Below are 236,847 nucleotides of genomic sequence, written 5' to 3' on the forward strand. Positions count from 1 at the left end.
GTGACAGTGTAAAATGTGCTAAAGTACACACTTTTTTAAGATTTATTTTATTTATTTAAAAAGTAGAGTTACAGAGAGAGAGAGAGGCAAAAAGAGAGCTCTTCCATCCACTAGTTCACTCCCTAAATGGCTGCCACAGCCAGGGCTGGGCTAAGCCGTAACCAGGAGCGCAGATCTCCAACTGGGTCTCCCGTGTGGGTGGCAGGGGTCAAGTGCTTGGTTTGCTGAATCTGAAGTGGAGCACGCGGGACTGGAACCAGCGCTCAATGCACACTGCTGTTGCAGGTAGCCACTTAACCTGCTGTGCCACAGTGCTGGTCCCAAGGTACACACTCTTAATCAGTGTGGGAACACAAACTCCTGGTGTCTTTCAAGAAAGATGATTAAAATAATGGTCTTTGTCCTTAATAAGGTCATCTGATCAATCGATTGATAAGATCTGTCTTGAGTTTAAAAAGTATTGAGACTTTTGACTTTAGCTATACATAGCCAATAGGAAATTTGCAGCTACAAAAAACTGAAGAGAGTGTTCTTTGCTCTGTTCCACTCTACCTAATCAAAGCCTATGATAAGATAGGATAGCTATTATTTGTAAATGTTGAAGTCTAGAGACTTGATGGGGGTAAACAAAATTGTACCACTTAGATCTTTCTGGATGTTATAGCCAGTTGTTTTTCCTCAGAGATAATTTAGTCTCTATCTCCCTATCAAATGGTATGTTTTAAAAAATATTTATTTATTTGAAAGACAGAGTTAGAGAGAGGCAGGCAAAGGCAGAGTGAGAGAGAGAGAGGGAGATCTTCCATCCACTGGTTTTACTCCCCAAATGGCTGCCACAGCTGGAGCTGGGCTGATCCAAAGCCAGAAGCCAGGAGCTTCCTCACAGCCTCCCACATGGGCGCAGGGGGCCCAAGGACATGGGCGATCCTCTGTTGCCTTCCCAGACACATTAGCAGGGAGCTGGATCAGAAGTGGGGCAGCTAGGACCAGAACCAGCTCCCATATGCTATGCCGGTGCCATTGTCAGTGGCTCAACCCGCTATGTCACAGCACCTGCCCCTGTAGGTTTTATACAAAAGAACAAATGACTGCTGCTTCAGTAATGGTCACCCACCCTCCTTCTCCACCAGGCAAATGAGGTGGCATCTGGTGCCCTGGATGCCTAGCAGGCTTACAGCTTGCACGGGCAGTGTCCCTAGCACAGAGCTGATGGACTTCCATTATCATGACCATCAAGTGGCTGAGGGGATGGATTTGACAAAGCAGTTCTACCTTGGATTTTTGCTTTAGGTAAGTTGGTCACACCAGGGTGTAAGTTACTACGGATCACTTTTCAAAGTTTTGTTTATTTATTTATTTAGAGAGACAGAGAAGGGAAGAGAGAGCTCCCGTCTGTTAGTTCTCTCCCCAAATGATGCAATGGCAGGGCTAGGGGGCTGAAGCCAAGAGCTGGGGACTCAATTCAGGTTTCCCACATGGGTGACAGGAACCCAGTGACTGGAGCCATCACTGCTGCCTCCCAGAATCTGCATTAGCAAGAAGCTGGAGTCAGGAATTGAACCCAGGTACTCTAATGTGGACACAAGTGTCTTAAACTCTTCGTCAAACACCACCCCTATTTTTGTCTTAAAAGCAGTAGAAATTCCTTCAGATTATTACAGGAAAACTAACAGTTTTCAAAGGGTTCCTTTAAGGTAACTGGGGGCATATGAAGACTTCACACTTGGAGCATTCTGCCAGTTATACTCGCATAATTGCCTATGGCTGGAACCAGATGATCTGCTCAATTAGTCTGGTTCTTCCTACTCTCCACACTCCAACAGCTTCCCTGTCCCTGTTTCTGCAGCTCCTGAGTTGTCTGTGTCTCTTCCTCTGGTGGGAGAAGACACAGGGCACAGACTCCCTTGGGATCTCAGCCTCTAGACCCCTGGTAGCCTCCTAAAAGCCAAGAGCATCCTTTCATCTTCCCGGAGCAGCCCACCACCAGGTATCCCCGGGTCTGTGTCTGGAGCAACAGGTGCAGTAAACACAGGCTTACTTGGCTGCGTAGCAGCATCTGCACAGGAGCGCTTTGAAGCTCTGCAAACACAGGTCCACGTCATGGCTCGCTCATGAATCCTCTGTATTTTCGCACAGTGCCGAGCAGGTAACAGGTGCTCAGCATGCAATCTATTCACTGACAAGCACCATTTATAGCCGCTTACATCTAACATCATGGTCTTCCCAGTGAAGAGCTGCTCCTCAGACTCTGGGAGAGCTTCCTAGTGTGACTTCGATTCAGTGGAAAAAATAGATTTAACTTGATCAGTTCAGCCTTGATGTCTATGCTCTGTTTCTTCTCTCGGGCCCATCATGGACAAAACGGCGATGGTGTCAGGACCAGGAGCATAAGGAGGTCCTAAGATTCAGATTGGGTTTCCCGAGACAGCTTTGTGTCCCTTTCTGTAGTTCCCCTCTCCCTCCTCCCACCGGGGGTGGCTCTTTTGAAGGCTGGGATGACTTCAGTCTGTTATTTGCATGATCCCTGTTCGGAGAGTTCATGGACACAGTATGTCCTTACATGGGATAGTTTTCTGCTGGGCTCTTGTGAAGAAGTTTCTTCTTCTATTTGCAAATCAAAAAGCTGCCCCCCCACCCCCACCACCATCAAAGCATATTAGAAACAAAGTGGGCCAAGGGCTGCCTTTGCTAACCTGGGAGTGAGTCCCAGCAAAGCTTTATTATGCACCCAACAATTGGAAGCCCACAGCGCCCTGTTACAAGCTCACATTGCAATCAACCTGTGCTGTCCTCCTGTCACCTCACTACAGTGCTCATCTCAAATTCATTGCCCACCCCCACCCCCAGCCCCAGGGACCTCCGAGAAGACCACGCATTCGTGGTGGGTGTATTTACCATTCTTCCGAGGAGTTCTTTCAGCCCCCAAGAAATTGGTAGAGATTAGGGTCACTCAAGACTAGGCAGAAAGTATACAGTCAAAGAAAAACGTCCAGCAGTGTCTGAACACCGGCCAGGGCCAGTCACTGATGGAATAAATGCCCTCATCCTGACGGGACAAGCAGGTTCAGGGTGGGACACCAGGAAGAGAGATTGTGAAACGCCAGGGGCACCCAGAGTCCCCCGGCACTCCAGACGCTGTAGGAAGCGCGGGGCTTGGCTCCTGCTGTCCTGGCGCCCCGAGGTTTGGAAATCGTCCGACGGGTGCGACCAGCGTTCATGGCCCCCTGAAGTCTTCTAAGTCCATACAGCTCTTGGGACAATGGCCGCAGCTTGCCAGAGGAAGGAATCCGAGGCGAGCCCCCGACGTCGCACCCCCGGGGACTGATAAGACGTCCTTCGTGCGGCCCGGGAGGCCGGCACCCAGGCGTGGCGCGGGCACCGCCAGACTCGCTGACTGCGGCCACTCCCGAGGGGCCGGGGGCGCGCCGGTTGGAAGGTGGGAGGCGGAGTCGCTCCGATTCTGGGAAGAGACCAAAGGAATGAGTAATTGGAAATTCTGTAACCGAGACCCTGATCCCGAACCCCTTAGCTCTTTCACCCCCAGACCCCTGCCGAGAGGCGAGGGGACTGGAGACAGGGAGACGCGCTGGAGAGAGTCACGTATCGGAGAGGGAAGTGAAATAAAGAGGGCGGCACCCGGGGGGACCTGTGCGTCATTGAGAGACCGAGGAGCAGCGCAGGGCGCACAGGGCTGCAGAAGGAGAAGTGGGAATGAGAAGCCGGAGGGGGCGGCCGCGGAGCGCGGGTGGGGGCCCCGCCGAGTGCCCGAGCCTCTTGCCTTCTCGGGCGGCGTCCGGGCCGCCGGCAGCCTCGTGGCGCTCGTCCCGCTCCACCGCGCTCCGGGCTCGGGCAGGCGGGGCACACCCGCCCGCAGAGCACAGAATGTGGTCGCCGAACCGGCCCCGGCCCCGCGCGCCCTGGCACTGGGCGCTGGCGCTCCTGGTCCTGGGAGGTGCGGGACTGTGCCAGGCCGGCCCGCAGCCTGGGTACCCCGTGCGGCCCAGCGCCAGGAACAAGTAAGTGCGCGCCCCCTCTGCTCGCCCCAACCCCAAACGCCCTGGGCCCCCGCGTGCTCCTCCTCGAGCCGCCGCTGCGCTCCGGAGCTGCCCTTCTGAAGGTGACCAGCGGCATTCGTGGGGTCCGCCTTGTACTTTCCGGAGCGACTCCTCCGGGTGGCCGTGCGCTCCTCGGCTAGCGCGGGCCGTCCTGGGGCCAGAGCTGGGGCATGGGGCTCAGGGAGTGTCCGGCAGAGCAGGGCGATCGGAAAGCTACTCCCAGGAGTTCCAGGAGCCCGGGGACCGTGGGTGCTCGGCTCTCCCCTGCCTTTGGTTGGGTGAAGGTGCTTACTTGACAGAGGCTTCCCCGCGCACCTCCGGTGCCTGCTTTGCCTGCGTAGGGGGCGACCGACTCCCTGACCCTTGCTGGGTCGGCAGCTGAACTCAGCTCGCCCCCTCTCCCGGCCTCATTGTTCTCTGGGTTTACACTGCGCCCTTCTCCCTGTCTCTCCCCAGGAACTGGTGCGCGTACATCGTGAACAAGAATGTGAGCTGCTCGGTGCTGGAGGGAAGCGAGAGTTTTATTCAGGCGCAGTACAACTGTGCCTGGAACCAGATGCCTTGTCCGTCCGCGCTCGTGTAAGTGCTGGAGTCGAGGAGAGGGCGGGGCGCGCCGGGCCCGGACTGGGCCGTGGGGGTGGAGTGGGGTCGGCGCGCTGGGCTCCAGCCCTTCATAAATCTCTCCCAGATCTGGCAAGAGCCCAGCCACAGGGAAGTTTGAGTGCCGAGCCGGGTACCAGCCACGCTGGGCGGTTTGGGAAGCGTGGACTGCCCCGAGTGAGCGCTGAGGATGCGCAGGGCTTGGGCGTTTGCCATCACCCTGGGACAGGAGGGACAAATGAAACCCCCACCCCCGCTTCTCTTCTTTTCCCCCGTCCGATTTTATTACTAACATAAGACAGCTGTACCTAATTAGATCCATATTGCTCCTTCTGGGGCGCTCAGAGATTCCAAAATGTATACTGCTAAAAATCTTTAAATGTAGGATTAGCTGAGGGGTTTGGCTAGCCGGTGTCTACTGATATAAAACTGACTTCTCTCAGTCTTATAGATCGCTAGAGTCCTCAGGACGAATTTGCTTACGGGTGGGGTTTTTACTCTATTTAGACTTGGGGATTCACTCAAAGCCTGTCAGGAGAGAATGGTCCTTAAAGACCAGGGGGAGGATCCAATCATCTCTTTTCCTTAGAAAGATTTCACCCTCTTAAACAAACAAAGAGGAAGCGATGCCGCAGAGTGCAGGTCCCCTGAATCCATGCCAGTTGTCATCAGGGGAGCCTTTGAGGTTCTGTGTCTGGCAGATATCAGAAGATGGGCGATGGCAGTGAATGGCTGCCGGGGAGCACATGTGATGGGTGAAATTGTTTTCCGGGAAGAATAAGTTGTTTGTCTTAGAGCACAGTTGTCATTACAGCAAAGAATAGTCGGTAGGCGGCTCTGCCTTTGGCAAAACTCAGGGACAGACAGAACTTTGTACTCCACAGGGCAGTGGATGAGCCTACGGACACGTGGGGTGGAGGTGGCCACTGGGTCCCACATGGTGGCTGGATCCCACAGGGACCTGCAAGCAGGGAAGGGACAGCTCCTGTTAGGCTACGAACAAAAAGTGAGGGGCGAGCCCTGCTTTCTAGTTCACAGAGGAAAAGGCTGAAATGGGCTGTCACACTGGCATGGATACATTGCAAACACAGCATAAATTGTCAGATACAGCACCTCGGGTGCCTGGTCAGCTATCAGAGACACTGGAACCAAGTAAGATTGTAGAGGTGGTGGTAGAGACATGAACTAACTTTGAATGCATTTGTTTAAAGATCAGCACTGAATGATTTGTTGCAAGATTTGATTCCTTTGCTAGAAGAAATGCCTTTTGTGGTTTGCTACAACCTTAATACTGTGACAACTCAGAGCTAAACAACATGTTTCATTTTGAAAGGTGATGCTTTTTGTTGGACAGATGGTTTGTTTTTAGTTTCACAAATTATTTTAGCTGCTTGGAAAACCAAATGAGGCTTTAATTATTGTGTTTGATCAAAACTCAGTGAAACTTGGTTGTCAGTGGGGAGTGAATAATCACCAGAGGATTGGTGGGGTAATGAAAGGCAGTTGGTGGGGCTTTGCCACCCACCGAGAAGGACAACAAAATTGCTATCAAAAATGACAGATGTTTCTGTTGTTTCATTAAACAAAACTAAAATAAGCAATCTGGGTCTTTTTCTTCCATCATAAGCATGTAAATAATTTAAGCGTATTTGTGCATCTTCTGTACTGCACTGTAAGTGTGGGCCCTGAAAAAATACAGCTGCTTTTGGCTGATGAACTTGAAAATCTTGAAATTAGCACTGGCTAATTGTCTTAACCTTTTTCACAGATTTTTTAGGGATAGGGAAAGAATGGGTCACCTTATTTTTCAATGACTGTTTCCTGTGTTTTGAGGACCAGTGGATCAATGAAGACAAAGGGAGACACATTCTTTTTTTTTCTGAAAGAGGAGTGACTGTTTCTGGTAGAATTGCTCAGTTGTTTCTAATGAATCTAGAAGCCTCTTGATTGGCAAGTGTTGTTCACCCAGCCATCCCATGAGTTTTTCCTTAGAATCTGAGGCCTGCAGAAAGGAGGGTCCTTTAGATGCTCACCCAGCAGTGACTGAGGGGTGGTTTGGGACGGGGCTGGAGGCACACGCCTGGGGGTTGCCCGAGTTAGAACTTTGTGCAGCTGGGATGGCCGGGCTGCGCCATTGAGGCATTGACGCCGGTGAGCAGAGCTGAGTTCTTAGGGGCAGTGGAGGGAAAGGAGGAAGACTTGGGCAAGGAGAGAGAGCAGTGGCGGTGGAGGAGGAAACCCGGTCAGGAGACTCATTTTACCCATGAGGAAAGGGAGACGAGTCATTCCCCAAGGCAGGGCAGGAAGAGCCTGGGCTGCCTCCCCGCCCAGGGCTGTGGCCTTGCCTCTGCCCCCACAGCAGTGCTGGGTGCACTCGTTTAGGCTGTGCCTTCAGTAGAGTGCAAGCGCTCAGTTCTTGAGAGCTTTACACCTTCTTTCGTGGAAGGCAATCCCCAAGGAAGTGTTGAGAACAGTTTGTGCGCATGTGTGTGCCTTACACTTCTTTTACAGGGGGTCGTTTTGCTATGGTGCAATGGACTGTGTCACTGTTCACACTGGCCTCTATGCTCTACAGGTGGTTTGCTTATTTTAACGAAACTCTGGCATGTTCAATTGGCAGTTGTGCTGGTTAAGACGCCCACAGCCCAGCTCAGAGTGGGTGGACTCTAGGAGTCCTGGCTACACTCCCTATTCCTGCTTCCTGTTAATGTGCACCCTGGGAAGTAGCAGAGAATGGCTCAAGTGGTTGGGCCCCTGCCACCTATGGCAGGCATTTGGGAAGTAAACCAGGCAATGGTTACTCCTCTGTCTCTATATATTTGTCTCTCTGGCTCTCAAATAATAACAATAAAGCAATTAAAATTAGGGGCTGACATTGTGGCACAGTTGGTTAAGCCACTGCCTGCCAGCATCCTATATGAGTGCCAATTTGTGTCCTGGCTGCTCCACTTTCAATACAGCTTCCTGCTAGTGCACCTGGGAAAGCAGTAGAAGATGGCCCAAGTACTTGGGTCCTTGCACCCACGTGGGAGACCTAGATGAAGTTCCCTGGTCCTTGCAGCCATTTGGGGAGTGAATGTAGATGGAAGATCGATCTCTCTCTCTCTCTAACTCATCTTTCAAATAAATTTAAAAGTAACTTTTTTTTAAATAAATTAAGATTAGGGATTTCCTCTCTGTGTTTGCTTGTCTCTGTCTCTGCCCCTTTCCAGTGCCCGGGCACTGAAAATGAGGAGTGTTCTTGACCCTGGAGGTGCAGGATTGCTTCAACAAAAAATGATTTGTCTTCCCTGAGCTGAATCCTAAGAGTGGCCCCATGAGGTCTGGAGCAGCGGCAGCAGTGTGTGTCGCTCCCCCTCTTCGTGGAGGAACGACACAGGACCCTGCGCTGTTCTTTCGTCTGCTCGGCCCTCCCCGGGTTTGCTGCTGGTTCTTCCCGGGTTGGCTACTGTCCCTTCCACCTCCGTGGAAGGGTGGTTCCCCCTAGCCGCTTTCCCCACTTCCGCGGGGGAGCAGCACACCACCGGCCGGCTCTCTCGGGGGCTGCTCAGATGTTCCCCTTAGATGTTCCTGGTGCATGCCGTCTCTCTCCTCCTTTATAGTCCTCCTCCGCCAATCCCAACTCGGCTGCCCACACGCCGAGTACGCTGCTCTCCTCCAATCAGGAGCAAGTCCTACAGTTTATTGGCTGAACTGGAGGCAGCTGTGTAGAAGCTGTTTTCTTCTCTCCCAGCGCCATATTGTGGGAGAGCAGATGCATAGAATAAGTCTTAATTCCAGTAACTTAGTCTAGTCCGGGTTGCTCCCCACAAGTGTGGACTGAGTGGGCTGACGCCAGTAGGCAGGACCCGGAAGAGGCAGCTGCCCGTGGACGCCATGCACCTAACTTCAGAAGGCAGTTCTTACCCATTTAGTCCTGGTTCTCAAGGTGGTCTGGGGACTTTGTTCCCTCCCTTCTGAGATAATTGCTTTACTTTATATTTCCATATTAAAACCAAATGCGCACAATTTCATTGAACTAAGGAATCTTTCTGATTAATCATTAAAGCCACCGTCAGTGTGGCCAGTTAGCTGGAGTCCCGGCCACCCACCGAGCTTCAGGATAGTCCCAGCTCTGAAGCTGCAGTCCCCACCCCTGAGCGGGGGAGGAGCCGTCTTGGTTGGGGGCTGGCTTAGGGGACAGATTGCTTTGGGATTCTTCCCGTGGGGGATTGGCAGGCTGAGGGGCTGGGAGTTGAGGCTGCTTGGGTGCCAATTCCTCGCTGGACTGCATCATTGGATTGTAATGAGCCCCTGCGCTATCTCCCTTCTATCCCAAGGAGACTTCAGAAAGTTGGTGGGAAAATGGGACTAAAAGATAAGTTTATTTTGATGCCAAATTTTTTTTTTTGAAATCCAAACATTCTGTTTTCCCAGCATGCATTTGTGATGAGCTGTTTGATTAGCCCCCCACCCCCACCCTGCCTCGTAGGCATGGACTTCAAAATGTGTTTGCACCAAAAGGAAGTTATCTTTTAATCCCATTGTCCACAGCCTTGTTGAAGTTCTCTCCTAGCAACCCCCTGGGGTCATTCTGCCCATTCTGCAGGAGGGCAAGTCATCAGGGAGTAGCCAAGCCTGCATCTATGTCCAGGTCTGGTATGTTCATGCCTTAGGCGCTTCCCACTCCACGACCACAGAGGTCTTACCCTGGGGCAAGTGCAGTGGGGGTGGGGATGGTGGGAATGGTGTGTGTGTGGCCTACCACAGCCTGTGCTGTGATGCCACCTCTCTGGTGGGGTGCTAAGGGCCCAGTGTTTGACAGCTCCTGGTGGCGTGTCCCGCTGGTGGAAAGCAGCTCGCTCGCGCTCTCTCTCTCTCTCTCTCTCTCTCTGACCACGCATTGCTTTGTAATGCCCCATTCTCGCTTCCTGGCAGTGACTGCCTTGCCCCGTAACCCCCTGGCTGGCCTGGCAGGTGTCTTGGCTGCAATGTTGGCAGGGATGCCCATCCAGGAACCCCAGGGCACAGGCAGGATGGTTCCCTCTGGATTCGCTCTGCCTCCCAGCTCGGGAACAGGAGTGTTCTACTTCCTGAAACCACAAATGGACTGGGATTTATCAGCATCTCTCCTAGCCCGCCCACCCCTCTTGGCATGTGTTGTAGCTCTGTGGGATTTTGCTTATAAAGTCTTTTTTAAAAAAGCATCTCATGAGGTGGGGAGGGCCCTGGGTGGGGCAACACACCCAGCCTGTGCCACTGGCCTAATGCAGACCAAGAATTTGCAGCAGGTGTTAGCTTGAGTGTGGAGTTCCAGAACCCTCCAATCCTGAAATTCCCAGTGAGCAGATGGTCATTCTGTTTGCAGAAGAACTGTCTATGAGGGAGAAACCTCAGCCTGGAAAAGTAGCTTTAAAACAAAAAATATAACTTTTTTTTTAAAAAAGATTTTATTTATTTAAGAAGTAGAGTTACAGATAGGGAGAGACAGAGAGGTCTTCCATGTGCTGGTTCACTTCCCAAATGGCTGCAATGGCTGGAGCTGAGCTGTTCCAAAGCCAGGAGTCAGGAGCTTCTTCTGGGTCTCCCACGTAGGTGCAGGGGTCCAAGCACTTGGGCCATCTTCCACTGCTTTCCCAGGCCACTGAAGAGAGCTGGATTGGAAGTGGAGCAGCCAGGACTAGAACTGGTGCCCATATAGGATGCTGGCATTGCAGGCAGAAGCTTAGCCCACCAAGCTCACTACCCACAGCCCTGGCCCCAATATAGAATTCAAGGCTTACGTGTTTTGTAGCCACTGCTATGCTTTCTACATCTGCAGGAACAAAAGTCCATCCAATTCAAACTGTGCCTTTTGGGGGAAATTTTTCTTTCAGCTTTTAAAAAAATATGTATTTATTTGAGAGAGACAGACTGAGCTCCCAAACTCCAGTTTACTCCTCCAAATGCCCACAACAACCACAACTAAATCCAGGGGCAGGGAACACAGTCCAGGTCTCCCAGGTGGGTAGCAGGGACCCTACTACTTGAACCATCAGCTGCTGCCTCCCAGGGTCTGCATTAGCAGGAAGTTGGAATGGAGTAGGACTGGGGCCAGGCACTTTGTCGATATGAGATGTGGGTGTCTTTTTTTTTTTTAAAGATTGATTGATTTATTTGAAAGAGTGACAGAGAGAGAGATTTCTTCCAACCCCTGGTTCACTCCCCAAATGGCCACAGGTCTCCCACGTGGCTGCCCTCTGAGGCACATTAGCAGGAAACTGGATTGGAAGTGGAGCAACTGGGACTCGAACTGGCACTCCGATATGGAATATATGGGGTCCCAGTGCCCCGGGCTTACCCTGCTGCATCACAAGCCTACCCTTGGGTGTGGGTATCTCAACTGCTCCACCAAACACCTGCTCCTCTTTCAGATTTTAAACAAAAAATTTGTAGTCAATTGGCTGTTCACCTCAAAGGCAACCTGAATCAACTGAGGGAGCCTGCGCCCCTGGCAGAATACACCTGCAAGGAAGGGCTTGAATCACAGGTGCCCAAACCCCAGGGCTGCAGACGCGCTGTTAATTCCTTTGGTTTTTTATCTGGATCAGCTTTTGGGTCCTTCTACCTTCCTTCCAAGGTCCTTGTTTTCTGCTCCTGTCCTCTCCCGGGTTCTCAGTGAGTAAGATGTCGGGGAAATGTGAGCCCTGGAGCAATTCTAGAACATTTGCCCCCTCACTGTTTCATTGTCAGCACGAGCTCAGCAGGAGGTCAGGGAGGGCAGAGACTGAGATTTTGGGAAAGAAACTTTATGCTGTGGGTGAGATTTTCATTAATGTTTGTTTTCCTCTCTTGAAAGAGCAAGTGAGATCAGCCGTTCTCTGGTTTACTTCCTAAATGCCTGTCACAGCCAGGGCTGGGCCAGGCCAAAACCACGAGCTGGGAACTCCATCTGGGTCTCCCACTTGGGTGTCAGGGACTTGAACAATCACTTGCTGCCGCCCGTGTGCCCGTTAGCAGGAAGTGGGATCAGAAGCAAGCACCGGTACTCAAACTGGCACTCCGACGTGGGATGCTGGCATCCCAAGTGGCAGCCTAACTCACCGCACCACACGCGCCCCATGAGTGACATTTTATCTTCTTAGAGAAAAATTAATAGGACTCCAAACGGGGTTATAGCCTTAAGAAAAACAGTTTGCTTCTTGTTAAACTGAGTTCTCCCCTTTCATTGGTCTTCCTCATTGATCTGGCCCACCCACATTAGCGCATGGTACGTGAGGTTATATTAGCAGGTGGCCAGAAAAAGGCAGGTGGGCTGGGCAGGGTGTGGAGCAGCTCCCTGGGAGCTGGGTGGGGCAGCCGGCGTGTTCTGGAAGAACAGTTAGAAGACTTGGCTCCTGGCCTGAGCTCTCGCCCATCAGACAGCATGAATCAGGCAAGTCACTGAGCATCCTGAAGGTGCATTTTCCTCCTGTCTGCATGACAGGGCTGGGGGGCAGAGGGGGTCCACGGGTAAACCCCCAATAGCACCAGGAAAAGCCGCTCCTGGCCAAATGCCATTTCCATGTTAGCTGGCGTGTCTGCGGTGCCCTCCTCCGAGGTGGTCTTCTCCCTGCAGGTTTTGGGTTTGAAGGTAATGCTGAAACATATCAGAGGGAGACAGGTGCCCCACAGCATGACCTAAGCACATTCGGTGATCTAAGATAAGCACTAGGAAAATGACAGGCCTAAAATCGGCTTTGAAAAATCAATTTTCCCGCGTGGCTTTGGAAGTGGGGCCGGCCCGTGACTTCTTTGGGAGTGCATGCAAGCACTTGAGGTCGATTGACAGCAAATGCTCCGGTTGCCTGTTGGTACTTATTGTGGCTTCTGCAGGTGTTTCAGGGTCTGTGGCAGATCAATATGGCCCAGTTAGTTGGTTGTTAACTAGAGGTGGTTAACTGGTGTTGATCCCCAGTTGATCTTTCAGCCAGCCGCTAACACATTGCTTTCTTTTTTATTTTTTAAATTTATCTTATTTATTTCTAATTTACTTGAAAGAGTTATAGAGAGAGGTAGAGACACAGAGAGAGGTCTTCCATCTGCTGGTTCACTCCCCAAATGGCCCCAATGGCTGGAGCTGAGCTGACCTGAAGCCAGGAGCCAGGAGCTCCTTCCAGGTCTCCCGCATGAGTGCAGGAGCCCACTGACTTGGGCCATCTTCCACTGCTCTACCAGGCCATAGCAGAGAGCTGGATCGGAAGCGGAGCAGCCAAGACTTGAACTTATGTGCTGTTATGGAGTGCCAGTGTTGTAGACAGTGGCCGCAATGCTAGACCCAATTCCTTACTTTTAGAGAGGAACAAAGCCCTCTTCCTCGTGTGGATAGTGTCAAGATGCTTCTTCTGCTTGCTGAGAGTAACTCGCTAGGCACTGCCCACAGCTGTTACACAATGTTTTGCAGGCTGGTTTTTAAAACCTAAAACTACACCAGCGTTTGGTGTTCAGATTCTTTCCAATCTGTCACACAAGTGTTCTGATTTATTGGTGGTCTCATGACTTTTTACTAGGCAGAATTAACTGCTTCCGTCCTCGATGGAGCAGTTTTCTGGGCTTAAGTAACAATGAACTTCTTGCCAAGCGATGGAGCTGCACACGGCTTCTGACAGAGAGCGGCCTTCCGGGGAGCATCCCAGGAGGAACGCTGCGATTTTCAGTGTGGCAGCTGTCCCATGGAAGGCAGAGTAATGAAATGATTAAAGTCCCCACTAACTTTTCTTCCTGTTTTAAAGTGGAGATGGGTGTTGAAAAAAAAAAGGTTGGGAGGGTTCAAATGAACTGAATTTCGAAAATGCTGTAGAAGGCAAACTTTGCAGGGTGTGTCATGTAGAAGGCCCCAGAAAGACCCAGCTGCTCATTTTTTTTTTCCCATTTAGAAAATATTAGAAGATGAGGGAATACGCCTAAAAATTATTCTTTGCAGCATCAGCCTTCCAAAACCATGCATTTGATGACAAGAAATTTGCTTAACAGAAAACACGCAGGTGGAGCTCTCTCGGGCTGATCTCGCTGAGGAATGAGCATTTGTTGAGACCTCTCAACGCTGCCCATCCCTCTAGCGTTCGTGGCGGTGCACACTGTGCCTTGGGTGGCAATCGGCTTCTCTTTTCTGGGGGTTTGCTCAGAGTCCACTGTAAAGCAAGGTACTAGATAGTTCCTTCTGGCTGGAAGCCCTTCCTTCCATCTGCTCCACAGGGCTGTTGTCAGAGAATGAGATAAGGGCATAAAAATGTCTTCCCAGCCATAGTGGGGAAAGTGCCACTTGTTTTTCTGCTAACTGAAGCTTTTCCACGGATCTTGAAAACAGAGGAGGACGAGAGCTGTGACAGGGGTTGCGACAGAGCTCAGGGCGGGGGTGAGTTTTGCAATCCAGGCCTTACTGGGGAGAGCTCTTCTCCAGGAAGGCATTTCTCCGGCTGCTGTCAGCCCTCACCCTTGCTCTCACAGGCTGCTGGGATGCAGGGTGCAGGGCAGGAGGCATCAGCAAGTCTTGGCCAGCATTCGGAACTTTCCAGGATCTCAAATCCAGCTGCAGAGCTGATGGTGTTCAGGGCTGGCTTGTGCATCAGGTGTGTCTGACCTCTGGGGTCCTGCAGAGGCCTCTCAGGACCAAGCCACAAGGTCACGGCCCCGCAAAGCAGTGACCGGCGATGCGCGCCTTTCCCATCACAACAGATGACATCATCACCTGGCCCCTCTCGAGCTGTTTGGGAGTCGCCCTGTTGCATCGCTGCAGAAAGCAGCAGGCAAGAAAAAAGCACACTCCTTCCCAGCAGCCTCGAGGGAGAGCCCGGCCTTGTCTGTACCTTGCTTCCAGAACCAGGTAGCAACGCACCTTCCACGCACCCTGGTCAGAATCAGGCCCAGAAAATGAGTAATCCTAGGAACTAGTTGCTTTTTGTTGTATTTATTAAATGCCAATATGTCTTTGGCATGTTGTGTTATTTTACAAAGTGGCAATTTGAAGGCAGTTATTAAAAACTCCTGTGGTGACTATCTTTCTTCATCAATGATTCCGTATTTTTTAAACATTTTTTTCTTTAATTTTATCTGAGAGGTAGAGTTATATATAGAGAGAGGTCTTCCATCTGCCGGTTCACTCCCCAAATGGCTGCAATGGCTGGAGCTGAGCCAATCCAAAGCCAGGAGCTTCTTCTGGGTTACCCATGCAGGTGCAGGGGGCCAAGGACTTGGACCATCTTCCACTGCTTTCCCAGGCCATAGCAGAGAGCTGGATCAGAAGAGGAGCAGCCGGGATTAGAACCAGCACCCTGCCAGCGCCGCAGGTGGAGGATTAACCTACTATACCACAGTGCTGGCCCCTTTTTAAACATTTTTAAATGTTATTTATTTTAAAGACAGAGACAGAGATCATCCATCTGCTGGTTCACTGCCCAGCTGCTCACAATAGCCAGAGCTGGGCCAGGCCAAAGCCAAGACCCAGGAACTCCATCTGGGTCTCCCATGTAGGTGTCAGGGACCCAGCTACTTGAGCCATCACCACAACTGGCTGCCTTCTGGGAGCATTAGCAGGAAGCTGGAATTGGGAGTGGAGCCAGAATTTGAACCCAGCACTCCAAGATGCATACTTTCACAGCTTTAAAAATACAAAAATAGAGACCTGTATTGTTGCACCAACGTAGGTTAAGCCACCGCTTGCAATGCCAGCACCCCATATTGGAGCACTGGTTTGAGTCCTGGCTGCTATATTTTCAAACCAGCTTCCTTAGTATGCCTAAGAAGGCAGTGGCAGATGGCCCAAGTGCTTGAGTCCTTGCCACCCATGTAAGAGACCAGGAGGAAGCTCCTGGTTCCTGCTTGACCCTGGCGCAGCCCTGGCTGTTGCAGCCATTTGGGGAGTAAACCAGCAGATGGAAGATCTCTCGGTCTGCTTCTTCTCTCTCCTCTCTCTGTCACTCTGCCATCCTAAATAAATCTTTTCTAAAAAAGTACAAAAATACATAGTAGGCTCAAGTTTCCAACAGACCAGAATAAAAAGTTATTATATCTAAAGAATAATATGATACATTAAACAAAAACCGTCTTGTTAAATCTTCATTTGAAACTCTGGAAAGACTGAGTGATTCTGATTTTGGTTCTACTTAATTGAGATATATTGAACCATCACAGCTCTCTAGCACTTTGCTTTCACAGATCTGGAGATTTTAAAACATCCAAAACACAGAAGTATGTTTTTTTTTCTTAAGGGTTAAATTGACTTTATTTTCTATTCTATTGTTTTTTAAAGATTTATTTATTTATTTGAAAGGTAGAGGCAGATAAAGAGGGAAACAGAGGTCTTCATCTGCTTCTTCATCTCCCCAAATGCCCGCAACCACTGGAGTTGGGCTGATTTGAAGCCAGGAGCCAGGAACTTCCTCAGGGTCTCCCATATGGGTGCAGGGGCCCAAGGACTTGGGCCATCTTCTACTGCTTTCCCAGGCCACAGCAGAGAGCTGGATCAGAAGAGGAGCAGCTGGGACTCGAACTAGCACCCATATGGGATGCCGACACTGCAGGTGGCAGCTTTACCTGCTGTGCCACAGCGCTGGCCCCTATTTTCTATTCTAGAATCAGGTGATACTTTATTCCCTAAAATAGAATCAATGTTCCCAGTTTTTCTTGTAAGCAACTTTACTGAGGTATCATTTACATAAGCAAGTTGCCCATCTTTGAAGTTTTAAGTGTAAGGCTTCAAACAGGTGCCGGTACCTGTAAGGCTGACTTCACAGTCAGGAACTTGTCCGTTGCACCCAAGGGTCTCCTCTTGCTCCTTTATCATCCGTTCCTCTGATCATTGCCCAAACTCTTCCCCCAGGAACTGCTCTTCTGCCTTCTGTCACTATAGATTCGTTTGCCTTTTCTAGAACTTTGTGTAATTGGAGCCATGCCCATGTACTTGGTTTCACCTGGCTTTTTTGAGTGTAATTATTTTGAGATCATCTCTGCTGTGCTGTGTATCAGTTGTTGTCTGCCTATTGTTGATGGCCTGTGTTCCTTTGCATGTGTGCACCACCATTTGTGCATGGTTGTTTTGTGTGTGAAGACATGGTAAAATACAGAGGATGGAAAATCATTTATATAAGTAGTAAAGTTAATGCTTGGATTTTTCTGAAGACCAACTGAGATGGTAAATACGTATCAGATGTTGAGCACTAGAAAAAAAAACATAATGGAATGAAAAATCACCACACATATTGGGGCAGCATCTTCAGATTCTGCTTGGGATACCCAGCCCTCCAATTCCAGCTTCCTACTAATACAGCTTTGGGAGGCCCTGGTGACTGCTCAGACACTAGGGCCCCGGCCACTCACATGGGAGAGCTGGATCGAGTTCTGGGCTCCTGGCTTTTGCCTGGTCCAGTCTTGGCTGTTGTAAGCATTTGGAGAGTGAATCAGTGGATAGAAGATCCATGTGTCTGCCTTTCAAACAAAAATGAAAATTAAGAAAAAACTGGGGCTGGTGTTGTGGCAGTGCCAGCATCCCATATGGGCACCAGTTTGAGTCCCGGCTGCTCCACTTTTGATCCAACTATCTCCTCTGGCCTAGGAAAGCAGTAGAAGATGGCTCAAGTCCTTGGGTCCCTACACCTGCATGGGAGACCCGGAGAAGGCTCCTGGCTCCTGGCTTTGGATCGGCACATCTCTGGCCGTTGCGGCCAAATGGGAAGTAAACCAGCGGGTGGAAAATCTCTCTCTCTCTGCTTCTCTCTCTCTGCTTCTCTCTCTCTGCTTCTCTCTCTCTGCCTCTCTCTCTCTGCCTCTCTCTCTCTGCCTCTCTCTTTCTCTCTCTCTCTCTCTGCCTCTGTGTAACCCTGACTTTCAAAATAAATCTTTAAAAAAATAAATAAAATTAACAAAAAAGAAAGCCACATCACATCCAGAGGCCTGGAAAATGTTGGATTCAGGTTGCATAATAGAATAAGGCATTTTGACCTGGCAGAAAACTCAACAGAATTGAGAAAAGACTTATTTGAAGACTATTAGTTAGTCTCATTAAACAGATATTTTTGTGCAAGGTCTACAACTGGCCCAGGACAAGGCCCCTTGGCAGGGTTGGCATGGACCCTTCTCTTGCTCTCCAGAAGTTCACATCCAGTAGGTGAAATGAGAAAAATAATTACAAAATGTGGGACTGAGAATTGTAGTAAGAGAAACACAAAGTGCTCAGGATGTCTGGAGGTGGAGGAAATTGTTTCCAGCTAGGGGCAATCTGAGAACTTGTTTGTGAGTGGTAACCTCTTGGAAGGGCTTTGAAGGAAGGTTCTAGTTGAATATATTCAGATGGGAGAGAAGGCCAAGGCCACATAAGCCAGAAAACAACATGAGCGAGGGCCTAGAGGGATGAGAGTGCAGGGGTCCTGCTCTCGAGGTTGACCATAGTCTATGGCAGGCGCAGTGAGAGAAGTGCCTGGGTTAGAATGCATGTACGCTTGCTGGGCCTGGGACCACAGAAACAGGGCAGGCAAACCTGGCATGGGACAGGTACGTGCATGTCACTGAGCAATGGTTCATTGTTAAGGGTAAAAACAGAAAAGGCCTCACTTCAGTCTGGCGTTGTGGCACAGTGGGGCAAGCCATCACCTGCAACACTGGCCACTGCATATCAGAGTGCTAGTTCAAGTCCTAGCTACTCCATGTCTGATCCAACTTCCTGACAATTCACCTGGTCCAAGTACCTGGACCCCTGCTACCCATGTGGGAGACCAAGAGGGTGTTCCTGGCTCCTGGCTTTCGCCTGGCCCAGTCCTGGCTGTTGCAGCCATTTGGGGAGTGAATCAGCAGATGGACGATCTCTCTCCCTCTCTGTCACACTACTCTACCTTTCAAATAAAGAGAAACATTTTTTAGAAAAAGGATCACACTTGCAAAGGAAGGCAGATCTGTTCATGGAGTGCCATTTGAAGGTTATGGGAGGATTTTTCTTATCTACAAGATAAGCAGGACCTCACTGCTCACCACTTGAGAGTCAGGAATTTGCCCAACCCTTCATGTGGACAATTCAGCCCATTTTTATAAAAGAAATCTATTTTTTAAAAAAGATTTTTTTTAATTTATTTGAGAGGTAGAGTTACAGGCAGAGTGAGGGAGAGAAAGGTCTTCCATCTTCTGGTTCACTCTCTCCAAATGGCCGCAATGGCTGGAGCTGAGCCAATCTGAAGCCAGGAGCTTTTTCCAGGTCTCCCACATGGGTGCTAGGGCCCATCTTCCACTGCTTTCTTAGGCAGATGAGCAGAGAGCTGGATTGGAAGAGGAGCAGCCAGAACACGAATCAGAACCAATATGAGATGCTGGTGCCGCAGGTGGAAGCTCAGCCTACTGCGCCTCAGTGTCGACCCCAGAAGTCTGTTTTTGTTTTTTGACAGGCAGAGTTAGACAGTAAGAGAGAGACAGAGAGAAAGGTCTTCCTTCTGTTGGTTCACCCCCAAAATGGCCACTACAGCCAACACTGCACTGATCCAAAGTCGGGAGCCAGGTGCTTCCTCCTGGTCTCCCATGTGGGTGCAGGGCCCAAGCACTTGGGCCATCCTCCACTGCCTTCCCAGGCTATAACAGAGAGCTGGCCTGGAAGAGGGGCAACCGGGACAGAATCCGGCACCCCAATCGGGACTAGAACCCGGGGTGGAGGATTAGCCTAGTGAGCCGCGGTGCCGGCCAGAAATCTGTTTTTTAATCTTAGTGCGAACTTTGCCTTATGGTCAATAAGTATACGTACACTTTATATAAAATTTACATGAAGCTCTGTTTCAAAGTGTGTCCACAGCTACTATCTAATTTTATTCTTTCAGTATCTGAAAGAAGAGGGACAAACATTATGAATCTCAGTTTCTATTTGAAGTAAGTGAGGGTTGGCGGAATGTTCTGGTTGTCTGATAGAACTGACCTCATCTTTGGCTGACTTGGGACTGGCAAGGAGACTGTTGTTATGGAGAACAGAATTATGTGTTTATTATCTGATATGATTTAAACAAGATTTGGCTCTCCACGTTCATGTAGATGTTTAAACCGCAAAGTCTCATGCTAGCGGTTAATAGAATAATGACAGTGGATTAAGAGTGGGAACTCAATCTAATCATGGCATCTGGGAGCTGGGCCTCACGGGAGGCCCTGAGGCCACTGGGGACTTGCTCTGGGATGTAAGCGTGTTGGTTGTTTACGCTGAGTTTGCCCTGGCTTCCCTCTCTGCTTCACGTGACTGTCCCTCTGCCAAGCCCTGGCCTTGCCAAGGGCCCTAACCAGTGGGGCTGCCAGTGCTGGACTGTGAACTACCAAGCTGCACTAGGATAAACCTTCCCAAGTTGCTCCTCCAGGTTTTTAAAGTAGCACAAAGCTGCTAATACAGTATCCATGCGTGTGCTGACTGCACGTTGGACATTGGTGGCTCCAGGAAAGCCTTCGTGTGTGTGTGTGTGTGTGTGTGTGTGTGTGTGTGTGTGGTGGGAGGGCGGGGACCAGCTGGCAGGCTCTGAGGGCTGCTTCCTGAATGTGTTTAGCTTGTCTTTCCTTCCATTCTCAAGAATCGCATGGGCTGAGCTTGGGTTTCCATTTTCAGTTGTGGAGACCCTAAGTTTGAACAAGTGTCTGTGGCTTGTATATTTACTTTTCAAAGATTTATTTATGTATTTTAAATGGAGAGAGAGAGGGAGAGACAGAGATCTTCCATCTACTGGTTCACTTCTCTGGGGGCTGCAGTGGTCAAGGCTGAGCCAGGCCAAAGCCAGGAGCTTCATCTGGGTTCCCCAAGTGGGTATCAGGGGCCCACACACTTGGGTGATCTTTTGCTGCTGTTTTTCAGGCCACTAGCAGGGGGCTGGATTGGAAGCAGAGCAGCTAGGACATGAACCGACACCCATGTGGGATGCCATTGCCACAGATGTGGCTTTACCTGTTGCACCATGATGCCAACCCCTATGGCTCTTTTTTTTTTTTTTTTTGAGAATAGCAAAGTGTATTTTTTTAAAAGATTTATTTATTTTATTTGAAAGATTTATAGAGAGAGAAGGAAAGGCAGAGAGAGAGAGGTCTTCCATCCTCTGGTTCACTCCCCAATTGGCTGCAATGGCCCATGCTGTGCAGATCTGAAGCCAGGAGCTTTCTCCTGGTCTCCCATGTGGGTGCAGGGGCCCAAGGACTTGGGCCATCTTCTACTTTCCTAGGTCATAGCAGAGAGCTGGATAGGAAATGGAGCAGATGGGACTTGAACCAGCGCCCGTATGGGATGCCAGCACAGCAGGCGGCAACTTTACTTGCTACGCCAAAGCACTGGCCCCGGCTTGTGTTTTTAAATTAGACATTATGACTTGTGTGTCATCTTTGAAAGTAATTACTAAGTCTCAATGAAAATGCAGCAGCTTGCAGCTAAAATGTGGGTTTGGGATATGCTGTGTTCATTGAATCAACAAAACTAATTATTTTTTTAAAAGATTTATTTATTTATTTGCAAGTCAGAGTTACACAGAGAGAGGAGAGGCAGAGCGAGGGAGAGAGAGAGGTCTTCATCCACTTCCCAATTGGCTGCAAAAGCTGGAGCTGTGCCGATCTGGAGCCAGGAGCCAGGAGATTTCTTCCAGGTCTTCCACATGGGTTTAAAGGACCTGGGCCATCTTCCACTGCTTTCCCAGGCCATAGCAGAGAGCTGGATCAGAAGTGGAGCAGCCGGGTCTCGAACTGGTGCGCATAAGAGATGCCAGCACTGCAGGCCAGGGCGTTAACCCACTATGCCAAAGCACCGGCCCCAACAAAACTAATTATATAAATTATAATTTAGATTATTTATCTAGAAATCTCAGGGTAACTTTTAAAAGCATTTTGCCAGGATACACATGACTTTATGATATGTGATGAAGTTTTTGTTAATTTGGTGTGGGTCATCATACAACAATGATATATGGTTAGTGTTATTAGACTAGAATGACCAAAGATATAACTGCTCTTCAAGGAAAATTAAATGGGGAAGTATTTTAAAGATTAGTTTTGTGTATGCTTTGACAATACCTGGCTTGCTTGTGTATTTTATTTGCAAAAATTGAAGAAAACCCAAGTAAAGTCTTTGGGTCATAGCTGAAGAGTGGCTGGCAGACTTGAGGTGTGTAGAAAAAGCACAGGACACTGACAGCTTGGAAGAACCAGGGATGCACGTCATAAACCCGAGGAAAGCCAAGTCAAGGGAAAAGCAGGAAAAGGATTTTGGAATGACTATGACTTTTGTAGGAGACATTGGACAAATAATGATGAAAGGAATGGGGCAGGCCTTTGGCCTCGCAGCCGGGACTTGGTTGGGAGGCCCTCATCCCATGTCAAGTGTCTGGGTTCGCCTCCTGCCTCCACTCCCCATTCCAGCTTCTGCAAATGTGAACCGTGGGAGGCAGCAAGTGGGGGCTCAGGAAGCTGGGTCCCTGGCACTCAGGTGGGAGAGCTGGGTAGAGTTTTCAGCTCTTGGGGATTTTGAGAGTGAATCAGTTAATGGGGGAGCATGCTCTCGCTCTCCCATCTCTGCCTCTCGAATAGAAAGAAAGGGATGGGGTGGGCATTTGACCCTGTAGTTAAGATGCTGGTCAGGATGCCCATGTCCCATAGGGTGGAGTACCTGGATTCCAGTCATGCTTCTGGCTTCTCTCTCCTGCTTCCTCCTTTTAAAAAAAAAATTATTTATTTGACAGGTAGAGTTACAGACAGCGAGAGAGAAAGACAGATAGAAAGGTCTTCCTTCCATTGGTTCACTCCCCAAATGGCCGCTACGGCTGCACTGTGCCGATCCGAAGCCAGGAGCCAGGTGCTTTTTCCTGGTCTCCCACACGGGTGCAGGTGCCCAAGCACTTGGGCCATCCTCCACTGCACTCCCAGACCACAGCAGAGAGCTGGCCTGGAAGAGGGGCAACCGGGACAGAATCCGGCGCCCCGACTGGGACTAGAACCCAGGGTGCCGGCGCTGCAAGGCGGAGGATTAACCAAGTGAGCCACGGCGCCTGGCCCTCCTGCTTCCTCCTAAAACAGACCCTGGGAGGCAGGAGATGGCTCAAGTACGTGAGTCCATGCCACCCACATGAGAGACCTGGGCTGAGTTCCTGGCACAGTCCTGGCTGTTGTGAGGTTGCAGGGGAGGGGTGCATTTTGGAAGTGAGCCAGTAGGCGGGCATTCTCTCTGTTAGTCTCTCTGCTTGTTAAATGACAGAAAGAAAATAATCAGAATAGAGTTCTTCAGTGACTCTGAGCAGAAAATTTGGCTCACAAAACCACGGGCCGTGTGTTTGTGGTGAGCGTCACGCGAAAAGCATGATGTTGTCATGGGCCACTCTGTGGGAGTGCTGAGGGCAGGGAGCTCATGAGGGTGTGCGTTGGGAGGAAAGCACTCTGTGATTGTGCCTCCAGGAATGAGGAACCAGATGCACGTCTGAGAAATGGAATAGCATAGAATGCATGGGGGGAAACAGCCCACAGCAGCCATGGCCCTCGCCCAGACAACGCTTTAGGAGTGTGTGCACAGTTTGCCAAGGTCCCAGAGGGATGCCCCACTCCCGCCCCCATCCCCTCTGCTGGGGCAGGGCTGGAGTCCTGGGATGTCTCTCCAGAGCGAAGAATGTGCACTCGCTGGAACACAGCCCAAGCCCTGTTTCCTGGGGCTGGATGCAACCTACACTTGGACATGACGTCAGTTTTAGCAAAGCACTTTTGCTCAGAAGCAGGGTGCTGCTCTGCGAGTGGATCCGAGGAACACGGTCCGCTCAGCGGCTCAGCAGGGACGGCCTCGCAGCTGGGCTGTGTGCTTTTCACTGGCCACCTTGCTTCGGGCCTGTGCAGTGTTCTCTGCTGGATGAGGGAGGGGAACCTACTGTGGGAGAAACGTCTGCTCATCACACTGTATGGGCAGGCAGAATCCTGAGGGGTAAAAAGGGTTTTAGGTTTTGAAACCTAACTTTCCATCCCAAGTGCCTAAGGAAATTAATTCCAGAGGAAATGGAGAAAGCAGCTTACAACTGGCTTCTCTGGCAAACGCGTCCCTGGTACTGGGAATGGGGTCTCCCTGAAGTGTGCAGGCATTCTGAACACTCTGCCTTGGTCTGGGATCTGTAGTTTTTAAAGACCCATCGAAAGATGTATTGTGATCTGCTTTTAATCAAGGGCTATCAGTCTGGTAGATTCTTTGGATACATTTTGTATCCCAGAACTATACTTGCCCAAGTATCCTGGCTTTTAAAATGAAGATGAGTTATCCCAAAAAGGCAAGTAAAATATTTCACATTTCTTTGCTTCCATGTTGTTGATTTCTCCATGCAGAGAGCTCATTAAAAACGTGTCCAGTGGGGCTGGTGTCGTGGTGTAGTGGGGTAAGCCGCCGTCTCAGACCCCTGCATCCAGTATTGGAGTGCCTGGGGTCAAGTCCTGCTCTGCTTCCACTCCAGCTTCTTTCTAATGTGCCTGGGAGGCAGTAGATAATTGTGTAAGTACTTGGATTCCTGACACCCACATCAGAGATGTGGACCGAGTTCCTGGCTTCTGCCTTCAGCCTAGCCCAGCCCTGGTTGTTGTGGTCATTTGGGTAGTTGAACCAGCAGATAAGAAGTCTTTATCTGTTTCCTTCTATGTCACTCTGCCTTTCAAAAATTTTTTTTAAATTAAAAACTTGAGATGTGCAATATAGCAGACAAAGATGAGATGAAAATTCTGGTTTTGCTGTTTGCACCTTAAGCTACAAGATGGCCCTCTAGTCTGTGCCTTTGTCTTTTGTGGGGAGACTTTTTCAGACTGTGTAATGTGACCATTGGATAAGACTTGTGGGCTCAGAGTCCACTCTGAATATTACAGAGATAGTCTCTGTAGAGGCACATGGCTTTAAATGGCCAGTTGTGTGTGTGTGTGGGTGGGTGGGTGTATAAGATTATTTATTTGAAAGGCAGAGTATCAGAGAGAGAGCATGATCTATCTTTTAGTTCATTCCCAAAATGGCTACAAAATCTAGGTCTGGGCCAGGCTGAAGCCAGGACCCAGGAACTTTATCCTATTCTCCCATGTGAATAGCAGGGGCGCAAGCACTTGGGCCATCTTCCACTGCCTTCTCAGGTGCATTAGCGGGGAACTGGATCAGAAGCGGTGTAGTCAGGACTTGAACAGACTGATACAGATGCTGGTATCACAAGTGGAGGCTTAACCTGATGTGCCACAATGCCAGCCCCATGGCCAGTTTTTGCTTGTTGGGAGGACAAAGTGGATTCAAATGAGAAGTATTTCTTCCCCTGAGACAGAGTTTTCCTTCAACTTAGTTCTGAAATCACTTCTGATTTCAAACCTCATAGCTTCTGTTGCCCAACTGTACTTGCTTTTGGCAAAGATTTAAAAACTATCGAAGCTCATTTATTTATTCATTGACAGTTAAAAATAAACCCAAAACAAGCATGAAAACCACTTGTCACAAATAGTTCATAGGACGTCATTAGTCCACTGCCTTGTCGATTTCTGAAACCAAAGTTTGCAAAAGTGATTTCCTGTGTAGAAAGGAGAAATCTGACACCTGCCGCGACACGGATGATGCGTGAGGACATCACGCTAAGTGAAGTAAGCTGGTCATAGAAGGACAAATGCATTTCCAGGAGATGCTGAGTTGTCACTTTCATAGGGGCCGAGGAGGAGGGAGGACCAGGGAGAGGGTGTACGGTGGGAGAGCTTGGGAAGATGGGCAAGTTCAGGTGACAGAGTCAGACAGCGGGAGTGGGCTGACGCCACAGAACTGTGCACCAGCAAATGGAGAAGACATTAAACGTTACGCTCTGTGTGTTTTACATAGTTTTAAAAATATCTATGTATTTATTTGAAAGGCAGAGTTACAAAGAGAAAATGAGAAAGGGAGAGATCATCCCTCTGCTGGTTCACTTCCCAAATGGCCACAACGGCCAGAGCTGGGCCGATCCAAAGCCAGGGGCCAGGAGCTTCTTCTGGGTCTCCTTTGTAGGTGCACAGGCCCAAAGATCAGGGCCATCCTCCACTACTTTCCCAGACCATTAGCAGGGAGCTGGATAAGAAGTGGAACAGCTGGGACTCGAACCGGCGTCCGTATGGGATGCTGGCACCACAGGTGGTGGCTTTACCCGCTATGCCACATCGCCAGTCCCTATTTATTTATCTTAAATGTATTATGGTGGCTGGAATGAACTGCTGCCCCGTGGAGCGTCAGAATGGCAGCTGGATTCCAGATAACCAGGTCTGCCCCGTGCGAGCAGCCCTCCGTGTCACCAAAAGGACCTGGCCCTGAAGGCAGTGACTCTGCCAGGTCCCGCCGGGATGCGTACTCTGCCGCCTGCCAGGAGGCGCTGTACCTGGTTGCTGTCCCCGTCCTCTCCCTTCCATTCTGGGCGAGGCTACGTGGATCCACACACACAGGAAGGAAGCAGGAATCGGCTGCAGGCCCTTCTGGGCCGCCAGTGGCTTGGAAGGAGAGGACATTACTAGAAAGTCAGTTCTTGGGACAAATCCCAGTCAAGTGAGTGTCCCCAAGAGGCACTTGGTTTTCGATCTGTGCAGAGCTCTGCTAGGCTGAATCAAAAGAAAACTCAAGTAAATGCCAAAGGCAGGGCGAGGGGCTTTACCTGTGGGCCAGCCGGCCGGGCGGTCCTGGGCCAGGGATGGGCTCTGCTGGGAGCTGCGATGGAGGGGAGAACATGGGGTGATGTGGGTGAGAGACCAAGGGTTGAACAGACGTCTGCCCATGACCGATTCCTTGGCAATTCTTTGACTCCCTAGGTAGCTCCTAGAATTGTCCAGAATTTTGTGCCATGATAGACATATTTTTGCTGACACTGTAAGCACTGGCCACAGGTGCCTATGGAGGACTTGAGATGTGGCTATTGCAACTGAGGAACTAAATTTCTCATCTGTATTTGATTATTTTAAAAATATTTATTTATTTGAAAGGCAGAGGTAGAGGCAGAGGCAGAGAGAGGGAGAAGTCTTCCATCTGCTGGCTCACTCCCCAAATGGCCACAGCAGCCAAAGCTGGGTTAATCTGAAAGCAGGAGCCAGGAGCTTCTTCCAGGTCTCCCACACGGGTGCAGTGGCCCAAGTACTTGGGCCATCTTTCACTGCTTTCCCAGGCCATAGCAGAGAGCTGGGTCAGAAGTGGAGCAGCTGGGACTCGAACTGACACCCATATGGGATGCCAGCACTGCAGGCAGCGACTTTACCTGCCATACCACAGCGCCAGCCCCCTGTATTTAATTTTAACTCATTTGAATTTACATGGCCCCATGTGGCTAGCAGCTGTCCTGCTGGACAGCACAGCTCCAAGTGATCCCTGGTGGGTGATTCTGTCCAGTTCACTGTGACCCAAGGATTCTGGAGCTAGACTTGTTTCTGGGAGGACAGAAACATCTACTGTGGACAATTCTAGAGTTTTGTTTTATAGTTTTCTTTCTTTTTTTAAAAAAAATCAGATTTATTTATTTAAAGGACACAGAAAATTGCTCAAGTTCTTGGGCCCATGCCACGTGTGTGGAAAATTCAGATGCAGTTCCTCACTCCTGGCTTCATCCTGATCTATAACTGGCTGCTGCGGTTATCTGGGGAGTGAACCAGTGCATGGAAGACCTATCTCCCTCCCTCCCTCCCTCCCTCGCACCTTCCTACCTTCCTCCCCTGCCTGCCTGCCTCTCTATTGGCTTGACTTTCAAATAAACAAGCCTTTAGAAAAAAGCGTGGAGCAGCCAGGACCTCACTGAACCAGACACTCCCAAGAGGGATGTGTGGTTCCCAAGTGGCAGCTTAGCCAACTGCACCACAACGCCCGCCTGACTCTGGACACTGGACTCCCTGGAATTTGACAAAAACAGACCTAGTATCATTAGTTAATTGCTTGATTGATCAAGTATTGATTTAAATAAAGAATAAGTGTTTCTTGAGCACCTCTAATAGGACAGACCCTGTTTAAAACTGGGAATGTTCCAGACAACGGGCTGTCACTCAGCCCTGCAAAAGAGCAGCCACCAAGCTAGAGCAGCCGCGGGCGAGACGCCGATGTGTGTCACGCTGAAGAAGGCCGTCCTGCCAGGCCACGCTGTCTGAGTCCTGCAGCACATTCTGGAAGAGGCACCGCTGCAGACAGTGAACAGATGGGAGGTGGCCAGGGTTGGGGATGGGCAGCCTGAGCCTGCAGAGCACAGGGGATGTTCAGAGCAGTGAGACTCCCCCGTGGGCTGCCATAAAGGTGGGTGCCCATCCTCGGACATCTGTCCAGACCGCAGCCTGCACCGCCAGGAGTGAACCCTAACGTGACCATGGGCTTAGGTGGATTCTGATTTTGGTGCAGGTTCATCAGTGGTAACAAATGCACTGCTCTCGGGTGTGAGTGGGTGTTACTGACACAGGGCTTGGGGGAGGCAGGTGGTAGCTAAAGAAAAAATCTCTGTACCTTCTGCTCTAAACAAAGTGTAGGGGCAGGTGTTTGGTGCAGCACTTAGGTGGGGGGAACAAAGGCTGTATTAATGGGGGGGGGTTTTATGCAAAACCAACAGGAGTGCCTGCCCTCGTGGGTCTCCGATCTGGCAGAGAGAAGCACTGAGCCGAGTGTGGCCTGAATGAAGCTCATTATGAAAGGTGGGTGGGAAGGTGTCCGAGGGAGGTGTGGTCATCTGGTCGCATTCTGTTTGAATGGGGACACTTCTGGTCAGGTGGCCCCTGAGCCCTGATTCCCTGACCCAGACCTCTTCTTGCCACCGCCCTTCTCATTAAGATCTCCAGGGCCAATCTGGTGACACAGTGGCCAAACCTGTAAAAATGGTGGACCCTTGTTTTGCCCCCCAAAAGGGTTTCTGGGGAGGAGAAGCGGGGAGAGCCTGCAGGTGAGATGACAGGACCCAGGCTCACTGCCCCAGCCCAAGGACTCCACAGGACAGGGCGGTGTCGCGGTCTAGAGCCAATATTGCAGCCAGAGACCGTCCATCCGGCCCTGCCCTGCAGCACTGGGCGCTGTCCATTCCCTAGCAAGGCCACCCCATGCTGGGGGCAGTGTCAGCAGATTCAGTGAGTACTGAGGCTCCCACAGCCCCAGGCTGCCTGGGCTTGGCCTCAGTTCCCCTGCTTGGGCCTTCAGAGACCCCTGATCTGAAGTTTTTGGAGCTCACTGGGCAGTGTATTTTCCTGCAGTGCCCCAGGTGGTAGAGGAGCAGGGCCAGGAATCCCACCTGGTTCCCCCCCTCATTCTCTGGGTGACCTTCTGGCTGGCTGCTGTGTCAGCAGGGACCTGCCTTCTGGGGAGAGACCCCAGCAGGGAGAGGCTGTTATGGCACCGTGGGTTAAGCTGCTACTCAAGATGCCAGCATTTTGTACTCACGCGTCATTTTGAGTCCTGGCTGCTCTGGTTCTGAACCAGCTCCCTGCTATCTGCCTGGGAAAGCAGCAGAAGATGGGCCAAGAACTGGGGCCCCTGCCACCCATGTGGGAGACCCAGATGGAGTTCCTGGCTGCTGGCTTTGGCCTGGACCAGCTCGGTTATTGTGACCATCTGGAGAGTATCGGCAGCAGATGGAAGATATTCTCTCTGTCACTCTGCCTTTGTAAATAAATCAATGAGGCCCAAGGAGCCATTAGCAGGGATCCACCAGCAGGGCTGCAGCCCCTCTGGGATCCCTGTGGTCATCGTCCGTGAAGAAACTGCTCCATGAATGTTCCCATGGCTGCAGTGGCTGTCTGGTGGGTTCCAGCTGTCGGGGCCTGCTAGGGAGGCTTCTTGCTGTCCTAGACTTGCAGTGTGTCGGGAACGCTGTCCACCTGAACCCCGCGGCCGGAAGCCCCAGTGCAGGCCTGCTAGTGGAGGTGGGCCTACGCCAGGTGGACAAAGGACAGAGTCCTGGGGAACTTCCCTAGGTTAGGAGCTGGCTCCCAAATCCCACCTACCTTGGCAGGAAGTAACAACGATGTGTGTGAGGAGCCCGGGACATGCTGACACCCAGGCTCATGCCACTCGTGCAGGGCGGGTGGCCCTTCCTCTTCCACAGGGCACAGCAGTCACAGGTCTTGCTCTCCCCATCCCTGTCCCACTCAGCCACGTTGGAAACGGCTCCCCGTGGGCTGTCGTCTACTGGCAAATGAGCAAGAACTAAGAACAAACACATTTTCACAGGCCGTGTTGAATGCTCAGAGGGACAAAGTTTTCCTGAGATAACACATTTTTCCAGCATTATGCTCTTCTTGGGTATGCGAGACAATGAAGTGGGATTTTTTTTAAAGATTTATTTGAGGCCAGTGCTGCGGCTCACTAGACTAATCCTCCACCTAGCGGTGCCGGCACCCCAGGTTCTAGTCCCAGTCGGGGCGCTGGATTCTGTCCCAGTTGCCCCTCTTCCAGGCCAGCTCTCTGCTGTGGCCAGGGAGTGCAGTGGAGGATGGCCCAAGTGCTTGGGTCCTGCACCCCATGGGAGACCAGGAGAAGCACCTGGCTCCTGGCTTCGAATCAGCGTGGTGCACCGGCCGCAGCGCGCTGGCCGCGGCGGCCATTGGAGGGTGAACCAACGGCAAAGGAAGACCTTTCTCTCTGTCTCTCTCTCTCTCACTGTCCACTCTGCCTGTCAAAAAAAAAAAAAAAAAAAAGATTTATTTGAAAAGAGCGACAAGGAACAACACACACACACACACAGAGATTAACCAATTGATTTTCTATCTGCTGATCACTCCACAATAGCCAGGTCTGGGCCGAGCCAGGAACTCCATCTAGGTCTACCATGTGGCTGTCAGGGACTCAAGTACTTGAGCCATCAATGCTGTCTCCCAGTATGTACGTTAGCAGGGCTCTGGAATCTGAAGTGGAGCTGAGACTTGAACTAGGTACTTTGATATAGGATGCAGGTGTCCCAAGCAGTGGCCAAACCTCTATGCCAGAAGCCCACCCTGTTCTTATATTTTTGAGGACTGTAAGAGAATTCTCTGGGCAGGTGGGCTGGGAGGGGCCGAGGGCTCTGGATTGTCTACTCGGGCCTGAGTTTGTTGCCTGGGAGGGCGGCTGCTGACACCCCCGGATGGGGCCGCTGCTTTGAAATTGAAGGCAGTTTCTGGGGAGACCGACCATCCTGTGTACTGGAGGTCAAGTGGGAGAGAGAGAAGGACGCGGTTTAAATCCAAGCCCTGCTGCTTCCTGACTGTTGAATTCGGACAAGTCACATGAGCCCTGGGAGCTGCCGTCCTCCCTGTAAAGAGGGGAACTTGGGAACCGTGGGCCTCAATGGGGCCGGCTGGGAGGGAGGGAAGTGAAGAGTCTCCATGGGAGGTCTGCACCTGCTCCAGGTCCCTGGGGAACTGCCCTGTGGGCTTTCTCCTTGGTTGCCCTGCACCAAGCACCCTGCAGAGCCTCTCAATGCTGCATGCCTGGCTCTCCACGCCCAGGCCCATTCCCCCAGAAGCTCTGCAGGGAGGCAGCAGTGTTGTTCCCAGTTCCCTGGGTTCTGACAGCCCAGGTTGATATCCGCTGCCAGGAGACCAGCCAGAGAAAGGTGCGAGGACCCAGGGCAGGTCCTGGGGGTCAGCAGGGCCCCCCTCCAGGGCCCACTGGATGTACCATCCCAAGCAGCCGCTTTTATGCTGTGGCTTTGATGCTCTGAGTTTCGAGTTCGGTTACACTCGGGGGGAGGTCCTCTTAGGCATGTAACCTTGAGGCCCACCTGCCCGGAGGCTGTGCCTGAGATGCAGCAGCCAGGCTGCCTGGGCCCCTGCAGCTGGCCGCCCCGGCTCCCCTGCAAGCAGCTCACCGCAACCCCAGGAAGTGATGCAAAGCCGCTTGCTTTCTGGGAATTGGCCCCAAAAGGCGGCCAGCTGCTCGTGCTGGGGTGAGAAACAGAGGAAGTGGAGACGGTCAAGAGAGCTGGGGTTCCCGGCCAGGAGGCTAAAGTTGGGGTAAATGAATCAGGGCCCGCCCTGAGTGGCTGTGGCTTCCGCCTGAGCTGGGGGCTGGGGAGGTGGGGACCCGTGCCTTGGCTCCATCTCTCTGGAGTGTCCAGGACGTGGTTATCTGTTCTGGGCCCCGGCTCAAGCCGGAGTTGGAGGACTTCCTAGCACCCCACAAAGCTCTCTGCTACCCCAGTGCGTCAGGCAGGAGATGGCAGCTCTGTCTCCTGCCTGCTGGGCGGGCAAGGGGGGCCGGGGCGTTTTTGTAGAAAGAAATGAACGCAAGTGGCATGCGTGTCAGCTGCAGAGGGTTGCGGCTCCCTTTGCTGGTGTCAGGGACGGAGGTGCTGTGGTGCATACGTGGCATTGAGGGGTGGGAAGGGCATCAGGGGGTTTCCTGTTATTATTTTCTTAATATTTGTTTTCGTCAACTCAGTGAGAGAGACACACAGAGATCTTCCATCTGCTGGTTTACTCCCCAAATGCCAGCAACAGTCAGGATTGGGCAAGGCCAAAGCAAGGAACCCTGAATGCCATTCAGACTCCCACATGGGTGGCAGGGGCCCAGTCACGGCTGTCGCTCCCCCTCTTCATGGAGGAACGACACAGGACCCTGCGCTGTTCTTTTGTCTGCTCGGCCCTCCTCGGGTTTGCTGCTGGTTCTTCCCGGGTTGGCTACCGACCCTTCCACCTCCGTGGAAGGGCGGTTCCCCCTGCCACCTTCCCCACTTCCGCGGGGGAGCGGCACACCGCCGGCCGGCTCTCTCGGGGGCTGCACAGGTGTTCCTTCAGATAGATGTTCCTGGTGCATGTTGTCTCTCTCCTCCTTTATAGTCCTCTTCACCAATCCCAACTCTGCTACCCACACGCCGAGTACGCTGCTCTCCTCCAATCAGGAGCAGGTCCTACAGTTTATTGGTTGAACTGGAGGCAGCTGTGTAGAAGCTGTTTCCTCCTCTCCCAGCGCCATATTGTGGGAGAGCAGATGCATAGAATAAGTCTTAATTCCAGTAACTTAGTCTAGTCCGAGTTGCTCCCAGTTGCTCCCCACACACGGCCTTCTCAGGCACATTAGTGGGGAGCTGGATTGGAAGCAGCCAGGACTCAAACCCGTTCTCTGATACAGGATGCTGGCATCCAAGCAGCCTCTTAACCCTCTGTGCCAATGCCTGCCCCAGGGGTGTTTCTTTGAAATGCAAAGCGAAGTAACCCTGAGTTACACCAAACACCCCACGCCCCCACCCCCCCGGTCCCCCGCCCCCCGCCCGGCCCCAGCCTTGAGCTGTAGAACAGAAAACTGTCCTCATGTCCTCATCACACCGGGCTTACAGGCTGGGGTTTTTCTAGAGGGTTTCCTCCTCCTGCCACCAGTGGGGACCAGGAGTGGGCAGCCCCAGTCCTCCCGAACTCCAAAGAGCCAGGGCAGGGCGGAGGAGACCGCGGCTGCCTCCGGGGCAGCCTCCATCCCCTTTGGTTGGGTCCAGCCCCGAGAAGGGCAGAGGTGCTTGGACAAGAGAGAGAGATGCTGTCCCTTCTGTGCACAGGTACCGAGTGAACTTCAGACCGCGCTACGTCACCAGGTACAAGACAGTGACGCAGCTGGAGTGGAGATGCTGCCCTGGCTTTCGAGGGGCAGACTGCCAAGAAGGTCCCAGGGACCCCGCGAGGACCCCGCGCCCCACGCCCGCCCGGCCGCGAAACAGCATGAAGAAAGCCACAGGTAACTTCTTATCAGCGCTTTGCTGTGCGTGGCCGCCTTTACTATCTGGTGCTGTGTCGATCGCCCAGGACTCAGAACTGACCGTGTGAAGTGCGCAGACACATGGCAGACAAGCGCAGGGGGGAGAGCTGGAGCAATCGGTAGACAAACCTTGCAAGTGGGTTGCTTTGTTAGGGTTGATTTGTGAGAGTCAGGGTAGGAGAAATGGATGGCTTCAGACTTGGGTATCCCGTGGCACTGGCAATGAAGCCATCTGTGGTTGCTTTAAGCATCATCTACAAGCTCCCGTAAATCTGAATTTAAAAGAGCTAAAATTGTTCAAGAAAGTAGGTAAGGCAATGTTGTGATAAGCCACTGCTCGGGATACCCACTTCCCAAATGGGAGTGCTGGTTCTGGTCCTGGCTGTTCCACTGCTGATCCTCACCCCTGCTCCTATGTCTGGGAAGCAACAGAGGATGGCTGAAGCCCTGAGTCCCTGCCCTCCATGAGGGAGACACGGATGGAGCTCCTGGCTCGTGGCTTCAGCCTGTACAGCCCTGGCTCTCGCAGCCAGTTGGTGATGAAAGGTCTCTGTCTCTCCTTTTCTCTCTGTTGCTATGTCTTTCAAATAAATAAATATTCTTGAAAATTAAAAAAGACAGGTAAATAGAATCATTCTCATTCTGTGTGGGATGAGATATTTGCAACGTTAAGAATCAAGTTGGGGGCCAGCACCGCGGCTCACTAGGCTAATCCTCCGCTTGCGGCACCGGCACACCGGGTTCTAGTCCCGGTCGGGGCGCCAGATTCTGTCCTGGTTGCCCCTCTTCCAGGCCAGCTCTCTGCTGTGGCCCGGGAGTACAGTGGAGGATGGCCCAAGTGCTTGGGCCCTGCACCCCCTGGGAGACCAGGAGAAGCACCTGGCTTCTGGCTTCAGATCAGCGCGGTGCGCCGGCTGCAGAGCGCCAGCTGCAGCGGCCATTGAAGGGGTGAACCAATGGAAAAGGAAGACCTTTCTCTCTGTCTCTCTCTCTCTCACGGTCTACTCTGCCTGTCAAAAAAAAAAAAAAAAAAAAAAAAAGAAGTTGGGATTTTCACCTGTGGTTCACCTTTGCTCTTAAGTGTAGCTTTAACCCATGTCCTATTGTCCTATGTGTAGCACATCCAAAAAAGACTTCAATTGAGCAATAACTATACCACTTATGGTAACTTTGAAGTAAATGTGTCATTGAAATAGTCACAGAATTGAAGAATTGATATTTAATGGATTAGAAGAATGACGTTTATGGATGACTTCTGCCGTTCCATATTTTTACATCATTTATCTTCCCTCTCTTAAGTTGAGACACAATAAATGCAGCCGAAATTTTCGTATGCAGTTAGATGCTGCCTTTAGAGGATTGTATTTTCCCATGAGGCTTTCAATTTTGAAATAGGTAATGCTTCTGCCAGTCTATAAAATAGATTTTAAATAACTCATTATAAAAGTAAGGCATATCAATGGAAGAATGTTTAAAAAACATAGGAACATGTTTTTTATTATTTAAAAATACTTGTCAAGGATTGAGCATAGCCAAGGTATACTTGTAGGTGACACTGTGTACCAGTTACCACATCTGTTGAGTGAACACATGCACCATCATGCTGCACAGTAGATCCCCAGCACGTGCGCTGACTGTAGCTGAAAGTTTTTACCCTTTGATCCGCAGCTCCTGTTTCCCACACTTCCCCCCCACCCCATGACAAGCACCATTCTTTGCCTCTAGCAGTTTGACTTTTTTTAGATTCCACATATGAAAGAGATTGCCGTATTTTTCTGTGTCCGACTTATTTCACTTAGCATAATGTCCTTCAGGTCCTCATGTGTTGTCCCAAATGAAGGGGTTTTCTTTCTTTTTTAAGGTCAAACAAGATTCCACAGTCTGCACAGCACAGTTTCTTTGCGCATTCATTGTTCATGGACACTTGGGTTATTTCCTATTTGGTATTTAGAGTACTCCTACAGAGAAGGTGGAGGTGCAAATAACTCACTGAGATGGGGGTTTCACTTCCTTGGGATGCATACCCTGGGCTGCGATTGCTGGATCACGCAGTTGTGCTGCTTTTCTTTCCTCCCCTGTCCTTTCTTTTCCCCTTTCCTTTCCTTCTCTTTGAGAGGCAGAGAAACCCAGAGAAAAGCAGAGTGAGCTCACACCTGACGGTTTACTCCCCACATGCCTGCAGAAGCAGGTCTGCGCCAGGGTCAGAGCTGGGAGCAGAGAACGTAATCCAGGTCTCCCACCTGCGTGGCAGGAACCCAATTCCTTGACCCATCACCCCTGCCTCCCAGGTGGGAAATGGGAATCAGGGGCCTGAGAAAGAAATTGATCCCAGGTATTCCCATGGGGGATGTGGGCATTTTGACCTCTAGGCACCCTTTTTAATTTTGTGAGAAACTATTTTCCATAGTGACTACCAATATTTATTCCCACCACGTGCCCAAGGGTTCCATTTTCCCCACCCCACCCCCACCTTGTTACAGTGGGTCTTTTTGATTATAGCCATCATCTTACCCAGTTTTGTGTTGCTGTTTCAGAATACCACAGACTGGGCATTTTATGTTTTAAGATTGATTGATTGATTTGAAAGAGTTACACAGAGAAGGAGAGACAGATAGAGAAGTCTTCCATCCTCTGGTTCACTCCCCAATTGGCCACAATGACCGGAGCTGCGCTGATTCAAAGCCAGGAGCCAGGAGCTTCTTTCAGGTCTCTCACATGGAGGAAGGGACCCAAGGACTTGGGCCATCTTCCACTGCTTTCCCAGGCCATAGCAGAGAGCTGCATCAGAGGTGGAGCAGCCAAGACTTGAACACGCACCCATATGGGATGCCGGCACCGCAGGCGATGGCTTTACCTGCTATATACCACAGTGCCGGTCCTAGACTGGGTGTTTTAGAAAGAAATTTTTCAGGGTCCTGGAGGCTGCGAAGCCCAATATCAAGGGACTGCCTCCCCTCCATCCGTGACAGTGGGGCCCTCATGACGTAGACATTGCTTCAAGGCCCTGCCTCTTAATACTGCAACCATGGCGATGAAGTCTGCACAGGAGGCTTGGTAGGATATTCAAGCCATAGCAGCTGGACCAATAGTTTGCTGTAAAACACTGCTCTTTCCTGTATCTGCATGCACACTTTGTTAGAGAGAAGTCCTTTCGTCCTACGGCTGTCTGACAGCCTCTGTACCGGGTATTGGGAAAGATGAAAAGCAAGGTGGGCACAGTCCCGACCGATGGAAGACGAATATGAGACGGTAATTACCAGAAAATCATGACAGGGGCTGCGATGGGGGAATGGGATGGGGGCTGGTAGACCACAGTGGTTTAATCTTTCCTTTACTTTCTGTCTTCTCAAAGTTTAAACATATGAGGCGACTTCAAAAACTTTGTGGCAATATAAAATTAAAAGTTAAGTTTATTTAGGTGCAAAAAAATTTTCAAACACATGGATAGTTTTTTTCATTTTATGCATTTCTAAAACCAGTTTTAAAGAATAATGGATTTATTTGAAAGGCAGGGTTACAGAGAGAGAGAAGGAGAAAGAGAGATCTTCATTCTACTGATTCCCTCCCCAGATGGCCAAAATGGCTGGGGCTGGGCCAGACCAGAGCCAGGAGCCTGAAACTCCATCTGTGTCTCCCACATGGGTGGCAGGGGCCCAAGTACTTGGGGCTACCTTCCATTGCTTTCTCAGGCACATTACCTGATGGCTGGATCAGAAGTGGAGCAACCAGGATTTGAACTGGCACTCATATGGGATGCTGGTAGACACAACACATGCCTGCAAAATTTTTAAAGATTGTTTGTATACATGAATTTCAAAAGTTTCATACTGAAAATAAACTTATCTTTTAATTCTGTTTTCCATGAACTTTTAAAGTTGATTCATTTTAAAGAGATCAACCCTCCACCCATAGGATCACTGCTCAAATGTCCACATCTACTGGGGATGGGCCAGACGAAAGCCAGGAGGCTGGAACTCGAGATCTCATGTGGGTGAAGGGTCCCACCACCTGCTGCCACCCAGGGTGTGCATAACAGGAAGTTGCATTGGTAGCTGAAGCACTCTGACGTAGGATGCAGGTTTAACTCGCTGCAGCACAACAGCCATCTGTCCATGAAGTTTTTGGAGCACACTCATATGCAATTTAATAAACTAAATAGCTTTATAAGGATGAACAGGAAAAACAACGACCCTCCCCTCTCCCGCCCTCTCCCTTCCCGGAAGTAGTTACTTTATACTCTTTAGAGGAGTCCTTGCGGATTCACCTCCTTATTTATTAACTTCTCCTTGTGGGACGTGAGGATTTAGCTCCCTTTCATCCATTCCCCACCATGCTACTCCTATACATCCACCCTTTCCCCCAGCTATAGTGCACTTGTATTGATTCAATAGCCAATGTTTACATTAACCACCGTGTAGGCAGGGTATGCTGCTAGGCCATGCAGTGTACTACGAATAGATTTTTTTTCCCCACACAGATTCTTGATGCCTGAGGTTACTAATTAGCTTACATTTTTCCTTTTGCTTGTTTTTCTAAGTTTTTATCTCTATTTCAACTGAAACTCTTCCCTGGTAACATAAATGCCCTCAGATTCAGACATGGCAGGGTCATGTTGAAGAACTCTCTTGTAGCCTTCCTGCATGCCCCACCGCTGGCATCCCCTCCCCCCCTCCCGCCCTCTTTTAATATTTATTTATTTATTTGAAAGGTAGAGTTGCAGAGAGAAGAGAAAGAGAGAGAGGGAGGTCTTCCATCCTCTGGTTCACTCCTCAGATGGCTGCAACAGCGGGAGCTGTGCTGATCCAAAGCCAGGAGCCAGGAGCTTCTTCTGAGTCTTCCATGTGGGTGCAGGGGCCCAGGGACTTAGACCATCTTCCACTGCTTTCTCAGACCACAGCAGAGAGTTGGATCGGAAGTGGAGCAGCCGGGTCTTGAACTGGCGCCCATATGGGATGCTGGCACTGCAGGCGGCAGCTTGACCTGCTACGCCACAGTGCCGGCCCCTGGCCATCCTCTTTTCCTGTCACCCAGGGTCTTGGTTTGCCATTCTCCTATTGGATTTCTGTCCCCTGTGTCTCCCTGCTTGCTCTTTCTTGGTTTACTCCCTTGTTTGGGTTGGGCACATCCTCTACCTGTCTGATCCTATGTGTTGAACCCAAACTCTTGAGACCAAAGGATCTCTGAAATGAGAGGGTTTGAACACGTAGAGTTTCTGACCAGAAGAAAAGAGCCAGATGTTAGAACAAGTTCCTGCAACTTCAGCAGCAGCAGAAACCCAGGTAACTGCTAGAAAAATGTCGGCTAGACTTGGAGCTCAGGTGCAACTGTGAGGAAGGAAGGCGGCATGCTTTTCACTGAAGCTGCACTGGCTACAAGGAAGAAGGGCGGGACACCTCAACGGCCGGGAGCTTTGGCTAGGACAGTCCATAGGGAGGAGTAGTTGTTGCTCCTGGAGTGGCCTGGCTTCAGAAAATTTGTATACATCCAGGGTGTGGCGGCCATGACAGTTGGCCTTGATGGGATTCAAGTCAGGGTTCAACATACATTCAGGAATGTTAAAGTCTTTTCCTGGTTTCACCAGCAGTTTTACCTCTTCTGCCTCCTTCCCGGAGCCTTGTAATTAAATTTAGGACATCTCAGAATTTTTCTTTTATCACATTGGGAAGTAAACTTCCTGATACTTAATAGTTAGAAGTATTTTTACTCTAGTTTCAGAATTCTAGGTTGAAAGTCCCTTTTCTCCAGCAGTTTGCAAACATTCTCGGTGGTCTCCCAGCTTCCGATGACTGCTATTAAGAAATCCAAAATCATCCTCGGGGAGGTGTTCAGGGCAGTGCTGGGACGCTGCTTGAGAGGCCACGTCGCATTTTGGAGCGCCTCCGTTTGAGTCCTGGCTCCACTTCCAACTCCAGCTTTCTGCTAATGCACACTCTGGGGGGCAGCAGGTGATGGCTCAAGTACTTGGCTTTCTGCGACCCATTTTTGTGGGAGACCAAGATCGAGTCCCAGGCTCCTGGCTTCAGTCTCACTCAGCTCTGGCTGTTGTAGACATTTGGGGAGTGAACCAATGGGTGGAAGATCTCTGTCTCTGCCTTTTAAAAAAGTCCAAAATCATTCTAATTCCCAGTTTTTTATGTGTGAATGTAGGAGAGGTATTTTTGTATGCACCCCCTACCTTATTCCCATTTTAATGGGATTTTAGGAGGGAATGAATGGAAATGCTTATTTTCAATCCACTATCATTAAAAAGAACATACTATTCTTGGAACTTATTTTTACTCAACAATCTATAATAGACTATCTTCCATGTTATTAAATATTCTACATTATAATTTAATAGCATTAGAAAATATGAATGCATAATCTCCTGTTACTTAGATTATTTGTAATTTTTCACTATTAAGATAATATTTCAATAAGCATATTTTCTGATTTTTGTATTCACTCCCAGTGGTTTTTGAGAATAAATTTCTAGAACAGGAAGTGCCAGGTCAAAAGCATTCTGAGTATTTGGATATATATCACCAAATCATTCTCTGAAAAAGTTGTGGCAATTTACAGTCATGGTGGCATAGAAGAGCAACATTTCCTTATGTCCTTGTCTTCCCCCATTCTTCTGCCTTTTAATTCTAATTTCCTTTGCCCAGAAAAGCACCACACTTACACATGATTAAGTAAGTTGTTTTCTCCTTCTAGCATCTTGAGATAGAATACATTTTTGACCATGGAAAACGAGGCTGTCCTTTATGGTTCTCTGCAGGAAAACAGATATGCTTAGAAGTTGGGACATCTGAACTGCAGTCTTGGTTTTGCCACTAAACTGATTTTCATAAGTAGTAGCTGCTGTTATGATCATGTGCAAAAGTTTAGAGGAGCAAAAACAGTGATGATGAGATTCAAATATCTATGGCGTTTCTAAACCCACTCCGAGGGTTTTTCAATGTAGCATGCATATGTGCTTTATTGAGTTATAATCTGTGTTGTGTTTGACTCTTTCCACTTTCCATGATATGCTCAAGTCCTGCTTTGGCTGCCAGGCTCGTCAGCGGACACTACTGTGTTCAGGACATGAGTTGTTTCTTCCTCTCCGGCTGCTTTGGGTTTTGGTAGTCATCTTTTTTGGTTAATTCACCTGTCTCCATGTCTGTATTTCGTTGATGATGCATCACTATAATTTTTCTTTCTGGTGGACTGTTTCCTTGCAGAGTGTGTTTTCAAAATAAGATTACCAAGATTGAACGTTTGTACCCTCTGACTTAGTGAATCTATACTACGGCTCTGTTGTTAGTAGATAGCAATAGAATAGTTGCTTTCTCTCTTTTGCTTTTAGTTTTGCACACTGCACAGCTAAACAATATCTATGCAACTCTTTTAACATAGAGATGCTAATAAAAGTAAACAGACATCCAAGAGTTGCTTTGAGGACAACTTCAAGCACTGGGACGTCGCCAGAGCATCCAACCGCAAATGGGTAGATCTGGCTTCTTGTTGTCTGTGGTGTGCAGTTATTACTGGGGTGTAGCACAGTTCACTAATATGGGAATGATGTGTCTGTGTGATAAAGTAGATGGTGAATTAAAAAAAAATCCTGTGACTATCTGGTATGGCCGTGAACCATCCTAGGAGGGTTGTGCCTCCTTTCATGGGTGTGCAGATTATCCTCAGAGAGCTCAGTTAACTTGCTCCAGAGCAGCAGTCAATGGCAGAACGTGACTGCAAGCAGAGTTTGCCTTTGGCTCTTCATCCCATGCTCATTCTACTCTGCCGCGATAACTGCCCACAGTTAGGTAGAGGACCTGCAGCTGAAGGTTTTGTGCATGAGAGCACTTCAAAAAGTTCATGGAAAATGTGTTCTAAAAAGCTATGCGTGGATTTCAAACATTTTTGCACCAAAATTAACTTTTTTTTTTCATTTACTTTGAAAGGCAGAATGACAGAGACAGACAGACCGACTGACAAACCACACACAAAGATGTTTCATCTGCTGGTTCACTCCCCAAACACCCACAATAAGTCAGGAGCCCAGAACTCCACCTGTGTCTTCCATGTGGGTGGCAGGGGCCCAAGCACTTGAGCCATCTTCTGCTGCCTCCCAAGATGCATTGGCAGGAAACTAGGTTGGAAAAGCAGAGTAGCCAGAACTCAAACCAGACATTCTGGTTTGGGATACAGGTATTCCAAGCAGTGGTTTAACCCACTACACCACAATGCCCACCCCCTAAACTTAGCTTTTGATTCCATTTTCCTCAGATTTTTTGAAGCACCTATAGTGTGTAGGTACCAAACTTACTGCCTTTGCAAAAACTGGCAAAAGGTAGAGAATGTTAATTCATCTCCAACTTTTCGTTCTAACAGATAATGAGCCAACCCAGGTCTCGGCACCTAAGAAGAGTGTGTTGCCAACTCAAGCCACGGAACCCAGTCTGGCAGTGGATCCAAAACAGGGGCCCCAAGAACTTCAGGACAAGAAAATCCAGGTGCTTGAGGAGAAGGTCCTGCGACTCACGAGGACAGTCCTTGACCTTCAGTCCTCCATCGCCGGAGCAGGTGAAAACCTCAAACATGTCGTTCAGGATGATGCCAGGAAAACACTGCACCCCCAGGCTGTGCCCGACCGTGACATTGCTGGAGACACTGCAACGGCCCAATTTCCTGGTGTCCCCAGTAGCAAGGAATCGGGCATGAAGGACATCAAGTCTGAACTGGCCGAAGTCAAAGACACTCTGAAGACCAAGAGTGACAAACTGGAAGAGCTGGACGGGAAAGTGAAGGGCTACGAGGGGCAACTCAAGCAGCTCCAAGAGGCTGCCCAGGGCCCCACGTTGACCATGACCACCAACGAACTCTACCAAGCCTACGTGGACAGTAAGATCGACGCCCTGAGGGAGGAACTGATGGAGGGAATGGACAGGAAGTTGGCTGACCTGAAGAACTCGTGTGAGTACAAGCTGGTTGGCCTCCAGCAGCAGTGCGATGACTACGGGAGCAGCTACCTGGGAGTGATAGAGCTGATAAGCGAGAAGGAAGCAAGCCTGAAGAAAGAAATAAATGACCTTCGAGCCCGGTTTCAGGGTCCTTCAGCACAGCCAAACTGCTGTGACGGGGAAAAGAATGGTGACTTTGGTCAACAGATTAAGACATTAGACCAGAAAATCGAGAGAGTTGCTGAAGCCACCCGAATGCTGAATGGACGGATGGACAATGAGTTTGACCGTCTCGCAGTCCCGGAACCGGATGTGGACTTCGACGCACGATGGAATGAGCTAGACGCGCGGATCAACGTGACAGAGAAGAATGCTGAGGAGCACTGCTTTTACATTGAAGAGACCCTTCGGGGGGCCATTAACGGGGAGGTAGATGACTTGAAACAGCTTCTTGATCAGAAAATACATTCTCTGGAAGACCGTCTGGGGAGCGTTCTCCTCCAGGTGGCCAACACCAGCGATGCAGAATTCATTCCCTCGGGGTCAGCGCTGCCGGGGGTGTCGGGACCAGGGAATGAGCAGGTCCTGGTGGAACTAAACCACCTGAAGGACAAAGTTCAAGTGGTTGAGGACATTTGCCTGCAGAATTTCCAGAGAGAGCCTCACGAGATAGAAGACACTTTGCCAAATGGAGATGACCTCACGGTGGGGGCGAGCTGGAGCCTTTTGAAATCTCTAAACGACACGATGCACAGGAAGTTTCAAGAAACCGAACGCAGCATCCAGAAACTTCAAGAGGATTTTCATTTTCTTTATTCTCAGCTAAACCAAACAGGAAATGACGTAACTCACCTTCGGGACGCAATGAGCGATTGTAGAGCAGGTAACGATGCTGCAGCCGGGGGGCTTACCAAGGTGGGCGAGGCAGCAGGGGCAGAAGAGGGCGCCCTCCCGTCCCCCGAGGACTCCGCGGCTCCGTGCTGCGGCCCGCTGGAGGAGAGGTGGCAGAGGCTGCAGAGCCAGATCTTCTCTGACTTGGACGTGTGCAAGGAGAGCATGCAGAGCGTCCAGAGGGAGGTGTCCGTGGTCGAGGGCCGGGTGTCTCACATGGAGAAAACGTGCAGCAAGCTGGACTCCATCTCGGGGAGTCTTCAGAGGATCAAGGAGGGGCTCAACAAGCACGTCAGTGGCCTGTGGAGCTGTGTCCGGCAGATGAACGGGACGCTCAGGTCGCACTCCAGAGACATTGCCGGCCTGAAGAATTCAGTCCAGCAGTTCTACAGCCACGTTTTCCAGATTTCTACCGACTTGCAAGACCTGATCAAATTTCAGCCATCAGCAAGTAAGTTAAACTTGCCCATCCTCCTTGTTGTGTTAATTGGCAGTGTGTATTGTACTAGATCCTGGACACTTGGTGGAATGAACCACGGTGCGGCTCGTAGGTGGGCGGTAGCCTGAGAATGGTGCTGAGTAGTGATGAGTGCCAACGTCAAGAGTATGTGTTGAGAAACCCTGGGAATAATGTGACATGGCCGCGGGATTCAAGCACTTGATCTGTGCATTGTACAAAAGTGTCAGCCCATGACAAATTGAAACTAGACAGGGGAACTTGGATCTTCACCAGAGATAGATGGCAGAATATTGAGCTGTTTTACTATGTGGGAAGCTAAGAGCTCGGGTCAGGGGTTTGGCGTAACAACCTGGGGAATAGGTGTGACTCTGTTCTACCTGGGCAGTCTCCTCTAGGCTGATTTGTTTGCCTTCGAACAGGCATCGTCTTTCCTGTGTTTGTGTCCTTATAATCTTTGTCGTCATTACCTTTGGGCCACCTCCCAGTCCCTAAAATCTAAGGCTTAGATTAAGGGGCAGGGAAATTTTTTTTTTCTGCCAAGGGCCACTTGGATATTTACAGCATCACTCGTGGGCCATACAAAATTAAATTATCAATGTCAAAATTAGCCTGCTATAGATTTGTTAAAATTTGAGACCCACCTGCAGCTGGTTTGTCAGGGCCAGATTGAATGATTTCCCAGGCCTTATGCAGCCTGCGGGCGGGACAATTCCCCACCCCTAGAAGACAACGGCACACAGCAGCCGGTCACGTTCACAGATGGGATCCTGGACAAAAGCAGATTCAGGGCACGAACTGGTTGTAGCCCCGTAGTGATCCAGGAAGGTCATCCACAGCACTGAGAGCGGTGTGTTGCTCTTGCTCAAATGTTTGTTGACTGAATGAATGAACAAATGGTGTCTTAACAGTTGTGAACACTATATGCAATCAAGCTCATTTCTTTGCTGCTTTGGGGGACTCGGCATATAGTCCCTGAACGTGAGAGCTGCTCTTGGACCAGCATTCTTATTTCAGTCGCCAGCCTTAATCAGGAGCCCGGGGGTGGAGGGGGATGGCAGGGTCCTCCTGCATTTCAGCACGGGCTTGGTCTCCTCGGGGCATAGCTTTCAGCCCACGACCACCTCACAGGGCAAGGCACACGCTTATCCAAAGTCACACAGCTGCTCAGCGGTGACATCAGGATCAGAACCCAGGCTGGGCTGCTCCCAAGAATGGCCGTCTCCAGGAACGCGCCCCTGTGACTGGCTGAGGCGCGTGCACACTTCCTTGGCCTGTGGGGACTCGTGGAGGGCCACCTCTGTGCCCAGGAGGAGCCTGTTTCCTCCCTGACCTGTGCTCTGTGGGCCGTCACCTCTCCCCCCTTGCTCGGCTCCTGTGACGCACGCCCTGGCACGCAGAGCTGAGATGGCACAGGCTTCATGAGCCTGTGGGGGGTTATGATGTGGACCCAGCTGAGACCGAAGACTTGGGGAGGGGACGGCTGGAGCCCAGGAGGCGGACAAGGCCGGGCCTGGCTGGGGAGGGCTCAGGCGGCACAGGAAGGGTCTGGGGTAGTGCGGTAGGAATGCTCTGACGTTGTCCCCAGAGCTTGGTGCTTATTTTGTTGATAAGAGGCCCCCGGGTGGGGGGGGTGCTGAGCAGGGCCAGGATTCCCTGTGGAGCCCACTGTGCTACACTATACCTACCCCACCCCTCCCCCGCCCATTCAGCTCCTGTATCTCTGGAATGTGGAGTGCAGGTCACAAGGGTGTGTGTGCATTCGTGGAATGATTTTCCCCGGTGGTGACAGTGCTGTCTGGGCTGTGCTTTATGACAACGGAGCGAGCCAGACACTTTAAGTCAGCTTGCAGTGCCCAGCAACGTGGGGAGCCGCGTGCACTGGTTCACCAGCGTCTGCAGTGTCTGCTGGAGGTGATGCCTGGGTGCAGAATGTGGCTCCCCACACGTGGTGCTTTTGGGATACACTCAGGGCTGTGAGTGTGTTCTTTAAAGATTTATTACTATTAATTTTTTTAAAGATTTATCTATTTCAAAGGCAGAGATACAGAGATAAGGAGACAGAGAGATTCCATCTGCTAAATGGCTACAATGGCCAGGGCTGGGCCAGGCTGGAGCCAGGAGCTTCATCTGGGTCTCCCACATGGTTGCAGGGGCCCAAGTACCTGGGCCATCATCTGCTGCTTTCCCAGACCATAAGCAGGGAACTGGATCGGAAGTGGAGCAGCCGGGACACGAACTGGCGCCCATAGGGGATGCCGGCATCATAGGCAGCAGCTTTATCTGCTATACCACATTAGCCCTGGGTTGTGAGTGTTGACTGTGTGGGCTTTTGATGATCTCAGTGATTTCAAAGAACCACAAATCAGCAAGCAGAGTCTCATGTGGCCTCACACAGTGCCCAGGTCTTGCAGATCCAGGGCCCCAGGTTATTAGCGCTCTGTAGGCCAATCTGGACCTAAGGTCTCCAAGAAAGTCACATGTGCAGAGTGACAACAGAATATTTGTTATTTTTTAAAAATATTTATTTATTTATTTGAAAGAGTTATACAGAAAGAGGAGAGGCAGAGAGAGAGGTCTTTCATCTGCTGGTTCACTCCCCAACTGGCCTCAATGGCCAGAGCTGCGCTGATCTGAAGCCAGGAGCCAGGAGCTTCTTCCAGGTCTCCCACATGGGTGCAGGGGCCCAAGGACTTGGGCCATCTTCTACTGCTCTCCCAGTCCAGAGCAGAGAGCTGGGTGGGAAGTGGAGCAGCCGGGAATTAAACCAGTGTTGCTATGGGATGCCAGCACTACAGGTAGTGGTTTTACCTGCTACGCCACAGAACCAGTCCCAGAATATTTATTGAGCACTGACTGTGTGCAAGGCTCTATGGGGGATAGAGATGAGAAGGCATGATTCATGCTCAAAGTGCTTTTTTTTTTTTTTTTTTAAGATTTATTGATATGAAAGGCAGAGTTACAGAGAAAGAGAGAGAAATCTTCCATCTGTTGGTTCACTTCCCAGATAGCTATAATGGCCGGCACCGCAGCTCAATAGGCTAATCTTCCGCCTGCGGCACCAGGACACTGGACTCTAGTCCCGGTTGGGGCGCCAGATTCTGTCCCGGTTGCCCCTCTTCCAGGCCAGCTCTCTGCTGTGGCCCGGGAGTGCAGTGGAGGATGGCCCAAGTGCTTGGGCCCTGCACCCCATGGGAGACCAGGAGAAGCACCTGGCTCCTGCCTTCGGATCAGCGTGGTGCGCCGGCCGCAGTGTGCCAGCCGTGGCGGCCATTGGAGGGTGAACCAAAGGCAAAAAGGAAGACCTTTCTCTCTCTCTCTCTCTCTCTCTCTCTCTCTCTCTCTCTCTCTCACTATCCACTCTGCCTGTCCAAAAAAAAAAAAAAAAAAAAAAAGGCACCACAGCACTACCGTCTCCCCCCAAAGCGTTTTCAATCACAGTGGGAGAGAAGCACGAGTCCAGAGAGAGTGGGAGTGTTTGTACAGCTAGAGGGTTATTCTCCCAGTTTATAAGATCTCACCAAGTCCCTGTTATGTTAGGTCATGGCCATGTGTGACGAACTAACAAATTCCTCTGGAAACAAACAGCCAAAGAATTGGTCATGGGCACAGGGTGTGTCTATCAGCTGCACCAGGCATGTGGAGAACTGCGAACGTCAGGGAGGGCTTCTCAGAGGAGGGAACCCCTGACCGGAGCCTTCTAGGATGAGTGGGTCTTTATTTTTAAATGTTTATTTTATTTATTTGAAAAGCAGAGTGACAGAGAAATCTCCCATCCTTCGGTTCACTTTACAAATGGCTGCAATGGTTGTGGCTGGGCCAGGGTGAAACCAGGAGCCTGGAACTCCATCCAGTACTCAGACCATCTTCTGTCATTTCCCAGGCACATTAGTAGGGAGCTGGATTGGAAGTGGAGCAGCTGGGACTCCAAGCAGTGCTCCAAGTATACGGTACCATTATTATTACTTTTTTTGACAGGCAGAGTGGACAGTGAGAGAGAGAGAGACAGAGAGAAAGGTCTTCCTTTGCCGTTGGTTCACCCTCCAATGGCCGCCGCGGGCCGCGCACTGCACTGATCCAAAGGCAGGAGCCTGGGCCTCCTGCAGGCTGGGCGCGGGGCTGCTGTGGAACCCCTTGGGCCACGGCCGTTCTGTTGGTCCGATCAAGCCAGCCAGCGCGGGGCACACGGCTGGCCTGTGTAGGCAGGGCAGGGGTGCGAGGGTGGACATCTTGTCTACCACGGTGAGCCCGGGCCCTGAGGTGGGCAAGGAGGACATGGGTTTGGAGCAGACTGCTGGGCCAGTGACACGGACTCCAGCATCTCTGCTCCCCCCACGGCCCTCTCCGTAGATTCTGTTCTTTCTTCAGAAGCGGCCCGAGGAAGGCTGCGTTACCCCGGGGGCAGCCACTGAGGCCAAGAGGGGCTTTGGCTGACGCGCATGTGCACTGAGGGGCCTTTGGTCCCCACTGTCAGTGCAGGCGTTCTTTCTCTGGGATTTCTAAGGAGTCTTTGAACTGGTGTGCAAATGTCTGCTGCTTTTTTGTTGGAACTGAAAGCCCACAGCTTTTGTCTAGGACTCGGGGCTGCTTAAAAGGTGAAGAACCCACGGTGTTGTTCCATCACTTTCCCGCCTTCAGCTCAGTCCGTCCACTCCCACCCATCACTGTGTCCTCATTCAATCAACAGATACCTCCTGAGCCGTGTTCCTGTGCTGGCGGGCCAGCGCTCGCAGGTCTTACCTGCAGAGGGGAGCACAGCCAACGTGCAGCTGTGCAAGTGAAGAGCTGACTTGAGTTAGTGATTAACCTCGTGAGGATAAAGTACAGTAAGTGGTGGAGCCCACAGGCAGGAATCTGTTTGAGACGAGTGGTCAGGAAGGGCCTCTCCGTGGAGAGGACCATTCAGCAGAGATGTGAATGAGGGGAAGGAACAAGTCCTGCAGAGAGATCTGTGTGGGGAAAATGGGCGTGCAATGGGAACAGCATGTTCAAAGGCCCTGGGGCAGGAATGTGTTTCCGCCCCTTGAAAAACTCGGGAGGCCATGTTGGCAGCTATTTGAGCGAGGCAGTGAGCCATAGGCGAGGAGATCCATGAGGGTAGGGCTCGGACCCTGCAGGATTTTCTAGGCTGTGACAAAGTGTTTGGATTTTAAATTCTCAGGGAATCTCTGAGGGATTTTGTCAGACAGTATCGTTTCCCAGGTTTGAAACCCCAGCTCGTCTCTGCTAGCTCTCTGTGTTTAGGCAAAGTAAATATGACCCTAATAGTTCACTCCCCTCAGCTGTTAAATGGCAGTGAGGATCATGATGATGACACCTCGCTCAAAAAGTTGGTATGGGCATTAATACTCACAAGTAGTGGGCGTTAAATAGGCACTCACTGTGGGGTTATTCCTCTTCTCAAACTTCTGGGCCCCGTGATGGACACTCGATCTGCTCGTGGCTGCACTTTTCTTTCTTTTCTTTCTTTCTTTCTCTCTCTCTCTTTTTAAAAATATTTATTTATTTGAGAGGTAGAGTTACAGTGAGAGGGAGAGACAGAAAGATCTTCCATCTGCTGGTTTATTCCCCAAATGGCTGCAATTGCTGAAGCCAGGAGCTTCTCCCACGTGGGTGCAGGGGCCCAAGCACTTGGACTATGGCTTTCCCAGGCCATAGCAGAGAGCCAGACTGGAAGTGGAGCAGCCGGGACTCGAACCGGCAGCCATGTGGGATGCCAGCACTGCAGGCAGCTTTACCCGCTGCGCCACAGCACCAGCCCTTGTCTGCACTTTTCCACTCCTCTTCCCTGCAAGTCTCCAGGCCTCCAGCCCCAGGGGATTGAGGGTGGGAGTTGTGCTGGCTCCTGGCTGCTTCAGGGTATTTGTTTCTTTTTCCCTTTCTTCTTTTCTACATTAGGGACCAAGTCGAAAGTGTAAAAAGCCAGGAGAAATCTCCCCTCCCGGCACTCAAGGTGTCACACTGACGCTGACCAGAGAGGCTGTGGCTCGGGGCTGGAGGGGAACTGAGGGCTGCTGGGCTCCGGACACGCCCAGCACTTTCACCAGCCTTCAGCCGGGCAGCGCCCCTTCCCCTTTTCCCAGGCCACCCAGTGTTACTTCCTCTTGAGGCGCTGGCCAAGGGCAGTGGCTGGTGGAGGCCCTGTCGGAGGGCGTGTCCTGCGGGTTGGACACCCGCGGCGGAGGTGGGATCCAGTTTAGTCTCCGCACCCTCTGGCCAGGGCACCCTCGCTTCCTTTTCCTGCTGTCCGTCATCCGTCATTTCTGCTCCTGTCTCGGGGCAGGTGTTCGTAGTCCTTGGATTCTGCTCATCGTGGTGTCTCTTTGTGGAGTGATACAGATTTAAGAGTCCTATTTTATCAAGAATGGTGAAGCACGGACTAGTCCAGTTATTGTAGCATGAAGTCTGGCCAGGGCTGGTGGCCTGCCGCCAACGTGGCGACCCCTGTGACCTTGGCTTGAAATCAGCGGAGTTTGGGTCCAAGAGAGCAGGAGGGACTTGTCAGAGTTTTATGAGTACATAAAAGCTAACTAAACTGCGCACACTCAGGTCATACTGAGCCCTGCCAACCGGCACCCTCGCCCTGTGGGATGTGGAAGGGGCAGCTGCGTTTCCGTCTTCACCTTGAGTTTGAAGCTGCGGTGGGGCAGAGCTGTGCCTTCCCTGTAGCCACGGCCATCAGCTCCGTGGGCTCTCTACGCACACAAGGGCTGCTGCGCTCTCTCGGGAGACTCCTGCTTAGCCTGTTTGTAATTCATCAGTCTCCCCACCCAGCTCTGATCCTGGAAGGTGGAGAAAGGCCAACCCAGAGGCTGCAGGGTACAACCACCCAGGGCTGGGCTCAGAAACACGGAGGCGAGCGGGCCTATGGACTTTTTTTTTTTTTTAAGATTTATTTTTTTTTTTAATTTTTTTTTTTTTTTTATTTTTTGACAGGCAGAGTGGACAGTGAGAGAGAGAGAGACAGAGAGAAAGGTCTTCCTTTGCCGTTGGTTCACCCTCCAATGGCCGCCGCGGCTGGCGCGCTGCGGCCGGCGCACCGCGCTGATCCGATGGCAGGAGCCAGGAGCCAGGTGCTTTTCCTGGTCTCCCATGGGGTGCAGGGCCCAAGCACCTGGGCCATCCTCCACTGCACTCCCTGGCCACAGCAGAGAGCTGGCCTGGAAGAGGGGCAACCGGGACAGAATCCGGCGCCCCAACCGGGACTAGAACCTGGTGTGCCGGCGCCACTAGGTGGAGGATTAGCCTAGTGAGCCACGGCGCCGGCTTAAGATTTATTTATTTATTTGAAAGAGTTACACAGAGAGAGGAGAGGCAGAGAGAGAGAGTTTTCCATCCACTGGTTCACTCCCCAAATAGCCACAATGGCTGGAGCTGCACCAATCCGAAGCCAGGAGCTTCTTCTAGGTCTCCCATGTAGGTGCAGGGATACCAAATACTTGGGCCATCTTCCACTGCTTTCTCAGGCACTTAGCAGGGAGCTGGATCAGAAGAAGAGCAGCTGGGACTTGAACTGGCGCCCATATGGGATGCCGGCATTGCAGGCGGAGGCTCTACCTGCTATGCTGTAGCACCAGACCCCCATGGACTTATTTGAAAGGCAGAAGGAAAGAGAGAGAGAGATCCAAAGATCCAAAGACTTGGGCCATCTTCTACTGCTTTCCCAGCTGCCTTAGCAGGGATCTGGGTTGGAAATAGAGCAGCCGAATTTAAACCAATGCCCATATGGGATGCTGGTGTCACAGGTGGTGGCTTAACCTGCTACACCACAGCTCCAAGTGCCAAGAGGCCGTGTGTGTGTGTGTGTGTGTGTGTGTGTGTTTGTGTGCATGTGGGAGGTGGAAGTGCCTGAGCGGCACTTGTGCCCATTCTGCTGGGTCCCAGTCACTGAATATCTCTCCTGATGTCTCACCTGCATACACTTTGGAATCAGCTTATGAATTTGTACTAAAAAAATCCAAGTGATGCTGGTGCTCAGATAGGGGAGACAACCCCCACCCCCCAGTCCCCACCAGCTGCCATGAGACAAAGGATGGCAAATGCCTGCCTGCTTCAGATGTCCTGCCCTGGATGGCAACACCTGTGAGCTAACCCGTGTTTCTATTTCCATGTTCTCCAGCTTTCCAGTGCAGAAATTTAGGGGTTTCTCTCTTTAGCCCTGTCGCATGGGCCTTCGCTGTGGTCACGCCTGGACTCTCCCTTTGTGGGCTCGCCAGTGCCGTGTGTGCTCTCGCAGGAGGTGGCGTGTGTGCTCTCGCAGGAGGTGGCACGGTGCTGCTACTGTGATGCAACCGGCACAGCTCCCTTCTACAGGCTCGAAGCCCTCCTTTTCATCTGACCAAACCCAAAACCAGCATCGTCATCATCTTCGTGACTTTTTTCCAAAACGAACATTTAGGTGGTCAGTTGCTCAGCACAGAACAATCGCCAATACAGGCCTGCTTCTCCTTCCTGTGTTGTCAAGAGAACAACTTGGATTTTCTGTCACGTCTTCCACCTCTCCTCCCCCACTCTGTCCCTCCTCTCCCCAGCATTCTTTTGCACACTCGCCTCTCAGGCCCACCTGTCGGGCACCTGTGGCCAGGGCCAGCCCCCTGTCCTGCTCTCACACCACCTTGTTTTCCTTCAGGGTAGACCAGCAGCTTCTGCAGAGAAGCCCCCGTGTTGGCTCACTCCAAGCCAGGCAGACTGCTAGCCACGGTTTCCCTGGCTCGTGTTGCACGCCTCAGTCAGTCCTAGTACGTGGTTTCCCCAGAGCAGAGTGGGGCCGTCTCCTGGGGAAACAGTTTGTGTCCACCCTTTCGTGTCCAGTGGCCAGCCAGGACTCCCACCTGGCGCTCGCACAGCATTGCAGGCTGTGATGGCACACTGGCAGCCCCCACCCTCAAGTCTTGACCAGTGTCTTTTAAAGGCTTCTCTAGTTTCAGAGTTGGTCAGCGTTTGCTCATCCTTTGGAAGCCAGGAGGGTCGGACTTTACCTGGACCAGGCTTGCCATGGATCACATGTGTGCCTTACCATCCGCAGGTGCACCTGCACCCGTCACTTCTGTTGGTGACGGGAGGGCACTGCAGGGCTGGCCCATCACCAGGACATGTTGATAACGCGGGAGGTATCGGTGGCTTTTCCACAGTTGGGCTCACGCACAAACCCTAACAGCAGAGCACAGCCTGGTGATGAGACCCTACCTGGTAGCCAGGGGCAGGGCTATGCCTCTCATGGCTCCTCCCATGAGCCCAGCCCCAGGACTCTTGATCGAAGCAGGTTCTCTTTGGTGGCAGTAGCCAGACAGCCCCAGACTCACGTGAATGGAGCCCTCGCTAGGGCACTAGTGCAGCTGTAAGACAACACGTTCTTCCCACATCAGCCTCTGGGATTCTTGAGGGCTTGCTGGAGAAAGCCTTTGTTTCGGTCAAGTTGAAATTGGCTTCTACCAAGAGTGTTCTTTAGTACCTGGGTGTCACCGTGACCCTGCCCACGGAGCTGCAGGGGCCTGGGGCCTCCTGCTGGAGCCAGGCCCATCTGGCCCTCACCACACCTCAGGCGTTCAAGCCCCGGGGAGCAGCGCTTGGCTCTCCCAAGGAATTCAATTCAAATGGCTGCTCTTGGAATGAGAAACATATGCTCGGTTCAGAAAGCAGCCCCGGGCCCTCGTTCTAGAAACAGCTGGGCTGTCCAGTCTTTGCTGTGACTTGGTGATAAATGTTTGCCTTGAAACATCTCTTGGCACTGGGGCCGGAGCCCCAGCTGGGAGAGGCCGGGGCTGGGGACAGCCCCCCTATGTCCAGAGCAGCCTTTTCTTGCCCCTCTTTGCTGGGATGGGCTGGTTCAGAGCCTTCGGCACTCCTCAGCCCTTGTGCTGGGGATCCTCGGGGGACTAACTGCGGACAGTGGGCCCAGGCAGTAGCCCAGTTCATTCTCTTGCCTGCTTCCCACGTGGTGTGACAAGCTGGGCATTGAGAGGGTGACAGAGAGCGCTCGTGGTCCTGTGTGCACCACACTGCTCTGATGGGACCCCAGGATGGCAATCGCCTTTCAGAATGAGGATGTCCGGCTTAATGGCTGACAGGAGTTAGGGTGTGGCCCATAGTACCTGTCATACTTTCAGCCTCCTGTCATTCATCAAATGCTGAAGTTGCTCAAGGTCATATTCCAGATCCTGTGCCAAGCTCTGGGGATGAGACAGTTAGCACACTGCCTGGGCTGGTGTTTTGGTGCGGCCAGTTAAGCCACAGCTTGCGATGCTGGCATCCCGTATCCAAGTGCTGGTTTGAGTCCCAGCTGTGCCACTTTTGATCCAGTTCCCTGCTAATGTGCGTGGGAAAGTGCTGGAAGATGGTCCAAGTACTTGGGGCCCTGCCAACCACGTGGGAGACCAGGAGGGAGTTCCTGGTTTCTGGCTTCAGCTTGGCCTGGCCCTGACCATTGCAGCTATTGTGGGGATTAACCAGTTGATGGAAGATTCTCATTCCCTCTCTCTGTCAATCTTTCAGAAAGATATATCTTAAAAAAAAAAAATGCTGTCCTCAAGAACTTATCTGTTACTAGAGGAATGATTCCAAATTAAAAGAGCCCCAGAGGCCCAGGTTGCTTCCTGTTCAGAGACAAGATTGCTCCCACCTTGCTGGGCAGATCCTAAAGGGCTTCATGGAGGGGGTGGTAAATGAGATAGGACTTCAAGGACGGTACTGTTTCCCTTAGCAAGGCTGCACTCAGGGGAGAGCTGGGCAGGAGTGAGGAGATGGGGGGCAGAATGTTAGAGCAGAGGGTGTCTGCGAGGAAGGCCATGTGTGGGGGAAGGCAGTGGCAAGAAAGGAGGGTGAAGGCAGGCATGGTGGCACAACGTTGTAAGCCACCATTTGTGACAGCGGCATCCCACATGGGTGCCAGTTCAAGTCCCGGCTATGCCACTTCCAATGCAGCTTCCTGCTAACGCGTCTTGGAGGTCGTGGATGAAGGCCCAAGTACTTGGATTCCTGCTACTTTTGTGGGAGAGTTGGAATTCCTGGCTCCTGGCCTATGCCTGGCTGTTGTGGGCAGTGACCCAGTGTTTGGAAGACCAACCTTTCTCTCTCACTCTGCTTTTCAAATAAGTAAATCTTTTTAAAAAAGAAGGGGAAAGAAAAGGACAAGGAATAAAGTCACACATGCTTTACTTGAAGGACATTGGGTAGAAACAGGCCCAGTGAGCGGCTCCTACAATTAGATGTTGTGAAAATAAAATAGCAGGGAGAAGCGTGCAGTGAAAGCCGGCTCTGTAGCCTGCATCATCCTGTCCGCAGGGCAGTCACGTGCAGCTGTTCCCCTTTGTCCTGATACATACCTCTGTGTTTCGAAGCTGATGGATCAGCTTTGCCCGCTGCTCCAGCATCCAGCGTGTTTCCATTACCATGGACCAGTACCTGCTGTTTGTGCTCGCGTGAGCTAACTCGCCTCCGGTGGCAATGGTGCTTTGCTGTCTGCTTCTCTCCGAGTCAGAGCAGCGGTGCGTCATTGGCTCACGTTTTGTGCATCTATTTGGATTCTCCCTGCTTTCCAGCAGCCCCTCAATGCGCCTTCTATACCAGAAAAAGTGCCAGTCATTTTTCAGTTCCATTTTTTTTTAATTGGGGACTTTCTTCCTGGAATTCTCATTCTTCCTGATGCAGTCTGGACCGGCTGTTTTCTGGCTTTGCTCTAAGACTTTCAGTCTCAGTCACCTTTATAATCCTCCTCGAGTCTCCTGTGTTAGATCCCTTTCTCTTCTCTGTTTCTTTTCATGGAACACATTTAATTTCACTGGAACACATTTTATGATAGCTTTTTAAGAAAGGTTGCTTGAGAAATAGTGTGTTTTTTTTTAAAAAATAATTATTATTTGAGAGGGCTCCCATCTACTGGTTCATTCCCCAGATGACTGTGACAGCCAGGCTCTGGGCCAGGCCGAAGCCAGGAACCTGGAACCCAATCTAGAACTCCCACATGAGTGGAAGGTACTCAAGTACTTGAGCCTTGGCTTGCTACCTCCATTGGTCTGCGTTAACAGGAGTGGAGCTGCGACTCCAAACCAGGCACTCCAATAGGGGATGCAGGTGGCCCAAGGTGGCATCTTAACTGTTAGGCCAAACACTTGCCTCAGTGTGCTTACTATTTTTTTTAGTGTTATCTGTCTGGAATGCTTCCTGCTGGCATAACTGATGGATATTTTGGCTGGGTATAGAATGCAAGATTTTTTTTTAAAATCATTTATTTGAAAGGTTAGAGTTACAACAAGAAAGAAGGAGAGACAGAGACATCTTCCATCTGCTGGTCCACTCTCCAAATGGCTGCAATGGCTGGAGCTGGGCTGATCCAAAGCCAGGAACCAGGAGCTTCCTCCAGGTCTCCCACGTGGTTGCAAGGGTCCCAAGCACTAGGACCACCTTCCACTGCGTTCCTTGCATTAGCAGGGAGCAGGATCGAAAGTGGAGCAGCTGGGACTCAAACCAGTGCCCATATGGGATGCTGGTGTTGCAGCCGCTTTACCCGCTATATCACAGTGCCAACCCCAATGCTGTACTTTTTTTTTTTTTTTAAGATTTATTTGAAAGAATTACACAGAGGAGGAGAGGCAGAGGGGAGAGAGAGAAAGAGGGAGAGAGAGAAAGAGGGAGAGGGAGGGAGAAAAAAAGAAGGAGGGAGGGAGGGAGGGAAGGGGAGATGAGAGAGAAAGAGGAGAGAGAGAAAGAGGTCTTCCATCCGCTGGTTCACTCCCCAGTTGGCCACAATGGTCGGAGCTGCACTGATCTGGAGCCAGGAGCTTTTTCTGGATCTCCCATGTGGGTGCAGGGGCCCAAGGGTTTGGGCCATTTTCTACTGCTTTCCCAGGCTGTAGTTGAGAGCTGGATCAGAAGTGGACCAGCCGGGACTTGAACTGGCACTTGTATGGAATGCTGGCACTGCAGGCAGCAGCTTTACCCGCTACGCCACAGCACCGGCCCATAATGCTGTACTTCTAATTTGCGGTCACTCTTTGTATTATTTCCCCTTGAAAATTTGTAGGATCTTCTCTTTGTCCTTTGTATACTGAATATGCCTTGGTTGCTGAGTCCATGTTGTGTTGCTACAACAGAATACCAGAGGTTGGGTAATTTATACAGAAAAGAAACTAACTTCTCACAGTTCTGGAGGCTCAGATGTCTAAGGGCATGGCCCTGGCATCTGGGAGGGCCTTTGGACAGCCCCGTCCATGCTGGGAGCCTGGAGGGCAGAAGGGCAGGTGAGACTGCACTACAGTGAGAGGCACGAGGAACGAGGCGTCCTTTCCTTAGAGAGCTCCCGTCTGCTGCTTCACTCCCCAAAGACCCGCAACAGCTGGAGCTGGGCTGGACGGAAGCCAGGAGTCCAGAACCCGATCCCGGTCTTCCACATGGAGGCAGGAACCTGGGTACTTGTGCTATTACTCCTGCCGCAGTAGGAAGCTGGAGTCGGGAGCTAGTGCTGGGGCTCTAATCCAGGCCCTCTGCCGTGGGATGGGGTGCAGTGCCTGCCGCCTGGGCTTGCTTTTACAACCATGCCCTCGTATGATAACCAACCCCCTTCCAGGATAGTGACGTTAATCCATTTAACCCGAGCCCTCTTGATCTAACTGCTTCCCATTAGGCCCCGCCTCCCCAAGCTGTTGCACTGGGGATAGAGGTCCACTGAGAGCATAAGTCCCGATGCCTTATTCTGTTGTGTGCAGGGGGATTCCTCTGTACCCTCCTCGGGGGAATGGAGAATAGGATCGCTCCCATCACTCCTAGGGTTGCCTTCTCTCCTGGGGCACTGGTCGGAAAGGCTGTTGAAACAGCTTCCCTGGGGGTGATCAGGCAACCTGGCCTGTGGGTGCACGGGAGTGGGTGTTTGCTCCTCCATTTACCTCAGTGAAGCCTGCAGTGCTGTGGCCCGTTCATGATTGAGGCGCTTGGCCAGCACCAGACCCACTGAGGGAGAGGGTGGTGTCCGCTCTGCCCAGTGTCTTGGCCAGCCCTGGTTATTTTTAGATGTCCTGTGAACACTCAGGAAGGGCTTCCTGGAAGGCTGGTTCCAGGAACATAATTCAGGGGAGGAGAGGGCGGCAGTTTCTGCCTTGGGCTCAGTAGCCCTCTCAGGAGGGCAGAGCCGAGTGAGTCAGGAGGTCCCTCTTGGAAATTCCCTCTGCTGGGGATTTGAGGGTGTGGCCAGATGGGTGCCAGCTGCAGAGGTGGCCCGGGTTCCCCCACACTGGCCTCGGTCAGCTGTGGGGTCCCTCAGCAGCCAGCTGGTAGGGCCCTTGGCAATGACCTTGAGACAGGCTGGCTTTCGAGACCGTAAAGGGGGTGGTGGCTACAGGTCCCTTCCATTCATTCAGATTCATCAGGAACCCAGAACCATGCTGGAAGACTGTGACCAATTATGTAGAAGCTGAAATCCTCCCACGCTGGGCGGCGGGGGGGGGGGGGGGGGCAGCTGCCCACTCAGCTGCCCCGTGGGTGGCCTCAGGGCAGTGTGGCTCTGGCTTCTTCCAAAGGTGTCCAAGCTGCCTGCCTGCTCTTTCTACCTCTAAGTTACTGTTTTAATCATACATACAGGGTGACAATTCCACGGGTGCATTTAATGTGATGATCAGATCAAGTTAGCATTTCTTTTCTTTCTTTTCTTTCTTTCTTACAGAGTTAGAGACAGAGAGGTCTTCCTTCCATTGGTTCACTCCCCAAATGGCTGCTACCGCCGGCACTGTGCTGATCCGAAGGCAGGAGCCAGGTGCTTCTCCTGGTCTCCCATGGGGTGCAGGGCCCAAGCACCTGGGCCATCCTCCACTGCACTCCCAGGCCACAGCAGAGAGCTGGCCTGGAAGAGGGGCAACCGGGACAGAATCCGGCACCCCAATCGGGACTAGAACCTGGGGTGCCAGCGCCTCAGTGAGCCATGATGCAGGCCCAAGTTAGCATTTCCATCTCCTTAAACAAATTACCTCCTTGTGGAGGCAAGGCGCCAGGAACTTTGCCTGCTACAGAGACACACGCTTGCCCTGTCATGGTGAACTTGAGCATCACAGAGAGGACCTGTGACTCGGCAGTCACCGCTTTTGGTTTACATTTTGTTTTGATTTGAGGGAGCGAGAGCCCTGATTTGCTGGTTGACTCCCCAAATGTGTGCAATGTGGGCGCAGGGCCAGGTGGAAGCTGGGGGCCCAATCTGGGTCGGCCACGTGGGTGGCAGGGATCCAAGTCCTGGAGCCATCACTTGCCGCTCCCAGATGCACCTCAGCTGAAGGCTGGACTGGCAATGCGGCTGGACCCAGGCACCCCGATGTGGGATGATGTGGGATACAGGCGTCCTAGCCTGGGGTTTTTAATCTTGTTTCTTTCTGCTTCCCCATTCGCAGCGGAGGAGCCCTCCGAAGCACCTCAGACCCCAGAGCAGCCCTTGCTGACGGAGACCACCACAGAGCCCCCGCAGCTCAGGCTGACGCCCCCGCCGCTGCCGAAGCCCAGCAGGCCCACGCCCCCCAAGGACCCTAAGCGGCGGCCGCATGTAGAGCAGCGGCCGGTCCTGCCCAAGCGGCCCTCGCAAGAGATGCTGCCCCCGCCGGCCAAGCCTGGTTGGACTGGGCTGCCCTTCCTGCCGGGCTCCACTGGCGTCATCATGGAGACTGGAGAGGCCGGGCCTCCGGGGAGGATGGGCGTGTCGGGCAGGGGTCTGCCCCATGGGGTGGACGGCCAGACCCGGCTGGCGCCCATCCCCAGTGCTGAAGGCTACGCGGGTGCCCCAGGTAATCTTCTGGGGGACATGGGCGGGAAGACACAGGGGGACAGTGGCAGGCAGCCTGGCTCTGCTGCTATGGGGTTTCTGGGGGTCCAGGGCCCAGGCTTCAGAGGGCCAAGGTTGGAGCGTTTACAAGGATGCTGCTGGCCTGAGAACCAATGTATGCCGACGCAGCAGACGTGGCACCAGGACAGCACGGTGCCTCCTACTGGTGTCTGGAAGTACAGCTGCCCCAGGCCACCAGATCGCGGACCCCTCCCCAGCAGGAAGGTGTCTGGGACACGAACTGCAAGTGGCCTGGGAGCCTGCCTAGCAGCAGAGGCGGGTGCCAACAACACAAGCTTTGGGGGCTGGCATTGAGCTCCTTCCTGCACTGCGGGGTGCGGAGTGGGGCGGCCTGGGGGCTACTGAAGCCTGAGGGAGAGAAGCCTGGTTCAGTGCCTGGCTCAGGAGTGCTCCCGGGAGTGTGAACATCGGGCTGCCGCCATCCTGGTGGCTCTGACGGTGCAGAGTAAGGTGGGAGGGGAAGGGGGTATTTGTACGCCAGGGATGAACCGGGTCTCAGTCTCCTGTAGCCCTTCTGGCAGTACTGGGCAGGCTGGGGTCACTGTTTCACAGATGAGCAAACCGAGGCTCATGGCTCTAGCATGTGAGCACCTGATGCGGCTTGGGGCAGGTCGTGTCAACTGCTGTAGGGCAATGAGGACCTTTTGCTGCCTTTTGAATGGTGGCAGCGTCTCCTGTTAGTGCCGTCCTCGTGTTATGGATGCTTCTACTCTGTCAGGTGTTCACTGGCCGGTGCATCCATGCATGCTCTGCCCACCCAGTCAATATTGCACTCGGTCTAGTTGAAGGCAGAGCTTTTCAACAGCCAGTGCTGTTACAGGCAAATGTGTTACTGGTGTGTCTGACTCAGTTTGCAGCCTTCGCCTCCCTGGCCTGGGTCCGAGGTTCCAGGGCCCCTTCTCCTTGCACTCCCATAGCCAGTTCACCACCCTCAGGGCCACCTTCCCTGCCCAGGGATGAGCAGCCCAGTGAGGAAGCAGGCACCGGGGTGCAAACGTGCCTGTTTCTCACAAGGCAGCTGAGTGGTGCCTTTCTCCTGTGTCTGTTTAAGGACGAAGATTCATTTGAGCATATGAGGAGCAGGGAGAGAAAATGGGGGTTCAGGAAATTGAGCTATGTAAGATTGTGACATTCTATTCCTTTTGCTTTTCAGGGTACCCCAAGTCGCCTCCTGTGGCCTCCCCAGGTACGTCCACCAGGAGCCCAGGCGCAGTAGGACACTTCTCCCTGTCCTGGCTTCTGTCCCCACCCTGCATTCCCTGCCTCTTCCCTCCAGGCTGCAGCACCAGTGGGGTGCAGGGACCAGCCCTTCCTTGCCCACCATCCCTGGGACAGGCCCCTGCTGACTGCAGTGGACCAAATCCCCTAAGCGTTTGCCCTGCAGAGAGGCTGGGAGGCAGGCCCAGGACGAGGATGTTCCCACCTACTTCATCCTAGCTCCCTGGGGGCTCAGTGGGTGGGCCTCTGCCCTGTGTGGTCCCGATGAGCTTCCGGGGGGCGGGGGGGCCAGGCTTCAGTGCTCACCAGTCAGGAAGCAGCACCCTGATGCATCCTGCCAGGCGCACGGAGTTTCTCTTCCTGACAAGAGCCTGTCCCCAGTGCCTAGATCCCTTGGCTGTCCTGACTGCTGATCTCAGACCAGGCGAACCCTTGGGCCCTAGGCTTCAGGTGGTTTCTATCGTCAGCACTTACATGCTCAGAGCTGTGGCCTGCAGGCCTGAGACGTCCAGGCTGTGACACCTGCCCGTACCCTGGAGGAAACACCCACCCGGGACGGCACAGTCACATCCTCTTTCTGCTCCAGGGGTGCCGGTGCCTTCTCTGGTGTCTTTTTCTGCTGGGCTCACCCAGAAGCCTTTCCCCAGTGATGGGGGCGTCGTCCTCTTCAACAAGGTGCTGGTGAACGACGGGGATGTTTACAACCCCAACACCGGTGAGTGCGGTCTCCCTCCTGCTTCTCCCCGGGGGCAGGTGGGCCTGCCCTTTTCCTGTGGGTTTTCTGCAGGGTTCCCAGCTCGGGCTGCAGGCAGTCCAGCTCCAGGCACGAGTGGAGCCGCATTCTCTGGCCATGAGCTCAGCATCTTCCTTGGCTCTCACGGCCAGAACTGCCCCGCTCACTTGTTTTATGGCTGTTTGCTAACAGCACTCCCTCGCAGCTCTTCCCTAGGGATCTGACGGTCACCTTAACAGCCTCACACACACACACACACACACACACGAGCAGGTGAGCGACTCCTTTGGTGCTTAACGTGAACGGACTGTGTTCTCTCCAGAAGGGGCCTCATGCTCTGGAACAGCATCACTGAATGAACTTGAGCCTGTATGTAGCACTTGTGTTAGGCCCTGCCTGCAGCCCTGGGCTGTTTCTAGGGCCTTCAAGGGTTGGCCTCCTTCCTTGCAGCCCACCCCTGTTCCTGGGCTGCTGTCCCCTCCCTGGGTCCCCGGGCAGCCTGGGAAGCAGGGCTCCTGCTGGGTCTGGGTTGATGGGGCAGAGCTCCTGAGGCAGCTGTGGTGACGTGGTTCCCAGCCAGTTCCTGTGACATCGCAGACACTGTGTTGGCTCATGCCAATGCTCCCCTGCCAGGGCGGCTTCCTGCTTTGTAGGACTAGCCTTTACCTTCATGCTCACCCTGCCTGAGCACGGCCTGGCTAAATCCCACCTGTGCTTAGGGTAGGTGGAGAGCGCGACAGTCACCTGCAGAGCCTGGACAAGCAGGACTCAGGGTGCCGCACACCCTAGGAGCAGAGCGCAGTGAGCCATGGCTCCGAGGCGCTCAGGGAGAAGAGGTGCTTGTGGTCATCTCAATCGTGACTTCCTGGCCCTGACTGGTGGCGGGCCCTCTGCTCAGAGCTGCCATGGCCCTTGGGGTCCAGGTCACCCTCCCGTGCGTCACTCGGCTGGGGACTGGCTGTACACTACACTCAGTTCAGGTAACCCTGGTGAGCAAGGATGGTGAGCTCTGTTTCTGTCATGCCCAGAAAGACAGCCACATGGAATAGGTCCTCAGTTGAGTGAGGCTTCACTGCAGTGAGGCTGAGAGACAACTCCTGGTTTACTCCCCAGATGTCTGCAAAAGCTGGGAGAAAACTCAATCTAGGTCTCACGTGGGTGGCAGGAACCCAACCAATTGGGCCTTCATCATTGCCTCCCAGGGTCTGCATCAGCAAGAAGCTGGAGTCAGATGGAGCCAGAAACTGAGTCCAAGTACTCTGATGTATGACTGGAGCATGTTAACCAGCCTTGTAACCACTTGGCTAAGCACTTGTCCTTAAAATCATCTTTTAAACCCTCTCCCAGAGATAACTGTAGGGCTAAAGACTTAAATAGCATAGTACGTTCTTTCAGAAAACAGGACCACATGCTTTCCAGCTCAAGAGACTGACAACACCCTGATACCAAAACCTAATCATCAGAAGAATGAACTTATGGGAGAAAAAAATCCCTAAATATGCAGCAAATCAATTCAGGAAAAACATAAGTGAATCGTTCGCTTTTCCTTCTCTTTTGTGCACCTGCTCTGCAGCTGAAATTTGAGCACACGACCATCTTTTCATTTCTAATGCAGGACACCCTTAAGCATTTCTTGATGAATTCCTTCAGGCTTTGCTTGTCATAGAAAAGTCTTCGTCCTTAATTTCTGAAGGCTCCCTCTGCTGCGTATACAGAATTCTTGGCTGGCAGGGGTCTGTGTGGGTGTTGTTTTCCCCAGGACTTTGAATATCTCGTCCCATTTCCTCCTGGCTGTAAGGTTTCAGCTGAGATGTCTGTAGCTAATCTAATGGAGATTGTCTTATAAGGGACTCTTGTTTTGAGATTTCTGTCTTGTATTTCGGACTCTTTAATATGCCTCAGAGGTGATCTTTTTGAATTTTTTAGGAATCCTTTGAGCTTTTTGGACCTGAATGTCCATGTCTTTTCCAAGACTTGGAAAGTTTTCATCAGTTACTTCATTGACTAAGATTTCTTTTTCTTTTTTTTTTTGGACAGAGTTAGTGAGAGAGACAGAGAGAAAGGTCTTCCTTTTCCGTTGGTTCACCCCCCAAATGGCCGCTAAGGCCGGCACGCTGCGCCGATCTGAAGCCAGGAGCCAGGTGCTTCTTCCTGGTCTCTCATGGGGTGCAGGGCCCAAGCACTTGGGCCATCCTCCACTGCACTACCAGGCCACAGCAGAGAGCTGGACTGGAAGAGGAGCAACCAGGACTAGAACCCGGTGTGCCGGCGCCGCAGGCGGAGGATTAGCGTAGGGAGCTGCGACGCCGGCGCAAATGGCACCTTAACTGCTGTGCCAGATGCCCTCCCCTCAGCTTTATTTTTAATTTCATTTACTGAGTTCTCTAGTTCCAAAACTGATTGGTTCACTATTTGAATTTTTCATTAATATAAGGGATTGTTTTCCTCTTACTATTCTCTAGTATCTCATTAGGTTTCTTTACAGTTTTTTCTGGATTCTTTGTCAGGTAATTTGTTGACTATCATTTATGGTCTTTGCTAAAGTTACTGTGTTCTTTTTATATGCTTCTTGTGCATCCAGTGAATCAGTTGGTTCTACCAAGTTTATAGAGTGACTTCCATAGTAAAAGACTTTGATGGTGATACGTCCCAGGGTGTTGGTTGGACACGCTGTGTCTAACATCCAGGTGGGTGCTTTAGTGGATTTGGGGTAGCCTCTTCGGCTGCAATCCTCTGTTAGTGTCTCCGTGTAGGTTGGGTTGCTGGGGTTGTAGCACCAGCTAGGATGCAACTCCCCCAGGGCAATTTGCTAGGGGCCTTGTTCACAGTGCCCATCAGTTCCTGTGGATTGTGTGAGGGTGGGGCTGTCTCTGTGGACTCAGGTAGGTGTGGTACAGTGTGCTTAGGAGCAGGATGGGGGCCAGGCTGTGCCCATGTGTCCAAATAAGTCATCTCTTGGGGTCCAGGGGAGTCTGGTTATTGGGAGCTGCAAATACAGCTGCTGCATAGGGCCCCGTGAGGGGTGGGTCTGAAGCTGGCTCTCTGAGGCAAGAGGGTGTAGGACCTGCAAGGGTCCCCTGCTCCCCAGGAGTAAATGCCTCAGCTGTCTATGGCAGGACTGGGGACAGCAAGGGCCTCTTGTTACCCACTCACTACCAAGCAAGTCCCTTCTGGTGCACGGCTGAACTTGAAATGAGGTAGCGAACGCCAAGTGTGTAGCTCTCTTCTTCCTAGGGCCACCATGTATCTGTAATGCCTCTGTTGCTCCGGGTGGATGCCAGAGATGTTTCTCTGCTGTTGCTTGGAGTTGGGGGAAGGGTGACGTGGGCACCTCTCCTCTCCCCTCTCCAGCACATCATCACTACACTACACTCAGGCATTATGGTCTCGCACCTGGCTTCCCAGCTCTTGTCAAGGTAGACAGACAGGTTCGTGAAGAGCTGCTGTTAAACTGGTGTCTCTGGAGACGATTGGTGGAGGATGTTCGAGCAGAAGTCGGGGAGTCTTGCAGGAGGAATGGGTCAGTGGGAGCTGCCGTGGGCTCCTGCGGCCTCACCCTGGCTGCGGCGTCCAGCAGTCTGCCCTCTCCTCTGCCAGCCGTCCCTCTACAGGGGTGTGAGCCCAACAATCCTGGGCTGGGCACCAGGGCAGTCCCGGGCAAGCTGAGATGTTGCTTCCCCACAGCCCCCACACCCAGGCTAACTTAAACCCTCTGTGCTCTGACTGTACCAGATAAACACCAGTACCTTTCTCCTCCCAGGGATCTTCACGGCTCCATACGATGGGCGCTACCTGATCACCGCCACCCTCACTCCCGAGAGGGATGCCTACGTGGAAGCAGTCCTGTCGGTGTCCAATGCCAGTGTGGCCCAGCTGCACACAGCTGGGTACAAGAGGGAGTTCCTGGAGTACCACCGGCCCCCAGGGGCCCTGCACACCTGTGGGGGCCCAGGGGCCTTCCACCTCATCGTGCACCTGAAGGCAGGAGATGGAGTCAACGTTGTGGTGACCGGGGGCAGGTTAGCCCACACGGACTTTGATGAAATGTACTCCACATTCAGTGGGGTTTTCTTATATCCTTTCCTTTCCCCCCTTTAGGGTGGCTGGGGACAGATAAGGGGAAAGTAGTTGTAAAAACTCTGAAGCCTTAATATATTCTGTTTATGTATGTAACTGGAGCACTGGTCTAGATCTTTCTATGTCCCACTGTCTGCCCCCAAGATAAAGGCTTTACCTCACTGTCAAGGTCACCAGCCCTTCCAGGTTCCAGGCATGCAGTGAGGAGCAAACTCACGGCGAATGTGGCGCTGATTTTTCTGTCACTGTAACTGCACAACTGGAAGGCCTGGAAACGTGCCCGTGCTGGAAGCCGGCTCCTCCCCTTGTGTCTTTGAGGCCTCCATCTCATTCCGAGGGTTCCTGGGCTGAACCCACACGGTGCTAACCACTGAGGCTCATGCTGCTCCCTGTAGAGCCAAGCCATAGGATCGTGTCCTGCTGATGAAGAGCTGCTGCATGGAGGCTGGTCGCCTGTGTCTGTTCTTCGCTGGAGCGTCACACCATAGCCAGCTGGCTGTCTGTATTCACACTGTGCACAGGAGAGAAGTGTAAACACTGAAATGCTGAAGTGGTCTGAGCCACCACCCAGAGACCTAGTGTTTCCACGTGGGGCTCTTCCATGCGTGAGTCACCATCGCTGCCGGGGACTTATCCCTGCTCACCTGGGCCTTGGTCCAGCTACAAAGGGGGATGCACTTGAGACTGTTTATGAAGCTTAATGGGCTCCTTAAATGACATGTACAACTTAAGTGCAATGACAGGGAGTGCCAATAAAGATGTAAAACCTCTTCAAGTTACTTATGTCTCGTACGTTATGGAGTGGGAGTGAAAATGCAAACTGTAGAAAGGTAACTTTTAAAAAATGGCAGTACAAAGTGATCTTGCATTAACTAATCATCAGCCGTAACACTGTTACCCATCAGTACCCAAGCTGGATGCTTGGGTTTTGCTTTTGGCTTGAAAGGATGGACCAGATGTGCCTGGAGGTCAGGGCCCCTGTGTGATCTGGCACAGGATGGCTCCTCCAGGGGATGTTGGAAACTTGCATGTAATCGGCAGCTGCCAGGCAGGCTAATGAGCAGATCCTCATCGCTCCACTGCACAGCGTGTTGGCAGACACAACTTTATGAATTCTCAGGTTTCTAAGCAACAACAGGCCCAACATAAAGCTGCTCACACAAGGAACACTGAGATCATGTGGGAGGCAGGATCTCCCCAGAGCCAGCATGTGCTTGTTCTGAGGGAGTGGGGGGCCAGGCACAATGATCTTTCACCAACAGCCCCAGAAACTTCCAGGCACAGGAGATCCTCAGTTCAGGGCAGTTTTTGCTACTCAGTTTTGGGAAACCTGGTCAGTTAAGTACCCCCGGGGCCCCTGGACAAGGTTTGGATGGCAGAAACAAAAGCTCTGATTTCCTTGGCCTGTATTGAGCCATGGGAAGATGCTCTAATGCTACAAAATGCAGACTTTCAAGGTCTGTTTGCAAATGAAAGTCACCACGCCCGTCAGAGTTCTTATCTGTCCACCCCAGCTGTGGACGAGGGAGCAGGAACTACAGGTCTGCGGTTTTACTCAGTTAAAATTTGGATCCCTCTCTTCAGGAGGGGGCAGAGGGGGCGGGGATAACGGCCTCCTCACCCCTCGTTTCTGCAGCTGGGGAGCGGTCAGTACCCCTGGCTGTCCTAGAAATGACTCATGGAAAAAACCCAACACAGCGGAGGTTTTTAGGAAACCCAGCTGGCAAGTGCACATGGTTTCACCCTCCTCTCCATGGACTACTCTCTCGTTAAAGAGATTACTCAGCCCAAAGGGGACACATGGTCAATGGCTGAACAGGCAGGGGCCAGAGCAGGTAGAGAAATGTTCTCCCCTTTTACTACTCTATCATAGACGGCTCTCCAAAGCATGAAGTACTACCTGGTCCTTTTCTCTCAGTGAATCCTCATTTATTGACAAAAGTTAAGTTTGGCTCTATGTATCCAAGGCAGGCAAAACAGAACAAGTCTGATTTACAGCAGGATCCTGTATTTACTCCAAAATAAATGAGGATGAAGGATGGTCCTGGCCCATTTAGGAGACACAGCTTTAGCAAGGCAAGACCTTTTGGTATAGACAGAAAACAGACAGCTGAGCTCAAGGGCTGGGAGTGGGAAGGTGGGCTCTGAGGCAGCCCCTATGAGAAGCCATCATACCGGGACTGGGATAGTGGCCCAGTGGGTTGGGCTGCTGACTGCAATGGTGGCATCACATATGGGTGCCGGTTCAAGTCCCAGCTGCTCCATTCCTGATCCAGCTCCCTGCTAATGTGCCTGGGAAAGCAGCAGAGGATGGCCCAAGTGTTTGGGCCCCTGCACCCATGTGGGAAACCCAGAAGGAGCTCCTCGTTTTGGCCTGGCCTATGCAGTCATCTGGGGAGTGAACCACTGGATGGAAGATCTGTCCTTCTAACACCGCCTTTCAAATACATAAATCTAAAGGGTTTGTGTTGACCTGATGATCCTGACGGCTCTCAGAGCCACTTCTTTATAATCAAACTTCTGGTCTGAGCGCTTCCATTCTATTGCCAAAATGCACTCCAAAGACCGATGGTTCCCATCACCCCGCCATCATGTCATGATGGAACAGCATGAAATGTAAAAGCTCATTCTCAAGGAGGGACTCTGACTCAACAAAAGCTGCTCTGGTAAAGGCCCAGTGATCTGAGATGACACAGATCCTCATTTAAGTAACAGATGTGGTTTGTGAGCAAAGATCACTCGATGAAAACATCGAGGCTGCTAAATGATAGGGGTTAATGAAAGGTGGGGTGCCAAGGGGCAAGAGGGCAACCCAGTCTGAATTCCAGCCAGACTACAACAGAAATTACATATGCATGACTGAGTCACTTCCTGGCAGAATGTACAAAGCCAGAGAGGGTAGTTCCTGTGGGTACAGCCTTACTTCTGCAGTAAGGTTTGTGTGTGTGTGTGTGTGTGTGTGTGTTTGACAGAGTGGACAGTGAGAGATAGAAAGGTCTTCCTTTTGCCGTTGGTTCACCCTCCAATGGCTGCCGCGGCTGGCACATCATGCTGATCCGAAGCCAGAAGCCAGGTGCTTCTCCTGGTCTCCCATGAGGGTGCAGGGCCCAAGCACTTGGGCCATCCTCCACTGCACTCCCGGGCCATAGCAGAGAGCTGGCCTGGAAGAGGGGGAACTGGGACAGAATCCGGCGCCCCGACCGGAACTAGAACCCGGTATGCAGGCGCCGCAAGGCGGAGGATTAGCCTATTGAGCCCTGGCGCCAGCCCTGCAGTAAGGTTTTAAAAATAAGCACCAAAAATAAGTCTTCCGTTTAGACAAATTTCAGCATCAGCAAAGATCAAAATGCTAATTTATGGAAATTATCTATTTCTGGCAAGAGTACAAAGATGGCTTAAATGTCCCCAGAAGGAAAGAGTCAAATGCATTGTTTAATTTTTTTATTGTTGTAACATTTTGTTTTGAACATCAAACACTGCATCAAAATATGAGCCATTCATTTTAAGACAATTGTCTTTACCATAACTAAGAGTACTGTACTGATGTTCACAATTAATTTTTGACAACTTAAAAGTTATTAGTGGCATTGCTGTCTAATAATCAAATACTTTATCAGAGGCTGAACATAATTATTAAATTAAAAGAGCAAAGTTCCCCCCTCCCTCTTTCTTACCTTCAAAGCAAACCGAAAAAGCAGTTCTCACCTGGAAGAGCACTCATTTTAACTAATACCTAACCAGTTTTATTAAACCCGGAATGCTCTATTTAAAAAAAAAAAAAAAAAAAAAAAAGGCGGGGGAAACAAAGCTTTGCAGAATGAATACGATGACACTTGTAAAACTCCCTGGAAGAATCTGTTTTCGCCAACTTGCAAAAAGAAGAGGAGCTTCCTTTTTTCTAACCGTTTCTTCTTGAAAAGGTCTTGCCTGCACACCTTCAAGAGCAAACAGCGGCAGGGCTGTGTGCACAGGCCCGGTGGCCAGGTGGGCCGCTGAGGGGCAGACATGCTTTCCAGTCACCGTGTCAGCTTGCTTCCTCAGCTGTTCTACCGATGGCTTTAGGACGTCTCATTAGTTTTTCCCTTTTCCAACTGAAAATTATGAAATGTTTTTAAGCACAGCAAAACAGTCCTTGAATAAGGGTTCAGTTTGCCTGCTCCAGGTCTGTCAAGCCCACCACACACCAGTACACGCCTCAACACAGGGACATGAAAGCAAATACTAACACCAGACTGAACTGGAAAGGGGTAAAGGGGTTCTGTCACCGATGGAGCGGCCGACTGACTGACTCAGCAGAGCCCCATCTGCCTGCAACCTCACCCACCGAGGCCAGCCTAGGGTGATGCTTCAATTCACCATTCTCAGGTTTGTGTACAAACACACTCGAGAGCATCTCTCTTTCACAGAAAGAACAATGTCATTTGTACCAAATGGCAATGGATTTTCAGCACAAACTAATACGTTCATAACACTACAGCAAAAGTAATCATCTACTTTCAGCAACAGGGACTCCTTTAAACAAGGAAAGAGACTCACATTAATTAGCCTATGTACCCACTGGATCAATCTGCAGCAACAAAGTCTAGTGCTAACAGACACTGGGTCAGAGGGACCAGATGTCCTCAACCTTGCCCCAGAGATCCAGGCCCTAGGGTGCACCCTCTGAGAAAGCCCCTGTGTCCAAAGAGAAGAGCTTGTCAAGAAAAACAAACAAACCAGTCAACTACTCTAAAGGATAACCGAAAAGAACTAAGAAAGATGTGAATTAAGCTTTTGCGTACCACATATATGCAAATTCCCACTGAGCTGGGGAGAGGCACACGCAGCTCCCGCTCTTCCCGTAAATCAAGGGTGGCTGAGGGGACACATTGACGGTGCCTATGACATCGAGGAACTAACTGCATGGCTGCTCTACTGCAACTGTACTTCACTAACTGGGCAGAATGTCACTGAACATAACCTAACTTCCCTAACCTTGTTTTGTAAGAAATAAACTCACTGAACTACTAGTCCTTGGCAACTATGTAAGGGGGAATATTTGCCCTGGAGAAACCTTGTGCACCCTCTCTGTGAACATTCTGCCACTGAGAACCAGGTTCAACATTGTCTGCATCCAACAGCACTGGGACACTGGCTGCCATCAGCCAGGATTCTGAACTCTCCAATCTGGAAAAATAACTACCCCTTTACTCAAACTTCAGATCAGTATTATTTTGGATGAGGCAAACTAAAACAAAAAGATGTCTCCAACACAACAGCAGAGGCAGGAAAATCTGGAAAGAAAACCCTTCCAGGATGACGTCTGTGTCTCCACCTCCTGCACATACCCAGTGAGGACTAAGACACGGGGCTGTGGCTGGTTCCCTGAAAGTCTGCTAATGGTGCTCTTGCTGTTAACACCGCAGACACTGTCAGCACCCAGAAACACTCAGGAGGACTTTCAGTACACGCCCTTCCCCGCTGACGTGAGCTTCTCACAAGTCAGTAAATGAAGCGGTGATGTACATTTCAGTGACAATGCATGGGTACCCTTCAAGCCCCCATGAAATCTCATAGGGCAGCCTCTGTGTGGCAGACCACAGGAGTCCCTGGCTAATGGAAGAGGCAGAATGGTGGGCTCAGGACACTGCAGAGGGCAGATCGCTCCACAGGCAACTCCAAAAACGCACTTACACACTTTCCACCAGCTTTCTATGGGGTTGTAATTATAAGTGCCAGAGCCAATCCCTGCTGGCCAGTGACCTTTACACAAGCTCCTCTGTGCTTCCCTAACAAATCGGAAGCACCAAATTCCGGGCATCCTGTTCCCAAAGCAAGACACCCAAAGGCCCACCTAAGCCAGGCAACAGGTAGAGACAGAAAAAAGGTCTACTCCCAAGGGCAAACACAAGTGCACACCTGCGTCTGAGGCTTCCTTGAAAACAACTGTTATGGTTTTTGTTTGTTTGCTTTAAAACCCAACTTCCTGCTATTAGTACTTTTATTACAGATATCAAATATAGACCTACAAGATCTGTTCTTCTGGCTATGTCTAAGAAATAACTTAAAGGCGTCTCAGCATGGAGTAGTCACAGATGAAAAAATGACGACAGGAGGGGATATTCTCCCCTGGAGGCCCCCCCAGCTTGGCACACCTGAGCACCGTTGTTTCAGTGTGCAGCAAAGGAAGGGCCTGGAGAGGAGCTGTGTGCAGTTTCAGCCAGTATCACAAACTGGACTTGGGGCAGTTCAGTGGACCCTGACCCTCTGGAAAAAGCCCTGGTTACCGAGATAAACAATCCCAACTGCCCAGTGGAAATGATAATACTTTACTTCGTATAATGTTTTGGTCCACTCCTTTTTAGCTTTTTTCGTTTCATATTATACAACTGAAGGAGCAGCCAGCACATAACTCGGCAAAAAGCACGTGTGAGGGCCTGCGTGTGATGGACCGTAGGCCTCTAACCCAAGTCAAACCCTTCGCTCCTGCTTCCAGGTGCTGAGCAGTGGCCTGGGAAGGCGAAGGAGGTCAGCAGCGCCAGCTCCAGGAATCCTGTCCCTGCTTGGGTGAGCAGGTGTCCGGCCACCTTCCTTTGCCGTGGGGCGAGTAACTGCAGCCCCTTCACTACCAGAGATGCTGCCTCAGGCCAGGTCATCCAGGTCCACCTCAGGGATGGGGTCTCGCCAGTAGCAGAAGGAGCTGAACTCTGGGCACGGAAAGGCAGAATTCTGTTCCTTATCGAGGAGTGGGAACACATGCTCCACAAGTTCACTCAGCCTGTGATATCTAGGAGAAGGGATTGAGGAGGACACAAGCTGTTACTTAAAATTGGTCAAAAGTACAAGATCATGGGTTACAAGGCTGGTTTCTCAGATTCCTCAGATGGGCAGGTTAAGAGATGGGTCAGTCCTGCTGTAAGGCACAGACCTCCTCGGACACGACTAGGAGAACCAGCTATTCTGGAGGAGAAGACACCCAGAGGTTCATCCTCCAAGATGGGGCTGATCTTAGTGAATGTCCATCCCCATGTGCACACACCCCCGCCCCCGCTTCCTGCAGGACACTGGGCCAAGACTGGGAATTACACTTACGATGACTTGTTTCCTTTGGTCCTCTCTTGTATTAATTCACCCTTGGGATTCACGGTGAATATCCTACAGTCTGGAACTCCAACTTGTGTGTATGCATAGACATCCTGCAGAAGGAAACATCAAGCAGGGTGACTCCAGGGAGAAGAAGTTAGGAGATGCTTCTCCAGCTCCTTGTTGAGCCACAGCACTGCATAAACAGAAGATTCTATGGAAAACATGTGGGGCTGGGCACAGGGCAGCCCTGCCATTGACACTGAGCTTCAGATAAACCCAAACTAAGAAGAGTTGTGCCAAGTTCAACACATGGGAAGGTCAGAACCATGGGCAGCCAAGAAGGAGAAGCCAGTGGCCCTGGAGCAGGAAAAGGCCGGGAAGCAATGCCTTCTGCACGCCTGAGATTCAAGGGCCCCAGAGGAAGGGAGGCAGGTGGGGGAGGTGATAAGGAAGAGTGAGCATTCAAACTGGGTCTGGAGCAGGCCCAAGGACAAGGCTAAGAGCCTCTCAGAACGTGAGCCAGAGCAGCCTAAGGAAATGGAACTGAAGCCCCAGGGCAGAGTAGGTGCCTTTGTTTGTACAAATTCTGAGGCAATCTGTACCTACAGGATTCTCACAATTGTTACAGGAATTTGGAACAGATCAAGTGAAAACCTGGAGAGCAGAAAGGACATTTTCTCTTGCTGACAAAGCCTGCTGAAGAATGGCTAAGGCCCTTTAAAGCCCACCCCTCTGAATTGCACCCCCATCAGAATCGGAGCCGAGAAGACACTTACATTTGGACGGTTTCCAAAGGCAGCATAGAAGGGCTGCTTGGACGGGGCAAACAGATTCTTGATATCATTTAGACACTCAATTTTGAACTTCTCTGGTTTCTTTTCTATCACTTCCCTAAGGAAAAAATACACCAATACAATCACCAAACTCAAAACGATGGTTTTCCCTAGTGTGTGTGCCTAAATTTTTGAAAATATTCTGTGTCTGGTCCCTGGTTCCATCCCACATGCAGAGGTAGACAAGGGTGAACGCTGGGGAGGCACCTGTGGAAGGCAGAGAACAAGCTGCTGGGCGACAGCATCAGAGGGCCTCGGGGCAAGATGGTGCCCTGGTCGTTGACCCAGTGCAGGTACCCTCGGGTCATGTCGGCCATGCCGATGGCACGCGCAGAACAGTACAGAAACTTGTAGCCATTCCTGAAAGAAAACATAGCCTGTTTAGCCCACGTGTTTTTACTAAAGGAAGAAAAAACACTTTTCTATTTATTTTTAATTTATTTGAAAAACAGAGAGCTCTTCTGTCTGCTGGCTCACTCCGTAAAAGTGTATAATGGTCAAGGCTGGGCCAGATTGAAGCCAGGAGCTTACTGCAGGTCTTCCATGTGGGTCTTCCATGTGGGTGGCAGATGCCCAAGCACTTGGGCCATCGTCTGTTGCTTTCCCAGGCACATGAGCAGGGAGCTAGACTGGACTCAAACTGGCACCCAGAAGAGATGCCAGCATTGCAGGCAGTGGCTTAATCCATTATGCTACAACTCTGGCCCCCACTTTTCTTTCAACAGATGTAATTAATGTTTTCGGGACCAGTGCTGTGGTGTAGCAGGTAAAGCTATTGCCTGCAGCACCAGCATCCCATATGGGCACCGATTTGAGCCCTGGCTGCTCCTCTTCTGATCCAGCTCTCAGTTTATGGCCTGGGAAAGCACTGGAAGATGGCCCTGGTTCTTGAGTCCTCGCACCCACTTGGGAGACCCGGAAGAAGCTCCTGGCTCCTGGCTTCAGATCAGTCCAGTTCTGGCCATTGCAGCCATTTGGGGAGTGAACCAGTGGATGGAAGATCTCCCTCTACTTCTGCCTCTCTGTAACTCTGCCTTTCAAATAAATCAATCCTTTAAAAAAAATGTCATTTTCATGCTCTGATAAATTCAAGAATTTAGAGGTAGCTGGTTAGGATTATCAAGACTTCACCTCTCCAACGAAAACAATGAAACTATGCAAACTAGAGATTATGCTAAATTTATAAATTCTGATACACTAAGCATCTAGCCTACAAGTCAGATCACAGAACAAAAATTCTAGACTATCTCTTAACTATCTGCTGTAAATGAAAGAAACAAGGGATTTTATTTAAAAGGACAATTTACAGAATAAAAACCATTCCACAGACGTGGAGCAAAATTATTTTTGGTTAGCTGTCACATTCGTAATTTTAGTAGTATTGCCTTCTCACTATTGCTGAAGATGCTCTAGTTTTTTTTAAAAGATTTATTTATTTATTTGAAAGGCAGAGTTACAGAAAGAAGAGGGAGAAACATGAATATGCTCTAATTTTTCAAATCAATTTTATTTGTAGCATTAGGGTCCTACAAAAGCCTTAGATGGCAATGTTTTCCCTCAAAGGGTACTGAGAGGGGCTGGGGTTGTGGTGCAGCAGATAAAGCTGCTGCCTGTATGTAACACTGGCATCCCATTATGGTTGTTGGTTCAAGTTCTGGCTGCTCCACTTCTGATTAAGCTCTTTCCACTAATGCTCCTGGGAGAGCAGTAAAAGATGGCCCAAGTCCTTGGGCCCCTACACCCATGTGGGAGACCTGGGAGAAGCTCCTGGCTCCTGGCTTTGGTATGGCCCAGCTCAGGCCATTGTGGCCATCTGGGGAATGAACCAGCGGATGTAAGATCTTGATATCTTTATATCCTTCCCTTCCTCCCTCCCTCCCACTCTGCCTTTCAAATTAATTAATTAATTTTTTTTAAAAAAGGAATCATCAGAAAGGGATCACCCTATGAGTGAATTGCTTTCCCATGCATGCATGTAGTATCTACTCAAAGTATTACAGTTAAAAAATTTCAGGAAATAGTTAACTGGTGTTGTGGCCCAACAGATTAAGCTGCCGCTTGAAACACCAGCATCCAATATGAGTGCCAGTTCAAGTGGCAGTTGCTCTACAACTAATCCAGCTCCCCAATAATGCGCCTGAAAGCAGTGGAAGATGGCCCAAGTGTTTGGGCTCCTGCACCTACACTAGAGACCCCAGATAAAGTTCCAGGCTCCAAGCTTCAGCTTGGCCCAGCTCAGTTGTTGTGGCCATTTGGGAAGTGAACCAGCAGATGGAAGATATTTCTCTTTCTCTCTCTTTCTCTTCCTCTTTCTCTCTCTGTCTGTCTGTCTCTCTTTCTCTCTCTGTAACTCTTCCCCCATCTTTGTATCTCTGCCTTTCAAACAAATTAATAAATCTTAAAAAAAAAAAACTGTAAATCAACCAGGAATGAAAATCAACTTTCTTGATACACACACACACACACACACACACATATTAAAGATTTAGTTATTTATTTGAAAGGCAGAGTTAGAGAGGCAGAGGAAGAGAGAGAGAGAGGTCTTCCATCTGATGGTTCACTCCCCAAATGGCTGTAAAGGCTGGAGCTGAGCCAATCTGAAGCCAGGAGCTTCTTCTGGGTCTCCCATGCAGGGGCAGAGGTCCAAGCACTTGGGTCATCTTCTACTGCTTTCCCAGGCCATAGCAGAGAGCCGGATCGGAAGTGGAACAGCCAGGACTCGAACTGGAGCCCATATAAGGTACCAGCACTGCAGGCGGGGGCTTAGCATACTATGCCAAGGTGCCGGCCCCAATATATGTATATGTATATGTATATGTATATGTATATGTATATGTATATGTATATGTATATGTATATATCTATCTATATCTAGATATCTATATCTAATATAGATATAGATATATCTAAAAAGATTTATTTATTTGAAAGGCAGAGTCACAGATCTTCTATCCGCTGGTTCACTCCCCTGGGTTAGGCTGAGGCCAGAAACTTTGAACTCCATCCAGGTCTCTCACATACATGATAGGGAGCTAAATATTTGGGCCATTATTTGCTGCCTTCCCAAGTACAACAAAAGGAACCAAGATTGGAATCAGGGTAGCTGGGAGCTGAACTAGACTCTGATATGGGATATGGACATCCTAAGCAGCAGTTTAACCCACTGTGCCACAATGCCCACCCCTCTTGTTAAATTCTATCTTAAAAAAAATTACAACTATCACTACTTGAGGTACCACAAAACATTTTTGGAAATATGGAATTTAAAAATAACTAACACAAAGATGCTGAAATCCCTGAGTAGTTTTTTCCAGAATACATTTCCTGTGAACTTTTTTGAAGACCACTCATAGATACAGCTAGTGCTTAAAACTCATGGCAGTGTGAGAATTAGCTCAGATATTATCGTGCTGCAGAGCTGGACACACAAAGCTCAGGCTCCTAGTGGTGGTTGCCACTTTTCTTTGTGTGAGGCTGTAAGGAAAGGGGTGGGAAGCAAGAGCAGGAATAGCTGGGCCATAAACATACAACGCATGTAGACTGACCAAAGATGCGATTTTTCTTTAATGATTAAAGCACAACTCCAGCCCTCCAGAGCCAGGGGACACAGGAGGGGATACTTACTCATTGATGGAATGGTAGAGTTTCGCTATGCCCTGATGAGTCCAGTCTTTACCCAGCTGTGGAAGAATCTGTCCCAAAGCATCAGACCTAAAAAGAAGGTAGAAATAGGAATTCACAAAGCCGAGTGTTTTCCTGTTTGGTTGCATATCAGTTGCCAATAAACGCTGTCTGGGGAGCAGGTGTGGACACTCTACAAAACCAATTTCATCACCCTTTCTGCTACTGAGAGGCAGCCTCCTGCAATGTACTTACTAAGGTGCTTCTAAAAGTGGAGTGACACAAAGAGCAAATGTTCATTTTCAGAGATAATGCATCTTCTCCTCCTCCTCCCTAATCTCAAGTTTGTTTTCTTTTAATGTCAGAATTTGGAGGCTGAATATCTTAATCTTTCCAAAAGTTATTTTTGTCCTTTTATATGCCTCCACCCATCTTCCTTCATCTCTAGAATGAGTGTAGATGACATTAAGGATGTTGCATGGCATACGGTTTAAAAAGCACTCTTGGTTATGCCTGTGGGCTGGGTGCCCCAGGTGCAGACACCCACCCCCACCCTGCCCCAGTGTCTATCACTTCCTAAGCTCGGGCTTACTTGGTTATTGTTCCATCGATATCGGAAATGACAATCTTGTCATTCCAGTTCCAGAGGTAAATGGTGCCGGCACAGCGGCAGGTGCCTTGATACTGGGTGGTGATACTGAATACAACATCATTTGGGCCATTGTGGAGCTTCAGTTTTGCCTTTCATAAAGAGAATAAAGAGAAATCAGCTGAAAACAATCTGGAGCAGAGTTTAAAAATTTACAATGACTGGTGTTTCAGGATTCCAACAACCGTAAGGCAGGATGGTTCCTCTGGTGTTAGGATGCAGACTGACCTAGTGCTGAGCGTGCTCACAATGACATGGGCTGAGGGAGCCACTGCTGAAACAGTCTTCTGGGACTCCAAGGACTTTCCTGATCCCCACAAAACAAACCTCTCTATTCTTCCTCCACATTGAGAATCACTGCCTAGACCACAGGCTCCTACTGGTAGCAGAAAATGGGTCAAAGTCAGGGGGGGAATTAATGGAAAAGGGAAATTATGCCTAAACATGGTATTTTTCTACTGTTGTGGCTCTCAAGAGATACTCCATGGCTCAGTGCTGGGTTGGCTGTGGAAGATGTGTCAGGGAAACACATTAAAAATAGATTCCTCAGCTCACTCCTGGGGATGAGAGAGCTCTGGTGCTGGAAGAACCCATGTCACAGGATCCCCAGGTGGCCTGAAAGACAGAGACACTGTCCCCTATAGATGATCATTTACATGACCACACACCATGTAGTGTTTTTATGGCAGGGAACAAGAGGGAACAGAAGAGTAAGCAGGTCCAATTAAACAGTTACTGACGTTCTACTGGATCCACATGGATCACAGAACACTCACGATCTGGTCAGAGGAGAGTCGGAGAGACTTCTTATATGAGGTTGTGCTGCCATGGCTCAGGGGCTCAGGGGGTATAGGGTCCACTTTAATAGATTCTTCGAGTTCCTGAGACCCCTCGTCACTTGATGAGTCGTCCTCAGCTGGCCTATTCAACATCAACCCAATTAGTGAAGAGGCAGTGGGATTTAATTGCCAAGAGCTCTTCATTTAGGATCAAGAAAATAAAACACATCCTCAATGCTTTCTAGGAACAGAAAAAGTTGTTTGCTCCGTCATTTCTCCCTCGCTACAATTTCTCATGTCTAAAATATTTGTATCATTAACTGAGAAGGCTACTGTCCCCTTCCCTCTCATAACTAGCACAGTTACTTTCTGGTTATGATCTGAAATTTTCTGCTATCCTCAGTGAATACTATGAGGTCTACTGACTCCTGTTGAAAAGGCTATTTATGTTTCAAAAGGTACAAATTCAAAAAAAAAATTGTTTTCACATGGTCAAGTGCCACATAATGTTTCAGTTTACCACAGACTGCACATACAACAACAGTTCCATAAGATTATAATACAGCCTAGGTATGTAGGCAGCTACACTATATAGGTTTGTGCAAGCACACTCTGATTTCCTATTCAACAAAACCACCTAAGATGTATTTCTCAGAATGCATTCCTGTTGTTAAGCAACAAATGACTATACTGATTTTATATATTTTTAAATATTGATTTTTGGGCTGGCACTGTGGTGTAGATGGTTAAGCATCTGCCTGCAGTGCTGGCATCCCACATCATCCCACATGGGTGCTGGCTCGAGTCCTGGCTGCTCCACTTTTTTTTTTTTTTTTAAATGATTTTGTGGGACAGATATTACCACCTTTTTTTTTTTTTTTTAAGATTGATTGGTTTATTTATTTGAAAGGCAGAGAGAGATTGATTGATTGATTGATTGATTTTCTATCTGCTGGTCCATTCCCCAAATGGCTCCAACAGCTGCATCGATCTAAAGCCAGGAGCTTCCTCCATGTCTCCCACTCTGGCCATTTTCCACTGCTTTCCCAGGCCATTGCAGAGAGCTGGATCGGAAGAGGAGCAGCTGGGACTCGAACTGGTGCCCATACGGGATACCGGCACTGCAGGCAGTGGCTTTACCTACTACACCACAGCCCCAGTCCCTGCTCCATTTCTGATTCAGCTTTCTGCTAATGCACCTGGGAAAGCAGCAAAGGATGGCCCAAATGCTTGGACCCCTGGACCCCTGTACCCATATGGGAGACCCAGATGAAGCTCTTGGCTAATGGTTCTTTAAAAAAAATAAAAAAAATTATTTTTATTTACTTGAAAAGCAGGGGGCTGGCACATGGCTCACTTGGCTAATCCTCCACCTGCGGCGCCAGCATCCTATATGAGCGCCGGTTCTAGTCCTGGTTGCTCCTCTTCCAGTCCAGCTCTCTGCTGTGGCCTGGTAGTGCAGTGGAGGATGGCCCAGGAGCTTGGGCTCCTGCACCCATGTGGGAGACCAGGAGAAGCTCCTGGCTTCGGATTGGTGCAGTGCCGGCCGTGGAGGCCATTTAGGGGGTGAGCCAATGAAGGGAGGACTTTTCTCTCTGTCTCTCTCTCACTGTCTATAACTCTACCTGTGAAATAAAAAAAGAAAGGCAGAGTTGACAGAAAGAGGGAAAGGGGGGGCGGGGGAGATATCTTCCATCCACTGGTTCACTCCCTAAGTGGTTACAATAGCCAGAACCGGGCCAGGCCAAAGCCAGGAGCCTGGAACTACATCTGGTCTCTCATACTGGTGTCAGGGGCCCAAGCACTCGGGCCATCTTCTGCTGCTTTCCCAGGAGCATCAGTAGGGAGCTGTATCAGAAGTGAAGCAGCCAGGACTTGAATGGGTGCTCATACAGAATGCCAGGATCACAGATAGTGGCTTATCTCACTGTACCACAATGCTGGCCCCAGGCTAAACGGATTTTTTTTTTTTTTTTTGACAGGCAGAGTGGACAGTGAGAGAGAGAGAGACAGAGAGAAAGGTCTTCCTTTTTTTCCGTTGGTTCACCCTCCAATGGCCGCCGTGGCCGGCGTACCGCGCTGATCCGATGGCAGGAGCCAGGTACTTATCCTGGTCTCCCATGCGGGTGCAGGGCCCAAGCACTTGGGCCTTCCTCCACTGCACTCCCGGGCCACAGCAGAGAGCTGGCCTGGAACAGGGACAACCGGGACAGAATCCGGCACCCCGACTGGGACTAGAACCCGGTGTGCCGGTGCCGCAAGGCGGAGGATTAGCCTAGTGAGCCGCGGCGCCGGCAGCTAAACTGATTTTAAAAAACTAGTAAAAAAAAATTTATGCACTCCTACAAAGAAAATGGTACAAGGTAAGAAAAGAAACTAAGTTTATACAGAGTACTGCATTCAGGAGTTAGGGGTGGAGAAGAACTGGACTAGGGAATGTAAACAGATGGCAGCAATAAGAATGGGGCACACTGTATGGGAGCAACCCCTCAGGGGTGGCCAGTCCAAACGTCCAGAGGATACCTCTTCATCTGGGAAACAAAAGGCACTCAAACCAGCCCTTTACATTCTTTTTATGTCTTCCCTTTGGACCTGACAGGAGGCAGAGCGAGCAGAGACACTGGGATAGCATCTCTTTACACGACCCACAGGATCCTTCCCAGAGCCATGCCTTAGACACCCAATTCCATGGCTTCACAGCAGGGACAAGGTATTCAGGGAGCAGTGACGAGCACATCTACATCCACCCCTTACCCATCCACCCCTTACCCCCTATATAACCCTCCCACCACACACACATATTTTTAGAAAACCAGAAGCTGTCAACTACAAAGTGGAACAAAGTATTCAATGCCACATCGGTCTATAGAAGACGACATTTCTGACTAAGAATTAAATAAAACTGCCAAAGCCAACTTAGTTGCAACAGCCACAGCAGGAGCAGCCCAAGAGCTGTGAGCAGGAAGGAAGGTAAAGGCACCCCCACCTGGCATTGGCTGGCTCCTTGGTGTTTGACGGCAGGTCACTGGACGGCAGTGCCTCAGATTTTCCCTCCTTGGCCTCTGGCAACTGAAACAGAAGGATGATAATGACACTGTGAAATGTTTTCCCCACAGACAAGCCCAAGTTCATCAGCAACCCTCTCAAAGAAAACTGCTTTCTGAGTCCACAACTTAAAAATGCTTAGAAAATAGATACTACTTTGAGCCAAAGGACAGAAATCTGAGATAGAAGTTGTGTGCTGCCACACAAAAAGCTGTCCCTTCAAAGCCAGAGGTAAAAGATCTTAGAAAAGCAAGACTTCAAGGCACAAAATAGAATACAACTAGCCCAAACTTGTAAGATCCCTGGCAGACACACTGGGACTGCAAAATGGAAGTGACTGATATTTGTCTCTCCTCCTCGGAGTACAGCTCAGAATCTGCTTGAGAAAGGACTAGAAGGCAGCCTGGAGACTAAGCTGATGTCGCACTTGAACTTAGTTCAGGCATGACTATCCTTTTGAGCTTTGAAAAACAAGCCAAAGTCTCTAAATCCTCTTTCTCAGAAAGCTTTGGGAAACTAAGACCTGATTTTACCAGTAAAATTGCAATTTAAATATCTCTAGTATTGAGCTGTAGTAAAGGCTGGAGGTAATGTACATAAAGCAACTAGCATTGTACTTGTTCACAATAACTGCTCAAAAATGGGAACTGTTATTAAAAATAGCACCATGTAGCATTTTCTGTAGTTGCAAAAAAGTTTCTTGAACAAAGGAAAGATTCATTTCTTTTCAGCCCATGGAAATGATTACCTCTAGATCTGTTACCTGTTTGGTCATGCTTTCTCTCTTACGCCAAAACCACCAGCGACCAGATTTTTTTGGCATCTTGTCTTTGACCCAGGACTCAACTGTGGCCTGGAAACAACCAGCTCAGGTTAGTTTGGGCAATCTATCGGTCACAGAGCATCTCACTATTTTCTACCATTAGCCTGTAGGATGGTGCCTTGTTCGGGAGAGTGAGCGATACTCTCATAGCTCCCAAAGTGATTTTAACACCTCTGAAAAACAGAAAGTGTCCTGCTTTCATGCAAGCATCACTTTTTGCCAGTTCTATGGTGTGAGACAGGCAGTTCGGCCATCTAGGACCTGAGGGGATGGCAGTTAGGAAGTTCTCATTTCTCTGTCTTTGGAAAACGTGGTTCTCTTGAGTTAAAAGGACCAACTAGGCTCATAACATCTTGGCAGACAGATTAAAAATAAATTTTGAGGTTCCACACAACAGGTGTCTAAGCCACAATCTGACCTAACCACACTGATGTCAAGCTTCTGTAGGCTCTACCACCTTCTTCCTGCTGCTTCTTCCCACAGTGATAAGAAACAGTTTTTCCCATTCGTTCCATATTTAACTTACAATTAGTAAATTTCTCAATTTTTACATACAATCAGAAACTGGTAAAAACACCTAATAAAAATGACAGGAAGAAGTGGCAGCCTAGCTAACCTGCTATATTTGGGGCATGAGATAAATTTAGAGGGCACATATAACTCTTATGATCTTTTATACTGAATATTAAACTTAAGATACTTCAGGTTAGTACCCAGTTCAGGAATACACACACATGCATTTTTCTAACATTTTTCAAAGTACTCTATACTGTGGATACTTTCTAGAAGAAATCAAATGTGGATCACTTGCCTTAGGCAGACTCTTCTGGAATACTTGCAAGCTAAGAATCATCGGAGCAGCCAAAGCCCAATTATAATAACTGTGGGAAACAAAAATTGTGCAAAACCATTACAGAAGGAAAGAGTGAGAGAGGAGAAGGGGGCAGGTAGGGAGGGAGGAAGAGAAGAGAAAGAAACAAAATACGCAATTTCATATCATTTTCAATAAAAAAGATGACCAGCTACATTTTTGTCATATGAGTAATTTTTATTCAGGCCAAACGTCTCTGAATAGGGAAGCCTTAAAATCTATAAAACTGAGTGACACTTCAACACCTCATTCAGAACTGAAGCTGAGACTTCACTTTCACTTCAAAGTCACTAGTTAATTGGCTTGCTTATATGGCAAGTTTTAAATCAAGATAAACTCTTAAAAACAGCACTTGTAAAACACTACAAGAGTGTTTAATAATGAAGAAACCAAGAGTATTTACCGGTTATAGATCCTTATTACAAGGTTAGGATTGTCTATAAGTCCAGGGTTTTCTGCAAATTCATGGTAAGTAATGATATGTTCCATGAATTTTTCTGCAATGTAAAGTGTAAGCGATTAATTTGGTTAGAGATTACATAAATTCCTATATTAGATTATTACAATACTCTGCACTACAGGAATAGTAGACTAAAATAAGTTCTTTCTTTAAAAAGACACTTTCATTATTCTATCAAAAGCAAAATGTCAAGATTTTTTTTCTTTTTTTCCCAAATAAGAAAGAGCACTTCCTTTCTATTCTAACCCTATTCTACTCATTCTTTCCCTAATTCAAAGATACAAACAGGCAAAAAGGGCACACTACAGACTTTTAAGAAAACAGATTACAGATACGGCCAGTCAGCCAGCTACACACACAGATGTGGACAGAAGAGACACACACACACACACACACACACACACACGCACATGCAACTAATAAAGCTATAAATTCTATTCCCTTCACAGACAGAGAAACTCTTTATAGACAGAGAATTGTGTAATGAGGAATACTCATGGGGCTGAGTTTTAGGCGCACGGTATATTGGTAAAAACAGTAACAACTTATTTACAATTGCTCAGAGAAAAAAATAAACCCAGAATTTGGCTCAGGGTCTGTCAAGAAATAAACCTCAAGTTCTTCCTGAGACAGAGGTTTTGCATGAATTTCTGTGCCTTGTCTCTAAACCTGCATTCCAAGAGATCTGGGCTAACAGAAATATCTCCCGTGCATAATTCTTTCAGAGGACACGCACATTTACCTTCACTTCTGTTTCTGCTTCCTCCAATAACAAATAGTACCTAAGTTATCAATATTTAAAACAGAAGTATAAATTTGTATAAATTTTTTCTTCTTATATATTAAAAATATGTATTTGTAACATACAAAAATATATAGCCTACTGAGGATTTACAAAGATTATAAAAAGAACATGGTCTATTTAATTTTGTTCTTAGGAGGACTTAGTCATAACACACTCTTAATTTCTTGCAAAATATAAAGCAAACAAACAGATTGAAGAGATGAAGAAGAAAGAGGCCTAGTTAACAAGTGTCCTGTGAGCCCAAAGAGAAAAACTTCAGCAGAACACAGTTCTAGGGCTCAGGCACCTGCTCTACCACATCACAACTTCAGGTCCTCTGATGGGGAGAGCAAACAAAAGGTGATGGTACTCATGGAAAGAAAACCTTTACTTGGAGGAAAATCAATCAAGGGCTACCAGCTAAATTGGGAAAATATAAACAAGAGTTTAGTTTGAAAGCAAAGTAAAACCAAAAGGCTGAAGAATTTCGGATGGTTGCATCCACAGGGACCAACCACAAAGGAGTGTCCTAAGTGTCTCTGCGAAGATCTTTCCTTGTGGGCCAACTCTCAAGCCTGAGACAGAAAAGTTACCCCATCTTTTGCCAGAAAGAACAGTTACTCAGTGGACAACCAATTTCCTATAACTTCAGGGCCCTACCCTCATGTCTAAGGCCCAGTGCTTTCCAAGAGGACAGCTGGGCCCAGTTCCATAAACATTCCAACAACTTTACAATTAAGAAAACCAACACAATATGATCTGACCCCAGCTGGTAAGCATCAGGCAGCTTGAGAAATCTCAACCTCTTAATTTGAAAGTAAAATCTTCAAGGTACTTTAAATAAGGGGAAAAGGGCCAAACATTACTACCTGCACAAGATCTCTAGAGCATTCAAACATTTTGAGCTGACTAAATACAAGTTTGCAAAGTGATGACCAGGTCGTATCCTGGGGTGGTGAAAGAGCACTATTCCCTGGCATACCTTTGGAAATTTCTCCGTTCTCACTGAGGCCCCCACAAAGAGAGAGAGTGACATCAGGCAAGTCCATAGCAGAATCCGAGAGGCACTCAGTACCGCTATCTGCGGCAGCACTTCCCACAGACTGTGGGGACTGGGAGCCAGAGAGCGTGTCCGACTCAGGCCACTGCCTGGAGCCAGGGTCCAAGTCACTGTGGAAGTGGAAAGAAAACAGGGAAAGTATTTTGCTTTAATACAACCTCTTGTACTCCTAGTTTACTCCATAATTCGTTGGGGCTCAAACCAAATAACCCTATAAAATACATAAACAGATCTCTAATCAGATTGCAGCTTCTATAGGGAGTGTTTAGAATTGTCTCATAGATGATATTAGGGAAAAGCTAAATAGCACTATTAAGGAATTAACTATGGATATCATAAATATGAACAAAATCACTACAGTCATTTGCAATAAGGCAAACATTTCAGCTATGACCTTTCTTGTCTTAATTAGAGTTATAAGCATTTATTTAAATTTCCACAATGAAAATGACAGGGTAATTAAGAAAAATCTGATGTTTCGAAGACTTTTGATCCTAACTTCCTATAAAAAGCTGTGGTTCTAAGTATTTCCTGTAGAAAATTACTATAATCCAAGGATGTAGTCTTAAAAACAAAGCTTCTCTAAATTCATCTATTATCTTACAAAAAAAAAAAAAAAAAAAAAAACAAAGCAGAAATTAAGAGAAAATTCTCAAGAGAAACACATATACTGAGACAAACTGGAAGTAAACTGTTCTTCAAGCAATGAGGACCAGAACTAAAGATAATCACCTAGTATTTTCATTTTGCTAGATACGTTACAGAAGCTAGGTTTTTAGGTCATAAGGGAAACCTTTTTTTTATGGACCATAAATTTAACAGAAAAAGAACAAGGAAATGGCACTTTACATTTCTAAACCAAGATGTTCATTACTCCACCCCCTTTAAGTATCTAATGTGACATTTGAGATACCATCTTATAATTTACAATTCATTTATTGTATTCAAAAACATAGCATTTTTAATTGATTTTAAAAATATATGAGATCCAGTGATGTATCACTAGAAAAAGTCTCAAAATCGGGCAATAGAGGGCAGCAGCGGAGTACAGATGCATTGTAATCAGCAGTTTCAAAAGCTGTTATGCTGTGCATGTGAAGCAATGAAAGACTTAAGAGTTTTCGAAATTTTCTTCCTTAATAGCACACTTGTACCACAAAGCGGAATTTGACTGGATCAGCAGAACGTTCTTTGCTGGAAATGGTAAAAAGCCAAAACCTGTTGGTAAATGGTTAACAGCCTGTTGTTAGGCTGCTGGCATGAAGGGGCAAGGTTAATCCTGGCTAAAACACATACAAAAGTTGCTCTGGGTTCATAAACACCATGTCCTCTTTCACAGGAACACACAGTAAAGACTCTCACAGTTAGTGTGGCTGTATGACTGTACGATCAAGTTGTCAATGTGGGCAAAAGGCTGTGCAGTAACCTTTTCCAGTTTGCCCTCCCTCGAATGACCCTTTCTCCTATAAATATTGGATTTAGAAATACAAATGTTGCTGCCTATAAATACTGGATTCTGAGACCCTAAAAGAATGGTGGAGTATTAAGATGGAAGGAGCCTGTGTTCCTGAATCCCTGTGTGTAATCTCTCCTACAAAACACAGGACCAGAATATTATCACATGGGCAAAAAAACAAACATCTACTGTGATGCCATTCGGATGCTCTCCAACCAGTAGCAACACTCAAACACATGGAGGATGTCTTCTGACTCCACATGCTGCTAGATTCCCAAGAGTGATGGGACTTACACTCAAGTTGAGCTACGATGACAAATACTGGATGTTTAATATTAAAGATAACGATCATGGCAAAACAAAAACCTATAGGTAAAAGATGCTCTAAGGATTTATGAAATGTCTCAAGAAATAATTAGTTCAAGAAGGAAGACACTTAAGGTAGTAAATGCCTAAAGAGATACACTATAATAAAATAAGATCTCATTGCATTAGTCATATTGTCCATTTTTTAAAAGGGAAAAGAAGAAATCTAAAAGAATACCAATGTAAATAAATGATTAAGGACAGGGAAATAGAAAGATGATAATTCTCAAGATAGCTTATATTTTTATTTTCCTAGTGTGAAAAAAGTTTGTTTTATTTACCATTAAAAAAAAAACCTGTTACTACAAAGTACATAGATATTTAGACGCAAATTTAGGGCATGGAACTAGGATGAAATTTTACAAATCACCAAAAAAATTCTGCAAAAAGTTAAGTTTATCTTTATATCAATCCCCTCTTTCTATTACAATGAAATATGAAATGTGTTTTCCAGGGGCTGGTGCTCTGGCGCAGTGGGTTAATGCCCTGGCCTGAAGCACCAGCACCCCATATGGGCACCGGTTCTAGTCCTGGCTGCTCCTCTTCCAATCCAGCTCTCTGCTGTAGCCTGGGAAAGCAGTAAAAGATGGCCCAAGTCCTTGGGCCCATGCACCCACATGGGAGACCCAGAAGAAGCTCCTGGCTCCTGGCTTCAGATCCACACAGCTCCAGCCATTGTGGCCATCTGTGGAGTGAACCAGCAGATGGAAGATCGATCTCTCTCTGTCTCTACCTCTCTCTGTAACTCTTTCAGATAAGTAAAATAAATCTTTAAAAATAAATAAAACGAAATCTGTTTTCCAGTAACTCATTTTTATTTTTTTAACAGGCAGAGTGGACAGTGAGAGAGAGAGAAAGGTCTTCCTTTTTCTGTTGGTTCACCCCCCAATGGCCGCTGGGTGCGGGTGCAGGGCCCAAGGACTTGGGCCATCCTCCACTGCACTCCCGGGCCACAGCAGAGAGCTTTCCAGTAACTCATTTAAAGGTGTTTGGTTACGTGTCTGTGGTTCAACATATTCAAGTCATTTTTCCATGAAGAAAAGTTGACTTTTTTGTAATCACATAGAATTTTCCTATGACTGGAAATGAACATGAAAAGACAGTTCAAGTTTACTACATGTGAGGTTCACATTTGTGTTATTCACAGAGAAAAACCATGAGAGACAGGAGGAAGACTGGGTGACAATGGTGAGAGCTATCATCAATGTGGGGAACACAGCCTGCTAGGATGGGGCCTCACCAGATCCAGGCTGAATTCAGGAAATGTCTAGGATCCCAGACTCCAAAGGGAGAAGATGTTTTTTGTAAAGCATTTTCAAATACAGGTGCATTACTTTTAAAACACAGAATAGGCTGCCGCCGCAACCGCGGGTTCTAGTCCCGGTTGCTCCTCTTCCAGTCCAGCTCTCTGCTGTGGCCCAGGAAGGCAGTGGAGGATGGCCCAAGTGCTTGGGCCCTGCACCCGTATGGGAGACCAGGAAGAAGCACCTGGCTCCTGGCTTTGGATCGGTGCAGTGAGCCAGCCATTTGGGGGGTGAACCAACGGCAAAGGAAGACCTTTCTCTCTGTCTCTCTCTAACTTTGCCTGTCAACAAACAAACAAACAAACAAACAAAAAAAACCCAAAAAACCCACAGAATAAAGGAAACAAATGCTAACAAATTTCCCCAAGCATATTGAGTTTGCATTAATGACTACAGAAATGACTAACAAAAGCTAGATATTCTTATGTAAGTTTAACTAATATCTGTCTTCTCAATTTATCAATACTGTTTTTGTAAGTAGGTAATAATCTCAAGTCATTACAGTCAAACAACACATGCACTATTTCTGAATTTTCCAAAACCTGAAGCAATCATCAGATTCAGCTTAAGGACAATTTACCTTGTTCCTTTTCCTCAGATGAAATAATCAGAACACTTCAGAGCTGTCCACCCTTCAATACACAAAGAACACACTACCTTTTAGGGAAATATAGAGCTGCAACTTCAGGTTCCAGGACTTTTAAGTCATCAAGGTAAATATCATCAGGTCCTTGGTGCTGGCTTCTCTTGTGGACACCTGTTTTCATAAGAAAATCATATCAGATAATTTATTTTTCATTTACAACTCTGCAAGAAAACAAAGCCTTGCAAACATAAGACTGACCATGATTTTACTTTTGAAAGTATCAATTAGCCTTTTTATTTATGTTAGTTCTCAATGACCCCAGCCAATGGCAGAGAAATTCAGTGCTCAATAAACACATGTGATTTACTCATTCTGTCTTCCATTTGCTATCACAAAAATAACCCTAGCTCCTAGACAATGTATATTTAATGGTGAAGTTCTAAAAATATTTATAGATAAGAACAAACATGACCAAGCTTGAGACAATCACCTATGAAGGGAAGAGTATCATTGGGAAAAAGGATATTCACGTGGTGCCCCAGTATCAACCTATATATCACCTTCTAACTGCGGGAAGACACAGATCCTTTACAATGGCTGCATCTGCAGACAACACAAATGATCACTAGTCACGATCATCATGAGATACAATACAAAGTACTCCAATACATCCCATAAAGTCACCTTCAGGATTACTTTATGGGATTGCAGGCACTTGGCCTTTTCAACTTCTCTCTGGCTCCTAACTTCAGTTTCCTGTTAATTAGACCAATGAGAGGTAGTGGTGACAGCTCAAAAAATTGGGTTTCTGTCACCCAAGTGGGAGATAGTTTCTGGCTCCTGGCTTTGGTACCCCAGCTGTTGTAGGCATTTAGGGGATGAATAAGCAGATAGGAGTGCGCTCTCTCACTGACTTTCTAACAAATAATAAACGATATTTAGAAAGTAATCTTGAATTCAAACAATAAAATACTTACACCAAATGTAATTAAGCCACTAGATCTGCACTACTCCCTCTAGTGACCACCAGTATCATATGTGGCTACTGAGTCCTTAAACTGTTTCTGGTATAAATGGCAGTATACTAATTCTATTTTTTTTCTTACATGCAAACTATACCATTTATTCTAAAACAAAAATACAAAGTACCTCATTAGCATTTTTTAAATTAGTTGCTAAATTAGATATTTTGGATTTATTGGTTCATACAGATCATTAAACAAGTTCATTTGCTTATTTCACTTTGAAGTTGGCTATGAGAAGACCTCAAAATTACATATGTGGCTCATATTACATTTCTACTGCATAGTGTTATTAGAGTAACTTCTATTTGAAGAAAGTAGGATTTTTATGTACCAGTTAAAAATAACTGCACATATACTGGGGCCAGCACTGTGGCGCAGTGGGTTAATGCCCTGCCCTGAAGTGCCGGCATCTCATATGGGCACTGGTTCTAGTCTCAGTTGCTCCACTTCAAGTCCAGCTCTCTGCTATGGCTTGGGAAGGCAGTGGAGGATGGCCCAAGTCCTTGGGCCCCCGCACCTGCGTGGGAGACCTGGAAGAAGCTCCTGGCTCCTGGCTTTGGATTGGCGCAGCTCCGGCTGTTGCAGCCAACTGGGGAGTGAACCAGCGGATGGAAGACCTCTCTCTCTCTGCCTCTCCTCTCTCTGTGTAACTCTGACTTTCAAATAAATAAATAAATCTTTAAAAAAAAACTATACTTTCCTCATTAAAAAAAAAAACTGCATATAGCACACACAATTATGTATAGTACATATTAACTATTTTGCTGGCTTATTATACCATATATTTTATCCTTATTTTATGATGTATTCCTAACTATATAAAAAAATTTACTGTCAATAAAGTTTGTGCCATGTAACTCCAACAGCAGTCTCATATACGTCATGTATACTGACTGCAACAAGAGACCACACACTGAATGACCTATACCATCTAGGTTTGTGTAAGCACACTCTGTTTGAATAAGGACAAAATGAACTACTGACACATTTCTCAGAACATACCTGCACTGTTAAGTGATGCATGGCAATATGCCAAAATTTTCATAATAAAAAGTTGGGGAAAAAAGAACAAGGTCGAAAGAACCACTGATCCTGTGTGCTAGGAAGAGGATTTGGGGGCCAGTGTGTTGGCACAGTAGGCTAAGCATCCACCTGCGGCACCAGAATCTCATATGGGCCGTGGTTTGTGTTCTGACTGCTCCTCTTCCAATCCAGCTCTCCGCTAATGGCCTAGGAATGCAGCAGAGGATGGCTCAAGCGCTTGGGCCCCTGCACCTGTGTGGGAGACCCAGAGGAAGCTCCTGGCTTCTGATCAGCTCAGCTCTGGCTGTTGTGGCCATTTGGGGAGTGAACCAGCAAGTGGAAGATCCCTCTCTCTGTCTCTCCTTCTCTCTGTCTGTAACTCTACCTCTCAAACAAATATATTTTTTTAAAGATTTGTTATTTCCTGTCAGAAACAAAGCTTTCACCTTAGAAGAACTGGAAATCTCTCTTCACATTTATTAAAGTACAACAGTTAACGTGCATTTGGAAAAGGACAGGTGCCACACCAGTATCAGCTAGATGGCCAGATCTGATCACAAATACGTGACAGTCACATTCTTTTATTTTAGATAAATTATCTGAGTGACTCAGAAGGTCCACAGCTGTGGTAGAGATTTCTAAAGTCAGTTTGTGATTATCTAACCTTTCATATTAGAATTTAAGAAAAAGGGAAGTAGTTGCCTGGCTATATATGAGGAAGAGTAATTTTAGGTAAGTTTTCACTTCAAAAAAAATAGTCTCTAATGCCTGAGTTAAGAGAATGTGCATGTTCTGGCTTTTATTGTACCAAGCATCAACAGACAACGTTATATTTTTACATAGTAAGAATAGTCTGATTTGTATTCCAAAAGTGAGATGAATTGTTTAGCCAAGTTGGGCCATATCTTCTCTCTTACCTGTTTTAGAGAGAAATAATCATGAAAGATGAGAATACCTATCAAAATTAGCATATTATTTATTTTTATTCCATATCATTGCAAACGCATACTTAATGTGGCATCAACTAAGATATTTCAGGGAGCAGACTTTTTTTTCTCTATTCAATTTCTATTTAAACATGCAATTACTTGTTTGAGACTATTCCTCACTTTACTTGACCTACCTAGTCAATAAAGTGGTCAGTTTTACTAATTAAATGACTGGAATGCAGTCACTAAGTTTCTCAATAAATGCCTCCCAAGGACTTACTGAGTAGCAACAGGAGACAGAGTTCTGCTCCAAAGGAAACTGCGGCAAAAAGGGGAAGCCGCAGTAAATAAGCACTCATAATCAAGGTTCTGACTGGAGAATACAAATGCTGTCATAGTATCTGAAACACCAACATAATTTACCACGTAAGTGCAGAGTACCTGATTTCAAACTAAACACATGATTACCTTTCTTCTTTGACGGCGAGTCTACTTTAGCAGCTGGTTTCAATTCTGAGGGAGCCTCCCCTAAGGATGGGTTGGGAAGGTGGTCTGCATCTAACATAGATGAAATCTGAGGACTCTCAAGAAGAGGTTCGAGAAGTTCTGCAGCTGAAGTTGCATCACCCATTTGCATACACAAGGCTCTGGGTTTGGGTTTCACTATGGTACAGACAGTTTCTTCAATGGAAGCATCCTTCTCGACTTCACTTATGAGGTTGTCCTCACTGGGAATTACCCGAAAATGGGTATTTTCTGATGGTGTAATGGTAGCTGTCCTAGGATGATGATCACCTCTCTCTCTTTTGGTGACCTAAAAAAGTTAAATTTAAAAAAAAAATTAAACTACTCTCAAAGGTGTTTTATGATTTATTTCTTAGTTGCTAAGTATATTACTTTATATATAACAAGACATTCATTAAACATATTATTTTGCATGTGTACAAATTAAAATGGAGAAAAGCTAGTAATTGCATTTAATATCATATTTATAAGAGTTATAACTGCATGAAGAGCTAAACAATGAAGACGACTGAAGTAATAAGACAATTTTTAGGTATTAAGAGGTAGAGAACATTCATTTTGGGGGAAAAAAACTTAAGAGTACTAAATGAAAATTTAACTCTGCTTAAACTAACTCAAAGCTGAGTTAAAACAATTTAAACAGGAAGTAAAGTCTAACTGCAAAATGTACATTTTTGTAAAACTAAATTCAATATGATCAAGCTAATTTCTCCTTTAAGATATGTTATCTCCCCCAGCTTTTTATTTTATTATGAGCTGGAAATAAAAAGTCTTAAAAATTTCCTATTTAAAATTTCAGGGCAGAAATTTTAGTTTCCTTTATTTGGGTGCCTTTAAAAATTTTCCTTATGTTAATTAACAACCAATAATGTTATTCACTCAATAGAAAAACACATCTGCTGAATCTCTTCTGTTCCAAAAACATGGTCCAAATGTTATGAAAACCATTAACTTTGGATTGATTCTGCTGACCACAGGAGGGCACTACTGTCATTTATAGTCATATGAGCTGGGTCAGCAATGGCTTCCTTTTCTTATGGATGCAGGCACTGGATTCTCAAATCCAGTGAGACATTCCACTTGTGAGAAGACCAAGTACCTTGGTGGACTCTGGGAACCCGCCCCATGTCCACTCCATATGAGACTCCGATCTGAGCAGGCTCTCGGCAGGTTTCACCTCCAACTCTGAGTCACTCTTAGGACAAACTGCCTGGGAATAGGTGCTGCACACACAAGAACAAAGAAATGTGATGATTTTAAAGTTGAGAAACCTTCAGTTTCATTGAGATTGGCAGATGAAAGGAAACTAATTTGAATATATTAACTTTATCCTGCAAATAAACTATTTAGGGAAACATCATTTATTTCTTCCACTTGAGTTCTTTAATAATAATAAAACAACACTAACTAGCTTCTATTGAGGACTTGCTAAGTCCTCCCTCAATACCATATATGCATTATCTCATTGGCTTCTCATAAGAAATCAATGAGAAAGATAATTTTAAAGAAGATGAAAAGCACAGAAATGCAAGTTAAATAACATAATAATGAGGACTGTATTGAAGAATAAACAGCATGATTCCATGTTTTCTTACTATATTAGTCACATTTACCAGTCAGCAGCTGACACTGAAAAATTAGAAGAACTATAGATGGCCAAATTCTGTGCTGATGATTCAGAATTACAAGTGGCCAACACTGTTAGAATAAGTCAGATCACGTGTAAGAACAGTTACTGAGAGAAAAGATTCATATTAATGAAAAGGAAATATTCATGGGCAGAGGGCTGGTCTGAGTCCCAGCTATTCTGCTTCCAATCCAGTTTTCTGTTAATGCACAAGGGAAGGCAGCAGAGGAGAGACCAAAGACTTGGGTCCCTGCCAGGTGGGGGACCCAGACTGAGTTCTGAGTCCCTGGCTTTGATCTGGCCCAAATACCCAGCTCCTGGTTGGTATTTGGGGAATGAACTAGCAGATGGGAGACCTCTCTTCTCTGCCAGTCCATCTTTCACATAAATAAATAAATAGTTAAAATAAATTTCAGTTCCTCTACTGTACTGGAGAAATGGGAAGTATCATTACTGTAAGTTACAGAAAAGCTATTTAATACATTCTCCTTCCTCTTTTAAGAAACCAAGAAATTTCAAAGATACTTACTTCTCTAAAGGGGACCAATCTCCATCAGATAAGGGGTAGTGGTCTCCAGAATGGAAAAGCAAAGGTTCCTTATACTCTTCTTCCTTTAAGGAAGCAGTCGAAGATCCTCTGTGGAAAGAAAAAACAAAGGAAAGGACGACACTGATGTCAGCTTTAAAATATCCTCCAAATCTACTGACAAATCACCTCAACAATACAGACAGAGACAAATGATGAATAACTAATCCCTTTCAAAGGCAAATAGAAGGGGGTTCACCACATTCGAGCAATCACTATTCAAATATAAACTAGATGAAGGTTAGAAGAGAAATATAATTAAAAATTTCTTCTTACATCTCTTCAGGGTAAATGATTCAAAGGCTAGAAGGAGAAAATGAATACAAATCTGAAGTAGTAATATTCTATGTTAGATATCAGGTAACCACTGATTCAAAAAAGTTTTGTAATTTGCTCAAAGTCAAAAAACCTAGGAAGTTGCTGGACTCAGAACAACTATAAACTCTGGTTCTAAGTCTACTCCTCTGTATATTACAGAAAATATAAGAACATTAAAGAGCTATGGCTCAGAAATTTAAAACTCAGCAACAATTTTCTTTGTTTGGCCTTGGGATTATCTCAGAACTTTGTTTACTTGGACAGAATCTACATCATGTGGAGATGTGAGCAATATGACACAAAAACATGATAAATGCTTTTTTTTAAAATTTGTATTTATTTTTTGACAGGCAGAGTGGACAGTGAGAGAGAGAGAGAGAGAGAAAGGTCTTCCTTTTGCCATTCGTTCACCCTCCAATGGCCACTGCGGCCGGCGCACCGCGCTGATCCAAAGCCAGGAGCCAGGTGCTTCTCCTGGTCTCCCATGGGGTGCAGGGCCCAAGCACTTGGGCCATCCTCCACTGCACTCCCTGGCCACAGCAGAGAGCTGGCCTGGAAGAGGGGCAACTGGGACAGAATCCGGCGCCCCGACCGGGGCTAGAACCGGTGTGCCGGCGCTGCAGGCGGAGGATTAGCCTATTGACCTACGGCGCTGGCTGATAAATGCTTTTATTATTTTTTTAAAGATTTACTTACTTAGGCCGGCACCGCGGCTCACTAGGCTAATCCTCCGCCTTGTGGCGCCGGCACACCGGGTTCTAGTCCCGGTCGGGGCACCGGATTCTGTCCCGGTTGCCCCTCTTCCAGGCCAGCTCTCTGCTGTGGCCAGGGAGTGCAGTGGAGGATGGCCCAGGTGCTTGGGCCCTGCACCCCATGGGAGACCAGGAAAAGCACCTGGCTCCTGGCTCCTGGCTCCTGCCATCAGATCAGCGCGGTGCGCCGGCCGCAGCGCGCCAGCCGCGGCGGCCATTGGAGGGTGAACCAACGGCAAAGGAAGACCTTTCTCTCTGTCTGTCTCTCTCACTGTCCACTCTGCCTGTCAAAAAAAAAAAAAAAAAATTTATTTACTTGAAAGGCAGAGTGGGGGGGAAGCAGAGGGAGAGAGAGAAATCTTCCATCTGCTGGTTCATTCCCCTAATGGCTCCAATGGCCAGAGCTGGGCCAATCCAAAGCCAGGAGCCAGGAGCCTCTAGCTTCATCTGGGTCCCTCACGTAGGTACAAGGGCCCAAGTATGTGGGACATCTGCTGCTGCTCTCCCAGGAGCACTAGCAGGGAGCATGGAGCAGCTGAGACTCGAACCAGTGCCCAGATGGGATACTGGCACCACAGGTGGTAGCTTTACCTGCCACACCACAGTGCCAACCCAATAAATGTTTTTAAAATTCATACATAAACCTTGGAACTCTAGAAGGCTGAACTAATGCCAATAAAGTTTTAATTAATTTACCCTTGGATTTTCTTTAATTTGCAGGGCTAATATAACTAACTTGCAATATAACCTTGAAAACATCTCTCAGAAGCACTGTCAGCCCCAGTGTTCATGTTTAGTTGGAAATTTATCATTTGTCCTGTCTACTTCAGAGTTGATGTGAGATGCTGAAATCTCCAAAAAGGATAAAGGACAAAGGAAAACTCTGAAAAGCAAAAAGCACCATATTATACACATTAAGAACTTCCTACAGAAAATTCAATGCTCTAATAGCACAGATACTCAATGTAAAATGAGAGTATCTGTTACAATGTTTGACTAAAAAATAGAAATCAGTTTATTAATTTTTAATACTACTTTTCTTCCTCTGTATCTTAATTTAACATACTCTTTTGCCATTAACTCTGCCAAGTGGCAGTTTTCCCACATATGCATCTTTCAATTTAAGGTTTTTCTAACTCTAATTTTCTTTCTTCCAGAGGATTAGTCTGACATACAACTTCATTCAAGAGGAGAAAAACATACTTTTTAAAATTTACTTATTTATTTATTTGACAGGTAGAGTTACAGACAGTGAGAGAGACAGAGAGAAAGGTCTTCCTTCCGTTGGTTCACTTCCCAGATGGCTGCAACGGCCGGAGCTACACTGATCCAAAGCCAGGAGCCAGATGCTTCCTCCTGGTCTCCCTTGTGGGTGCAGGGCCCAAGCACTTGGGCCATCCTTCACTGCCCTCCAGGACCACAGCAGAGAGCTGGACTGGAAGAGGAGCAACCGGGACTAGAACCTGGTGCCCATATGGGATGCTGGCACCACAGGCGGAGGATTAACCTAGTGCACCACGGTGCTGGCCCCGAAAAACATACTTAAAGACAGGGAAAGGCAGGGAGCATCCGTAAGATCCAGGTCACCTTGAATACCTACACCTACCACAGAAGAACTGGAGGTTTCTCTAGAAGCCAGTTACCGATGAGGAGATGAAAGACAAGCATGCAGCCTCAGGGTTAAAACATTAATCATGAAAAGTCTTAGGTTCCCTGGATTTAGCTCCCCCATACAACTTTTTAAGCAAATTGGCTTTTGTGGATTAAAAGTTGAGATTCCTCTCTGATGGTCTGTTTATATTTTTTATATATACATATATATATATATATATGTATTTTAAGATTTATTTATTTGAGAGGCTGAGTTAGAGACAGAGAGGGAGAGACAGACAGAGAGAGAGAGAGAGAGAGATTGTCTGTCTGCTTTCTGCTGGTTCACTCCCTAAATGGCTGCAATGGCTGGAGCTGAGGCAATCTGCAGCCAAGCTGCTTCTGGATCTCTCATGTGGGTAGAAGGACCCAAGCAGTTGGGCCGCTTTCATCTGCTTTCCCAGATGCAACTGGAAGGGAGCTGGATCAGAAGTAGAGCAGCTGGGACTTGAACCAGCACCCATATGGGAAGCTGGTGCCCCAGGCGGAAGCTTAACCTACTATGCCACAGGCTGCCCCTGATGCTCCAGTCTTTAGGGTCCATTTCTGCTATCACTGGGTATCTGAAATATTTCCATCAGCAGTAAGTTTTTTATACTTCTGCTAGAGTCTGTGCTAGAATACCATCCAAGTTATAAAGTCCCTTCCCTCCCACAGGCTACTTATACCTAGGCGCAATGTTTTTAACATAAGTACACCCACCCACCCTTTGGAAGGAAACAGGGACTCCATGCTACACACAAACCAAAAGTTCACTTCAGGAGAGGAAAGGACACTCACCAGGAACAGTTTAAATAAGCCTCAGGGAGTTTAGGTGCTCTCATTTCCATATGAATTTCTCTAGCTGTGCAACAGTAACCTGCTTTAAAGAATGATTTTCTCTTTCAACTGCCTTCTTCAAGGGGCCTCAGTTAACTTTAATTCTATTATCAAAGAAATTTTTGAAAAGTAGAGTTTAAATAGAATGACATTTATCAAACTCAAATGAAATCTACTTTATGTATCTTCTTTCAAAACAATTTCCCTCATAAGGGTCCAGGAAAATAAGATATTTGAAACCTTCAAATTCTCCACATAATTCCTAGATTTTACAACTACAAAAGCAACTGACTTTCTCTCAGATTCTTTAACATGTTAATATACTGATGATCCTATGTATTGTCCCTCACATTATCATAATCTGTTAAAGATTTATTTATTTATTTGAAAGGAATAGTTAGAGAGAGAGGATCCTCTCACTGCTCTCCCAGGTGCATCAGCAGGGAGCTGGATCAGAAGTGGAGCGTCTGGGAATCAAATCAGCGCCCATAGGAGATGCTAGAAATACACGCAGTGGCTTAACTCACTATGCCACACACTGGTCCCAATAAATATATCCTTGAAAAAAAATCTAAATTTAAGACCTGAAACTTTGAAAAGTACCAGAAAAACATATAACGGAGACATTTTAAGAGACTGGAATGAGCAAGGATTATCTGGAGTCAGATCACAAACAAAGGAACAAAACCACAGGAAACACAACCAAAAATACACATACAGGATCTCATCAAACTAAAGAGCTTTTGTCCAGCAAAGGAAACAATTAACAGAGGGAAGAAACAATTTATAATGGGAGAAAATATCTGCAAACTATATATTTGATAATAACCGGGATGCGCAGGAATGCAAAGAACCCAACAGTTTAAAAAATCCGATTAAAAAATGGCAGTAAAGATTTCAACAGTTTGCTCCCACACGGAAACATAAAGTGAAAAATACTGTTTGAGTACTAGTTATAGCATTAAATCTCAATGTACAGCACACTAAGGACAGAGATCCTACATGAAGAGTAAGTGCACAGTGACTCCTGTTGTTGACTTAACAAATTGACACTCTTGTTTATGGCGTCAGTACTGAAATCTTTACTTAATGTATGCTAAACTGATCTTCTGTATATAAAGAGAATCGAAAATGAATCTTGATGTGAATGGAAGGGGAGAGGGAGTGGGAAAGGGGAGGGTTGCGGGTGGGAGGGACGATATGGGGGGGAAGCCATTGTAATCCATAAGCTGTATTTTGGAAATTTATATTCATTAAATAAAAGTTAAAAAAAATGGCAGTAAACAGGCATTTTCCAAAGGAAGACACAAAAATGGACACCTGGAACTTGAAAAATGCTATCACTAATCATCAAGGAAATGCAAGTCAAAAACACAAGGAGACATCAACTCACTCCAGTGTGGCTACTAACAAAAAGACAAAGCAAAACAAATGCTGGTGAGGATGCGGAGAAAAGGGAACCCTTGCACGTCGTTGGTGGGAATGTAACTTAGCCCTTGTGGAAAAGGGTATGAAGGCTCCTTAAGAAAGCTAGAAAGCACAATTACATGTAATCCCACTACTGAGTATATACTGAAGGGAAATGAGATCACTCACCATCCATTACAAGAAGTGGAAACAATCTACATGTCTGACTGATGAATGGATAAACAAAACATACAGAGATATGATGGAATATTATTCAGCCATAAAAAAGGATGGGAAATTTTCCATTTGCAACACCATGATGCAACTAGAGGTCACTATGTGAAAGAAATAAGCCAAGAACAGAAACACAAGTACTATATGATCTCACTAATGTGTGGCATTTAAAAAAGTTAATCTCAGTGTGTGTGTTGTGGCCATAAACCATAGCTTGGGATATCTGCATCCTGTATCACAGTGCTAGTCTGAGTGCCAGCTACTCCCTTTTTGGTCCAGCTTCCTGCTAATGCATGCTGGCAGGCAGCAGATGACGACTCAAATGCCTGGGCCACTGGATGGACTTCTAAGCTAGTGCCTTTGGCCTGGCTCAGCCCTGGCTGTTGCAAGCATTTGGGGAATGAGCCAGGAGACACAAGACCTCTTCTTCCTCTCTGTCGTTCTGCCTTTCAATTAAATATACCTTTAAAAAAAAAATCTCTGCCTTTCAAGTAAATTTAAATAAATAAATAGATCTCATAGAAGCTGAAAGTAGAATGGTGGTTACCATAGGCTGAGGAGAGAAAAAGAGAGGATGGGTGATTAAGAGGTACTAAGTTATAGTTAGGAGTAAGATGTTCTAGTGTTCTACTGCACAGTAGGGTGACTGTAGATTAATGATAATGTACTACAAATTTCTCTGAAAAAATAAAACTAGAAGAAAGGGATTTTTTTAAAGGTTTTACACCAAAGAAATGATAAATGTTTGAGGAGATAGGCATGTTTACCTTGATTAGACATTACACAATGTATGCACATATCAAAACATCACATGGTACCTCTATGAATATATACAAATTTTATGTATCAGTTAAAATTTTTAAAAAGCTATTAAGGGAAGAAAGAACCAAAAGTATAGGTGAGATAATCACACAGAAAATCCCACAATCGATGCTGTGTCTACTTAAATCTGCTCTCCTGGGGACAAGTCACTAATTCAGATTTTTTTTTTAACTTATGATTTATTCTGCTTTTGGAAATGTACTAGATGGAAAGGAACACATCACAAGTCTGCTACAAATGACATGTAAGTACCACAAATTTTGAGGAGTAAGAGGAATGAAAAAAAGAATTGTCTTTCACACTTGATTCCTCAATTACCCATAGGGGGAAGAACAAGTTTCAACCTTACACTACATATAGCTGCGAACCAGCAGCTCTGGCTCTACCTGAGCTCTGTCTAAAGCATGAGTGGTAGCTCGATACCTGCATGAGACCGTCCCAGGCTGAGCCCTACCTTGCTGCCTGGGCTCCCTTCTCTTCATCAGAGCTCACGGCCACATCACATGTGTCTTCTGCAGCAGGAGAAACAGCCTGCTCTTCCTTTTTGCTGTCTTGTTTGCATTTCTTTCTCCTTCGTTTTTTCTTTTTCACAGAAGTTGGAGTAAAAATTGTCTCTGTTTCCAGGATGTGTGAGATGTCTGAACTCTGAGATGATCTTTCATTTCCAACCGATTTCACCAAACAGGTGTCAATATCTTTAAAGAACTGATCTTCAGTAGGAATTGGTGAGGTGGCAAGGTAGGCAGGAAGCTTTTCCTTAAAAAGAATGTGGAGAAAAAAAAGTTAATCTATGCCAAACCAGACAGCGAATCAAAACAATGAATTGTTTAAGTCTATAAATTTTCAGTGGTACACACATTCCTTACTCAAGGTCAGAAAGCCACACTGAACTGAGATATAGCCTGCTCCATGTTCATCTAATGTTTATTGGATAAATTAGCAAATGTCTCATTTGAAGGAGAAACAAACACTACAGTCTGGTGAATCTGGTCACACATAAAACAGGAAAAAGGCTGGAAAGTTGATCTCCTCCAAGTTAATTTTGCTAAGCACACTTTTTAAATGAAATTACAAGAATAACCCCACAGAACTAAGGAACACACTGTCAGTGCAGTCCTCTCATCTGTGGATTTATACAATCGGTATAATCCATATCAATCAGTGATATGGATTAAACCTAATTTTAAAGAAACACATTAAAAGTATTTTATTCACTGGGCGGCGCTGTGGTGCAGTAGGTTAATCTTCTGCCTGTGGTGCTGGCATCCCATATGGGCATTGGTTCTAGTCCCGGCTGCTCCTCTTCCAATCCAGCTCTCTCCTATGGCCTGGGAAAGCAGTAGAAGATGGCCCAGGTCCTTGGGCCACTGCACCCACATGGGAGAATGGGAAGAAGCACCTGGCTCCTGGCTTCAAATCGGTGCAGCCATGGCCATTGCGGCCATTTGGGGAGTGAACCAGCGGAAGAAAGACCTTTCTGTCTCTCCCTCTCACTGTCTGTAACTCTACCTCTCAAATAAATAAATCAATAAACAAAACTTAAAAAAAAAAGTATTTTGTTCTGTGACAACTGTCAATGATTATGTTTTAGGCCGGCGCTGCGGCTCACTAAGCTAATCCTCCGCCTTGTGGCGCCGGCACACCGGGTTCTAGTCCCAGACTGGGCGCTGGATTCTGTCCCGGTTGCCCCTCTTCCAGGCCAGCTCTCTGCTGTGGCCCGGGAGTGCAGTGGAGGATGGCTCAGGTCCTTGGACCCTGCACCCGCATGGGACACCAGGAGAAGCACCTGGCTCCTGGCTTCAGATCAGCGCAATGCGCTGGCCGCAGCATGCCGGCCGCGGTGGCCGTTGGAGGGTGAACCAACGGCAAAGGAAGACCTTTCTCTGTCTATCTCACTGTCCACTCTGCCTGTCAAAAAAAAAAAAAAAAAGAATTATGTTTTATCCTGATCTTTCCCTGTTTCCAGTGAAGTTTTTCTTAGGCCATGAAATACCAACAAGGTAACAAAAATAAGTAACTAAGATACTAGGAAGACTTCTTGGCTGGTGAAGTTCCCTCTCACAAATCACACTGTTTTAATACTTCCTCTAGATGTTGGTATTAAGTTGCTGGCTTTTAACAAAAAATAATAAACATAAGCTCGTTTTGCTATATTTTTTGGTGACTTTTCAGTGTGTATGAATTTATAACAAATTGGAAGTTCACCATCCCACCCCACCCCCTCTTTTTTTTTTTTAAAGAATAAAGATGGGCCAGCACTGTGGTGTAGTGGGTAAAAGCCCCAGCCTGCAGGGTTAGCATCCCATATGGGTGCAGGTTCGAGTCCTAGCTGCTCCATTTTTTTTATAGTCAATTTTTTTGTTAACTTTTATTTAATAAATATAAATTTCCAAAGTACAGCTTTTGGATTACAGTGGCTTTTTCCCCCCATAACCTCCCTCCCACCTGCAACCTTCCCATCTCTCACTCCCTCTCCCATCCCATTCATGTCAAGATTCATTTTCAATTATCTTTATATACAGAAGATCAATTTAGTATATACTAAGTAAAGATTTCAACAGTTTGCACCCACACCGAAACACAAAGTATAAAGTACTGTTTGAGTACTAGTTACACCATTAATTCGCATAGTACAACACATTAAGGACAGAGATCCTACATGGGGAATAAATGCACAGTGACTCCTGTTGTTGATTTAACAATTTGACACTCTTGTTTATGGCGTCAGTAATCACCCGAGGCTCTTGTCATGAGTTGCCAAGGCTATGGAAGCCTCTTGAGTTTGCCAGCTCCGATCTTGTTTAGGCAAGGCCATAGTCAAAGTGGAAGTTCTCTCCTCCCTTCAGAGAAAGGTACCTCCTTCCTTGATGGCCTGTTCTTTCCGCTGGGATCTCACTCACAGAGATCTTTCATTTAGGTTTTTTTTTTCTTTTCTTTTTTTTGGCCACAGTGTCTTGGCTTTCCATGTTTAAAATACTCTCATGGGCTTTTCAGCTGGATCCAAATGCCTTAAGGGCTGATTCTGAGGCCAGAGTGCTGTTTAGAACATCTGCCATTCTATGAGTCTGCTGTGTATCCTGCTTCCCATGTTGGATCTTCTCTCCTTTTTAATCCTATCAGTTTTAGCAGACACTAATCTTGTTTATGTGATCCCTTTGACTCTTAATCCTATCATTAGGATCAATTATGAACTGAACTGATCACTTTGACTAGTGAGATGGCATTGGTACATGCCACCTTGATGGGATTGAATTGGAATCCCCTGGCACGTTTCTAACTCTACTGTTTGGGGCAAGTTCTATTGAGCATGTGCTGAACTGTACATCTCCTTCCTCTCTTATTCCCACTCTTTTATTTAATTTTCAGTTAAATTTAAGCACCTAAGAATAACTGTGTGTTAATTAAGGAGTTCAACCAATAGTATTAAGTAGAACAAAAAAATACTAAAAGGGATAAAGTATTGTTGTTCCTTGACAGTCAGGACAAGGGCTGATCAAGTCATTGTTTCTCATAGTGTTTTTTTTCACTTCAACAGGTTTCCTTTTTGGTGCTTGGTTAGTTGTCACCGATCGGGGAGAACATATGATATTTGTCCCTTTGTGACTGGCTTAATTCACTCAGCGTGATGTTTTCCAGATTCCTCCATTTTGTTACAAATGACCAGATTTCATTTTTTTTAACTGCTGTATAGTATTCTATAGAGTACATATCCCATAATTTCTTTATCCAGTCTACTCTTGATGGGCATTTAGGTTGATTCCAGGTCTTAGCTATTGTGAATTGACCTAGCTGCTCCATTTCTAACCCAACTCCCAGCTGACATGCCTGGGAAAGCAGCGAAGGATGGCCAATTGCTTGAGCCCCTGCACTGACATGGGAGATCTAGATGAAGCTCCTGGCTCCTGAATGGCTCAGCTCTAGGCATTAAGGCCATTTGGGGAGTAAACCAGCAGGTAGAATATCTATCTCTCTGCCTCTGCTTCTTTCTGTAACTCTGCTTTCAAATAATAAATAAAGAGAATAATTATTTATTTATTTATTTGAAAGGCAGAGTTAGAGATAGATGCAGCAGGGGAGGGGGAGCATGAGGGCAGAGTGGTGGCAAATAGAGTGGGAGAAGGAGAGAGAGCTCTTCCATCCACTGTTTCACTTCCTAAAAGGCCACAGCTGGGCCAGGTCAAAGCCAGGAGCTTCAATCACGTCTTCCACTGGGTGGTAGGGGCCCAGGTAATTGGGTCACCTTCACTGCTTTCCCAGATGCATTAGTAGGGAACTTCATCAAAAGTGGTCATAGGTGGCAGCACAAACCAGTGCCAAAAAACCAGTCCCAACAGTTCATCTTTAAGACCAAAATAGTCGTCCTGTAGTCTCAGTTCCATGAAGCTTATCACTTTTGCTATCTGAGGTACTATTCTTTATGCAGAAAAATGTAAAGATGACTTCTAAAGATTGTTTTTAGAAGAACTATATTAAATTCATCAAGAAAAGTTCTACCACAGTTCAAAGTGGCAGATACAGAGCTGTGTGTGAGTGTGTGGATGGGTGAGGAAGGTAGACAAAGTATCTCTCATGATGAAAGAGGCCAAACACATAATCACTCATAAAAGGACAAAGGCCAATTTAATTGAGATCTCTTAAGATCATAATAAATTAATTTCCATTCAAGATTAGGAATGTAACGTCCTTAACTAAAATGGTAAACATGTTTTCTCAGTTTAAAGGTTACATGTGTGCAAACAGTCTTAGGCAATACGTCTTGATTACTTAGGCAGAACTGAATGAATTCAAATCAAGGTGTAAACTGTAATAAGCATTAAATAAGAAAAATCAATAAAGTAAAAAAAGATGGACCTTTCCTTTCAGAAAAAGCAAGTACAAAGGCTTTTTTCTATGCTCGCTGTACCTTCAAACGTGATGTAGAGAAAGTTCCTTATCTCTCCAGTTTTTTTCCACAGCTTAGTTTTCCAACCTAAGCTAAAGCTTGCCTAACCAGTAACAATTATTGCTACAACCAAGTATAAAAACTACTGAACTATTCTGGGGCATGTACAGGAGACCTGAGCACAACAGCTAAAGTAGATGCAATCCTTGAGAACTCACATATTCCTCTTCAGTCTCCTCCACAAAGAAAGCTTCTCCATTGTCACCCAACTTCATGTGAAGATCCACTGCATTGCCATTGATTTCTATATCGATCTAAGGAGAAAGGAACAATAAGGTATAATTTTGCACCCAAAGAATCTCTCATTCAAGTTAAACTCAATCTAAATTCTGGGTTCTCAAGATGAACTTAGTACTAAGGGTCCTAGAGCCACTGCCCCAGAAAAACATTGCTACCTACATATACTCTGAGAAACTACTAGATGTAGCACTCATTTGATTTTGTATATCATTCTTTGGCTAAGACAATCTCCAGTGTCTTCTGGGGATTAATTCATTCTCTATTTCAGACTTTGTATTTCAGGCATGTTTTTAGAGAGTGGAAGTGGAACAGTTGTTCAAGTCAGGCCAATCAATAAATTTCATACTGGGCAACATGAACTACTCCCCAAGATACATAATTCAAGTCTGAGAGCACTATTTTATACTTCTGTAGAAAGTTGTTTTTCCAATGGGTTAAGTGAGCTTCAGGCATTGGCAACCATCTCACATTAAAAAGAACCCAAACAAGGTGACAGAACTAAGAGGTGGGGAGTAAGAATTCTGTTAAGGCTGGCGCCGCAGCTCACTAGGCTAATCCTCTGCCTTGCGGCACCGGCACCCTGGGTTCTAGTCCCGGTTGGGGCGCTGGATTCTGTCCCGGTTGCCCTTCTTCCAGGCCAGCTCTCTGTTGTGGCCAGGGAGTGCAGTGGAGGATGGCCCAAGTACTTGGGCCCTGCACCCCATGGGAGACCAGCGCGCCAGCCGCGGCGGCCATTGGAGGGTGAACCAACAGCAAAGGAAGACCTTTCTCTCTGTCTCTCTCTCTCACTGTCCACTCTGCCTGTCAAAAAAAAAAAAAAAAAAAAAAAAGAATTCTGTTAACACCTCTAATCCAATCCGGACTAAATCAAATGCTCCTTACCTTCGGTTCTGCAAGCTTTGTTTGCTTTTATTAAGAGGTAGATTTTTGTTACCCATAATGGTAACAGTTATAACAGGAGTTATTTAACTCATTTCTTTCTAAAGATTTATTTATTTATTTGAAAAGTGAAGTTAGAGGCAGAGTCAGAGAGAGGGAGAGAGAGAGTCAGTATTCGATCTGCTGGTTCACTCCCCAAATGGCTACAATGGCCAGAGCTGGGCCAATCCGAAGCCAGGAGCCAAGAACTTTCTCCAGGTCTCTCATGTGGGTTCAGGGGGCCCAAGAATTTGGGCCATCTTCTACTGCTTTCCCAGGCCATGGCAGAGAGTTGGATGGTAAGAGGAGCAGCCAGGACTTGAACTGGTGCCCATATGGGATGCTGGCACTGCAGGCAGAGGCTTTACCCGCTACACCACAGTGCTGGCCCCAGGGTTACTATTTTTTTTTTTTTTAATTTATTTGACAGGTAGATATATAAGAGAGAGAGAGAGAGAGAGAGAGGGAGGGAGGGAGGGAGGGAGGGAGGGAGAGAGATCTTCCTTCTGTTGGTTCACTCCCCAAATGGCCACTACGGCCGGCGCTGCGCCGATCCAAAGCCAGGAGTCAAGTGCTTCTTCCTGGTCTCCCATGCGGGTGCAGGGCCCAAGCACTTGGGCCATCCTCCACTGCCCTCCCGGGCCACAGCAGAGAGCTGCACTGGAAGAGGAGCAACCGGGACTAGAACCCAGCACCCATATGGGATGCTGGCGCCGCAGGCGGAACATTAACCAAGTGAGCCTCGGTGCCACCCCCCGCCCAGGCTCTTTTTTTTTTTTTTTTTAAATAATCAAATCATCAGTTGTGTGATAAGGCATCCAAATTAATATTTAAAAATATCAGGTACAGATTCACCTTTTAAAATTAAACTCCTGAGTTACTAAGATACACCAGGAGTACTGATGTTCTATGAAACAAGAACATGTAATCAAAATTATTATACTGCAACTCTCTAAACAGTAGTTTTAGCATGGTTATAACTTCAAGTCCACTTCATAGGTATCACCACATTTAAAAATTTGAGGCCTTTTATTAAATCAGTGAAAAGCTTTCTCTAACAAACTTACTTAAAATTAGACTCAATGCAAAGAAACAGAAGTTTAAATGCAAAAAAAAAAAGTTAATGCAAATTTCCAGCATATCTCAAAGTAGATATGGATTCAATTTTAATGTTATAGGCATGATGTGTTTTGGTAAATCAAATGGCCAAACTTTCTCCCAAACCTATCCTTTGGGTTTCCAGGATACTGAGGGAGTGAGAAAGAACTGTTCTCTTTTTCTGCATCTTAGGGATACGCTTCTACTAGGAACTCAAGGGCTAGACAAAATGTTCAACCAAATGAATTGTGAAGCCTTGCACAGAAACTGAATTACTTCCTAAATTAGAGGCACACAGCATGCAGAAAAAGCTATCTTGTGCTCAATCACCATTTGCGGATGCACAGATCTTCTGTAAAGTAAAACTGCCTGCAGGTTCCTTCTGAAAAGGCCAGAAGACTGATCCAATATGATCAAAAACCTGGATCCCAGAAAAAAAATAAAAAAGCCCTGGAAGCAGTTTTACAGAGTTCCTTGCACAACTGATGGGAAATTCCAGTGTTATAAAGTTTGTTACTGATTCCCCCAAAATAGATTTACCCTGAAATTACTATTAGCTACTATAACCTGAAAGAAAGAAAAAATACCAGAGAAGCTAAACTGTAGCTATACAAAACCGTGTTTACAAAGGAAAGTTTCTAATTGCAACTGCTCTTGCTTTCTAAAGGGTGACCGGGAGCAGGGGCCAGAGCACAGAAGCCCTGGTATTCTGGAACAGTACTCAGGTGAAAATTGATATTCTAACACCTAGAAATGAGTTTTTCCTGAAGGGAGAATAAAAAGAAAGAACACTGAATTTTGTGAAACTCATTCTCTTTTACTCTCAACGCAAGTTTAATACATGGAAACATCTGTTTAAAGAATGAGATAAACTATGTCAAATAGCAAAAAGTTGAAAACAGATGTTTCCAACTCACGCCATAGATCTAGATCTGTGCTAGACAGCTATGAGGATCTTTCACTGTGCTTTTCTTTTCTTTTCTTTTCTTTTTTTTTTTTTTTTTTTTTTTTTTTTAAGATTTACTTATTTATTTGAAAGAGTTACACAGAGAGAGGAGAGGCAGAGAGAGAGAGGCAGAGAGGCAGAGAATCTTCCATCCAATGGTTCACTCCCCAAATTGGCTGCAATGGCCAGAGCTGCGCTGATCTGAAGCCAGGAGCTTCTTCTGGGTCTCCCAAGCGGGTGCAGGGGCCCAAGGACTTTGGCCATCTTCTACTGCTTTCCCAGGACATAGCGGGGAGCTGGATAGGAAGTGGAGCAGCCGGGTCTTGAACTGGCACCCATATGGGATACCCCGCACTTTAGGCCAGGGAGTTAACCCACTTCGCCACAGTGCTGTCTAACCCCCCTTTCTTTTTAAAGATTCACTGTGCTTTAAAACCTTGACAAAACCTCTACATTATTTAGGCAGATACTGTTGGGGCAAGAATGGAAAAGAAAATGCTACTATGTACCTGCAACATTTACTACTAACTCAAATTTTCCAGCTTGATTGGTATCAGATACACTGGCAAACATTTCAATATCTCCAAATCCAGAAGGGAAGAGGATAGATGGATATTATCTCTGTGTGTGTGTGTGTGTGTATATACATCTGTATCTATATCTATATCTATATCTATATCTATATCTATATCTATAAAAAGAAAAACCAACATAAATATCTTCTGAAGGAATCTTTCCTATAACAAATGAAAGCCAACCAGTATGGTCTGTGAGCTGGCATGTCCATCATACCTAGGGACAAGTGCTGGTAACAATGATTGAATTCAGATCACAAGATTTTAAGCTTTGTTAAAACAAATAAAATATACCATTAATTAATTTCCTCTAGGAAATATGCTGATTGTGTCAGCCAATTCCATATGATAGCATTACCCTAAATATTTAAAAGTGCAATATAAAGGAAATTTTTCTTTTTCTAAATAAGCCTAACATCCACAGGTATAATTCTAGTTTTAGTTTTGTTCTTCTTAGTAGCAACATGTAGGATTATCATATTTATTTTCAGTTTCTTTTTCCCTTGGAGAAATTTCCCATATTACAGCTTACTGAATTTACAAGCAACTTCAAAATCAATATCTAAAGATTGACTTTTTGCATCACTTACCTTCAACATCATTTAGATCTTTAAAAAAAAAAATGTCCCCAAAGCTACCAATAGCATTTTACTCATTGACACTAACTTTCAACCCTCCATGAAGGACAGGCTGTGCCCTGCAACTTACCACTTTCTCTTTGGATCTCAGGACTCCCAGCTTCCCAAACCTAACATGGAAAGGTGAACATTGGTAGGTGCCATCCTGCTGCTGCACCACGACGACATCAATGCACCCAGATAAGGTGGCCTGGTTAATGCCCTTGTAGAGTTCCTTCACAGTGACAAGCACCTGTCCAGCCAGCTGTCCCACATAATTCATGGTTTGAGACTGTAAGAAAAAAAAAAAATTCAATGTGATGTTAACAAATTTGTAGAGCTAATGACAATGACAAAGAAATAGTGGGAAACTACATTGTTTATTTTTACACCAGATTTCATACCCCTATTAATCTTGATGGTCAGTCTGATGCTACTATTATATATTTCCAGACACAGACAGTCCCAAGCTGTCCTGTATCTGACAGGCTGTCCCCACCAGAGATTGAGGACACAGAAACTGTCTTTTCTTATATAAAGGATAGTACCAACTGCCATTAGGGATTTTTTCTTCAAATTTCAGGACTTGCACAGAATCACCAAGAATCATGACTATCACCACTGCTGTCCTGCTGATGCAGCATTTGGAACTGGGCTACCCATTTATTTTGGCCACAGCAGTCAAATTATATACATATATAAAAAAATCACCTCACCTTTCAACAACACAATGTAGCAAGTGAGAGCTGGGTTCAGTATTTAACTTTAATGGAATATTATGTCTCAGATATATGCTAGATTAAATAAACTCTGATGGCAGGTTTGAGTCTAATCCACTTCTAACACTACTTTCAAGGAAAAAAATCTCTTCAATGCCTAAACACATATTTGTGTTCCACAAAGTTCAAAGCACAGTCTTGTTCCTCAACTTCAATTCACTATTCCAATGAGGATCATCAGAGATCTGCGAAGAGTCCTCCAGCAAGGGTCAAAGGAGGGCAGCTGAAACCAGGGCAGGCTTTGTTCCTATGCCTCCCCTCAATCCTTCCATTAATTTAAAAAAAAAAAAGAAAAGAAATTCACCCTTTAGTCCTAAGGTTGTTAGATTTCATTTCCAGCTACTGAGCCAACAAAGTGCATTTAAGTGCACAATTAAGTGCAAGTCATTCTCCAGGGGACTGGAGTGATGCAGACCAAGACCAGAGACATACTTTTCTTGAACCACATGTATGACAAACTATTCTCCAAGTTATTCACCATAGCCACAGTTGTCTTTCTGAACCCAGCTTTGGAGCTACCTTGGAGCTCAAAGTTCCATGCTCTGAAAAGTTCCAGAGGGCACATTCCGTGTTGTCAGGGAAGTCTAAAGTGGGGCTGTAAGAATAAATTCCATCTCATTAGGGCCTACAAGACATCTGCCTATATAGAAACTCTCTCCTCTCCTCAGATGAACCAGTACCTTGGTAATGCCCTGATTCTAGTACTTTTTTTTCCTGCTCTTACACACAAATGAATGTGTATTCAAGGTTCATCAGTTTTACATCATGAGACAGAATAATTATACGTTGAAAAATATTTTAAAGCCAATGTTAGCAATGTCTGAAATATGCCTACACAAGAGCTGGCTTTGAGCAATGTATGCTAGCTGCAGAATTTGCTGCCTAAATGATAAAATAAGGTGGCATCTTTATATAGTAATTATAAAACAATTACAAGTTGGCAGTCATTTGGGATTTAGACTGACCTGACCTTGATAGAAAAGATTAAGTACATTTCAAGTGCTCAATTATTTCTTGAATGAATAAAGGAATAATCAGATAAATCACTAATAAATTTGACTTAAATAACACTCAGGGAGGAAATAGTGTTTCATCAGAACATTCACATAACATCTCATATTTTACAAAATGAACCTTTCTAATATCGTTGTAGAGTCATATGTAACGGTTAGAAATACCTCTGTCTCACACTTTTAAAACAATTTGTTTTATTATTTATCTGAAAGGCAGAGAGACACAAATGCCTAAAACAGCCAGAGCTGGGCCAGGCAAAAGCTGGGGGTCTGGAACTCAATCCAGGTCTCCCATGTTGACTGCCAGAAACCCAACTACTTGAGCCATCACCTGCTGCCTCCCAGGGTGCATGCTAGCAGGAAGCTGGAATTGGGAGTGCAGTTAGGACTCAAACCCAGGAACTCTGATACGGGATGCAAACATCTCAAGCAGCATCTCAACTGCAGCACCAAACACCTGCCCTAACCTCATGTGTTCATTAAATGGAGTAACTCTAGTGCAACATCACAGTCAGAATATCAACAATGACACACTCAAGATTCACAATATTTCCATTATCACAAGGATCTTTCCTGTTAACCACTTACTTTATTATCACTTCATTCCTTCCCTAGTCCCTGGCAACCACCAATCTGTTCTCCATTTCTATAATCTTTGTCATTTTAAAGAGGAAGTTATACAAATGGAATGATACAACATGCAACTTTTTGGGACTGCTTTTTGTCACTCAGTATATCTTTCTGGAGATTTATCCAAGGTATTCTATCAACAGTCCGTTCCTTTTTCTTGCTGAGTAGTGTTCCCTGGTACAGATGAACCACAGTTTATCATTCACCTAATGAAGGAAAGCTGAACTGTTTCCAGATCGTGGCTATTACAAACGTGCAAGACTACAACTGCTGATTGCACACTTAGTTCTCTTAGGACACTGTCAAACTTCTCCAGAGTTGCTGTTACACCTTTTTACATTCCCACCCTGCAGTGCATCAGAAATCTAGTTATCTGGTATCTTCATCACAGTGTAGCATTGTCATTATTTTCTCTTTAGCCATGGATGACAAATATGCAGTCATGATGGCTGTCATTTACACTTCCCTAATGGCCAGTGATATCAGACATCTTTCACTTGCTGATGTGAATATCACACTGAATTTTATTTCAGAAGAGAGTACTGCAATTTAGAAGAAAAGAGAATACACACATCTTTTTTGGTTACTTTTTTAAAGATTTATTATTCATTTAAAAGTCAGAGTTACACAGAGAAAGAAGGAGAGGCAGAGAGAGAGAGATCTTCCATCCGATGGATCACTCCACAGATGGCCACAACAGCTGGAGCTGTGCCGATCCGAAGCCAGGAGCCAGGAGCTTCCTCCAGGTCCCCCATATGGGTGCAGTGGCCCAAGGACTTGGGCCATCCTCCACTGCTTTCTGGGGCCATAGCAGAGAGCTGGACAGGAAGTGGAGCAGCCGGGTCTCAAACCAGTGCTCATATGGGATGCCGGCGCTTGAGGCCAGAGCATTAACCCACTGCACCACAGCACTGGCCCCTGGTCCTTACTTCTTAAGGTCATGGTATACAATTCTTATGTGTTAAGAATATTTCTTTTTTTTTTTTTTTTTTTTTTTTTTGACAGGCAGAGTGGACAGTGAGAGAGAGAGACAGAGAGAGAAAGGTCTTCCTTTTTGCCGTTGGTTCACCCTCCAATGGCCGCCGCTGCAGCCGGCGCACCGCGCTGATCCTGGCAGGAGCCAGGAGCCAGGTGCTTTTCCTGGTCTCCCATGGGGTGCAGGGCCCAAGCACCTGGGCCATCCTCCACTGCACTCCCTGGCCATAGCAGAGAGCTGGCCTGGAAGAGGGGCAACCGGGACAGAATCCGGCGCCCCAACCGGGACTCGAACCCGGTGTGCCGGCGCCGCAAGGTGGAGGATTAGCCTATTGAGCCACGGCGCCAAGAATATTTCTGAATAGACACCAAGATAGCAGAAAGGGAGGGAGCTTACTGCTCTAGTCTGGAGGAAGATTAAAAAAAAAAAAAAGTGGAGAGACTGCAATCTCAGAGAAGAGTTAGGGAGAAAATGGCAGAGGAAACTCCAGGCAAATTAGAGGGACACTGTGGATCCATGTGGAGGGTATGGAGGTACACAACTCAGGGCTCCAGCAGCCTAGAGCCTCATCACCAGCTTTGGAGAGAGTAAAGTGAAACCAGACTGCAGCAGCCCAAGCCACCGGCGATAAAGCTGTGGTGTGAGTCTGGCTTGGAACCTGATAGAGGACAGGATACCAGTCAACATAGAGAAAAAAAAGGGGCAGCATTTTTTTTTCTCCCCAACCAGCTGGCACCAGTGTCTTGTAACTAGCTGAGAGTGGGAGGGCACCATTTTGGACATATGTAACAGCTGTGCCAGCTCGTGTCCATGGGCCCAGCAATTAGCTGAAAGGAGACGCTTGAGTCTGGCTGGGAGAACTGATAGGGGCTGGGTGCTCATGACTGTGGGAGCCTTGTGTGCTAGGACTGTGAAAACACTGTGACTGCGTGTGAGGGCACAGGGTGTGGCTGGCTCTTCAATAGTCACTGTGGGCGGCTCCACATGTTCAGAGCTCCATGATTCCCTGCTGAAGGTAGGGTCACTGCTGCAGGATCCGTGCTCACACAGAGGACTGCATGCGTTGTCTGTGTTGTTCTCTGACAGCATGAATGAATGAGTATTATACCCACTAGGGATGGTAACCAGGCTCTGGTCTCCTTGGAGGAGAGGAGCTGAGCATGACGCTATGCCAACAGAACATATTAAATCTCCTCTCTGATTAAGAGATTTGCTATGCCCAATTTGGGTGTCACTTTGGACACTTCCCTCACCCTGGAGCATTGAACAGAGCTCCCTGACCACACATGTTTCAGGGTATTAATACACTGAAAGAGTGGACACTCCACTAAGCCACAGAGGCAAGAGTCCAAAGATAAAAGCCACCACAGGGAAAAAAACCAACAAGTATCTCCACAAATGCTTACAAATAAACACAGAAATTAAAGAAACAAGAAGAAAAACACGAGGCCTTCAAAGGAACACACTTCTATACTAGAATGTGAAAATGAAGAGGTTGAAGAAATGCCAGAAATGGCATTCCAAAAAGTGATTGTAGGATTACTTGAAGTAATCAGAAGCAAATCCACAAAGAAATTCATATATGACATGAAGAAATTCATACATGAACATTCTGCTCATGAAATTGAAATTTTCAAGAGAAATCAAAATGAAATATTAGAAACGAAGAATTCAATAGATCAATAAAAAGCGTGGCAGAAAGCCTTAACAATAGACTTGGTGAGACAGAACAAGGAATATCCAAGTTAGAAGACAAACATCTGGAAATTTTAATCAGGCCAAAAAAAAAAAAAAAAAAGAATTAGAAATTAGAAAACTATTTATGGGGTCAAATGACCCAACATATGGGTATCAGGAATTTCTGAAGGCATAGAAAGAGGATGGATTAGTAGGCCTTTTCAGTGAAATAATTACAGAAAACTTCCTTACTTTGGAGAAAGAAAGGGATGTCCTAGTACAGGAGGCACATAGAACTCCTAACAGACATGACCAGAAAAGATCTTCACCATGACACTGTAGTCAAACTCTACATTGTAAAACATAAAGAAGATTCTAAAACATGCATGAGAGAAATGCCATATCACTTTCAGACAATCTCCAATTAGACTCACAGCTGATTTCTCATCAGAAACCCTATAGGCTTGGAGAGAATGGTGAGATATATTACAAATATTAACAGAAAAAAACTGTCAACCCAGAATGCTGTACCCTGCAAAGCTCTCATTTATGAGTGAAGGTGTAATAAAGACATCCCATAACAAACAGAAATCTAAATAATTTGTCACCACTTATCCAGCCTTACAAAAGGTGCTTAAGGATGTGCTGCACACAGAAACACTGTCATCACTATGAAAGAAGGTGAAGACAGGAAAACCACCCAATAAATGTACAAAGAAAATCATGAGTAAACAATAGGAATATTTATGGAAAAAGGGCAGGGCTGAGTTACTTATCAATATTCACCTTGAATGCAAATTGTCTCAATGCTCCAGTTAAAAGAAACAGACAGGCTGAATGGATTAAAAAAATAAAACTCATGTATTTACTGCCTACAAGAAACACATCTCACCAACAAACATACATGCAGATGGAAAGTGAAAAGACATTAAAAGATATTTCATGCTAACAGAAACCAAAAAAGAGCTGTTGTAGCCATCCTAATATCAAATAGATTTTAACACAAAACTGTTAAAAAAAGTAAAAGAAGGGCACTATGCAATGATTAAGGGATAAATTCAATAGGAAGATGTGACTACAATGATGTATACACACCTAATTACAGGTCATCTGGCTATTTAAAGAAATGTTAATGGTTCTAAAGGAGACAGACTTCCATTCAACAGTAATGGGAGACTGCAATACCCCACTCAGCAATGGACAGATCAACTAGACAGGAAATCAGCAGTTAATCAACACTATACACCAAATAGACCTAACAGATACCTACAGAACTTCTCATCTTACAGTTGCAGAATACACATTCTTCTCACCACTGCATGGAACTTTCTCTAGGTTGACCACATACTAGGCATAAAGCTAATCTCAGCAAATTCAAAAAAACTAAATCCTACCATGCATTCTTCTTGGGCCACAAAGCAATGAAGCTGGAAATCAACAACTTGAGACCCTCTAGAACATATGCAAACACATGGACACTGGGCAACATGCTCCTGAATGAACAGTGGGTCACAAAAGAAATAAAATGAGAAATCAAAAAACTGTTGAGGAACAGTTTTTTTTTTCATACTATTTGTTGAACTCTTTACTTAGTATAGTTAATCTTCTGTGTATAAGTTAATTGAAAACAGATTTTAGTAAAAAATGAGATTATGAGAGGGAGGAAGAACAAGGGATGGAGAGCATGTGAGAGGGCAGGTATGGTGGAAAGAATCACTATGTTCCTAAAGTTGTATTAATGAAATGCATAAAGTTTGTATACCTTAAATCAAAGGTTTCTGGGGAAAAAGATAAAAATACCTTTAAAAGAAACTAAACCTTGGGGAAAAAAAAATTTCTCTGAGAACAGAACTGAAACAAAATTCAGTTTTGGGTAGTCCATATTTCCACCTGCTAGAACAGTCCATATTCTGTAATACATGTTCACAATACACTTTTTGCTTGTTACAGCACATTAATTAAAAAACATCCAAGTAGTCAATCTTTATATTACCACTTGAATGATGGTGGCAATATTAAAATTATTTTGCTACTGAAAATTCAAAAAATTTAAGGGCAGACATTTGGTGCAGTGGTTAAGAGGCCACCTTAGGATGCTCACATTCCATACCAGAGTCCTTGGGCTTGAGTCCTGGCTCTTCTTCTGATCTAGCTTACTGTTAATGTATACTCTAGAAAGCACCAGATAATGGCTTAAGCAGTTGGATCCCTCAACCCATACAGAATGAGTTCCAGACTCCTGGTTTTAGCCTGGTCCAGTCCCACTGTTGAAGGCATTCAGAGAGTGAACCAGAGGATAGAAGATCTTTCTCCCTCTCTCTCTTCCAAATAAATAAATATTTTTAAATAACTATATAGGACTTTTCTTAAAATACAATGAAAATAACTTTTAAGCACCTGCATCCAGCTATAAACAACAGTTTCATAAATAAAAATGTGCGGCAGTGTACATTAACCAAAGCATAAAATCCATAAGTAAGTGTAACTACATCTATTCAAGATGATTTTAATTACCATGATTAAGGGATGTGCTGTTACATATAGAAATCTATTGTATAAATGCTAGTTGCTAAATGTAGAAAAATACAGGCTGTCAAATCACTAGTTTTCTCTTAGCACATACGAAACAATTTTGTTGACATTACATGAAAGCTGGGAAAACAAAAGTAAAGGGAGATCCAGTGCCTTAACGTGTACTATGCCCTGGGCGTGATAAGCAGAAAACTGCTAGAAGGGTCACCCAACAAAGCTGAAGGAAGAGATTTCCTCATGGCTATGTCTGGAGGGAAAAAGAATTGATCATCACACACGTGAGCGGATGTGCTGAACAGCTGCCTCTAAGCACAATGCAGCACCATAAAACTTGGTTCCTACATGGCAACTGAGTAACAGCAACAAAGCCCAAAAACAAAGAAATGAGGCTTCTGACACCAAAGTGCCCTGGTCAATGTCCGAGAAAGCCAAACTCCGAACCAGGAGCAGAAAACATTGATGATTATGTAATCCAAGCCATATATGGGGAAACATCCCAAGAGACAGGGAAAAAGGACACCAAAAGAGGGGGGCCAATGTTGTGGAACAGTGGGTAAAGCTGCCATCTGCAATGCCAGCATCCCATCATGCTGCTTTGAGGCTTAGTTGTTCCTTTTTTTTTTTTTTTTAAGATTTATTTATTTATTTGAAAGGCAGAGTTACACAGACACAGAGGCAGAGGTGGGTGGGGTCTTCCATCCACTGGTTCACTCTCGAAGTGGTCACAATGGCTGGAGCTGCGCTGATCCGAAGCCAGGAGCTTCTTCTGGGAACCCCATGCATATGCAGGAGGCCAAGGACTTGAGCCATCTTCCACTGCTTTCTCAGGCCATAGCAGAGAGCTGGATCAGAAGTGGAGCAGCCAGGACTTGAACCGGCACCCATATGGGATGCTGGCACTGCAGTGGTGGCTTCACACTAAGCCACAACGCCGGCCCCCGTTGTTCCACTTCTGATCCAGCTTCCTACTAATGCATGAGATGGCCAAATGCTTGGGCTCCACCACCCAGGTCAGAAATGTAAATGGAGTTTCTGGCTCCTAGCTTTGGCCTCTTTGGCCTGGCCTAGCCCTTGGTAGATGCAACCATTTGGGGAGTGAATCGACATATGGAAGATCTCGATCTCTCTCTCTGTAACTCTGCCTATTGAATAATAACATTACAAAAAAGTTAGAGAAAAAGTAGACAGTATACATAATCAGAAGGGCAGGCTGACGTGAAGATGTCCACATGTACAACTGAGGGGCATTTGAGGACCAGCATCCCTATCCTGAGGTTCATGAGAACATGTGAAAATATGAAAATGCACTTACTGATTCTTCAAATGGAAAGAACTCATCCAGTTTTTTTTAAAGTATCAAAATGCTGCTAGCATACCTCTGAAATATGATCTTGTTAATAATTACAGAAGCAGAAACTTTTCTAAGAGCTTACTACATTGCATTGCAACTTCTTACATTTATATATGCATTATCACCTCAGAACCAGCTTCCAGATGGATATTATTTCTAGTTTTAAAGAAAATGAAATGAAATCAACTCCCTCTCCACTCTCTCACCCCCACCATGTGAAAACACAGCAAGAAGTCTGTAAGCCAGGAAGAGGGTTTTCAACAGACACTGAATCCTCTAGCACCTTGATCTGGGACTTCCCAGCCTCTAGAACTGTGAGAAATAAATATCTGTTGCTTAACCACATTTGGTGAGCCACACATCATCTGCGGTATTTTGTTATAAGCAGCCGGAGTAGACTAAGACAAGTATCTTCTCAAATGTCATATGCTGTGCTGATTTTCAATTTTGGGATACTTCCAGTTGACAGAGTCTCATTGCTTAGCCAAGAAGCCACAGCAATATCAGATGACTCTGGTTACCATGTCTACTAGGTATCACACTGACCATTAGCCATCCTCTTCTAGATGATATTAATACATACTACAACTAGGACTAAAAATTCTTACTCCTTAAAATGACTGGGCATACTTTCACTTTTGACAGATCAATTTATAGAACTGTCTATGTCTTTCTCAATAGGATACACAAAACTGGATACAATGGCTTAGATGCTTAGCATCTTTTCCGGAGCATTGAAGAAACTAAAGTAGGTATGGCCAGCACTGTGGTGTAGTAGGTGAAGCCGCCGCCTGCAGCGCCGGCATCCCATATGGGCGCTGGTTCGAGCCCCGGCTGTTTCACTTCCAATCCAGTTCTCTGCTGTGGCCTGGGAAAGCAGCAGAAGATAGGCCAAGTCCTTGGACATGTGCACCGGCGTGGGAGACCCAGAAGAGTCTCCTGGCTTCAGATCGGCAAAGCTCCAACCACTGTGACCATTTGAGGAGCGAACCAGCAGATGGAAGACCTCTCTGCCTCTGCCTCTCTGTAAATCTATCTTTCAAATGAATAAATAAATCTTTAAAAATAAATAAATAGGCTTAAAAAAAAACTAAAGTAAAACATCATGACTTGTAATGGGGATTTATAAATTGAATGCATCAGTAAATAGGTTTAACTACACAGCTTCCTCCTACAAAAACTGCCCCAAATTATTTTAAGGTGATACATTCAATCAAAAATAACTTCAGTGCAGGAAAAGACAAAAACCATAGATAAAAGATGGTTATTAAAATACAACAACTTATAACATCAATATAAAATAGATGGATTGTAAACCACTCTTCTAATTATCATTAAAATCTGTTTCCAAAAGTTTGTTTATATATTTGCAGTACTAGTACTAACAAATAGCACAAATACATTTTCTTATATATCACACATGTGTCAGGTGCTGTGTAAGGCACCTCCAAGTGTCCTTGCATCTACTACCAATCCTCCCACTGAATCACAGGTCAAGGCTATAAGGCAGACTTCCTGGGGGGCAACATGATCAGGCTTATGGACAGAGGATAAAGCAGCCTTCATCAAATAGCCTGCCATTCCACCTAACCTGCTGACAGAGGCAAGGAAAGTACTAAGAGGGAACAGAGGCTCCTAGATGCTTCAAGAAATAAAGGACGCTGTTACCTAGTTAGACATTCTAGCTTATGCCTAGGCTCCTGGACCAAAGTCCTCTAGGACACCCAATTACATTCTGCATTTGATTAGTGCTTAGCATTTTTTGAAAACTTTCTCAAAAACACTTCACTTGGTCTTCAAGAAGAGAATGTTCATTACACAAGGCCTGCATTATTTTGTATTTGAGGCTGAGACAAGAGGTATTTATAAGATTTCTATTCACTGGAACCAAGCTCCACCTCAACTCAAGAGACCCAACTTTCTCTGCTACCTCTCACCTGTAGTTTAAATCACTGACATCCCAGGATCACCTGGTGTCCCTCTTAAGGCCAAGAGATCTGAGAGCTGAACTCACTTTGTACTAAATCCTTACAATTTTTCTCCAAGAACACCAGAGTACTACAGAAGTGGCCACATCAGGGTCTGGAGTATTCTGGAGGCTAAGAAATTTGCTTACCTGAATATAGATAATGAAAAGGAACACTGATTCCACAGTAGCACCTACTTGTAAGCTTCTCTCTGGTAAGGGAGGGCAGAAGATAAAGCCCCTCAAGAGTTTGCCCACATCTTATGAGAACTTATTTGGGTCTAGATGTTTTTTTAGCCACTGGTGTGACAAGACATAAAGCAAAGTTTGATAAACAATATTTGCAGCAATACAGATATACAGGCATTTCTTATTTTTTAAAATTTTAGCTATCACATATATGGAAGAACATACGGTATTTGTCTTTCTACGTCTGGCTTATTTCACTCAACATAATGACCTTCAGTTGTACCCATTTTGATGCTAATGGTAGAATTTCATCCTTTTATAGATGAATAATATTCCACTGTGTATATATATATAAAAAACACCCTTTATCCATTTATCTGATGATAGACATCTTGGTTGATTCCATATTTCGGCTATTGTGAACAGTGCTGCTATAAATATGGCGGTGTAGATAGCCAATCTCCCCCTTCTCTCTACTCTCCCCACTCTAGTAAACACCATAATTTAATTTTTATTAGTTACCTTTGATTCTTATAAAATAAGAAATGGGAAACAGCAGCAAAAACAAGGAACAACCTGGTCCACTCTTCAAGAGCTCCAGAAAACAGCTGGCCCATTAAGGCCCAGGTGATCTCCTTCCTAGAAGGTGAATCAATCCATAGAAATGTTGGCAGTTCCACATCTAAAATTTACTGCTCCCAGGTACTCAGCAAGACAAGAACCCCAAACGTCTCCCAAAAATGTGGCAGGTCTCTTTCCAGCAATGTAGGGCAGTTGGTGGAACAGCACTCTCTTCACTTCTAGGACCTGTGTACAGAATCTGTAAACTAAAACCCAGTATCTCCCAGAAAACTTCCTCAATTAACTAAGTTCCGCTTATAACCTTTTTGTCACAATGAAAAAGGAAGTCTGTAAGAAGAAACCTTATTCAGGAAAGGCCTTTCAATGTGAAACCCCTGCAGGCTTAATTCACAGTCACGGAATTAAGACTATATAATTGCATCATCAAATACACAACAGATTTTTAATCAAATTACCAAATTCCATTTTATTGGCTTGTTTCTGGTAAGATTTGGCTTTGTATCAGCAAAACAAACTGAGCACTTACTTTATGCCAGGAGCCATAGTAAGTCCTTAAAATATATAGGTAACAAAACTGCCCTCCTCTCGCGGGGGACCCTATTTCTACCAAGAGTAAAGAGACATAATAGGCCAGCGCCGTGGCTCAATAGGCTAATCCTCCACCTGTGGTGCCGGCACACTGGGTTCTAGTCCCGGTCGGGGTGCCGGAGTCTGTCCCGGTTGCCCCTCTTCCAGGCCAGCTCTCTGCTGTGACCCGGAGTGCAGTGGAGGATGGCCCAAGTGCTTGGGCCCTGCACCCCATGGGAGACCAGGAGAAGCACCTGGCTCCTGCCAGATCAGCGCGGTGGCCATTGGAGGGTGAACCAACGGCAAAAGGAAGACCTTTCTCTCTGTCTCTCTCATTGTCCACTCTGCCTGTCAAGAAAAAAAAAAAAAAGACATAACAAATAATGTCTTAACTTGTATAACACCTTGCAATAATGACCTTTTGACCTTTTGGTGACTTTTAGAAAAGCTCTCAAAAGGCAGAGAAAATTCTGCCTGAAAGAGTCAAAGAAGACTTCAAGGAACAGAAAATATTTGTTCCAGGAGTACAACTAAGTGTGAGGGTTTATCAGAGTAGGAAAAGGAGAGTCCCAGAGACAGAGATCAGCATATGGTGAAGATATGCCAAGTTTGAGAAGCAAAGATGAGATGATAAAAGGCTGTTATATCATGAAAGCAAGAGGCATGCAAGTTACCTCACCAGCGAGAGGCATGATCAGTGGTTCTAGTCATGGAATGACAATATCTGATCATGTGGGGAAGATGAACTGGACAGAAGAAGGCTAAAACACAGACCATTTCCAAAACCACTGCAACAAATTCAAGAAAGAGACAAAATACAGGTCTAAGACAGAAGAGGCACACGGGGACTGGGAATCAGTAAGGCTTGGAGACTGACTGAGGGTAGAATCTAAGGGAAAGGAAACAGTAGTTAGGATCATGCCAAAATCATGGTAATCATGCTAAACAGAGCTAGAAACACACTGAACAAATAGGATTCAGCAAATATTACTGAGTGAAGAAAAGGAACAACTTAGATACATGGGGAAAAAACAGATTTGGCAAGGAACTTTTGAGATTGGACTTAGAGAACATTATTTACTAATTTGGTTCAAAATTTTGTATACATAAAAATTATCTTGGAAGGTTTTTAAAAAAATGAATTTCCTTGATTCTGTTTTTAAAATTTCATGACTAATTATGAAGATGAGCCATATTAGGAAAGCATAGTTCCAAGGAACTATGGCTTGATGCCTGGCTCCTGACTCCAGCTTCCCGCGAATGTGGAATCTGTGGAAACAGTGGTAAGGGCTCAAGTAATTGGGTTCCTGACACCCACATGGAAGAACTGTACTGAGTAGCTGACCCCTGGCTATGGCCTGACTCAGTCCTAGTAGTTGTGGGCTTTTAGAAAATGAACCAGGGAATGGAAATGCTCTTTTTCTCTCTCAAACAAGTAAAAAAAATTATTTTTAATCGGCCTGGCAAACTTGCAAGAAAACACCTCAGCATAACCCAGTTAAAACTGCCTGCTACCTGAAAACAATGTTGTTTGTTTGTTTGTTTTTTAATTAGAAGACATGAGGCTAGTGTTAAGTTTAATTGTCAAGACTGATAATAAATTCAGATTTTGGATTCATCAAAACATTTTCTTTAAGGCAGTATGGAGGCACATATTTCTGCTCACTGAGAACACTTCTCTATGATGATTTCAACATAATCACTATTAACAAAACCAAAGGGAAGACATTTTGTGATTACAGCAACATATGTTCTTTTCTTAGTAGTGGTCCCAATCTTTCAATTACTTGCTTCAGCTTTTCACAGCAGGAATACCTGTGGAAAGGACTGTCTATGGTACCTGTTCTGTGGTTAAGACAAAAGTGGAAGGCAACAACAAGGCTGAAGTGTCAGGGGCACCCTTCCTTCTCCCTACTACAGGATCCACCATGCTGCACCAGTGTGTTTACCATACCTCCAAACTCTAAGTAGTGACAAAGAAGGGAAAGGTGTTCAGATTTCACTCTCTTCCAAAAGGCTGGCACAGGACCTCGCAATGGCACATTCTTAATGACTATGTCTGGATCCATGCATGTACCAATCAATGAATGAATGGAGAACAGAATCAGCAAGGAGAGGGAGGATTATACACAGTGCTTCATTTTATTTTGTTTCACTGACCGAGTCAGTGAAATTCAATCGGTAAATGAAGATATACAACCACTTAAAAAAAAACACATTAACAATGGGAAGTCAATCCAAAGTCCCCAAAGCGATGCTCCTAAACTCAGAAACCAACACTTTTCTCCAGAGGTCTGTGAGGGCCTCACAGAAAAAAAAATTGCATAAATCTAGTCTATGTGAGTGACAATTAAGAATGACACCCGCCTCAGGATGGGTAAATCTAAAAATAGCCCCGTGAGAACAAATGACAACTGTGCAGATCGTTCTGAAGAACCCAAGCAAGTTCCCAGCAGCAACCCAGGGCGGAAGAAAGCTGGTCAATCAGGAAATCCGTGTGGGGAGTCAGCTGAGATACAAGCAAGAGCTGAGTGTGACAACGATCACAATCAGGATCTACATCATCAAAGAAAACAGTCAAAGAGAACCATTACGGTTACTTAAGCTTTTTCTGATGACTATACCTATCAACATAGAAAAACTCCTGGCTAAATGTTCACGCTGACTTAGCTACAAAATGCATGTTCAAAATTTCAAATAGCTAGACCTTGAAGTATTAAAAATAGATGAAAAACATTAGCAGTTTTCTATTTGTTATTTTACTTACAAGATAATATAACATTATAATCCTACAGAGTACAACCATCAAGGTAATGGCTGATAACAATTTCTCTGACACTCAGCAGTGTACCAGAGCATTCATTTTCTTTAACAAGAGAACTTGGTACAGAGCAAGAAAAACTAAATGTTCAATTTTACACATATCTCTAGATTTCAAACCAGTAAAACAAAACAAAAAAAAAAAAAAACACAACAAAAAATAAACCAAAAAAACCTCCAGCGATGCTTGAGTAGATACTAAAATGGCAAGCTGCATGTCAGAAGTGGGCCTCAGCTTCTGTCTTAACCCCAAATTACTCATGTGACCAGACTTGTTTCAAACTACAGTAACTCTACAAAACAAAATGGTTTACACTCTTGTATTTCTCTATTCACCAATTCTCCCTTCATTTTCCAAACTACAGAGTAAAACTTCATAAAGACTTTGATAATTTAGCTCTTCTCTGTTCCTGTCACAGCTAAAAAAAATGCCCATCTTTAACTTTGTGAGTCTAAGGTGACAGGTGACACGGAACATTTTACCAAGCTGCAGGATAGACAGACATGTAAGAGGTAAAATCATTAAGAAACATGAGGAGTCGGCATTATAGCATCCCATATGCGTGCCAGTTTGTGTTCAGGCTACTCTGCTTTCGATCCAGCTCCCTGCTAATGGTAAGAGAAAGCAGCAGAAGATATCCAACTGCTTGGGCCCCTGCCACCCATGTGGGAGACTCGGATGAAGCTCCTAGCTCCTGGCTTCAGTCACCAGAAGCCATTGTAACCATCTGTGAGTGAATAAGCAGATGGAAGATCTCTCTAATTCTGCCTTTCAGATAAATAAATAAATCTTAAAAAAATTATAATGGGCTCAGTGTTGTGGCACAGTGGGTAAAGCTGCCGCCTGTGGTGCCAGCATCCATATGGGCACCGGTTCGAGACCTGGCTGCTCCACTTCCCATCCAGCTCTCTGCTATGGCCTGGGAAAGCAGAAGAAGATGGCCCAAGTCCTTGGGCCCCTGCACCTGTATGGGAGACCGGGAAGAAGCTCCTAGCTCCTGGCTTTGGATGGGCGCGGCTCCAGCTGTTGCGGCCATCTGGGGAGTGAACCATCAGATGGAAGACCTCTCTCTCTCTCTGCCTCTCCTCTCTGTGTAACTGTGACTTTCAAGTAAAATAAATAAAATTTTTAAAAAAATCATAATGAGCTTAAGTTTATTAATTACTCAGGAAAGATACTAAACGACTACACCAGTCAACCTTTGCGTCATGGCTATACCTATCAGCATAGAGAACCAACTAGCTAAATGTTCATGTTGACTCTCCTATGAGTTGAAATTTTAAAGATTTCAAATAGCCAACCTTGAACTATTCAAAATAGTTAAAAATACACTTTATAGGCTAAAAAGAAGCCATTGAAATGAGCCTTTGTGTAGTACATAGTTCAGCTGGTTTTAGCCATGCAATCATGTAACTGCCATGGTCATCAAGATCACTCTCCCAAAACAGCCTCATGTTCCTCTGCAGTCAATCCTCCCCACACCAACAACTTCTGCTATGTTCTGTGGCCTTATTCTTGCCATATCCAGATTATTATATAAATGAGACCATACAGCATGTATTTTTGAAACCTGGCTTCTTCTATTTGTAATGCATTTGAGATGAATTAATGCTGTTGCATGTAGCAGCAGTTCATTTGTTGTTGTTAGGTAGTGTCCAATTGTATGGCTATACCAAAGTTGTTTATACAGTCACAGCTGGAAGACATCTGGGTTATTTCTAGCTTTTAGCAATTACAAAAAAAGCTACTATGACATTTTCATTTTTGTGTGAACATTATTTTATTTGGGTAAATACTTACGAGTGGAATTGTTTAGATGTACTTTTGCAAGGTTAATTTCATAAGGAGGTATCTCCAGGGCACTCATGGGAATTTGCTACTTAAAGAAATGCCTTTTTAATTATTTTCAAAGTGATAATTTAACCATTTATAAGTTTAAATTTTCACATGTGGCACTGGCTTAAAATGTAGATTTACCTCTACTGGTGAAAATACAAACTCTTCATTTCCTCATGGCCACACAAAGAAATGACTATCCATGACAGATCACATATGATCCACAGGCTGCAATTTGGAAGTTTTAATTATTATTTCTTCCTAGTGTTAGTTATGGGGAGGTGATATAAGAAAAGGAAAAAAATCAACACTTAACCTTTCCAAATGCTACTTTAAACACCTCATCTGATTTATTCCTCACTACTAGTGATGTAAATGTTACATGCATTGTACTAGAACAAAAACAAAGCCCCAGAGAAGGTAAGTAACTATCTGGATCAAGCAGTTCCAGAGAGGCCCAGATGAATGTCCAAGCTCAACTGTAGCTAGGGACCACAAGCTCCTAAACACTAAGTTTATGGAATTTTCAAGGCATATGCAGGTAGGAATTCCACAAAGGTTTTTAGAAGGTCATGACACACCCATATGCTTTCAAAATTTAAAAATCAGGCTATTCATTGTAACACATGAGTCGTACTTTGGAAATTTATATTCATTAAATAAAAGATAAAAAAAAAAAATCAGGCTATTAAGAGTAGCCTTTAGGGGCCGGTGCTGTGGCGCAGTGGGTTAACACCCTGGCCTGAAGCTCTGGAATCCCATATGGGCACCGTTTCAAGTCCCGGCTGCTCCACTTAATATCCAGCTCTCTGCTATGGCCTGGGATAGGAGAAGATGGCCCAAGTCCTTGGGCCCCTACACCCATGTGGGAGAAATGGAAGAAGCTTCTGGCTCCTGGCTTCAGATCAGTGCAGTTCCAGCCATTGTGGCCAACTGGGGAGTGAACCATTAGATGGAAGACCTCTCTCTCTCTCTGCCTCTCCTCTACACAGAAACTATCTTTCAAGTAAAAAAAAAAAAAAAAAAAAGACATGTCAACTTTAAAAAAAAGAGTAGCCTTTAAGATATGATTATGTTTATGTGTGTTTTAAGGGACAGGCACTCATCTCAATCTTCTAAGACAGCTGTGTAACCTGTTTTCAGTGGTGATTACTGATAATCATAAACATCTCTAAAATGTATCAGGAATCCAATCCTTTACTTCTACACAGAAAAGGGACACAATTTTAGTGGGTTGCTAAGAAAACTATGGTAGCACTTCTAGGGAAGTCATTGACACTGATAGGATACAAGTTCCTTTGAAACATTCTGACTCTGTTAAGTTCTATTTACACACTGAGCTAGGAGTCAGGAGTTGACATTCTGACTTTTACTAAGTCAAAATTACAGCCCCAGACCGGGAACAATTTGACATTTTCCTGTAGGTTTAAAGTCCAGGGAAAGACAGGGTAAACTTCACTCATCTTCCTCCCTTCCATCTTGTCACCTCTCGCACGCTCCTGAAAACAATCTTAGTGAAGATCACAGATGAATTAAGTTGACATTTTAGACTTGTTCTAACTGAACAAGTCACACTGAAGCTCTCTTGCCTTTATCATAGTTATCCTGGTTAAGTTCAGATTGGAACAAGCCAGATGGACTACCATTGGCATTTAAAGGGTACTACACCTACTTTAGCTAACTTAACAAGTAACTGTATGCATAAAGTTTCCAATCCAACACTCCCGACCATCAAGGCTGTAGGATTTATTATCAAGAAGTCTGAAAAAGCTGTTGCTTTAAAAAGAAAGCTATGTTTTATAAAGAGCGCAGACTATCTTAAAAAAGGATTAAAATAAATTTGATTTTAATGAAATTCTGAAACATTTTGTCATTTGTTTGGGTGGACTGTTTATATGTTAACCAAAATTGTTTAACAGCTTCCCTGGGAATTTAACCCACTCAACATTAATCTCAACTTCTCTGACAAATTCTTATACGAATATTCACCATAAAACTGAGTCATTTTCTACTTCACTACAAAAAAAAAAAATAGGGAATTTATTTTTGGCTGATTCTAGACGTAGTGGTAGAGGTAGAAAAATAAAAGATGATGCTGGAGCATCTTATTGTTCCGGAAAACAGGAAATGCTCAAAACAATGCTGCACGTTAAAGGAATACAGGAGTTCTAACCCAGCCCCATATATCCTCTTATCAGACCTTCAAGTTTTCAGCCTACATTGTCTTGTTTAGGGATCACACCACAGCAGCCTAGGATACTCTTTCAGGGTAGGCAGTTTGTGCAGCAGTTAGGATGCCACTTGGGATGCTTACATCCCATACTGGAGTGTATGGGTTCAAGTCTTGGCTCTACATCCTATTCCAGGTTTCTGTTGGTATACACCCTGGTGGACAGCAAGTGATGGTTCAAGTACTTCAGTACCTGTCACCCACATGACTTTGGCCTGGCCCAGCTCTGGCTATTCCAAGTATTTGGGGAATAGATAGAGGCTCTCTTTGTGCCTTTCAAGTAAAATGAAAATAAATACAAATTTTAAATCCTCTTTCAAATGCAGCCACCTCCCCAGGGATGAAGGAATCATGTGCATTCACAGCTAGAGCAAAAGCACAGATACCCAGGGTTCCTCCTAAAATTGGGGGACAGGGGGCAGAAGTAGAGGGTCAGGAAGGAGAAAAAAGGCATAATTTTCAAACCCATCAAGGTTGCTGTCCAGGAAGAGTGGGAGCTAAAAGATGATTTGAAAAGTGGAACTCAGAAAAAGCTTATCTCAAAAATTTAGTAAATTTTGGGCCTTAAAGAACCTAGAAAAGCAGTAAGAAATTTTTGCTTCTTAGTCTTCTCTTCCTAGTTCCAGGACTCAGGTTGACTGAGTTACACAGTTAATTATGAGGCAGTTAAATTTTTTTTTTTTTTTTAGGCAGTTAAATTTAATAACACTACTTCTGTGAGGAAATGAAATTCTCCTTACTCAGCTAAATTTGTGTGTGTGTGTGTGTGTGTGTGTGTGTGTGTGTATGAGACAGAGACAGAAAACTGCTCATACTAGATTGGAGGAATGTGGTTTTGAATCCATTCTTCCAGTGTTGTTTTGGGATTTCAGCGAGCTACAAGTTAACAACAATGTAATAAAGCTGGGCCCCCACCCCTACCTGCTGGAATATCCACTCCATCACCTCGAACCCCAGGTGGACTCAGGGTTTCCTAACTTAGTAAAAAGCACTCTGCATCACATGCTGTGCTCCATCTGCAGGGTGACTTGCTGCCTGCTGCCACTGCTTACGTAATCAAATCTTACTCAGCCTTTGAGTTAATCAGGAATGCCCAGGTCCTCTGATAAAGAGCTCAGAGAGACAAGAACTGAGGAGCACTGCTCTCGGGGCTTCCCAGAGTCCTCTGCAGCTGGCGAGGATGTGAAGATCTAAGTTTCACTTCTGCCGACAACATGTCTGGGAAACCTCTGTACCCTGGTTCTCTCTAAGAACATCCAGATGACCTCTGGTATTCCTTCTAGTCCTAAATCTCAGCCTCCCATTCTATAAGTATTTGGCTGGGATCTCCTGTGGTACATTCTGCCCTAACTCATGAAATGTAATCAAGGTAATTTACAATAAATGAAGGGGCTGGGAAGGGTGTGACAGAGAATGGTTAAATGAGTATAGGAATACAGTTGTATAGAACTTTTAGTGGTCCACAGAACAGTAGGATAAGCATAGTTGACAACAACTACTTGAATATTTCAAAATATCTAATAGGATTTTGAATGTTCCCAACATGAGAAAATGATACAAACTTGAGGTGACATACCAATGACCCTAATCTGATCATGACATATTGTACACATGTATTAATATCATACTGAACCCCTTATATATGTACAATCACTATGTGTCAAGGGAAAATAAATGAGAGGAAAATAAGGCAGATTGTTTTGGAACTTTGGAGTATTTGAATATAACATAGCTTGGCCCTTTCCTTACTAAATAAAGAGATTATCTGAACTTGTTTTAAAAATATAGAAGGTTGGGCCTTTAGTCTAGTAGTTAAGATGCCTGTTAGGATGCCCGCATCCCCTAACAGTGGCTAGGTTCAAGGCCTGGGCTCCTAGCTCCATCTTTCTGCTAATATAGACCCTGGAAAGCAACAGATGATGTGATCAAGCTCCTGAAGAGAGACCTGGACTGAGCTCCTAGCTTAAGCCTGGCCCAGTCCCTGGTGTTGCAGGTATTTGGGGAGTGAACCAGTGGATGAGAGCACCCTCTCTCTGCCTTTTAAATAAACAGGAAATTAAAATTTTTCCAAGATTTTTTGAAGATTTACCTGAAAGGCAGAGTGACAGAAAGGGAAAGGGAAAGGGAAAAGGAATGGGAAAGGGAAAGGGAAAGGGAAAGGGAGAGACACATAGACCTTCCACCTTCCATCTGCTAATTCATTCCCCAAATGGTTGCAAAAGCTAGGACTGAGCCAAGCTGAAGCCAGGAACCAGAAACTCCATCCAGGTCTCCCACATGGGTAACAAGTACGTGGGTCATTTTCCACTGCCTTCCCAGGCACACTGGCAGGAAGCTGAATTGAAGCTGAATTGAAGCTGAACAGTGACTCAGGACTCTAACTCACATTCTGATATGGGATGCTGGCACTCCAAGTTGGGTCCTAACCTGTTGTACCACAATGCCAGCCCCTTAAGAACTTTAAAAAAATGTATTTTTCAAATTTCTAAACTTCTAAAAAAACATAGAAGTCTTCTTGTGGGTTTTTAAACCATGAGAAGTATACATATACATTCCAAACACATAAAACCATGAAAGAAGACTCCATCAAAATTGAACTGTCACTCTAAAACAAGAGCTGTGCCCAGAAAAGATGTGTAAGGCATGTCCAGGTCCAGAAGGCCCAAACCCTGAAAACCAGTATCCTCTCCCTCTCTCTTACCACACACACACCCAGGTTATAAAGTTGAATGCTTATATAATAATTACAGCTTATTTAGCAGATATCCAATCTAGTATTCCAAACACTGGCCATTCAGAAAATTCACGCTCCTCATGCAGCTGAGAGATGACTCATGGGACTCTAACGTTCAAACAGTAAAAGAAAACTGTTAATAAAATGCAGCCTCAGCAAACACCCTTTGACCTCCCTGTAAAAACACAAGCAAGAGTCTAGGAACTTCTTCCCCTGTGATGGATAATTTGTGTGTGTTGGTGCTACCTACTAAATGAATTTTAAAATGTTCTCATTGTCACTTACATTCACTATTCTCCCTTCTGACCTCTACAATAAATGTACATGAACCCAGGCACCTATACACTTCATATTAAAATGGAGATTTCAAAAGTAAATTGCCTATTTCAGGAGCACCTGACTTCCACTCATAATCTAACATCTTTCCATCAGTTCTTGAGAATTATTAACAAATACATATTCATCAAGAGATCCAAAAACACAAAGCACACAGAGTATAACATTTTTAAAGATGACAATCAAATTTTTTATAATTTCAAGAACAAGAACCAGATATTCAGAAACTATGTAATTTATCCTTTTTATTTTATGCTGTTTTCCCAAAAAAGTCAACTGCAATTTTAAAAAACCTTTAAAGTAAGCATTTATGTCACATTGTTTTTAGAAGAAAAGATTCTACAGGTAAACTCTGTCACCTGGTTTTGTCTCCTTAATGCACTTTTGGGAGTTACACTACACTTACATAACTTACCCTATTTTATACCTTGCAACAAGAGAGAAAACTCTTAAAAAAAAATCAATGTATATTTTTCTCACATACCACTAGCCAATAAAAATGTTTTTGTTTATAATCACAGAAGAAAGACTACAGTCTTCTCCTCTATCATAAACAAATAAAATCCCAGTTTCATAATTGTTTAGCTTTCAAAAAATTTTGGAATAGGAAAATAAAAACCATAGTTTTAAAATGATTTTTATACTTAACTACTACACTGGGATATAAAGAGAATATGGGACCAAACACATTATTTTGAAACCTGCTTAAAAGATTCTCATTTTAAAGCAGCACCTAATTTTTTTTTCCTAGGCAGCGAGTTACTAAAGGTAGAAAGATGGCATACAGCAAAAGAGAGAGCACAGGTAGCCAATTTCTGTTCAACATAACACAAGTTAGTAAAATTCACTGCAACATTAAGCTTCCAAAGAAAGAGCACTAGCCACTTCTGTGGGTGTCCTCTCGTCTCAGTACTATCCAGACTGAGCAGAGAAGCAAGGGAACAGACATGGATGCAGATGGAACTCACCAGGATGCCTGAAGGGGCCTTGCCATGGTAAATCCCTTGAGTCTTACTTAATGAGTCCTCGTGAACCTTCTCTTCCTCATCTTCACTATCATCTTCTACGTAAAACATTTTAAAGTTGAACTTGATTATTAAGCATGCTCTTTTTCAGAGATGAAGTTATCATCAAAACAGAAAGCTTCCCTGCTGACAAACTGTGCAAACTGTTTGCAGACAACAGTGATATTGGTTAAAACTGAAAGGAAATGGTTCTAAAAAAAAAAAAAAAAAGCAATGCATACACAACTTTACCAATGAGATTTGCTCCAAATGCCTCAACCCCTTCTCTCTAAAGGAGATAAGCAGAGGCCTGGGACAGGCTGTGCCATGTGTTTACACTGATAGGTACCAAGCCCTGCCCAATCACATGACGGACACTGCAGCTTCCATCACTTGGACAGGGATTGAGTTAATGATTCTCTAAACCAATCACACCCTCACTTTCAGAAATAAAACAGCTATGTATTCAGAGAAGTGATCTTATGTAAATTAATCATGGTAGGGACATAATTTACATCTATTTTCTGAAAATCAGCTTCCTCAAAGTCAGCTAAGCTACATTTACTTCATAGCGTCCAACTAACTAAACATGTTTACTTCGTCACATATGACACAACCCAATATATTTTGACAATTCTGGGAGAGATCCTACCCAGCACAGTAAACAGCACATTTCATTCTACTTCAAGAATATGATGTTGCAATATTGTAAAATTCAAAGATTCCTGGTATTTCCTTACCAGCTCTTAGTAACTCAACATACAGTAAATGCAACTGAATTTTTCTAAAAATCTAAAACAGACAAAAATATACTATTTTTTTCACTGCTGAATTCTACTAAACTTTTAAGAAGATCAATTCTTTTCAAACTCACTCTATGAGGCCAGTATTTGCTTTGATTCCAAAACCATGTTATGGGTAGAGTACGACTTGTGTCCCCCAAAACTCATGCAGATGTTTAAACTCTAAAGTCTTAATAGCTGTCATTCCATATATTTTTTAATAAAGAATGTTATTTTATTCAAGGCATTTTTGTCTAAGATTGTGCTACACATTATAAATAGCATTAGTCACATGTGGATAATGAGCATTTGCTATCAGGCTAGTTCCAAATGCAACATGTTCTAAGTGTAAAATATACACAAGCTTTTGAAAACTTGGAATGAAAAAAAAGGGAATGTGAAATAATCTCATAATTTTTTTATGCTTATCACACATCAGCATAGTAATATTTCTTTTTTTTTTTTTTTTGACAGGCAGATTGGACAGTGGGAGAGAGACAGAAAGAAAGGTCTCCCTTTTGCCGTTGGTTCACCCTCCAATGGCCGCCACGGCCGGCGTGCTGCAGCCGGCGCACCGCGCTGATCCGAAGCCAGGAGCCAGGTGCTTCTCCTGGTCTCCCCGTGGGGTGCAGGGCCCAAGCACTTGGGCCATCCTCCACTGCACTCCTGGGCCACAGCAGAGAGCTGGCCTGGAAGGGGGGCAACCAGGACAGAATCCAGCTGGCCTGGAAGAGGGGCAACTGGGACAGAATCTGGTGCCCCGACTGGGACTAGAACCCGGTGTGCCGGCGCCACTAGATGGAGGATTAGTCTATTGAGCCACGGCACGGGCCAATATTTTATTTCAAACATAGCATATACATTTGAAAATTTTTTAGGGATTTATTTATTTGAAAATCAAAGTGACAGAGAATGAAACAGTGAGACAGAGATTTTTCCATCTGCTGGTTCACTCTCCAGACAGCCACAATGGCCAGGGGTGGGCCAGGCCTAAGTCAGGAGCCAAGAACTTCATCCAGGTCTCCCATATGGGTGATAGGGGCCAAGCACTTGGGCCATCTCCCACTGCTTTCCCCAAACCATTGGCAGGTATTTGGATCAGAAGTGAAGCAGCTGGGACACAAACCAGCATTCATATAGAATGCTGGCACTGCATGTAGCAGCTTTACCTGTTATGCCACAAATGCTAGTCCCACATCTGGAATTTTTAAAAATTTTTGTTTTATTTGAGAGAGACAGAGCAAGATCTTCTATCCACAAGTCCACTCCTCCATGTTCACAATAGCCATGACCAGGGTAGGTGGAAGCCAGGAGCTCAGGTCTCTCAGGTGGATGGTGAGGACCCTAGTATTTGAGCCATCAGTGCTGCCTCTCATGATGTGCATTAGCAGGAAGCTGTACCAGAAGCCAAGGAGCTGGGACTCAAACCAGGCACTGCGATATGGAATGCAGGTGCCTCAAGTGTTATTTAACCACTGTGCCAAATAACTGTAGCAGAAATGGTAATGTTTTATATATACTGAGCTAAGTAAGGTATTATTACAGTTAATTTTACCAGGTTTTTTCTTTTTAGTGTTGTTAGAAAATTTTAAATTACACATGTGGCTTATATCCTGTTTCTATTGTCCCTACTGCTATAGGTCCCTGCTGAAACAACTCTGAAAGCAGTAGGGGGAGGGGAGGAGCATTCAAAGTTTCACCTGTTGAAGAACTAAAACAGGCAGGAATTTATCATTCTGTGAAAGTATTTAATTCAACAAAAATATACTACCCAATCCATATATAGTGAATGATCTTCACATTATTAAACTACCTTCTCTATCTCTAAACTTCACAAAAAGACAAAATTTCTAAACACCTGACCAAGCAAGGGAGAAGTGATAATGTTTAATGTAGCAATATATTAAGGTTCATATAATAAAAATGTTAAGTGGCAGAACTGAAACAATTTCAGTAGAACTAGCAGGAACTTTTCTTGCATCAACATGCTTCCTTGCTTGTTGTCTTGTCTACCAGGTAAAATTGTGGCCTGGAATACAACAAAGTAGCCACCATGGCTTGTAACCTAATTCACTACACATCATGTACACAAATCTCTCCTTTCAAAAGAAAAGTGATTGGATTTTTAAAAAAGATTTATTTATTTGAAAGGCAGAGTAATAGAGATTTTCCACCCACTGTTTCACTCTGCACGTGGCCAAAATGGCCAGACTGGTACAGGCTGAAGCCAGAAGCCCAGAGCTCTTTTGGGGTCTCCCACACAGGTGGCAGTGGTCCTAGTACTCGGGCCATGCTCTGCTGCCTTCCCAAGCACATTAGCAGGTAGCCAGATCAGAAATGGGGCAGCCAAGACTCAAATCCACACTTCCATAAGGGATGCCAGCGCTGCAGGTGGCAGCTTAGCTCACTGCCCCACAATGCTGGCCCCAGTGATCGGATTTTTACGGTCTACATGCCTATATAAAAATTGAAATCTTAGGGGCCAGCGCCACGACTCACTTGGTTAATACTCCGCCTGGGACACCGGCATCCCATATGGGTGCCGGGTTCTAGTCCTGGTTGCTCCTCTTTCACTCCAGTTCTCTGCTGTGGCCCGGGAGGGCAGTGGAGGATGGCCCAAGTGCTTGGGCCCTGCACCTGCATGGGAGACCAGGAGGAAGCACCTGGCTCCTGGCTTCGGATCAGTGCAGTTCTGGCCATTTGGGGAGTGAATCAATGGAAGGAAGACCTTTCTCTCTGTCTCTCTCTGTCTATAAGTCCACCTGTCAAAAAAAAAAAAAAAAAAAAAAAAAAAAAGAAAAGAAAAGAAAGAAAGAAAGAAAGAAAGAAATCTTCTTCCTCCATGACCTGCAAGACCTGCAGTAGTTTCAGATCCCTGGCATCAGAAGGCAGTAATAAAAATCCAATGTTGGGGTGTTGCTAGTGGAGGAATGAAATGGAAGGAGAAACAAGAGACCAGGAGAAAAGAGGAGGCAGGTAAGAGAACAACACAGGCAGATTAAAAAGAAACCACCAAAGATGAAAGAAGGGAGAAGTCAGAGGGCAGGGGAGACAAAATGTGGCACAGATTAAGAAAATATGCAGGAAGGGAAATTTATAAGTAGGAAGGAGGATGCAAAGGAAAAACAAAAACCTTATCCATTTTGAATGTGACAAAACAGTTCAGAAAGGGATCAGGCAATTAGTCCAAGATAACCTGCTTAGTCAGAACACATGGCCTCCCAATTTTCGGTTCAGAGCTTTTTTTCATTATTCTAAGTTGAGATCAAGAATGTGCTAGGAAGGAGGAAGGAGGCTGACAAGAAACAGAAGAGGAAGGGCATAAAATAAGTGATTAGTGGTAGAGGACAGAGGTCAGCAGGATGAACTCTGTTCAGGCAACATTCACCTCAAAGGGCTCTTACACAATAATTAGGCCCCAGGTCAACCATTCGGGTTTCCTGCTAGTCACGGTATTATTCTATTATTTTGATCTATGAGTCACAGAATGTCCTGACTGCAAGGGAGAATACACCATGGATCCATCAGAGATTTAGCTCATTTTGTAAACACTTATGTCACCACCCGGCACAAACCTACAGTTTCCTCCATGGGTGACCTCAGCATCAACCTGACATTCTGGTTCTAGTCTATCACCTCTGTCAATAAATGCTAACACTGAGTTTAACAAGTTTTCAGAAAAGATCTTATTTGAAAGGCAGAGTGACAAAGAAGGAGAGACAAAGAGAACTTTCAACCACTGATTCATTCCTGATATGGCCACAACAGCCATACCTGGGCCAGAGCAAAGGAGGAAACCAGGAACTCCAGCTGAGTCTCCCACATGGATGGCAGGACCCAAGTACTTGGGCCATCACCCACTGCTTTCCCAGGCACATTAGCAGAGAGCTGGATGAGAAGCAGAGGAGCAAGGACTCCAGCACTCTGATGTAGGATGTAGATGTTACAAGAGGTAGCTTGATCTGCTGCACCACAACGCCTGTTACAGGACCAGCAATTTCAAATCCCTATGATGTCAAACTTTTTTTATAGGTTAAAATAACAATAAGTGGTTGAATACTAAGAAAAAATTACTTTCAGCATCTTGAGTGATCTTAAGAAAGAAGGGAGATGGAAGTTCGAAGTTTTTACCAAGACATGAATTTTTCAAAACAACAGTATCATTTAGGGAAACAAAGCTAAAATGTTAGTCAGGAAAATCAGATTTTTTTTATTAAAAAAAAATTTTTTTTGACAGGCAGACTGGACAGTGAGAGAGAGAGACAGAGAGAAAGGTCTTCCTTTTCCGTTGGTTCACCTTCCAATGGCCGCCACGGCCGGCGCGCTGCGGCCGGCGCACCGCGTTGATCCGATGGCAGGAGCCAGGCACTTCTCCTGGTCTCCCATGGGGTGCAGGGCCCAAGCACTTGGGCCATCCTCCACTGCACTCCCTGGTCACAGCAGAGAGCTGGCCTGGAAGAGGAGCAACTGGGACAGAATCCAGTGCCCCGACCGGGACTAGAACCCGGTGTGCTGGCGCCGCAAGGCAGAGGATTAGCCTAGTGAGCCGCGGCGCCGGCAAAAATCAGAATCTTATTCAGATTCCACAAGTGATAACAATGCTAAGTAAAATATATACCTTCTTTGTTTCTGTTTTTCTCCTACTAATCCTGTAAGTATGTGTTACATAAAGATGATGTATATGATGGGCTTTTTGAGAAAATGCGGTGATTAATTTAAAACTTCTTAACCTAAAATTTGCTTCTTTGAATTTGTGCTACACTGATTTAATAGAAATACTTTTATGCCATAAGCCGTTCTCATTTTACCACAAACATAAAATAATTATACTCCCCCTAGTGGCCATATTGCAGAACAGCAATACCCTTCTCCTGGATTACCAATGAAGATGTGAGAAAATGAGAAAGTTTTGGGTGGAGAAAAATCATGATGAAAATATTTTTTAAAATTTCAATTACAAAGAATTTCATAATCTCCACTGTAATTATATCACAATAAAGGAATCAATTCCAGTGCATTTCTGCATCTTCAAAGACACTCATTATTGAGGGAACCACAATGTAGAAAGAACACAGACCACCTGCAACAAATTTCCTTGTTTCAATTTAGCACTGGCTAGCTCTCCTACCAGCTACACTACAGCATAAAAAGGGTTTCTTCCTCTATTCAGAATTACTTATAATTCACTGTTTAAACTATGGAAACAAATTAAACGCGAAAATTTGGTTCTGCTCAGGTTTTTCAAACATTTGGAGTTTAATTGCTTAATAGATGCTGGCTATATAGTTTACTCAAGTTCCAGTGTTTCATAATATCCTCACACTGCCCCCAAACTCTAAAGAGGACAGCTAGTGGCTATTGCACTGAACTGTGAATGAATAATCAAATGCAAACAAGGTCTTTCCAAGAATATAGGAGAAAAACAGGAAGGGTCTCCTGAGGTCGATGGCCTCCAAAAAATAAAACATTTGAAGATTTCTCATTTAAGAGTCACATGTTCTGTATTCTACTCTGATTGGTCTACTTTTTTAATAAAAGGTGACTAATGGCAAATTTTTCTTCTACCAAGTTCAAGGGTTGATGTGTAATATTTACTGTATGGCTTGGAATATCCTCAGTGTTTACCTTAAAGTTTAAGGAGTTTGGGAATAAATAAACCTCTGAGTTCTAACCCTGTTGACACTAATGTCCTAGGTTAAGCTTTCACCATATGTGTGTGCATGTTTAATTATTTATTTGAAAAGCAAAGTTAGAGAGAGATGGAGAGAAAAACAGGGAGAGACAGATCTTCCATCTGCTGGTTCACTCCTCAAATGGCTAAAATGGCCAGAGCCAGGCAGATCTGAAGCCAGGAGCCTCCTTGGGGCCTCCCACGTAGGTGCAGAGCCTAAGAACTTGGGCCATCTGCTGCTGCTTTCCCAGGTACACCAGCAGGGAGCTGGATTAGAAGCAGAGCAGCTGGGACTTGAACTAGCACCCACATGGGATGCCAGTGCTACAAGCAGTGGCTTTATCTGCTGTGCCACAGTGCAGGCCCCTCACCCAATATTTTCAGATGAGAGAAAAAACAGTTGCCTGGCTGCAGCAGCCAGGTATATCTGATCATCAAGAGTAATATTAAACAGACAAATTAAGGATCAGGAGAATTATGGCTTGATTTCTGTCGCATAATTCTGGACACTTCCAACAAAATAAAGCTGAAAGAAATGGGAACCCTTCTGCCCTGCTTCACTGAGGTAGAGATGAGGATGTGTTGAAGCACACAATGTTTCTGTTTGAATGTCCATCATTTTCTTCTCTTCACCTTCTGAACAGCAGTTGTGTGGCGATGCACAGAATGACATACTAATTACAGGACCGTCATCCTTATTTCATCCAAACTCAAGAAATCATGTTGAAATCAGTATTATTGTCAAATTAAAAAATACTAAATAATTTTTAAATTATCGTGATTTAACCTATGCAGAAACAAATAATCTGCCACAAACATACAAGTAACAGGGGCATCCTAGAGCTTCACAACACCATAAGGCCAAGTTTGAAAGTACTTTGGGAAGCATTATGTTGGGTTTCTCCACTCTATATCAAAAAAGTGAGATAGTTTAAAATTTACCAAAGAAAACAGCAATGAATGTTAAATTAAGGTGAGCAAAAGGGATTCCATCATTATCTCAATCCAGTGAAGACAATCACAAATCATGAGATTGGCAACATTCAGTCATACATTCCTTGACTCCCAAAAAGACTTTTCCCTTTTACCTCAAGATTTTCTCAACCACTTGAAAAACCAGGGATGGTTGCTTTAATTATTTTGTTGCTTTGGTATCTTTCACTTACTTCAAACACCTAGAATTTTTTGAATTTAAAAAATACTCGTGATTACTTCCTGCCACCATCTTCCACATATAGAAACGAATAGCTGCTGTAGTAATGCTAAGTACTCAGAAACCAAAAAAAGGTAGCAATAATCTTCTCCATGTGTAGTTTCTGGGGCAAGAATGTAGTAGTTCTTTCACATATAAAGTTCACACAAATACATTCAATAGGAAGTCAAGAGATAAATATACAAAGAACATAAACAATAAACATTTTACATACATAATTATCTTTAGCAGTGAGAATCTGCTCATGTCTTATAGGTACAAAGTGAAAGACCAGGATATAAATCAAGGTTTGATTCTAGAGACCATAATTTAAGTTACAGCTTGCACTCTATCTTATTAAAGAAAAAATACCACCTTCACAGTTGACATTATTATCTTAATAATCAGCATGAGTGCTGTCAGGAAGAGCCAGCTCAATAGGACAGATGGCAATAAATTTTTGACCTGTAGCCTCAAATGGATCCCCAATGGAACCTGGCAACCCTGCTTTGCTTCAGAGGTCCGCTCTCCCAATTTCTGCTGCTTTTTTTCACCTTCCACCAAGCCTCTCAACCTCTAACTGTACTCTGCCACTCTTACTTCTGTCAGGATGTGCAATGTTTCCTATTCTTGCATGCAGGTTCCTCTGTGTTCTTCAGGAAGTTAACAAGGAACAAAAAGGGCTAATTTGCTAATATATGACAACTTAAGGAAGTCACTTTTACAACAGAAAATCCTAATGCTACATGTAAACTTTACCAAGTAAGGGTAACTAGTGAAATTTAAATTAAAAGAAAATAATCAAATTCTTAATTATTGCCTTCAAAATTTGACACTATTCCTATCTAAAGTTCAACTAAAGCGCATAAGAAAAAGAAAAAACTGCAGTTTTGACACTCAGTTTTATACATGACAATTGTATTACACACATAAAGACAAACACAATTTCAGATGGTGGAAGTAACTGCTTCCTCACTGAGGAAAGCCTCAAATAACACAACGCAGTTGTAAAGCGAAGTTATGTTAGAGGCTGGTGTTGTAACTCAGTGTGTTGCCAGTATCCCACATCTGAGTGTTGGTTTGAGTACTGGCTGCTCCACTTCTGATTCAGCTCCCTGCTAATATGCCTAGGAAAGTAGTGAAGAATGGCTCCCGTACTTGGGCTCCTGTCACCCAGACTTAGCTGTTGTGGTTATCTGGGGGCGTGAACCAGCAGATGGAAGATATCTCTTTGTCTCTCCTCTCGCTATCACTCTGCCTTTTAAATAAATCAATCTTAAATAGAAGTCAAGTCAGCTTTGCTACTCTTAGAGGTTAAACATTAGTAATGTCTTCAATATAAGCTTATAATAACAGAACACAGATAAGATCAGAAAAGCAAAGAGATATCCGAAGTAGCACATTACAAGAAATGTTCCTCTCTTCTAAGGATGCAATAGCACTTAGAACAAGTGTGACATTTTATTGCATTTTTCTTTCAGCATACTTTAAAAAAAAGGCTGAGAAAAAGAATATTTAATTTGTATAAAAATCATAATCATTTTAACAAACTAATTTTACTCAAATTTTTAATATAGATTTTAATCACAAAACTAAATGTGAAAAGCAGTAAGCATACAAAGGTAATGTGAGCTACATATAAATAAGAATTTATACAGTAAACTAGGTATATGCTAAATCAAACAAGCCAAACACAAAATAGTTCCAGGTATATGAAATATCCAGAATAGGCAAACTCATAAACAGAAAGTCTAACTTAATCAAGGAAACATGGTAATAAGTGAAAGCCACACTGCTCTTAGATCTGTGCCCTGTGATTCCCTAGTAATCTGTACACAGGGTATCAGGAGGCAGGGTGGGGAGAATGGAGTTATTGCTTAATGGTTATAGTTTGGGGTAATGAAAAAGTTTTGGACGTAGTGGTGATGGTTGCGAAACTCTGTAATATAATTAATGCCACCAAATAGTATATTTAAAAATAGTTAAAACTGGGGCCAGTGTTGTGGCATAGCAGGTAAACCTACCACCTATAATGCTAACATCCTTTATGGGCACTAGTTTGAATCCCAGCTGTCCCACTTCCAATACAGCTTCCTGCTAATGCACTTGGGAAAACTGTGAAGGATGGCCTGTGACCCTCATGAAAGATCTGGATGAAGCTCCTGGCTCCTGGCTTAGGCCTGGCCCAGTCCTGGCCATTGTAGCCATTTGGGCAGTGAACCAGAAGATGGAAATCTGTCTCTCTAATTCTGCCTTTCAAATAAATAAAATCTTTAAAAATAAATCTTTTAAAAAGTTAAAATGTCAAGTTTTATATGTAATATGCCACAATAAGAAAACTGTGCAATGAAACCTTAATTGAAACTTGAAGCAATATCAATATAACCCAGAATTTAAAATGAGAATATATTAATTCTAGGTTTTAAATACTATAAAATCCTAGTCTTACACTGTCACTATCTTACTAGGTTATTTGAGCAAATAATTGACTATCACTAACTCTCAATTTCCTCATCTGAAAAAATGAACTGGATAGTTTCCATGCTTTCCTTCTAGGTAAAACAAGCTGATACTGTAAAAACTAGTTACATGAGTCTTTAACTCTACTAAACGGAAAGCAATTAAATTGTTTCCTACAACCTAGTTTTCATCACGAGTATGGTGATACTACAACAACAATGACTCCTCAATAAAAAATTATGTATAACTTTCATTTTATGTACAGCTATGTTCAGCAGAGGGCTTCTTCCTTCTGGCAAAATGACACAGTACCAAAACAAATCCACTTCTGATCCCAACTCTAATTCCTAAAACTAAGCTTCTAAACTTCTAGAAGTAAAGAATAGTGCATGTGTAGGTAGGTGACAGATAAGAGATGGAGACGGAGATGGAGATGGGGGAGAGACAGTTTCATGGTAGCTGTGTCATCTCATTAATCAGAGTGTGAACACCAGCAGAATATGTGCATACCCACACAAGCAGCACTATGGCAGGACTACGTAGATACCAAGCAAGAAATCGCTGATTCCAATCCAAAGTGCTATTTGGAAGATAAGAACATGCATGTACTGAAAACTTCAATTACCCTCTGGCCAAAGTAGTTAATACATACGCAATCTAGCCTTACATCTTAACAGTCCTTAAAATGAAGATGTACAGAATATACATAAATGCATGTCTATCAAAGATTTGTAACTGTGGAAATAAAATATTCTAAAACATTTTTCTACTGCCCTGTATGAGGACTGCCTTCAGCTTTTCCCCCTGCACTTTAGAAGGCTCTGTATAGCACAAACCTGCAGCAAAAACATTGTGTTTCTCTTTTCATCAGTTCTATAGCAAGGTTTTCTGAAGACAATTTAGCTAAGAGAACAAGTGTTAAGCACAAACCACACTGTCTCCGGACCTGTGTCCTGTGCTTTCCAAGCAGATCTGTGCAGCAGACCTGCATGCAGGCTCTCAAAGACATCTAGAAAAAGCACACCTTCTGTACGGCTGTTAGGGCAATGGAGGCTAGGCCATGGGGTTGGTATCTGTATTTACAGCTTTTAATAATTTAGACTAAGGTTTCTCAGTCTTGGCATACTAACATTTGGGGCCAGATAACTTTTTGAGAGGGGTGGGCTTTGTGGCACTCAATGGTTAGGTCCCTGATTGGGGGATACTGGCATCCCATTTTAGAGTGCTGGTTCAAGTCCTAGCTCCACTTCCAATTCCAGCTTCCTGCTAATGCACACATGGGGAGGCAGTAGGTAATGACCCAAATATTTGGGTCCCTGCTGCCCATGTAGGAAACCAAAATTGAGTTCTGAGCCTCTGGCTTTGGCCTGGCCCAGCCCTGTCTATTGTATACATTTGGATAGTGAACCAGTGGTGGAAAAATCAATTTATTTCTGTCAAAAAAAAAAAAAAATTCTCTCAGAGGGGAAGAGAGGTGCAGCATTCCTCGCCTCCAACCACCAGGTGTCGGGAGCACCCTTCCTGGCTGTGTCTCCCATCGCTTATGACTGCTTCCTGGAGGCTAAATTACTTCCAGTTGAGAACTAACGGTTTAAACCAATCGTATGTGGCCCCTGACGGAGTCCCACAAGCTAGATGTGGACCAGCAGCACCCAATGTGGGCTCTGAATTCAGACAGGGAAGTTTTCCACATCAGAGCTCTTCCATGTCCCAGAGCCCCTCAGCACTTTCTGGGCTCAGCCTTCCCTGAGCTTCTCATGACCCCTCCACAGAGCAGGAGTCAGAATTACTGCAAGGACCATGAGGTGGCACCTAGAAACTAACTGCTACTTAATGTGTTTTTCACAAAAAGAAGGAAGAAAATTACCAACTGCATGGCTCCTTGACTTATGCTCCATGAGCTCATTATTTAGTGAAGGATATAGGAAAGTAAACAAGCACTTCTAAATCTAAATTCCTACTTCAAGCAACTGCTCCTTGCATCTCTTTGTCTTAGTTTCCCAAATCATTTCCCCATTCCCTCAGGCCCATCTAACTGAATTCTACTGTTCAGCCTATTTGTAAAGTAGTTTTCAGTATAATTCACATTCCAAACCCAATTGCCAATTTAAGACTACAATGGGTCAGAGGAACACAGGGACTTAAAGGGATGGTCTTCAGGTAAAAACTAGTGGATCCAGCAGTTCCCACACCAGCACTCACACAACTTAGGGAAGGAAGGTACCTTAACCAGTGTATCCTCTTCTACCACGCTCTAGTGTTAAACTGGTTATCACACCTACATGCCACCTAACTCTCTTTAACATGCATGTTGTCTTTTACATTAAATACCTCTGAAGCCTACAAGAAATTGATTCCCTAAATATGTCACTGTCCATATGTTGTTAGTGCTCCTATCTGAAACAGCTATATTTAAATTTAACTTACTGTGGAAATAATAATGTGCTACAAAGGATAAAAACCAAAACTAGTATCATATGATCAAAACTCGTTACTATAGTCTAAAAGTAAATAAGATTCATCCCTCTGACATGCTTAATTCACCAAATATGACTTTTTAAATTTTTTTAAGATTTTTTTTTTTTTTTGGAAGTTACACCAAGAGAGAAGGACAGGCAGAGGGAGAGAGAGAGAGGTCTTCCATCTGCTGGTTCACTCCCCAATTAGCTGTAACAGCTGGAGCTGTGCCAGTCCAAAGCCAGAAACCAGGAGCCTCCTCCAGGTCTCCCACATGGGTGCAGGGGCCCAAGGACCTGGACCATCTTCTACTGCTTTCCCAGGCCACAGCAGAGAGCTGGATTGGAAGTGGAGCAGCTGGGACTTGAACCGGCACCCATATGGGACACCGGCACTAGAGATGGTGGCTTTACCTGCTACGCCACAGCACCAGCCCCGACCAAATATTACTTGAAATGGTTCTATTTTCAAAAGCCCAATCTAACTTGAAAGATAAAGATCTTCCAACACTGAGCATAAAGGACACACTGTAAGACGGACAGCGATTTAAAAAGGCTTCACAGCATGATTTTATGAATGACAGCATCATCGAAATGAATATACTGTCATGTGGGAGATGTACATTTGACTATGCACATTTTGGTTATATTCCCTTCACAGTTACATTTTCAAAACAGCAATAACAAGAGTTTCCTTATTATGCATGTATAATTGGGGGTAAAACTGATGAGTCCAAGGTAATCAGATCTTATGGGTATACTTTACAGACTAATAAAGTACTACACGTTATTCAGAATGCCCATCAATTACATCATCCATCACCTCTATCTTAACAAGCATGCAGAAAAGAAATGACTATTCAGCTGTTTACATCCCAGGACAGTATCCTTCTCTAGAATATCACACACACACACACACACACACACACACAAACACATCTCACAACAAAACCACACCACTCTAGCCCCCCAAAGCATCATATGGTTTTACAAAGACCTTGTCTCAGGAACCAAGTTCTCTATAACTGCTAGGAATGCCAAAGCTAACTGAAAAAAAAATTTACTAATACATAATAATTACACAAATTTATGGGGTACAATGTGATAGTCTAATACAAGTATACAACACATAAGGATCAAATCAGGGTGATTAGCAATTCCATTTTCTTAAAATTGTTTGGCGTCTTTAAGCTCCTCTATTCTATTTCTTCATATAATATAATATTTAACGGGTTATTTGTGAAGTATAGTCACCCCTTTATGCTATAGAACACTAGAACTTATTCTTCTCTGTGTTTTGGTACCAATTATCCAATCTCCCTCCTTTTCTCTTCCTACTACCTTTCCCGGCTTCTAGTAATCACTATTCTATAATCAGACATAAACTTTGCATGTAAGATGCCAGAATCAGCACTTCATAAATATGTATACTTCATTTCTGGAGGTCTGTATTTTTCTAAACCTAAATGAAATTTAAAGGAATACAAGTGAGGTCAAAGCTACCACAATCCTTTCAAGACATCATCAGAATGCCACAACCCTGTACTGGCAACCCCACAGCACCCCATGATGAAATGTATAACTTTAGTTCTAGACAAAAGGTGACTTTTGCTGCATAAACAATCTCACCATCTTCACAAACTGCATTGATCATGTTTCTGATAGATGGAGATTGTCATGATTATTAGAATCAATACTTTTTTAAAAAGGGAAGAAAACAAGCAATCATTCCATCAGTTTATTTAGTTGATGTCACAGAAGTGACCAGGAAAATCCTCACACCTATGACAGACTCTCAGACTTTTAAAATATCTCCAACTTTTCCAGCTCTAGCTCTCAGGAATGTAGCATCCCAGACCCTAGAGAGAAGTCAAGCTAGATCAGGAAGCACAAATTCCCAGCTTCTTAGAAATTGCCTGGGTCTCTCCATGTCAGTTAAATAGAATATGGTGACCATGAGAGATCCGTCCCCAGCACCAGGGAACTCCAAGCTTCCTGTGCTGCATCTGCAGAGTCCTGGGGTAACAAAAAGAGGCTATGGCGATGAGTGTATCTTTCTGAATAGCAGTCAAACACAGCTCGAATTTCCTGCCCTACTTTATTCTGCATAGTGTCCACTGGAATCCTATGAAAATATTCAGAAATATCAGAAGGGAGACCTCCCTTTCCTGGCTCTGGGAAGACATTTGACTGGATAAAGGGAGAGGCTGTGCAGCCAGAAGCTACACCAGCTGCACTGTGGCTGTCAGCACCACCCATCAATCCTGTTAGGGCTGTGTCCCATTTTTTTACATAGCTTCACAAAACAAACACCATGTAAGGCTGCACCAGTGCGTTATCGCAAGCTGACTTAAACACGGAGCTACTTCACCAAGAAAGGAAGACTTCCAAGAGCAACAACTGTCAGTGAAGCAATCCTAGAAATGTCAGAAAGTAAAGCCTGCTTCATCCACCAATCCATTCACCAGCAGTGGGCTACTCTTGTGTGTCAGACACTAGTCTATTCTGAGCCAGACTCAAGCACTGATGAACTTAGCTGCCCTTCCTCCCTTTCTGACAGCATCTCTTTTATTTCCTTTACAATAGATATTCCCAGTCTCAAATTGTTGTCCCTCGTGCTCCATTAGAACGTAGGCACCAAAAGTGGATATTTGATGAGGTTCCTGCCATTGGTACCTATATTCCATCTGCTGGTTCACTCCCCAAATGCCTACAATAGCAGGGGCTGAGGCTGGGGCTGAACAAGGCCAGGAGCACAGAACTTGATCTTGGTCTAGCATGTGGGTGGCAGGAACCCAAGCACTTAAGCCACTACTGCTGTCCTCCAGAGTGCACATTAGCAAGAAGCTGGAATCAATAGTGCATCCAGAACTAGAACCCAGGCACTCTGACATAGGATGTGGATATCCCAATTGGCATCTTAATCACTGTGCCAAATATCCACTTTTGGTGCCTACGTTCTAAAGGAGCAAGAGGGACAACAATTTGAGACTGGGAATATCTATTGTAAAGGAAATAAAAGAGATGCTGTCAGAAAAGGAGGAAGGGCAGAAGGGGGCAACTTTAGGTAAAGGAATTGGAGGGTCCAAACAAGTTAAGCGTATGACCGAATTTTTTTTTAAAGATTTACTTGAGAATCAGAGTTAGAGAGAAAGAGACAGAGAGAGGTCTTCCACCTGCTGGTTCACTCCCTAAATGGCCACAATGGCCAGAGCTGGGATGATCCGATGCCAGAAGCCAGGAGCTTTTTCTGGGTCTCTCACATGGGTACAGGGGCCCAAGCACTTGGACCATCTTCTGTTGCTTGTAACCTTATTAGGAAATAGGATCTTTACGGAGGTATTCAAGTCAACATGTGGTCATTAGAGTGAGGCCTGGGACAGCATAACTTCTGTCCTTATGAAAAGAAATTAGAACATAGAGACACACATGCACACAGGAAGAATGTCTTCTGAAAGTAAGGCAGATCAGGGTGATGCACCTAGAAGTCAAGAACACTGCAGATCGTAGCAAATCATCAGAAGTTAGGAGGGAAGAAAAAAAATCAACCCTGCCAACAATCTAGCTCCTAGACTGTGTGACAATAAATTTCTTTTGTTATTACAGCCCTAGTAAATGAATACACTCACTAGCCTAATGGTAAAGAAATACAAAGAGGCCAGCTTGTGGCATGGCAGGTTAGGCTGCATCCTGTGACATCAATATTGCGTATGAGCATTAGTTCAAGTTCTCCACCAATGCACCTGGGAAAGCAGCAGAGGATGGCTTAAGTGCTTGAGCCCCTACCACCCACATGGGATACTGGGATAGAGTTCCTGGCTCCTAGCCCAGCCCTGGCCATTACGGTCATCTGGGAAGTGAACCAGTGCATAGAAGATTTCTCTCTTTTTCATCCTCTCTCTCCATAATTTGCCTTTTAAATAAATAAATCTTAAAAAATAAAAATAAAAAAAGAAATACAAAGGCAGAAGAAAATGGTTAGAAGTGGTGATGGGATATGAAACAGGTTAAATTCTTGAAAGATGAAAAATGGATGGAGCGCCAGAAGAAAGCAAGCAGATAAAATCAAATCCAACCCCACACTGGGGGCATAAATCAAAGGAGCAGAGAGCCAACTGAAAGACTGTTCAGTGGCCAAAGCCAGAACCATCTGAGGCAGCACAATAAATAAAGCAGTACCGGATTGAAACACAAAGTATCAAATAAATATCTATATGTACACTCCAATATAAACACATGGTTGATTATGTGAATGGGGAAGAAGATACAAATTCCACACTGAAGGAAAGCTTAAGGTGGGCAGGTGTTTTGCACACTCAGTTAAGCCACTGCTTGCAATGTCCACATCCACACTGGAGAACCAGTTTGAGTCCTAGCTACTACATTTCTTTCCAATACAGCCTCTTGTTAATGCATTGGTGGCTCAAGTGCTTAGGCCCCTGCCACCCACATGGGAGATCCAAATGGAATTCCTGGCTCCTGGCTTTGGCCTGGGCCCAGCCCTGGCTGTTGTGAGCTTTTGTGCACTGAGCCAATGGATGGAATATCTTGTATCTCTACCCACCCCCCCAAATCCCCATCACTCTGCCTTTCAAGTAAATGCATTTTTATTAAAAAAAAAAAAAAGACAAAGCATAATTCTCCAACTCTAGGTATGGACCACACTGAGTGATTTCCAAAGAATGCAGAATGAAAAAGGAGAAAAAATACTAAGTTTACAGTGGAGAAACCTGACCAACACTACCTCAACCAGGTGATCAAGTGTAATACTTAACAATTTTTTCATGTAGATAGCATACCCTTGATATAACATGACAATATAGTATTTACCTTGTGATCTTCCTCCTATTAACTCATAATCCAGTCTAATAATGAGAAAAACAAGACAAATTCTAACATTAAGGCATCCCACAGAATATCTGATTAATACTTCTCACATCAGCAAGGACAAAGATGAGAAAAGTCTGAGAAACTACCACAGCAAGAGGAGCCCAAAGAGATGTGAGGTGCCTTAGGAATTTGAATGAGATAATGGCACAAAGGAATGACAACAGATAAAAACAGAGAATCTAAATAAACTATGGACTTAAGTTAATAATAATAATGTATTAGTATCAGCTCATTGTTACAAATCTTCCATGCTAATGCAAGATGTTAGTAACAGGGGAAGCTCAGCATAGGATATATGGGAACTCTATGCCATCTTCTCAATTTTTCTGCAAATCTAAAACTGTTCTAAAAATAAGAGTCCACTAAAAAAGAAAAGTAACAGATGGAGAAGAGATAGCTGACTCAGCAAATCAGACAGACCTGACACAGGAAATACCACCAGGAAGCAAGCTGAAATCACTTTACAGAAACTTCCGAAGGCTCGGATATCAGGGTCACCTTCTCCTTCATTCCTTGGCAGGCCCAATTCTGTTTTTCTCAAACAAGATACTGAGCAGATTCTTCTCCAGGAATTTATCATCCAAGGGGAAAGGGAGATATGCAGATAATGATATTTGAAATTTCCTTACCTGATCACCTATCCTTAAAGCAAGCTCACGAACAAGGTAGTTCCAATCAGTTGTTCAGTCTCATTCAACACAAAAATAGCCAACAAATACCAGGTATCTGTGGAGAGCTTAATTTACAAGACAGAAATGAAAACAAATGGGAAATTTTAGGGCAAGAAGGGCCAGCGCTGTGGCACAGTAGGCTTATCTTCTGCCTGTGGTGCCAGCATCCTAAATGGGTATCGGTTTGAGTCCCAGCTGCCTGTGGGGAGCAATCCGGACTGGACTGTTACTGGAATTAGGACTTATTCTATGCATCTGCTCTCCCACAATATGGCGCTGGGAGAGAAGTAAACAGCTTCCGCACAGCTGCCTCCAGTTCAACCAATAAACTGTAGGACTTGCTCCTGATTGGAGAGCAGCGTACTCGGCGTGTGGGCAGCCGAGTTGGGATTGGCGGAGGAGGACTATAAAGGAGGAGAGAGACGGCATGCACCAGGAACATCTATGGGGAACATCTAAGGGAACCCGTGCAGCCCCCGAGAAAGCCGGCCGGTGGTGTGCCGCTCCCCTGCGGAAGTGGGGAATGTGGCCAGGGGGAACTGCCCTTCCACGGAGGTGGAAGGGATAGTAGCCAACCCGGGAAGAACCAGCAGCAAACCCGGGGAGGGCCGAGCAGACGAAAGAACAGCGCAGGGTCCTGTGTCGTTCCTCCATGAAGAGGGGGAGCGACATAATGGTGCCGTGACTCGGATATGAAGCCTAGCTCGGATAGGAAACCTAGGACGGATATGAAACTTAGGAGGGAAGAAACGGGAAGAACTGGGAAAATACCGGAGAGAGAGACTAGCAAACAGCCTAGGGAAAAGCCGGACGAAAAGGGTGCCGGAAGAAGCTATTGAAAGCCTAGGCATAGATTCAGATACGGACTACGGGGGGAAGCTGGGAGAAATCTCTAAGGTCAAAAGCGAAAGTGAAAGCTAGAACAAACAGACTTGGACGCGGACTGTGGGGAGAGGCCAGGAGAAATGAGGGAGGAATATTGTTGGAGGAAAGCTGGGGGAAATATACCGGGTAGAGAAAAATGTTAGGGAAAATGAAGCCGCGAGTGCAGGCCGAGGCGGATACGAAAGCCACTTTGGGGTTCTCAAGTTAGCCCGGGAATAGGGGGCGAAAAGTTGAAACCAGAAGCTGAGACGTAAGCCAGATTGGGATCCGTCTGATTAGCCTGGGGAGCAAAGGACGGGAAGCCAAATCGTGGGGCGGAGACGTATGCTGGGTTGAATTCGCCAGGCTAGCCCGGGGAACTTAGATTGAATGCTAGTGGCGGACACGTAAGCTACGCTGTGTTACTCGCGGAAGCCACCGCGTGCAGAGAGAGCACGGGGCGTGAATAGATAGGGAACGGGGCTGGCGCGAGGCCTTGGTGCAGACGCGAAGGCGCGAAGCCAAGCCGCGCAAAGCCGGGAAGCTGCGCAGATGAAAGAGGCGCGGGCTGAAGCGGCTCAGCCGGGAAGCCGCCGAGAAGTAGCCTCGGGGCGGGCAGCGGGAAGCTGCGGGGATAAGAGAAACAGAAGTTTGGAAGTGGAGTGAGAGAAATGGGAATGTTGGCAGATAGAAGTAAAATGGGAGAAATAGGAATGCCCGGAGATAGAGAAATAGAGAAATAGAAAGGCCTCCCTACAACACTGCACTGTGAGAGCTTGGATTCGGTCTGCCTGATTAAGTGAGGCGATGAGCACGATGAGCACCTGCGGCGGCTAGCAGCTTATGCGCCGCAGGTCACCGAAGACAGGCACGAATTAACATCAGTAAGGCTTCCCCACAATACAATTAGGAGGCTTGGATTCGGTCTGCCTGATTAAGGCGGTAAGCGCCAGCAAGCAGCTCGACCAGAGTATGAGCTGCAGGTCACCGAAGATAGGCACGAACCAACACTAATAAGTCTCCCCCACAATACGGCAATGAGAAGGCTTGGATTCGGTTTGCCTGATAGGTTTTGTAAGCACCTGCAGGCAGTTCTAGCAGAGTAGAGCATGCGCTGCAGGGCACCGAACACAGGCACGCATCAGCGCCTAAAAACCTCCTCACAATGGCGAAGAGAGGACCCGGATTCGGTTTTCCTGATTGATAGGACTTGTAAGAGCCTGTGGCAACTCTAGCAAGTAGAGCAGAGTGTGTGCCGCGGGACACCGAAGACAGGCGCGTATCAATGCCAAAAATAAAAAGAAAGGGGGATCTGTGGGGAGCAATCCGGACTGGACTGTTACTGGAATTAGGACTTATTCTATGCATCTGCTCTCCCACAATATGGCGCTGGGAGAGAAGTAAACAGCTTCCGCACAGCTGCCTCCAGTTCAACCAATAAACTGTAGGACTTGCTCCTGATTGGAGAGCAGCGTACTCGGCGTGTGGGCAGCCGAGTTAGGATTGGCGGAGGAGGACTATAAAGGAGGAGAGAGACGGCATGCACCGGGAACATCTATGGGGAACATCTAAGGGAACCCGCGCAGCCCCCGAGAAAGCCGGCCGGCGGTGTGCCGCTCCCCTGCGGAAGTGGGGAATGTGGCCAGGGGGAACTGCCCTTCCACGGAGGTGGAAGGGATAGTAGCCAACCCGGGAAGAACCAGCAGCAAACCTGGGAAGGGCCGAGCAGACGAAAGAACAGCGCAGGGTCCTGTGTCGTTCCTCCACGAAGAGGGGGAGCGACAGCTGCCCCTCTTCCAATCCAGCTCTCTGCTATGGCCTGGGAAAGCAGCAGGAGATGGTCCAAGCACTTGGGCTCCTGCACCCACATGGGATTCCAAAAAAAGCTCCTGGCTCCTGGCTTTGGATTGGATCATCTCCAATGGTTGCAGCCATTTGGGGAGTGAACCAGCGGATGGAAGACCTTTCTGTCTGAAATCTCCCTCTCACTGTCTGTAACTCTACCTCTCAAATAAATAAATGAATCTTTAAAAAAATTTTTTAGGGAAAAGAAACAATACAAAGAAGTTCCATAAACATTATAATATTGTCAGAGGCAAGAGAAAATACTGCATCTTTGAACAAAAGGATGCTAATGAAAATGAGCATTCAAGAATGAGAAAAAAACTTAGAAACTAAAACTTAGTAGTAAAATTAAGAAATTTTACAGAAGGGTTGGAAGGAAAAATAGAACGCCAATCTTGCAGTTAAGTTCAAGAAGGCTAAAAGAATGCAAAAGGAAAAAAAAAAAAAGTCAGTACTAGAGTATGAATCCAAAAGTGTCCCAATATCTGATTATAGGTTTTTTTTAAGAGTACAGGAGGCCGGCGCCGTGGCTCACTAGGCTAATCCTCTGCCTGTGGAGCCCATACCCCGAGTTCTAGTCCCGGTTGGGGTGCCAGATTCTGTCCCGGTTGCTCCTCTTCCAGTCCAGCTCTCTGCTGTGGCCAGGGAGTGCAGTGGAGGATGGCCCAAGTGCTTGGGCCCTGCACCTGCATGGAGGAAGCACCTGGCTCCTGGCTTCGGATTGGTGCAGCGCGCCAGCCGTAGCAGCCATTTGGGGAGTGAACCAAAGGAAGGAAGACCTTTCTGTCTAACTCTGCCTGTCCAAAAAAAAAAAAAAAAAAAAAAAAAAAAAGTACAGAAAAAAAAAAATCACACATCCTACAAGAAAGTTTTCATTTTCCAAACTGAAAGCTCCTAGTAGGTGCCCAGCTCAAAGCATAGGGGATACCTGCACTGCTGCAGGCTCCAACAGAGACAGTCACAGCAGAGATGCCAAGAGAAAAAATTAAAGGCCCCTGGGTTTCTTTAGTGTCAAAAGCTTCAAAAATGGCCTGTGGGTGTGGCTACACAAGGCAGGACAGGCTCCAAGCTCTCAGACACAGCTCGCCTACTTCATGAGGACATTCAGCTGCAGATGCTCTTACTCATGGGGAGAACTTCACCAGGCTGAGAACCTCCACTGGAACACCTCTCTGGGTGTTTTAGGCCCTCCAATTTGTGCAAACTCCAGTGATGTGCATAACTGCTAGCCAGGTGCAAGTAACAAAACAGGGCCAGGAGTGATGATTCACTGTGAAGCACATCAGGAAAGAGGTACTACTTCCCAGATGTTAAAAATTACTCCATCCAGGTCTCCCATGCAAGCAGCAGAGTACCAAGCACTTGGGCCATCTTCTACTGCTTTCTCAGGTGCATTAGCAGGGAGCTGGATTAGATGTGGAACAGCCAGGACTCAAACTGGTGTTAACATGGGATGACAGTATCACAAGTGGCAGCTTAACCTGCTGTGCCACCAATGCCAGTCCCTAGACTGCACACTAAAAAGTCTATACTTCAAAATTTTCAAGATGGATAGAACTATTATATTATATAACCTCATAAAAAGAACCATATTCACAGGAATGAAAACTATGGAACAGAAAAAATGAACACAAAGTCAACACAAGCATTGATGGAGTTTTTCTTCTGTTTTATTTTTAATTAGGAAAAGCTCTTTTAAGCTTTCAGTATATCTCATTAATAAGACAAAACAAATGAATCAGGAAATGTAAATATATCAAAGTTCCTACTAAGTTATTTAGCTCATTCACATGCAGCAGGGAGATATCCTAACAGAAGGATACAGTTAAAGATTTAAAAATAAAGGGACGACATTCAGAAGACAAAAAAAATCAAGTGCCATAATAATGCAGGTACACTCCTTAGTAGTTTTAACTGGGAGAGAATAAGATTTTGTGTACTTTTATAATTTAAGGAAACTGTTGTCCATTTTAGTAAGAATCAATTATTAGAGTTTATAGAAAAAAAGTTAATTACTTAAATGTTCTATGAATGGTCAGCAAATTTATTTTCTTTCACTTAATCATTCATCTGCACTACACTAAGTATAAAAGACAACTCTGCTTTCTAGGAGTCACATTCTAGATAAAAAGATAAGGCTCTATCTACATTCAGGTCTGTACAAACAGAATTCATAAAGCTACAAGTGAAATGATGGCAAAAATCCCAAAGCTTCATTTAGAAAAACATGCAGTGCATAGAATTTGTATACAAAATTATTCATGTCAATTCCATGAAGATAAAAGTTCTGGGTCAAGGAACAATTTTAAGCAAGCACATGAAACAACTTTGAGACATAAAAACATATTTCGAAACATCATCTTTACACATTAAAAACACATGAAGCTCTCTCCAGGTTACTTCCTTTGACTGTCACTTTCAAGCACTCATGCAGTACTCCCTTCCCAATACTTTCCTGTCCTGGTTTCTAAAAACTCTGCTTTACACTGAACAGGATTTACTTAATTCCCGTACAAAGCCACACACTACTTCAGAGCAAGAGGGATATTTGATGTCTTTTGCCCTTTGCCTTGTGATTGTCTCCACTCTGCTGTCCCTGGTCTAGCTGCAGCTCTTAGACTTCTGCTGGTCTCTGGACCTTCAGGTGGCTGGTGGCTCTGATTTATTTTTTTTTTAAGATTTTATTTATTTATTTAAGAGGTTGAGTTACAGACAGAGAGAAGGGTCTTCAGCCTGCTGGTTCACTCCCCAGATGGCCGCAACAGCCAAAGCTGAGCTGATTCGAAGCCACAAGCCAGGAGCTGTTTCTGGGCCTCCCGTGCAGGTATAGGGGCCCAAGGACCTGGGCCATTTTCTGCTGCTTTCCCAGGCCATAGCAGAGAGCTGGATCAGAAAAGAAGTCAGGATTTGAACTGGCACCCATATGGGATGCCAGTGCCACAGGCAGAGGTTTAGCCTACTAGGACAAGGCACTAGCCCCTGGTGGCTCTCTGATTTAACACACAACCTCATTTAATCCTCAGAACCAGTTATCCCTGTATTACAAAAGTAACAACTGAATAAACTGTCTATCAAAAGTATACTCTTGGGACTGGCACTGTGGCAAAGTGGGTTAAGCTGCTGCCTGCAACAAGTTCCAGTCTCAGCTGCTCCATTTTCCATCAAGCTCCCCGTTAATGTGCTGGGGCTCCTGCACCCATTGCTGCCATTTGGGAAAATGAACCACTTTAACTCTTTCAAATAAATAAATAAATATTTTTTAAAAAGAAAAATCAGGGGCCAGCGCTGTGGCACAGTGGGTAAAGCCACCGCCTGAAGTGCCGGCATCCCATATGGGCACCGGCCCTAGTCCCAGCTGCTCCACTTAACATCCCGCTCTCCGTTATGGCCTGGGAAAGCAGTAGAAGATGGCCTGGGTGGTTGGTCCCCTGCACCCGCGTGGGAGACCTGGAAGAAGCTCCTGGCTTCGGATCAGCATAACTCTGGCCCTTGCAGCCATGTGGGGAGTGAACCAGCGGATGGAAGATTTCTCTCTCTACTTCTGCCTCTCTGTAATTCTGCCTTTCAAAAAATAAATACTTCTTAAAAAAAAATCAAAACTTTCTATGTATCAATGCAAAAAGGAAGCAGAGAACTGGAGAAAAATAATCTTTAAAAAAGAATACTCTTAAATTTGGGAATTCCTAAAGGTCTATGAGTACATGAGTATTTGCTTTTTGTTTTGATTTGAAGACTTATATAATTATTTGAAAGACAAAATGCCAGAGAGAGAGGGAGCGATGGAGAGAGAAATCTTTCATCTGCTGGTTCACTTCCCAAACGGCTGTCAATGGCCAGGGCTGGGCCAAGCCAAAGGCAGGAACCAGAAGATTCTTCTGGGTCTCCCACAGGAAATAGGGGCCCAAATACTAGGGACTTCTGGGCTGCTTTCCCAGGAGCAATAGCAGGGAGTAGGGAAGCAGAGCAGCCTGGTCTTGAATCAGCAGTCTGACATGGGATACCAGCAGGTGGCAGCTCAACCCACTGCACCACAATGCCAGCCCCAAGTACTTGTTTAAATAAAGGTTCTTCTGTAAAGAGTTGACAAGTCATTCATTGATTAAATGACAGAAAGTAAAGCATTATTAAAAGTCTACTAGAGAGGAGCTTATCCACAAATGTAGTTACCAAGTGAGTCTAGTGAAGAAAGCTCTAGTTCAAAGAAGACAATTCTGTTCAAGAACTCAGATACTCAACTGTATTAAGGTTTTCAACTGGCTACCAACAATCAGGATGGGCAAAGATTTTTGAAGATTAAAAGCTTGAAAGCTCCATGCAACTCGGAAACTGTTTAACTTAAGGTTTCTTCTACACACAGCTGAACTTCATATAACCTAAGGGTTATGGTATACTTATTCAAATCAGGAACTGTCAAAATTATCAGGGAAAACCACAGAAAAGGTATCATGTTAGATACTGACAAAGGCTGTCTGTCTCAAATCAAGCTCCTGTCTTTCCTTCCCCCATTAAAGTAGAATCATCTCCCTCTCAGGCTAAGCCTAAGAGCAAAATTTAGCTTGAGTTTAAGGGCCATAATGTATGAAAAATCTTTCAGACACCTGATCCAGTCTCAACCTAGTGGTATTACTCAATCTGTGAAAAGCAGACAGAGAGACATCAGAGTTACATTATTTAACTCATTCCAGAACATGCATCAAGCAAGAATGGTGGGGCCAAAACAACTCTGCCACCATCTTGGCTGGTTATTTCCCTCCCTGGCACAACTGGCTTTGCATACATAAGTGATTCAGAGAAACTCAAGGTCCCTGTAAAGCAGGTGCTATCCTTTTATACCCAGTTTCCAGGTGCTGACATTAGGAACAGGTTCTCTACACTAATTAAGACACATGTGTCCCACAGTGGAGTACCTGGGTTCAATTCTTGGTTCTGGCTCCTGGTTCTAGCTTCCTACCAAAGATGACCCTGGGAGACAGTGGTGATAGCCCAAGTAATTGGGCTCCTGCCACCAACACGGGAGACCTGGATTGAAATCCCTGCTCCCAGCTTAAATCCCAGTCCAGTGCTAGCCGTTTTAGGGAACTGGAGAATGAATCAGTGGATGGGAACTCTTTTACTGAAGTGAGAAAAAAAGTTTCTAGAATTTCATCTAATAAATGTTAAAAACAAAACATGAAAATAACTCAGAAATGTCAAATAAATGCACAACACTGTTACAGTCCTTGGGCAGTGTGGTGGGATGGGAGTAAGGGCAACAGAGGTCGGTCACTGCCACATGGTGGAGTGGCCTTCAGCAAATCCCTGTCAGTTTCTGTGTCCTCACATAGCAAACAGGGCTAGGGGGGTATAGCGGGTAAAGTCCTAGGTTTACCCTGGCTTCGGATAGGCACAGCTCCAGCCTTTGTAGCCATCTAGGGAGTGAACCAGTGCATGGAAGACCTCTCTCTCTCTCTGCGCCTCTGCCTTTCAAATAAATAAATAAATCTTTATAACAGGAAGGAAGGAAGGAAGGAAGGAAGGAAGGAAGGAAGGAAGGAAGGAAGGAAGGAAGGAAACAAACAAACAGGGCTAGGTGCTGATGTTGTGGCACCACAAGTTAAGCTGCTGCTTGTATTGCCAGCACCTATCCAAGTAATTTAACTGATGGCTGCTCTGCTTCTAATCCAGTTTCCTGATAATGAGCCTAGGAAGGTAGCAGAGGATGGCTTGGGTACTTGGGCCCCTGCTACCCACACTGGAAACCAGGATGGAGTTCTTGGCTCCTGGCTTTGGCCAGGCTGTTGCAGCCATTTGGGGAGGGAGCCAATGGACAGGAAACTGTCCTTTTCCCTCTCCCTAAGCTCTGCCTTTCAAATCAATCAATCTTGAAAAAGAAAACAGCTATTATTTCTATTGCTGAATTGTTGTGTTAATTTATGTGAAGCTAGTTAGAACACTATGTAGCTCACAGAAGGTATTCAAAATTTAATCAACAATCTTTTTACAAACATTAAGTACCTCCTAGAATATTTAGTGCTCCTAATAGGAATCAGTACCATTTTATGGACTAAGAATCTCAAAGGGACACAATACATAAGAAAGACGCCAAAATTCCAAATTCCTACCTTTCAAATAAAGCTACCTATGCAAGCTAGAAAATCTTACAATAGAAGATCAGTCTTGTCTTATAAGTAATTGGCCTGATACACATTTTTAACGATGAAACAGCTTTCGAATTCTTCTCTAAATAGGTCTTTTTACCTATAAAGGTCTTATTCCTTATTCATATACCATCATAAATAGAAGCTATGAGTGTAGGCAACTGGCCTAGTAGTTAAACCACAGCTGGAATACCTGCATCCCATATTAGAGTATCGGGGTTTTGTGTTCTGCTAATATGCACCCTGAGAGGCTTTTCCCAGTCCATCAGCAGAGAGCAAATGAGAAGTGGAGCAGCTGGGACATGAACCAGCACTCATACGGGTGCCAGCATTGCAGGTGGTGGCTTCACCCACTACACCACAATGCCGGCCCCTCAAATGAGATTTAAATCACATTAACTATCTGATGGTTTTGCAGACCACATAGTGGATAACAATTCACAATCATGTAATCAAATTATCACATGATATTATGACAAAATTATTTACAAATACCTTTTAAGCATTATTTGCGTTGTGGACATCACTCTTTTAGAATAAGTTAAACATCAAGTTTCTAGCACAGCAGAATATATCCATCTTGTCAACAGTATAAATATCACATCATAATGCACTGACAGATTAGAACTATCTTGGCCATTACCCAATTCCACTGTTTATTACAAGGTATCAAAAAAGCCTTCAGGTATATTTCAGTCTCTGATGAACTTTTTGCTAACAATTATACTTCCTTTTTATAAAAAGAAATAATATTACCATAAATTAAGAAAACCACTTAGCATGCCTGTGCCACAGCAATTAAAACATCATTTGGGATGCCCACATTTCATATCAGTGTCTGGGTTTGAGTCCTGACTCCTCAGTTGCTGATTCAGCTTCTTCCAAATGTGCAATGTGGGTGGCAGCATGTGATGGCTCAAGTACTTGGGCCCCTGTCAACTACATGGAAGACCCAGACTGAGTTCCTGGCTTTGGCCTGTCCCAGTCCTAGATGTTACAAGTATGACAGGAGTGAACCAGTGGATGGCAGACACTCTGTCTCTATCTGCCTTTCAATTAAATAAAAATTATTAAACACAATATTTATCCTTTCCACTCCATTTCAGAATTTGTAAATGCAGAAATTCAGTCATTAAAGTTAATGGCACACATGTATCTTTTTTTTTTCTTGGCAAGTACAATCATTTGTCCAACTTTACATTTATTAAGGATGCTTCCCCATCTTTAGCTTCTTCTTCATCTATTAAAGTACAGTTATAACCACTAAAACCAAGTAATTTTTAAACCTAGGTCCTGGTACCCAATCTCTTAGAAATATTAGTGTTTTTAATTATGTTTCTTATGAAACATATGAAATCAACAAAAAAGTCAAAATTGAAACAACAGAACATACCAGACCTTCAAAAAGTTTCCTACACACTGAAAATCACAGTTCTCCATACCCACCTCAGCTCACTGTCCTTCAGGCCCCTGCTACCCATCAACCTACAAAGGTCTCAGCCTCATTTCCCTTTAAACTTACTTGAAAAATCAACAGATCTTCTCTACCCATTGCCATACTCCATAAGAATCCAGGCTTAAACTCCTCCTCCCCTCCTCAAATACTTTCTGGACTAGAATTTGCAAAATCCTCAAGGCTACTTTTTTAATACTTTCATTCCATCCTTCTCTCTCGACTACTTTTCCCCTTAGTTCACTATTTACAGAAAACAAAGCAGGGGCCGGTGCTGTGGCACAGTGGGTTAAAGCCCTGGCCTGCAGTGCCAGCATCCCAGACAAGCGCCAGTTCAAGTCCCAGCTGCTCCAGCTCCAGCTCCAGCTCCCTGCTGACGGCCAAGGAAAGCAGAAAATGGCCCAAGTCTTGAGCCCCTGCACCGGTTGCGGCCATCTGGGGAGTGAACCAGCGGATGGAAGACCTGTCTCTACCTCTCTCTAACTTTTTCAAATAAATAAAACAAAACAAACAAAAAAGATTAAGAGTGGGAATGGGAGAGGGAGAAAGAAGAAGGGTTGGAGTGTGGGCAGAAAACAGGGTGGAAAGTACCACTATGTTCCTAAATCTGTATAAAATACAAGAAATTTGTGTACCTTAAATAAAAATTTGGAAAAAAAAAAAAAAAGCCGGCAAAATGGCTCTACCTACAGGGAGTGACAGAAAATCAAGATTATATTCATTCACCCCAATACTGATCAACAACTAGAAGAAAACTACAAATGACCTGACAACCAAAACAAAGAAACACAAACAGCATAACAATATTAAGGCATACAAAAGGATGTAATTCCTACCTCCAAAGTTGATCAAGGAAAATAAATATTGAAAAAAAATTTTAAAAACTAAATGTTTGGGGGAAGTGGAGATGAACTGAAATGAACTGAAACAAATTGAGAGACCCAAGATGAAGTGAAAAATGTAGATTTATTAAAATATGTAAGAATAGATCATCTTAGAGTCTTGAACAGGAAAGAAAAAAAACCACTATGATTTTAAAATGACTTAAATTTGTAAGTCATTAAATTTTATTTGTACTCTGCCTAAAAAAATTAGGCAGTTTAGACAAATACAACCATAAAATTAAGAGAATTGGTATAAAAAGTAAATAAGGTATGTATGAAACAAAGACATGGACTTAAACAATGTTCAGTTGCTGCTCAAAAAAAAAAAAAAAAAAATCAATGATGGGAGTAAAGGCTTTCTAAACTGTTCAAACATGCCAAAAAGTTGGATACACAGGCAAAACTAGGAGAGCAATCTGCAGGCTACCCAAGAACAAAGAGTACTTTTCTGTGAGCCAATGTTTCTTCTCCACAGAAAAGGCAGAATAGTCTAATTCAGGTTAAAAATATAAAGCACTACAGATAAACATAAGTATTAATAATGTTCTAACTTCAAAAACAGTACCACATTCCAAAAGGATTTTTAAAAGATCACATTCTAGAAACCACTCTACCCCTCCACCTTTCTAATGCATTTATACAGTCGTTCAAATTTTACATGTGACCTATATAACTGAAAAAGAATTTTAAAATATTCAAGATTTGGGGGCAGTTGTAGCATAGCAGGTAAAACCACCTTGTGCAACACCGGCATCCTACACAGGCACCAGTTTGTGTCCTGGTTGCTCCAACTTTCAATCCGTCTCCCTATTAATGGCCTGGGAAAAGCAGAAGATGGCCCAAGAGTTGGACCCCTGCCACCCACAAGTGAGACCCAGATGAAGCTCCTGGCTTTAGCCTGGCCAAGCCCTGGCCATTGTGGCCATCTGGAGAGTGAACCAGCTGATGGAAGATCTCTAATTCTTAAATAAATAAATCTTTTTAAAAGTCATATAAACAACACTGGGTTTGTACAGAGAAAAAGCAGGAAAAGGACTGATAACTTAATCATTTTGTTAGACTTTACTTGTTAAATGAATTCTGGCTTTTTTTTTAGTCTTTTTTTTTTAATTTATTATTTACTTATGTATTTAATTTGAAAGTCAGAATTACAGAAAAAGAGGGAGAGACACCAAGACATCTTCCATCAACTGGTTCACTCACCAAATGGTTGCAAGGGCCAGGGCTGGGCCAGGTCGAATCCAGCAGCTTTATCAGGATCCATACTTGGACCATCCTTTGCTGCTTTCCCAGGCACATTAGCAGGGATCTGGATCAGAAGTGGAGGGCCCACATGGGATGCTGGCACTGCAGACCGTGGTCTAACCTCCTGTGCCACAGCACCAGCCCATTATCCTCATTTCTTAGAAACAATTTTAATACCAACTGAAACTAACAAAAATTTAGCATTCAAAGGCTTTAGAGGAAAAATACTCTAAATTCAGGCAGTGAGTCAAATCAGATAAAAGATATTTTCTTCACCATTTTAATCCTAAAAGTCACAGCAAGGGATTTATCTTCTACTGCAGCACTGTTCAGTTATCGACTGAAGAGCTGAACAGGGGTAGGGAAGCTTCCAGCCGCATATCAGGAGCAGGGGGCCTAACATGAGAACAGCAGAGACTGGAGGGGCGAAGCAGCATTGTAGCCACCTCTTTGCCACAGACTGTCCCTGACTCAGAGATTCCTAGCTATTCCATCTGGACCTTCCATCATACGTCTGTGTTAAAAAGTACAGAATCTCACTCATGTCAAGTGTTTAGTGTTAGTAAGAGTGTATTACTAAAACAAAAAAATCTAGTTGACAGTTGGGGAAGTGAATTCAAAAAATCAGTTTCTAGCAAAGCCACCAAGGTAACTTATTCTAATGCCTCATTACTAAGATATAGCCCTAAAACTTACTGCTCCAGCCTACAATAAAATCTTCAAACTCTTTCAAGTCTTAATGACACATAAATTATATGTGTGTATATGTATATGTGTGTGTATATATATATATGTGTGTGTGTGTGTGTGTATTCTGCCAATTAGAGGCTCTGCCTAGCAACTGTGACTTGTTTCACCATGAAGAAGGCAAATGATAGGTCCGAAACGGAGTTTGGCCAGGCACTTAGCCAAGAAAGGAATCAGAGAGCTAAAAACAGGATTTCAAAATAAAGGTTCTGAACCACTACCTGACAACTGACGTGCAAGCCAACATGCACACAAACACAGAGTGAGAATCCCTAGGGTCAGAGCAAAGGAAGGATTTCAAAGATGAACAATTTATGTCAGACTCAGAACGTAGTGGCGTGGTGGGTTAAGCCACTGCTTGCAATGCCTGTATCCCACACTGGAGTGCCTGGCTGGAGTTCCAGATACACTTCCAATCCAGTTTTCTGCTGATGCACCCTGGGAGGCAGCTGATGACAGCTCAGGTGCTTGGGTCCCAGTCACCCACCTGGAAGACCCAGATGGAGTTCCAGGCTCCTGGACTCAGCCTGGCCCAGCACTACTGTGGGCATTTGTGAAGTGATATATCTACCTACCTCTCTCAAGTAAATGAAAATAAACACTTAAAAAAAGTCAACTTAAAACCTTCCTGACCCAGGTTGCCAAGCACCAAAGGGAGGTAGCCAAATCTGTCTCCTAATAAGGAAGCTTCTAGCTAAGTGTTACTCTGTCGGTATATATCAGGAAATATGTATACAAAGAGGCATAGACTATGGCTGCTGACACAGAGAACCAAACTATTCAAACTAAACATTAATATTGAAACTAAACATTGCAAATGTTCACTGTATTTGTTCATTGGCTTCATTTAACTTTCTACCACCCTGACCACCGGGTACCACCAAGATTATTCATCCAGGGCTCACCATTCAGGAAAATTGAGTGAACTCATTCAGGAAGTGCCAGGGGCTTTCAGGTCACCGGGAAGGGCAAACAGACTGCTGCTTCCTGCCATCATTTAACAGACCTCAACCAAGGCTCCTAAGTCAAGTCTGTACTTGACACTGGGTAGGACCCCGGTTCCAGTGGAAGGAACAGTCCAGTTAGTAAGACCAAAAATTACAATGCAGGGAGATAAGAACATTTACTGCTACAAGAATGTAGCAATAAAGGAAACAAAGCCCCAGCCGACCCTATTACTTGCTTCTTAACAGCATTTTACTACAGTGTTCAGGGTTTTCAAACGCTTCTGTTTCCAGTTCATCTTAAGCCTAACGTTTCTCTGCTGACTCTTAACCGTGCTAGGAAAAATTAAAACAGAAGCTGTTGTTTCCTTTCTAGAATTCTACAAGGTTCCCACCAACATTTGTATATCGAGATACTTCAGTCTGAGATGCAGGTTGAACACCCCTAATCCAAAAATGTTCCAGTATTCTAAACTTTCAGTGTTGACATGATAGCACAGGTAGAAAATTCTGCTCCATGAAACTTTGGATTACGCACAAAATTATTTAAAATACTGTACAAAATTACCTAGGTTATATATATATATATGAGAAATATAAATGAACTTCATGCTTAACTTGGGTCCCATTCGCAAAACAGCTCAATGATTTATATTCAAATATTCAAAAATCTGAAAATAAATGAGAAAATAATACTTCTGGTCCCAAGAATTTGGGGCAAGGGATACTGAAATTGTACTACAATCAACAACTTCTCACTTAATGGGAGGGGAAAAGCCATCCACCCAGTCCAACACTCTGCAGGGTCTGGCCAAGGTGAGGATGCTCAGTAGGTGCACCAGCCCACCAAGGACTGAGTGTCTGCCTCGACCTGAGTGCCCACTCCCCAGCTTCCCGCTCCAGCATCGCCCACCATGCTTTTCATTCAAGCCACTTGTTCATACCACACCAGCAACACATAAGCCATATATTATGGGCTACTAAACAGATGGTAAATATTTGAAAATGCACTTCAAACCTGACATTGCATTGTAAAAATATAATAAATCAGGCAGGCCTAATTTTAATAGGTGTTAAGGCCAGCATCTCTCTGGGGGCAAAGAACTTCGGCAGGGCCTGGCTTCACACCAACAAAGAGGGGCTCGTATTCAATGAAAAACAATCCACAAATTTGGAAAACAAGCCCCAAATGTGCATCAAAAATCAGTCTGGCCGCTCGTTAAGCAATCCTTCAGAGCCTTTCCAAGTATTCAGAGTTCCAGTACTTTCTGAAAGGAAGGGTGATCTTTCTGGTCTAGTTTTGCATAATTATGCCTTCAAAATGTCACCCCGGATTTTCAATGCGAATCGTCTTAATTTGTTCGAGTGACTGGGGAAAATGGGGCTCCTCCGCGTCCAAAGGGGAGAGAGAGCCCTAGGTGCAGACTGTTATCTCCGCACGTTCGGTACAATTGAAGCTTTGCCGCGGGGTCTGGGGGTTTGCGAAAACCGCTCACCCCGAATCCGATCTGCAGACTCCGGGAGGAGGCGCCGGGCCCGCGACCGCCCGCCCAGAGGAAATAACAGCTCCCCGCCGGCCCCCGCTCGCCCCGGGCCCAGCGCGCTAGGGCCCCTGCCGCCCACGGGCTTTTCCAGGCGCTCCCCGATCGGCCGCAGCTCGCACCTCCGCGCCAGAGACCCCGGGCGGGAGCGTCTCAGGTGACCGACCCCACGAGCGGCGGCGCGGACCCGCATGCCTCCGGGGGTGCGTGGTCCTCCTCCTAGCTCCACACACCCCGCCAGCTCGTCCTGCGGCGGCGACTGGAGCCGCGTCTACGTGGCGCGGGTCAGGGATGGGGATGGGGATGAGGGGCGGCCCGGCCGCGCGCGCTGCCTCGGAGGGTCCCGGCCCGCGCCGCGAGGGAGCCCCCCGCCGGCCCTCCCGCGCAGCCCCGTCACAGCCGCCCCGGGAGTCCGCCCAGCGATGGGGGACGCGAGGACCTCAGCCCGTGCCCGCTTACCTGAGGCGGCTCCCCGGCTCCCGGGCCGCGCCGGCGCCCGCGGCCGGCCGAGGGGAGGCGGCGGCTGGACGGCTGCGGCGAGAGCCCGCCGGGGAGGGCGGGCTCGCGGGCGACCGGAGGGGCGGGGCCGGCTGGGGGCGCGCGCGGGTCCGGGGCGCCCGCCGCCGCCGCCGCTGTCTCGAGAGCCGCCTGGGCCGCAGCCGAGCCAGGCGGCTCTCATGAATGAGACCCGGCGGCGGCGGCCGGACGGGAGGAGGGAGGGCGGCGCGCAGGCCCCGCCCCGGCCACGTGACGCGCGCCTCGCCTCCCCCTCCCTGCGGCGCAGCGCCCTCGCCGCCTGGCTCCCCGGGGGCCCGGGGCACGTGCGGTTTCTGGGCGCTGCTCCGCGGCCCTGGCCTGGGAGGGCGGAGCCGCGATTTTTTCCTGCCTGCAGCGACAGGAGCAGTATTATATTTTAAAAAAGTTTCTTGTGGTTCCCATGACAACCGTGCGGCGCGTCACGTGGGACTTAGAGCCCAACTGCCGGAAAAAACGAGTAAAGTGCAAAAAAGGTCTTTGGCGTGAATGTAAAACGGCATAAAATCATATAACACTCATGTTATAAAACATTATAAAATCTTTTGATCGCCAGTAGATCATCTGCTCGTTTGCTTAGCCCTCCCCAATCATATAAACACCTTTTTAAAACGTACTAAAAGCAATGGATTATCATGTATTGCTTTTTATCCTTTTGCGAGCTATTTTATTTTTTATATATCTTTAATCGCTTTGCATTTCATAAGGCTTTTTATACATTTCTATTAACACATATCCGGGGTACAGCCAATACGTTTTGAATTTCAATACGTTTACACAGCCAGTGCTGATCATTGCTGTCCCCTTGTTATTTTTTTAGAGGCATCTAACTCCTCTCTTCTAGTTCATTCTATCATTGAAAGTTACAAATGGAAGGGTGTGCTAACTTTAAATGCCAGTTCATGTTTCAGTGTGCTTCTCTGAGATGGGCCCAGCCCCAACACAGTTTTTCCCGGGGTGCCTGGTCTGTGCTGGGCCCTGGGGGGGACCTGCTCCCACCACAGGTGATCACTTCCATACCCTAGTTCCTTGGGCTTTTCTTTGGAATTCCACCAGGCTTTTCCCCAACCATGGCCAAGGCCCTACAGATAGGTGATTGCCTTGGCTGAAGCCCACAGAGGAAGTTTCCTCATGTTGCTTTCACCTGGCTTCATAAGTGAAGTAAAAACAACCCCCTCCACGTTCAAAGCATTTTACTCCCCCGTGGAGATGTGGAATGAAAGAGAAAGAACCAATGTTCAATTTTATCTCAACAAGATAGAAGTCATAATGCGTTTCCCACAGGAGCGTTTGGAGGATTCAAAACACCTACCTACAAGGTGCCTGATTTAACTCGATGCCTGAAATCTGGAGCAGGTCCTTACTGCTTGTTTTCCGTCTGCCCTTCCATTCTTCCTGCCTAGACTCTCCCTGTTTCTCTTGGGCTTTTTGCAGAATCTGCTGCCTAAGAGGGGAATGTCCTGCCAAGCTTCATCCTTCCTTGCATCGTTCCGAAAGCCCCAGACGTCCCACTCTTCCTCCACACAACCCTGGGATTCACACCCCGCTCAGGATGATTGGTTCACGTTTCTAGTAGTTTCCTCATTCTCTGGTGTCTACCTGACTCGCGCCTCCATGTAAGCAAAGTAGAGACTCATTATTTGTTGCATGCTGTCTCTTCACTTCCTGGGCTGACACCTGGACAGTGGGTAGAGGACACTCAATCCCCAGCTACTCCCTGGGGCTGTCAGAGGAAGAAAGTCCCTGCTTCACCCTTCCTCTGACTCACTACCTTCCAGTTCCTTGACGATGTCCTTCACTCCTCCAATTTTCCCCTGATCTCAACTCGGGGTCCAGTCCTGAGCTTCAGCAGCCCGGGGCTTCTCCTCCCCTAAAAAGAATCCGTCCTCGTCCCTGCGGTCCCCTGCCCTGTGAACTTATTTCATAGCTTCCCCTCCCAGCCACGCTCCCTGGAAGAGAGGCTTTTGCCCTTTCACTTCTTAACAGCCTTCCTCTTCCTCCACCGCGGAAACTGCTCAGGCCAAGGTCAGTGATGATCTTCTGGTTGCCAGAGACAGCAGACCACTCTCAGGTTGATGCTATTTATCAGCATTCCTTTCTGCTAAGGCTCTCTTCCTCTTGTCGGCTGGGACTCTTGAGAGCCACACCACTGTGCAGGGTAGCTGCAGACATCTCTCCGTCAGTAAGGGTTACAGTGACGTCAAAGTCAGGCCCCTCATCTGTGCTTCTTAAAACCTGTTCCTCTTTAATCTTCTTTCTTGGCTAATGGCACTGTCTTTAGTCATCCTAGCCAGAAACCTAAGAAGGCATCTCATTTCCTCTAATTCCATTCTACATCCATCAAGTCCTGTCATTTCTACTCTCTAAAGCTCTCTGCAAAACCGTCGTGTTGGCCACCTCAGGGTCCTCCTCAGTGAACAGCATGTGGCCTCCCCATGCTTGCTGTCAGGCCCTGTCATCTCTTTTGTGGCCCGCTGTAGGCATGTACAAGCTGGTCTCCCTGCACAGTTCTAAGTACCTGCTACCCTGAAGTGTAGATCTGACCATGGTGAAGTTTATTGGCAATCCATTGCCTCCAGGAAAAAGCCCAAGTTCCCTAGCATGACATCCAGCATGTGTCTTTCTCACCTGCTACTTCTGGCCTATGGGCTGCCAGCCACTCCTTTTGCAATAGAGTAATTTTCCAGATACTCTGGAAAAATACTCTGGGTGGGCATTTGGCCTAGTGGCTAAGCCATCGGTTAGGACAACCATGTCCCATATCAAGGTGCCTGGGTTTGATACTTGGCTCCAGCTCCTGATTCCAGTGGCCTACAAGCATAGATCCTGGAGACAGCAATGATGGTGAAGCAATTGGGTTCCTGCCAGCCACGTTGGAGACCTGGATCAAGCTCCTGGCTCTTGGCTTCAGCCAGGGGCATTACAGGCATTTGGGCAATGAGTGAAAAGATGGGAGCGCTCTCTCTCTCTCTCTCTAATAAAAGGAGTGTATAGACACTAAAAAAAAAAAAAAAAAAGTCAACTTCTGTGTTTCCTTGCATTTCGTCCTCTCATTTTCCTCGTATTAAAATGCTTTCAAGCATTCTGCTTCTCTTGGTTGGCAGAGTGGAAAGCAGAAGTTGTCTGCAAGACATTTCCTTTATGTATTTTATTTCTAAAGCTCTACACTCATTGAGGAACTTAAGTCAGGAAGGAGAAGGCCGTGGGGAAAGCATTTCTTTGAGGAAATTCTGAAAGGGGAGATTTTCCCACAGTAAGGATTGAGTGTCCCAGGCTGGAGTTGGAAGGGGGTGATTCTGTGCCCTCCTGTCTGGGAGGTGAACTGTGGTGCCCCAGCCTTGCTGTTCCCAGCTTCAGCATCTCATCCTCTGTGTGGACAAAGAACAGCCAGAAGTCTCTGTCCTGTCACTGTGTGCTCAACCCTTCTAGGAATTCTGCTCTCAATAACACTGACTTTGTAGATGAAGAAACTGAGGCACAGAAACATTGAGTACTTGCCTCAGATCTCAAAACTTGTAAGCAATGATGCTGGAATATGTCCTTGACTCCCAAGTATGTAATTTTTAAAATATTTTATTGATTTGTTTATTTTGCTTGAGCAGGGGTGGAGGGGGCCCAGGGAGAAACAGGCTCCCATCTGTTGGTTCACTTCCCCAGATGCCTACAACAGCTGAGGCTGGGCCAAAGCTGAGAGGTGGGAACTCAATGCAGGTCTCCCAGATCGGTAGCAGGACCCAAGTACTTGAGTAATCACCTGCTGTCTCCCAAGGTTTCCAGTAGCAGGAAGCTGGGAATGGGAACAGAACTTGGACTTGAACTCAGGTGTCCTGATACAGGATGTGGACCTCCCAAGAAGTATTATTAATGACACACAAAATGCCAGTCCCCACACCTGTACTTTTAACACCCAGTTCCTATCAGCTTCCCTCAGGTCCCTATGTTGCCCTACCCCAGTGCTTCTTTCCTTCATGCTTCTAGTTCCCCTTGAACAGGTCACCATTACACCATTTACTATACACATAGTAGGAAGTCAATAAGTACTGGTCAAAACTAAACAAAGATTTCCACTGCCAGTGATCTGTTAAGCTGGGTATCCACACCAACTCACCAACTGAAAACAACACCAAAAATACTGGTAAAATAGTAAAAGGCACCTCTAAACTGGGAAAAAATTAAGAAATTTCACCAATACAGGGCAAAGGCCAGAACCCAGAGAAGCACAGCCTAAAGTCAGCAGTTTCTTGGAGAGTGTTTCCTGAATCTAGTGAATCTGAATACTGGTTTTTGCAGCCTTAGGAGCTTTTGTTTTGTCTGGGTGGGGGGTTAGATAGGGAGAAAGAAAAAGAGAGAAAGAGACAGAGATGGGCAGAGACCTCCTCTTCTCTGGTTCACTCCCCAAATGCCCACAACACCCAGAGCTGGGCCAGGCTGAAGTCAGGATCTAGGAACTCAATCCCGGTTTCCTACATGGAAGGGAAGAACCCAAATACTTGGGCCATCACCTGCTTCCTCCCAGGGAGCACAGTAGCTGAGGCTGGAATTGAGAGCAGAGCTAGGATTAGAATCCAGGCACTCCAGGTTGGTTTGCATCTCCACTGCTATATGAAATGTGTGCCCTCACCTTGGTAGTTTTAAGTGGCAAAAATAAAAGAGTAGTGAATTTAATACAAGATCCAGTAAGGTAGAACACCAAAATAAAAATAATAGAATAAGAAAAAATATCAATTCTTCTCAAGCCCACCCAAAAACTAAACTTGAACACATATAATCAATAAAACAAATCTCAACACATTTAGAAAAGTTTGTATCCAACAGACCATATTTTCTGATCATAACACAATTAAGGCAAGAATAAGTTTTAAAAATAACTATGGGAAACTCATGGGTCATTGAACAAATCATTATGGAAATGCAAGAATATTTAAATGTGATATAGCAAATACTTGGTACCATGTATCAAAGATAGAGCGATAAACTAAGCCAGTGGTTAAAGGGAATTTATAGACTTAAAAGCTTTTATAACAAGATAAAACAATTTGAAATGGAAAGGGAGAAAAAGTTACAAAAGAAGATCAATAAAGTCAAACAGAAGAAAGGAAACAGTAAAGATAAAATAATCAAATTAGAAACATACAATAGAAAGAACCAAGTAGTTATATACTGCATTTGTGACTCAAACATTTTACAAACCTCTAGTGAAAACCAAAGAAAAAAAGAGAGGAAGAAAGAGAAGTTACAGCGAAGATGGTGAGGAATAATGGAAATGCCACAATCACATATGACGCAGATTAGATGAACTTTGTGAATATTTTATGCTAATAAATTTGAAAACTTAGATGAAATGGAAAAGTTCCAAGAAATATTAAGAAAGTTGAACTAGAGAGGGCAGTCTAAAAGTCAAGAACTTGAATCACTTGTTAAATATTTTCTACAAAGAGAAATCTAAGCTAAAACAGTTTTCCCAGTGACTTCTACCTAATAGTCAAGTCATAGCAATTCCATTCCCTACAAGATCTTCTAGGGCACAGAAAGAAGGGTATTCCTCGACTCATTTTATGAGGCTAACATAACCTTCGAACAGAACTTGACCAGAGGTCTGAAAAATAAAAATTACAGGCCAATCTCACCCATAAATATAGAAACAAAAGCCCCGCATAAAATTTCAGCAACTTAAATCTGACAAGGTAATACATCATAACCTATTTGGCTTATCTAAGAATAAAAGGTTATTTTAAGATGAGGGGGAAAAGTCAATTGATAGAATTCACCACAATAAAAATTTAAAGTGAAAAATCATATGATGATCTAAGAACATACAGAAAACCCTTTGATAAAATTCAATATGCATCCAGTTAAAATTCATAGAAACTACAATATTTTCCTTGGAAAAAGATGTTTGCAAAAACCTGCATCTGGGGTGGGTGTCAGTGCGGTGGGTTAAGCTGCCAGTTGGGACGTCCATATCCCATGTCAGAGTGATTGAGTTCAATGACTGCCTCGACTTCTGATCCAACTTCCTGCTAATGTGTACCCTGCAAGGCAGCAGATGATGATGGCTCAAGTGCTGGGGTCCCTGCCACCTATATGGGAGATCCAGCTGGTTCCCAGCTCCCACTGTTGCAGGCATTTGGGGAGTGAACAGCAGATGAATGACCTCTCTTTCTCTCTCTCACTGTCTCTCCCTCTATAACATTACCTTTCAAATAAATAAAAGTAACCTTTTTTGAAAAAGTTAAAACATTTTTTTTCAAATCTTTAAAATAAAATGAGGAACAAGATAAGTGTGCTGCCATCTCCACTTCTATTCAGTATTATACTAGAGATCCTAAAATGTGAAGGCAAGAAAAAGAAATAAAATATAAACATATTGAAAAGGAAGAATCCACAAAAACATGATTACATATGTAGAAAAATCAAAATAATGTATATAACCTATTGATTTGTGTGTGTGGTTAGTAACATTGCTGGATACTAGAGCCAATTTACCAAATTGTTAGCATATATATACACTATCAATGAACAATTAGGAATGAAGTTATTTGAAAGATCCATTTAGAATGATCAAAAAACAAGGCATTAAGGATTGAGTCTAACAAAATATATGTAAGACTTTATTTATTTTAAAGATTTATTTATTTATTTTGAAAGTCAGACTTACACAGAGAGAGGGAGAGACAGAGAGAGATCTTCCATCTGTTGGTTCACTCCCCCAGATGACCACAATGGCCAAGCTGGACCAGGCCAAAGCAAGAAGCCAACAGCTTCATCTGGGTCTCCCATGTGGGTGGCAGAGGCCCAAGTACTTGGGCTCTCTTCTGATCCTTTTCCCAGGCCATTAGCAGGGGGCTGGATCAGAAGTGGAGCATCTGGGACATGAGCTGGAGCCCATATGGGATATTGGCATTGCAGGTGGTAGCTTTACTCACTATGCTGCAATGTTGCCCCCACAAGACTTTTGTAAAGGGCATTGTGAAACTTCTTGAAAGACTATGAAAAAGACCTAATTAGAGAAATACTGTATTTATGGATGAAAGATCCAATCTTATCAAAATATTAATTCTTCACTATTTGATATACACATTCAATGTAATTCTATTTGAAATAATAGTTCTTGAAGAAGAACATAGAATAATTACTCTCTTATGTACCAAACTTTACTAAAAGGGCAGGTGGTATTAGCATATGTGTTTTTTTAAGATGTATTTATTTATTTGAAAGTCCTAGTTACACAGAGAGAGCAGACAGAGAGAGAGAGAGAGAGAGAGAGAGAGAATCTTCCATCTGCTGGTTCACTCCCCAGTCCGCCACAATGGCTAGAGCTGCGCCAATCTGAAACCAGGAGCCAGGAGCTTCTTCCAGGTCTCCATGTAGGTGCAGGGGCCCAAGGACCTGGGCCATTTTCCACTGCTTTCCCAGGCCCACAGCAGAGAGCTGCATTGGAAATAAAGCAGCTGGGATCTGAATCAGTGCCCATATGGAATGCGGGCACTGCAGGTGGCAGCTTTACCCACTATGCCACAGCACCGGGCCCTGGCATAGGTGTTAACTAGACCAACCATACAGAAATTCTCACCACAAAAATTGTTTGGTTGTCTGACATTGTGACGTAGTGGGTAAAGCCCGTGATGCTGGCATCCCATGTGGGCACTGGTTTGAGTCCTGGCTGCTCCATTTTGGATCTAGCTCCGTGTTAATGCTCCTGGGAAAGCAGTGGAAGATGAGCCAAGTCTTTGGGCCCCTGGACTCATGTGGGAGACCTGGACAAAGCTCCTGGCTTTAGCCTGACCCAGCCCAGGCCGTTGCAGCCATTTGGGCAGTAATACAGCAGATGGAAACTCTCTCTCTGTCTCTCTCTCTCCCCCCTTCCCTCTCTGTAACTCTACCTTTGAAATGCTATTGTGTGCTCATAAGCTTTTTAAGTTTCCCTGTACCATATGTAAAACAGTATGTTTTAGAACTTCCCTACTACACTGCAAGGAATGGTTTCTTTTCAGTGGAGCATTGCACAATTTGTTTTGTACTAAATCCTTCTAAATGATGAGGAAGAAAAAGTTACATAAAATGGATCAGAAGCACAAAAGGAACTAGTTATAGCATGGTTTGTCTTCTAACAAGTCACTCACCATATATCAGAAGCACAAAAGGAACTAGTTATAGCATGGTTTGTCTTCTAACAAGTCACTCACCATATACATATCTCCGGCTCATTCCATTTAGGTTGTTTATTTTCTTTGGTTATAAGTCATAGTCCTGGGAATGAAGATGCTTCCAGCTGATCCTCGGACTTTCTTCTCTGCACTGATAATGTGCTGCTGGGTCACAAAACTAAAGACTTGGGAGGTCAGTGTGTCTGAAGTGCAGCTGGAGTAGAAATTGCCTCTGGAAGATTGTTGGGATCCTTTGGGTGAGGGGCATTCATCATGCTGGGGACAAGTCAGTCCGTGATCAGGCAGGTAGAACTGTCACCTTGCTCAGTAGGCAGAACCCTAGCCACAAGACTTCCTAAGGCCACTCAATGCTCAATGTCAACTAGGAGATGGAATCTCTCCGAAAATCGTTACTCACTGGAGTGCCTGCTGCTTCCTGGACTGGGTAGTTTAGAGAAAATGTATTTCTGTACATTCTGTATAGGAAGCATTTGAGATTTTTTTGATCCTTTGCAGCACTAAGCATTCATCATGAAAAAGAAACAACAAATGATAAGAATTGTAGAAGCTAGATAAGGGAGGAGAGATTTCAAAAGGCACTCGCCTAATGAGGACTCTGCCCACAGTGTGTTTGGAAGCCCTCGGCAATGCAACTGTCATGTGGCAGTGGTTCTGAGACCAGTCTGTGAATATTAACCTTCTCATGCTTCCAGAATGCCCATTTCAGCAGCCACTGTCTTAGTTTCTTCTTAGAATAAGTCACTAATTTGAACAGAATGTCTGGACCGTTGTAGGTTGTTCTTAAGAATGTGTTTCCAGGGTACATCTGGTCTCATTAAACTCTTAAAAAAATTTCAAAAGCCATCTTTTCTTCCGCCTTGGCTTTTGGGAGTTTATTCTACATAATGATCCTTGGTGAGGGATGGGGGCTTCACATCAGGAAAGCTGACTCCTAGGAGGGAGGTGATTTCATTTCAGCAAACCCTGAGTGGCTTCCTCTCACCTCTTACCTCTCATGAAAGCTCGCCTAACTAAATCAATCCTCTTGCAGCACAGTGTTTTTCTTTGCTTCTTACTCTTTGTCTTCCTCTAAATGATTTACTAATATTAAAAAAATTTTTTCCAAGGTTAGAAAAACCAAAGGGGAAAAGTACACGACTTGGTAGATGATTTTCCACTGTGTTGGAACTAGAATTTCAGGCTCTTGGTAAGGGATTCTTTTATCACTAAAAATTTCCAGAATTTTCAAAATAGATTTGCTGTCATTTTAGAGTGCTGGGTACTTACTAATTAGCTAATCTGCAGAGCCTCCCCTGGAGCTGGTTTTATGAGGAAAGAGACAACATTTGGAACCAGAGATGATAGCTCAGTTTGTGAGTACTAACTTCTGGATGGAGAATGCATCATTTGTCTCAAAAATCACAGAAAGATTGAAAAAATAACAACCAGAAGGTGAATTTTCCAATGTGGGCTGGTTGGAACGTGCACCGTCCCCAACCTTCCTTCACCTTCAGCCAACACATCCCACCCCTGGCCCGTCGTCTCCTTGAATACCTAGCACATATGCTTCTAGAACTTTCTGTTTGGGCCAGGAAGGGACAAGATAATGGAAAAGTACAAACAGAGGAGTGGCAAGGAGGAAAATGATAGGAAAGGCCCCCTGTATACAATCAAGAAACAACTCTGAGTCCGAGAAAGAAGAGTTTGTGGGTGGGGACCGGGGGCTGCTGGGGGTGAACACAGGGGCAGGGGGAGCGGTAGGTGCAGAGATCACAGAGGAAATCTTCCCGATAGCTGATGCTAACAACATCAAATGACCACCATCCTTTCCAGATTTCATGTCTCTCCAGTTTCTGAGGAATTTTCTGGAATTTTCCTTTGAGCCTATGCCAGAAAACAAAGTTCTGAGTGTCTACAGTCTGCAAGCAGATGCAGCCTGGGCTGGGAACCTTTGAAATGATCTTATAGGATTCTAAAAGAAATGCAAACTGGGAATGTGGAATTTGCAACGGAAGCAGCCTGCCGCTCTGTTTGCAGAATGGGATCTAAATTTAGATCGCCTATAGAAGAGCGAGCACAGGCCCCCAAAGCTTTTCCTGCAGGGCTGAGATCTCTTTCCCTTTTCCATTTTTAGCCTCCTAGAGGAAACTCTCTGTTATTTGTTTTTGTTTTAGAGATAGAAAGCTGCTGAAAGCCAGAGCCCTAGCTTCAGAGTCTTGTCAACTCACGTCTGAGCAGGATGCAGTGACATCTCACAATAATGTTTGCTAAAGCTCTTTTCCATCTCACTCACTGCTAGAAAGGGGGCCTGAAGGATGATTGCTTGTGGTATCCAATGCACTGGTTGGTAGAGCCAACTATTCCCACATTTGAACTCTCAATAGAGATCAATGCTCCAGGGCTTTGAATGCCTGGGCTAGTCTTAAGAGAAAATCCAGGGGCTGGTGTGGCACAGCAGGTGAAGCTGCCTCTTAGTATACTCTCATCCCATGTGGTTTGAGTCCTGGCTCCTCTGCTCTCAATTCCAGTTTCCTATTAATGTGCACCCCAGTAGGCAGCACGTGGTGGCTCAAATAGTTTAGTCCCTGCCACCCATTATGTGGGGACCTGGATTGAGTTTCTGGCTCCTGGCTCCGTTCCGACCCAGACCTGGCTGATGTGGCCATTTAGGGAAAGGACCAGAGAAGGGGAAGTCTAGGTCTCTCTCTCTCTCTCTCCCCCTCCCCCCCCCTAATAAAAATAAATAAGTAAGTAATTTTAAAACTATCTTGCTTGTCCCCAGGTCTACCCCTTTTATGGTGCTATTCCTCCTTCCTGAAGTGCCCTACTTTTTTGTTTTTAGTGGCCTAAGTCTTGTCCTCCTTTCAAGCTTCAGTTGAAAGTCTCCCCCCAACCCCCTGCCACTGCCAGCCCCAAGAAGCCTTCCTTGACCGGTTTAATCAGCAACGGGCCCTGAAGAAAGGGCAATGGATTAAGATTCACAATCTCTGGGTTCTAATTTCTTCTTAGCCATAGCTGGGCAATCTGCTTCATCTCTCTTGACCTGATTTCTCATCTATAAAATGAGTTCTTGGACTAGCTGTCCTCATGCCCTTAATGGTTAATACATTCTCCAATGCTAATCTCTCCAGTCTTGGAGCTTCTAGTGTATATATTATATCCATTCCTTTGGCACCAAATCTATGTTAACCTACCTTGTTATTTATCTTTTTTATATACCTGTCTGGTTCATTCAACTCACTTGTTAAAAATGATTTACTTATTTATTCTGAGAGGTGGAGAGAGAGAGAGAGAGAGAGAGAGAGAGAGAGACAAAGATCTTCCATCTACTGGTTCACTTTTTTTGTTTTTTAAGATTTATTTATTTGGCCAGCGCTGCAGTTCACTTGGTTAATCCTCCGCCTGTGGTGCCAGCACCCTGGGTTCTAGTCCCGGTTGGGACGCCGGATTCTGTCCCGGTTGCTCCTCTTCCAGGCCAGCTCTCTGCTGTGCAGGCGGGTGCAGGGGCCCAAGCGCTTGGGCCATCTTCCACTGCTTTCCCAGACCATAATAGAGAGCTGGATAAGAAGTGGGGCAGCCGGGACTCAAACTGGCATCCATATGGATGCCGGCACTGCAAACAGCGCTGGCGCCTGGTTGACTATTAAAATTACTGCGACAGCCAGGTCTGGGTCAGGCCAAAGTCAGGAGCCAGGAACCCTATCCAGGTCTCCCCCATGGGTGGCAATGGCCCAAGTCCTTGGACCATCTTCCACTGCCTTTCCAGATGCATTAGCAGGGAGCTGGATCAGAAGCAGAGCAGCCAGGGCTTGAACTGGCATTCCAATACGGGATTCCAGCATCACAATCAGTAGCTTGACCTGCTGTGCACAACACCAGATCCCCAACTCATTTGTAACTCCCTCAAGGACCAAAAATATGTGTTTTAATTATTTGCAGTCCTGTCATTTAGGGTAGACATTTTTGTAATGAATGTTTTCGGTAATAATAATAGCACATCATTATGAATGCCTGTGCCATTTTCCCAGATAGGGCTTTGAGGAGCTCTTTGTTGCTGCCACTCCTTTTGTATTTTTGAAACATTATCAGAAACGGAAGCATGATCTACTGACACAGGCAGTGCTGAGTGGTTAAAACCATGGGATCTGCCTCTTAATTGCTCACAACTTGCTGCCTTAGTGTGACTCGTTAAAACTTAGTTTTCTTGAGTTTTATATTGGCAGGTACCACTTGATCTTCATTTCTTTCTTCCCCTTGTCTATCACTACTCTAAGCTTAAAAAAGTAGAATGATGCAGGTAAAATTTGCAATGAGACAGTTACACCAGTAAGACGTAAATGGAAATCTGTGCATATTGTTGCTTCTTCTCTTTTATATGTTCCTGTATCATGCCTGTAACACATATATGATGGCGAGAGCAATAACAGCTATTTTGGGACTATGAGGGGACAAACAGAAAATGAAAATCAACATGCTAAGGCTGGTGGAGCAGAGACAGCCAGATCCTAGGTCTTTGCCAATATCATTGAACAGCTGTTCTAGCCCTGGGCTATACTTGTGTGACTTGGAACTTTGTGTTATATGGGGAAAATATCCTCATTCTCCGCTGATTTAGCTGACATTGAAGTTTTCTTTTCCTTACAACTGAGTGCATCTCCAAATCGAACAGATACACCATTACACAGGCTTGTTGCGAGGGTAAATGAGATCACATAAAGCACTTAGCATCTCCGGTAGTAAGACATCCTCAGAAGGTTGCTCTAATGCGTCGTTATTAAAGTATGCCTCCATGACCACTTCCTTTCCTTGGCCGCCATCCTACAGCACCTGAGCTTCAGAAGGGAAGAAATGTAGGTGCTAATTATCTTTTATTTTCATCAACCTATGAATTGCTGAGGCCATACAAGGGCAACTATATTTTAAAGGTACCATCACAGGCAACATCTTTTCAAAAAGCAAAAGAACTAGAACACTGAGTGGAGATGCTGGCCTCCCTTTGGCCATCTTCCATTCTGCCTGCCATTAGACAGAACTGGGCCTCACAAAAGCCCTCCCCAGGGCCTTACTTTGCCCCTGCACTTACAGACTTGCTCCATGTCAAACCTGACTGTCTTCCCCAGGTCTTCCCAGGCCAGTTCATTGTCAGCCTTCAAGACTCAGCTCACACGCCTGCTTCCCTGACAACCTTTTAGAGCATGGCTTCCCCTGTACTCTCCATCTCACCTTCCTATTTTTCTCTTTTGTTTATTTGTCTCATTTGTTTATTTGAGTGCAATTTGTTTCATCTGCAAAGCTTAACACTTCATTAGAGCAGCATCTTGCCTATTTTGTTCTACACTATACCCTGGGCATGAAGCATAGTGCCTGGCACTTAGTAGGTGTTCAATAAATGTATGTTAACTCAGTAACCAAACTTCTAAAAGCCCAATGCAGTGTCAGTTCTAGGCTAAAGTCTATGCTAATTAAACAAGATAAAGAATCTTTACTTTCATACATTCCCTTGATGTTCACATTTTTCAAGAGCCTGGCACTATTACATGAAGGGAAGTACATCTGTATCTCTCCCACAATTGCAGCATAGAAGACAAAAATTGTTAAAGACGATGTGTCTTTCTGAATCATGTGTACTTCTAATTAAGTGTTTCCTGTCTCATTTCATTGGGGCAGATCAATGAACAGCAGTGATATTTCTTTTAAATTCAGCATCCCAAATCATGTCAACTTTAGAGAACCATGTGTATATGGGATAGTTGGTCTGTTGTATTTTGTGGCTATGATTTACTGTTTGCAAAAATTTCAGAGGTTAATGAAAGTGGCAGAGAAAGCCTAAAGCAAAAAGTGTCCACTTATATCTGTCTGTGATCTGAACTGGATAGGCACTCATGTATTGAAAGACGAGTTGGTTTATTCAACCTTGGGTCACATCTATCAGGAGAACCGAGTTGAAACATTTGAAGGAGACTGAAATAGTCATTAAAGGAGTTGGGAAGATTTTAATTTGCATTTCTCAAGGGGGTAAGCAGTGCATCTATTTAAACACACATATGGGAACTGAATTTATCGAAGCCTGGTAAAAGAAGTAGGAGTAAAGAATGGGAATAGAGTAGGAAATATTTGTACAATTTATTGATGCTAAAAAGGTTGTAACTATTTAGTAAATTCGCAATTTGATAAAAGAGAAGATTGAGGTAGAAAGATTTCCCAAATGTCCAGAAACTGGAATTTTAGATTTTGTACACGTGATAAAAACATATTTTACTTTTATAATTACATGAGGAATAAAATAGCTATAATAAATAGTACAGAAATGTCTAGGAGTTCAACTAAATTAATCTAAAATCATTTATAATTGGTAGTGTATGTGAGTTAAACATTTTTAGCTTTTTAGTATAAAAAACAGAAATAAAATTTCATACAGATATCCCCAGTTAATTCTTTTTTTTTTCTTTTTTAAAGATTTATTTTATTTATCTGAAAGAGTTACAGAGAGAGGTAGAGACAGAGAGAGAGGTCTTCCATCTGCTGGTTCACTCCCCAGATGGCCACAACGGCCAGAACTGTGCTGATCTGAAGCCAGGAACCAGGAGCTTCTTCCGGGTCTCCCATGTGGGTGCAGGGGCCCAAGGACTTGGGCCATCTTCTACTGCTTTCTCAGACCACCGCAGAGAGCTGGATCGGAAGAGGAACAGCTGGGACTAGAACTGGCGCCCATATGGGATGCCGGTGCTTCGGGCCATGGCTTTAACCCACTGCACCACAGCACCAGCCCCCCCTCCCCAGTTAATTTGCATTCATTGATTAATCCCTACATCACTCCAATTAAGTCAGCAGCCTCATTTCCTTTTGATATATCCAGATGCAGAAAATAGCAACTAGCTGAGCAAGTTGTGTGCCTTGTCTGAAGACAGTCAGCTAATCTTGGTGGAGCTCACTGGGAATAGAGCATAAAGCCCTGACTCACTGCGTAGCCTTTCCTGGTTGTGAAAATGTTCTTCCTGTTTACATTTTCAGTTTAACCAACGTATATGGTGCACCTAGCAGGGTGCAGGGGCTTTTGTTAGCTTTCCCTACCAACACTCATAGAGTGGGATCTTCCCTGAACACAAGAAAGGGCTTTGGGCACTGGAGGGCAATCACCAAATGACAAATGCCCACCACAGAGCTGAAACTAAGTGAAAGAAAACATTTTGCTTCTTAAAGATTCTTCTTGAAGGAGGCATTTAGCATAACAGCTAAGAAGACTACATCCCATTTTGGAGTGTGTGAGTTTGGTATTCAGCTCTGGCTCCTGACTTCAACTTCTTACTAACGGAGACCCCGGGAGGCAGCAGTGCTGGCTCTGGTGATTGGGTGTCTGCCATCCACATGGGAAGCCTGGGTTGAGTTCCAGGCTCCGCCTTCAGCCTGGCCCAAGCCCAGTTGTTGCCAGCAGCTGGGGAGTAAGCAAGCAGATGGGTACTTTACCTTTTTATCTGTTTCTCTCCCTCTCAAATCATAAGTAAATTTTTAAATTACTCTTTTTTAGGAGCTGGTACTAAATATGATAGTTCTAGCTATAAGCTAAGCTAATTATGGTGTCTGTAACCATTAGCATTTCATTATATGGTTTGGATATGATTGAGTGTACCCACCAGAGGTTCATACATTGGAGGCTTGGGCCCAAGTGTGGTGATGTTTTGGTGGTAGAATGTCTAGCAGGAGGTAATCAGGTCATGGGAGTAGCACACTCAGGAGGGTTTGAGGCTGGTTTCCCATAGCGCTAGTTCTCGCAAGTGTAAGTTGTTGTAAAAAGACCAAGCCTGATCCCCTGAATCTCTCTGGCTTCCTGACTGGTCTTACCGTGTGGTCTTGTCCTCTGGCACACTCCCACCATGATGTCATCAGCCATCTTGTGATATACCCAGAAAGCTCTTACCAGAGCCCTGCAGATGCTGTTACCACACTCTTAAATCTCTGGAACTGTGAGGTAAATAAATCTTTTGTCTTAATGAAGTTCCCAGACTCAGTGTTTGTGTTATAGCAATAGAAAATGGACTAAAGACACTTATGAAAGTAATTGATTGTTTTACATAGGAACAAAGAGCAGTTTAAGATATATTATCTTTTACCTGTAGGAGGCTAAGCCCCCGCCGACAGTGGCAGCATCCCAAATGGACACCCATTTGAGTTCTGGCTGCTCCTCTTCTGATCCAGCTCTCTTCTATGGCCTGGGAAAGCAGCAGAAAATGGCCCAAGTGCTTGGGCCCCTGCACCCACGTGGGAGACCCAGAAGAAGCTCCTGCCTGGCTCCTGGCTTCGAATCAGCCCAGCTCCTGCTGTTTCGGCCAGTTAGGGAGTGAACCATCGGATGGAAGGCCTCTCTTTCTTTCTCTCTCTCTCCTCTTCTGTCTGTAACTGTACTTCTCAAATAAATAAAGTCTTAAAAATGTTATCAAGCAGTTTTAAAAGTAAAATGCATTAGGCCGATTGGTAGGAAAACAACAAAAACGATTTGCATATTGGACAGCTACCAGAATCAGAGCAGGTTAACTTCAACCAACAAGGTACCCTGACAGCATTTACAGAAAAACAACAAAACAAAAAACTACACATGCACGTGCACACACGCACACACACACACAGAAGGCATAAAGAACAGTTTAATTGTCTATTGCTTAGTCAATCAACCAATCAATTGGTTTCAGCTTAACTAGTTATTTACAGCTTAATCAGTTAATTGGCTACAGGGCTTCCTATAAGCAGCTGAAGCTCAGTCAATGTGAGTAAACTCTGCACTGGTATGGGCAGATGGACCCAGTTCAGGTGCCCAGTCCAAAATTTACAGCCTCCCACAAGTTTATTTAACCTAAGAAGAATAATGTAAGCTCAATCACTAGGACTACTGAAACTCAAACTGTTAATATCTGTACTAGTCAGTGTAAACAGAAGAAATCGTGAAAAAGGCAAAAGAGTAAAAAAAAAAGTCTTTTTAAGCTTAAAGCCAATGCCCCTGCCTTTCAACCATAAAGATAATTTTTAATGTCTTGGGAGGTGGTAGTCTTGTTGGGTTTTTGTTATTTGCTTTTAGAGCGGTTTCTTGTCTGTTTTTAACGTTTCACAATGCAATACTGTGGAGAAACAAACCAACAAAACAAAAACCATGAAAGGACTCACTAAATCTGAATTTCAAATAAGACACAAAAAGCACAGGGTTTTCCAAAGGTAAACATTAGCTAGATGGCCCTTATTCCTGCATTACGTAAATCAGAAGCGCCCAAAAGGCAAAGCAGGTCAAATTATGCTCATCACACCCTCCAACAACCCTCCGAAGCATCTCATTTTATTTATTTCCTTCTTGCTTTTAATTTCCCCTGACATTCGTTGTCCATTCCTGCCACAAACTGTACTTCTGCGCTTTCCATGTGATCCTTGTTATTTGTCCTGAGAGATCCCTTCCGTAACCTTTCACTTCGTCGCCTTCAGACCTTGGCCAGTCATTTCTTGCTTCACTGAATTTCAGTCATTCATGATGGGCAGCATCCCCCTCCCCCAGCCCCCAGAAGTTCTGGTATGACTCAGGGAAAGGTGTTCTTTCTTGACAACCGGCAGAGAGGCGGCTGCTTTGCCAGATTCTTTTGGTTTTGTCCTCAGCTCCGTTCCCCAGCAGTCAGCTGGCTCCACAGGGGCATCAGGGCTGGACTCCTGGCTTCTCTAAAACATGTTGCCAGAATTGAGTTTGGGGGGCCTTTGTTAAAATGTGTGTTTCACAAGGGATTCAGGTTTTACACTAGTGATTCCCTCAATCAGCCTCGAGGATACTGAGGGCCGGGGCCTAAGACCGGAGCATCTCCAGGAGGCTGGTTGTTGGTCTAGGCGCTGTCATGGCAGGCAAGCCAGAAGGGAGCATCAGAGCCAAGAGGTCCAGGCTTTGATCAACTAGGATCAGGTTCATGGATACCAGGCAGAATGCACAAAAAGAAGGTGTGCAGTCCTCAAACATAATGGAGGAAGAGCGAGGAAAATTCTCCACTAATTCTATCTAGTTATGAACATTAGGAGCTGTTGTTACAGGACACCTCCACAATGGTTGGAGGAATTGCTGGAGAACCCCCCAAACTGGGTCTGCTTGCCCAGTGTAAGGCAAGCCAGTTACTGACACTGGGGTGGTGAAACAAACAGGAGCCGATTCTTCAAGGTGCAGACCAAGGAGTCAGACAGCTATGGCTTAATGCCTGAAATGCATTTCTAAGGGCAATGCATCTTAGAAAGCAAGGGTTGAGCAGCGCATGGTCAGCTCAGGTGCAAGTCTATGATTGGTCCACAGCACTCACGGCCTTCCTTGGATTAGTCAGCAACAGGAGGCTGGGATGTTCCTCTGAGATACTGTGGTGGCAAAGTGGGCTCTGGCCTAAATGGGGTCTATAGTGGACTGATTATTACTTTCTTTGATTAGGGCTTGAAGTTCCTGCAAAACATCTCGAAACAGAGTCTTGTAGGACATTAGCCAGAGAGATGATAATTGAATTCTGAGTCTTGCCATCTGGAGCCCTGCAGGGCCAGCTCGACTCTTGTACAACTGCCTTAATTCAGGGAGTTCATCTTTAGGGAGGCGCTGACTTGCAATCAGTGAAGACAGAGGGGCTGCAAACTCAGGGAGACAGGGGCCTAGATAAAGTCTACATGAAAGGTATTCGTTATCGGTTTCACTGTCATTACTGGAGAAATGGGTTACAACCTTTGCCACCTGCCTGCCCATCAGACCCAGAAAGGTAGAGCAAACTCACTTTGTAGAAAGTTCTCTTATTGTAGAGTGGGTGGAGAAAGGTGCGACGCAACCCATTGCTTTAACCACCCCAATGCTCGGAATGAACAAAGGATTCTATGTATTTTTTGGCCTTAAAACTTCCATCATCACAACAAACCTGAACAATGAAGAGAGCCTCTCGGGCATAGTTTTAGACAGCTACAGCTGTCTCCAAGCTCCAGTAAACCTCAGGAACAAGGCCACCGTCCTGATTCTTATTCTTTCCTGCTTTTCATCTGGCGTTTCTGCGGTGAAGCCTTCCCTCAGCTCCAGTGATGGGGCTGACAGAAAGTTCTAGATCCTTAGGGCAGGGTAATGGGCATTTGAGTGTTTCCCAAAGCAGTCTAGCAGAAGAAATCCTCCAGTGTTTGGGACAGCTGTTGTTTTCACCAGCCAACGACATAGACAAAAGCCGCTTCTGTCTTATCACACTAGCAGCGAGCCACGAATTCCTCTAACACAGGCAGATCCGTACCTTTTGGCCCCTGGACTCTCAGAGAGCAGTAAGCACCTCCATGCAGCTGGGGGCGGACACAGCGCCGGTGCCCGTGTGGAGAGACGTGGGCTCCGTTCTTCCCTCACTTTTCACGTGGCTTTGCTTGCACGATTGACTTCATCTCTGTAAGTAACCTTTGCTCTCTAGTCACTGGGGACAATAACCCAAGCATGAATTGCCTCATGGAGCTGTATGAATTCTGTAAACACAGAACACCTAGAAAGCAACTTGTGCAGTTAGAAAGCACTTGACGACATAGTCCTGCCAAAATGAAACAGTTTCGGTAAAAAAAAAAGTTTAGGCAACTCAAGAAAGATGAATTCCACAAATATGATTCCTGATTCCATATACTCTCAATGATTTCTGGGCTACCGAGGGGACCAGAGGTCTCTTCCATTTCAGTAGCAGGTTTTTATTTGCCCTTTGAAAGGTTGTTCTTGGGAAAATGAGGGAGGAAGTCCAGGGCAGGGGAATGGGCAGGGAAAGCCCTGGGCACTTTTAAACCTAAATGAACTCATCGAATCCTTGCAAAGTCTTCACATGGGAGACACTGCAGTGTGCTGTGCCCATCTTACAGGTGGCCTAGGAGGCAACTCTAACTTTCCCACTGTCAGAAAGTGGTGGATTTGAAGCGCGTCTGTCTAGCTCCGTGGTTCTGCCACCACAGCGTGTCTAGCATGCTTGCTGGCCTACAAGGGAACAGTGATAACGGCACCACCAGGGGAGCAAAACCGACACACACCAAAGACTGACTTTTTTCTCCACCCAAATGGCTTTTACTCAATCACCCTTTAGCAGAAGATAAAGAACTTTCGACTGTGTGTATAGCGAGACTCGCTTTGAATAGGTTCAGCTTTAATGGCCTGAGTAAATTTCCACCGACATTACAACATGTAAAATATAAAGTACACCCTGATGTCAGAAGTCTTATGGGTCACATCTGTTGCACTTAGGAGCTGGAGGGCTAGGCTTTCAATCCAGCCTGAAAACTATAAATTATTTTCTGTGCTGAACTTTGCTCATTGACAAGGGAAAGGATTCCTACTTAGGAAAGGGAGTTATGTCCCTGTTCGTCTTTCTCAGAAAGTTTTGAAATATCTCCATAGAGGAAATAATAGCATAGAGGCCAGAGCCCCTGTCCTGTCTTCGCTTCCTCAGCGGTCATTGCCCTCCTAGCTTCCCCTAGGCCTTCTCCTGCCCCCAGACTGGCCTCTTATAAAGATCTCCACAAGGGAAAAGTAGTCTGTGAATTCTGGAAGTACAGATTTAAAGGGTCTGTGGGTTATCAACAGGTCTGGTCTAGTTCCTGCTTGCAGCAATGGGTGAACTGTGCAGATGGGCCACCCACACATGGGTGTTTGCACAAGCTTGTCTGAGCAAGAACCATATCCTGATGGACTGAAGCCAAGATCCAGACAGGCTACACCGAGTGCCCTGGGAGAAGGTCCAACCTCTTCTGTGAGGACACAAAGGGGGAAACAGGCAGGATGGGGCTGAGCTGCACCTGTGCCGGCACGTGCTTTGGCGCACCGATTTTACATCCAGGTGTGAGTAAGAGGTGTGGCAGCTAAAAGGGCCGTCACTGAGGTTGCTGGGGTAGTTACCAAATGAAAAGACAGATTACATGGTGAGGCCAAGGGAGGGCAACAGGAAGCAGAAAATGCAATTCCTCTATGCAGCAGGCTTTATGTCCCCAATAGATGAACAATCAAACAAACAGAAGCCAGACAAATACCTGTCACATTGTGGTTGGAATTAAGATCTGTAAACAAGGATGGGTGATTGGCATAGCAGATAAGATGCCACTTGGGACACCTGCACGCCTCTGTCAGAGTGCCTGGACCCAGTCCCCCCTCCACTCCTGATTCCAGCTTCCTGCTGATGTGCCCTCAGGGAGGCAGCTGGTGACTCGGGACCTGGGTCCCTGCCACCCATCTGGGAGACCACGAGGGAGTTCTGTCTTCTGATTTTGGCCTGGCCCAGCTCTGGCAGTTGTAGACGTTTAGGGAGTGAGCTAGCAAATGGAACCTTGCTCTCTGCCTTTCAAATTAAAAAAATAAGTAAAACATTAAGAAAAAATAAGTTCTGTAAACATGAATTAAAAATCTGCTCTGGGCGTGGGCACTGTGGCATAGCAGGTAAAGCCACCACCTGCGAAGCCAGCATCCCATATGGAGCACTGGATTTTGTGTCCTGGCTGTCCCACTTCCAATCCAGCTCCCTGCTAATGGCATGGGAAAAGTAGCAGAAAATGGCCCAAGTGCTTAGGCCCCTGCCACTCACGTGGGAGATCTAGAAGAAGCTTCTGGCTCCTGGCTTCAGCCTGGCCCAGCCCAGGCCATTGTAGCCATCTGGGGCACGAACCAGCAGATGGAAGATCTGTCTCTCTGTCTCTGTAACTGTTTCAAATTGATAAATAAGATCATTTTTTAAAAAGTCTACTCCATGCAAGACACTGCTAGATGCACATGAGAATAGTTACAGGGCGGGCATGGTGGCACAGCAGGATAAGCTGCCAATCGGGACACCCACATCCTATGAGTGCCAGGTTCCATTCCAGGTTACTCTGCAATTCTGATCCAGCTTCATGCTAATGTGAGCCTGGGAGGCAGCAGGTGATCGATCAAGTGGTTGAGTCCTTGCTATCAATGAGGGAGACCCTGATGGAGTTCGAGGCTCTTGGCTTCTGCCTGGCCCAGCCCTGGCTGTTGTGGGCATTTTGAGAGTGAATCAGTGGATGGAAGATCTCTATCTCTTTCTACCCTTCAAATAAACTCTAACAAGAGGAGTTAAATAAATCTAATAAACAAAGCAAAGAAAGGACAGCAAGGCAAACACCACTACTGCAGGAAATAAACCAAGAGGAAGCCTCTGCACAGCCTTCTCTTTCACTGAACAAACCGCCTCTGCCAAGGCCACGTCCCTGCCCCGCACCTGTCTGTACTTCCTGGGAGGCACTTTCTCCGAGTTCCGTACCTCCTCAGCAGTCCCCTTATCTACCAATGTGCTTTCCAAGGTTTCCGTTACCTGCAGTCAACCACACAGCCCCAAAATATTTCGTGGAGAATTCTAGAAATCAACAATTTTAAGTTCTAAATAACTTCTATTTCAGCATATGGGTTTATTAGTTCTATTTTATTACTGTTGTTGTCCATCTCTTCCTGTGCCTAATTAAAAATAAACTTTATCAGAGGTTTGAATGCATAGGAAAAAACATGGTATCGTTAGCATGTATAGGGTTTGGTGCTATCTGCGGTTTCAGGCAGAACCTGGGGGTCTTGGAAAGTATCCCCCAGCAGAGGAGAGAGGACAAGTTAAACAAGGAAATATCTAAGGGAAGCTGCTGTGGGTCTGGGAGCTGGGAGACAGAACGAGGCATTAGAGGCAGTGTTTGCTTTCTTCCTGTCCCTGGCTCCACTGGTTCACCTGCGTGGTGTGGAGCCAAGCATGGTTCTTTCCAACCAAGCTCTCAGCACCATGCCAGCCAGCGCTGCTGAGCCCTCAGCCCCGCGTCACACCCCATTGCCAGTGCTCCTGTCTCCCTGAGCTGCTGTACATTGGGGGAGAGAAGTGCACACTGCACACACAGCAGAGCCCCTGCAGTACACCTGTCAGCCACGTGGTCGGTCCCTCCTGCCTCCCCTGGGGCTCCTCCAGGCCACCAGCCCAGGCTTGCCTGTGCCTTCCCAACACCAGCCTTTGGCTCACATTCCCCGAGACCTGACGGAGGACATGGGGAGATGCATTTCTCTTCACATCACACAGTCTCTCTCTCCTCCCTCTGACCTCCTTCCTCTTCTCCTATCCTTGTCTTAGTCCTGCTTCTCCACAGCGCCTCTCTGGCTGCTCACTGATCCCCTTCATCCTGAAAGAAAAGCTTCCCCCAACATGCATCTCCCACCTTGCTCTTGCCTCTCCTCATCCTTCTTTTCAGTGGTAAGTTGTCACTGGATGTTTCCACGTGGCCCGCCCCCAGCCGTTCACCCACATCCTCTCCTGGCCCACTGGCATCCAGCTCCCACCCGACCTCCCACCAGCTCTGCCCTGGGAGAGCGCACTGCTGGCGTCCCACGTGAGACTGAACTACTGCTCCGGAACCTGGATGCGGTCGCCCCCTCCAGTTTCCACGACACAACACGTCTCTCTTTCTCCTTTCATCTTCAGACAGACCTTTCCCGGCCCTGACCTGTCTCCTCTTCACTCACCGTGGCTCTGACCGAGGTCCTTGCTTTTGCTGACTGCAGCTTTCTTCTTGTGTGATGTCACACTCGATACCTCCCCCCTACACACACACACACACACACACACACACACGAGCAGTATTTCTGAAACGTCTGCAGTAGGACTTGAGGCTTTCATCTGCTTCAGACCCAAGTCTGCAATTGCTCACATCAGTTCTGGTTCAACTCATCCAAATTCAGGTGCAGGCTCTGTTCCCAGAACTCTGCTTCTTCAGCTTGATAAATCTCAGGGAAGCACATCACTGTCTTCCGGTTGGCCAGGCTTGAAGCTTCAGCCATCTTGCCCCTTCCCCTCCCACCCCTCTTCGCCACCCACGTGACTCCAGTCTCTTTAATCATCATATGCTGCTTTTCAGGGGCATCCCTCACACCTGTGCCGTCTTTCCTATTCCTTCCGCTGCTCCTGTAGGGCAGGTGGCACAGCTGGGTGTAAGGAGGCCTTGGGGACCGGCAGGACAGATTTGGATTCTGATTTCTGAGTAGCCAAGAAGCAAAAGGGGCCTTCACTGGCTCTGAGGCATAGTGGATAAAGCCACTGCCTGCAGTGCCGGCATCCCATGTGGGTGCTGGTTTGAGTTCCGGCTGTTCTACTTCCGGTCCAGCTCTCTGCTGTGGCCTGGGAAAGCAGTGGAGGATTGCCCAAATCCTTGGGCCCCTGCGCCCGGGTGGGAAACCTGGAAGGAGCTCCTGGCTTTGGGTTGGTGCAGATCTGTGAGCCAGTAGATGGGAGACCTCTCTCTCTCTCTCTCTCTCTCTCTGTAAAACTCTGACTTTCAAATAAATAAATTTTATTTTTTAAAAAAGGGGGCCTTTAAAAATTTTGTGGAAGAGTCATACTCTTTTTAATTCTATTTTCCCATAAACTTTTTAAAGTCCCCTGGGAAAGCCCAGGTGAGTAACCCTATCCATTTCCACTTCCTTCTCTAAAAATCAAGGTAATACCCTCCTCTCTGGGCTGTTGTGGGGGGTAATTGTGTAATACAGGTTAAATGCAGGGTACAATGTCCGGCGCCATATGGACATCAAAAAAAGGGTACTTCCAAAAGTTCATGAAAAATAGAGATTTAAAGATAAGTTTATTCTGGTACAAAAACATTGAAATCCACACATAGCTTTTTCATGAACTTCTTGAAGATCTCTTGGATGTGTGTTCTCTTTCCTCAGATTGCTTTGAGATTCACTTTTAGTTACCACGCACCTTCCTCTTCTCCTTTGCGTCCATGCCTCACACCCCAGCTCCAAGGATCTTCCTAAAACCCAGATTTACTCTGCTGCCATTTTCCTGGCCAACCGCTTCCAGTAACCAACTCCCTATTGCCTGAACAAAGGTCTCAGCCCTTGGCCCGAGTCCAGGCTTCCCCGACTTTGCAGCCATTCATTTCCAGGCGACCGCACGCCTGCACAGGACTGCAAACATCCGCAGCACTGAGACGCTGCTTTGTATCTGTGCTTCCCCAGCCAATGACTGGAACATGGCAGAGAATTAACACATGCATTTCAGTTACATCTGCTTCTATAGGTCCAGCCAACGTCAACAAGGGTTACCCCCTTGGGAGTACCCCCATAACTAGACCCCGTGGGGCCATTATATTGTAGTGATTTATTTATTGTTAGTTGAAATTCTGCTTAATATTGGTTTGTGGCCGGCGCCGCGGCTCACTAGGCTAATCCTCTTCTTGCGGCGCCGGCACACCGGGTTCTAATCCCGGTCGGGGTGCCGGATTCTGTCCCGGTGGCCCCTCTTCCAGGCCAGCTCTCTGCTGTGGCCAGGGAGTGCAGTGGAGGATGGCCCAAGTGCTTGGGCCCTGCACCCCATGGGAGACCAGGAGAAGCACCTGGCTCCTGCCATCGGATCAGCGCGGTGCGCCGGCCGCAGTGCACCGGCCGCGGCGGCCATTGGAGGGTGAACCAACGGGAAAAAGGAAGACCTTCCTCTTTCTCTCTCTCTCTCACTGTCCACTCAGCCTGTCAAAAAAAAAAAATTTTGGTATCAACATGAGCAGGAGACAGATTTGTTCACCCTGTAGATTGTGCAGTCTGAAGAATGTAACATGGGGCCAGTGCTGTGGCATAGCGGGTAAAGCTGCCGTCTGCAGCGCTGCAACCATTGTGGACACTTGGGGAGTGAACCATTGGTTTGGAGACTTCTCTCTCCCTCTCTGCCTATCTGAAACTCTGCCTTTAAAATACATAAATAATTTTTTTTAAAAAAAGAATGTAACAGATGCAGGCCCAGGAGAGGCCTACAGCTGCCCTGGCATGGTGGAGCCTGGAACAATGCCAGGTAGAAGGGCAGGGGATAGAAAAGGTCCCTTGGAAGGTAAAGGAACAAGAGAAGAAGTAGAGAACTAGAAATTGTGGGACTTTACAGCAGGCATCTGAATGGACTAAGCTATGTGAACTTGATGGGAAAACTAAGGCTTGTTTCTAGATTCTCTAGACCAGACTTGGCTGGAGTTTCTGCTGAGACTGTGTTCTCGCAGGTGACAACACAGCCCTCCAGATACCAGCAGCAGAGTTTGCAGGTGACATTCTTATCTCCCTCCATTGAACCAGCTGAGCCTCTTGTGAGCATACTCTGTGTGTTTTTTTTTTTTTAAGATTTATTTATTTATTTGAAAGTCAGGGTTACTCAGAGAAGGAGAGGATGAGAGAGAGAGAGAGAGGTCTCCCATTTCATGATTCACTCCCTAGCTGGCTGCAATGGCCAGGGCTGCGCCGATCCAAAGCCAGGAGCCAGGAGCTTCTTCCAGGTCTCCCACACGGGTGAGGGACCCAAGGACTTGAGCCATCTTCCACTGCTTTCCCAGGCCATAGCAGAGAGCTGGATTGGAAGTGGAGCAGCCAGGACTTGAACTGGCGCCCATATGGGATGCCAGGACAGCAGGCGGTGGCTTTACCTGCTGCCACAGTGCTGACGCCATAGGGTCTGTTTTATTAATAACTTTATTCGGTAGATATTGCCTGATTTGTAGTTCATAGAGATGCTAAGTGTTTGGCATTGTTGATATTAATTACCCTGAGGATGATTAGCTTTGGTTTCTAAATATCAGTACAGATAGGAGTTTTTCCTGTTTCACAACCTGAGAAGGATAGGGTGTCTCATCCTCCTTCGCCCCCCTCCCACGAAATGTTATTCCACAAAGATATTTCTTGGAATTTGTCCAAGTAAATGCATACCCAACACATTTGGTTTTGTGCAGAAAGAGACATTAACAGTCTAAGGTGGCTTTAGTCAAGTATTTGCTTATTTTCTTAATCTTTTTGTATTCCATTCAGAATTTTCTTTCTTATTTTGGTTACAAGCAAAACAACTAGAAAGCAAGGGAATATATCTTCCTAGTGATCAAATCTTTAATAAACAGTCATTGAATGAGTGAATAAATAAATGATATAACCAAGTTTTTATGAGTCCTTGTTGTGAGTATAACCAAGTTATTCTCATCTGCTTATATTACTTGTTTGTTATCAAAGCGTAAGCTAAATGCCAACCACATTGATGCACTCGTCAATCAGTATTGACTGTCAATTTCTGTCTTAGTGTGAAGAAGCCACAAGACCCACCTTCAAAACTGAGTTGAGGCCGGCGCCGCGGCTCACTAGGCTAATCCTCCGCCTTGCGGTGCCAGCACACCGGGTTCTAGTCCCGGTCGTGGAGCCGGATTCTGTCCCGGTTGCCCCTCTTCCAGGCCAGCTCTCTGCTGTGGCCAGGGAGTGCAGTGGAGGATGGCCTGAGTACTTGGGCCCTGCACCCCATGGGAGACCAGGATAAGTTACTGGCTCCTGGCTTCGGCTTCCGCGGCAGCCATTGGAGGGTGAACCAACGGCAAAGGAAGACCTTTCTCTCTGTCTCTCTCTCTCACTGTCCACTCTGCTTGTCAAAAAACAAACAAACAAACAAACAAAAACCAAAAAACACTGAGTTGGGAAATGCACACAGATAGAGAAGGGTTTTATTCTAACTTCAGCTGCAGTACTCAGTATAAATGAAAGATGAGTTCAAAGAGAAAATAGCCACATGGCCAGAGGGAAAAGTAAAAGATGACTTCATGGAACCGAGAAGCAGCAAAGAACAACTGACATTTGCCTGGGAAATGTGGAGGAAAAAGTGATTCCAGGTGCTGGAGAGTCTTGAGCCAAGATCATTGCACAAGATCATGAAGCAAGGTCACAGCGTTTTTGGAGGAACAACAAAGTGCATCCTACAAGGCTGATCTAGTTGTGTCACCCTGAAGGGAAAGGGGCTTTTCTTTCAAAGGGCTGGGCCAATGGAGGGGCCTGGTCTGTGTTTGTTGAGTGAATGAATGAATGAGTGATTGTCTTCTTTGCAATAAACGAGGCTGCCCTCCCTCTTTCAGTCCAATGGGAATACACTGCGTGACACGGTTCTCTTCTCTCTACCTCCCATGTTTTCTTCTCTGCTTTTCTATCTTCACACTCAATGCCCGCATTTCTTTCCCTCTTTTCCTTTCTTGGTCTGTTTGCTTAGACTTTGTAGCCTGAGGAGAGCTATGGGCAATGGGATGGCAGGTGACACATTCTCGCTGATTTCTCCTGCATGCAGCAAGACGCATGACAGGCGCTGGGTCGTCACATGCCATCCCCTGCCTGTTCCCCCTCTGACTCCAGGAAGCCGCTTAGCTATTTTTGCCTGGCCTTACAATGCAGCGTGTCTTCGAGCTCAAGCTACTGCATTAACTACATTTTCCAGAGTCAGATAATTTAGTTTGCGGAGAAATCCTGTATTAGAAAAAGAACACTGCACCTTCTTATTTGTTCATGCACATCATTATTTTCCAGCAAGAATAATTTCTTTATATAATCAAGTAATTCAGTTTGAATCAACTGCTTCTTTGTGATAAATGCTGTCAGAATAAATATGGTGAATGAAAAGCTTTATTTGTTAAAGTTAATTATGTCTTTTGGTAGACTTTTGAGGCTGCTGATGAATACATTTTGCATAGCTAGGAAATAAAACTAAATTACATATTTTCCTTGATGAATAAATACACTCATATTTAGTTTCAGTTTTATTCAAAAACGTAATTCAACATAAAGAAAAAAGCAAAATGAAACAAAAAAACCCTAAAATCATCCATAATCTCACCCTACAGCTATAGCCATTGTTAATGTCATGGTATATGCCCTTTACACTTTTTTTCTCTGCATTTAGTTATATAATTTTAAATGTCTTAAAAAAGAAAATGAACTTACTTTACCATTTAGGCAATATATCAATTAATATTTTGATGCCTGAATAGTGTTCCCCTGTGGATTATTATAGTTTTTTGGACTAATCTAATTTTTAACATTAAAATTTTTCTTGTTTTGATATTTTAAATGACACTGTGATAAGCTTTCTTATTCAAACATCTTAATACAAAATCTCTATTTTTCTTTTTTTTTTAAAAAAAGCAAATTTATTCACTATTTATTGGCAAGGCAGAATGACAGAGGGAGAGAATGAGATCTTCAATCTGCTGTTTCACTCTCCAAATGGCCATAATGGCCAGCACTAGGCCAGGCCAAAGTCAGGAGCCTGGAACACCATCCTGGTCTCCCACATGGGTGCAGAGGCACAAGCCCTTGGGCCATCATCCACTGCCTTCCCAAGCACAGTAGCAGGGAGCTGGATCAGAAGCAGAGCAGCCAGGAATCCACTGGCTCTCTGGAATGGGATGAACATATTCCAAGCAGCAGCTTAACCTGCTGTGCCATGGTGCTGGCCCCCATCTCTATTTCTTTATGATAAACTGTTCAGTGAAGAATTTCTGTGTCAAAGGCTACACATTTTGAATATTTTCAATACATATTTCTGCTTTTCATTCCTTTTTAGTAAACTTGTAGTTTTGCTAAACTTGACTGAGCAAAATGTGAAGGCGCACACCTTCAGTTTCAGGCGTTCCGTATCTATGCTCTTTCCCGCACAAACACCTGTTCCTGTACCGAGTCTGATAAGTGAATTCTCACTGAAGGGGGAAGCTGGAAGAATGCCGCCTGCGGCGAGTTGGGAGCGGATGGTCCTGCCCTGAGGCGCGCCCCAGGGGGTTGGCTACCCGGGGCTTTTGGTGAGAGGGTTCTCCTCCTGCTGGCTGAAGAGAGGGCTGGACGCGCTGTCCCTGCGAGAGTCCGCGGCAGTCATCTCAGGCAGAAGGTTTTTCCTGTAATAGGAGCGAACTTGATGGTGAACAAACGGTTTTCTCACGATAATCTCAGCCAAGTGGGAGGAAGCTAGGGGACGGACTTTGGGTAAACCGAGGACAATACAGCTTTCTTGCTATTTCTGGGCTCACGCATTCCTGATGGGGAGTGAAGGGGGAAAAATCTCTCTCTGAGACTTCAAATGTAAGCATTCTGGTCTCTGCCCCTGACGTTATCCTCCAGCATGATCACTAAAAGTCCCCAATTCCAAAAGGCCCTAGCTCCTCGCGGCTGCCAGTCCATTGGACACCATCGATCAGGCGTTCTCACTCTTCTCACCCAGCCTTGGACTCCGTGGTCCAACCCTGGAATCACTTCCTGGGAAACCGCCCTTCACTCCATTTCTCCATTTTCTCTCCGTCGACGCTGGGCCTTCATCACAACCACACTCGGGCAACTGAATGTCGTGCAGGCAGTGGCAGTACCGTGCTGATGAGTCTCGTCCTAGATCGGTGACACACAGATTTCCAGGGGACCCTGACCCTTCCTGGGAACCCCTCCCCGTCCCCTGTCCTCTGAGATGTTTGTATCAGACCCCGACTCCTTCACTCTGAACTGGTGACATGGCTGTGTAATTCCGTAAGAAACTGGAAGCAGTTCGAGAGGAACTTCCTCAGCATCTCGCCATTAATTATTATTATTATTTTATTTATTTGAGAGGTAGAGTTACAGATAGTGAGAGGGAGAGACAGAGAGAGGTCTTCCATCTGCTGGTTCACTCCCCAGATGGCCACAATGGCCAGAGCTGCGCTGATCCGAAGCCAGCAGCCAAGAGCTTCTGGGTCTCCCATGTGGGTGCAGGGGCCCAAGCACTTGGGCCATCTTCTACTCCTTTCCCAGGCCACAGCAGAGAGCTGGATGGGAAGAGGATCAGCAGGGACTAGAACTGGTGTCCATATGGGATGCCGGCGCCACAGGCGGAGGATTAACCTATTGTGCCACAGGGCCACGCCCTCGCCCTTAATTATTTACATGTGTGCTCATACTTGCTGTTTTCTGCCCATGTTTCCCTGTCCACACACAGGCAAATCTCCACGTCTGCCAGTGTCACCTGTTCTTGGCTTCGGTCCGCATTGCCGCTGTCTTCCTGGCTACTCAGTTCAGTGATGCCTTTTCATCAATCGCCCATCATTCTAAAGAACCCCGGTTCCTCCTCCGAGCCCTGTCAGCTACCGTCTCATGTCTGTACTCCCCATTCAGAAACCGTCCCTGCAATGATGATCTGTGTCCCCATGCTTTCCAGCTCCATTTTCTTTCAAATGCACTGAAGGCTCCAGTCACAGGACCCAGTGACAACTCCACTCGCCTCCTCAGCCTGGGAAGATACACCCTCCTGTCTCCTTGCCGCTCCCTGGTCCTCCCCCCACCTCCCAAGTGGCTTTTTCTCTGAGGTCCTGGCGGGCTCCTACTCCTGTTTGGGTTCTCTAAATGCTGGCTCGCACCAGGGCCGCCTTTTCCTTCTTCAAGACCATAGTCCTCTCCTGAAAGCCTATGGGTTTTGGTAGCACCTGTTGTCTGGTGACTCTTAAGCATCGATGCCTTACGTGGTGAATCTCTCTCCGCCATAGCCCCTAACACAGACTTGTCCATCCACATTCCTCCTTGTCAGACTCATTTGTAGGCCCGGTTGGTGTCTCAGGCTGTTTCTCCCCATTTTCCCCTATTTCCAGCAGTGGAGCCACCATCCTCCTCCAGTGGACAGGGCAAAGCTTTTTAAATAATCAGTGATTCTGTTCTCTCTCCCCTGTTTGCTGTATTCAATATATCAACAAAACCTTGTTCTCAAATTACATCTGGAATCAGTTTACCTGTCTCCATCTCTACTGCCAACGTTAGTCTAAGCTGTCAGCAATTCTTACCTGTGTTGCTGGAAGAACAACTTCATTTTTTCCCATTTGTTTTTATCCCTCTCAATCCATTTTCTACTAGGCAATCAGGCTAATCTTTTCTTTCCCCTCAAGACTTACTGATTTATTTGAAAGGAAAAGTGACAGGGAGAGAGGGAAACAGAGAGATATCTTCACTCCCCCCGTACTTGCAACATCTGGGACTAGATGTCTCCACGCTGAAGCTAGGAGACAGGAGCTCCATCCAGCTGTCTCACATGAGTAGCAGCAGCCTGAGTACTTTGGCCATCACCTGTTACCTCCCAGGCACATTAGCAGGAAGATGGATGAGAAGTGTGGAGCCCCTGGAACTGGAACCAGGCACTCCAATTCAGGGTGAAGTCCCATCCCAAGTGTTGGCTTCACTGGCTATGCCACAAAGCCCACCCATGTTTTTAAAAATTTATTTATTTTGGGGCCAGTGCTGTGGCACAGCAGTTTCAGCCACTTGCTGCACCAGCATCCCATATGGGTGCTGGTTCCAGTCCTTTCTACTTCACTTTTATTTATTTTTAAAGATTTATTTATTTATTTGAAAGTCAGAGTTACGCAGTGAAAGGAGAAGTACAGAGAGAGAGAGGTCTTCCATCCACTGGTTCACTCCCCAGTTGGCCGCAATGGCCAGAGCTGCGCTGATCTGAAGCCAGGAGCCAGGAGCTTCTTCCAAGCCTCCCTGCAGGTGCAGGGGCCCGAGGAGTTGGGCCATCTTCTACTGCTTTCCCAGGCCATTGCAGAGAGCTGGATGGGAAGTGGAGCAGCTGGGACTGGAACCGGCGCCCATATGGGATGCTGGCACTTCAGGTGGCAGCTTTACCCACTATACCACAGTGCTGGCCTCTACTTCACTTCTAATCTAGTTCCCTGCTGATGTGCCTGGGAAGTCGGTAAAGGATGGCCCAAGTGCTTGAGCCCCTGCACCTACTTGGGAGACCTGGCTCCTGGCTCCTGGCTTTGTCTTGGCCCAGCCCTGGCCATTGGGGCCATCTGGGGAGTGAACCAGCAGATGGAGGATCTCTCTCTCCCTCTTTTTCCCTCTGTGTAACTCTGTCTTTCAAATACATATTTTTTTAAAAAACAATTTTTTTAATTTGTTTATTCTTATTTAAAATGTATTTGAATTTTGTTTACTTATTTGTATATTTATTTGAAAGGCAGAGTGGATAGAGAGAGAACTGATTCATTCCCCAAATGCCTGCAAGCGCTGAGTCTGGCCAGGCCAAAGGAGTTGGGAACTCCATTCAGGTATCCCCCGGGGGACAGAGACCCAAGTACTTGAGGCATCACTACTGTCTCCCAGTGTGTACAGTAGCAGGTAGCTGGAATTGGGAGTGGAGTTGAGACTAGAGTAATCTTTTCAGAAAAGTTAATCACCTAGTATCTTTCCTGTATTTAAACTCTCTAATAGCTTCCTGCTGGATTTAGAGCAAAGTCAAATTCCTTACCCAACTCTCCATGACCCCTGTTTCACTTCCTGATCTTGCATCTACCTTCCAGGCACACTGGTCTGCTTTCTGCTAGTCAGACATGTTCAGTGCAGACCTGCCCCAGGGTCTTTGCTCTTGTACCCTGACTGATCATCCGCCCTATCTGACCCAGTTAAAAGCCTGTTACTTGCTGTCTTGTCACATGACTTTAGAGCTCTTAACTCTAAAATTTTCAACTAGCTACCATACTTTTAGTAGATGTTTTTTTAATTAAAAAAATGCCACTGTTTGATGAAACTTGTTCATTCATGTTAACATTATTCTGAGTAAAGAGTATGCTTGGGAATTTGTCCAGAACTGAAGCAGGATTAAAGGTGAGAGACGTGAGAACAGAATTATAAATGATATGTTGGCATCACTGCAGATTCAGCCCTTTAAATCTGTATTTGATATAGTTCCTGAGACTGTAATAAAATGAGAATCTAGGGGCCGGTGCTGTGATGCAACAGGCTAAAGCCCAGCCTGCAGTGCCGGCATCCCATATGGGCGCCGGTTCCACTCCTGGCTGCTCCACTACCAATCCAGCCCCCTGCTAACGGCCCTGGGAAAGCAGCAGAATATGGCTCAGGTGTTTGGGCCCCTTCCCCCATGTGGGAGACCCAGAAGAAGCTCCTGGCTTTGGCTGGGCCCAGCCCTGGTCATTGCGGCCATTTGGGAATGAACCAGCTGATGGAAGATCCCTCTCTCTCTCTCAGTCTCTCCTTCTCTCTGTAACTCTGCCTTTCAAATAAATAAAAATAGTTCCTAAAAAAATGAGAATCTAGCTCCGCACCCACCCCAATCTACCCACTGTCGATGGGAAAGAGCTCTGATTCTCTTGGCAAAATAGTGCTCTCCTGGATCTCTGAAGCCAAAATTTGTGAAGGATGAAGGGCAGACTAGCCACTGTCTACACCTGCTGCAGCTCCACAGGTGCAGTCTTAATCACACATGGACCGAATGGCTTTCCTTTTGGCATTCTGCATTTATTCTGATGGGTCTAGGTCTGGATTTAAGTCTACTCATTTCACACATGAGACAGGGAGCTTCAGCACATATTTCTGATTATGGGGAAGATTTCCTTCCTTCTCTCCATAATGCTGTTTTGTATTCCTCTTTCTGTCTTCTCTGGAACTTCAGTTAGATATACACTGGTGTTTCTCATTTCTCTCCAGAGTGCTTAAATGACCGTTTGTGGCTTTTTTCTTGTATCTCTAGCTTGGTTTCGGACGTACTCCCTCTAATCTCTTTCACAGTTTATTCTCTCTCTAGCCAACTACTTAACGTGTCTCATTAAGTTTTTCAAGATTCTGGTTAACGTTATTTTTCACGTGTGGTATTTCTATTTTTTTTTAAAGATTTATTTTATTTATTTGAAAGGCAGAGTTACTGGTTTCACTCCCCAATTGGTTGCAATGGTCGGAGCTGGGCCAATCTGAAGCCAGGAACCAGGAGCTTCTTCCAGGTCTCCCACATGGATGCAGGGGCCCAAGCACTTGTGTTAGATATTGTAAGTCATCTAGATATGGTTTAGCCCATATGCCTTAAATCATATCTAGATGACTTACAATATCCAACACGTTGTAAATGCTATGTCAATTGTTGTTACACTGTAATGTTTAGGGAGTAACTACGAAGAAAGAAGCCTGTACATGCTCAGCATGGATGCTAGGAAAAGTATTTTTGACCTGTGCTTGGTTTACTCCACCAATGAGGAACCACAGGTGCAGAGTCCTAAGCACTCGGACGATAGCATGTGTGCATCTTCCTTAGGAGAGCATCGCTTGGGCAGTGGTTGGTTGTCTTCTGGTGGTCGCCTCCTTTAGCAGTCAGCATCCTGAGAGTAAACCTCCATCTTATTCACCTGTGTGTCCCCACCATCTTTGCTTAGTAAATGCTTGTTGAGGGAATAAATAATTACAACAAGAAAACTGACCTATATGTTACTCCTGAGGTCAAGGGTCAGGAAGATCCCGAACTCCGATTAATAATTAAAGACATTACATGCTTAGAACTTCTGTGGGCTTGGAAAGCCTGCTCCGTGAATGGGCAGAGGAGGCTTGGAATTAACGTGGACTTTCCCATACAGGCCAGTGAGTGCCTTCAGCAAGAGGAGCTAGCACGCTACAATGCCGTAGGATTCTCAAACGTTCATGCAAGATGGCCAAAGCGCGAGTGGGCTGGGATAGAATTGTTGTTGTTTGCAGTGACTTGCCTCATCTCTACACACAGTATTTTAAAGGTTATAGAAATAAACTTGTTCTGAAATTTTTATCATTTCAATTCAAAGGGAGCTTCCAGAGTTTGTTGTTTTGAATGATGTCTTTGTAACCAACTTCCTATGTTGACAAGAAACACGCTCATTTCTGTAACTCTGGTACCATAGAAAGGAGCAACAGGGCCGCATTGAGGTGCAGCAGGCTGAGCCTCTGTGTAAGACACTGGCATCCCATATAGGAGTGCCGGTTAGAGTCCTGGCTGCTCCACTTCTGATCCAGCTCCCTGCTAATGGCCTGGGGAAAGCAGCGGAATAAGGCCCAAGTGCTTGGACCCCTGCCACCCATGTGGGAGACCCAGATGAAATTCCTGGCTCCAGACTTCTGCCTGGCCCAGCCATGGCCATTGTGGCCATTTGAAGAGTGAACCAGCAGGTGGAAAATCTCTCTGTAACTCTGCCTTTCAAATAAATAAATAAATATTTTTTTAAAAAATGAGCAACAGTCCCAATGTCTTACTATTTTAATGTCTTTATACAACTTTTAAGATTTTTAAATCATGTAATTTTATCATGTTTATAGTTCTATAATGTACAAATATAGTAATTAAAATATTGCTATAACATAAATATATAACTATCTTTTTATGTCATCCCATATAATATGTGAAGAAGTATCTCTATACAATATGCAGATAATAGAACAATAATATTATACCATTACAATAAACATTTTAAGTAGTGTGTATGTGTTCTTAAACTTTCCCTAGTCTCTTCATTTGTTTTGCTTTAAATCATTCATCAACGAAGGTCGGAACATGTACTGACTCTCTTCAGCCCTCTGGCGATAAACTGATCCATCAGTTTTGTATTATCAAAGTAGAGTAGTAATGGCAATCTGCTTGGGATCTGGTAATGGGAAAAAGAGTGGTAATGGGATCTGTTTCTGGGCTATGCAGGAGATCAATTTGCTTCTCCTTCATAACTCAGGTCCTTGTAGAAGAACGAGGGACATAAAAATGTCTCTATTTTATAAGCTATGGTGATTTTTAGCTTATTTCACAATGCATATACACTTTTCTATTACTCTTGCTAAAATGGCCTATCATTATATTATTACAGCTTTCCTGGTTTTTGTTGCCTTATGTTTAAAGGCAAAACCTATTTTTTTAAAATTTATTTTATTTATTTGAAAGGTAGACTTACAGAGGAAAAGAGGGAGAGAGAGAGAGAGAGAGAGAGAGAGGCCTTCTAACCACTGGTTTACTCCCCAAATGGCCTCAATGGCCAGAGCTGGGCCAGGTTGAAGCCAGAAGCCTCTTCCCCCATGTAGGTGCAGGGGCCCAAGCAGTCAGTCGGTCCATCCTCTGCTGCTTTCACAGGCACATTAGCAGGGAGCTGGATCCAAAGTGAAGCAGCTGGGGCTCCAAAAAGGCACCCATATGGGATGCTGGCACTGCGGATGGCGGCTTCATCTACAGCGCAAGAACCCCAGAAACAGCCTTCTTTAATTCAGCTTTAGAAGTGCTCAACAAGTTTTTGAAATATTAATAACCATAATGTGGCCTGGATGAGAAACCAGATTAATCCTGGGGAGCTTTTAGAAATAACAATTGAGACACTGCCAGTTAATGTGCAGTCTAATTCCTTCTAGATAAGGGACTTACGCACAGAAATGCACGTTTTCTGCCCCTTCCCCCTCTGCCCTCACTTCCGAGCTGCCGGTCTGCCAGGGCAGCTCTGTCCTGCCACACTGGAGTGAGACAGAAAAATCCAATTTTTCACGTCAGTTCACTTCCACGACTTCCGGCAGTGCCTGGGCAGGGGTCAAAGCTGTCAGTGATTTTCCTCTCACATTGGACATAAACCTGGCGAGAAGACAGGAATTTTAGGGGCTGAAGGCTTTCATTTTATGACTCAGGTCAGCCTGTCACACTGGGGGCCTGAGCCAGACCCAGATCTAAGTAAATATTTGTTGAATGAATGAACAATAGAAAAAATGTCTTGTACGAAGTGTCTTCAAAAAGCTCAAAGTGAATATTACAAAAATAAAAAAAAACTGTGCATGGATTTCAAAATTTTCTAGCATGAAAATATACTTACCTTTTAATTCCATTTTTTACCAGTTTTTTTTTTTTTTTTTTAATTTGACAGGCAGAGTTAGACAGTGAGAGGGAGAGAGACAGAGAGAAAGGTCTTCCTTCCAAGCTGGTTCACCCCCAAAATGGCCGCTACGGCCGGTGCTGCGCCCATCTGAAGCCAGGAGCCAGGTGCTTCCTCCTGGTCTCCATGCAGGTGCAGGGACCCAAGCACTTGGGCCATCCCCCACTGCCTTCCTGGGCCACAGCAGAGAGCTGGACTGGAAGAGGAGCAAACAGGACTAGAACCTGGTGCCCATATGGGATGCCAGCGCTGCAGGCGGAGGATTAACCAAGTGAGCCACTGGTTCGAGTCCTGGCTGCTCCACTTCCCATCCAGCTTTGCTATGGCCTGGGAAAGCAGTAGAAGGTGGCCCAAGTCCTTGGGCCCCTGCACCTGCATGGAGACTGGGAAGAAGCTCCTGGCTCCTGGCTTCAGATTGGCGCAGCTCTGCCCGTTGTGGCTAATTGGGGAGTGAACCAGTGGCTGGAAGACCTCTCTCTCTCTCTCTCTCTCTCTCTCTCTCTCTCTGCCTCTCCTTCTCTGTGTGTAACTCTGACTTTCAAATAAACAAATCTTTAAAAAAAAACACACAAAAAACCCAAAGCGAATAGAAGGAAGAGATGGAACATTCATATACTAGGGGTCAAGGAAAATGGTATCGTTTTAGTGCAAAAAATGTTGCAATCTGGGTGCGGTTTTTCATGATGCACATTTCCACTTTTCGAAGCCCCTTGGTCTGTGCTACAGGTGCCTGAGAGGTCTCAGGGAGACACTTCTCCACTGGCAGCCCCTGGGCACACCCGGTGGGAGGGGCCATCAGATAACTCAGATCAGCCCTGGGGCAACCAAAATAGCGTTGGGTAAGGAAACACTCTGTGATTCTGGAACACACCTCTGGTCTCTGAAAGGAAACTCTTTACTTCTGTTTGTCCCAGCCACGAGACCTTCTCTTCTGGCTGAACACCGGGTCTTGGCCAGCAGGGTGGTGGTGTTCCTGTGGTATTGAGAACACCAGTCACTCCTTGGGCTGAAGTCTCATCCCCATAGGCAATGCCTTCACCCTTTTAAAAATAGAGAGGGAAGAAACCGTAGAAGGGAAACCAGAGAAACGCAAGACCAGGGGAGGGAAACACTACTTTTATAATTTATTCAAAGCGGGGCTGTTTGGCTTCCAAAGTGCTCTAACTGAATTAGTTGCATAGTGCTCTCTGCTTCTTTTCAGAATGTAAATATTTGTTTTCAGAATTGGATTGTGGGGGTGTATGTACCGTCTCTGGGGTACACAGCTTGTATGAGCTTTGTGCCAAGTATTTTTATACTGTCTTGACACTGGACTACAGTTAAAGTGTACTTTTTAAAAAGCGTGGGAGCAGGGTGGGCGGGCCCCATGCCTGGCTGTGAAGGTGGCAAAGAGATGGACAAGGCGGTCAGACAGATCTGAGAGGAACGGAAGAAACTCCGCGTGCTCAAAGGGAAGCCAGTGGGAAAGGGTCTCCGGGCAACAGGTGGCGTTAGAAAGTCGGCCGGGGGCAGGCGCTGGGTGTTCTGCAGGAGGCACACGCAGCAGGAGCAGGGAAAAAGGTCAGGCACACATCTGAGGTTGTGCCCGCAGTGTTCTTAGCCCATGAATCACTCTTCCAGTTTATGGTAGTGGATACTTGGAAGTAACCGGAACATACAGTGTGGCTGAGAGAACAATGCAGGGTTAGTTTGTGCCGTACATGCTGCACAGTACCTGGAAGAGGTAGGCTAACTCTCCAAGCAGTAAGGAAAATTCCTGATTCAACACCTGGGCGAACTGACTTCAGATCAAAAGACATTTGCTGTCGTAACGTAGACTTTATGACTGCCCCTCAGACATGGGAGGGGCTCTGTTTTCAGCTTTGTAAAATGCAGTATATGAATTCAGAACCTGTGCTTAATGCATGATTTCTGTTTTATTTGTTCTTCACATTCAACCCCAGCAATCACGTGTTCTGGTCACATTATCTCACATTGCCTTCTTCTCTTGTAGTCAGGGCTCTTTGTAGCTGACAGTTTCTGAAAGCCATCATTTCTTACCCTATGTTTTAAATAAGCTTACCAGTTTTGGCATAATGTCACACCCACATCCTCTCTCCTCTGTCTCCCTTTCAGCCACACAGCCATCCACCCAGCGGTTCAAGCCTGTAGTTGAGTCCTCTTGAGCAATTCCCTCTCCTCCAGTCCTCTGCAATGCACACCCAAGTCCTGCCCATTTTATCCCTAAATATCTTTCTGATTTACACATCCTCTCCTCAGCCACCATTATCTCAGACACTGCAAGAGCCTCCTTTGAAGTTCTTGAGGCTGGAGGGATGGAAGGGTGACACAGTCTGTCATTGGTGGGCCAGCATCTGTTCCCACGCAGTGATTTCTTTTATTTAAAAAAAGTATGGGGGGCTGGCACTGTGGCGTAGGTTAGTCCTCCACCTGCAGTGCTGGCATCCCATATAGGCACCAGTTCTACTACCAGCTGCTCCTCTTCTGATCCAGCTCTCTACTATGGCCTGGGAAAGCAGCAGCAGATGGTCCAAGTCCTTGGGCCACTGCACCTGTGTGGGAGACTCAGAAGCTCCTGGCTCCTGGCTTTGGATTGGCTCAGCTCCAGCAGTTGTGTCCATTTGGGAAGTGAACCAGCAGATGGAAGACCTTTCTCTGTCTCTCCCTCTCACGCCTGTAACTACCTCTCAAATAAATAAATAAATTATTTTTAAAAAATGTATATGATTGTATATGTGTATGATTGCATGTATGTATGACTGTATGTATGTATGTGAGAGGCAGACAGAAAGAGCATCCCCAAGTACTGGCCCATTCCCCAAATGCCCACAACAGCCTGGGCTGGGCTGAGCCTAAGCTGGGAACAAGGAACTCCGTTCAAGTCTGCTCCATGAGTGGTAGGGGCTCAACTCCAGCCATCAGTGTTGCCTTCCAGGGTCTGCATTTGCAAGAAGCTGGAGTCAGACGCTGGAGCTGGGAATCAAGCTGAGGCACTTGGGTGTGGGATGGGGGCATCTTAACTTCCAGACTAAGCATCTGCCCTTTTATGAAGTGATTTCAATGGCATTGGCCCTGAGGCCTGAGAACCTGGTGCTAGCCAAGCTGGCATTGAAGGAGTACCTGCTTCGGTACAAGGCTGCACCAGAATGCCTCTGGCAGAGGTGCATGAGGAGCAAGGAATAGACTACAATTGAGGAAAACTCATCTTATCCATATTTTCACCAATTCTGCCCATCTTCATTCTTTGCTGATTTGAATTTCCATCTGATATCATTTGCCTCTGTCTGAAGAACTTCCTTTAACATCTTTTAAAAGTTTATTTATTTGAAAGTCAGTTACAGCAAGAGAGGGAGACACACACACAGAGAGAGAGAGAGAGAGAGAGAGAGAATCTTCCATCTGCTGATTCCCAAATAGAATCAATGACCAGGGCTGGGCCAGGCTGAAGCCAGAAGCCAAGAGCGTCATCTGGGTCTCCCCCAGCGCCCAAGCACTTGTACCATCCTCCACTGCTTTCCCAGGTACATTAGCAGGGTCTGGATCAGAAGTGGAGCAGCTGGGACTCAATAAAGTGCCCATGTGGGATGCCGGCACTGCAGACTGTGGCTTAACCCTCTACGCCACGGAGCCAGCCTTCTTTAACATTCTTGCAGTATAGATCTGTTGGTAGCAGACCTCTAAGCTTTAGTTTGTCATAAAAGTCTTCTTTTTATCTTAATTTCCTTGTAGTCTCTTCAGCAGGTAGAGAATGTTAGGTTGACTGCTTTTGTTTTTCTTTTGGTATTTTAAAGGCCTTGCTTCATTGTCCTCTGGCTTCTATGGTTTCTCATAAGTCTTGTGTCATTCTTACTCTCGTTCCTCTGTATAGCATTTGTCTTTTTTCTCTCTGCTTTTAAGGTATTTTTCCTTATTAATGTTTTTCAGAAAAACATTATGATATGCCTTCATAAGATTCTTCCATGTCTCTGTGTGGTCGGTCTTTCTGCTGAGTTCTTGAACATACGGAATGTGGTTACAATGGATGTCTTAAGGTCCTTGTATCCCTTTGAAGCTTGCTTTTAAGCTTTGTTAGAGTGGGTCCAGAGGAACTTTTAATCTAGGATTAAGTTAGCCTTGCTACTAAGGTGAGAGACTTCTGAAGGCTCTACCCAATATTCCATGTGTTACAGCCTTTTCATTTCCACTGGTGGAAATGAGAACCATCTCCAGCCTGTGCAAGTGCCAAGAATTGTTTGGCCCATGGCTCTTTCCCATGCATCTACAGAGCAGTGCTCAGCCAAAGACCACATGCAGCTCTCCATCACCCTGTCTCTAAGCAACTCTCTTCTAATATTCTTTCTCCCAAATGCTAGGTATCTTTGAACTTCATCTAGCATCTTTGAACTAGCATCTTTGAACTTCAATTTTAATCTCCTTAATTCAATATGACTGACAGGTTCCCCCCAAGCAGAACTTCAACCCAAACACTCCATCCAGGCAAGAAGCTGGAGCAGCCACAGATATCTCATCAATTTTCCCCTTCTCTCGGGGGGTCACAGTCCCACACGGTTGCTATTAGCTAACACCTCAGATAAGTTTATATATGCATATATACATATATAAAACATTAAAACATTTAGGAAAATACAAAATTTCACATATATATATCAAACATATATATATATATATATATTTCTGGCTTGATTTTCTACTTGTTTATAGTGGGAGAACAGTTTCCATAACAGTAACTCTTTGTGGGTTGATACAAAAGCCCCTTGTAGTGTGATTTTACATTTGCTTCTCTAGGGTCCCAGACATTGCCCATTTTTAACGGAAACTCTTGGCTTGAGATTCCTGTACCACGTGGCATGGTAAATGTGGGTCCCACATGCATGCAGTAACTGACATCAGGAATCCATTAGTCTTTTTCCTACTCAGAACTACCTCTAGGCAGACAGAAAGCTTCCCTGCAGCCTCTCGAGGTCAGTAGGTGATGTTTTTATGATTCCCATTTCTCTTTTGACTAGGCCCCTTTCCTGAATGCCAGCTTTATGCAGGGCTCTTGTATACCTTCAACCACCCGAGCTCATGTCTCTTATTCTGGTGTGGGTGTTAAACTCCATTCCCAGGCCCTGAGACCTATAGCTTGGTAAAGCTTATAGTTTTTTTTTTCCAATATGGAATTGGTATATTTTATTATTAAGTACTTGGAATATTTTAGATAGTTTAGTCCAACTTGAGCTTTTTGATTCTGGATTGGAATGTTTAATTGTGATAAGTTGATATATAATTGACATTTAGGAAAACATACAATTTCCAATATTCCTATGCTATGTGTAGTAGGTAAAGTTATTGAGATGTTTTTGTTTAAGTCAGATGATAATACTTAAAATGGAAAGGAAATACACGAATTGATAAATGCAGTTTAACAAATTAAAGAGAACTTAGTTATACTCTAAAAAGCAGCCCTAATTTTTTTTTCAAGGGCTAGATTTTTAAATAGAAAGTTAAAAGTGCAAAGCTGAACTTCAAGGACTTAGGAAGATGCAGGTTTTAAAATTTGTCACTTGACTATGTTACATATTAATTTATTAATCTAAACTCTGAATAGCCTTTTTTGTGTTCTGTTATGCTCCTTTGCGTGACAATAGCTCACATTTAGCAGGTCACAGGTTCATATATTCGTACGTGTGAGAAAGTTCCTTCAGGGTTGTTAACTGATGGGTGTATAGTTTTGGTTATACTTTCCCCTGTAGAAACAGCAGCTTGTTACCTAAGCTATCAAATCACGACGTAACAGACTTAATTCGGTAACTACAGAAGCTGCAATAGTCCGTGTGCCCATTTTATTGTGAAGTCTCGCTGTAAAGAGCTGAATACCGACACTGTCTCTCTCCCTCTCTGCAGCATGTCCCATCAAGTCCCTCTGCTGGAGGGCAGGGGTCTTTGAGAGAACACGCTTTGACTTCATGCTTTCACACACGTTCAGAATTTACAACACACTGTTGGGAAATCTTGTTTTCATCCTATTCCCAAGCTTTGCTTTCTCCCATCTGGGCTCCAGGGGGAGGAACCGCAGGAACGGGCAGCAGGCTTTGAGTGCCTGCTCCCGACTTCCCAACACTGGGAGCTCTGCTGCTGGCTCTTACAACGTCCGGCTTCCCTGGAGAGTCTTACGGACCCCTCGCCTGCACAGTCCCTGAGCACGGAGACCTGCCACTCTACCCCCTTCTCCTTTCTCTGGCTTCCCTGCAGGTGTCCACGTGGTAACCCTTTCCTTCTGGGCCCACATGTCCAGGGGTCAGCCTCTTGCTGAGGCAGGAAGAACTGCAGAGTGCTCCTGGCCAGCCCCCTCCCACAAGAGCCACTGGACCCTCAGAAACGCATTTCACTTGTCATGCTCAAGAGTGAGAACAGAGCACCTACCCCTGCCTGGCACTCGGTGTCGCAGCAGCACAGTGCACCTGCTGGACAGGTGAATTGGCAACAGTCAGGTGAGAGGCAATTTCCAGCCTCCCAACAGCATAAGGGAGTTTTCTTCTCTATGAAACATCTCCCAGGATTCGTGTGTGGGAAACTCAATCCCCAGAGCAACAGGGTTGAGAGGTGGGACCTGCAGAGGGCTCTGCCTCGTGAACGGATGGCGGGAGTGTCACGGCAGATGCAGCAGAGGCTACCCAGGTGAGAATCAGAGACACAGATGAGGCATGGGAAAGGTGTGAGAACCATTTATTCATATGGAGGAGGCTCCAAGTCACAAGGCTGCACATCACCATGGCAACAACACCTGGCCCACACCCATGGCCTCAGCAGCACGTCTCTTTGATGGGATGCTCGAGCATGGCTGCCAACCATGGGAATTTACCACCAAATCCTCATCCACTCCAGACTCTCCACAACACCTTCTTCTGCTCTCCGACCATCATTCAATATCCCTCCAATTTTATTCTGGACATTCCCTTAAAACCATTTCCTAATGTTTGTGCTACTAATGCTATTTTCTTAACATATAATTTGTTTATAAAGAAAAACCTTTAAAGTGTTGTTAGTTGGCACTTTTAAAAAATATATGAATGAAAGATTTGACAATCCTATCCCTAACCCAGCACACAACAGGGAGGAGGAAGTGCAAAGCCTTCCTTGTCCTTAACCCAAACCATTCGCACACAAGCAGCGCAAGTTGACTCAGCCGGTCTCGGCTCTCCTCGCACCCCTCCGCCCAGTCTTCGGTCACTTGGACTTCTGCGGCTCCGACAGGGCCTTCCTGGCCTCCTCCTCCGGGATGAACACGCTGACCGTGAAGTCGCTGGTCTCCGTCCCGTACTTGTTCTTCACAACCAGCCCGTACTTGCCCGAGTCGGAGGTGCTCACGCCGTTGATGGTGAAGTAGGCGATCTTCCCGGCCTCGAACCTGAGGTTGCAGTGCTCGTCTGAGGCCAGCAGCTTCTCGTTCTTCAGCCACGAGACCTCCGGGGTTGGGTCGCCCCACACAGTGCAAGTGAGGTTAAGGGCCTGCAAGGCAGGTTTTATGGAAGAAAAGGATATATGTCAGACATGATCCAGCTCCAAGATGCCTGCTGGCTGGTGGTTTAGTGTGACCAGAGGGAGGATGAATACAAATCTCACAGACCATGGCTTAAAGGAGTTACGTGTACGCCCCCGGGGGAATCACCTCTGGGCAGGCCTAGTTAAGGCCTTTCTAGGTTAAGCACTAGGTTAATGCTTTCTAGGTTAAGCACTTTCTAGGTTCTGGAATGCTTATCATCAAAGACACACACGGGGTTTGCTCCATTCCCCATTTCTACTTTCTCTCACAAACACTTACATGCCTTTTGCTCTAATGTGGCATTTTGAGCTCTGTCTTAGTAGAGAAACCTCACTGCCTGCTCACTTTTGCCTTTCACTTGCATCACAAAGCCCAGCAGTGGCGTCTGAACAGCTGTTTCAGATAATGTAACTCATTTTCAAATTCCATCCCTCCCCATTTTACTTCTCTCCCCAAAGGCCGTCCAATCTGTCGCAGTTGCTCTACCAAAATGCACTCCTAAGTAACATGCCCATCTGTGCTGGAACTCTCCTATTCCAAAAGATCAGTGCTAACGCTACAGTTTTCCTTTTGTCTTTTTCAATTAAAAAGTTATTTAACTGTAGATTCACATGCAGTTGGAAGAAATAATAGAACCATCCTGTGTACTCCTACCTAGTTTCCTGCAATGGAATATTTCATAAAACTACTAAACAATATCACAACGTGTACATTGAAATTGATACAATCCACTAGTTTCATTTGGCTGTCCCCCGTTTGACTTAGACTCATTTGGGGTTGTGTGTGCTTCATTCTATTCAGTTTTATCACCTGGATTGGCACGTGTGTCCACCACCACAGTCAAGAGACAGAATATTTCCATCTCCACAAGGAACTTTTTGTTGCCCTTTCACAACCACAACAATCCCTCCCTCCAAATTCCCAACCCTTTTCTTAATCCTTGGCAGCCATTATTGTATTTTGTTTCTAGAATTTTGTCCCTTCAGAAGCAATCATGCAACATAACCTTTCAGGATTTTCTTTTCCACTGGGCTTAATTCCTCCCAGATTCATCCAAGTAGTTGCATGTATCCACTACTGCGGAATAGTGCGCCATGGTGTGCAGGAGGGTACTTCAAAGGGTTCAGGAAAAATGTGCATTTGCTTTTAATCCTATTTTCCACAAACCTTTTGAAGTACTCTCGCATGTGTCCATAAGGGTCATGTGGGCTGTTTTCAGTTTGTAACTATTATGAATAAAGCTCATATGAACATTTGTATACAGATTTTTAAGCAAACATATGTTCTCATTTTTCTGGGATACCAGGGGCACAATTGTTGGGTTGTGTGGTAAATGAATGTTTCATTTTTTTCTCAGAAATTGCTAAACTGTTTTTCTGAGTGGCTGTATAATTTTGGTTTACATTCTCACCAGCAATATATAAGTGACTCAGTGTTTCCACACCTTCATAGCATTTTTTAAATCTTTGTTGCTGTGTACTATATTTATTTTAGCAATTCTGAAAGGTGTGTCATGATATTTCCTGTGGTTTTAATTTTCATTTCCCTGATGGCTTATGATGTTGATTTTACTTCACATTTTTAATTCTGTTCTTGTATTTGTTGCTTATTGAAATCTGGGACGTGCAAGGAAAGAACCAGGACTCACAGTACATTCACAGGAAAAGGATATCCTTCTAAGGGTAGTTTATGATCACTTGTCACCTCTTCTGTAAGAGTATCATTTAAAATTGGGTGGATTAAAAAATCTGTTTTCCTCCTATCCTTAACTAGTATTTCTTGTTGATTTATTCTACCAGTACATTTCAGCAAGAAAATATGAGTCAAATTGCTGCCATTAAACTTATCCAAGCATAGCAGGTATATAATTTTAGCAACTGTGACTACTAGGAGTTCAAACTTTTAACAAAATCAAACAAACACTCGCAAACACCTTAAGTATCATGATAAACTCTTATCCATCCTTTAGGTTTAAGTTTAGATTACAAGTGCTTTCATGTACATTGTCTCCCTTAATTCTCAATACAATCCAGTCAGCTGGATATTTTTAACCTCACAGGATGAAGAAAATAGAAAAGAAAGCTTGAGAACAAAAGCAGCCCTGCCACAGCAGAGCTTAAAATCAACGATGATCACATTTTCCACCCACAAAAAATGCAGTTGGATGAAGCCTGCCTGTCACTAAAGCTCTTCCATGGCCTTTGCTTTGTTACCTGTGCTCTGCCTACCTGCTGTTTGTCTTCACAGCTCTGGAGTGGAAAAAGATTTTGTCCCCCGCAAATATCTCCACCCCTCAGACTGGTATATCAAGGTTGTTTTAATGGAACACAAGGATGAAGAAAGTTAATCTAGGATAGCAATTGTGTTCATTCCCTCTTGTTGAGGTTATTATGGAGCCAGGAAATACCAGTTTGAAAGCAAATGGAAAGAAATCCGTTTTCGGTAGAGACAGAGCCTACAGAAATGCACACAGCAGCTGCTTCCTTCAAAGATGAGCTGTCTGCTGGGACCATCCATTTCCTATGGCGTGTTAGAGGACGTTTAATAGCATCTGTCATAGAGTGAGGACTGAACACTTGGTTTCCTGTGGATTTAAAGGGTGACACTGGGAACATACTAAGTGGCCTATATATTTCCATGCAAGACAAACTTTCATCCTGATACTTGACCTGCAAGAGATTAAAATTGGAAAACCCACTGCATTTTTAAACTTGCATTAGGCCTTTCTGATGAAGGATAAGCAGCCACAGAATAAGATGAGGTAGTACGGTAAGTATCTGAAAGTGGTATCTGCAAAGAAGGAAGTCCGGGGCGCTGTGACCTGCTTCGGGGGTGGAAGCAGGGACAGGAGTGCTCCCACTCACCTTGCCCTCCTGGATGGTGACCACGTCAGGGAGACCGCCCAGCACCCGGGCACGATCTGCAAGCAGAGGCATTCCTCGTTAATCACTGCAATGATGAGGACCAGGGAGCACGCTCACAAAACCTCCCTAGGGTACAGATTTCCAGCTGGACCTCCCTCTCCTACAGTTATCTCATCCTGTTTCCAATATGCAAAACAAGAAGATGATCTGGTGGTTCTGGGTTTTAATCCTTCTCCACTCACACACACTGTGCAGGCAGGTGCCTAGATCTCTGCCTAAAATACCAGCCTGAGGTCATTTTGTTCCTGTCGAGGACCACTGTGGAGCTTGCATGGCATAGTCAGCCCGGGCCTTTGTGTTGCCTTGTGGGGCTAAGCTTGAGGAGGCAGAACGGATCTCTGTGGAGAGCCTTGAAGCCTGGTGTGGACGCTGTGTGGGTTTCCCTAAAGTACAGGAGGGTACTTCAAAAGGTTCAAGGAAAATGTGCATTCTCTTTTAATTTCATTTTCTGCGAACCTTTTGAAGTACTCTCACATTTGTCCATAAGGGTCACGTGGGCTGTTTTCAGCTTGGAACTATCATGAGTAAAGCTCCTGCGAACACCTGTGCACAGGTTTTTAAGCAAACATATGTTCTCACTTTTCTGGCCGACCAGTACAGTACCCTCCTGTACTTCAGGGAGGGCTTTACACAAAGGAGATCTGGATGCTTGTGCCCAAGTGGACTTTGAGGCCTTCCCTAGAGTGCTTCCTTTTTTTTTTTTTTTTTTTTTTTTTTGTCTCCTGGTAGTCTTGTTGGTGCTGTGTGGGCCGATGAGGTGCTGAAATTCAGGGCTGAGGGCTGGGACCCTCAGCCAAGCCACATCCTCTGGTGTGATTGCCCTGATCTCTGGGAAGTGAGCCTTCCTGAAACACACTCAATGGTGATTTCTCCAGCAACACACCTGGTGGCTGTCATGGTTTCATTTTTAGACCTCCTTCCATTATTTCTTGACTCTTTGTCCTCATTTCTACAATTCCCTTTTCTACTAAGTCAATCTAAAGCTTTGAGTGAAACTTGATAGTACTTTACTGCTGACCCCAGCACACCAGCTGTAAGCCTAGCCCATCAGATGTTTCTTTGTGTGACTTGCTGCATGAATATGAATCCAGTCACTTCACTGCATGGGCCTCCATCTCCTAATCTGTAGAATGGTGTTGAGGGGTAAGTGTTACATTAATTCAACCTGTAGGTATTAAATTTGCAGACTCTGCTCCATGGCATCAGTGAGATTCCTCTAGGGGGCCTGTGAGGAGATGTGGAAAGTAGACCCATCCCAAGTTCAATTAGCTTTGGCTATAGGGAAGACTTTATTGAAATACGTGTTTCATGGCTTACAAAAGTGTGAAAACACAGAGATGGAAAAACTCTAAAGTTTCTTTCAGGGCTAGAGTTCATGAACTGGAGGATCAGGCTCCTTGCCCACACAAAAGTTCAAGAATTGAGGAAGACTGTATGAGGACATGGGCTTTGCCTGGTGTATCCAGGAGTGGAAGGGACATATTTAATAGCAGATAAGAAATGTCCCCTCTTGCTCTGACACCCTACTGACCAAGCTTCCAAGCCCCAGGGGTAGCATCTGTCTTTTTACTACTAGCTACAGCCTCACAAGTGCAGGGCCTGAGCTAGAAAAAGAGGAGGAGAGAAGGGGATTGGGATGGGGAAGGCAACAGGGCAAGCAAAAAGTTCAAAGTTCCAGCAGGAAGGACCTGGGGCCACTGTGAGGTGAAGGATGATTTCCCTTCTCAGTCCTCACCTTGGTCCCCTCAAATTCCAACTTGGGGTCAACTCGACAGTTTTAACAGCTTTAAAATTCTGTTTCCCACATTGAGAAAGAAACTGCAGCAATATGAGGGGTTCTGTGAGACCATCAGAGCTCTCTAAAACATCTGTGTATGAAACAGTTGACAGAAACGTCTGGGTTCGTGGCCTAGTGTGTTCACATGGACTGTGTCTAGTTCAGTGACTTAAGGAAGACTTTAGTCAGCATCTTTTATCTTACAGGATCTCAGGGAAATGCTCAGTACTTCATGGGGATAAGTGTCAGTGATTTACCCCGTGTCAAATTTACAATGCTTCTTTTCTTTAATGTACATAAATTTTTCTGACAGACTATGCCTGCAAGTGACTAGCAACCTATTTTTTATGTGAATTGCAGCCAAAAGATTTCTCAAGATGTCTGTCTGGCTAGCAGCTCAAGTCCAGAACTGGGTGACATTCTTTATGATGTAACCTGCGACTTTCTTTTTATAGACATTTTTACTCCAAAGACTAAAATGAAAACATATGTAGAACACCAAGATTTTCCAAAAAAGGAAAAAAACAAAACTCACTTTTTCTCCTCCACCTGTAATCACAGTGGCATAATAAAATTATATTTTGAATCTACACCAGGAGTAAACATGAAGGTAGTTTACTTACTTTTCTCAGCAATGGCAGCTTGTCTGTGGTTGAGAGAAACGAACAAACACACACACAAAGAAGAATTTTGTTTTAGTGTGACTCCAGAGTGGCTTAACCTTGACTGCACTCAGAAGCATTTTGCTGCTGGGGTGACAGCAGGGAGCCCTGCTTTGACTAAGCACTTGCTGAAACAAAGCCCTCTTTCTAGAACTCAGCTGGGCCGGGACTTAAGGAGTTTCAGATCAATTCGCGCAGGGAAGTGGCATTCGCTAGGAAAAGGGACTTACTTTAACCTCTGGAATTCAGCAAAGGCTTCATCGTATGCTTTAAGAGAAAAAAAGAAATGTTAGAATTTTCTTCCCCAGAACTGATGACACACAGGGCTGATTAGAATTCGCAATGTGAGGTCCTTGTGACCAGTCCAGATACAGCTAAGCTGACTATGAATAAGCCTGTGCCTGTGTATTCATGCTACAGCTTAAAGTACTTAACAAGACAAGCAAAGACTTTCTAGGCAGAAAATATGAAATAGGAGATTTTAGAAGCTTTCAACCCAGCAAGAGACCTTCAACCCTTGGAGCAGAGAGGCAGTGATGAGCTACACCCAAGAAAAAAATGGGAATAAAAGTCTATTTCTTATAAAAATTGAATGCTTATTGCCTAATAAGCATCCTAAGCATCAGTAATGCTTTCTCTTACTAAGTTTTCCCTGACACCATCGCCTCTTTGCTAGACAGTTAAATGTTTTTGTGTTGTATTGTCTGGTCTAACTCTTCGGGCAAAAGAGCACAGAGAGTCCCTGAAATCATAGCATGTACCAAGATTGCCAGAAGCAATGCTTCTTATGCTATGATAGAAATGAGATGAAGGGCAAGTAAGACAAGGAAATGAGAACTACATCGTTCTAAAATCATCACACACACCCCTCCCGAGCCGACAGAGTAAGCTACTTTGAAGACTTCACTTAAAACAGCAGCTTCAGTTGAAATCCCTCTCACTCCACCTTTAAGCTCCTCTGTGGTCTCGGAACCGTAACATTTGAAGTCTAGAGAATCTTTGGATAACACTAGTTTACCTCCCTCATCTTCCAGAAGGGAAAAAGAATCAGTATAAAGACCAGCTGAAAGTCGCTGGTCCTTATTTTTCCTCCTCTGTAAAGTAAAGGGGAGACAAGCTGGGCTAACCTAGCTTGGAGTTCAGGGCTCTTCCTTGTCTACATACCACACTGAGGAGGAGAGCGGCACAGCTGACCTTGTCTGGTGGCAGTGGCAATGCTAAGACAACCTATAGCTTTTTCTTAAGGGGGATTCAAGAGTCCGGTAGTTAAAAAAAACTTTGGTGGGCCAGAAAGTAAATTTTTAGGAGCCAGCATTGTGGTGCAGCAAGTTAAGCCCTGGCTTGCAACACCAGCGTCCCAGATTAGAATGCTGCTTTGAGTCCCTGCTGCTCCGCTCCCATCCAGCTCTCTGCTGATGCACCTGGGAAGGCAGTGGAAGGTGGCCTGAGTCTGGGCTTCTGCCACCTATGTGCAGACCAGGATGGAATTCCTAGCTCCTGGCTTCAGTTTGACCCAGTCCCCGCTATTGCAGCCATGTGGGGAGTGAACCAGCTGATGGAAGATCGATCTCTCTCTCTCTCTCTCTCTCTGCCTCTTTCCTGCTCTCTATCATTCTGGCATTCAAATAAATACATAAATAAGTCTTTAAGAAAATGAGCTTTCGCAAAGCTTTAAGCTTATCCACCTACTTATTGCTTCCATTTCTATTTATTGTGTTTCAGATGGGCAGACGCAGTATGGGAAAAAAAATCCCCATCACTGTGCTTTTGTAACAGACCCGAGGTGTGGTCCAGAAAGCCCAGCTTCCTTGTGAGTAGGTGCCCCTTTTACTGCAAATCTTTTAGTGAATCTCTGCAGTTGCAGTGGGTGGGTGAAGTGAGGATGAGGGGACGCAGCCCCTAAAAGAACTCAGGGTTGAAAGTCTGCTCTCTTTTCTCACAGTACGAAAAAAAAAAAAAAAACAAGAATTGCTGAGTATTTAGATGCATTTTAATATAAGAAGAAGTGGAGGAAAAAGTCAGTCCACAGCCTCCTTTAGTTACTTTAATATAGACTATTTTTTTATTTCTATAGGATAGAATAGGATAAAGGGTATAGTGCCAGGGCAGGCAGAAATGTATTTAAAATTTTTATTTGTAATTGTTCATCTTTTAACCTTTTAATTTAAAAATTTTAATTAATAGTTGTGCATCACCTTTGATCTTTGCTCTTTTGAAACTCCTTTATTCTTTTTTTTTTTAATCATTTTTATTTGAAAGGCAAGAGAGACAGAGGGAGAGAGAGAGAGGCAGAAAGACATAGGGAGATCTTTCTTCCACTAATTCACTCCCCAAATGCCCACAACAGATAGGGATAGACTAGGCTGAAGCAAGGATCCTACAATTCAACCTAGGTCATCCATGGAGCTGCCAGGAACCCAAGTACTTGAACCATCACTGCTGCCATCCAGAGTAAGCACTATCAGGAAGCTGGCCTCAGAAGCAGAGCCAGGACTCGAACCCAGGCATTCTGATACTGGATGCTGGTGTGACAAGCAGTGTCTTAGTGTCTTAACCACTGCTTCAAATGCCTGTCCCTTTGGAGACCTTTGGTACACATCACTCACTACTTTTTCCTCTTTCCTACCGTCATCATTGTCTCAGCATATGCCAAGAAAATCTGAGGCCATCAGGACCCAGTCTCTTCAACTTCCTTATATTCTCCTCAAGACTTGTCTTTGTAATTCACACTCATTTCCTCTAGTTTTGGAAGAAGAGTTCTCCTTCCTCCTTCCGAAAGTCAGTGCTTTCACCTCCACCCTTGGTTTCAGACCTTCCATTCTTCAAAACTTGGATATGTCAATTCTTCTCCACTCACATTTTCAGTCCTTCCAACACAGCTGGTTTGTTGGATTCTGAATGTGCATAGATTTCAATAACCATGAAATGATCTTTTTCAGAGTTTGTTTGGGTGGAAGTGACTGAATCAACCTGCCTTTCTTTGCAAACATCTTTCTGAGACAGCAGTGCTTTCTCTCCAAGTTCACTGTCTCCACCTCACTTTTCACCAATTCTCTACCCATGGACTTACTGCTTCTACCATCACAGATGAATTAAAACTGCTTTATTAAAATTACTGCTAGGTAAAATTCATGGGAGGTCATTGTTTTAGACTAAGCTCCTGCACTATGCCCACCAGACCAGACTTAACCAGAATAGAGTCACTTGTGCTAGGTGCTGTGTAATGAAATCTCAAAATGGGAGATTCACAGCAACCAATCAGAAGGGGTCCAGTCAACCTGAGCCAGCATAAGGGACCCCTCTCTGCTTTAACACTGTAAGGAGAGTAACCTGATGCCAATCTGTGGTTTATACTATCCTGTTTCCTTGCTCCTGCTCAAACTACCTTACAAAAACCCACTGTTCCACCACACCCGGCAGAGCACCTGTCTACCTCATAGATGAGATGCTACCTGATTCATAAATAACTAATAACACCAATTAGATCTTTAATTTGTTGGAATTTTGTTCTTTTGACATCATCAATTTCATTCTTTTTAAAAGTCCTACCCCTCTATGGTAAATTCAATCCTGTAGAATATCCATTTACCTTGTCCAGAAAGATCCACTGTCTTTTGGTGTCCAGTTTTGCCATCAAAGAGTTCCATTATATATTTCCCTTTGTCATTAGGAGTGGGCTCATTGATTTGTAGCCAGATCTGCTCCCCAGTGACCCCACTCTTAACTCTGTCTGTGTACTTAATACCAGTCCCACTGTTAAAACAAAACAAAAAAATCATTACTATTTGCTTGCATCTACAGTTGAACTCCACTTTGTCTCTTACTGAAAGTTTTAACTTCATGGCTTAGAGGATTTCAAAAAACATGACAGTTATGTCTGTCATTCTTCTGCTTCACACATGTTATAAGTCCTGAAGAACAGAAGTTATATTGCATGGCCCTAGATCAAATAGTCTGAGCATTTATTTAAATCCCATTACAGTTGGGCAGGGGAGATTGCAACACTTAGACTTACCAGTGGTACTATTTATTTGTGTTTTTGCTTGGATTTATTTGTAGGAATAAGGGAATCCCAATAGCTAAGAGACCAAACTATATATGATTTTATTGCATATTTCATGTGGATGATCTATGGCTATAAATCAGATTCTATAAACTAGTTAAAAATACATGTGGAGGCTCACCTATGCCTGACATCTATTGACATATGTTGTTATAAAGCTATTTCAAATATGTAAATATGAACTTGGTAGTAGAGCTAAAAGTGAATGAAAAGTAGAATTTTTGCCAAAATAAATGAGGCATGTTCACCATCCCTAGATGTAAATTTCTTGATATTCTACAGTGGGTCATGAATAGACCCATGCATTGTATTCTGTACAAGATATTGAAAGAGTGATAATTCTTATCGATGAAGCAAGAGAATATATGCTCAATAATGTTAAAAAAGAAACTTTATGAAGAGTTTGTAAAGATGTGACATAGTAAGAAAAAAAACAACATACAGAACCCTTACAGTAACAATGATTCTTAGAGAACAGACTGGAAAGTGGCACCCCCAATGTCCATACTTATGTCTAGTGAAGTTATGGATGATATCACATCATGGATTCTTTCTAATCTGTAGTATAGTATTATAAACGTGATTTCTAAAAGTATGTTACCTTTGTAGTTACAATAATCAAAATGCATCTTAAAAAATAAAATTTTCCAACAAAAAAGTTTTAGCTTTCAAATATTTAATATTTTATACCACTACCTTCTTTAAAGAGTATTTCTTTGCCTGAAAAAAAATACTAAAGATTAAAATGCCATTAAAGGACCCCATATGTATGCCACAGAGTTTAGCCTGAGCAATAGATATATCTTAAAGAGTTAGACAGAAAGATAGTTTCTTGCCTTGCTATAATAACTGTTTGAATTCTTTAATCTCTGGCTAATGTGCAAAATAATGCCTTATATTTATAAAGCACTTCAGATAGAATAAGCTTTATTGTTCCAATTTTATATAAGAGAAAATGAAGACTCAGAAAATTAAATGACTTGCCACAGATCACAAAGGAAAGCAGGAGCAAAGTCGAGACTAAAATCCACTTCTAGGTTTTGTCCCATACGCCACATAGCTACACATAGACAGCAAAGACAATCCTTGATTCTGGAATCATTCATAAGTCCACAAACACCAAAACTTGCGGAGCAGGCTAGACCAAATAACGTAAGAAGTTTATGACTTGCTAGTCTAATAGCAGTTTCCTCTAAACATATTTTCAATGTCTTTATTTTTGGAACAAGTAATGTTTTCTGGGATGATACAAAGCTTTTTTGATTCATGATTCAACTCATTTTACTCCTCTCATTCTTCATATTGGTACATTAGAATGTCCTAGATGTCACAGAGGAATTTCCTCAAATTTGATCCATTTTAATTTATAATTACTTTCCTAAAATACATTCTGAAAGAAACAGAACAAGTGAAGAACTAAGTGTTCTTCACTGGAATTCTATGACTTCTCATTTTTAGAACTCGGGAAATGATTAACAATAATAATAATAAAAACACTGTCCAATATAACAGTAAAGCCATTTTGAGGAAAATGCAAATGACTGCTTTGGGGATGCAGCTCTGGTGCACTGTTGAATCTAGATGTTTAATGCAACTTGAACATGGAGTGGGTACTGCCATCACGAGCTGGGCTCTGGTGTGAGGCTGCCTGGGTTCAACCTTTGATATAGTTTGAATAGGGCTTGTCCCCTCTGAAGCTAATGTTGGCAGTCAGTCCCCACTGTGAGGTAGTAAGAAGTAGAACGAGAGTCTGACTATGGTGTTTGGAGGTGAGGAGGATTAGATGAACTCATCAGGGTGGAGCACTCATGACTGAATACTGGTGGATTTATAAGAAGTGAGAGAGACCGAAGGGTACACACACACTGACTCTGTCCTGAGTCTGAGCTTCTTCATCACTAAAGTGAGGGGGACCTACCACCTAGAGCTGTGAATATGGATGAATGCATATGATCTAGTCCTGTATCCAATTCTCTTATCTTGGGGGAAGTGCTCAGCTTTTGTCCCGTGCCCACTGAATGTGTCACATAAAGAAACATTTCATCTGTATCTCCCCAGGATGCCACAGGACCAACTTCTCAGTTGCGCTCTTAGGAACATTGGGTAGTTCAGAAGGAGTGCCTGCTGCCTCCTAAGAGTGCACTGACAACGGCTGTGTTCTAAGAGATTATCCACACCAGGTCTCTGTTCTTCAGCTCAGGATGTTTCAAGGAAGCACAGAGGTTACAGACAAACTAAGGATTGTAAAGGGGTGGACTGGTTTGACATAGAAACTATTCTGGCTCTTGGAATACTAGACATGAACCTGAATGGAATCCCCTTTGTAACTCTACAAACGTAGGCTGGGATAAGACCAGATCTTTAGGCTCAATTCTGTTCAAATATATTATCTCCAGCATCATCTTGAGATCTCTGGAACCTTCTGAGGGTAGACAGAAAACATGCTAATGCTCAACCATGCCAATGGGTATAAACAACATCAATCTGAGTACTTAAAAAAATCTGAGTACTTCTCTGGTGGAAGAATCATGGTGAATGACCATTCATTCATACAGTGGGCAATTTAGTATCTGCTGGTGCACACTGCTTCAGTATTGTCTTGGACCATAGCATGAATTAGCCATATGAAGGTTACACTATAGAGATGTTTTGTGAATTATGATACTTTTTAGATCACAAAAATATGCTACGGCCATCGCTGGCCTCGCCATGCATGTGTTGGGGGAAAGAGTGAGCCTCATAGTAAGGGAATGAGCCAGTTGTCACTGTCTTGTGCTGGTCAGTGTCAGACCTGAGAATTAAGAAGGCTCCTTACCCAGAGGAACAGAAGACTTACTCCCCCACTCTTCCCGCCCCCAGTAGAAAAGGAATTCCCACACAGCGTGTCGGGTCCCACCTACTTACTTGTGTGACCAGTTCACTTTCAAGTCATCCACGTAGTAAGTCACGAAGGAGTACAGCCGGATGCCCTCGGCTGTGCTCTGGATTTTCAGGTCTGAGGCAGACAGAGCTGAAGGAGGAAAACAGAATATTTCATGCAGCTGTGAGCCCATCCGGGCAGGAGGATAATGAAGCACTGTTGTGAGAAGAATGCCAACTTACCTATTGTTTTGCATACTTCAGACATCAGTTCTTGGAAGGCTGTGGGCAGAAGTTCAGAGCCAAAATTTCAGCATTGAAAGTCAGTGTAAGGTCAAACCTGAAATTGCAAGTCTCAGAAATTCCCTTTGTGATGAGAGTAATCAGACACAAGGAGCAGTGTTGACAAATTGATAACAAGTGCTCTTTGAGGAATGACTCAATTTTTACCAGGTTTAAAAAGATCTCTTCTTATTTTGGTATGTTCTCCCTTGAATTCTTTTTACCTATCACTCTATACACATTCTAGAAAAAGAGCCAAAATGAGATTTCCAGGAAGGTTCTTGGCTTTGGATTCTCTTTCTTGTTAAGTCCCAGGAAACCTCAGTTTACATTAGAGGAGGTTTTCTTGTGTGTCTCATGAGCTCATAGAAATTAACCCTCAGGGTCCCTGGTCCTCCTCAGCCTAAGAAGGCTTCTGGGCATAAGCAGTTAGCTCCACCTCCACCAACAGAAAAAGGGCAATCAAAGTCGGACTCCTGCTGTTTAATAGCAGTACTTTAAAAGACCTTGCTCTTGAACAAAACTAGAAGTGTGGGTATCACATGTAGGTTCTCATTATCATGATGTATTTGTTCTCAGTAGTCTCTGAGATAAGGAAATTGCTTTCCTGCCCTGTGAGGCTTCAGATTTCAAATAGAAATCTCTCTTGCCACCTTTATGAGTGGACTATGTTTCCACGTGCTTCTCACAGAAGTTTTTGATTCTGGGACATTTTTATAGGGTTGGAACAAAAATGATTACTTAAATTACAAACAGACCCCTACTGGGCTATGGTCTATAACTGCTCTGAGGATCAAAAGTACACTTCTGGAAAAATAGGAGGAATAAAAGTAAAGTGTTTTTGAATAAAACAGTAGTTCACTCTATTGGAATTTCAACAAAATCTGTGGACAAAAAGTCAGCAGCCTAGCCTCAATCATGGTCCTGTTAGCCTGTATACGGAACACGGAAAACGGATCCTAGCAGTTGGTGGACTGACCTTCATCCACAAGCTTCAGTCTGCTCTTATCTTTTCCTCGGTCATCTTTCAGGATAACTTCATAAATCCCAGCATCTTTCTTGGAAAACTGAGGGAGGGAGAGATACACCACATTGCAGCTTATAGTGGCTTATATAAAAGGCTCTTGATTTATGAAACTGCCATCAAAACATACATTTAATAAGTATCTAATCATGCCAGTGATGAACAGATCACAAATGCACCTCCCCTTAATTATTTGACAGGCTATCTGTAATAATTTTACCCTCTAAAGCTGTAATTGATTTGAAGCTTAAGGTCTTTTACGCTGCTGCTATTTATTAAGAAATAATGAGCACGTATATTTAAAAGCTGGTTCTTTAAGATAAAAAGTAGATAAAAACCTATACTTAAGTGAATACAATGTCTGTAGTTTTAGGGAGTAAGTTATAACAAGGTTTAATTACAAACAAAGGATTCATGTAACTACTCATATATGAAAAAAGGAGCTCATAAAAGCAAGTTATGGCATCTGGCATTGACTGGCTATCTGACAAACCCATGCATAATGCAAGATGAGGAAAGCTCTTGTGTTCCTGTAGCAGTTGGAAGTAAGCTACTACCAATCCCCTGAGCACGAGAAGAATACAGAATCTAGTCTCTGGAGGAGAATGTAGGCTGTAGAGCTAATAAGTCACATTTCAGATTTATAATTACCTACCTCTGTTATAAGCAGGGTACATATACCATCCTTAAAGTCATGCTTTTCATCCACTGATATCTCTCTCTCGTCCTTGTACCACACAATGTGAGTCTCCTTTTTAATATTTGCTACCTATAAAAAAGCCATAATTGTCCTTGTTGAAATAAGAAAATGTTACTCTTATGAAACCAGATAATTCTAACTGCAGCAAGGTATACAAGAAAAAGCCCTGAGCTCAGATTTTGGAAAGAATCAATTGAAAGCTATTTTAATCAAGAAAAGAGTTTAAAATAAAGTAGATACCAATGAATAAATCTAAATAAATTGCATCTCTATTTATAGCAATAAATGAGAAAAGAAAGAATAGATATATACATACTAACCTATACATTTAAATTTAAACCTATACATTTAAACAAAAATCTCAAAACCAAAGGTATACGAATTCCATAAGATTAAAATACAGTTGGTGCCACAAAAACAAATGGCTTCATTAAAGGAACAGGATGAGTAAGCCCCTTGTCTATATCCTAAAAATTTAATCAAACATAAATGAGGCATGGAAAAATATGGTTTAATAAATTAATTGTTAGGCTGGCGCTATGGTACAGTGAGTAAAGCCACCACCTACAGTGCAGGCATCCCATATAGGCGCTGGTTCAAGTCCCAGCTGCTCCACTTCCTATCCAGCTCTCTGCTGTGGCCTGGGAAATAAACAGAAGATGGTCCAAGTCTTTAGGCTTCTGCACTCACATGGGAGACCCAGAAGAAGCTCCTGGCTCCTGGCTTTGGATTGGCGCAGTTCCGGCCATTGTGGCCACCTGGGGAGTGAACCAGGGAATGGAAGACCTCTCTGTCTCTTTCTCTCTCTCTCTTTCTGCCTCTCCCTCTCTCTCTGTGTAACTCTTTCAAATAAATATATAAAAATTGAACAAAATTAATTGCTTAACAATATTGGGATTTATTTAGATGTGAATTCATATATATCATATCATAAATTTCTTTTTTTTTTTTTTTTTTTTTTTTTTTACAGGCTGAGCGGACAGTGAGAGAGAGAGAGAGACAGAGAGAAAGGTCTTCCTTTGCCGTTGGTTCACCCTCCAATGGCCAACGTGGCTGGCGTGCTGCGCTGATCCAAAGGCAGGAGCCAGGGGCTTATCCTGGTCTCCCATGCGGGTGCAGGACCCAAGCACTTGGGCCATCCTCCATTGCACTCCTGGGACACATCAGAGAGCTGGCCTGGAAGAGGGGCAACCGGGAGAGAATCCGGCACTCCGACCAGGACTAGAATCTGGTGTGCCGGCGCTGCTAAGTGGAGGATTAGCCTATTGAGCCACGGTGCCAGCCCCTATCATAAATTTCAAATGAAGTAAATGACCTCAATAGTTAACAGAATCTTGAGTAATATCTACAATGTTTAAAATTTTTTTACAAAGGAGAATATATTCATTTGTTTCTAATAGGCAAAATCAAGAAAACAATCCCAAATTCCCCACTAAATAATTGGTGAAATGTAAATAAAATTCTTCAAGAAGAAATTGTTATAAAACAAATAGATGAAGAAAATGTTTTATCTCCTCTTAAAGAAGACTATTCAAGTATTAAAATGCTAAAAAATATCAGCTAATAAACAAACATAAGAAGCAAATTTAGTGAAATCATTACACACAAGTGTTCCTCATTGCCCCATTAACTGGGTCCTGGATTATAGAAAGTAATTGGGTTACTAGGGGACATTGTTTATGATAAAAAAAATGACCTGATTGGAAAGCTACATCTGGACTGGGAAGAACTGGAAATGCTTTGGACTTTGAGAAGTACATTAACTCTTGTAATTTGGACATGTCCCTTGTGTGGATCCTGGAAACTCTCCTTAGGGAACTGTTAAAAGTAGTGGATCCTGCAGCCGGCGTGACACAGCAAGTAAAACTGCTGCCTGCAGTTCCAGCATCCCATATGGGCGCTGGTTCTAGTCCCGGATACTCCACTTCTGATCCGGCTCTCTGCTATGGCCTGGGAAAGCCAAAGAGGATGGCCCAAGTCTTTGGGACCCTGCACCCACTTGGGAGACTTGGAAGAGGCTCCTGGTTCCTGGCTTCAGATCAGCACAGCTCCAGCTGTTGCGGCCTTTGGGGAGTGAACCAGTGGATGGAAGATCTCCCTCCCTCTCTCTCTCTCTCTGCCTCTGCCTCTCTGTAACTCTGCTTTTCAAATAAACAAATAAATATTTTTTAAAAAATAAGTAGTGGGTCCTCCAGACATGAGGTTGCTTTAAGTCACAATGCCACATGTCCAATGCACTTCTTGTCTCCTTGTACCTGAGCTGTCATTGTAGGTGGCAAAGGGAATAGCTGCCTAGGTGGGCACCTGCAGGAGAGGAATGCCCAGCTCTTCTATCCTTTTTTTTTAAAGTTTTACTTATTGATTGATCGATTTGAAAGGCAGAGTGACAGGGAGGGAGGGAGAGACAGATTGTCCATCTGCTTGGTTCACTCTCCAAATGCCCATAAAAGCTGTGTTTGGGACAGGCCAAAGCCAAGAGCCTGTGATTCCCTCCAGGTCTCCCATGAGGGTTGAAGGGACCATCCCCTGCTGCCTCCCAGGGTACATTAGCAGGAGGCTGGATGGGAAGTGGAGCTGAGACTCCAACCCAGGCACTCCCATATGAGATGCAGGCATCCCGTGCAGTGGCTTGCCCTGCTGTGCCATGACACCTACCCTTCTTATATCCTTTTGAGTACACTAGTGCCAGGTGGGGTCTGTGACAGTCCTGTGAGTCTAAATGTTTAGCTGCATATACTCCATGAACTATAATCTGGTGAGGAAACTGCTAAATGTACACAGCTGCTATAATAGGTAACAAATGGCCATGGGAGGACAAAGGAAGGCTCTTTCTACCTGACTGAGAAGGGGTAGCCTTATAGAGATGGCTGAACCAGGCCTTGAAGAAGGATTTTGTCAGAGAAGCTGAAAGAAGATCATTTCAGGCCTTGAACAGCAGAATAAGTACATTCTGGGCAGATATTCATAACCCATTTTAGGCTGCTCTTGGCTGTTCAGAATCTGGAGAAGGGGTTGGTTCTTATGAGGAAATCCATGGAAACAGGATACCAGAGTTCACCTCCCAGAAGGTAACAGGTAGTGTAGGAGGCGCAGGGACCTGCAGTCTTCTGGGAAAGGGACAGTTTATGGGGAGGGGCAGTGTGGAGCAGAGAGTGGGGGCGACATGGCAGTGGGCAGCCAGGCTGACAGACAGTGAGGGTGTTAGTTTTTCTCTGAGAAAAGATTTTCAAGAGGCTCTGTCATTTCCTGACAAGGTAAAATCTAAAATTAAGCTTTCTTATACATTTTTTATAAAGTACAGTTTCTTTGAATTTATCGCACTTAGTAGAGACTGAAACATTTGGGTTTCTAAGGACAATTACATGGCCAAAGCTAAGTCCATGCTTCTGCGTTTGAGTCATTGTCAGCCACCGTGACCTCCATACTGCAACCTCATCCACCCATTCCTTATCCAAAACGTTTTTGATGAATCACTCAGCTAAGCACCATACACTAAGATGCAAAATAGCTTTAGAATGCTTACACAGAATTTTTTTTCTAAAAACTTCTGAAGGACTGAATAAGACAATTGGCTGTGAGCTGCAAACTCATTACTAAGCCTCTCCCCTGTAGGCAGCACAATGGTTCAGAATAGCAGCACACCCTGCCAGTGCACAAAGGGATTGCTGCGCCAGTTGCACAATTTAGATAGAAAATTCCACAGGAAAACACTGTAGCTGGCATGATTCTGGAATAGACCTACCACTTAGAATGCGTATTTGGCCTAAAACAAAATCAATGTCAGAGTGTTAGAGGTGAATGTAGGTCAAGCACCCCTAATCTGAAATCCAAAATCTGAAACTTTATGAGTGCTTGCATGACACCACCAGAGGAAAATTCTACACCAAGGAATATTGTTTAATATTTGAAATTATTTAAACTATTATATAAATTACCTTCAATATATATATCATGAAACATAAATGAATTTTGTGTTTAGATGTGGGTCCCATTCCCAACCTATCTCATGTATATGGAAAAATTCCAAAATATGAATAAATCCAAACTTTGGAATACTTTTGCTCCTAATCTTTTCAGATAAGGAATATTCAACCTATAATTACATAACTAGATCATGGGTAACAAATATGAACAATCATCATATTCCAATATTTTTATGTTATTTTATTTTAAATATTTCTTGCCAACCAATGGTTACAGTAACATTCAACAGTAAGAATGTATTGCTGATCATTTTGGTTCAAATGAAGGAGCTGAAAATTCCATCTTCCTCATCATTACATTATATTTTATCTTTATTTCATTTGCATTAATGATTTAACCATATCTTACCTTGCATTTCAATAGTACATTACATTCATTAGTCACTTCCCAGCTCAAATACTCAGCAAAATGTGGACCTATAAAATTTTAAATTATACCGGCAATTAGTTTGTTAATCAATGCAAAATCAAAGCTCATTTTTAAGTCCATAGGTGATTTATGAGTCAAATTTTTAAAATTCTTGATTTAGTTTTTAAGTGCTTTTAATATCCACATGTTTAATATAAAATATTTTCAATTATTTTTATTTGCTACATATTGTTAACATGGTAATGCACATTTTAATTTACTGTGTAAATGATCTTGGAATATTTTGTACTAAAAACTGAAATTTTCCTCTTTACTCACTGCCTATTCTTACCTTGTTTCCTAATCCATTCTTGCCGCTGGAATTCAGCTTCTTTCTGGAGCTTTTTATAGACTAGAAATTGAAAAACAAGGAATTATGACACTGAGTTGAGCAGCAGAGATGCAGGTGCCAGCCACATGCGAAGTGGTTTATATTCATTAAGATAATACTCATACATTGGGATGACCCTACCCATTTTCATCTTGACAAATGGAAAAGTAGGCTTGGAAAGTAAGGTCATGTCAATCAAGGTCATAAAGGTAGGAAACAGTGACATGATTTTGGAGATTGTGAATGCAAAGGCCTGGTCAGCCTTTGCACTGCTAGTCAAATGCCATATTTTAAATGTTGATGGTTTTAATGGCAGTTGACTTACTATAATCTAGTTATAATGTATGATTAATAGATTCAGCACGTACTACTTCTGCACATTTTCTTCTCAATTTAAGTAATTTAAAGCAAGCACACACTATAAACCAGTATCATTGCTCATTTCTGAGATACATATAGTGTTGGTTGTATTGCAACCTTCCTCACTGGAGAATTTTAATAATATTAATTTGTATATGAAACTATCTACATGCAGTCTTGCCAGGGATAAATATTATGTTTCTTTAAGTTAACTTTTATTTCTATGAGATTAAATTCTATGAAAAGCATTAACTGTAAAATTGTATCTTGGACATTAGAATTCAATCAAGAAACAATTTCTACTACCCTTTACATGACCTTTTTTACGTCACGGGATATTTGCAATGAAGGCAGTAACAAAGTCTTCCAGCTAATGATCTATAGAATTCTCACCATCTCCAAGGAGAACAAGAGTAGAGTGGCCAGTTGCTTTTCCATCTTGAATCTGGAAAGTATACGTTCCCTCATCCTCGTCCAGTAGCTTTTCCATGAACATTTCAATTATGCCAGTGTTTCGGTCAATATGCATTTTGTATTTCTTCAATGTGGAAAGGAAAAGACCAAGAGGTAGACATTTTACATTCATGTTAATAAGCCTAATGAAACAAACCTCAAAGAATTGCAATTTTAATCAAATTTCTTGACAACTGAGAAAGTTCTTTAATTTCTTGTACCTGGGAAAAGGAAAATGCTATGTGGAATATTTGTATATACCGGATGGCTAAAATGTATAAAAGTCATCATTTGCTGCCTCCTTCGGCTGCAGTAGCAGGAAGCTGAATCAGAGTGGAGGAGCTGGAACTTAAACCAGGAACTCTGCTATGGAACATAAGGAACCCAAGAGGTTTCTTAACCACTGTACCAAATACCTGCCCCAAATTAATTATTTTTAATTAGCACAATAATATAAAACTATAGGAAGAAGGAAGGATGTGTCTGTCTCACTCATTGCTATACTCTTAGCATCTAGCACATGCATGATAAACAGTAAGCAATTAATAAATACCTACTGAATTAATATGTGAATAGAAAAATGCTTCTGAAGCATTGGAAATCCATTTGCTTTTAATGAACTGCAATGGCCCTGGTAGACTGTGCTTATTTTATCCACAGTTTAGGCAACATTTTTTCAGAGTGTAAAGGTAAATTTTTGTAGCTGAGCATAGAAACACAAATTCCATAATGGATCTGAGTTGATGAAGTTTTTCTATACAACGTCACAGAATGGAAATTCAAACCTGGAATCAACTCTGTGTCTTAATTTGGACTCTAGAGTCTCCCCTACAGGAAGCCGATCTCCAATTGAGACCTCATTTTCGCTTAGATTTGCCCTACCCCAGCCTGCTTCCATTACCCATTTTCCCCTGAAAGTACTCCCCTATAAGCCACGAGAATGAGAAACTATTTCAAACCCTCCACCTAGGAAACCTACCATAGAACAGAAGGTGGGATACTGCATACTTGAACACGTGGCAGGGAGAGTGTGTGATGTTCATGCAGCGGCTATGGGGGCAGAGAGGGATGCCAACAATGCATTTTCTTCCTCTCCCCAGGCCAGGTGGTGATTATAGCAACTGATGAGAACTTCTTCTTCTTCTTCTTTTTTTTTTTTTGCTTTCAAACTTTTATTTAATGAATATAAATTTCCAAAGTACAGCTTATGGATTACAATGGCTTCCCTCCCATAACGTCTCTCCCACCCACAACCCTCCCCTTTCCCACTCCCTCTCCCCTTCCATTCATATCAAGATTCATTTTCGTTTCTCTTTATATACAGAAGATCAGTTTAGCATACATTAAGATTTCAACAGTTTGCTCCAACACAGAAACATAAAGTGAAAAATACTGTTTGAGTACTAGTTATAGCATTAAATCTCAATGTACAGCACACTAAGGACAAAGATCCTACATGAGGAGTAAGTGCACAGTGACTCCTGTTGTTGACTTAACAAATTGACACTCTTGTTTATGGCCTCAGTAATCACCCTAGGCTCTTGTCATGAGTTGCCAAGGCTATGGAAGCCCCCTGAGTTCACCGACTCTGATCATATTTAGACAAGGCCATGGTCAAAGTGGAAGTTCTCTCCTCCCTTCAGAGAAAGGTACCTCCTTCTTTGATGACCCATTCTTTCCACTGGGATCTCACTCTCAGAGATCTTTCATTTAGGTTTGTTTTTCCCCAGAGTGTCTTGGCTTTCCATGCCTGAAATACTCTCATGGGCTTTTCAGCCGGATCCGCATGCCTTAAGGGCTGATGATGAGAACTTCTTGAATGGAGAGAGGAGATGGGCCACAGTGGGTGCATGAGTGATTTGTTCAGGCTCTACGCAAAGTTACTACTCTGGGATGAGGGAGGTTTGTCTTCAAAAAGTTCAATGCAAATATGTATTATTTTAAAATGTGCATGTATTTCAAAATGTTTTACATAAAAATTAGCTTATCTTTTTTATAGAAAGCTTTTATTTAATAAATATAATTTTCATAGGTACAACTTTTGGATTATAGCGGTTCTTCCTCCCATACCCGCCCTCCCAACCCCAAACCGTCTCACCTCCTACTCCTTCTCCCTTCCCAAAATGAGCTTATCTTTTAATTCTACTTTTCCATGAACTTCTTGAAGTCCCTTGTATGTATTTAAAAGGAACAACTGTACACTCTTCTCCTTTTTATGTTGCTCATATCCCTCCTTACAAATTAATCCTCACATGTTTTAAAAATGTATCTTGGGGTGGGCATTTGGCCTAGCAGCTAAGACACCCAGTTGGGAACACCTGCTTCACATGCTGGAGTCCCTGGGTTTGAGTGCTGACTCTGCTGCCCATTTCGGCTCTCTGCTAATGTGCACCCTGGGAGACAGCAGGTGATGGTTCAAGTCATTGGATCTCAACCACCCATGTGGGGACCTGGGACTGAACTCCTAGCTCTTGCTTCAGCCCAGCCTAGCCCTGACCCTTGTAGGCACTTGGGGAATGAACCAGCAGATGGGAGCTCTTTGTCTGTTTGTCTCTCTCTGCCTCTCAAATGTAAAAAATACATTATATATCATATATATGTATATATGAGAAATATATATCATATGTTATATAAATATATAATTATAATGTGTATACATATTTCTCAATAAAAAGAAAGAGTTGCTAATAATATCCATAAACCATAATAAACCATACCTCGTCCATCTTTCAGCTTCTCATTTACATCCATGATAGCACAGGGGAGGGCCAGAGCCCCTCAACCCAAGCCCTTCAGTACCACTGGATGCTGGCCTGATTATGACCCTACTGATGTCTATGTAGAGGACAAACAGCTCAGATGTTGTAACTCTATCTATAAATAGTTGTTTATGTCAAAGACAAAGGAAATATTTTACATATGTATAATCATCTATGTAAATAAGATGCTGATATATGTGTACACCCATAGAAGTGTGAAGTCCAAATGTCATATGCCAACATGTATATAAAATGTGTGATTTGTCATTTCTGAATCTACAGTTTTTGCAGTACAATATATTACATTCTTTTTTCTAGGCACAGGAAAAGCCAGGCAGAGTGGTGGTACCTGGGGTGGGTCTGCTACACAGAGGGAAGGCTCTGTTTTCAGACTGCCTGGTCTGAGTCCCCACTCTTCCTCTGCCCTGCTGTGTGACCTTGGGTGAGTCACTCAGCCTCTTTGTTCCTCAGTCCCTTTATCTCTTTATTTTATTTTATTTTTAAAGATTTACAGACAGCGAAGGGGAGAGACAGAGAGGTCTTCCATTTGCTGGTTCACTCCCCAAATGGCTACAATCACCACAGCTGGGCTGATCCAAACCCAGGATCCAGGAGCTTATTCCAGGTCTCCCACATGGGTGCAGAGGCCCTTGTACTTGAGCCATCTTGCACTGCTTTCCTAGGCCATTAGCAGGGAGCTGGATCAGAAATGGAGCAGTCGGGACTCTAACTGGTACCCATTTGGGATGCCAGCACCGCAGGCAGAGGCTTTACCTACTACACCACAGCGCTGGCCCCAATGCATTGCATTTGCAATCAGGAAAGCATTGATACATATTCGTATTGTATTTTTCTGAGCCTTTGGAACAAGAGGCCACTTTTTTTTTTCACATACTATGTCAAGTTTCTACTGGGATTTCTGATGTCAATAAACTGCAACTTTTTAACAATTTATTAAAAACATATAAAACTCTGGCTTTTGAGAGGACTGATAGTAACCGATGTTGTTTATTGGGCTGTAGGTGTATGATGTGAATACAGGTAAAGGATATTGGCTCCTTTGCCTCCCCAGGAGAGCGATTCTATTACAGGTGACCAGAAGAAAGGGAATTCAAAACTCAGTCCAGGTCTTTCACATGGGTGGCACTGGCTCAGCTACTTGAGTGATAACCTGCTTCCTCTCAGGGCATTGGCAGGAAGCTGCAGCAAGGAGTGGTCTTGAACCCAGGCACTCTCAGAGCCTGGGGAGGGGCTGGGGGCTGCAACAGGGCCCCGGGAGGGCCTAATTCCACTCTCTATGAACCCAGGTACTCTGACCCGGGATGCAGGCATCTCAAGTGTCATATTAATCACTTCACCAAACGCCTGCCCAAACTACCTTTTAATTCCATTTTCCACAAACTTTTTGAAGTACCTCATGCATCTTTTTTTTTTTTTTTTTTTTTTGACAGGCAGAGTGGACAGTGAGACAGAGAGAGACAGAG

General features: G+C 45.3%; 3 protein-coding genes across 10 annotated transcripts in view; 1 reads left to right on the forward strand and 2 right to left on the reverse strand.

Moving 5' to 3' along the window:
* The first annotated feature begins 3,610 nt into the window (after positions 1-3,610).
* EMILIN2 (elastin microfibril interfacer 2) lies at positions 3,611-66,142 on the forward strand. Its single transcript, XM_002713587.5, has 8 exons — positions 3,611-4,016; positions 4,512-4,634; positions 33,056-33,231; positions 41,608-43,518; positions 58,890-59,276; positions 60,489-60,521; positions 61,140-61,268; positions 65,047-66,142. The coding sequence occupies exons 1-8, from the start codon at positions 3,712-3,714 to the stop codon at positions 65,382-65,384; spliced, it is 3,402 nt and encodes a 1,133-aa protein (XP_002713633.3). The 5' UTR covers positions 3,611-3,711; the 3' UTR covers positions 65,385-66,142.
* Positions 66,143-68,789: 2,647 nt separating this feature from the next.
* Positions 68,790-167,822, reverse strand: LPIN2 (lipin 2). Of its 3 annotated transcripts, none has more exons than XM_051851363.2 (20): positions 167,583-167,822; positions 110,210-110,410; positions 105,883-105,978; positions 101,237-101,538; positions 94,724-94,831; positions 93,667-93,790; positions 92,511-92,856; positions 89,137-89,236; positions 85,276-85,463; positions 83,453-83,546; positions 82,990-83,059; positions 82,119-82,208; positions 81,297-81,379; positions 78,308-78,452; positions 77,475-77,623; positions 76,886-76,972; positions 73,469-73,621; positions 73,205-73,319; positions 72,435-72,538; positions 68,790-72,129 (listed from the first exon to the last, which is right to left on the reverse strand). In XM_051851363.2, the coding sequence occupies exons 2-20, from the start codon at positions 110,399-110,401 to the stop codon at positions 71,985-71,987; spliced, it is 2,691 nt and encodes an 896-aa protein (XP_051707323.1). In that variant the 5' UTR covers positions 110,402-110,410; positions 167,583-167,822; the 3' UTR covers positions 68,790-71,984. The 3 variants fall into 3 exon arrangements, with proteins under 3 accessions (XP_051707323.1, XP_069906517.1, XP_002713654.1); XM_070050416.1 differs by lacking the exon at positions 167,583-167,822 and adding an exon at positions 167,246-167,390; XM_002713608.5 differs by lacking the exon at positions 167,583-167,822 and adding an exon at positions 133,306-133,527.
* Positions 167,823-211,943: 44,121 nt separating this feature from the next.
* MYOM1 (myomesin 1) overlaps positions 211,944-236,847 on the reverse strand; it is a 166,423-nt gene continuing 141,519 nt past the window's right edge. For 4 of the 6 annotated variants that reach the window (XM_070050417.1, XM_051852088.2, XM_002713606.5 and 1 more), the window contains 12 exons: positions 232,545-232,689; positions 231,753-231,812; positions 231,401-231,468; positions 227,024-227,137; positions 226,324-226,411; positions 225,306-225,344; positions 225,108-225,213; positions 221,730-221,893; positions 218,371-218,407; positions 218,102-218,124; positions 215,642-215,697; positions 211,944-212,743 (listed from right to left, as the gene is read on the reverse strand). In XM_070050417.1, coding sequence (XP_069906518.1) covers positions 212,462-212,743; positions 215,642-215,697; positions 218,102-218,124; positions 218,371-218,407; positions 221,730-221,893; positions 225,108-225,213; positions 225,306-225,344; positions 226,324-226,411; positions 227,024-227,137; positions 231,401-231,468; positions 231,753-231,812; positions 232,545-232,689 — 1,182 coding nt within the window. In that variant the 3' untranslated portion in view covers positions 211,944-212,461. Of the gene's footprint in view, positions 212,744-215,641; positions 215,727-218,101; positions 218,125-218,370; positions 218,408-221,689; positions 221,894-225,107; positions 225,214-225,305; positions 225,345-226,323; positions 226,412-227,023; positions 227,138-231,400; positions 231,469-231,752; positions 231,813-232,544; positions 232,690-236,847 lie in introns of all 6 variants that reach the window. The other 2 variants (XM_070050418.1, XR_011379417.1) reach the window with 2 other exon arrangements.

Source organism: Oryctolagus cuniculus, chromosome 10, assembly GCF_964237555.1.
Source record: "Oryctolagus cuniculus chromosome 10, mOryCun1.1, whole genome shotgun sequence".
NCBI classification, from domain to species: Eukaryota; Metazoa; Chordata; class Mammalia; order Lagomorpha; family Leporidae; genus Oryctolagus; species Oryctolagus cuniculus.

What these genes read in the sequence shown, in the direction of transcription:
- EMILIN2 (XM_002713587.5), top strand. Translation starts at nt 3,712, where the DNA reads ATGAGAAGCCGGAGGGGGCGGCCGCGGAGCGCGGGTGGGGGCCCCGCC. An exon ending in CGGCCCAGCGCCAGGAACAA is followed by an intron (nt 4,017 to 4,511) that starts GTAAGTGCGCGC and finishes GTCTCTCCCCAG; the next exon opens with GAACTGGTGCGCGTACATCG. An exon ending in TGTTTACAACCCCAACACCG is followed by an intron (nt 61,269 to 65,046) that starts GTGAGTGCGGTC and finishes TTCTCCTCCCAG; the next exon opens with GGATCTTCACGGCTCCATAC.
- LPIN2 (XM_002713608.5), bottom strand. Translation starts at nt 133,413, where the DNA reads ATGTTTTACGTAGAAGATGATAGTGAAGATGAGGAAGAGAAGGTTCAC. An exon ending in CTCGCCGTCAAAGAAGAAAG is followed by an intron (nt 89,237 to 92,510) that starts GTAATCATGTGT and finishes TTATGAAAACAG; the next exon opens with GTGTCCACAAGAGAAGCCAG. An exon ending in CTCTACCATTCCATCAATGA is followed by an intron (nt 73,622 to 76,885) that starts GTAAGTATCCCC and finishes GTTTTCTTTCAG; the next exon opens with GAATGGCTACAAGTTTCTGT.